The following is a 255,889-nucleotide window of genomic DNA, read 5'->3' as shown; positions in this document are numbered from 1 at the left end:
CTGAGCCAAGGCAGTTCTTAACTTTAAGTTGTATAATCTAAAATTAAGCTTCAACATTATATGCAAGGCTTTGGGGCAACATGACAAAAGACATTTTTATTTCTAACAAGTTCTAAAATTATTTTTACTTCATGTGCCATTTTTCAAAAGCAATCCAGAATTTTGTTTTTGAGGTCATTTATTGCTGTCCCATAATTGCTTATACAGAAATTCCTATAATTTTAAATTGTTACTGGGAAACACACTTAAAGAATGTTAGAAACCTGCCATTTTAATAGAAGAAATATATTTTGAAAGAAAACATCTCCTCAGACCATTACAGCATACTGTTCACTTAGATCACAATGACTATATTTTAATCAGGTACCCATAAATACTACAATATTGAGAAAAAGCTTGGGTTCTAATCCTGACTCTTTCATTAACTACCTGGAAGGATTAGGGACATCTCTATTCTTTTTGTGCTCACATATCCTCATTTGAAAATGGCTAAGGCACTGTTGAATAATATTATATTCCAAAACATAATAAATATTTTTCACATTCACGTAATTTCCATATTAGTGATTCATATTCTTTACATTGTTTATTTAAAAATCTCTCTTTTGTACAGAGAGTTTATCCAACAGAAGGAAATCTGGAAACTCTAGCAATAGGTCCAACACTGGTACTAATATTCATGAGTTATAACAAGAATAACTCATTATAAGTGCATATTGTCCTATTTTTATGTGATATATGCAGTATTAGCTAAAAACATGGACTGTGTTTAAAAACTATTGTGTTTTCAGTGGTCCTTGCATAAGAGAGCATTATGGAAATAGAATGATTGGAGAAATGGTTGAAAATATTTACAGTGATTTTCCAGGTGGTGCATTGTGTGTATGTGTATGCATGTGTTTTATTTTCAATTTCTTCAATAAATGTTATTCTTAAAATAAGGGGCATGTAAATTTTAAAAGAATACTGTTCAGTTAGAATTAACCAAACTATTGGATTCAGTAATGCTCTTCCTTCCACCCATAACACATGGACTGCCAAAGGGCTGCCCAGTTACTGACAGGTTACTCCATAGGAGACTCAGGCACTTCTGCTTCCAGCCCTCTCCTCGAGTGGTGTTGCTTACCAGAGTCAAAGCCAGTTGTGTCTGCTTCTTTACTTGTGAAAGTCACTTGTACTTGTCATTGTAATTATGCAAATTAACATTATATTAAAAAGTGATGAGATATGATTATGAAAATAAAGTCATTCCTTTAAATGTTTCAGAAAGATTTGATTTTTAAAATGTTAAGTTAGATGTAAGAAAACTATAAAATGTTATGATAAGAAGTTAAAAATGCTTATGCTTTTAGATTGCTTTATTAAGTGTTAAGTTCTTAACTTTAATGAACACCAAACTGGAAATGTAAATGATATGTTATAGGTGTGTGGTCTATGCAAAAAAGAAGGTAAGGACCTTCATTCAGGAAATAGAACTCATGTTATTGGCCTCATCCCAAAAGCTTGGTGAATAAATGAACATTTATATATTTTAGATTAAAATAAGTATTTAAGGTATATATTAACTTTTCAATGATTCCTTACTTTCACTGCTTTTTAATTCTGTAACCAAATACAGATTCTAATCGAGTTAGATAAGAGAATTCCCATTATAACTATTTATTTACAAGCCCAAGTGTTAATCATCCTGTGGCCCCTTTCCTACTACCTATTATACTTCAATTTCAAACCCTTTCCTGCCAAATATTTATTTTATAATCAACCATATATAGATACCCTTTGAACTTAAAACCTGAAAGAAAACAGTCTGAAAACAATTATCTTAAAAGTTCCCATAACAAATCAGCCTTCAATCCTGACCATTATTCTAGGCACTGTTATTTGTATAGGGAATTCCTTTTTTGGTCAAGTCTATACATTCACCCAGGTTTGTAGCCCCACGCAGAGCTTAGTATTATTACTCTAGTTTATAGCTTTAGAAAATTTTAAAAAGCAACAACACATCTTCACCAAATTATGTAAAGTGTTACTATTTCCCAGAATGGTTTGTGGGGGAAAAAAGTACATATACATATAACTATTTAAGCACTTACTAATTTAGCAAATATTTACCTGCTGTTACGCAAAAAACACTGAGGTATATTTGCACATTTACAAAAATACAGCTACTCTGTAAGGAAGCTTGATATGTCTATTGTCCTAGCTCTAGGAAAGATGTCTTTTGATTATTTTATTTTTGTTATGTGTGTGTGTGTTTTTGTTTGTTTTTGAGTTGGAGTCTCGCTCTGTCACCTAGGCTGGAGTGCAGTGGCACAATCTTGGCTCACTGCAACCTCTGCCTCCTGGGTTCAAGCGATTCTCCTGCCTCAGCCTCCCGAGTAGCTGGGATTACAGGTGCATGCTGCCATGCCCAGCTAGTTTTTTGTATTTCAGTAGAGACAGGGTTTCACCATGTTGCCCAGTGTGGTCTCGAACTCCTGAGCTCAGGCAATCCACCCGCCTCAGCCTCCCAAAGTGCTGGGATTACAAGTGTGAGCCACCACGCCCGGATCTTTTGATGATTTTAAACCAATAGGTATAAAATAGACTATGTAAAAAGGGAAGTGAAATCTAATGGTACAGCTTAGAAAAATCCTCAGATAAAAGCATTTTTCCCAGAAAAACAATAGCAAATGATTTAATTTTTAAAAGATGGCCAAGAAAGACCAAAAGAAAATCAAAATACCATGGGAAACTCTCAAGATTTAGGTTAAAGGTTATTTTAATCTACAGTTAATATCTCAAAAACTTTTCATGATTTTCTACTAAAATTGGTACACTGAAACAATGCCTGACATATTTTCTCACTATATGTCTTCAACAATGCATGGTTGCTAATGACAGCATTTGCTCATGAGCCTTCCCTGCAAGAGAGAGAAAGCCCCTGGGGTGGAGAATTTTCTACAACAGCAGACCTGCCATAGCAGATCTGTCAGGGTGAGTCAGACAGGCATTCTGCTCCCTAAGGATGACAAGAAAACAAATAAAAATAAAAGAAAATGCAAACATTTTCATAAAAGGCATTTGGCAAATTAGCAGCTGCCCTAAGGAATTCAAAGCAAGGGCAGAAACTATTAGCACTTCATTCACAAAAATGTTTTGATTTCTATATTTCAAATAGATAAATTAAACCATGTATTCTCTTCTGATAGTTCTGCACAAATATACATTGTGGAAACTTGGCCAACATTACAATGATTTCATTCACACACAGCTCATGCTCCTTTTTCATTTTTTTTTTTTTTTTTTTTGATACAAATACTTGTCAATTTCTACTACTGCAAGACACAGTGCTAGGCACTGGGGAATGCAAGGATGAGCAGAAACCAACAAGGACTGTATCTCCATCTTGCAGAGCCTACACAGTTTAATGAGGATGGGGAGGCAGGCATAGTAATTAAAAGTTCCTATAAGCACGTGAGAAATTGCAATGGGCACAAATCTGAAGGAGAGATATGTGGTGCTTAGAATCTATGAGTGGAGTATTTTAACTAAACCAGAAATTGAAAACAACTTCTATAAAGAAGTTCTGAAGGACCCTTAGATATTAACTAAGCAGGGAGGGGAAAGGTTATTGTGGGCAAAGGAAACACCCATGTCCTAAGGCATGGTGGCAGGAAACAGTATGATCAGTTGAGGGGGCTGAAAGGAGGTCATTGTGGCTAACGTGGAGAGTGCCAAGGCACTGTGGCATGAATGCGGCTGAAGACATGGGGGATCCACATCCTAAAGGGCCTCAGAGGCATGATACAGAGTTCTATCTCCACCCTGAGAGAGAAATAAAGTCAATGAAGCATTTACGGGGCGTGTGTCTGCATGTGTGTGTCTGCTTGTGGGGGTGTCATGCTGTTTGAGAGACATGACATGATCAGATTTGTTTTTATTCTGTATTTAATCAACTCTTAATTTTACCAACAGACAGCTATCCTTCTAACAGTTTCTGCATATGGTAAGAATAATTGGGGTTGAATACAAAGTGGTTTTACATCTAGACTGTGGAAAGTACAAATAAGTCTACATAAAAAGAAAATCACAAGTTTTGCAAGTTTTTATATGTAACACAGTGCAACTGAATGACTTTTTAAAATGTACAATTTGTATTCAGAGATAGTATAATTTGCTATTCTTAACATGAAGAGAATCAAGGAAAATTGCCTTCCTACTAAAACCAATTAAATATTTGAATCGCCTTTAAGGATGTACATTACACTCAGTATTTTACACAGTAAAATATCCTGTACCCACCAGTATTAGTTACCTGCAAAGAGGAATAGTGTCCCCCTTTTTTCCTGGGAACTTAGGAATAGTAAATGCACAAGAGGTTAGAAATACAAAAATTCTGAATCCATTCTGGGTATAGCATGCTGAATAATGCACTGAGTAATAACACACAGAATGACAATAACAATAGCTTGCTGTTATGAGTGACTTTAGTAATAAAAAGAAATCAACTCATAGAATATTATCATTTCAAGTCAATCTCGTAATATAGCAATATACCTATAGAATTATGGACAAAATTATACATGTCATAACATTCCAGTTTTTAATTGATGGAGTGCATGTTATGTGCTAGGTGTTTCCAACATTTCATATTATCTTTGTGAGATAGTTATTTGCAGGAGGGGTACTCACAGAGCTTGACAACCAGGCCTGCTGAAGCCTGAGTGTGAGTAATAGAACCTCACTTCATCCCACCTCCATGTAAACACTCAAGAAGGTGCTAATTTTGTTTTGCAGTAGTTATTTGCACCTAGTGAGGAAGCAGGCCTGTAGCCAGAGTCTCCAGAACAGCCTAGCTGATACCATGAGGAAAAAGAAAAAAAAGAGAAAGGCAAAGGAAGCTTCTCCTGCCTGATGGTGTTCTTGCTCCATTTAGGCAGTATCATCTGAAGCTATGTAATTTCACTGCAATGCTGAGGTCATATGAGAAGTCACAACTGCCTCTGAAACCTCACTGTGCTAACTCCTGTTTTACGTGTCTGTTCTCTGTTTTTTCTGCCTCTCTAGTTTCCTAACCATTTGCCATTAAAATCTTCTGTCTGTTGACTGCATTTCCATCCTATTGTGACAATATAGAAAGTATTACACTCATTTTATAAATAAAGACACTGACGCCCTAAGCATAACAGTCACTCATCCAAATTAACCAGTAATAATATTGAGGTTCTAATAAACACAACTGTGCCCTTTGCATATGTAACCGTTAGGAAAGGGCAAGAAGGCTGAAGACACACTTACAGGGTGAAGAGAAACAAAAACCAATTCTATAAATGTGTAATCATGACACTGTGTGGAGAAAATTTAGGTTGTTTCTTTTGATATTACACATGAAAATCATATATGATAATATGAATATGTTTATTTTACCATCAAATAAGCTCTATGACTACAGGAAATGTGTCTATTTCATTCACCTATTTAAGGCCAGTGTCAAGCAGAGCCCTGCATGTCATAGTCACTTAATACTTCAATTTTTAAATTTTCAAATGCCCATTGATTTAAATTATTTCATTTCTTCAATAAGGTGAAAAATGTAGTTTGGTTATTTGAGGACTATAAGTGATGTTTCTGTGAGGGTTTCTTGGATGATACTAATATTTAAATTGGTGGACTTTGATCAAAGCAGATTGCCGTCTGTGGGTGGGCCCCATCCAATCAGTTGAAAGTCTAAATAAAGACTGCCCTTCCCAAGCAAGAGAGGATTCTGCCAGCAGTCTGCCTTTAGATTTCAACTGCAATACCAGCTCTTCTTTAGACCTCCTGCCAATTTAGTGAGCCAATTTGTCCAAGTAAATTTCTCTCTCTTTCTACACACACATACACATGCACACACACATACAGCCTATTGGTTCTGTTTCTCTGGAGAACCCTGACATAATACGATTAGTATTAGCATAACTTTTTAAGAATATGGGTATTTCAGTATAAACAATCTTAAATGATGTACAGACTATTAAGATGGGGTGGAAAGAACATGAAGTAGAAAAGTCACAGGGCCAGGTCCAAGATTTCTCTATTTATTTATTCATTCACTTATTTATTCATTATATACTTTCTGAGCATCTATGATAACCCCAGACACTGTTCCAGGAGCTGAGGGTACAGTGGATAAGGAGGTTGACCAGCTCCTTCCTCTTATGCTTGTTTAAAACTAGTGGAATGGATGAAAAATATATAAGTCAACAATTGTGTTAGTCAGAGTTCCCTAGAGAGACAGAACTAATAGGATATATGTATATATGAAGAGGAGTTTATTAAGGAATATTTTCACACAAACACAAGGTAAAGTCCCACAACAGGCCCTCTGCAAGCTGAGGAGCAAGGAAGCCAGTCCAAGTCCCAAAACTTCAAAAATCGGGAAGCTGACAGTGCAGCCTTCATCTGAGGCCAAAGGCCCAAGAGCCCCTGGCAAACCACTGGTGTAAGTCCAAGAGTCCAAAAGCTAACGAACTTGAAGTCTGATGTCAAGGGCAGGAAGCATCCAGCACAGGAGAAAGATGAAGGCTGGAAGACTCAGCAAGTCAAGTCCTTCCAATTTCTGCCTGCTTTACTCTAGCCACGCTGGCAGCTGATTAGCTGGTGCCCTCCCAGTTTGAGGGTGGGTCGGCCTCTCCCAGTCCACTAAGTCAAATGTTAATCTCCTTTGGCAACACCCTTACAGACACACCCAGGATCAATACTTTGCATCCTTCAATCCAATCAAGTTGATACTCAATAGTAACCATCACAAGTAAACAGACAAGTTACTTTCAGAAAATAAAGAAAAAATAAAACAGGCAGGTATGATACAGAATTCTTTAGAGTGGGTAATCAAGGAAGGCTTCTCCGAAGAGGTGACTTTTGAGTGGAAAGATGACTAGAAATAAGAAGCCAGCCATGCCAAGATCTGGAGTCAGAGCGTCTCAGGCAGAGGAAACAGCAAGTACGAAGGCCTGGAGGCAGGAGAGTATTTGCCCAGAGTACCTGATACAAATTCCTTGGCCTCTCTGAGCCATGGTTCTTCATCTGTAAATTAAGGGTGATGAGACATAAAGAGTTGTTGTTAGAATGAGATAATGTTTATAAAGTCTGAAGCACAACTATGGCATATAAAAGAAACTTGAGAAATGGTCATTATTAAGGGAGTGTAGTAGAAAGATATAATTTAAACTGGGAGCAGGCGAGCATACAGAAATGACTTTCAAGGACATTGGAACTAAACTTTGAAGGATGAACCAGAGGAACCAGAGACTGTCAGATGGTGAAGGAGGAGAATATTCTAAGCAACATTAACAACACACATGTACACCATGCACGCACACACATGCGTGGGCATGCACACACACACACACATCACTCATATCCTTACTTCACTGTGGTTTTGTTGCTGGTGAGCAGGTACAGATTCTTGACTTCACCGCACAAAAGAATTTGAGAGCAAGCCTAAAGTAAGAGTAAGTAAAGTGTATTGCAAAGCAAAAGTACACTCTGAGAGGCAGAGCAAGCTACTCAGAGGGAGACAGCAGTTAGTGCCTCAAAGGAATTCCTTTTATGGAAGCTGTACATACATTTTCATAAAATACGACCTGGGAAGGTCAAGTATGCAAAGGCAGACCTGCTGCTGGAGCACGCGCTTAGCTGTAACACACACCGCATGTATCATGCCCTAACACAAATCGTGTGTATCATGAGCATATAAAATCTCCACCTACGGGTGCTTTTATTATTATTATTATTAAAATGAGGAAAACGTTACTAAAAGCTAAAGCTTGAGCCTAGTTGCATATGCAGGACACCAGAGAAGCCCCTGGCCACCCCCTTTCCTTTCTCGTCCCCCTTCCCTTCCCCCAAGGCAGGAATTTGTACCTAATAGCTTCTCTGGTGCTGATTGCTTGGAGAATGGGGAAATTCCATCAGGAATAAGAAACTTCTATTCTCTTTCCCAGGCCACACTGGATGTCAGGAACTTGTAACTATCTGGTTGGTGGTCTGCTGGTATCCTGCAGGACTGCTTACCTTGCAAAAGAGGTACTGATGCACACGAGGATGCAAGGGATGTAGAGCTGTGTATGGAGGGCCCCGTGGGGCTTCACACAAGGGTGCGTCCGGAATTGGTGGGTTCTTGGTCTCACTGACTTAAAGAATGAAGACGTGGACCCTCGCGGTGAGTGTTACAGTTCTTAAAGATGATGTGCCCGGAGTTTGTTCCTTCAGACGTTCAGATGTGTCTGTAGCTTCTTCCTTCTGGTGGGTTTGTGGTCTCGTGGGCTTCAGGAGTGAAGCTGTAGACCTTCACAGTGAGTGTCACAGCTCATAAAGGCAGTGTGAACCCAGAGTGAGCAACAGCAAGATTTATTGCAAAAAGTGAAAGAATAAAGCTTCCACAGTGTGGAAGGAGACCCCAGTGGGTTGCCCCTGGCTGCCTCCGAAGCCTGCTTTTATTCCCTTATCTGACCCCACCCACATCCTGCTGATTGGTCCATTTTACAGAGAGCTGGTTGGTCTATCTTAGAGTTGATTGGTCCGTTTTGACAGAGTACTGATTGGTGCGTTTACAATCCTTGAGCCAGACACAGAGTGCTAGATGGAAAAGTTCTCCAAGTCCCCACTAGGTTAGCTAAACACAGTTAGCTAGATACAGAGTACTGATTGGTGTATTTACAAACCCTGAGCTAGACACAGTCACAGAGTGCTAGTCCTCCAAGTCTCCACTAGGTGGTTAGCTAGTTACAGAGTACCAATTGGTGTATTCACAAACCCTGAGCTAGACACAAAGTGCTGATTGGTGCATTTACAATCCTTGAGCTAGACACAGAATCACAGAGTGCTAGTCCCCCAAGTCTCCACTAGGTTAGCTAGGTACAGAGTGCTGATTGGTACACATACAATCCTCTGGCTAGGTATAAAAGTTCTCCAAGTCCCTATCCAGTTTAGGAGCCCAGCTGGCTTCACTCAGTGGATCCTGCACTGGGAGAGCAGGCAGAGCTGCCCCCAGTCCCGAGCTGCCCCTGCACTCCTCAGCCCTTGGGCTGTCGATGGGAGGGGGCGACGGAGCAGGGGATGGCACCCCTTGGGGAGGCTCAGGCCGTCGGGAGCCCACCGCAGGAGGAGGAGCTCAGACATGGCAGACTGGCGTCTCGGGCCCTGTCCCGCGGGGAGGCTGCTAAACCCAGTGAGAATTTAAGTGTAGCACCAGCGGGCCAGCACTGCTGAGGGACCTGGTGCAAACTCCGCAGCTGCTGGCCCCGGTGCTAAGCCCCTCAGTACCCTGGGCTAGCAGCGCTGGCTGGCCACTCCATGTGCGGAGCCCGCCCAGCCCGGCCTGTACCGGCCAGAACTCGCACTGGCCTAGCACCCTGGTAGCCCCGGTTCCTGCCCGTGCCTCTCCCTCCACACCTCCCCGCGAGCAGAGGGAGGCAGCTTCCCCCTAGCTAGCCCAGAGAGGGGCTCCCAGGGTGCCGTGGCAGGCTGAAGGGCTCGTCAAGCACTGCCAGAGTGGACACCAAAACCAAGGAGGCGCCGACAGTGAGGGCTGCTAGCACATTGTCACCTCTCAAGGGGACAAAGTCAGTATGGCCGCTGATATGGTTTGGCTCTGTGGCCCCAACCAAATCTCATCTCGAATTATAATCCCCAGGTAACAGAGGAGGGGCCTGGTGGGAGGTGATTGAATCATGGGGGCCGATTTCCCCCTTGCTGTTCTCTTGATAGAGAGTGAGTTCTCTTGAGATCCAGTTGTTTAAAAGTGTGTGGCACTTCCCCCTTCTCTCTTTCTCTCCTGCTCCTCCATGGTAAGACCTACTTGCATCCCTTTCGCCTTCCGCCATGATTGTAAATTTCCTGAGGCCTCCCAGCCAGGCTTCCCGGACAGCCTGCAGAATTATGAGTCAATTAAACCTCTTTTCTTCATCAATTACCCAGTCTCAGGTAGTTCTTTATAGCTGTGTGAAAATGAACTAATACAACTCCCTAATCTTACTTATCCTGCCTCAGTTTGATTGTTGTGTTTAAATTAAAATCACCCTACTTTGAAATTATAACAAAACCACAAAATTTTATTAATTTACATGCCAAATCTTTCAAAACTCATAGGTCTACTTTATATAGCTCGCAATGCAGAAAGGAAAAAGGGAAAGAGAGAGAAAAATATAGAATATGAATGGCAGAGATAAAAAGCCAAGAGACACATGGAGAACAATGATAGAGGAAGTAAGTGAATGAAGAGGCATCCAGGAAGGAAGAAGCGTGTGGATTTAGGGAGAGATGGAGATGATGGTAGAGGGAAAAAGAGGCCAAAAAAGGCGGAGGAGGAGGAAGCCGAATCATCCAGTTGTCTGGAGCTGAGCAGACCAGGCAAAATGGCAGCATGCTAACCTTGAAAACATTCTGGAAAAAATTGCTTAATAAAATGTATGTATTAGTTTCTGAAAAAATTATCTTTGACATTCTGACTGAAGGAATTCATGTTCCTCATTCAATATGGAAGCAAAACAAAATGTATTTCCATGCAACAGAAATATTTCTCACATAGCAATTTTTTTAATTCAAGAAACCAGGAAGGAACTTTGCCATGAGAAAAATGGAAGTAATTTCTACTGGCCTATCACTCATAAACTATTTTTCTTCCCCATTTCTTTTCCTTTACTTTCTATTCCACCATACTGCCTTATCTGGTCATGTGTGTATCTCTCTCTCTATTTAATATATACTTTCATTTTTCTTTCTTTTCCCTCAAAACATACATTCCCTCTTCAATCATTTTGTGAATGTTTGAAATCTATTAAAACATACCATCGTTGGCTGGGCGCAATGGCTCCTGCCTGTAATCCCAGCACTTTGGGAGGCCGAGGCGGACAGATCACGAGGTCAGGAGATCGAGACCATCCTGGCTAACACGGTAAAACTCTGTGTCTACTAAAAATACAAAAAATTATCCAGGCGTGGTGGCGGGCACCTGTAGTCCCAGCTACTCAGGAGGCTGAGGCAGGGGAATCCCTTGAACCCAGGAGGCGGAGGTTGCAGTAAGCTGAGATCACACCACTGCACTCCAGCCTGGGCGACAGAGCGAGACTCCATCTCAAAAACAAACAACAACAACAAAAAATATTATTTCAACATGATAACCTATGTTTACTGATTATGTTTTTATTTATTCCTGAGAAAAATTAATGTGAACTGCTTATTTTATCACAGCTCAATATCAACCCTGATTTTATTGTTAGCTCATTGCTAAAACTAAGAAATGTCCATTGACTTGCTGAAAGCAATAGCATAATGCTTCTACTTTTGTCATTAATGACAGTGATTGTGATAGATGAGCACCTCAAAATTTCTGTGTGTAAACATAGAACTAACTCAGAAAATTTTTCTTTAAAAAATATACCCACCTGTTATTAATATAGTCACTACGTAAATAGTTACTCTGTCTTAAGATAGAGGAGTATGCAACCTCAGTATCATTGTTTACTAAAAAAAAATTTTCATGCTATCCATAATGCTTTTAGTAAAAAAGGGAGGCTCATAACAATTGTAGTGCAAATTAAAGCCGAATTTAAAAAAACACATAATTCTAATTGTTGAATTCCAAAAATAAATAGCCCAAATCATTCTTTAAAAAGTGCAGAGGCAGTTCAAACATCAGCATTCCAAGATCATGAAAAAAAAATCTTTTTTTTTTTTTTAGAACTCTCTAAAGATATGTGAAGGAAGGGATCCAGAATCCAAAGTAAAAGCCCACCACATGTTCACAGCTGCGGCATCTTCCACCTCCTAGAATCTTACCCAGGAGTAAAGGCTTTCCTAACTCAGCAGCCTTAAAGACCTGCCCAGAGGAAGCTGGTCCAGAAGGCGCTCTCCTGGTTAGTGTAGTTTGTCCAGTCCCTAAGGCGACTTGAGATTGTAGGCTGAGAGTGCATTTGGATGGGTTTACTAAATGGAAAGCCCTCTTTTTTTTTTTTTTTCTTTAAGTTCTGAGTGGATGCTGTAACTTTAGTCTCCCTCCAAAACTATTTGGAATCTCTGAAAACCTTCATAAACTCAAGAAAGGACCTAACTATGTTTCTCATGGTCTCCAAATGCAGCATTGCCAAGATGCTGCTTGAACTTGTAGGGTGTTTTCTCTGACTGGGCTGCCTTCTGGCGCCTGATTTTTTTTCTGCAAGATTAGTTCAGAATACTGTGGGGAAGAGCTCCCTCGCCTGGCTCGCAGAAGGTAATGCTACTGGGTACGATTGCCTGAGTAGGCTAACTGCTTCCAGAAGCCAAATTGTTTAATTTGATCACGTGAAGTTTTCATTTTAGTTTGGAGAGATATTTTCTATATTTATAGTCCTTGATTTGTAAGTCCAAGTTTCATATATAAACAAATGCATAATTAAAACATCAATCCTAGATTGCTTGTATAAACAAAATGTATAATTTGCACATTGACTACAGATTTTCTTCAGAAAAACAACAATTACTTCATATGTGAGTTTGGAACTAATAGAAATCTGTTCAGCTGTGATTTATGTGCACTTCCAAACTGAGATTGTTACAGAGGAAACTGTGGCAGTTAATCAACATGCAAATGATATGTTTATGTATGACTTAAAATGAATTTTGACAGAAGTATGAATGCCAAATTTAAAGCTTTAGCCTTGCAATGAAAATTACACAAACCACAGAAAGATCTGACTTACCTATAGAAATATTGAAGTCAAGAGTTTTAATTAATGCTTGCCAGATTAATACTTTTCACTTGTTGATAAAACTCAAAATGCTAGAAGTAAAAAAACACTTTTGTACTCAAAACCTTTTCCGTCACCTTCATCTACAACATGTTATATTATTCATTCTAGTAAACAGTTTTTAGGCATGTCTTCAGAATTTAAATGAGTATATCTATGATATGGTTTGACTTTGTGTCCCCACCGAAATCTCATCTTGAATTGTAATACTATAATCCCACGTGCTGTGGGAGGGACCCATGGGAGGTAATTGGATCATGGGGGCTGTTTCCCCCATGCTGTTCTCGTGATAGTGAGGGAGTTCTCATGAGATCTGATGGTTTTATCTGACATTTCCTCTCCTGGTACTCATTCTCTTTCCTGTCACCCTCTGAAGAGATGCCTTCTGCCTGATTGTAAGTTTCCAGAGGCCTCCCCAGCCATGCAAAACTATCAGTCAATTTCTTTTCTTAATAAATTATCCAGTTTCAGGTATTTCTTCATAGCATTTCTTTTCTTAATAAATTAAGTATTTCTTTTCTTAATAAATTACCCAGTCTCAGGTATTTCTTCATAGCATTTCTTTTCTTAATAAATTAAGTATTTCTTTTCTTAATAAATTACCCAGTCTCAGGTATTTCTTCATTGTATTAGTCTGTCTCAGGTATTTCTTCATTGTATTGTAATAGACTAATACAATCTAAGTGGCCATACTGACAGAATTATTTTTCTCTGTTTATGAATATTTGAAGAAGTACTACAGTTTCTGAATCTCAAACATAAAAGTTCTTTTCACATTTATTAGGAACTTTACAAGGTTTTAAATAAAAGGAAGCAGTTGGTATGAAAAAGTGAGATGAAAACAGAAACAAAAAAGTAATTAAAGCAATTCTCAGTAATGTCCCTCACCTGTGCTTTATTTAATTCTCATACTGAATTGAAAAATCCTCAAATTAGTATGAATTAACATTTAATGAGTGTTCCACAAGTGTTAGTTACTATTATATACTAGGCACTGTGCTGATTGCATTCCATTCTTTATCCCCTTTAAACCTCAAGACTTCAAGGAAATTTAAGAAAATTGAGGCCAAAGGAGTTAAATAACTTGACCAAACTCACACTGCCAGGAAGTGGTGGAGCTGTATTTTCAACCAAGGTCTGGCTCTAGACCCCATGGTATTAACCGCCACCCTATACATTTCAGACTAAATGATTTATTAACAGCTATGATTTCTCTGACAACGTTTTGCCATTTCTTGAGTATACCACTGGTTAATGAATTTGGTGTGGAACTGAAGTTAGAGTTCACAGAGCCAGGATAGCACATAAAATGCCAACAAGAAAAGAGCCCTAAAAGGAAAAATATTAGCTTTGGATGTGAGAGACAACAGAGCATCAAAAGGGGATAACTAGAATGAAGACAAGTGAATTTGGTCAGATCTGGGCATAGATTAACTTAAATGACAAGGCTTCAGTATAGAGAATGGGATGGGTGTAAGAAAATTCTGTATATATACACATATGTATATATAGGTATATAATGTAATTATGAGGAGAAGAAAAAAATAGTAATCAAAAAGGTGAAGGTGGAAAGAAGGAAAAGAGAAGAAAAAAAGGAGAATAAAACGTATTTAGAACTTTCCACAGGATAACCATTTTTATGTCACTGCATGTAATTTTCATATTAACTGCCAAGCACATAGTAACTCAGAATACTTTTTCTCATTTTTAAAGATGAAAGTACTAAACAACATTTTGGAGAAGACTTACCTAATAGACTCTGAAGAGCCAAGACTTGAACTCACATCCTTTGATTCCAATGCTGTCCTGTGGGTTTAAGCAAAAAGAGGGAAGGAACTACAGAGAAATATCCTAGATGATTTTGAATAGATATCATTTGGTTTCTATACTGAAAATATTTTGAATATTACTTATAGTTGTGACACATATTTATTAAACAAAATGGAAAAAAAACATTTTCTAAAATTTCCTCCTGTTTGTTGCATTCATTTTGAGAGAAAAATATTTATACTTTTCTTATGAATTGGAATGCATTTTTATAATTCTGAAAATGAACTTTTTCATTTTTGTTTTTACCATCGTAGAAAAGGAGAATTATGCTTGAAATAGAGTCTATCAGGCATTGGTATAGATCCCTTTCTGCATCATTTGGGTCCAAAGGAAGAGGAAAAAGGATAAATCGTGACCAGCTAAGAGATCCAATAGATTGGAGGAAATTAGGAGGTGCACACTTTTCATTTGGAGATACTATTTTATTTGTTTTGATTTACAGCCCAAAAGTATCTAAGATAGGGGTATGTGTGTGTGTGTGTGTGTGTGTGTAACCTGGAAAACATTAAGTCAGGAGTATGCACCATGGTCATTGTGTCCTGGGCACCAGATAAGGTCCCAGTTCCCCAGATGGTGAGCACCAAAGGTTACAGTGAGATCTCCGCTTATTCCCAGATACACTTGCTATGAGGTGGCAGGTTAGATTTGCTCTTCTTTCGCTCCTCTTCTACTTGCTTTACATGGGGTAGCAATCTCCCAACGTTTGTGAAGAGTGACTGTCACTATTTTATATTTAACTGCACTGGTGAAGAGTTTATTTTCCTTTAAAAATGTTTTTATTTTTGTTAAATAACTACTTTGTCATTTTAATGGCAATCTGCATAGACGGAGTTAGATATGTGCTAATGTTGTCATCTTAAATCTAAGTTAGTTTTGAGGGAACCATCATCACACATTTTGAATAAAGTTAACATCATCCAAAACTAACACATGTATGTGGGAAATCCTTCAAGTGATTCTTTTTTGCATATTTGCAAACCTAGAGTATATCTCAAAATACTCTCAAGTACATAGCCTTGTATTCATGCAAGAATCAGATTTTAAGTGAGGGATTTTATTTTCCTTCAAATAAATGGATTTAATGTTTCTCTTAATTGTGTGTCACAAATTGGACTAAAATCTCACAGGGCCTGCCTATACAGGAATCTAAACAATACTAGTTTAGGGGAAAGTAAGAATTTTTTTTTTCTTTTAGGTGTTTATTCAAATAACATGTCATTCAAGGGATTCATTATTAAGTCATTCAAATTATTTTAAGGAGGAAGTCAAATCCTATACAAACCAATAAATTGTAAGTAAATATTTATGAAAGTTCATTTCACTGCCCATGGGAAGGTCACTATTCCTCTTTTACTCAAATTTTCTATATTACTAGGAGAGAAACACTGAAGTCAATGGATAATCAGTATGTGCCCACGAAGGCTGGAAATCATGTTGTTTGGAGACATACATCTACAACCTCACAACTAATCCAAAAGTCACAGACACACACTTGTTGATTGCACTTCCTTTCCTTTCTCAAGATTTCCATTTTCTTCTTTTTTTTCTCTTTTTCCTCTTTTCTGTTCCTCATCTCCACGTTTCTTTGTTCTATTTAGTTTTTTCTTCAGGTAATCTCTCAGGTAATCTCAGTTTTTCAAGCATCTTTATTGTGTATTTTTCTATTAGTCTCTCTTCCCTTTTATATAATCTGACATTTATTCTTTCTCATTTTTGTCCATTATATTATCTGCCATTTCTATCTCCTATTAAAGCAAACTAAATATGGCCTGAGAAGGACTCCATACTTCTATATTTGTGTCCTTGTGGATGAAGTCTTAGTCAATCCCTGCAGCCATATTTCAAACAGTTATACACTGCAGAGCGTTCAAACTGCATTCAATAAGGCAAACTCCAAGCTGTAACCAATCCAGCTGTTTCTTTACCTCACTTTGGATTTCTGTACCTCACTTTACTTTTTTTGCCTATAACTTTGTTCTGGCCATGAGGGATGCCTGGAGTCTCTCTGAATCTGCAGTGATTCTGGGGGGCGTCTCGATTCACGAATAGTTCATTGCTCGATTAAACTCCTTTACATAGAATTTGGCTGAAGTTTTTCTTTTAATACTCCTGTCCTTATTGTCCCCATTCTCTCCTTTATAATTCCAACCACCCACTTTATCCCTCTCCTCTTTCCCCCAAGGATAAAGCACTCCTGCAATTCCACTTTACCTCCCATGATAAGTAGATTCCACTGTTGTTTTTTCCTTTGTTCGTTTTTGGTTTTGCTTTGGCAATTCTCTTTCTTTCCCAAGGAATAGAAAACATTTAATTAAGAAACAACATTCAAATTTATCATTTGCTCTAGTAAGTATGATTGGCATTTTTAACTTTTAACAAAATGATATTTTAACCTTATAAATGAATTATACATACACACACACACACACACACACACACACACACATGTTAGAGCAGAGCTCTGTCTTGTTGCTGATGAGAAGTATTTTGTTCTCCATTATAAAATGTACTCTTTCTCTGAGACACACATCATGCTTCTTTGACATAAGCCAGCCTTCTCTTTATTGCCATTGTCTTAAGTTTCTGATCATACCTCCATGTTTGTCAAGGAGTAGATTTCTGCTTCATCCTGCGTGAATTCAAACCCTCTCTGCTCCCATCACTTCCGGTAACTTTTACCATCACTCTCAGGAAGCCCTTGTATCTTTTCTCTCTCAGAAGCAGACTTCCACCTGCTTCACTTGAACGTCTCTCAAGTTAGATACCCAGCATGGTCCTCCTACTGAAACAAGAGTGCCAGCTATACCATCAGAACATCTTTTTACATGCCTAGCTGATTTGGCTCAAAATTGAGTAGAGAGCCCGACTCTGAAGTGAAAGCAGAAACACTGGGCAGTAAATGATAAAATTTGCTTTGCTCTCAGTGGTTTCTGACAACCCCATGGCAGGATTGGGGTGGAAGGAGGAAGGAGATAAAGCCTAAAGCCTTAATACAGCGTGGACCCCAGAGTACTAAACCATCAGAGCAAAGGTGAATGAGAAGTAAATCCTCTCCTTTAGAAAAGGATCACAAAGAAATATGTCTGTCCAGAACTATACCTTCTTAAAGGATTTATAAACATTATCAAGCTTTCTCGTGAGTCTTTAGTTCAAATTATCAGCATTTTTCTTGTCTGAAGAAAGTTTGAGGGGAAATTTTAAGTTAAGTTAGTCCTGGCTTTAGTTTTCTAAAAAACAGAACTTCAAGATATTGAAAAGATAAACCTTAAAATAAAGAAACCCAGAGAAAGGATTATACAGCAGATGTATAGCTGAAAAGCGAATGATTGAATCTGCAGGGAAAATAAATTATCCAGAATGTGAAAGAACGAGTAAGAAAAGTAAATGACAGAATAAAAGAAATATTCAGCTATTCAAAGTTCCAGAAAGAATACCAGAGACACTGGAAGAGATGGCGGCTAAAGCTTTTCCAGAACTGTTAAGGGACATCAGTATTTAAATTCAGGAAGCTCTATGAATCCCAAGCTGAAAACGATTAACACCGAAAACCATTATAATGAAATTGCAGGGGCCCCTAAGGGCAAATAAATTATAAGCTATAATTTTTTGCTGTCAATGATGTCACTGTCTGCAGTCAGGTAGAAGACCCTGAATTTCCGGTTTTACAGCATCTATTTTTGGAATGAGAGGCCCTCATGATTGTTGCATCTGTAAATCCTGGTTTGTCTCTCCATCCCACTTTCATCTGCCCCATACCACTTGTTAATAGAAAGACTAACTCCTGCAAACCTATAGTTTCATTCTGGCTCCAGTGAAGTCCTGAAAATCCAGAATCTCAAATACAGCATCTATCTAAAACAGGGTAGAGACTCAACATCTCTCGTTCCCAACGCTGCTCTTTGTGATCCTCTAACTTTACTTTTCAATCTTTGGTGCTTGTCTATGTCCGTTGCATATTCAGCTGACCTCTCAGCACATGCCTCATTTTTGTTTCTCTTTTGGAGCCAAAGGATCATCATTTCTATGAAGCAAAAACGGGACACAAAACTGTACAGGTAGAATGACCTTTAACTCCACTCAGCACATATGAACACACACACACATACACACACACAGGCACACATACTTGCACACATTTCCAAAGGGCTGTTAATGTTAGGATAGGAGAAACCACTGGTAGGACATCAGGAGAACTGAAATTTAAAGGAATAATAAAGTGATGAATCAGCAGAGGTTAACTCAGGTAAAGAGATGTCAAAGATATAACTTGGGTAAGAGCAACTACTCTACTAACGAGCTTCCATCTGGGAGATGTCAGAAGAATGTCACTGAAGGAAATTTTTCTGTTTCTTCTGAGTAATAGAGACAAGTTCATTTAGTATGATGTCGTTTAGTCTATACAAACTTCTATTCCTTCTTAACTCTCTCATGAACTGACCTCCTGGTAATTCTCTTCAGTGAAAGCTTCAGGTTCTGATTCTGCCTCAATCTTCATTTTACAATTCAAAAAAAAAAAAAAAGTGGAAATCTCATGCAGCACTACACCTTGTTTACTTGGCTTTCTGTCTCCAGTGATCTTAGTGATCTTCACCTCCACTCCACTTTAGTTACAGACACTCAATACCATACACTGGGCTTTATCATCACCTGTTATTTCTCCACCTCTGAAATCTTAACCTGAAAGTTCACTGTTTGAGTACAAATTCTTACTCTTCCAGCTACTCTTCCAGCCCTTTCATTCTGTTACTTCCATTAAACCTTAATTTTTACTTCATAGCAATCTCAGCTCTTTTGAATCCACTTCTATGAAATTCTTTTGATATTCACATCCTTTATAACTCAGTTTAGACCTCAATGCTTCTTCTCTTATATTCCAGGTCCTACAATTATACCTCTTAAATATTCCAAGAATCTCCACTCTTCTATCTATTTCCATTATCACCCCCCCAGTTTAGATCACCATTACCTCTCACAGATTACTCAGTAATATCCTCACTGTCCTTCCTGATCCTAATGCTTCCAAACTCCCTTCCCAACTCATTCTCTGCACTGCAATGAGAATTATCTGTCTATAATGCAAATATGGCCATGCCATTCCCTCTTTGAAAGCACTTTAATGACTTCTAGTTGCTTCTGGAATAAACTACATATTCCTAAATATCAGTTACACATTTTTCATGATCTGGGACCTGCTTTCCTCACAAGCCTCTCTCTTAACCTTCTCATTCTATCCCACCCAATATTTCAATAGCCTGAGCTATGTTGGGTTTACTGAATTTTCCATGCCCGTTCCCACCTCTAGGCTTTTGCACATGTTTGTTCTTCTTCCTGAAGCAGGATCCTGTACTTCATCCTCTTCCCATGTTACCCTCCCGATCGTAATCATTCCTTAAGTCTTGCCTTAAGAGAACACATCTCTCAGGAAGCTTTCCTTCTGCTCTGAGTTACGCAACCTTCCCCATGTACCTGTACTTCCCCATCACAGTACTTCATATAGGATCTCCCAACTGTCTCTTAAATTGTTTGCATCTCTCATTAGATTGAGATAGGTGAGGCAGGGATAGTATCCTCACAGGATATCACAGAGTCTGGACCACATTAGTTGCTCAATAAGTACTGAATGAAAGAAAAAAAAAATTCCAACTCAGAGAGTCAGATGTGGAGAAATTTAGGAGAAATAACCTTCAATCAGGATACTCATTATGAAATTAGAGGATTTTGATTAGATTATATACCTGAAGAATATGAAACGTTATCCACCATCCTGGAAGGTTCCTGGAAAAAAAATCATGTTTCTAAAATGATTATAAAATTTTCTTTATATTACATTAAATGTGTATTTATAATCTACAAATTATACACTTTTATCTACACTGAGATTTACACATGTAATCTCCACACTAGGCACTATAAATTATTGTCCTGATTTTAAATCAGCATTTTTTCTGAAGAGTTTCCTTCTTATTTGCCTCAACACAATGGAAGGTGATCCAGAGGAACGAGAAACAGTTTTACATCAAATCTCTCATGACTTGCCCAATGATGTACTGCAGGTCTCACTGGGCTCTCTACATTTCTGACAGATTCTCCATCTTCCTCAAAGCACTGGATTTATAGAAATAATGTATATGCCACAGACTTGTCTCCTTAAAACCTCAGTGCTAAATGTGCTTAGGCCGTAAATATCTGAGTTGACAGAGGACATTGATATTCCCCATGCCAGTCTCTTTTCCTATAAAAATGGAAGTGTCAGATTATGATAATTGTCTCTCCATCAGATGCCTATAAAAAACAAATCGAAGGAACATAAAAGTTAGCAAGAAGTATGTAAGAATAAAAAAGAAAATAGCAAGCTGTTAAGCTATCCAAGGCTTTCATAACTGCTGTCATTTTGATAACATAGTTCTTAGAGACCATTAGGCCACATCCAGCTTTCCCCAGCTGACAAGTCTGAGGTTCCTGCTGCTCTCACAATTGAGTGATGTGTCTGTATGAACAAGAGAACAGCCTTGTAAGAGGCTTTGTGTTTTTCATAACCACAGGAAAGTTGGTAAGATCTATCTACATTAATAGTTTCAAACATGGATGATCATCACGATTGTTGGGAGGGGGGAGGAATTGTTATAAATTTCTAAATCACATTCCCAATATTCTGGGATCCACTAGGGTCTGTTTTTGTTCATTTGAATATTTTTTTTTCCTTGTTTTATTAAAGTAAAACCTTACACACAGTGAAATGCACAGGTTTCTTTTCTTCACCCCTTTAAGTCAGTTAATTATTTATTATTAGCAATCCATTTTAAGTCTTTATTTATTTATTTATTTATTGAGACAGGGTCTCACTCTGTTGCCCAGGTTGGAGTACAGAGGCACAATTATGACTCACTGCAGCATGGATCTCCCAGGCTCAAGCAATTCTCCCACCTCAACCTCCTGAGTAGCTGAGACTACAGGCATGTGCTCCCACACGTGGTTACCTTTGGTATTTCTTGCAGAGATGGTGTTTTGCTCTATTGCCCAGGCTGTTCTTGAACCCCTAGGCTCAATTAATCCTCCAGTCTCAGCCTCCCAAGGTGCTGGGATTACAGACATGAGCCACTGCACCCGACCTATTTATCTATTTTTGGCTTTTAGCTACACCTATCTGGATTGTTTTTAGTAATTTACGTATAATTACCATATGCATCTTTAAGTTATCACAGCACTTAGAGCTAATATTTAGTCCAGCTGACTTAAAATGCTAGAGCTTAACCCCATGATCCTATCTATTCCCATTTTCTGTGCGATTATTGTTATAGATGTCAAATCCATATACACTATAAAACCCATGATACAACCTTATCTGATTTTTTTGATATCAGTTGCATAGCATGCTGACTATAGGTAATAATTGAGTGCTGTACATTTCAATATTGCTAAGAGAGTAAAGTTCGAATGTTCTTATCACCAAAAATGTTAATTATTTGAGGTGATTAATACATTAATTAGCTTAAACATTCCATGCTGTATTAAAAAATCATAACATCACTTTGAACCCCATAAATAGATACAACTATAATTTGTCAATACAAAATTTTAAAACAAAAAATGCAGTTGTCTTTTAAAGAAATTAAGGGAGAAAAAAAGCATATTCTTTTAAATGCATTTACTTATTTATCTTTTCTTCTGCTCTTCAATCTTTCCTGAAGATCTGAGTTCTTTAGTCATTATTTTTCTTCAACCTAAAGAAAATTCTTCAGCATTTCTTATAGTGTAAGTTCTGCTCATGGCAAATTATCAATTTTTATTTGAAAAGTCTTTGTTTTGTCTTTGTTTTTGAAAGTTATTATTTTTGGAGATAAAATTCTAAGTTAAGATAATTTTCTTTCAACATTTTAAAGACTTTGTTCCATTGGCCTTCAGTGTTTTTGGTGAGAAGTCAATCATCTTTGAATCATTGTTTTCCTGTGTCTAATATTCCATCACCCTACCCCGACCTTCTCCCCACACACACCTCTGACTACTTTCAGCATTTCTTTTTGTTTTGGGTTATCAGTAGTTTTATTATGTTATTTAGCGTTTTATATGCATTACTCCTACTGGAAATTCTTGGAGGTTTTTAAAGCCTGAAGTTTGTTTTCAGCCTTAAAAATTCCCCACCATATTTAAAGAATTTTGGCTATTATATTTTTAATATATATTGTTTTCCTCTTTCTCTCTTCCTGTTAACTGGAATTACAAGTATACACACATTAGACGGCTTGATATTATCGCACATATCTCTAAAGGTCTGTTCCTCATCTTCAATGTATTTTTTTCCTCTTTATTCTTCAAATTGGATAATTTATATTAATCCATCTTCAAGTTCAACTGACTATTTCTTCTGCCATCTCTAATCAACTGTTAAGCCTATCATGTGACATTTTTCTTTCAGATATTTTAATTTCTAGTTTTAGCATTTACATTATGTTCTTTTTTTATAGTTTGCATTTCTATGTTCACTCATTATGACCATTTTTCCCTTATTTATAATAGTGGTTTTAACGGTGTTGTCTGCTGACTCCAGAACCCAATTTGTCTCTGGGTCTGCTGGTCTGTCTCTATCGACTACTTTTCCTCCTGATCCAGTGTCATAGTTTTACTTTGCATATTTTGTGATGTTTATTATAGGTTAGAAATTGTGGATGATATTTGGGGGAAATGTTGGATTCTGTTATTGTTCTCTGAGTAGTATTTTTTTTTTTTTTGATAGCAGGCAATTAAATTACAGGCTGCTCACCATAAACTTCTGAAGGCTTGCCTTACATATCATTAAAGCAAGCCTATTTTCATATCTTAGGTCCAATCTCATAGAGTAAATTCTGTGTTACAGTCTTTAATCTGAAAGCATGGTGTTTCAATAGAAAAACCAAAGGTGTTATTTATCAAGCCCTTCTAACTTGTCATGACTCACACTCCAAATGTTTGTCTTCCTTGTTGTGGACAGTAGCTACAATCTCTGTGAAGCCTTTTAAACTTTTAGCTATTGATTTCCACTCAGCTTCTTGGATTCTCACTTATACTTACATAGTCAACAAGGGATTGAGGAAAGTTTATATTTCTATTGTGGTGCTCCCTCCTCTGTAACTCTTTCCTTACTGAAGGGAAATTCTCAGCCACTTAGGTTGTCCCTTGGCAACTCAAATAAAAAACACTGTAGCTTTCTGCTTGAGTTCTGCTGCCCTGTACTACACAAACTAGAATGGAAAAGCAAGATCAATGCCGTTATCTTATGTCAAGGGTCAATTTCTGATTTTGGTTTTTCTCCAGTCCTTAATTTTTTTCCTTCAGATTTTATTATTGTTACCTAGGACATTGGGGGAAGGATATTAATGGAATATAACCTACTCCACCATTATCAGAAACAGAAAACCGATTTGTTTGGCTGATCATTTTCAAATAAAGCTCCTCTTTTTTTGTTCCTTAAACATACATTTTTTTTGTTCCTTAAACATACATTTATTTTAAGCACCTCCTATGTGCTGGACACTCTTCCAGACTGTGACAATGCAGCAGTGAACAAAACAGATGTATTCACCATTCCTAAGGAGGTGAAATTCTAGTGTAATAGGAAGACAGAAACATACATAAATATAAAAGATACTATCAGGTTAATAAGTACTATGAAATAAATAAAACAGAAGAAGGGGGTGAAGAATGACAGAACTAGTATTTGGACAGGATCATTGGAGTAAAATCTCACTAAAGAAGTTGCTATGTGACCAACCTCGGCAACATAGTAAGATCCCATCTTTAAAAAATTGTAAAAATTAGCCAGGCATGGTGGCTCATGTCTGTAGTCCCAGTTACTCAGGAAGCTGGTGTGGGAGGATTGCTTGAGCCCAGAAGTGCAAGGCTGCAGTGAGCTATGATCTTGCCACTGCACTCCAGCCTGGGCAACAGAACAAGACCTCATTTCTAAAAAATGAAATAAAATAAAATGCATTTGCTATGTGAGCAGAGACCTCAATGGAGTGAAGAATCCATCATGCAGTATTTGAGGAAAGTGTTCCAGGTTAAACAATAGCAAATTTTAAAACCTTGACAAAGGTGTTCGGCAGACATGTTTTCAAAATAAGAGGGCCAGTGTATCTGGAGAAGAATAAAATATGTTAGATGAGAGAGGCTGCCCCAGCTGGATCATATACAGTTTTGTAAAGAGTTTTGATTGTAATGAGTGTGATGAGAAGGTAGTTTTGAGCAGGCAAATGATAGAATCTGGTTTACATTGTGAAAGGTGTGCCTGGCTTCTGTTTGTAGAATAGATGGGAGGGGAACATAATGATTTTCCCCGGGTGATTGTAATGATTAATAGGTTTGGGAATATGTTTCTGCATGATGCAGAAACTGGAAGCTGCTGCCTTGCTAGCCTGATATTTCAAGTGTGGTCCAAACTAGCACCATCGGCATTCTAAAAGCTTGTTAAAACTGCAGAATTCAAGACCCACCCATAGAACAACTAAATCAAAATTCACATTATTTCCTCTTGGAATTTCTATTTCCACCTAATAAAATCTTACCTATTCAACAATGACCATATTCATCAGAAAATATCCCCAGCTACAAGTGAGTTTGCTTTATACATTAGGAGAATGTTATCCTTCACTCTTAGTTTCTTGTATCCTAACTTCACCTTTTTTTTTTTTTTTGGTCGAAGGAGTCAAAAGAGGTGAGGTTTTAAGGAAGTCACACTGAACCGTGTCAAATGTTCAGTTTCTCCTTGGATTTGCAATTACCTTTCTGAAAATAGTCACAGAAATTTTGGATGCATGTGTGAGGAGGAAGACAGATCTGTCTAACCCTTATTTGATATTGCATGGCTCTTCTCTATCCCTCTCTCAAGCCTCCTTCCCCTACCACCCAAACTACCGTGTGTTAATCAATAACAATTGCTTATAGTCTTTACTTTGCAACAAGTTGTTTTGGTAATGATCATTCACAGCCTTGGAGAAAACTCTCACTCCAGAGGTATAGTTTTTTAAAAAAAAAAAATTACCATAAAATGAAAACTAACACGAAACTCACAGAAATTATAAATTTAAGGATTTATTTTCAAGAAAGACTCTTCTTCCCAGATCCTCACTCTCACTGTTATAATTAGCGATTTTTTTCAGTAAGGATGATTAGACATTACCTTAATTTTCTAGGTTTCTTGCTAAAAATTAATGATTCATATTTATCAAATAACTATAAAATTTGTAGGTAAAAATTAGCAATTTTAGTTGCTAATATTAGTTGAATATAAAAACAATATTTAGATAATATAGTTTTCAAAGATTTGTCAGCAACTAGCAACATATTTATAGGCGTAATTGTCTCTTCCTCTTCCTTCAAATATTTGTGCATTATTGAAAAAATAAATCAAAATCTTTACAATAAAATTTAAAATACAGATACTTTTTTATATCACAGGATATTATTGAAATCAAAATAGTTAAAATATATTCTGTAATCTAGTATTATAATTTACAAATATCTGACTCTAAGAGTACTTAAACTACAAAAAGTATAAACTGTAACAAGCTGATTACCTGAAATATGGTAAAGCCAAACATAAAATTACCTTGTAACTCTGTGATTGCATTTGCAAAGAGACAATATAAAAATTCTCAGTTGAAATCACTTTCTAATGATTGAAAGTCCTCACTCCCCATGAAGCACCTTGCTTGTTTTTTGTTTTTGTTTTTGTTTTTGTTTTGAGATGGAGTTTCACTCATCAGCCAGGCTGGAGTGCAGCGGCGTGGTCTTGACTCACTGCAACCTCCACCTGGATTCAAGCAATTCTCCCACCTCAGCCTCCCGAGTAGCTGGGATTACAGGCACCCATCAGCATGCCCAGCTAATTTTTATATTTTTAGTAGAGACGGGGTTTCGCCATGTTGGCCAGGCTGGTTTCGAACTCCTGACCTCAAGTGATCCACCCGCCTTGACCTCCCAAAGTGCTGGGATTACTGGCATGAGCCACTGCACCTGGCTGCACCTTGCTTGTAATTGATGTCTATACTGAATCCTTTCCTGACGACCAGGCTTCAGCAAGGCTATATTATGCCATTGTTGTTAATATGGTTATTGTACATGCCTTAAAGATTTCAATTTCTTTGAGATTTATGTAATTATTCTTGTGTAGCAGTACAATAATTGCAGTTTACTGACTTTTTGCCTTTGATTCGTATCCAGCTTTCAAGTTCCCAACTCTTAGAATAATTTATTCTCTGTATTTTCACTTCAGCTCAACAACTCCATGTGTCACATGTAAGTAAAACTATGAAAAAAAGAAGAAGAAAAAAAAAGAACTTCAAAGCACAGAAATAAATAAATGTCTTAATTAGGGATTTTTTTCTACTACCATATGGTCCAAAAGTATTCCCTGTGGCTGTCACTGAAGAGCATGGTAAAGTAGCAATGTATTTTTTTTGCCAAAAATGAGCCGTGGAAAATAAAATCATTTTCTATGTGCCTTGATTTGTTCAACAGGATGCAATATTGGGTCAAGAAGACAATTGTATTGATTTCAGGCCCATTGGAAGCTCTGCCATCATCACTGCATGCCTTCCTCTTGCAGTCTCACAGGGTGAGAACAGTGAGAGTAAGGGACTGACAAGTGAAACAGAACGACGGTTCAGTGAAACACATCCCCACTTCTGTAAAAAACTTGAACAGTATGCCTGCGTGCCTATTCCGGTAATGTCTGCCCTTCTCCTTCTCAGTTGTGTTCTGTGTATGCAAGGGGCCGTCCTCGAAGTCTACCTTTCCAGGCCCCAGTTGCCATAAGCAGATTAGAGACAGGGGGAAGGGAGAAGTCAAGGTATTCAACTTTCTGCCTTTGGTAGTAGCTAACATCACATTAGGGCCTAGCTCCTGCCATAAAACCCATGAGGTTCCAGCCTTCGTGCAGTAGCCCAAGGGCACGGGTTGCCTCCTTTTGTCCTTCTGCTTACATCTGGAGGAAGCTTGGGTGGGCTAATATTTAGATAGCCTCACTGCCATCTAGTTAGCATCTGAGTTTCTTCCATCACCCATATAACCCATTCCTACATTAAATTCCTTGTTGCAAATGCTGAGAGTGTTTTTTCTTTTTGTTCAGGTCCTAAACAATTGCATGCTGTTCATGGAGAGTCAATAACACTTTGATCACACTGAATTCTATAACTAGAATATATACACACCACACACACATATATTTCTTATATACATATGTCATATATATGATGTATATGTAAAGACAACTACGGAATTATAGGCATTGTATATCATAGATGGAATAGACCCAGAGCAAAAACAAGAAGATGACCTATAAGATTCAAGCAATTCAAACATAAATTTTAGATTTATGGCCAAATGAATTAAACTACTCACCAAAAGAGATTAAAATGACAACAAAGTAGGACAATTTTCTTAAGATAGTTGCCTGATCCTGAAGTTTGAATATAATTCTTGCAGGTTAAACAGATGGTTGGTTTACAGGTAATTAAATACAAAGAATCTCCAGAGGCAAAGCACAGCTTTTTCAGTGAGTTAGTGATGGAATAACTGAACCTGAAGTAATTGCACAGATAACAGATTGAAGGAGACTGGAACAGCTATTATGTAATATGGTCATCTCTTCCCTTCCTAAAAGATTATATTTTGTTTACCTAAATGGATTATGAGATTATGTGTCATTAACATTGTAGTTTTCTTGCAGAATCAATTAGACAATGTCTTTTACACAGATGATGCTAAAATTTATGTTTATTACTACATGATTCAGTAAATGAACTGGCATGGCCTGACAGATACATGTTTTAGAAGGGTTTGCCTAAGGCTGTTAATAGAAGCATTGCAGGCAGTCCAGAAAATTGCAGTAAAGATACGCAAGTGCTTATAATGGCTTCTAAGTTAACCAATATCTGAAAACTTGACATTTATAAATGGGAGAAGAAAAAACAAAGTTTCATAGACCCACTCAAGTTTATTCATGAGAAATAAAGATAAGGAAGCCCCATTTGTTTGTATCTACATTTTTAATGAATATGGGCTCGTAACTGAAATATTAACTATAAGAAGCACAAGTTTGTATTTAAAACTTTCTAAGTATAAAACTGAAGAAAAAATATTGCATTGTAGATTGTCTAGCACATTTAAAAAGTCTATTCCCTTTTTCCCTTTCTTTCTCTTTTTTTTTTTTTTTGTTATCTTATAGGACTTAAATGTTTAAGTTTAAGTAGTTATATCAGTAACTGTTTTAAGTAGAGAGCAAAATTCACTACATAGAAAAGAATCACATAACCTTATTTTATGGGTTTCTCTTAGGTCTTTGAGAGCAGTTTATGAAAATGTGGCAGAAATGTGGCTAAAAGGGGGCAAATAATTCACATCCTTTCTGGTACACGATAGCCTCATGGCAGCATCATAAGTCACTGACCTGCTCCTTTCTTAGGGAGCCGGCGCGACGTGGGCATTTTTAAGATCTTCATCCTAAATTCCAATGCAGAACACATAAAAGGAGTAAGAAGGCCGGGCACGGTGGCTCACGCCTGTAATCCCAGCACTTTGGGAGGCCGAGGCAGGTGGATCACGAGGTCAGGAGTTCAAGACCAGCCTGACCAACATGGTGATTCTGTCTCTACTAAAAACACAAAACTTAGCTGGGCGTGGTGGCGCATGTCTGTAATCCCAGCTACTCAGGAGGCTGAGGCAGGAGAAATGCTTGAACCCGGGAGGGGGAGGTTGCAGTGACCCAAGATCACACCATTGCACTTCAGCCTGGGCGACAGAGTGAGACTTCATCTAAAAAAAAAAAAAAAAGGAGCGAGTTAAGAAACCAGACTATAACTTCCTATATGTAAACTTGCATTATCCCTTTTCCCCTTCCCATAAGCCCTCCATATTCTCTTCAGTATTATTTAAAAGTCTGTGGACAAAAGGAAGCCAGAACATCATGTAGGTCATTTTTGCCTCCTGTTTAGCCAAACCTTCCCTATGGAAATGAAATGCAGAACTGAGACCTACTTAAATTGTGAGTAGGGGTAGAAGAACAATAAAGGAACAAAAACAGAACATACATAAATTATAATCTCAAAACATTATCTAGGCTCACTGATATTTAAGAAAGCTCATGATTTTTGAGTGATTAAATTTTATTCTGCCAATTTACTGAGTTGTTTTGATTAATTCTCATAGCTTCTCAGTTAACACTTGGGTTTTCTAACATCATAGAAATTGAAATATTTTAACTTTGTGTTTTCTTTTCCTATATGTATACTAATAGATCTGCTATGTAACTAACGCATTGACTATATCCTCCAGAATTTTAAGTAGCTAAAGAAGCATTATGCATTGTTATATTTTTCTTACATATAACAGAAATGCTTTCTGCAATTCTCTATTAATTATGATGTTGACTTTGACTGTGAAAGAGATACTCTTTATCACAAGAGATCAATAGAAAGGAACAGAAAGTTTAGTTATGGACAAAGTGTGCAGAGTTTTTCATGTTCTTGCATATGAGAGTGGGGATGCTATAATGAGCTGGGAAAGCAATAGTCTTACCTCACATTTCACACCAAAATAGATTCCATGCAGATCAAGTATTTAAAGGGAGAATTAGGTCAGGTGCGGTGGCTCACACCTGTAATCCTAGGGCTTTGAGAGGTGGAGGTAGAAGCATCACTAGAGGCCAGGTATTCAAGACCAGCCTACACAACAGAGGAAAACCCCGTCTTATGAAAAATTTCAAAAATTAACCATCTGTACCCTCCTATAGTCCTAGTTACTCAGGAGGCTGACACAGGAGGATTGCCCAAGAGGTAGAGGGCTGCAGTAAGCTATGGTCATATTTTGCACTCCACCTGGAGCAACAGAGCAAGACCCTGTCTCTAAATAAATAAATAAATAAACAAACTGTGAAAGCATTCAAATACAATTATAGGAGAAAAATTTTTCTTAGAAGTCTAAGAATGATGTAAGTAGAATATAATCATCAGAAAATATAAGATAAATAATAAATTTAACTTTATAATTATAAAATTATTTTGCACTATAAAATAGACAAAATGAAGCCCCTAACCAAAGTAGAAATGACAAATAACAGAAAGGAAAGAATGGATGAGGTTAAGCCCCATTTTTAATAATAGAAATGTCCTAAAAGTGGGTGAAATAAATAATAATGACAAATGCATTTGAAAGGAATGCCAGCCTCACAATAAATCAAATATGAGTAAAGATGAACTTTTTGTAAGTCACAAAAATCATAAAGTCATGAAATTTGGTAATATACTGACATTTGAATCCTAGTATTACCACTTACTAGTTGTACACAGTTGCTTAATATTCCTGAGCTTCAGTTTCTTCATTTGATAAATCCATCTAGTCACACTGGGATCCAAGGTCCATCCACCCTGTATGCCAGCATGTTATCTGTAACAAAATACTACTTTCCTCATGGCTGTCATTTGGATTAAATCAATTATTATATGTAAAATACTTAGCACAGTGCATGGCACATCGTAAGTCTCAGTTGATGGCAGATAACAGAAGAGTTTAAAATTATAAATGGATTAGAAATGGATTCCACTGCCAATAACAGAAAACAAAAACAAGTTTAAAGCAAGTTTAAGTTTAAGCAAGCAGGATTTCATTTTTAATACAGAACAAAAAGTCCAGAGGTGGGAAGTTAGTTCACCTTCTCAAAGGCTCTATCAGGGATCCAGGCTATTGTTAACCATTATACTTCACTATCTTCAGGGTGGAGATTGTGTATGCATCATTACTGCTTCATGATTGTAAAGTGATGCTGTATCTCTAGTTACCAACTTCTGCGTTCCAAGCAGGGAAAAGGAGGAAGGAACAAAGGCATGAAGGTTAGAGCTGGGTGCCAGCTTAATCTCTTTCATTTTATCAGGGAAGCAAACCTGTCAGATGGCAAACTTCTATCTCTGACCCAGAAATGTATTACATGGTCATCCCTGGCTGAAATGTCACTAGAGAGCAGGGGCTGTGGATGGCTATCGGATCAGTCAACCAATAGTGTTTGCCACAAATAGTAACAACAACAAAAAGAAAGTCAACAGACTTAGCAGTGGCTTTAACCTTTACACTTTTATTGAAACTCTTTATTGCTTTCTTACAGGAAAAGTGTAATCATTAAAAAAATAAAACTCAAATACACTTCCCTCTACAATCCACTACATTGCCCACCACCCCCAACCAGACACCTAACGAAGAGAGAGAATGAGGATGTTTTATTACTAGTATGTTGATATTTTAAAATCATTTCAGCTCCTGAAGACTTTCATAAATATCGATCTCTCTGTTGCCTCCAGAGTCTTAGGGATATAATTTGTATTGGTGAAATTAAAAAAAAAGGGGGGCGGGGTGCGGTGGCTCACGCCTGTAATCCCAGCACTTTGGGAGGCTGAGGCGGGCAGATCACGAGGTCAGGAGATCGAGACCATCCTAGCAAACACGGTGAAACCCCGTCTCTACTAAAAATACAAAAAATTAGCCGGGCGTGGTGGCGGGCGCCTGTAGTCCCAGCTACTAGGGAGGCTGAGGCAGGAGAATGGCGTGAACCCGGGAGGTGGAGCTTGCAGTGAGCTGAGATTGCGCCACTGCACTCCAGCCTGGGTGACAGAGCGAGACTCCGTCTCAAAAAAAAAAAAAAAAAGCAGACCACTCCCTTGTACTGTATGAATACATCTTTCCCTTCTTTATAATAAAATAATTTTGAGAAAAGTTGTACATATTCTCAATTGATTTCTTTACTAAAGTTTCTATGTTACAGATAACCCCTTCAAGGACAAATACCTGAGGAATTTCACACCTAGACAATGAATAAGAATTGGAAAAGATTATTACAATTTCTCACACTGAGTTTCAGTCTGATTCATTTTAATCAAATGGTCTCTCTTGTCTAAGAAAAGGTCATGAAAGAAGACAGTAACTTACTGGAGAGAACCAGAGATTCAAAATAAAATATTACAGGGGTAGAGACATGTCTCATTAGTTTTCTTGCGTGGTGAGAAATATATAAAGAATGATTGAAAAGACAATGAGCAACTATCAAACTAAATTAGAATACTTCTGAATTGGCTTGTTCAAAAAAAATCTGTATTCAGCAAACCAATCCTTTTAACCCCATTTTTTCCTAATATAATGACACACATCTATAAAATATTTATTTTGCTGCTTTGTGCTATTAGGTTTGTGCCATTTTAGCAATGGGAAAAACCACAATTACTTTTGCACCAGCCTAAATATAGGAGAAAAACAGCCTGCTATTTAAGACAAGATTGCAGATAATCTCTGTTATTTTGGTTTAAATTGTGAAGGAAACTTAAAGGTCAAATGCATTTGTATTTGAAAGAAGAAGATAAAGATTTTAAAATCTTGAGGAGAGCTTTCTGCTGTCCTTAATGAAAATGCATTATATTAATTGTATTAAGAACAAATATTATAATCCATAGAAGCATCATCTTTAATTCTTATAAAAGGTCATTACAGAAAAAATGTGTTTAATTGTGCTTTAAAAGATGGAAAACATCTATATACTTGAGTTTAAAGAAATGCAGCCCAAGGATGTGAAATCATTTACAGTAGATCATAGGATAAGTTAATGCCAATTAATGCCAATAAGATATTTGAGTCCATCTGAATCTTCTGTTACAAGAACATCCTGGTCTAATGGATGTTTCCCTTCTTATCCAGAATCTCACACACACAGATATGCTCAATATGTTCTTGATAATCATAATGGATTATGGATTATTGTTACATAGCATATATTCATGCACATACATTGAATGAATGAACAAAAGACCCTTATAAATGAATCATGTAATAGTTCAGTAAAATTTATTGGCTAAAAAATTTTCGTAGAGACTGAAACTTTGGAATCATCTGAATTCATTTGAATTCATTTCTGATTAATTCAATTCTGATTGAATCATCTGAATTCATTTCTGCTTTTTAGCTTTTTGACAAATACTGGTTTTCCAATAAATACTATGTATATATAGTGCAGTATATAGTATATAAATGGCGGTTTTCACAAAAGGCATAAAAATATATGTATATAGATGTAAAGTTGTTACTCTTTAAAGATAAATGAATAGCAACTACATTAAAAACTAGTTAGTATTCTGACAGTCTCCATCATACTCAAGACTCAAATGTTATGCCTCTGATACAAAGTCAACAAGCTGTTGAAGCCTAAAGCTATCTTGCAATAAGTTTCTTTAGCATTCCCAAGCTCCAAATTCATCCCTTGTTACTGTTGAAAAACAATTACAAATAAATTTCAGTTGAAGGAATAAACAAATTCAGAATATACAAATTACATTTGCTAAAAGTGAATGAAACAGAAAAACTTGAGTGTTACAAATAAGATCTATTATATGGATTATTTTCTGGCTATCAAATTCAAAATCACTAAAGTGAAGACAATGGCATACATCAATGACCTTAATTCTATGAGTAAGTCTTAAATAACCTATTGCCAGTAGAAATTTAAATTTTCTTGGGTATTTCAAGTGTGTTATTTCTTTTTCTTTTCCTTTTTTTCTTTTCTTTTTTTTTTTTTTTGAGATGGAATCTCACTCTGTTGCCCAGGCTGGAGTGCAGTGGTACGACCTTGGCTCACTGCAACCTCCGCCTCCCAGGTTCAAGCGATTCTCCTGTCTCAGTCTCCTGAGTAGCTGGGATTAAAGGCACCTGCCACCATGCCCGGCTTATTTTTGTATTTTTAGTAGAGACGGGGTTTCACCATATTGGTCAGTCTGGTCTTGAACTCCTGACCACATGATCCACCTGCCTTGGCCTCCCAAAGTGCTGGGATTACAGGCGTGAGCCATTGCACCCGGCCCTTCAAATGTGTTATTTTCTCTGTAGAATAATTCTGATATCTATTTAAGTATGTAGCAAAATTTGATCATTAAAATCATGGCCTAATTCACAACAAAAAAAGCAGCAGGAAGGTCCTGTCAAATCTTTTAATATTAACTTGAACTTCTATTCTTCTATAAAGGCCTAACAAAAATTAACCTTCTCATTACTAAGGGCATACTAAATAATAAATTATTCTTAATGTGAAGCTTGTAAGAATGTAGAAGGCTTATTTTATATGATGTTAACTTAAATATGACAGTGATTTTCTTGAATTATTCATTACACCTAGAAACCTAATGGAATAAAAAAAGACTTTGCAATTATAATTATAAACTGATATTTTAAACCATTTAGTGACATCTCTAAATGGAATTTTTAGCACAATTAAAAATGATAGATCTTATGCACTGTTGCACTTTATTGAACAGATGTTGAATTAAGTAATTTTATACAAATTTTCAATAGCTAAGCATTAGTAATACAGTAGGTATAGAAGGGTTCTCCTATTTTTGTTATAAATTCTCCCTGGTGATACTTGACTAAGTTTCAAAATAATGCCTCTCAATTACAAAATGGAAATGTCAGAAAATAGTGTACTCTGCTTTATTAGTTTCCCTCATTGGTCTAGAGACTTAGTAGCATGTTGTGAAGACTATCACGAATGCTATGATATAATGAGATTGATTTTCTTGAGCTGCCTAAGGAAACCACATTCATTCTGGTAGGGTCTTGCCTCATCTATGCTTAGAGTAAAATGAGTGACATGTTACAAAACTGTGTTTATGCTTTAGTCTGAATATGAATTGATACATGCTCCCCATAGAATTCTGGAAACTATAGATGAGTCCAAAAATGGAAATAAAGATACCAAAATGTCGTCAACCAGATAATCACTGTTAGCGGTCTGGCTCTGCCTGGAATTTTTGGCATGCATGTGTCCATGTGATCTTTGAAGGAAGGCACTGTATTGTTTACTGCTGTATTCCCAACTCTCATCATTGTGCCCTGAACAAAGTAAGAGATTAATGAAATATTTGCATGTTAAATAAATGCAGACAAACATAGTAAAATGGGGTGACACTGTTAATCCAGGTCTTTCTTTTTCATGTACAGTAAATATAAGAATGTCCTTAGATAGTTTTGTAAAACACGGTCTTTCCAAGCTACATAATGTTCCTTTATATGGTATTTTTTGACATTATGGTCTTTCTCAATTTTTCACAGTTCATAAAAGAGGAAAATCTGGCACAAAGAGGAACACTTGAAAAAGAATTTATTTATGCCACTAAATAACTTCCCAGAAAAGTCAAACTCCTAACAATAATATCGAAGGTGCCTTTTAAATCTATTTCCAGAAAAAAGTATTTTTTCAATCTTTCCTTATTTCATATACAAAAATATGTTTCAATCTGCATTTCTTGATGTTTAGTGCAATTAAGCATTTGAATTTATTTTTCAAGATTTATTTATATTATGAAGTCATTTTTTGTTGCAACAATTAGTATGTCATATTTCTCACAAATTTTATCATAGTTTGTTATTTGAGGTATATTTTTGGTATATTGATGTATTTGTTCCTTTTTTTTTTTTTTAGATGGAGTCTTGTTCTGTCACCCTGGCTGGAGTGCAGTGGCGCGATCACAGCTCACTGCAGCCTCTACCTCCCTGGCGCAAGCGATCTTCCTGCCTGAGCCTTCAGAGTAACGGAGACTAGAGGTATGCACCACCATGCCCGGCTAATCTTTAACAATTTTTTTTGATAGAGACAGGATATCACTATGTTCCCCAGACTGGTCTCAAACTCCTAGACTCAAGCAATCTATCAGCCTCAGCCTCTCAAACTGCTGGGATTACAGGTGTGAGCCACTGTGCCCAGCCCAATTTTTTAATTTAAAGAGCCTGATAAATATAATGTAAAATAATTTAATGGAAGACTTTTAAAATTATAAATATGACCATGTTATTGCAGGAAATGTAGTTAGGACAAAGGTATATTTAAAAATTATTCATTAACCCATCTGATAAAGATACTGATGAAATTTCTTTTGGTCATTGTGCTAAGCATTTTTAAACATATGAGAAGTTGATATATTTTAAATGATGTGCATCAAAGAGACTGTACTATGTTATAATTGGACATAAATGGCATGTACATGACCCAAATTATTGCAATTTATATTACTTCTAAGTCAAACCCTACGATTGAACTAATCTAAAGAGTTTGAAATGCAGTGTTTTGCAGAACTTCTAAATACAGTGTATACAATTAAAGGATATTTCCAACAATTTTTATTTGTAGGTCAAGAGATAGAACCTTCCATATATTTCTTTCCAAAAACACAAAAATTCATATTTGTGGAGAAATACCCTCAAGATTATGATGTCTGGAATATAATTCCTGTGTCACTTTTCCTTATTAAAATGTTGGTTAAGCTTTCCATTTAATTTAGAATAAAGTTCAAACCACTAAGTGAGGTCTCCCAGGCCCTATTCAACCTGGTCTTGTTTTCTGCTTCAGCCTGATTTAAAAATCAATATAATTGGAAGGAATGCAGCCTTCTAATGTTGCAACCTTAGTCTGACAAATGTTGCTGTTGCTTCTCTAAGACATTGAAAATATCCTGCCCATCCTTCCTGTGTTTGCTGTGGTATCCTGAGATGCTTCAGCAGTTTGTAAACAATGGCTTTAGGTGCACAACAGGAAAACATATGGTATAGAATGGAAATACTTCAACAGCTTAAGATGACTAAGCAGGGTATATATTAATTTAAGTAGGATTTAAATAAGTGCATGAATAATGAGCTGTTTAAAAATGCTAAGATGACCTTTGGGGGATTTTGACATCATGAAAAATACCAATGCTCTTTTGTCTTTTAGTGTGAATACAGGGGCAGAAAGTAGAACCTAATAGGATCAATTGTTAGTTTAATACAGCATTAAAGAAAAATCTATTGGAGGTCACCAGTTTAGATTGAGCTCCTGCGCTAGGCCCAACAGACCAAACCAAAATGGAGTTACTCATTGCAATAATTCCAGGCCACCAGGTGGAAACGACTTCATCTGACCTTCGGAGAAAGCAGGAGACAGAGAGAGAGAGATAGAGAGAGAGAGAGAAATAGCCAAATTCCCAAATAGGTCAGTTTCAATGGGCATGATAATAAAGTTCCCTCTGCTTTATTCCCTACAAAGGGATTTTTGTTCTTTGTTCCTGCTTTCTTCAACCCTTCTCTGTGTGTGAAACCAACCCCTTTTGCTCTGCTCAGTTCATCAGCCTGCTCATTCTGTTTTATTAAATAAATGTTGCCCAATTCTATAATTGCAGATAAAGCCAATAAAAATTTTTAAACTAAATTTGTTGTAATTTTGTCTTTTGACAAGAGTAAATTCAAATAGTTTTATATAGTAGGACACGATTAATTTCATAAAATCAAGAGGCAAACCTTAAGAATAGTCAAATGAGATCACATATTAGATGAAAGACTTTACATCAAAGTGACTATTTAAAATAGAGAAAAATGAACTTGACAGGCTACTCTTTGTTCTACCCATATTCCATTCCTAATTTATTTACTGTCACTACCAATTTTTAAAATCAAGTTCATGTACTATTTTTTGTGGCTTCATTTTTCTATTGATAATTTCTTAAGGAAATTCGCAGTCCAAATATAATGAACATTTTGTTGTTGCTGCCGTTAGAATAGATTTTGAAGATTGTTTGGTGGACACCAGATCCTTAATCATTTCATGAAAGAAACATTGTTATAATACAGTTTTCCACTTTTAAGACATATAAGCATTGTATATAAGTAAATTAATATTAATTTATTAATATTATACAGGGAAAAAGTGCAAAACTAAGAGTTGGCAATATAGTTTTAGCCCTGGGTCAGTTTCTGGTTAAGTCAGTTTCAGCTTTCAATTCATTAAAGTGGGGAGGGGATGTGTCAGTTGATTGCAGATTTTTGTTAGGCCTTTTGTAATGAACTAAATGTTTAGGTCCTCTGAAAATTTGTATGTTGAAATCTTACCCCACAGATGATGGTATTTGAAGGTGGGACCTTTGGGTGGTGAGTAGGTCATGAGAGCCATATGAGGTTACAGTGAAAAGATAGTCATCATAAGCAAGGAAGTCGACCCTTACCAGACACCTAATCTGCCAGCATCAGAATTTCAGACTTCCCAGCCTCTAGCACTGTGCGAAATAAATTTCTATTGTTTTTAAGCCACCTAGTCTATGGTTTTTGTTATAGCAGCCGAAGCAATTCAAACAGGCCTCCAAGATAGTAAAGGTCTTCAAGTGCCAGTGTTCTTGGTTGTAGTAGGAAGACAACGAAATTTCCCTAAAATAGGTTGTTGAGAAGACCAAGATAAAACACAATAAAAAAGGCATTGTTATACATATCTAAAGGCAATGAATTTTTAAAATAATTTTTGGTGTTTATGGTAATTCTCTTTATCAATGCTTTTTTTTTTTTTTTTTTGTCATTAACAGCCTGCCTTTACATTAGCCAAGAGTATTACAACTGAAGTATATCACATGAAAACTAACTTTTCTTCCAACAACTGTTGGACATTTTCCCTAATACAACAAGAATAGAAACAAGAGTACATTTTTCATCTATTGTCTTTGAAGTGCCTCCTTGAAGGTTTTTTTGTGATCCACTAACCTGGAGAAAGGTTACTATAAATAAACATTGTAATATCACATTGATCCTTTTGCCTTTTTAATTTGTACCATATATGTGAAACTGTATTTGTGCATTCTGTCTACTCATAGGAAAAAACAAATCAACTATTGATGCCAAAGTCATAAAATTCTTTCTTATGGATTTTGAAGAATCGATCTAGATATTAGAATAATTACATATGTTTGCTATTATGTCAACATCAGTTATTATCAATAGCTTTAATGTACAGGTATTTTACTTACACCTGGTTTATAGTTGAGTATTGGTAGAAGGTTGACAGTGTACTGAATGAGTCAGGCTATCTTCACCCAACTTGTTAACTCTCCTGTGTTCATCTGTGCTTTCAGAGTCTGAAATATGTCTCCTAAATAACTGTTGGGAAAGAAAATGGGTATATCTGATACTATGATGGAGTTACAATTCTTTCTACATAATGGGGCCCAGTAAAAATCTGTGGAACAAACCCACATGTAAAGCTTTTGTTTCAGGCCGTAATATAATTTTATTAATTGTCATAAAATTTTAGGCTGTATATTTTGGATTGGTGCTCTTGGGGGAAGTTGGAGGAATGTTAGAAGAATCTGCTGGGAAAAGTACAGCCTACATCCCTCCCCACCCCCACCAGTTCCAAGGTGGGAGGAAAGACATAAGAGAATTCAGGGCAGGTTAATTCTACTACCAACCTGAAGTCTCTAGAAGTGCATTATGAATTGTAAAGAGTAATGTATGTAGTTATTTCTTTAAATTTGTGATTTTCCATTTTAAAATATCTACTACCTAAATAAACTGCCAGGGATTTAAAGAAAATTAATGATTAGTTTGCAAGAACACTAATGTTTTACTTGCTACAGGCTGAAATTAATAGGGAAAAAAAGCTCCATTTAGATGAAGGAGTTAAGCAATTATTTTTTTTCTTTTTAAAACACTAGACTGAACTTAGGGGTTTGGATTGGTTGTGTAAAATTTCTTTTTATTAGTTACTTAGGGGTTTGTTCTTAAATCATGTCCAGAAGGGAGCCTGTAAAGCAGTATTCTGTCATTTCCTTCTTTCCACTGAGAATACTCATTATATTAGCATTTTAGTTAGATAGTTAGTGTAAAACATCTAGTTACTGGATAGGGTGATTCCTTATTTTAGGGCAGTCAACAACAACAGTCAGTGAGATACAACAGAAGTGTCTCTGGGCAAAACTGAACAAAGAATCAAAGAAATGTTAGAATTGGAAGGGATCTTAAAGATCTTCCAGTTTACTGGTTTAAAAACAATTTCTGCACCATTACAGGACTTCGAGGGAGCAATGGGCAGAAAGTGGGGTTCCTAAACTATTTTCAACATTTCAAAAAGTTTAAACAGTTGCAATATTAACCATGAGAAATCTGCAACAATTCGTTGCTTTTGCTTAGGATTAGATGAATTATGTTAAATTCAGCATTAGTTATATTAATCAGACCAAAAGCTCTTATTTACATTTTCATTTAATAGGTGAAGTGTTATAGAAAATACTTTGTAAACTAGTAAGTGCTGAAAATTTGAAAGCAAGTGGTCTTTTATAGATAAGAGTCCAGAGAAGTGACTTGCTCATGTGAAGCCTGGGACTGGATCTCAAGTTTGTGCTGACTCTTAGTAGGTGAGCCTTGGGGTAAGCAATCTCATCTGCCAGCTCTGCCTTCACTTCCCAACTTCTTAAAGGCTGGACTGGTGCTATTCACCCTGTAGTCTGTGTCAGGGGCGATGCCCAGAGTTGTGCAATGGAGCCTTCTGACACCTGTGCTTGGTAATCGTTCTATTTTTAATAAAATGTCGCTTGATCTCAGATATTGACAACAACATAAAGTATTGTATTTTTCCAGATGGATTTGCATTTCATGAAGGCATAAGGCTTTAAGGCAAAGAACTGAAGCTCCACCAAGAGAGATTCAACCTCTCAGTAGGTGTTCTTTTGGCAGAATGGAATTTTTGGTAAAGAACCAATGACTAAGACAAGTATGAGCTGTTTTTGCTTCTTTTTTTTAACGTTGCAAAAGAACATTGATCTTTTTGGAGTGCAGCTCAAGAAAACATGATATGAATGTCTGCAGAGTTGGCTTCTCTAACAGGGGAAGTTAACTGAATTGTGCCAGATGGTTTTACCTCCTCTGCTCTTATCCTGGAGGTGTGGTACTGCTGTCAAAGATTTGCTTTATCACTGTCTTAGAATGACCAAGTGTAGTGTCATAAAGACTGAGGAATACATTGAAGCCCCATTTCAGTAAATTTTAAGTACCTAACATGTGTTCTCTCATTACGAACCAAATTTTATTTTCTGAGGTAGATAAATTATGTCCCATGTCTCTTTTGTGATCTTAAGGTAGAAAGTAATCTTGCATATTCAATATTGGAAATTCAACGCTTTCAAATAGATGTCAGTTATGGTCTGTAGAACCATAAAATAAGCATTAAAATATCTTACCAAATATCCTAGCATAAAAAATCCATTTTGATTTGCATTTAGATTTCACTAAAGCCACAAGGACTCAACACTAGAAGTGTATCATATTATTATTCTTTCTTTAAATCTCTTACTATAAGAAGAGACAGGCACACTGAGTTATATAATCACACTCCAAATTAGATCATACCAAATGGTAAGAAAAATATTTCCTGATGACTCTGAAAAACAACTAATGGTAGTCAATGATTTATTATATATAAAAATTTTAGAGTGATAAAGGCATTGGGAAATGTACAGTTTTATTTGCATTTAGTTTTAAGTGACTGGAATGAAGAAACTGAAAAGACTTTCACAAGCTAACTACATGCAAAAAATTTTCCCATAAAATTCACAAATGACTTCCTGCCATTGTTTCAGAGTAGAAAAAAGTGTTTTCCTTCTTCCTCAGTGCTTGTACACTATTATTTTCAGATTTCTCTTCATTAAGTTACTTAGGCTATTCTCTATTTTAAAAATCAGCCCTACTGGCATGTAATGATTACTGAGTTTCTTTTTTCTCCATATTTTTGCACAACAGGAACAAGATATTGAAAAAATAGCATTTGCCATCATAAAACTATCCAGATAACCATCTTAGGAGAGGATGCTTTGATCAACTGATCCAATGACATTCACTCCATTTCATTCCCATGTTCCTTCCATTTCATACTCATTTTTTAATAGCTTCACTAGTTGGGCCTGAAATAACCTGAAGGTTGTAGTTGCTTCCCCTTGTCACCATTAAAACAAGAGTCGCTGGGATGTTAAAGAATCCTCAATATAGAGGAAAGGAATCAATTTTAAGGCTCTTTTTTAAGAGAGTAACAGTAAAGATTATTAGTTTTCGTCACCAAAACTTACTGACATCTAATCCTTTATGACTTTCTTCTGTGCCCGATTCTAAGCACTTTAATATTTCATTTCTTCCTGGCCCGTCACAGCTTTCTAAAGTGGGCATTATTATAATTCCCAATTTTCAAGGAAGGCTAAGCAGTAGCTAAAGGTCAAATAGCTAGTGAGCTGTGCAGCAGGCAGTTGAATCCATGCAGTCTTGAGCTAGATTCCAGAGTGACACCTTGGAATCTGATACTTTTAAAGTTCCCTCCCCAGGTGATAATAACCTGAAGCCAGGCCCTGATTTCCCGCAACATCTCTCCTTTTCTTTTTATATAAATGTGCCATGGTGATGAAGGCTTGTTCATTCTCTCAGTTTTGACGCAGGATTCTTTGACTGGTCCGGCACACGGTATCCAGATTCATTCTCGAGTTCAAACCAACATTATGCTTTGAAGTCAAAATGGGAGTTAACACAAGTGTATAAATGACAATTTACACATTGGACAGTTTGATTGTTCATCCAAATTTTGATATTTCCCACTAACAGCATGTAGGGAGGCTTAACACAACTCTGTATAGGAATAGTCAGGTTGGAGGTAAACAAAGCAGAATGTCTGAATCTACGTTGATACTGAGGGAGAGGAGTGGTGGTGGCAACGCTTGATGTTCTCTGCAATAAAGAAGCAATCCGAGGTGCCTGGGAATGCCGAAGAGGTAGGGGGCATACCAGGATCGAGAAGAATTATCATAATGCCAATCAGAGTCCCATAAAGAAGGATCGGCATCAAAAAGAGGAAAAGGATTCTAAGGGGATTTATCATGGGGTTCAGAATCACAGATGCGAGGGGTGTCAGTAGGGACAGCAGACAGTAAAGTTTCCCCTTCCCATACTCACAGTCTGGACATGGCAATAGCCAATTTCCAAAGTTCTGGGTGTTCTGGGCTCAGAATGGAGACTATCATAGGAGGCCTCAAGGTAGTAATGCCCTTATCTTCCCTTTTTAAGGGAAAGAACGAGCTGAACCTCCTATGCAAAGTAGGATGAAGATCCTCGTCCTCCCAATAAGAAGTAAAATAAGTAGGCTCCAGGCATTCCCTTCCACCAGAGAAGTAACTGTTAAAACATAGCCCTTTAGTGCCCAGTCTATTACTAAGCCATATGAGTCATTTTTTAATACTACTGCATGTGAGTTAACACAATCTTCCCAAATTAAAGTTTTAGATGGGCCCTCAAAATTTTTAGGACATAGTTTTCCTCCAGGTTTATATTGAAAGTGTGGGGTATCTTCTATTACTCCCCTTTTCATTTGTCTTAAAGGAGAAAGGGAGAGGCCAGAGACCAAATGTCCCCGTTCCCCTGTGGCTAATCTCTCTGGAACTTAAGCAGCCCAGACTTGAGTTTCTAGATGGATACAACCAGGTGGATGTCTGAGGCACAGAGGAGGGTATTTATAATCCATAGTAACATTAAATGCAGTGCCTTCTTTTCCTGGTTGAGCAGGGCAACAGTCATCTATAGCTCCAGGTATCCACACACTAGCGTTAGTATAGATTTCTGCAGGAGCATCCATCCAGGTGAGAGGTCGAATAAGTGGAGGAAAAGGCACATAAGCCCAATAAGAATGATTTTGTGTAGCAGGTAAATCAGTTTGAGGGGAAACTGGTGAGACAGAAAGTATAAAGAGGAGAATTATTAAATAAAATCTATTGTAAGCGAGATCCAGTGCTGAAGGAGGAAGAGAAGAACAGGGGGGTGTTATTTTCAGGTTCATAGAAATGGTGAGATTTTTTGGTTTGTAAGGAGAAAAAGAAAGGTAATTAGGAGAAGGGGGATTAGTTAGAGGAGTCTCCGTTGCCATTAGGGAGGACTGAACCAGACCCATTTTTATTTGGTGTGCCAGTTTCTGAGGAGTTGGCACAGATCTCACCACATACAAGGGAGGTCTCTGACGCGGACATCTTTTCCCTGTGGTTTTCATTGTCAGTATTCACATGAAGTTTAAGTCTCCTAGTGGGCGCCCAGACGGGATTGATGATCTCCTGGTGAAACACAAGCATACCCTATTCCCCACTTTATAATTGTTCCAGGTTCCCAGGTATTGGTCTGGGAGTTTTTCCGTAACACTGGCTTGTCTTCATTTAGGGAGAATTTTTTGCCTGTATAATGGCGTTCAGCTGCAGTCAGAGTATTGTCTTTAGGAACATTTAGCAAGTTTAAAGTAAACAATGCTAAATGTAATTGGGAGTGGGGACTAGTTAAATAATGTTTTTCTTGTTCAGACTGTTTGGACAATTGAGATTTTAAAGTGTGATTGGCCCGTTCCACCACAGTCTGTCTCCGAGGATTATAAGCAATTCCAGTAATAGGAGAAATTCCCCATTGTTGCATAAATAAATTAAAAGCCTTACTAACATATCCAGGGGTGTGGTCTGTTTTTATTTGATATGGAAGCCCCATAACTGCAAAGTAAGAATACAGATGTCTTTTAATATGGGCCGTGCCTTCCCCTGTTCGGCAAGTAGCCCAAATAAAAACTGAAAAGGTGTCTACAGAAACATGTACATATGAAAGTCTGCCAAAGGAGCTAACATGAGTCACATCCATTTGCCAACAATTATTAGGAGTTAGGCCTCTGGGATTAATGCCAGTTCCTGATTTGGAAGCACAAAAACTTGGCACTGAGGGCAGCAGTGGACAATAAGCTTCGCCTCCTTCCAGGTGAGAGCAAATTTATCTTTTAATCCAGCAGCATCGATATGAGTGAGATTATGGAACTCCTGAGCTTCTTGGATTGCAAAAGAGACCAAACTGTTGACCTTATGGTTACCAGCAGACATAGGTCCCAGTAAACTGGTATGAGGTCTAACATATGTAATATAGAAAGGATGTCTACATTGGCAAACCACCTGTTGTAACCTTGAAAATAAGGCAATTCAGAATTATCAATATGTTTGATAGTAGTGGTTTCTATACTTTTAGTGGCATGTACAACGTAAGCAGAATCAAAGACAATATTTAAAGGCTTGGGGAAATCCTGTAAGTCAGTAATTACAGCAATTAACTCTGCCTTGTGAGCAGAGGTATAAGGAGTAGAAATGAGCTTGTTTGTAGGACCCACATAACCAGCATTTCCGTTACTGGAGACATTAGTGAACACGGTAACAGCCTCAGGAATGGGCTGATCTTTGGTCAACTGAGGGACCACCCAAGAAGTCATTTTTATAAAATCAAACAGTTTGTTTTTTGGATAATGATTGTCAATAACGCCGATAAAATCATCCAAGTGAATTTGCCACAGTGTGGAATGTTGAAAAGCAGCTTGAACTTCGAGCCTATTTAAAGGAACCACAATTAAATTCAAATCAAATCTGGAAATTTTAAGTATTCTACAACGAGCTTGTCCAATTAGGGTGGCCATTTGGTCCAGATAAGCAGACGAAGTTTTGGACACAGAATGAGGAAGAAAATACCACTCCACTAAATCATTATGTTGAACTATTAGCCCAGTAGGGGAGTGCAATGAAGTGAAAACCAGAAGCTGAAAAGGCTGAGATGGCTGTACCCTAGACAACTGGGCAGTTTGGATTCTTTCTTCCATGAATTTCAGTTCTAGTGAAGCCTCAGGGGTCAAAGTCCTGGGACTGTGGAGATTGGAATCTCCACGCAGCATAGAAAACAAGTTAGACAGCGCATATATTGGAATGCCTGAAGTAGGTCTTAAATAATTAATGTTACCTAAAAGTTTTTAGAAATCATTTAAGGTTTTTAAAGAATTTCTCCTAATTTGGACCTGTTGAAGTTGAATACATTCCTTATTGATCACCATTCCTAAATATTGAACAGGAGTGTTCTGTTGAATTTTATCCTGAGCGATGTGTAATCCAGCCTCTGTAGCACTGTCTCAAAAATTGATAAGTCAATTAATTCTTATCAGTGGGGGCAGCAATATATCACCAATATAATGAAAAATATGGCCTGGGGAAATTGAGCTCGAACTGGTTATAGCACCTGTCCAACATAAAGCTGGCAGATGGTAGGGCTATTCAGCATTCCCTGAGGAAGTACTTTCCATTGATAACGAGCTGCAGGCTCCTGATTATTGATAGATGGTACAGAAAAGTCAAATTTTTCACAATCTGAGTTATGTAAAGCAATATGAAAGAAACAATCTTTAAGATCAATAACTATGAGAGGCCAATTCTTAAGTGTTAAAGCAGGGGCAGGCATGCTGGGTTGGGCAGCTCCCATAGGTTTAATTACAGCATTAATAGCCCTTAAATCAGTCACCATCCTCCACTTGCCTGATTTCTTTTTTTACTAGAAACATAGGATAATTCCAGGGGGAAAGAGAAGGTTCCACACTTCCAAGTTGTAACTGTTCAGAAACCAATTGAGTTAAAGCCTCCAGTTTTTCTTTAGAGAGCGGCCACTACTCAGTCCAAACAGGTGTTTCAGATTTCCATTGTAGAGGAACAGGATTAGGAGATGTGGCCGTGGCCGTCATTAAAAAGCATAACCTAAACCAGCTCTGTCTTCTTTTAAAGTGACTTAAAGAGGTTTAATAATTCCTTCATGTTTTGGATCGAGACTGAGTCTGGGAACAAACCCCATGTTTTCCATTATATATTGACTGGGAGCAGTATAAGAGTTATACAGAATATTAATTTCAGTCCCCCATTGTGCCAGCAAATCTCTACCCCAAAGATTAATGGGGATTGGCATAATATAAGGCTGAATTGTACCCTTTTGACCATCAGGGACAGTGCAAGGCAAGATAAATGTGCTCTGGTGAACTTCATCAGCTTTTCCAACACCTACTAGTCCCATGTTAGTGGGACGTTTAAGCCAGGAGGAAGGCCACAAATTAGAGGAAATAATAGAAACATCAGCCCCAGTATCTACTAGACCCTCAAACTTTTTTCCTTGAATGTGAATGGTGCAGATGGGCCGTTGTTTAGAAATTACATTAATCCAATAAGTGGCCTTTTCACCACCAGAGCCCATCCCAGGGCCTTGTGTTTTATCTCTTTTGTTTAAAACAATACCAGGTAGTAAAAGTAATTGAGCAAATGACTCACCGGCTGACAGGAACCTTGGCAGACACCATAAATTTAATCTTATCAGAGGAATCAGAATTAATGAGACTGGTAAGAACTATGATACCTTTAGCAGAGGTGGATGCCCTGTCTAACACCAGGCCCACTGAACTTTGAGGTAAAGGACCCCCGTGGGGAGAATTAAAGGCAAAGAATTAGGTAGTAAATTTAGAGGAATGGTAGTAGAGATTGACTGCCCTGCCCCCTATTGTGGAGGTAGACAAGCATTGTACTGAGACAGAAAAAGAGGCTGGGACCCATCTGGGTTGGCTGTAGGTAAATTTGTGCTGGGGGCTGCATTGGGACCGCTTGAAGTGGAAATGCAACACTGGTCTGAATCTGAGGTGTCCCATTTGATATTGGGGCCTGGGACTGGCCCGGTTTCCCGTTTCCCTGGTTCTGTGGCAAGGGATTTCCATGTATATCAGACTTAGAGTGGCAAGTACTTGCCCAATGTTTACCTTTACAACAATGAGGGCTAACAGTAGCAGGAGCATTTGGCCATGTTTGTTGAGCTGGCTTGGCCGCTTTTAGGTTTTTTACAGTGCAGTATTTTTTTAGTATGACCAAGTTGACCACAATTATAGCAAGCTCCAAGAAAAAGAAAAGTGGCCAAAATGACAGGAGGGTGAGGGGCTGCGGTGGATGGGGAAGCGCCTGCAGAATTACAGGTAAATTGTAGTTTGGTCCCAGAGCCATTAGATGGCTCTGGAGGCAAAGACTGCAAAGTTTTGGAGACGGAAGAGTTAGCATAATATGGTCCCAGGCTGTCTGAGTCGGGGCCGTGGGAGCTACAAGTATTGGCTCTTCGTGAAAAAAAAAATAAGATCATCAGGGGGTGACATTAAGCCAAAGTCACCAGAGTTAGACATTGAATCCTCAACATTGTCAGGTGGGAGAGAAGTAGGCAAAGGGAGAGGCTGAGCAGATAATGCAGGCCAAGTGGGAGAGGAAAGCTGAGGAAGAGGTAGAGGGTCACCAGATTCAGAAAACTGTGGTAACTACAGGGGGTCACGGGATAGATATATCATTAGGATGGCACGTACCAAAGCCCAATCACCCCCAATAGTGATGGGAACATAATTTCCTGTCGGCACTAGTTCCTGGAACTTTGCACCAACATGATCCCATAGTTCCATATCTAAAGTTCACTTTTCAGGAAACCAAGAACAGTGATCCTCCACAGCCCTGAATACGGTGACCATATTTTCCTTGGGTACCTGAACTCCTCCCTGTTTTAACAGGAGTTTAATATAGCAGAGATAAGCATAATGTTTAGACACGGCATGACCCATAGTTACCCCAGACAATACACAGACAACTCACCAACTGTCAGGGAGCCGAACACATGTTTCTATGGACCAGATCGATGAACGTTTCTCTGCACCTACCAAAGGGAATCAGGTTCCCACATGCGCTTAGGAAAAAGAAAACCATGTTGGCACATCAGATACAGGGGGAACCTGCCCCCAATATTTCAAGGTAAGTTCTTTCCATTTTCCGTAAGTGTCAGCCGGCTGATAAGTAAAGAGAAAGAGTACAAAGAGAGGAATTTTACAGCTGGGCCGCCAGAGGTGACATCACATATCACCTCTGAGCCGTCACCATGATACCCACCTGAGCCTCAAACCAGCAAGTTTTTATTAAGGGTTTCAAAAAGGAGGGGGTGTAAGAACAGTGAGTAGATCACATGCTTCAAAGGGCAAAAAGGAGAACTACTGATAAGGGTCTAGGTTCAGTGGTGCACGGTATTATCTTGATAAACATCTTAACAGAAAACGTGGTTCAAGAGCAGAGAACCGGTCTGACCACAAATTTACCAGGGTGGAGTTTTTCCCCACCCTAATAAGCCTCAGGGTAGTGCAGGAGACCAGGGCATATCTCAGTCCTTATCTCAACCGCATAAGACAGACATTCTCAGAGCGGCTGTTTATAGACCTCCCCCCAGGAATGCATTCCTTTCCCAGGGTATTAATAATCCTTGCTAGGAAAATAATTTAGTGATATCTTCCCTACTTGCACATCCATTTATAGGCTCTCTGCAAGAAGAAAAATATGGCTCTTTTTGCCCGACCCCGCAGGCAGTATGACTTTATAGTTGTCTCCCCTTGTTCCCTAAAAACCGCTGTTATTCTGTTCTTTTTCAAGGTGCACTGATTTCATATTGTTCAAACACATTTTACAATCAATTTGTACAGTTAACACAATTATCACAGTGGTCCTGAGGTGACATACATCATCAGCTTACGAAGATAACAGGATTGAGATTAAAGACAGGCATAAGAAATTATAAAAGTATTATTTGGGAACTGATAAATGTCCATGAAATCTTCACAATTTATGTTCCTCTGCCACGGCTCCAGCTTGTCCCTCCATTCAGGGTCCCTGACTTCCCACAACAGTAGTGAGGAACTGCATCTATCACATTGGGTGGTGAAGGCCATGGTAATCACATGGAAAATAATATGTGCCTTATGTGTTAACAGATCAACCTGGGGAAATTGTGGAGGCAGGAAGACCAGTTGCAGGACTGGTTCTAGTCCAGGCATAAGAAGATGGCAACATGACCAACATGATGGTAGAAGTGTTAATAAATGGTTAAATTCTGGATGTATTTTAAAGAGTTAGCCATGATAATTTTTATAATGGATTGGATGTGAGTGCAAAAGAAAGAGGAATCATGGATGACTAGACGTAATGTTTGGGTATTAGCTCAGTAAATCTGATGTAGGTAAAATACTCTCCCAGGAAATTCCTAGTTGGGCACAGATGTGAAGCTTATTTGACTTATGACTAAAGCAACACCTTCCATGGAGCACTAAAGGTGAAAAAGAAGAATACATGTCTTCCAAATGACTCATGAAAACCTGCATTCTTCCTGACATGAATCATTATGTTAATTCATCATCTCCAACAAGAAAAGGAAAAGGTAAAAAGAGCCAATTTTCTGAGCTAAATTTGCATCAGAAGAGAAGAGTTGTTTTTTTTTTTTTTTTTTTTTTTTACACGGAGTCTCGCTCTGTTGCCCAGGCTGGAGTGCAATAGCGTGATCTCAGCTCACTGCAAGCTCCCCTTCCTGCGTTCACGTCATCCTCCTGCCTCAGCCTCCCAAGTAGTTGGGAGTACAAGCGCCCACCACACCTAATTTTTTTGTATTTTTAGTAGAGACGGGGTTTCACCATGTTAGCCAGGATGGTCTCAATCTTCTGACCTCATGATCCACCCGCCTTGGCCTCCCAAAGTGCTGGGATTACAGGTGTGAGCCACCACGCCTGGCTGAGAATAGAATTTTTAATACCAGAAAAATACTTATTACTTTTCTTGTAATTATTGCTTCTAATAATTTTTAAATATGCAGATATTTCACTTTACATTAATCATTAAAACAAAAACATTCCTCACATAAGAGACAAAAAATGGACAGTTAGAGGAAAATTACCCTACTCCATTTCTTCCATCTTCAGAACTTAACTCCCACATTCTGGATCATGTTTTTGCATTTAAAAGCAACTACTATTAACTACATAAATCATTCTGTTTAGGGTGTGGAATATAAAAACTTACCTGTACTCAATACTGAGATAAAGAAAAGGTTTGTGTTTCCTAAAAACATAATTTAATAACTTTTATTTAGGAGCAATGTAACCTGTTGCATTTTCATGTGTAACAATATGGACAGAAAACAGGAAAATACGGGGTAGAAGAGGGCGGTTCCCTGGCAAAGGCCCTACTCTCAAGCTTAGAAACCCACGGCCCTAACTGGGAACAGACATTCCTGTTTTCACACCCAAAAAGTTGCCTTTTGGCTCACCATACCCCCCATCCTGTACCCATATAAACCTCAGGCCCCAGGCTCCAGCAGCAGATAAGCAGAAAAACAAAAATGCTAGAACGGCGCAGTAGAGAAGGAGAGAAGAGAAGGTGTGTCTGAATGTTGAGTTTGGCTGGAGGTGATGGGAGACATCAGCTCGTGGATGGCTAAACTCCAGGGGAAGATCATCTTCCCACTCCATCCCCCTTCCAGTTTCCCACCCAGGCCACTGAAAGCCACATCCACCACTCAATAAAACCCCCACATTCACCCTTCAAGTGCATGTGTGACCTGATTCTTTCTGGACTCCAAACAAGAGCTTGTGTGGCAAGGGGGCACTGAGAGGCTAGCACTTAAGCCATCCTCGGACAGCAGAGCTAAAAGAGCACCATAACATTGGGACTTCAGGAGTCACAGGCACCCACCCCTAGATGCTGCCATGGGGCTGGAGCCCAAAAGTTCTCACCCCACTTCCTGCACCTGCCCATGTGTATGCTCCCTGCCCAATAAGGGTTTTGAGCTTGCAGTGGCCTGAATACAGAGTCACACCCCTGTTGCATGTCCTGTGAGGGGTGCCAGGGAACATTGTTGTTTCAATAAGGTTTGTTCAAAACCTATAGCATTCCTTAGAGTTTTTAAATTATCTTAACACTTCTTTGGCCCTTCTTGCCCTGTTTCTAAAGGTGTGTCCTGTGTCCCATGTTTGTCTTTTATTGTAAATCACACCAAATCCTTTTTGGATACAGACACTGTCTGAGTAATAAATGAATGCAAAGGTATGTATTAACTTTTACATATCTATATTGTACTTTGTATTCTTTGTCTTAATCTACATTTAATCTTTTATTGTACAAAAGTAATTAATGATTCCAAAATTTAAAGATGTTTATATTTTTAGAACCTTTTCTAATGAAGATTAAGCACGTAAAATTTCCTATACAAAAATAAAACCACAGCCATGCCTACCTGCTGCAAGCTATGTTTTCACTTGACTCCACAGGTTAATACTTTTGATTTTAAAATGACTTACCTTCCTTGTAGTGCTATGAGAGACTTGCATTAGCTATTTATGTATGTATTAACTATTATAAAAGCTTGGAACAGAATGTCACTTATCAAGTAGCTAAACTTGGCAAGAGACTTTAAATTCTAGAAAGACTGCCTTCTAATGGAGGACAGAAGTCGGCTGAGGAATAGTGTTTGTGTAACAAAAGGGAGTTCCAATTTCAAAAAAGGAAAAAAACATTTTGAAGTTATAGGAAAAAAAAGCAAGGTTGTATATAAAAAGGTACACGTTTAGGAACTACACCAATATTTGATTAATAGATGATAGGAAGGTTAAAGTTTTTAACATGACATGCTCCAAATCTTTAAAATACTGTGAACAAATAGATGAAATAAAAGAAACTTTCACACAAGTTGGAAATGCTTTCTTTGGTAGTTGTGGACTAGATTTTTAGGTAAATTCCAACATAGTACCCTGCAAAGCAAACACAAAGAAGAGAATAAAAGCAAGTATCTCTCTCTCTCTCTCTCTCTCTCTCTCTCACACACACACACACACACACACACACACACACACACACAAAATGTGACTGTGACTTTGTGGCCTAGATTTCAAGGAAAAATACCAGAAATTCATTAAGATGTTGCTATAGTCAAAAAATAGCAGAGGAATCTCTGCACTATCCATGTTTCACCAATTGGCCATGTGAGGGAGAGCTCCCATATATACTGATACATTATCTTTGTCCTTGTAATTGATGCCCAATAGTTTTCAACCCATCAAATGCAGTCCTGATGGAAGGGACATTTATTTATCTCCATGTAAGATGATCATCACTTAGAATCCCTAGCTGATCTCAAATTTCCTAACAGCTTAAATCACAATAGTGAAAAAACAAAACAAAAACAAAAACATAGCACTACTAATTAATTTCCCAACTGCCAAAAGAAGACAGCATCTCACATACCTGAGAGCACTTGTGAGTGCCTGCGCCCGCTTAGTGCGTTTAGATACTCTTTCCAAGTACCAGAGAAGACAGGTCATTATGCCTAGATTTTTACTAGCTGACTAGGTCCCTTTTTCCTGGAATGGGTAGGGTTGACACTATCCAGAGATTCTGAGGGGGCAAGAAAGGAAGATGTATTTAAATTTCTCATAAAATAATGTTCTAGAACTTTAATGCGACTCATTATAGCCTTCACAGAGTCTGCATTTCCTAATGAAAAGCATTACAGGAGGTGTTTTTTCTTACATTAACATTCGTTTCACAATAAATTCTTCAAAGCATGAAACAATAATTTAAAGCAACTACGTCATGGCAGAGTCCTAATCCTGTATTCGAAGTCTGTATAGGTCTCTAAAATTCTTATCACCTAAAAACCTCCAAAGGACATAGTGAAACTAGGTCTCTGAGCTTCCAGATGCATTTAAAGGGGAAATAACACCAGACAAAATACAAAGTAAAATAATAAGTATAACACATTATCATGAATAACTATGTGCTAATAAAGCAGATAACAAGAATACATTTTTGTAAACATATAAAATCCCAAACTGGCACAATAAAAAATAGAATACTTACACAAAAAACCACAACAGAAATAGAAAGTAAAATTATCAGAGAATTACACATTGAAAGTTACTTATGCTGAGTAATTATAAGCAATAAGTTTCTCCCTGTATGTGTGTCAACATGCAAAATTACAGTTCTCTATATGACAAAAGAAAGTTGTAGTACTATTTAACATGATGCTAACATATATATGCATGCTCACATGTTCTTAGAAAGAACAATCTTAAAAATTATATACCATATTGTTAAAAGTGGTTTCTTCCTGGGTACTAATTAGAGCAGGAATTAGTTCAAGTTTATAGACCCTACATTTGTTTTAAATTCTTAATTTTATTAATAAAAAAAGTCTAGATAAAAACAAAACTTGATGAAATATAACGTCAAATTTAAAACAACACTGAAAATAATCAAATGAGTTTAGCCTTTCCAGATCCCAAGGAAAGCTTCTAGAAAGTATAGAAGAAAACTGTCTGGATTCAGAGTCACACGTAGTGAAAAATTCATGCTTTATTATCTAAAACAGGACTGCATAGTCAGCTGGGAAGTGGGCAGGGAAAATATTTTGGCCCTTTTCTGTTACCTCCAAGTAGCTAAGGCACAGGATCTACACCAATTTGAAATCTGGGCAGCCAGTATCCTAACGGGTGAAGATGGCTTTTTTAAGTAGACAGAGTATACTATAGTCAGCTTCTTCTAGTCTATCAACATCCATCTTTCTATAATCATTTAGAAACAATTCCTGACTTAAAGCATGAGCAGGGGTAAAAAGAAATGAGGAATGATATATTGTATGTTGGCATGTATAGTTCCCTCAAATACAGCAGTATAATTGAAGGTCGCCACAGAGAAAGTCTCTAAGTAGTGTGTTTCTCATTGCTACATCTAGATAAAGAATAATGTATTGTCTCATATTTTTCTAAGACATGCATTCTAAGAACAATATAGGGACAGTATGAGTCAATCCAGTAGTGTCTTAAAAAATGGATGCTGCAGAAAGTGGAAATTGAGATTGAGTCTGTACATGAACCTCTTTCTTAAATTTGTGTAATTTAAAATCTGACAGGAAGATTCTATCAGTGTTTACAGAAAGGGGCAGGAATCAAATTGGGGCACAATGAACTACCATTTAGTTGTTGCTCCAGAAATAAAAATTCTCCTAACTCTGGGTTCCTGATTAGCACAGAGTGCATACATCACTCTAGATAAACACTAGGTGTTGATGGAATAATTCTTGCTAAAAACTGAAAAGTTTTTTAAAAAGACAAGGACAAAACCCCACAATAAACCAAAAGAAATCACAATAATGTGGATGTTTATTTAAAAAAAAAAATAAAAAGAGACATGGCCTATCATCATGAAGATTCATAGGAAGAGTTTTCCTTTGTTAACGTGGAGATCTTGCAGGCTCACAGTGTGAACCTATGGCACCTTTGGACCTCTACTCTTCTAGACTGAATGCTTTCTGAAGGCAGAAAAAATGTTTATCTCACCTTTGTATCCTGAGCACATCATCAACACAGAAACACACCTGTTCAACTGTAGGGTTTTAAAATATTTTTCCTGAAAATGTTTTGAACCGAGTCTATATTCCTGAAAATAAAATCAGTCTTTCTCATTGTCTCAAATAAGCTGATTAGTCGATGATGGGGGACATTGGTAGTTAGGTATACAGATGTGTTAATATACTCAGGAACTAGAATTTAGAGTTATTATGAGCAAAGAAAATCAGTTATCCAATCCTTTTTTGACAATAAGATGTTAAAAGTATTTTGAAAGTATAGAAAAAAAACTGATTCCTCTTATAATCTATTTCCAATGTTATTTCAGATATTTAAGTCAAAGACTCATTGCAGAAAACTGTTAGCTTCTGTTCCAGAATCCCTGAGTGGTTAAGAGTACAGGCTCTGAATAGAGATTATGTGAATTAAGGCAGACTCTAGCATTTAAAAACTGTGTGAACTTAGCTTATCAATCAAGCCTCAGATTTCTTATCAGAAAAATGGGTTGCTGTGAGGATCAAATACATGTTTAGTGCTTAGCACAGTACCTGGGATGTAGACAGCCCTAAACATCTGCTGTATTGTCACACCTGCTTTGATTCTTTGCCTCATATCATTTTTTGGCTCAACTTAGGGCAAATAAATGAAACAGTTGAAATGTGTGCACTTATTTATTCTTCACTAATATTAAACCAGGTAATTTATTTCTGTCTTTGGCAAATAACAAATACAAATCTATACACATATTAAATGTTTGTATAAAATTGAATATTCATGATTTTAACTTTGACAAACACTGTCAGGTAAAAATCAAATTATTTTACTAAGTTAACATCTCATTCAATCAGTTGTAAGTTGTAATACTGGCATATTTTACAGGAGACTATTAGAAAAGGATCATATTAAGTCATTAACATTATAAATCTGACCACTTTATTAGGTTGAGGTGAAATAGAGAAATCTCTACTATCCTGGAGAGAAACAAGCAATCAAATCATGTATTACATGTTTAAAGAACTGAATTTATCATAAAATCATCAGTATCAGCACCCTAACAAAGCAACTTTGCCATTTCTACTTAAAGTACACTTTAGCTTGATCAGACAAACACTTATCTCAGCAGTACTTGTTAAAAGCAGGTCTGTTTGTGCAAAAGCAAAACAGAAAGCAAAATAAAATCTACAGCCATTATTTACCTTGCACCCAGTAAAAGCCAAGAGATTTAAAGAAAGGACATTTTCTAATCCCATACCCATGCTAAAATCATCAACATTGCTGATACAAAACTCAGGGCAGGAAAAGAAGCTCAAACCGGGATGGTGAGTGGCAACATTTTATGTATGCTAAATTGGATGGCAATATTAGATTACATCTTCTGCAACTGTGGTGTCAAAAATCTGATAGCAAATTTGATTGTCCGTTCCATTTGTGACATTGTATGACTTGATGAAGCATTCCAACCACGGATATGCATCTACAAAAACAAAAACAAAAAAAGGTATTTAACCATTAAAACAAAATAAATAACTCTGAAATAGGTACCTAAGCTTACCACTGAGCTAGAAAAATTAACATTTATTTTGGCTTGAAAAGTAAGTAAACGTCCCTTCCAAATTTAACATTATTCTCTCTCCAAAATACACACTAGATTCATGTTATTGTTTTGGAGCAATTGTGACTAATCTGAATTTTTTGTCACAAACAGGTAACAGTGATTGCACCTTGGGTTTCAAAATGGTTAGTATATATTTTAAAAATCTAAAATAGTGGTTAAAATGGGTCTACCAGACCCATGCTTTTGGATATAAAGATTTACTTCTAGAAATCTATCCAAAAGAATCCAAACAGCTAACACAAATTAAAACTGACAACAAATAAAGGTATTCAAGTTAAACTTTGTTACAGATCAACACAAATTTCTATCATTATGTAACTATTATAAGATGCAAAGATTGACCAGGAAGAGTAAAGCCTGATTTAAAATAATATATAAAAATTAAACCAGCTGCTAAATCTGCAGCTCGTAAAATTTCCCACAATAAAAAACTGTGAGAAAAATCAAATTGTCTTAATATAACTTAGATCTGCAAGTTTCAACATAAGCACAAATATGGTCACAGAAGGAAAATTCAGTAGCAGTAGGTATAAGCAGTACAATTTGAAATGAGGAGGATCTAGTTTATTAATCAAATGTTTATTCAGAAAACAAAGCTCATAAAAAATTGGTAAAACAAAAGCTTGTAAAATGTGAAACTAGTTAACACTAAATTAAAAAATTCATCCCTGAATTAAATTGGATAATTGGAGTTTGTTACAGAAAATGTTTACTGCCAACAATTTATCACTTTTGGTCTAATTTCAACTAAAATGCTTGTAGCATGACAATGTCAAATGTGCTTGTGATCAAAGCTACCCCCCTTTCCTATATTTTAAAATATTTTTAAAATCTTTTGACTGCAAGAATTTTGATTCATAACTATTTTATCCTTGCCACTCTCTTCATCAAAGGTTGATCATACAGTAATCAGTCACTACTTCGTAATTCATTTGAAGCAAAGCTTTCAGACTTCTAAAAGTCCACAGAGTACATATATGCTAGCGCTATCTCAAGTAAAAGATGTGTGGGACTGTTAAAATATTCTTGCCTACCAATTTTTATTCCTGGAGGACAAAACATATCCATGATCATATCCATACTTTTCTGAAGGTCATCATCCATTAGAACTTCTGATGCTGGGATCTGGAAGAATTTGTCCTTAAAAATGTTTCATGAGAGGAAAAAAAAAAAAGGAAATAATCATTTTAATGTTGTTATTATTAACACATATTTCAATATTGTCCAATTAAAAGATAATCTAGACAGCTTCCCTCTATCAAGACTGTAGAATTCATAAACTAGAATGCTGGTCTCGACTCCAAAATCTTATTTGCTACTTTAATCTTAAAACAGCTTTGAGATATACACAATCAAGTAAATCGCTCTGATTTAATAATGATGATGGTAATAATGATTTTAAAACAAAGAGGCTAACTATTCTCTTTATGTATAGAAAAAACATCTTGTGCTAAGCTTAAATGAATATAACATATAGTATATGTATTATATAGTTATTTAATTTTTCTCTCCCCTATCAGGTTATAAGTTTCAAGAAGGAAGGAATTTTGCTTACTTTGTTCACTGCTGTCTCTCCATCACATAGGATAGTGCCTAGTACACAGCAGGTGCTCATTAAATATTTAATGAAAGGTTAAATGAACTGTGTAGGTGGGAGAAAAATTCTCCTCTCAACTACACCTCAGCTCTTTTCCAATCCATGTAGTAAACATTTTAACTTTACCCTAAGAGAGGTCTGGGCTTTGACCTTAGCTTGTGGAACGTAATCTCTAAGCCCTTTCCATGTCACACTTGATAGAAGCATTTTTGCCTGGTAGCCTTGGGTCACTATGAAGAGTTTAACAATATGATGTAGAGTGGGAAGTTTGGAGCATGTGGTATCATGTTGATCTCAAGAGGGGCTGAAGACTGTGATCAGCCATATGGGCAGTCAACCATACCTACATGACAGAGTCCCACTAAAATCTTTTAGCAGAGCTTCCCTATCTGGCAATGTATTATGTATATTGCTACACACTGTTGCAGGTAAAGTAACAGTCCACAACTCTATGGGGAGAGGACAACCATAAGCTCCGTGTCTGGAACTTTCCTGAACTCTGTCCTGTACATTTCTTTCATTATCTGATTTTAATGTACATCTGTTAGCTGTAATAATCTGTAACTGTCAGTATAATAGTTTTCAGTTAGTTCTAGGAGTCTTGTGAATTATCAAATCTAAGAGTGGCCTTGGGGACTTCCAATTGCAATTATTGTCAGAAATGAGGAAGATTTTTGTAGACTGCCTGAAAACTTTATACAATAATATTTATCTTCCCTGTCAAAGTAACTTCATTTCCTCTAATATAAAATGTGGAGGTTTAAAAAGTATGATCAAGGCCGGGCGTGGAGGCTCACGCCTGTAATCCCAGCACTTTGGGAGGCCAAGGCGGGTGGATCGCAAGGTCAGGAGTTCAAGACCAGCCTGGCCAAGAGGGTGAAACCCTGTCTCTACTAAAAATACAAAAATTAGCCAGGCATGGTGGCGCATAGCTGTAGTCCCAGCCATGGGAGGCTGAGGCAGAGAACTCCTTGAACCCGGGAGGCGGAGGTTGCAGTGAGCCGAGATCGTGCCACTACACTCCAGCCTGGGCGACAGAGCAAGACTCCATCTCAAAGAACAAACAAACAGAAGTACGACAAAATGTTGATTACAAATAATGCTTCCATAGTGTAGCCGTATCTCTGCATTTTGGCTGTGGTATAGGAAATGACTCTTTAAATCCCTGTTCCTTAATTTTCCACTATTCAACTGTTAAGATTTAGTGTCAAATAAAAAAAGAGATACATACACAGATGATTCAAAATTTATGTGCTCACATTTTACTTATATTTTTAAGTTGCCTTAAGTCCTTTTAGGAATAAAGCAGGTATGAATACACGCATTCAATTTTTTTAAATATTATGTTTTAATTAAAAATATCTTTACTACCTCTGATACTTACAGAATCCATGAGATAGGCTTCTAGTACTCCTGTTCCATCATCAAGTGTAAACGTCATAACAAACACATATTGGAGGGGTACAATACCCAGTACTAGTGAAGGAAAAAAAGATCAAACCATATGAGTCTGCTATTCCTTATTATCCAGGTAAAGTTGGAATTGTTTTATGATAGTATAGACCTGTAAATTTTATTTACTAAAATAACTCAAGATACAAAGAAAAACTTGGCATTATCTCCAGGTAGACAGTGTCAGAACTGAACTGGAGGACACCCAGCTGGCATCTGCTGAGGGACTGCCTGCTTGGTGTGTGGGTAAAAACCCCTATGCGTTTTGGTCACATAAGTCTCCTGTGCTGATTGCTGTGGTGTCAGAGCAGAGGACAAACAGTTTGTGTTTTTAACTCCACAGATACTCAACCTATAATTAAGCTCATTTAGCAGATTCATTTTGGAACATTTCACTATACCTACTTAGGGAGAATATCTTATGATAAACAATTTAATCTTTTTCGATTAAATATTAATGTATATTTAAAAAGAGTTGACACTCTCACACCTGTACTCCCAGCACTTTGGGAGGCTGAGGTGGATAGATCACCTGACAGGAGTTCAAGATCAGCCTGGTCAACATGACGAAACCCTGTCTCTACTAAAAATACCAAAAAAATAGTAAGGCACAGTAACATACACCTGTAATCCCAGCTCCTCTGCAGGATGAGGCATGAGAAATGCTTGAACCTGGGAGGCGGAGGTTGCAGTGAGTGGAGACTGCACCACTGCATTCCAGCCTGGTCGACAGAGTAAGGCTGTGTCTCAAAATAAATAAATAAAATAAATAAATAAATAAATAAAACAGTTGATAACCTCCACAGAAACCACAAAAAGTGATTCATGAAATGTAACTCATTGCATGTTAGTTTTATGAAAGATAAAATTAAAATACAGAATGTTCTAAAAAATAGCATGCAGTTAAATACTGTTTTAGCATGCCTCTCTCCATTATAAGCTAGGGGAATAATTTGTAATTTTAAAAAAGAAAAAAGGGATATCATCTAGTTGAATGGACAAGAATGTCAGAATCTGAGATTTAATAATTTGGTAAGATGAGGAAGAAATAAGAAATTAGAGATACTGGGTAACATGAAAATTCACAGGTTAAGATAAACATCTTCTTGTTTGGTAATGAAGATACTCAATTTATAGAACGTTTTATTAGCTTCTATCTGTGGAACCCATATTTAAATAGTAGGACTAATTAAGAGGGCAAGTAAGAATAAATTAGGACATACAGACATGAACTAGGGCATACAAAAGACATTACTACAGGGGAACTGATTTTTTAGGCTTCAAAAGGTCTCAATAGATTAAAACTGTGAACTAAAACTAAGAAAGATGAACTTAGTAACTACTCCCAGGAACCATAAAAACAAAAATATTACATTAAGAATAGAATGAAGAGACCAAGTTCAAGAAGCTCATGTGACAGGAAAAAAAAAATTACAATGTAAGAATAGAATGAGGAGACCAAGTTCAAGAAGTTAATATGACAAGAACCCAGGATTTCAACGTACCACAAATAAAACATGAGATAGCTGTATTAAAAAGGAAAGAAAACAAAACCAAGTGTACAAGTAAATAGCTATACAATGACATTTCAGGCTAGTAGAAGTGGAGTGTCCAATTTTAGGTAAAAAATAATTTCACTCTGTTCTGAACTGGTCAAACAACATCTGCAGCACAATGTCCAGCTCTGAATGGCAAATTCTGAGAAGAGCACTAGTAAAGTGGAATGCTTACTGAGGAGGAAAAACAAAATAGTAAGGCACAGGGGAAAGTACAAACAAATGTGATGGTGCCTGCTTGAATAAATATAGACTAAAGAAAGGCTTGGCAGATATCTTTAATTTTACAAAGTCTGTTTATCTTACAGAAGAAGGAATAGGTATATAAAGAAGGAATAGGTATACTTTCAGGTATACTGAAATATAAACAGGTGGAATAACCTTATACACAAACAGTTAAAATTGCAGGGCATGGAAATTTAGCTAACCTTCTGCCACAGAAGAAGGAATCCACGATGTTTTATCGACCAACGAATTTAGATTTTGTATGGATCTCAAACTAGAACACTGCTTACATCTGAAATTTATAAAAGAAAGAACCATAAATATTTAAAAACAATTTAGCTTGTTTAATTGTTATAACTTTTTACTGCTCAAACGTGTAGTTTTAAAATATAAATTATTAAACAGAAGAATACTGCATCCCCTATATTGTAATGTGCTTGCTTGTTTCACAAGAGTATTATGAAGGAGTAAGCTTGTTACATAAAGGCAATAAAAAAGGCAGTATAAGATTCAGAATAAACAACTCTAAATTGAGAACAGGGTGCTGGGTTCCAGGTCCAAATCATTAATTAATTTTGCTCTCAATTTCCTTATTTGTTAAAATGAAAAGTTGAAGAAAATGATCATCTCTAAGAATTCTCTGATTCTATGAGCAATTTTTTTTTTTTTTTTTAAAGATAAGGTCTCAGTCTGTCACCCAGGCACTGCCACCTCTGCCTCCTGGGCTCAAGTGAGTCTCCCACCTCAGCCTTCCAAGTAGCTAGAACCACAGCTGCACACCACTATGACTGGGTAATTTTTGTAATTTTGTAGAGACATATCTTGCCACAATGCCTAGGCTGGTCTTGAACTTCTGAGCTCAAGCCATCTGCCTGCCTTGGCCTCCCAAAATACTGGGATTACAGGCGTGAGCCACCATGCCCGGCCTCTGTAAGTAATATCTTAATAAATTCAAAGTGTTAATAAATATGGCATATAGATAAAAATTACTAAACAGTCAGAACATGCAAGATTCTAGATAATGAATATTTTTAGTAAGCACATATCCAGAGCTCTGTAGTTTATGATGCCTAATTCCATAGTTAACTTTTGAAATGTATGTAAGTCTAAGACTACACAATACACTAAAGTTGTGCATTGTGTAGTACAGGTATTTTGCTTTACTTGAATACCAATGTATTTTAAATATGAGTAATTTATTTTTTATTATGCATCATCATAATATTTATGAGATGTTAAGAAAATATACTTGAAAAGATATACTTGAATAAAAATAAAAGTTTAAAAGGTACATGCACGTTTGTTCTCATTTGCACTTTGAGGAAAACAAGAGGGTAACCATATTGCATCTTATCCCCTTCTACTCATGAAACAAATAGATGTTTCTTTTCTAACAAAAGATGTTAATTTAATGAAAGAATATTATTGCCTAAGAAAAAGACTAGGATATTGATTAGCATTAGACATTATTAAAGTAAGTATAGTATAAAAATTAAGGATATTAAGTGAAAATTAAATACAGAACTACTTACTTCCAAAGCAGCGAAAGGGGAAACAGAAAAAATTAGAAACATAAACTAAATATATCAATAACTTAAGAATATATTTAAACTCAACTATTAAAACTAAAATTTAGCCATAAGCTTTTATGTATGAGTGACATACAAAACAGAATGCCACAAACTTGAAAGCAAAGGGATGAGAGTAAGCTATAAAGCAATTACCAAACAAAAATTTTAAAAAACCTATAAAACACAAGAAACTGTAAAGTTAAAAAGGCATGGAATACATTCAAAGTATGGATGAAACTGACAAAAGATTAGTATCTCTAACATGGAAAGAAACCTTACAATCAATTACATGTATGTGTGCTCACACATGAACCAAAAAAGAAATCAGTAACCACACAGAAAAACAGGCAAAAGATGTGAACATGGAATTCACAGAGTAGGAAACCTACGTAGTTGATAAACATGGGGGCTGCTTAAACACACTAGACATCTAGGAAATACAAACGAAAACATCATGGATACCATCTGATGCTCACTGGAAAGTTACAAGTTAGACTAATGCCAAGTATCAGACAGAAATAGACTAATACCAAGTGTTGGAGTGAACTTGGTAGAACTTGGTAGAAAGTAAAATTTTATTAATCACTGATGGGACCATACATTGTTAAAACCATGGGAAGAACAACTTGGTATTTTTCCCATAAAGCAAAACTTACAATCCAGTAATTCTAATTCCAGGTAAACACCTTAGGAGTAACTTTCAAACATTTTTTTAAGGACTCACAGTAAGAAATTCATTTAATATCGTATCTTAGTAATACATACATACACATACAATTGAAATGAAAGTTTAGGGAACAACAATGACCCTTACTATGTAAAATGTTCTCTATTATCCATTCCCTCTCATTCTATTTCTTACTACAACCACATCATATAATTAAAAAAAAAAACTGGTTATGACCCACTGAACTCATTTTATGACAAGAGAAATACACAAGAAAACATATAATGTGACTTCAGTACAGTCTGTAAATGAAACAAAAAACACATATCCATTAATAGGAAAATAGGCTAATAAATTCTGATACTTCATAACATACTCCATAGACGTTAAATAATCTAAATCTACATGCATCAATAGGGGTAAATCTTGAAAATAATAATGAATCAAAAAAAGCAAGCTTCAAAAGGCTTGGCATAGTATGAAACAGTTTATATAAATTAAAAAAACGAAAAATACACCACACTGCTTAAGAATTCACACATATAATGAAGGCATAAAAACACTGATGAGTAGGATTTCATACAATTTTGGAAAAGTAGCTACCTCTGAGAAAAAAAGAGTTAGCGAAGGGATTGATATGGGGTTATACTACTTCTCTGTAACATTTAATTTCTTAAAAATAAAAGTTTGGAGGCCAAGGCAGGTGGACTGCTTAAACTCCAGAGTTCAAGACCAGCCTGGGCAACATGGCAAAACCCCATCTCTACAAAAAATACAAAAATTAGCCAGGTGTGGTGGTGTGCACCTGTAGCCCCAGCTACTTGGGAGGCTGAGGTGGGAGGATTGCTTGAGTCCAGGATGTCAAGGTTACAATGAGCTGAAATCATGCCACTGCAGCCTGGGTGTCTGAGTGACACTCTGTCTCAAAAAAAAAAAAAAAAAAAAAAAGAAAAGAAAAGAAAAAGGGTCTGAAATGTTAAAACGTTAAGATTTGTTAAATCTAAATGGTGGATACATAATTGTTGTGATGTTACTTTTTATATTTTTCTATAAGTTGAAATTATTTCATAACCCCAAAATAAAAATAAGAATCAATTAAAAGATATACTGGTTTTTGATGATGAAACTCAAGTAATAAAAAATGTAAAAATGTCTTAAAATCTGGAGTGTGAACAACATGTGCCTTAGTTTTGAAGCAACTAGTAAAAAAGTCGACAGCCTTGGTTGGGCGCAGTGGCTCACGCCTGTAATCCCAGCACTTTGGGAAGCCGAGGTGGGCGGATCACCTAAGGTCAGGAGGTCAAGACCAGCTTGGCCAACATGGTGAAACCTTGTTTCTAATAAAAATACAAAAAAATCAGCTGGGTGTTAGTGGTGCGTGCCTGTAGTCCCAGCTACTCAGGGGGCTGAGACACGAGAATCGCTTGAACCTGGGAGGCAGAGGTTGCAGTGAGTCGAGATCATGCCACTGCACTGCAGCCTGGGCAATAGAACAAAACTCCATCTCAAAAGAAAAAAAAAAAAAATGGAAGGGGCCTTAAGGTGTAGGGAGACCTCCTGAAACTATTGCTATGGAATAGATTGCTATGGTTCATTTAAATCAGAGAAAAGGTGGAGATGTAGGGAGACACCCTGAAACTATTGCTACGGAATAAAAGATGAAATGCTCCTGATTACTATAAATACAAAATTGCATGCAGGATTGTGTAAAGACAATGCCAGGGGTTGGACTGCCAGAATCAGCCAACAGCGTGTGATGTGCTTCCCCCTGCAGAGAGCCTATGAATGAACGTGCAGTCAGGAAGGTTTCACATCACCAAGATTCCTATCCCAGAAAAGCAGATGTTCATAGCTCTGGGAATGGAATGTGACCCTTGTGGGAAGCCTATAATCGGACGCATGGGGGGGTGCCTGTCCATATGGATAAGATAGGGCTATAAATGCCCTCATCTTGCTGCGGCGCTTCTAGGCCTCCTTAGGGTTCATACTCCCTTCTAAGAATTTCTGGTCTAACCAGTTGTCTAACTTCACGTCCTGTTTCTATGAATTGTTTGTAACCACCTTTCGCTGCAACTGTTACCGCTGTTCCTGTTTTAAGGCTCTGTTAGAAATTACTGATGTACACACTATGTTGTAAATTCTTATCTCTATATACTGTACTTCTATTACAGATGTTAAAGAATTACTTCATCCCCATGTGACCATCTCACCTCATAATCAAACGACCCTAAATCCCTCACTAACCTACCCCTGCCCTGACTAAACTTAATAATAAATGCTGGCATATTGCATTGTTGGCACCGTGGGACCAGAAGGTGGTGACTCCCCCTGGACCCAGCTTTCACTATCTCGTGTGTGTCTATTATTTCTCCACCTGCCGATCCTCCTGGGAACAAAGAGACAGCCCTGTTGCATTGTGGGCTGCTGGCCAGATCCTGCAATATTAGGGTAAAATTGTTGAGACTTTTAGTGAAAGAAGAAGTAGTATTTCAGAGTTTAAAATGAATATTTCCTTTCCTGGTTTAGACTCGTCATGGTGCCCAGTACTGGGAAGGCAAAATAGAGAGAAAGGGGAAAGAACAAAAGCTAGTGAGTGAGGATCTGCATGCAAAAAGATAAAGCTCAGTGATTTATTATACAAGAAAAACAGAATTTTATGAGTTTTAATTTTTTAATTAATTGGTTTAATTAAAAATCACTTTATTTTCAAAAAAGACAGACTCTCAGATCATAAGACTAATGAGAGAAGGAATTAGACACTGAGTATATCAGAGTAAAAACAGCAACAACACAGAAATTTAAGTCAGTGGTATACAGTTTCGCTTTATGGCTAAAATCTTATGATATGTTGGAAGAACATAGGGCAATGCCTAATAGTGACTTTACCACACAATTAGGGAGGTATCATGCTTACAGTATAATATTTTTCAGCTAGTATATAATTTTTCAATCAGGATTTGCACATTATGACAATGACTAATGATTGCTACAAATTTAGAAGTCGGAAAGAAAGAGGATGATAAAATATATGCTATAATCCAAGGTTTCTCAAATTAGAATATGTCCAGGGTCATTGTTTCATCAAGCAGTAGAGGAGATTTTATCCCTAATCCCCTCCTAAATGTAGAAATCTGTTTATAGCTCGAATGAATTCTTTTATATTCCAATTATCAGTGGCAGCAAATTTGTGATTTAGTGGCTCAGAAATTCTGAAATTCAATCACTTAATTTTTACCAGGTTTGCAGCTCTGAATTTTTCTCTGTAACTGGTATCTAAATCCTCACTGTTAAAGAAAACAAGTGAGTACCAGCCTCTGGCTGAGGAATTAAAAAGACGGCAGCCTTATGCCTCACACATTGTGTGTACTCTCACTATATATGCTTATCGAAACAACAGATATATGCCAGAAAAACCTATACATATAAGTTGATATACTGTAAGTTTCTGTTGAATAGTCACCAATGAAATAAAAGAATAAAAATTACTCTTACAGAGTTTTTAATTCCAAAATTTTTCTCAGTTGAAAACACTACCACATATCTACAACCATCTGATCTTTGACAAACCTGAAAAAAACAAGCAGTGGGGAAAGGATTCCCTATTTAATAAAGTGGTGTTTGGAAAACTGGCTAGCCATATGCAGAAAACTGAATCTGGACCCCTTCCTCACACCTTATACAAAAATCAATTCAAGATGGATTAAAGACTTAAATGTAAGATCTAAAACCATAAAATCCTAGAAGAAAACCTGCGCAATACCATTCAGGACATAGGCATGGGCAAAGACTTCATGTCTAAAACACCAAAAGCAATGGCAACAAAAGCCAAAATAGACAAATGGGACCTAATTAAACTAAAGAGCTCCTGAATGGCAAAAGAAACTATCATCAGAGTAAACAGGCAACCTATAGAATGCGAGGAAATTTTTGCAATCCATCTGACAAAGGGCTAATATCTAGAATCTACAAAGAACTTAGACAAATTTACAAGAAAAAAACAAATGACCCCATCAAAAAGTGGGCAAAGGATATGAATAGACACTTCTTAAAAGGAGACATTTATGCAGTCAACAAATATACGAAAAAAAGCTCATCATCACTGGTCATTAGAGAAATGCAAATGAAAACCACAATGAGATACCATCTCACGCCAGCTAGAATAGCAATCATTAAAAAGTCAGGAAACAACAGATGCTGGAGAAAATGTGGAGAAACGGAATGCTTTTACACTGTTGGTGGGAGTGTAAATTAGTTCAGTCATTGTGGAAAACAGTGTGGCAACTCCTCAAGGATCTAGAACTAGAAATACCATTTGATCCAGCAATCCCATTACTGGGTATATACCCAAAGGATTATAAATCATTCTACTATAAAGACACATGCACACGTATGTTTACTGCAGCACTATTCACAATAGCAAACACTTGTAACTAACCCAAATGTCCATCAGTGATAGACTGGATTAAGAAAATGTGGCACATATACACCATGAAATACTATGCAGCCAAAAAAAGGATGAGTTCATGTCCTTGCCGGGCATATGGATGAAGCCGGAAACCATCATTCTCAGCAAACTAACACAAGAACAGAAAACCAAACACCGCATATTCTCACTCATAAGTGGGAGTTTAATAGTGAGAACACATGGAGACAGGGAGGGGAACATCACACATCAGGGCCTGTCACGGGGTGGGAGGCTAGGGGAAGGACAGCATTAGGAGAAATGCCTAATGTAGGTGATGGGTTGATGGGTGCAGCAAACTACCATGGCACGTATATATCTATGTAACAAATCTGCATGTTCTGTACATGACCCCAGAACTTAAAAGTATAATAAACAAAACAAAACAAAACAAAACAAAAAACATACCCATAGTGATGTATTGTTCCTTGTATAAGAAATGGTGCTGAAAGATCCAAAAGTTCCAGGTCTTCGTGGCCAGATCTCACAGGAATTACACTATTAAACTTGTTCGAGAGTTTGCAAATTTCACTGAGTGTACCTCCTGTTAAGAGAATAAATAAATCCTTCAAGTAGTGCAAATAAAATGTAGACAAATGTACAGTCCTATTAAACAACATGTGAGGTATAATAAAAGACTAAAGGAATGGACAGAAAAAGACAATAAATGTATGTGAAAAATATTAATTTGTAAATGTACAATCCTATATATTGATTAAAAAAATCAATCCACAAAAATGCTGAGACTCGGGTAAAATATAAAGCTTGTGAAATTTTAACTAATTTCTTAAATTTAAACAAATTGCTTTTTATGCCAGGAACACGTTGGTTCAAATAACCAAAAGAGGGAATATAAGCTAAAAGCCAGGTTATGATCAGATTCTCACTAATTTGCTATATACTAATTAATATCTGGGCAAATTTAGAGTTTAAATCTCAATTTTCCGGTCAATATTTCATTTAAATATAGATATGAGTGGTTCATGTAATATGAATTCACATATAAAATTTGTTCATTTTTCCTGAGAATATTATCACACTTAATTCTATGACAAAGGAAGCATTCAAATGACCAAGCTGGCGGAGAAGTATTGCCTGGTGGCATGCCATTATTAGAAGGCAGTGTCCTTTTTACTTAGCTTATAATGCTTCCTCTCTCCAGGCAAAATGAATAGGATTTAAAAAAATACCTCTGTGTATTTCCTAAAATTTGGGTAGAATTTGTAATGTCAACATTCAATTATAAAGGAGAAGCACTTCTGGCATAGCAGAGTGAGGACATCCAAAGACACTTGACTGTAACAGCAGTTAAGAATATCGGCAAAAACTGTAAAACCTTTTTTAGAACTCTGGAAATTACCAGAGGCCTTCAACAATCCAAGGAGTGTTTGCTCCAGAAAAAGGGCTGAATTTTGGCAAGAATGGTTGAGCTCTGTGGCATTTTAACTTGCCCTGTTCCCATCCTCCTTCCCCCAAGCTCTTTGTTACTGGAAGCCACAGTTCTGCTATGTCATATTGCAGTTAGACAGAAACCCTCATTATGCATGCTTAAAAACTCCAAACAATATTCCCTAAGCATGCTACTTAAAAGTTTCACAGTCCAAAAGTTAGTCTATCTTCTGGAGACGGATACCTAGCCCTGCTAAAGAAACTCCTGCCTACTGTTCAAAACTGCAATAGGTGACCATTCACCTATTCTCATAGTTCTTATAGAGAAAGAGAATTCTTCTCTCTGAGTTCCTCCTCAAAAATACTATTTCAAAGAACCTGGTGAGAGCTCATCTAGTCATTCACACTGTCTATTCACACGAGTTTGGCTCTGGCAAATAAGCTGGACAACCTTGGTCAAGTTACTTAAACTCTAGTATAACATTTTCCCATTTGTAAAACTGAGAATAATGTTACTCTGTAAGATCATTATAAAGATTAAATGAGTTAATATTTGTAAAGCACTTAGAGCCATGAGTGACTATTATTATCAATATTTTAGTGATTTCCTCTTAATATAAAGTCCATGAAAGGAAATACTTTGTTGTGTTTGCTACATTACCACTAATGCCTAAATCAGTGTCTGGCACACAGTAGGCATTCAATAAACATGTGCTAAACAAATGAATGAGTACAAAGAAAGACATTTGCATGTATATACGTGCATACTAGGTTTCTTAAGGTTTGTATCTGGAGACATCCTGAGAGCAATTTATTTGCAACCAGTAGAAATATTTAACATGGACTATGGAGACAGAAAGGCCTAAGTGTGAATTTTTTTCTGACATTTACTAGGTCTTTACCTTTGAGTACTTCACCTTTTTCTCTTGGTCTCAGTTTCCTCACCTGTTTAAAAAGGGGATACATCTAGCTTACAGAAGATTGTTATGAGAGTTAAAGATAAAATACTAAAGTAGGCAGTACAGTGCCTGACACATAGTCTATTCAGTAAATTATAGGTAATAATAAATATTATAATAAAATGATTTGGTGACATTAGAGTTCCATACAAATTATGTTTCAGAGTATGCAGTTTAAAATATAATGTTAATAATAAATATTGTAAACAATTCTATACCCACAAGTTTGACACCTTAGATAAAATGGTTCCATTTCTTGAAAGACATAATCTATCAAAATTCACACAAGGAGAAATATATCATCTGAATAGGTCTATGTCTATAGAGAAATTAAATCAATAATAATCATCTTGAAAAAAGTCACCAGGCTCAGATTGTTTCAATAGATAAGTCTACCCAAACACAGAAATGATACCAATTCTCTACTATGTATTCCGGAAAATGGAAGTAGAGGGGATGTTTCCTAATTCTTATGAGGCCAGCAATATTCTAATACATAACCAAATACATTACAAGAATGAAAACCTATAGATCAACTTCTCTTATGAAAATACATACAAAAATACTCAAAAAGTATTTAAAAATTGAATCAAAAAAGAAAATAATTATTCACCATGACCAAATGAAATTCATTTTAGGTATGCAAGGCTGGTTAAACACCTCAAAATCAATTAATGTAATTTATCACATTAATAGGTTAAAGAAGAAAAACTGTATGATCATATTAATAGATGCAATAGAAAAGCACTTGATAAAATTCAACATCATTAATAACAAAAATTCTCAACAAACTAGGAATATTGGGGAGCTTCTTCAACTTGACAAAGAACATCGATAAAACAGCTACAGCTAAAATCACATTTAATGGTGACACTTTCCACCTAAGACTGAGATAAAAGCAAGAACATTCCCTCTCATTGCTCCTATTCAATATTGTACTGGAAGCCCTATCTAATGCAGTGAGAAAAGGAAACAAAAGGTATACACACTAGGAAGGAAGAGATAAACTGTCTTTGTTTACAGGAAATCACAACAAAAAAATTCCTGAAACAATAAGCAATTATTAACGGTAGAGGATACAAGGTTAATCTAAAAAAAAAAAATCAATTGCTTGACTATACATAAGCAATAAATAATCGGAGTTTGAATTTAACATTAAATAATTAGCACCAAAAAAGAAAATACTGAGGTATAAAGCTAACAAAATGTGATCTATATATTGTTGGATTTACAATATTTATCTGAGTAAAACTATAAAACCCTAAAGAGATCTAAGAAGATCTACATAGATAGTCCAGGTTCATTGTCAATAATATCAAGATGTTAGTTCTCCCTCTCCAGCTTGACTTATAGATTTATGGCAATCTTTTTTTTTTTTTTTTGAGATGAAGTTTCGCTCTTGTTGCCAAGGCTGGAGTGCAACGGCGCGATCTCGGCTCACTGCAACCTCCGCCTCCCGGGTTCAAGCTATTCTACTGCCTCAGCCTCCTGAGTACTTGGGATTACAGGTGTGCGCCACCATGCCGGACTAATTTTGTATTTTTAGTAGAGATGGGGTTTCATCCATGTTGGTCAGGCTGGTCTCGAACTCCCAACCTCAGGTGATCTGCCTGCCTTGGCCTCCCAAAGTGCTAGGATTACTGGAGTGAGCCACCGCGCCCAGATGGCAATCTTAACAAAAATTCCAGCAAGTTATTTTTTGATATTGAAAAACTGCTTATAAAGTTTATATGGAAATGCAAAAGATTTACAATAGCCAACACAATACGGAAGACAAAGAAAGTTGCAGGACCAACACTACACAATTTCAAGAATTACTGTATAGCTTTAGAAATAACAATGGTGTGATATTGGGAAAATAACAGATAGCTAGATTAAAACAGAACAGAGAACACAGAAACAAATTCACAAAAATAAACTGGTTTGACAAAGAAGCAAAGGTAATTCAATGGCGAAGGAACAGTCTTTTTAACAAATGGTACTGGAAAACTGGACATCTGCATGCAAAAAAAAATCTGGACACAGATCTTACACCTTTTACAGAAATTAACTGATACTGTTTTGTATGAGACTCTAATGGTGGGTACATGGTATTCTGCATTTGTCAAAGCATAAAGAACTGTAAAGCAAAACGAGTGAACCCTAATGTAAACTAGGGTCACAATAAAATAGAGTCAACTGCATTAACTTGGCATGAATATCAGTGAATGATACTGTAGGTGCTTAAAGTCTAAGAATGACTTTGTATTTATATCATTTTCTTTGGTTCATCTCTAAGTCCAAGTCAGTTTTTGATTTTGTTACTTCCTAATCAGAATAGTGCCATACTTCAGTAAGATCCTAGTCCTTGGCTCAGGTTATACTTAGAAACATAAAATAAAAATAGCTCACATTTCTTATATTCCTTTTACATTTCAAAGTGCTTCTACATACATCCTCATTTTTTTAAAAAAATAAGCCTTTTTTAAAAAGAAGTTTTAGGTTCATAGCAAAATTAAGCAAAAGGTACAAAGTTTCCCTATGTCTCCTAGTCTCTTCCCCATTATCGACATCTTGCACCAGAGTGGTAAATTTAGTCAATCAAGAAACCTATTTTAACAAACCACTATCACTCAAAGTCCACACTTTACATTAGTAACAAACCATTATCACTCAAAATCCACTCTTTACATTACTAACAAACCATTATCACTCAAAGGCCACAGTTTACATTAGTAACAAACCATTATCACTCAAAGTCCACAGTTTACATTCTTAACAAACCCATTATCACTCAAAGTCTAGTCTATATTAGGATTCACTCTCCGTGTTGTACATTCCAGGTTTTGTTTTTAAGACTTCATTTTTTTTTTAAGCAGCAGTTTCAGGTTCACAGCAAAATTAAGAGGAAGGTATAGAGATTTTCCATAACCCCTGCTACCATACACGCTAGCCTCCTCCAGTATCAACATCCTCCACCAGAGTGGTACATTTGTTAAAAATGAACCTATAATGACACATAATCACTCAAAGTCTATAATTTACACAGAATTCCCTCATTTATTAAAAACAAAGCTAAATATTACTCTAATGCAAATTAAAGAAGGTATTTTTCTTCTATTACAAAAGGTTACAAGGGAAGGAAAGCCTTAAGAAAAATAATGAAAAGGTTACAAGGGAAGAAAAGCCTTAAGAAAAACTCTAAACTTGCCATGAGAAAACATTTACAGTACATATTTTAGATAAATATTAGATAAAAATTAGATGAAAATGAAAAAACAAACATGATAAATTTCATTTAAAACTCGTCAAGTTATCTTTACTTGTTTCAATGGTCTCTTCTTTGATTTTGATACAATAGATGACTTTCACCCTATTTCTATGAAACAACAGTGACATCCAGAGGCCAATAAAACAGCGACGGTACATAAGCAATCAGCCTTTTATTATTACTTAACTAGACACTCATGTTAGCATTGACAAAATAAAATGCAATCCAACAATATAGTTAAATGTTAACACTTGAGTCTGAAGTACAATTTCAAATGTAATTAAGATAAATTTATGTACGTGTGCATATATATATTTGAATCCAGTTAACATATATATTCAATTTTGTAAAATTTAAACACTATTTTTACTTTATATGTTCTGGGTTGTCTGTAAAATATATTAAACAATAATTAGGAAAAATATGGAAAAGGAGTATTCTAACAAAACAGTGACTTAAACATCTTACCTTCTATCAAAAGTAGACATTCATTTGAAAGTGGGAGAATACCATTATTTTTCACAAAATGAACTGCTACTTTTCGTCCTTTCTGATTTTTAGTGGTCCAGATTTTTGAATCGTATAATGCTGTATTTTGAAGCTTGACATCTGGGGTTTTAGTTGCACCATCCTGCAAAATTATATCCAAATCACCCTCACGTGGAACTTCTTGCCTAAAATTATTGACAATGAAATGACAAAAATCAATTTTGGTATAAGCTTAAAGATTTCAATTTAACAAGTAATCAAATTAAAAAGTATCATTCTTATATGCAGATGAGTCAGTTACTTTTTCTTAAATTATCTAAATTATGGAGACAATTCACTTTGCAGAACAAATAACTTTTTTCAATAGATAAATATTTGATATTTTGTGGGTAAGTATATCCCAATCATAATTACATTAATTACCAGTGATTTCCATGCCTGGTTTTGTGATACAAAGCCACTTATAATTATTTCTAGTATCAATTTTTTTCTTCTCCGTAAGGAATGCTAAATTTCCCAGTAGGAGAAAAAAAATACAGTGGCCCCCGGTCTTCACTCCAGTTAAATACCCACTTACCACACTTAGGGAAAAGGGCACTTCTAAACTAATAATATTTCCAATTCTATTTAATAATTAATAATTTTGAGAAGTCATATGGTTAAGTATCATGTAGCAGAAATGGCATCATTTGGAATCAAAAAGTGTATGGTTTTATTCTAGTTCTGTTGTCAATTAACTGTGTAACTTTAGATAGTTTCTGTTAATTTCTGAGATAATGTCCTTATTTGTTTAAAAAATGATCGCAGAGAGTGGTTTTATTTTACAAAGCTGTATGATTTTACAAAATTCAATAAACCAAAATTTGATAATACTTGAAGAATTATCTAAAATCCTTATATATACATTTTAATCCCAACCACCATTTCAAGCTCAAATGGGTAAAAACTGTTCCCTTACATTTTATTTAAAGAGATTTTAAAATAAAAAATTTCCTCAAACAGCATTATACTCAAATTTTTGAGGGGAAAATATATGTATATTAATGAACACTGATACTCACAATTTATAAGCACACAAATACATGGCGATGTACATATATATATACATATTGTAGCACATTTCAGTGAAAACTCAATTTATGGCATCCAAATGCATACAGCCATCAATTATCTACATTTTCCAAAACATCATCTTAGATATTCAGAGGAAAAATAAGCAAATTGCAAAAAGATGAGGAGCTTTTAAAAATGATTTTCAGAATATGTCTCAAGCTGATTACGTAGTAAAAGGATTACAAAACAGTTATATACATTTATTACATATTTATATAATCACTGATGTTCAGAGTAAGGCACTGAGAAATTCTCAATTACTAAAGAAAATTTAAATTACATTTATTATATTCTAGTTATTAAGTAGGACAGAAGTTTACCAACAAGGCTCTCTGTATCACTTAATTAGATATTTCAAGTAATCACAACTCTTTCCAAAAATTTCAGTTAATAAAGGTTTATATTTAAGAAGATACTTTTGTGACAAATGAGTCTGCCCAAATATATTAATTATTTATTATTTCTCATTTGCCTTTATCAGAGTGACTAAGCTGAATTTTAGATCTTAAAATAGCAACCACTTTTATTACTATCAGAATAATTTATTCTCTAAGAATTTAGCATTTTACCTAAAAAATTTACCACTCTTGCAAAATATATTAACAATTTACTTATTCCTAAGACACAAAATTATACATATGTGCACATATATAGACAAATAATATGAAAGCACATTTGTTTTATTATGGAAAATACTCACAGTAAATGACATTTAGGGCAATGAAGTTTAACAGACTGAAATAGTCTTCTGGGCTTATATGACCTCAATTTTGCTCGGATGCGATATTGTTGAGGAGCTTTTTGTTTCAAAATGGCACACAGTGGTGTCCTCTCCAAATATTGATGATCTGTAAGTACTGTAAAGAATTTTTATATATTAAAACAGAATAGCAAGAATCATATTTATGACATGCATCCTTCTGAACCAAATATATACTATAAAATTTAATTAATTTTAGATCTATTAAGTGTCACTCCATGAAAGCAAGGGTTATGTCTTTATTCCCTAATGTATATCCAGGACCCACTAGCATACTGCCAGGCACACAGTAGACACTCAACAAATGTGTACTAAATAAACGCTGGATAATTTGGGGGAAGAAATAACTTAATTGCCTAATAAGCATTCAAAAAAGTATTTTTATATGGGACTAATGGAAATCTGGCTAACAGAAAAAAAGCAAGGTTTATTTAGCTAAGAAAATAATATGCTAGGCAACCGTTTAAGTTCTAATTGGTGTCTGCCACAAAAGAATGTAACAAAACACACTTGCTGAATATTATTTGCAGGCTCTTGGATGTTTCAAATTAGTTACGGAACTATCATTTATAAAATCAGATTAAGAATAGGAAAGGACATTAAGGGTGATATAACTGTCATGGGAGTGGTGTAGTAGTGGAGAAGAGAAGAGGAAGTTTGGGGAGTTGGAAGGAGAGAGTGGAGCATGAGGGAGAGGAAAAGGAAGAGGAAGTTGAATCAAACTGGAAAAAAAAAGTCAGACAAAAGCATTAGGAGCAATTGCCTGGGAAATAGGTACAAGAGGTCTCCTCAGCTACTTGTGGAAAGATGGCCTGGGTGATCAGTTTTTACTGGAAAAAAGTATAAAATTGCTGGTGACCCTTAGCTTAAGGCAACAGCTTGCTATACATTCTAGCTTAACACTTTCATGTGTTTTAGAAAATGAAAATGATGTACAAATCTTATTAACCTCAATGGCAAAGACAATTCCTTTCAGCTTTAATTCAGTGAAATCCTTGTTGAATTAGTTTTCCTTCAAGGATCAAACGGCCAAGAGTTTACAGTGGAACATTTTGTTGTGGTGATTTTTTTTTTTTTTTTTTTTGAGATGGAGTTTCGCTCTTGTTGCCCAGGCTGGAGTGCAATGGTGTGATCTCTGCTCACCACAACCTCTATCTCCCGGGTTCAAGTGAGTCTCCTGCCTCAGCCTCCTAAGTAACTGGGATTACAGGCATGTGCCACCACGCCCAGATAATTTTTGCACTTCAAGTAGAGACAGGGTTTCTCCATGCTGGTCAGGTTGGCTTCGAACTCCCGTCCTCGGGTGATCTGCACGCCTCAGCCTCCCAAAGTGCTGGGATTACAGGCGTGAGCCACCACGCCCGGCTGGCGATTGTTTTAAAAAGACCATTGGCAGACCTGATCAATTTAGTGTAAATTGCTACACAGTGATAAGAGCAATTGCTTCAAACTCATATTTTAACCTAAAGTTTTTAACTTTTCATTTTAAAATGCTTTCAAACTTAAGGAAAATTGTAAAAACAATACAAAGACCTTCTGTATAATCTTCACTAAGATTCACCAATTGTTAACATTTTTGCACATTTATCGTTGTCACCGTGTCTGTCTTTACCTGTCTCTCAACACATAAATATTATTGAATCATTTGAGAATAACTACCAGACATTATGCCTCCTTTTCTCTAAATCCTCCAGTATGTATTTGAAAATAAGACATTTTATTGACATAATTACAGGTAATTTTCAACATTAGAACATTTAACTGATTTATTACTATAATCAAATTAACAAACATTACTCAAATTTCTACAATTGTCCTCAAAATGTTCTTCGTAGCATTTATTTTGTTTTCAAGTCTAAGATCCAATTCTGGACCATGTATTACATTTTATTCTCATGTATCTTTAGACTTCTTTAATGTAAAATAAATCCTCAGTTTTTCTTTATCTTTCACGACACTGATATATTTGCACAGCTATTTACTCTGTAGAATAAACACCAAATTGTGTGTGTCTGGTTCTTCTTCAGGCTCAGGTTTAGCTTATGCATTTTTGGCTGGCATAATGCATACGTGATACTGTGTGCTTCTCAGTGCAGCACATCAAGGGGCATACAAAGTGAGTGTTTCTATTACTGTAGACCTAAACTTTATTCACCTGGTAAAGGTGGTGTCCAATCACTTCTCTACTAAAAACTTACCGCTTTCCCCTTGCATTTAACAAGAATATACAAGTAAATATCTTATTTTTCATCATATATCTTGATAGTTTAGAATCCACAGATTCATAACTAACTCAACAATGACTATCATGGTTACAAAATGGTGACTTTTTTTTTTTAATTTCATCATTCCTTTCATATTTGTTATTCTACTTTAAGAAAGATATTTCCACTTAACCCCATATATTTTATTTTTCCTTTATCATCATCAACATGGGCTCATGCATTCCTGCTTTACTCAATTAGTATTAATCTTATTTGTTTTGATGCTCAAATGTTCCCAGATTAGACATGTTCTATCCTAAGCCATTTGACGAGTTTCATCATTAACTGAGAACCTCCTTACTTTCTAGTACTACAAGGTTACTCCATACTAATTTTGTAATTCCCCTGTTCTAGTTCTGAAATCTGTTGTTTCACCAAGGAGCTCTGATTCCTTTAGAGAAAAATATTATTTATAAACCACGATCTGTGCACTAGGTTTGCTTATGGCAACTGGAGTGCTGCTGCCTCTATGACTTTTCATGGAGAGAGAGATAGGGTATATATGAACACACATTCATACTGACACACACACACACCCCCCCCTATAATATAAATGAAAGTGTGTGTATGTATGTGAATATGTATGTATCATACATACATACAGCTACATCTATTTCTGTATTTACCTAGGAAAACATGAGTACATGATGGCACCTCCAATTACAATACAACATTAAAAGCATTCATCAATCCTTTTCCCATTCGTATTTGTATCTTCTTCCTCCAATTTGAGAAATTAAAATTTAATAAATTTGTGCTTAAAAATATTTTTCTGAAAATTGTATTAATTAGCTGATGTAACAAAAGGAGGGTACTTGATAGACACACTATCATTACTAACATTAAATTAAAATTTTGAGGCATATTGCAAGGAGCTCCTTTATGGTACACTGTTTAATGCATCATGTGACAGGATAACTCTTCGTGTAACAGTTTAAAGATACATGTCTTTACATTGCATATTTTAAGTCATGTAACTCTAACAGAGATACATGACTTAAAATACATCAGGTATTTAATGCTTAAAATATATATCTGTTTTAAACGTTAAGTCTGTTAGAGATATATGACTTAAAATATGCAATGTAAAGACTCGTATCTTTATGGGTTCCGTTTTGTGCCAATGGCACATGGTAGAAGAAGAAAGTTAAATATGGACATATTTTAGCTTTAAAGGATACGTGTTCTACTATTAGAAAGAAATGGATTAGTTGGTAAGTGTAGAGCAGACTTTATTACACTCATTACTGTGCCCATATCAAAAATGATACATGGTCTTACTTGTAGCAGATAGCTGTTGACATCTTTCTACCTCATACAATGATACTGATCCAGAGCCTATAAAAAGGAAAAGGCAAAAGAATTAAGCCCATTACAACTTCAACGTAGAACTGAAAACAGTAGAGCATTGCTGAGAGAAACTGAAGACAATACAAATGAATGGTGAGATATGTCACATTCATGATTTAAAAGGCTCAATATTAAGTTATCAATTCTCTCCAAATGAATCTGCAGATTCAGTATAATCCTTTCAAAATAGCAGAGACTGGGGTGGGCACAGTGGCTCACGCCTATAATCCCAACACTTCAGGAGACTGAGGTGGGTGGATCACTTGAGGTCAGGCGTTAGAGACCAGCCTGGTCAACATGGTGAAATCCCTTCTCTACTATAAATACAGAAACTAGCCAAGTGTGGTGCAGATGCCTGTAATCCCAGCTACTCAGGAGGCTGAGGCACGAGAATCGCTTGAACCCAGGAGGCGAAGGATGCAGTGAGCTCAGATTGTGCCATTGCACTACAGCCTGGGCAAGAGAACGAGACTCTGCCTCAAAACAACAACAACAAACAAACAAACAGCAGAGGCTTTACTGCAGAACTTGCAAAGCAGATGCTATCACTTATGTGGAAGTGCAGAAAATCTAGAATATTAAATAACATTTTATAAAATAAGAACAAAGTTGGAGAACAATGTACATAACTTTAAGACTTACTATAAACTTACAGTAATTTAAGACAACATAGAACTGGCATGAGGATTGAAAAATAGATCAACTGAATTAAATTAAACAGAGAGCCTGGAAATAAACCCACATTTACATTGTATTTTGATTTTTTACTAAAGCAGCAAAGCAATGCAAGGAGAATGCAAAAGGTGATGCAATAATTGAAAATTTAGTATGGGGAAAATGCATACTTCACACTATACTAGTAAGCATTGAATGGGAAGACTAGACATAAGCCCACATTTATACTCGCTTGACTTCTGACAAAGACATTGAAGTCATCTAACAGGAAAAAGGAAACAAATGATGCCATAACAACTAGAAATTCCTATCTAAAGAAAAAATGTCTACCACATATCATGTGGCATTAAAAAGGAAACAAACTAGTGATATATGCAACAATGTGATTAAATCTCAAAAACATATAGTATGTAAAAAAGGATACACATGATTCAATTTTTTCGAAGTTCTAGAACTGCAAATCTAGAGGGATTTAGGTTACACGCTTATGTATTAGTCAAAACTCATGGAGTGGTTCATAAAATGGAAAGTTGTCCATTTCACTGCTAATTTTACCTCAAAAACAAAAAACTCTAAATAACTACTCAACTCTAGCTAATTATGTTCATGCCACGGTGTTTAGAAAATGTACTTATGTCTGCAACTTACTTTGAAATGTGTAAAAAATATAAATTAATGAATGAAAAGGCATATAAGCCAGGCGCGGTGGCTCACACCTGTAATCCCAGCACTTTGGGAGGCTGAGGCGGGTGGATTACCTAAAGTCAGGAGTTTGAGACCAGCCTGGCCAACATGGTGAAACCTTGTCTCTACTAAAAATACAAAAATTAGCTGGGCATGGTGACAGGCACCTGTAATCCCAGCTACTTGGGAGGCTGAGGCAGGAGAAGCTTGAACTCAGGAGGCAGAGGCTGCAGTGAGCTGAGATCGTGCCACTGACCTCCAGCATGGAGGACGAAGCAAGATTACACCTCAAAAGAAAAAAAAAAAAAGAGGCATATAGAAATAAATGCACATGTGATGGAGCAAACAAAGTAAAATAGTTATTGGAGAGTCTAGCTGGTAGGTATTTGAGTATTCATTGTACAACTGTTTTAACTCTACCATGTACGAAAGTCTTTATTATGTTGAAAAAATACAGTGTAGAGGAAATAAAAGAGGAGATGGATAAAATAGTAAACTTATGAAATTTAATAGAATGACCAAATGAACATCAAAAACAGGACTTTAACAAGAAAGCAAAAGTAGTAGTCATAGCATTTAGGTTACAAAATGCTTTCTAAAAAGAAGAATTTAAGACTTTAAAAATCTGTATTTTGTAATCACTTTAGCTTACTTTCTATTATACATAACAGTATATTATGTTTTTATAATTTATTTTATAAAGCATTACACACAAACATATCCTCAGTATTGCTAATAAGTGGTATAAAAATCCAAGTCAAGAGGACTTGAATGAACATCTCAAGCTGGCATTGGTATAATTTCAATAAATCTAATTCAGTAATTAATATTAGCCATTACAACACGAGATGGAAACAATGGCAGAAACCATAAAAGTAGTCAAATAAGAAAATGTGTAAAACATACATGGTTGCCCACAAACTGACAAAAATATAATTCAACAGAAAATCAGATAAAGGGTAAGAGCAAATAATCTGAGGAAGAGGGAATTAAAAACGTTCATAAACATACAATAAGATTTTCAAGTTTCCAAGTAGTCAGGAAAATTAAGTAAGAAAATGCGTTTCACCTGCTGAACTGTCAAAAATTACATATAATGTTAAATTCCAATACTGTGAAGGTATGAGGAAAGTACATTCTTCTATACTGCTATTTGGATATAAATTCCTATGACTTTTGGTAAATAATCGGGCAGCATCTATTAAAAGACATGCATACCCTTAGATATATCAACCTCACTTTTAGGAGTTGATTGTGGAGAAGTGCAAACATGGAAGCACATATATTCAAGGATGTTTATTAAAGTATTATTTATAACAGCAAAAAAATGGTAAAGATCTCAACGTCTATTAAATGAAAAACGAAAAAAGTGTAACATTATTACTATGCAACTATAATGAATTTGAGTCATATGAATTAGCCCAGAAAAAAAGATCTATAATATATTGTTGAAGAAAGCAACTATTTATTATAGTGTGATTTCATTTTGGTAAAAATTTAAGAAAAAGAGAAGAGTCATATTGTTTATGTATAGGTATATATGCTTGTATAAAGATGAAGTGATTGAAGGAATCACACTAAACTGTTAAATCTTACCTCAGGGAGTAGGGAATAAAGGCATAGTGAAAGCTATTCAACTAGATATTATAACACCTATTACAATGTACTTTAAAAATAATGAAGGAATAATTCTAAAAGGAAAAAGAGATTGTAAAAAGTATAATTACAAATTATATTGTCTCCAAGTGATTGTCATTTGAACTAAATCAGTTTCCTCATGGTAGTTCAAGTAATCATACACTAGGCCACAATGTTATCACGAAGGTGTTAGCATTTTAAAATAAGTAGAGTTTTAAAACAGAGATAATGAAGAAAATAAATGTAAAGTACATACCAAAAAATCAAAAAGCCTGCATTTGAATTTGTCTTGCTTTATCATCAGTTAACAGCTAAGTAACCATGGACAAATTATATGATATCCATCCATCGAAGCCTCAGTTTCCCATTGTTAAAAGGAGACAGAATAATTCATCTCATAGGATTGCTGTTAGAATTAAATAATAATGCGGCCAGGTGCGGTGGCCCACGCCTGTAATCCCAGCACTTTGGGAGGCCAAGGCAGGTGGATCACGAGGTCAGGAGATCGAGACCATCCTGTCTAACATGGTGAAACCCCGTCTCTACTAAAAATTAAAAAAAAAAAATTTAGCTGGGTGCGGTGGCGGGTGCCTGTAGTCCCAGCTTCTACTCGGGAGGCTGAGGCAGGAGAAAGGCGTGAACCCAGGAGGCGGAGCTTGCAGTGAGCCGAGATGGCGCCACCTCACTCCAGCCTGGGTGACACAGCAAAACTCCATCTCAAAAAACACACAAATAAACAAACAAAAGAATTAAATAATGCCTGCAGGCACTTACATGCCTACCAAGAAATGTATGTTAATTTTCATGCTTATCATTATTGGGATGGAAAGAGAATAAATCTCATAAAACGATTTTTTGGATCACAGCAAGGTAGGAGTTAGGTAGAAAATAAAACAAAAACAAAAAAAAAACAAAACAAAAACAAAGAAACGTGACCTAAATTCCAGGTCCCAAAATGCAGATGTAGAAATTCAGACAGGCCAGGCATGGTGGCTAACACCTGTAATTCCAGAATTTTGGGAGCCTAAGGCAGGAGGACTGCTTGAGACCAGGAGACCAGGAGGTTGAGACAGGCCTGGAACAATATATAGTGAGATCCTGTTTCTACCAAAAATAAAAAATTAAAAGAGTAAAAAAAGCCAGGTGTGTTGGCATGTGCAGGACTACAAGTCCTTGCTACTCAGGAGGCTGAGGCAGGAGGATATCGCTTGAGCCCAGGAGTTTGAAGCTGCAGTGAGCTATGATCCTGCCACTGCATTCCAGCCTGGTCGCCAGAGCAAGACAATGTCTCTTAAACAAACAAAAACGGCCGGGCGCGGTGGCTCAAGCCTGTAATCCCAGCACTTTGGGAGGCCGAGACGGGCGGATCACGAGGTCAGGAGATCGAGACCATCCTGGCTAACACGGTGAAACCCCATCTCTACTAAAAAATACAAAAAACTAGCCGGGCGAAGTGGCGGGCGCCTGTGGTCCCAGCTACTCGGGAGGCTGAGGCAGGAGAATGGCGTAAACCCGGGAGGTGGAGCTTGCAGTGAGCTGAGATCCGGCCACTGCACTCCAGCCTGGGCGACAGAGCCAGACTCCGTCTCAAAAAAAAAAAAAAAAAAAAAAAAAAAAAAAAAAAAACAAACAAAAACCCAGAAATTAAGACAAAGTGGTAAAAGAAAAAACAATGCACACTGAAAGCTTTCAAGTTCAGATTTAACTAGTCATCTATTCAAGTAGACAATATTAGAAGGACATATTCCACTGTTTGTTAATATTTTGTATTTAGATACCTGCTTAATTCAATAAAGACTAGAAACTATGTATACATCTAACATATGTATGAGCAAAAAGTATTTGGGCCATGTGAAATAAGTGGCAAAAACAATCTTTGTTCCCTTTAAAAACTGACAAGCAAAATAGTTGTCTATGAAATCAATACAGATTTTCTTGTGAATACAAACACATATTATGTATATATCATAATCAAGTAATCACCACCACCCAATTTGAAAATGTAATTACATAATTTAGGAAGAAACCATGTTTACTTTTTGGCATAGGATACAGATAAAGATTTTAGTATGTTCCTTTACTACATGAAATTTTTAATAAGAGAGACAAAGAGAAGACATTAAAAATAATTATGTTGATAAAGCTATTTTATTTAGCAAGAACTAAACTGTCAATGTTAAAGGTTGTCCTTACTTGGAAAGCTGTCATCAGGTTCTGATTGACAGATAACATCTGAATGCTGATTGGCTGTCAAATTTGCAGATTCTAAATCCCTATAATTGAAAGAATACAATTTCAAATTGCATAAAACAAAGTCAATATAGTAAATTTAGCTGTACCCACAAAATCCAGAAATTCATTGATATTGTATATAAAATTCTGTGTGTATAAACATTCTTCAGTAAAGGATCTGTTGCTTTCATCAAATTTTCTGAGGGTTCAAATTAAAAAGCTGAGTTTAGAAAGATACAAGTGAAACAGGGCAATGACAAAATAATACAAACAAAAATAAACTAGGAATTTAACGGATGGCATTCTGGGTCAGAACAATCTAACTCTAGATTCAAGAAGCTAAATACTATGTTGCTATATATGGCAATGATATTAAAATCAGTGAAACTGATATAAAAGTAATAAAACAGAAGCTAATTTAAAGTCACACTGATTTCAATGAATTAAAATTTAGACAAAATTTATTTAAATTTACTGAACAGTATGTTTTCTCTTTGAAGATATGAAGACTTTTTAAATTTCTAGAATATTGACCAAAATGCTTCTGCACACAGTACTCGCTAGGAATACCTTGGGAAAAAGAGATCTAAATATATAGCAGGTTTAAGATACTATTTACTTTCTGGCACATGTAAAAGTTTTAAAAATGTTTTTAAAAGGTTTAAAAGAGAGTGATACACCAAAACATGTGTTACCTATTTAATCAGTGGCACATCAGAAATATATTTTTTTCATGAAAGAATTAAATATTTTTGGAATCTTAGATATGTATCAAATTTTCTAAACTTTAGCTAAGGTCTAGTTTCCACTGTATGTTGCTGTACTTGCAGAGTGTGGTAAATGATAGAAAAGAAGCAAGAGTGTAAAAGCCAGATTCTAACAGTTGGAAAACTTCAACTATAACCTTGGCTCTGCTACTACTTAGCTATATGAGCCTGTAATCATTTGATTTCTTTCATTCGGCTCATCTGTTTAAAAACATGGCGAATGGCACAAAAGGCTAGGGAACCTATCAGAAACCCCAGGAACAATATTATCTTAGAAATCGGCTTAATCAATACCTTATTTACATTTTCTAAAAATTAAAAGCTTACTTTTTCAGTTGATCCACATCAGAGTTAGTTTCTGGCAAGACCCTGATTCCCCGACCATAACTGGTACCTCCATGAAGATGAAACTCTAAACTTAACATTGTCTGATTCTCCGAATTCATTGATTGAAGTTTGGTATGAAGGCTATAGATTCTAAGAAAGCTTCCAACCTAAAAATAGATAATTTGTTATTTGGAAAGCGAGGAAAATAAAACTTTAATAACCAATGTGGGGCAATGAGGGCACTGACCAATCAGGAAATATACTAAAGTATCTGCAAAGTATGCTATACGAGTATGGCTGAGTAACAGCTGCATGGAAACTGTATCAAAACTAAATATATGGACATGTGCATGCCTAAGCATGTATGCACACACATACATATACACACACATTCAACTGTAAGAGATATTTTCATTTCAGACATATTAAAATGTGAAAAAAAACTGTGTCTTAGCATCAATAAAATACAATGGTTAAGAAACCCATTACCTAAATGGAATTCAAGCCCTCTATTTGACTAAAGTTTCTGAAAATGCTTTGCTTTAACCAGTTTAAGACTTAATTAAATATGATCCCCAAGATACTGTCATTATGAGAATACTAAGAAGAAATTTTAAATGTGGTACTATCAAAAAATAATAAACATCTTCCATCTTACAAGTTCTATGGAAAAAAACTTTTGCATTTGTGCCTGCACCACCACAGTGTGAAACACTCTGTGAGTTCAAATATGAGTTATCAGAGTTTTGAAATAAATGTTCTATAGTTAATCTCAGATGTTTTGCTAAACTTAGTCTACAAATATCTTTAATTATAGACCACTGAGATTTTTCTTTTAATGGAGATGTCAAATGAGAGAGATGCAGAATGCTATTCAAATATATTGACACCTACCTAAAAGAAGCTATATAACCTAAATCACATTTACATTTATGAAGAAAGATTTAGAAGCAAAAGGAGTTACAAACAAGGAAATTTAATTCATTTGTATAAAAATAGCACTCCTGACTATTGGGTGACTACAGAGATACCACTTTTTTTGACCCCACAAGTTCAGGATTGAATAACAGACATCTTAAATAACAAAAAAAAAAGCAATATAGGTTAAATATTCTTTATCTGAAACACTTGAAACCAGAAGTGTTTCAGATTTCAGATGTTTACGGATTTTGGAATATCTGCATATACATAATGAGATATCTTAGGGATGAGACCCAAGTCTAAACATGAAATTCATTTATGTTTCACATATATGTCATATACATAACCTGAAGGTAATTTTCGATAACATTTTCAATTATTTTGTGCATGACACAAAGTTTTTGTACACTGAATAACTGGAAAGCAAAGGGGTCACTATCTTATACTGGCACTCAAAAAGGTTTGCATTTAGAATTCTGGACTTTTAGATCATGGAGGCTCAATCCTATAAAGGGAAACATTAAAAAAAAAAAAAAAAAAAGATGAGCAGCAAATCAGGTTTCCAATTCTGCTTATTGTAGCTTCTCTTAATTTTATTTCCCCTCATTACTCTTTATTTCTGATGGAGGATATCAGCAAAGGAGGTAAGGAGAAAACCCACTCTCCCAGGTGCTACTCTTTCATTCCTAAGGATCTTTTTTCCCATCCAGTCATGGGTTTTATGAGGAGCAGATAAGATACAAGCCTTTTCTTTGACCTCTTTCGCTGACATCTGTATCACAGCCAGGGAGTAGTATAAAGAAACTTAAAGAAGAAAAGCACAGAAAGAAAAAACTAATTTTCCTCATAGTCTTCAAAGTGAGATATTGGAAAAAACATAAAAATTTCTAGTTTTATCTCATTCTTTTTGACTTATTTTGTGATTCTTTTAAAATATGTGTGTGTATATATGTATATATAAATATATTAGTATAGCACATGTATGTATGATCTACAAAGGATTTGAAAGAAGGCCTAAACATATGGAGAAAGACATTCATACACAAAAAACTTTTGATACTACAAAAATGATAATTTCCTCCAAATTAAATATTAAATTCTATGCAATTCAATCAAAATTCCCAGAAGGTTTCGTGGAATCTGAAAAGCTAATCCAAAAACATATACAAAAGAGACTAGTCAAATCAATTTTAAAGAATATGAGAGGGGGGCTTTACCCTATCAAAAAATACATAAAGAAAAAGGATAATAAACATAGGTATACATACAAACCTACATATGGAGACATAGAGAGGGAGCTGGGGAGCAAAAAAAAAAAAAAAAAAAAAAAAACAAGAGCAGGCAGGGGCTCAAAGTCAAAGGTTTGATGCGTAGAGTTTTATTTCCTAAAACTTAAAAGTGTCTGAGATAAATGTGGCAAAACATTTAAAAATAAGGTGAACACATGGGTGTTTATTATACTATCTTGTCTACTAGAGTATTTTTTAATATAACAAAATTTTGAGGCCAAGATACAAGTTATTCACATAAAGATAAGTTGTTATTATCAAAAATTCCTTATGGAGGCAGCATTGTATTTTTTTAAAAGCTTGACTAAAAATACTACAAAATGTGCCAGATGCTCTATTATAAAAAACAAGTATTGGTTAATCTTGTCAGTATTAAGATTCCAAAAATACAAATGAAACATCAACCAAAAAATTATAAAAATATAGTTTAAAAAATGATGATAGATGTCTATTTAAATACAGAAACACTAAAAAAAAAAAAAAAAAAAAAAAAAAAAAGCAAAGTAAATATAGCTAGTAAGAAAAGACTATCCCTTTAGAAATAATCAACCGATTCCTCATAAACTGTCAAGAATTTCTCTTCAGGTTTATTATTTTTAATTCCCTGAATATGTCTCAAAATAGCCAATCAAATCACAGTTGTTGAACTACTGAAGGCCAAAACATAATTATGACCATGTATATTTTATAATTAACAATTGTCTCTGGTTAAGAGTAGGGACTTAGAAAGTAAAGCTTTAGTTTCTAGACAAAATATTTGAAATCTCAGTTAACGTGACTGGATCTGTGTAAAATGTTTAAGGGAATGACATAACAAAAAGCGAGATTCAGAAAATAGTTAAGGGCAATTCAGGCTCTAAAATGTATTGCTTGTAGATGTTGACTGTATTATATCCTATAATTGCATTATACTGTCCTCTTTATTAAAATAAAAACACATTTTTTCCTGCTCCTATACAACAAAAGTCTTTCGCACTGGTTCCAGGTATTTTTATATAAAAATGTAATTTTAAACAGTTGTCTTGAAAGTACCAAGAAGAATTCATTTATATCAATGTCAAGTGAGTGAAGAGTTCCTAAATCAAGAAGAAATGTTACAGAGGTTGTCAGAAAACAAATAAATGTGATGTCAATGTGTATTAAATAAAAATCTAAAGTTATATTATGTACACAGAGAAAAATCATTTTCATTTTTATACTGCATTGCAGACAAGTAATATAATGCCATGATATCTTTATAGAAAACACAGTGCCATATATTTTCTTAATTATGTGTGCTCATATCACCCTCTAGTGGGCAAAATAAAGCAGACCATAAAAAAGGAAAAAAGAATCTGGAAAAAAAATCCACAGCATTCACAGATTCATTCATTCAGCAGCAGCTCTTACTTACTTCATCCTCACTACGGGGAAAGCACTGTGATAGGTGCTGCTCAGGACTAAGACAAGAAAAGCAGGAAAAGCAGAAACAGAAAGACCTATGTTGGAAGACCTATGTCTGGAAGCAGTATAGGGAAAGAGAAGAGAATTAAATGGCAAAGGAAGGTATGTAGAGTGTGGAACTAAGGTGAATCTAAAATGTAAATTCATTTTGTTTATGAAAGAACTATATGAAAAAACCTCCAGAACTGAACTTATCATTATATTTAATTTTGAAATAAACTAATCAATGTAGATAATATCTTTCAGGGAAATAACGTCAAAAATATATCCTCAACAGTCAGTGTTTTCTGATATGTCACAGAGGTATGTGCATGCATATATACACACTTACAGATGATAAAATACAGTCACTATTTTCCTGGATCCTAGATTTAATCTAATTTATTGATTTGAGTTGGGTAAACTTGTTTTGTTGTTGTTGTTGTTTATTTTTTCTGTAACCTAGAACAGTGTTGATGGTGAACTTATTTGTAATACAATGTAGAATGGATATATTTGCTACTCCATGGCCACTCATTTATAAAGGAAATTGGGCACTGAAATTCAGATCTTCACTCTTCTTTTAACTTCCTATTAGTAGACTAGAAGATATTTGTGATGTAGATCCCTTCCATTTAATGCTTTAAAGGATTAGCTCTGCAAAGAGACATTGTGGATTCAAACACTGGCTTCATCCAGATAGGGACAGGAGGCAGGGAAATTTTAGGTAGAAGAGGGCAGATCCCCAGCAAGGACCCTGCTCTCAAGCTGAAAAGCCATGGCCCAAAGTGAGAACTTACATCCCTATTTTCCTGCTCAAATGTTGTCTTTTCCAAAACTACCCAGGGCCCACCCCACCTGCCATCCTGTGCCCATGAAAACCCCAGGCTCAGCCAGCAGAGGGAAGAGAGGCAGCTGGCCATCAGAGACTATGGCTGGATGTCAGAGAGAAGCAGCCTGACTTCAGAGGGACAGCCTGATGGTGTAACCTGGGAGAAGAATCTGGCCCTAGAGGGCTAGACTTCAGGGTAAGACTACCTTCCTGCTCCATCCCCTTTTCACCTCCCCTTTCCACTGAGCCACTTTCATCAGTAATAAAATCCCCTGCATTTACCATCTTCAATTTATTCTTGAGACCTCATTCCTCCCGGGTGCTAGACAAGAGCTCAGGTGCCGCAAGTGTGGTGCGAAAGGCAGTCACAGTTACCCTCCACTGAGTCGTTAACACGTAAGCTGTCCATGGACAGCAGAGCTAAAACAGTACTGTAACACTTCCTCTGCGGCTTCAGGGGTCACCAGCACCCTCTCAGATGCTGCTGTAGGGCCAGTACAGAGTTTGCTTCTGCCCGTGCCCAAAAGCCCTTGCCCTGGCTCCTGCACCTGCTCACCTGCATGCTCCCATTCCTGTGGTCTCAGTGAGTGGAGCTCTCCCCTGCCAGCACTGAAGTGGCTGGCTAGTTCCAACACCCATGCACTCCAGTTCCCGCCCATGAAGGGGTAAGGGAAATACCCTGCTTCAATCCAACTAGCTGTGGAATCTTGAACCACTGATTCAACCTTTGAGTGCCTCATTTCACATTTGTAGAATGAGATGACTATCATCACCTATCTTATCAGAGAGTACCAAATGCATATGAAATGCCTAGCAAAGGTTACTCTTATTACTGTATTATTATTTATCATACCATTCTTTACTACAAAAAGTACTTTCAAATAAAAGATATAATAGAGAAAAAAAATTTCCTACAATTTTTAATAGTTAAGTACTGCCATATCTAAACTGTGCACCTTAATGTATTTCAAAAGAAAGCATGCAAATTCTATACATTACACACTATACACACATACCCAATTTGTAATATACATTAGAGGTAATTGAACAATTTGTTAAACTAATGAAAAAAAAGTTATCAGCTACATTCTATCAAACCAGTTTATCAAGCTTAGTCTTTAAGTTAGCAATATTTTATATAGCATTTGTCATTCTGAAGCAGTATTATCTCACACGACAAAATTTTTCTGTACTATTTTCACAGTAAAATTATGTATACCTTTAAGATATTTAAGAAAGATTATTTTAAAAATTCCTCTAACGCATTAAATTTATCTTTTAATAATTTATTGTAACATACATTTTACAACTTAAAAATCAAAGAAATAAATATAATTTCTAGACTGTACCACCTACACATGTAACCATATATAAAAAATTTACATAAGCAAAAATCACTATAATTTATAAAAACATAAAATATTTTCCTACTCAACATCACCTTCAGAGATCTTGCCACATGAACATGGTTATCGTAGACTAAAATGTCTATTGTCAGATTTTGTAGCCGATGGATGTGACTTAAATCACCTTCAAGAACAAGGTCTTGTATTAAGACTCTCCAAGATGGAAATGGTGTCCTGGTGCCATCCCATACCTGCCATAAGAGAGTAGAGTAGTTTTATGATCCTTTAGAAAAAATGCTTGTGCTAAAAAGTTTTTTCCTGGTAATAGTACTTAAAAGTAATTAAACGTATGCCTCTGAATATTGGCACTATTTTAAATATGACATTATTTTCTGATTGTAAAAGAACTACATATGAACTATGGGTAATGTGGAAAATGTAGAAGAATGTAAAGAAGAAAAAGAGTCACACTGCCATAAGCCCAGACTAAATATTCCTGAGTCAAGTGTTTTTATACAATAAAAACAAACCAAAATGGTCTTGAAAAACACTCATATGTATTAAAACATTTTTGCAAATACAACTAGTAAAATTATGAATGTTCTAAAAATTATAAAAATAATACATTTCTTTGACATTAATCAAATTATTTCTATGAGATTCAGTCTCATTCTTAAATTAGTTGTAAAGCATTATTCTGATGTTTCCATACAAAGAAGTAAATGTTGTAAATTTGAATAATTTCCTTTATATGATGATTTTCTGGTTCACATTATGCTTTTTGTTCTCCAAACCATATTACAGATGAGACATACAAACTACCTACCAGCTCTGGCTATAAATGACGCCTGTTTATTAAAAAAAAAAAAAAAAAAAAAAAAAAACCATAAAACAAAACACAAAAGATAAGGCTGCACCAATATTGTAGATATTAAAACAAATAGAATATATACACTTAGAGAAAATTCAATTTGAGAATACTGCTCAGAAAAATAATTTATATAATATTAACAGAATAGAGAAAAATGTGGAATGATGCCAGATCAACAAATTTATTGAATTATATTTAATGCAAATGATTGGTGTACCATGGCTACTGAAAAATTAAAATGAATGCACTGTGGTTAGTAAAAAAGCTACCAACATTAATATTGTGCCCAGGTTGAGATGGAAAATGATTATACTATTTCGTATGTAATCAGACGTTATTTCGAGTAATGTCTAGCTCCTCCGTTTTTAAAAAATAAAATTTAAAAATTATTTCTGACATGTAAGAAAATCAATGTATGGAAAAAAAATCACTCATAATTCTATTTCCCAGAGACGAAAACAGTAAAATGTTGCTTTATAGGCCTCCCAATATATTTTTCTATGTACATATACATTTTTAGTGTGTAAATGAAACTACAGTATCACTAAATAGACTATCATGAAATTCTATCTCAACAAGTACATGTCTATAATATCATTTTATGGTTACACAGTATTTTATGGTGACATTTACAATGTTATTTTATGGTCATCCTACATAAATAGTGTACACAATTTTCTATTGTTAGTATTGGGGCTTTTTCTGATTTTTCTACTGTATTCTCATTTTTTATACTGTAAGAAAGATAAATATATCCTTTTAAGTGTACCTTTATAAATATTTTAAATTATTTCCTTAAGATAATGAAAATAAAATTGCTGAGTTGAAAGGTACAAAAAGACTTTTGAGGTTTACTTTTAAATTGTCATAAGAAAGGCTTTAACTAATTCTTTTCTTTTTTTAAATTATACTTTAAGTTTTGGGATACATGTGCAGAATGTGCAGGTTTGTTACATAGGTATACACGTGCCATAAGGGCTTGCTGCACCCATCAACCCATCATCTACATTAGGTATTTCTCCTAATGCTATCTCTTCCCTAGCCCCCTAACCCCCAACAGGCCCTGGTGTGTGATGTGTTCTCATTGTTCAACTCCCAGTTATGAGTGAGAACATGCGGTGTTTGGTTTTCCATTTTTGTGTTAGTTGGCTGAGAATGATGGTTTCTAGCTTCATCCATGTCCCTGCAAAGGATGCGAACTGATCCTTTTTTTGGCTGCATAGTATTTCATGGTGTATATGTGACACATTTTCTTAATCCAGTCTATCATTCATGGGCATTTGGGTTGGTTCCAAGTCTTTGCTATTGTGAATAGTGCTGCAATAAACATACAATGTGCATGTGTCTTTATAGCAGAATGATTTATAATCATTTGGGTATATACCCAGTAATGGGATTGCACTGTCAAATGGTATTTCTGGTTCTAGATTCTTGAGGAACTGCCACACTATCTTCCACAATGGTTCAACTAATTTACACTCCCACCAACAGTGTAAAAGTGTTCCCATTTCTCCACATCCTCTCCAGCACCTGTTGTTTCCTGACTTTTTAATGATTGCCATTCTAACTGGTGTGAGGTGGTATCTCATTGTGATTCTGATTTGCATTTCTGTAATGACCAGTGATTATGAACTTTTTTTCCTATGTCTGTTAGCCGCACAAAGGTCTTCTTTTGAGGAGTATCTGTTCGTATTCTTCGCCCACATTTTAATGGAGTTGTTTTTTTCTTGTAAATTAGTTTAAGTTCCTTGTAGATTCTGGATATTAGCCCTTTGAAAGATGGACAGATTGCAAAAATGTTCTCCCATTCTGTAGGTTGCCTGTTCACTCTGATGATAGTTTCTTTTGCTGTGCAGAAGCTCTTTAACTTAACTAGATCCATTTGTCAATTTTGGCTTTTGTTGTCATTGCTTCTGGTGTTTTAGTCATGAAGTCTTTGCCCATGCCTATGTCCTGAATGTATTGCCTAGGTTTTCTTCTAGGGTTTTTATGGTTTTAGGGCTTATGTTTAAGTCTTTAACCCATCGTGAGTTAATTTTTGTATAAGGTGTAAGGAAGGGGTCCAGTTTCAGTTTTCTGCATATGGCTAACCAGTTTGCCCAACACCACTTTATTAAATAGGGAATCCTTTCCCCATTGCTTGTTTTTGTCAGGTTTGTCAAAGATCAGATGATTGCAGATGTGTGGTGTTATTTCTGAGGCCTCTGTTGTGTTCCATTGGTCTATATATCTGTTTTGGTAGTAGTACAATGCTTTTTTGGTTACTGTAGCCTTGTAGTATAGGTTGAAGCCAGGCAGCGTGATGCCTCTAGCTTTATTCTTTTTGCTTAGGATTGTCTTGGGTATATGGGCTCTTGGGCTCTTTATTGACTTTTCAGTGTTATATTTTAAACTAACACTTACATGACAGTTGTTTTCACTTGTCCAAAAAAGTTATCTATTACAATGGGATGCAGGTATATGTTTTGTTTCTGTAGAGAGAAAATGTAGACTCAACTATTTCAGCTAAAATTTGGCACATTTTATCTTAGAATTTAAGAATTTTCTAAAAACATAGTCAAAAGATAGAATATTCCTCACTGCATAGTAGTAGAGTCCTTGTCATAGTAAGTGTTCAGTTGTTAGCAAATGCTCATTTGTTAAGAACATCACATTTGCCAGAGAGTATGACTGGCTGACCTAAGATTCATTCTAACTTTGTTTGATTTTATATTACTTTTGTTTCAGCTTTATCATATTTGACTTATTTAACTTTCTGTATGGCATATATTTACAACTTTCTCATAGTATTCCATGTGTATATGAATGTGCTATTTTCAACTGCTAGAACTTTATATTTTTTTCAATGATTGCTAACTTCTCTGTTCTTTAATATGGGCAAGGTATAAATGATAATGCTAAACCCCAAGACTTGTCCAAGTGCCACTGCACTCCATTTCCTGCCCTATTATTCCAAAGAGAGTATCGAGAAATAACCATAGGAGCAGGCCTGAAGAGGCATTTGTTTAAATGTATCCTCCACAGGATGTCCAGGCAAGAAAAACAGACATTCACCTTCTCCAGAAGTTATTCTCTAAACTGGGATAGGTGTAAACAGAGATTTGATGGGTCTTAAGTTACTTTTTTATCTTGCTGATTTAAAAGCAAAACACAGTAATATAAAATGCTTCAAAACTATCCACGGTATGACTATGAAGTAGGCAGTGAAAGATATAAGAAGAGAACCCAACATCAAGGGGACAAAAAAGTAAATAAATGAGAGGGAAGGTGACCTTGACAGGGAAACAGAAATATTCATGTATGGGACTACAAACTATGAAATAATAGAAAACAAGTCTACATATTATTACTACTAAAATAAAAAAATGCATAAGTCATACTATATTTAACATGTAGATCTGATAACACTAGAAGGAAAGTGTAAAACAGGAACGAAAGAAAAATTTTAGAGAGGTGCAAGAGTAGAGCTGCATGAATATCAAAGCTCATCAAAAATAGTTAAAATCTAAGTTCCTAATACACTGTATGCATATTTGTCTCATCAGAAAGCTGAAACATAAGCTCTTTACAGACATATAAGTGTTGCTAACTTATAATTTCCAGTATTAAAAAATATGTACCTTTAGAAGAAATGATGCTCCATCCACTTCTGCTTTGCCCAAGAGCTGACAAGTCAGGTCAAAATACTGCATTGGCTGCACATCACACAATTTTAGTAATGTCCAAGACGGTGACATATGAGTAGATGCCCAAACACGTAAAGTTTCTACCATTTTGTGGTCCTCAGTAGTGAAGTTAAAATACTTGCTTGAAGTGCGAGGTATGATAGGGGCTCCCAAAGTTCCCTCAAACGTCAAAGATGCAAAGCCAGAGCTGGTGATACCCTGAGTCTCCTTTTTATATACTTGAATCTAAGAAAGTAGGGCAAAGTAGAAAAGAGATACAAATAAAATAGCTTACTGATGCAGAATCTATGAACTGAAGAAATTGGAAAGATTATCAATTTTGCCAGCATAATTAAGAGAGGGCATTTTTTAAAAACTATTTTTATTTAATTAGCATATGAAATTCTACTCTCACGTGCTGGTGCTACACTAAGATACATAAGTATCATGGACACTGTGAACCTCCATGCAAAATTCACTTACATTTTTGAAAGAGCTAGGTGGTGGTCTCCCTAATCCTATCAAGCTTGCAGTTTTACATTTTATTAGTTTTTTTTATTAAGGTGTAATTTATACAAGGAAAAAGGATCATAAATGACAGTGACTTATGAATATTACAGAAAAGACTAGAACACTTGAAATATGAGAATATAAAGTGAATAAAATGAAGCTCAGGCTAGGGTTTAATCAGAGTGACTGAGAGCACTGAGATATGCCATAAGCTCTTTTGCTTTCTGAATTTGGGGGCTGTTATCAGAGGCACACACATTTATATTGCTATATCTTCATGAAGAGACCCCTTTGTCTTTATGAAAAGCTCCTTCCAAAACTCTCTCATAGTAATATAGTTATTTCATTTCCCTTATGTTTACTTAGTACTTTTTTTTTTACAGCTTTAGTTCTAACTTTTTAGGTCTTCATATTTAAAGTGCACTTCTTGTAGGTAGCATATATTTGGTTCCTGATTTTTTTTGTTCAGTCAATCTTTCCCTTGCAAATGGAAATTAGTCCATTCACAGAAAGGCAGTTATTAACATGGCCATATTTGAGTCTACTATCTTGTTTTCCTTTTTTTCCACGCTTCTTGCTTTTTAGCTTCTTTGTGTTTTTTAAACTTTTTTTTTTCTATTGTTCCTTTCTTGTTTTCCTTTTGGAATTCTTATTAGTGCTCCACTTCCTTCTTCTTGGCTATGAATAAATCTTTAACTTTTCAATGTCTACTTGGAAATCAATATTGTTCTACTATGTACTTTCTACTTTCCATTTCATACTTGCTACTTCCTATTTCATGCATTCTACTTCACAAATATAACTTTTCACTGATAGAATTCCATTCACTCATCCCACCCATCCTTTGTGTTACTGTTGTAGTATTTTTTCTACATATTTTATAAACTCCACCATGTAATATTACCAGTTTTGCTTTAAATAGGCATTTATCTTGTAATTAAATTCTGGAAAGAAATAAAAACATTCTGTTTACATATTTACTATTTTTTTCCATCATTTCTTGTATTTTTGTCACTTCTTAACTATCCAGCTTCTAGTTGCTAGCATTCCTCTTTGGCCTGAATATCATTCTTTTGCATTAATGCTATGCAGATATGCTGGCCATGGACTATCTCATTTTTCCTTTATATAAAATGTTTATTTCACTCTTATTCCTGAAGAATGTATTTGCTGGATATAAAATTCTGTGTGAACAAATTTTTTTCTATCACCATGTACAAATTATTTCTTTGTTCTCTGGGTGTCATTGTCTCTGGTAAAAAGTGAAAGATGACTGGTATCATTGTTCTCCAACAATGTATCATTTATTCTCCAGTTGATTTCAAGATTTTTCTCTTTTTCAATGGTATCACTATCTTTTGTTTGGATATGCTTTTCTTTGTGCATACCCTGCATAAAGTACATTTAAGTCTTTGTTTTTCCTCAAATTTGGGGAAATTCTGGTCCTTATTTCTATAAATATTTTATTTCCCTTCACCCGCTCTTCTCTTGCATCCTAAATTACATGTAACATTTGATATTGTTCCATAGGTCCTTACAGTCTATTAATTTTTATTTAATCCTTGTTCTTCAGATTAGGTAGTTTCTAATGATTTGTCATCAATTTAACTCATATCTGATCTTAGCCCATCCAGTAGATTTTTCTTTTCATTTGTTCTTTTCAGTTCCTGAATTTCTATTTTTTTAAGTTTTCACTTCTCTGCTGAAATTTATCTTTTCACATTCAATTAACATCTTCTTCTAATTCACTGAATGTATTTTTGCTTAATTTCTTTTTAAAAATTATTTTATTTATTTATTTATTTACTTTTGAGAAGGGTCTCGTTCTGTCACTCAGGTTGGAATGCAGTAGTGTAATAATATTTCACTGCAGCCACGACCTCCCGGGCTCAAGGGATCTTCCCACCTCCACTTAATTCTTTGAAAGTCTGTATAATCTGTGCTTTAAAGTTTTTGTTTAATAAAGACAACATTTGGGCTACCATGGAGTTGATTTGGAATGTCTATGCTTTCTTTTTTCTTGACTAGGGGAAACACTTTCTTGTTTTCATGTCTAGTATATCTTTTTTCTTTACTAGACATCATAGATGCTATACTGTAAAGACTCTGAATTATGTTGGCTTCTTCTGACAAACACTGATTTTTGTTCTCGCTGGCCACTGAATTGTTGTCTGGTCATCTTAAACTCATGAATGCTTGTTTTTATGCTTTGTTAGGGTGATCTGTGGAAAGCCCATGATGTTTCCCAAAGTCTTCTACATTGATGGGACTCATCCTGCAAACTCTCTGCGAAGTCTTCTCCGTAGAACTCGTTTTAGGCTTTGACAAAACATGTGTATAACAGGCCTTACTATAAGATGTGATCCTTTGTGAGGTGAGCTACTTTAGGGGGGTGAAACCTTTATATTGCCTCAGCTGAATTTCCACGGTGTTAAATAGTTATTAATAAGTTAATTTCCAAGGTGTTAAATAGTTATTATTTGTCCCTATCTTGGACTTCCAGCACCCCATTACTAGACCTCTAGTATCTGCTTCATGTTCAACCACAATGTTCAACCACAGTTCAAACACACAGCAGCTTTTGTAATCCTTAAGTAGTTCTACCCCACCCTGTGCAGCCTGGTTTTCAACCAAGTATTCAAGTCCACCCCAACCCTGATGGACTTTTAGACATCCCCTTCTGTATAGCTCTTTCCTCTCTGGTTTCTTGTTGTGAAAATTCCAGTTTTCAGCTGCCTTGAACTTTGACTTCAGCTATATCAGGACCACAGCTTGAACTTCAGCTTACTGTGCAGTGGTTGAGAAAATGTCTGTAGGCAGGGATGTGGTCATCATGGGGCTCACTTTAAAAGTTTCTCTTCACTCTCTGATCATAGCTACCCATTGTCCAATGCCTAAAAAACAGTTGCCTCATACGTTTTATGGGTCTTCGTGGCAGCAGGGTTAGTCCAGTACCAGTTAATTTCTCACAATGCGGAAGTTCACTCTGCAGATTCTAACTATACTTGCCTACAACTGATCTATTACCTAACTTTACACTTTTAAATGGATTCTACTTGATGTATATGCTGCTTCTCTTTTATACTCCAATGTCTGATTGATGCTTGGTTCTGTGATCATCATTGTTATTACCAATTCCATGCTCACTAGTGTATACTGTTTACCAAAGCTTGCCTCTGCTGATTATCATAGTAAAACAGAACCAACTTCCAGCTTAGGTGTGTTGGTAGCTTTCACATATCATTTATGAGCAGATCCTCTTTGCTTGAGATTCAAAATATACCTTAATTAGTCTACTTCTATTTCCACCACCACTGTAGTCTAAGGCATCCTCATTTCATGTCTGTAAACTGAAATAGTCTTCTAAAGAATATCTTTGCCTTCATGCTTGTTCTTCAACAACCCATCTGTTATCCACGTGTTACTGAGTAATTTTTTTTCAAAATTTTAACCAATCATTTCATGTGCACATTTAAAACCCTCTAATGACTTCTCATTATACCTAGAGTAAAATCTAAATAACTTACCTACCACAATTTCATCTCGTAACACCTCCCCCATAGCTGACTAAGATCCATGCTAGTCTTCTTTCTGTTTCTCCAATACCACACTCATTCCTATTATAGGGCCTTGGCACCTATAGTGTCATCTGGTGGAAAACGTTTTCCCTCAAATCTCAGTAGGACTTCTCATTATCATCATTTGGGTCTCAATTCTTATGTCTCCTCATTAGAAAGGCCTTTCGTGATTTTGCCTTATTTTATTTATTTATTTATTTATTATTTTTGAGATGGAGTCTCGCTCTGTCGGCCAGGCTGGAGTGTAGTGGTGCGATCTCAGCTCACTGCAACCTCCACCTCCCGGGTTCAAGCAATTCTCCTACCTCAGCCTCCCGAGTAGCTGTGACTACAAGCACCCACCACCACACCCGGCTAATATTTGTATTTTTAGTAGAGATATCGTTTCACCATACTGGCCAGGCTGGTCTCGAACTCCTGATCTTGCAATCCTCCTGCCTAGACCTCCCAAAGTGCTGGGATTACAGGTGTGAGCCACTGTGCCCAGTTGCTTTATTTTCTTTATAGCAACTATCACTACTTGAAATTACTTTGATTTATATGCTTTACTTTTATATTGTCTGCTTCTTTGCATTAAATCAGAAGCCTATACAAAAAAAAAAAAAAAAAAAACAATTTTTGCTGGAAAAAAGAAGAGTAGATCTTGACTCTTGTTTTATGTATATTTTCGCTATGAATTATGATCCTCAAACCGCAATAAGAAAAACAAGAAAAAATAAATTCTGATATCTAAAACAGATGTCTGTACTTAGAATGACCTTGCTCAACTAAAGAAAACAGGGCTATTCAAACAAAGCTAGCGAACTATCAACATAAAGAGTGTAAGGAAGTGCTAGTAGCCCTAAATATGAACATTTCATGAAAACAGAGAAACAACTTTATAGAAAAATATAGTAACCCTAAATCTATACAGCAGCCTCAAAATATATAAAACATAAAATTAAATAAGAAGGCTTAAACCCCAGTAACATTGCTTTAAATTATTAGGCAAAATCGATAGAACTAAAAGAAACAGGCAAATCCTCTATCACAGTAGTCTTTAAAACACAGTTTTCAATAGCTGATAAAATAAGTAGATAAGAAATAAAAAATGATATTGACCATATGGTAGAACATAAAGTAAGCATTCACAAATTTCAAAATACTAAACATTTCAGAGTATGTTTCCTGACCACAATAAACAATAGTAAAAGAAGGTAACTATTAAATGATTTAAATAAATATAAAAAACAAACAATAATCCTATGGAATTGGATTGAATATAACTCTATATATATATTATTTGGATTATCTGAATATAATTCAAATATAAATTCAATATATAAATATATGTTCAATATAATTCAATTTATTCAATAATAATTCAATATATACTCGATGAGTCAATATTTGAATTTTCATATTGATTTCCTCTCTGACTTATGGATTATTTACAAATTATTTATAAACCCATAGATCAGAGATGAAATCAATGATCAATATAAAAATTCAATTATATATTCAACTGAATGGTAATGAAGTTATGACAAATTAAAACCTGCTGGATACAACTAAGGCAGTACTTAAAAAATTTAGTCATAAATGAATATATTACAAAAGAGATGGCTAAATTATTATAGTAGTAAAGTTAATTTTCTACAGTGATAATACTGCATCTTTATATTCATTCACATTTCTCTAGACTGTGAATGGAGCCATGTATGGTCTGTAAGTGTTTGTGTATATAAATTGTTGAAAATCTCCAAAAAATTTTCCAAAATACTTGGTGAAAAAAGTCTGCATGTAAGTGTACCCATGTAGTTCAAAGCTGTGTTGTTCAAGGGGTAACTATATGCTGTTAGAGGTCATGAGATTCTTTACTCCTGTAGCAGGAGACACAATAATGACCTCTCTGGATGGGGATATGAGGGAAGTTTCTAGAGTGTTAGCTATATGAGTATAGTTATATTGTGAATGATGAAATGTTTATCTATTTGCTATTAAATAGTAACTTCCATAAACAATAACAACAACTAAATATGTTTATGAAGGAAGCATGCATTCTTTGAATACAGTATATAGGAAACAATACTTTGAAAAGTAAGCAATTTTTTGACGTTTAAATAGTATGTATTGCATGGCTATGATAATATTTCTTTTTTTCTTTTTCTTTTTGAGTCGGAGTTTTGCTCTTGTTGCCCAGGCTGGAATGCAATAGCACAATCTTGGCTTGCCACAACCTCCGCCCTCCGGGTTCAAGTGATTCTCCTGCCTCAGCCTCCTGAATAGCTGGGATTACAAGCATGTAGCACCACGCCCGGCTAATTTTGCATTTTTAGTAGACACAAGGTTTCTCTATGTTGGTGAGGCTGGTCTCGAACTCCTGACCTCAGGTGATCCGCCAGTGTCAACCTCCCAAAGTGCTGGGATTACAGGCGTGAGCCACCACGCCCAGCGATGATAGTATTTCTATTTCTTTTTATCTTTACACAAATATTCTCCATTATCCTCCTATTCTCAAGGAAACAGCATTAATAGGTCATAAGAAGTGCCTAAGAGTAGAACACAGCTGAACACTGTCCTCATTTGTGAGCATCAGACTGACCATGAAGGACAGAATTAAACTGAAGCCTTAGAAGAAAAAGACAACCAAGATGATGAAGAGGTTACATGGAAACCCATGTAACAAAGGAAAACATGAAGAAACTGAAATATTTAAAATCTAAGGGACTGAAAATATACAAAGTATTTAAAAGCTGTCCAAAGCATCATGCAGTAATTTCCAAAGAAAAATTCCAAAAGTTCATTGAACAAAAAAGCTCAATTAAATAAATATTATAGCAATAAGGAAAATAATTTTGAGAAAATAATAATCCTTTGCATTTGTAAGTTCTAAAATTTTTATTTCTTAAAAATTGTGCTATTTAATAACTCTACCCTTATATTAAAGGCTTTCTTATATTTAGTTATTTAACTACAGGCATACTTTTAAAAGTACCTGTTCATATCTTATTTCTTATAAATGAAAACCAACTTAATTTGATTTTATACTTAGTATCTCAATGTTTTCATTGAACATGAATTAATACAAGAAACAGGAAAGAATAATATAATCTCCTAATCTTGTATACATTTTTTCTTGTTGACCTAAAGTTGTTTTTTAAAACATTAAAACACAAACGTTCTTTATCAAACTCTACAGATAAAACTTCTACAGCATTAGTCTATATTTAGAAACAGAAGACAGAATGGAAGTAGTCTTAATCAGGGCATGTAATACATTTCTGGGGAACGAAGACAAGTGGTTTGTTCAAATGAAGATGTTTCTTACTGTAAATTATTTGAAGTCTGATAATATTTACACTACTTCTTATCTCGTGAAAAGCTTGCTGTCATGTTCTAACAAAGCAACCACATAATTAGTGCTAACTAGTTTCAGTGAACAATACAGAGTTCTCTTCAAATAGTTCTAGACAGTATGAATTATACCTTCAGCCTGTGAAAGCGAACAATATCTCCATTTTTATAAATTATTGGAAGGGCTTCATAGTTTCCACTAAAGAGCAGGCAAGTTAATTTTACATTTGTCTGGTCCACAATTGTTACAACTGAGCAATAATCTGGAAAACACAAAAATATTTTACCTGACTTTCAATATTTTAAAGCATTAGATAAAATAAGAATATGCTTACTTCAAAACACCAAACTTTATTCTTCTTTTTAATTAAGCCTTCTAAGAGTTAAAATACAGACATTTTCTTAGCTTTCAATACACACTGCAAAATTATTTTGCAGAAGTGTTCTATAAATATTACTTTTAGAAAGTTTAGTAAAACAAAAATAAAAATCTAATTCAGTATAAATTGTCTGGAGAGAAAATAACCTTTTTTATTGCTTCAAGGTTTACAAATCATGAAACATAAACGTAGTCAAATAAGAAAAAAGCAATTTATAAAATAAACATAACTAAATTTAGAATGAAAACAAAGGCTAAGCTATTTATAGCAGATATGAAGGTTGTACCCATACTGCATAAAGAACTTATAAAAATCAGGATGATACAGTATATGTCATACAAATGAATAAACAATTCATAGAAAACGTCATAACAAAAAATTCAAAAGAGAAAATGGCAATTCTTGCTGGTCACCTATAAAAAAATTATACATTATAACAAAAGAGAGGTATTTTATAAAATTTAAACTGGCAGAAAAATTTAATATTCGGCTTGCTGTAAAATGGTAACTTTAAACATTGGTGGTAGTAAAAATTGTCTGCTGGTGGTAGTAAAAACTGCCTTTTTTTTTTTTTAATTAACACATAAAAGATTGTATGTATTTAGGTGTGCTATACATGGTTTTGAAGTACACATACATTGTGAAATCATCAAATCTAGCTAATGAAAATACACACATTACCTCACATAGTTATTTTTGCAGTGAGAACACTTTACATCCATTTTCTTAGCATTTTTCAAGAATACAACATATTTTTCACTACAGTCACTATGTTATACAATAGAACCCCTGAACTTATTCTTGCTAACCAAAATAGTGTATCCTTTGACCAACATCTCCCCAAAACCTTCCCATAGCCACACAGGGCCCTGGCAACAACCATTCTACTCTCTACTTCTATGAGATTAATTTTTTAAGATTCTGTACCTGGCTTATTTTACTTAAGAATGTCCTCCAGGTTCATCCATGTTGTTGTAAATGACAGAATTTCCTTCTTATGTCTAAATAGTATTCCACTGTGTATATAGACCATATTTTCTTTATTCATCCATTAATGGACGCTTAGGTTTATTCTATGCCTAATGTGAATAAGCCTGCAATAAACATGGGAGTGTGGATGTCTCTTCAACATATTATTTCCTTTTGATATACATAGTAGTGATCCCTATCTGAAGTGTCACCTTCCACAGTTTCAGTTACCTGCAGTCAACCATGATCTACAAATATTTAATGGAAAATTCCAGAAATAAACAACATGAATCATCCCTTCATACAGGGTATCCACACTGCATGCTCCCTGCCTGTTAGTCACTTAGTAGCTGTCTCTGCTATCATATCAACTGTTGAGGTATCACAGTGCTGGTGATCATGCAACCCTTATTTTACTTAATGGCCCCAAAGTGCTAAGACAAAGTGGTAAGTGCTTAGTTAAACTTTATTATAGGTATGTATATTTAGGAAAAAACAGTGTATACAGAGTTCAGTACCATCCATGGTTTTGGGCAGCTGCTAGGGGTCTTGGAGCATATCCCCTTTGGACAAAGGAAAAGTACTGTACCCAGTAGTGAGATTGTGGGATCATATGGCAGTTCTAATTTTTGGAAGAATATTTATATGTTTTCCACAATACCTGTGCTAATTTACATTGTTACCTACAATGCGCAAAGGTTATCTCTTCTTCACACCCTTGCGATACTAGTCTTCTTTTTGATAACAGCTATTGTAAAAGGTGAGAAGTAATATCTTGCTGTGGTTTTATTTTAATGATTAGTGATGTTGAACATCTTTTCGCATACTTGTCTGCCATTTGTATGTTATCTTTAAAGAAATGTCTATTCAGGTCCTTTGCCCATGTTTAAATTGGGTTGTTTTCTAATCATCTAGTTGAGTTCCTCATATACTTTAGATATTAACCCATTATCAGATACACAGTTTGCAAATATTTTCTCCCATTCTTTACTCTGTTAATGCTGGTTGTGCAGAAGGTTTTTAAGCTTGATACAATCCCATTTATCTATTCTTGCTTTCATTGCCTGAGCTTTTGAGGTCCTTTCCAAAGAATTTTTGGTGAGCTCAATCTCATGGAGCTTTTCCCCTATGTTTTCTTCTAGTAGGTTCATAGTACTACATTGAACAGAAGTGGCAAGAGTGGGCATCTTTGTCTTGTTACAGATCTTAGAGGAAAAGATTTCAACTTTTTCTGCATTTATTAAAATGATCACATAATTTTTGTGCTCCATTCTGCTAATAAACATTTTGATTTGCATGTGTGGAACCACCCTTGCATACCTGGAATAAATCCTACTTGATCATGGCAAATAGTCTCTTTAATGTGCTATTGAATTTGGTTTGCTAGTATTCTGTTGAGGATTTTTGCATCTATATTGGCCTGCAGTTTTTTTTGCTGTTAGTTTTTACTGTCTTTGTGTCTTCAGTATCAGAGTAACGCTGGCCTCGTGAAATGAGTTTGGAAAATATTTCCTTCTCTTCCATTGTGGGAAGAGGCTGAGAAGAATTAGTGTTAGTTCTCCATGGAATGTTTGATAGAATTTGATGCTACCTATACACATGATTCAGAAAAATACATTGACTTTCTGTCCTTCCTAGTCCCCTAGTAATGAAGGTATAGAGATTGAAAGGAACAAACCACAAAACAGTGAAGGAAAGGAGAGTGGGAAAAAACAACGTATTTCAGGAAAATGGAAAGTAAGTGGTTAAGAGATAAAATAAACAGAAGAGGCCAAAATCCAGAAGATACTACAAGGTGGCTACAGTAAAGATGGGAGCCACTGGGATTAAGCGTGAGAGTAAAAGTAGGGATGAAATCAGGGGATCAATTAGAAGTTTACACACAGAACAAGTGTTTTAATTCCATGACTAACCATCCTTATTCTCCACTTCCCTGAAAATGACTTCAGGCAGCATCTTTGTATTTAACAACCTTTCCATTTTGAAAACTTCTAGGAACACAGGTTCTTTTCCAAGGAAGCTGAACTCATTAACTGGGAAGTGGTAAGACTTCTCACGTTGGTGTTAACAATCAGAATAAATTCCTCCTCACCATCACATTAAGGAACCTACAGCTTGGTTGGCAGTTCTCATCCCACCCACCCTAGGCTGAAAATTTCAATCAACATGCCCTAACAAGTACTATTAGTCACTATCAAGTTTCCCACTCAAGGAGAGGGAGTATTACAGAAATGAACTACTTACAAACAAAGCAAATGAGAAAGGTATATGAAACCTAAAATAAACTATATCTACATTCTTAAATACAAAAATACAGCAGAAAATTACCAGGCATTAGAATAAAAATGGAAGACGCTGTAATCCTAGCACTTTGGGAGGCCAAGGTGGGTGGATCATTTGAGGTCAGGAGTTCAAGACCAGCTTGGCCAACATGGTGAAACCCCACCTCTACTAAAAATTACAAAAGTTAGCTGGGTGGTAGTGGTGCTCTCCTGGGAAGTGGAGGTTGCAGTGAGTCGAGATCATGCCACTGCACTCCAGCCTAGATGACAGAGTGAGATCTGTCTCACAAAAAAAAAAGGGAGACAGAAAGAAAATGGGGTTAAGAAGAAAAATGAGAGAAGGGAGTGAGGGGGAGGGAAAAAAAGGAGAGAGAGAGCAAAGGGGAGAAAGAAGGGAGGAAAGAGAGAGAGGAATGGGAAGGGAAAGGGAGACGAGAAAGGAGGGTAGAAAAAGAGAAATCTGAATTTGTGAGAAGGGTGAAATAACCTGGAACAACAACAAAAAAAAACTCTAAAAATGAAAAAACTTTAATAAGCATTTTCAGAAAGAGTAAAAATATATTATATTCTCATCCCATGAGGACCCACTGGCTCCAATTTTAGGTTTTAAGTTTCCTTTGTCACTATTTCTTACTATCAGTAAGGAGTGACACTTCATGCCATTTTTTCTTTGTTAGCAGTCTTCCAATGACCAAAGACAAATTTTATTTATTTTTCGAAACACAGAACACATTCTTACTTGCAATTACCATATGACTCTATCGTACCGGTTTATACATCTGAGATACATTATGGAATCTTTTTTCCTATATCTTGAAATATACTGATATTCATTATCTGAGTAATTATTTCATCACTATGCATCAATTATTTCTATGCACGCTTAAAAAGACTAATTTTTAAAATGTGAAATGAGGCAATTGTCTAAAGGATGATACAAGAATCAAATAATCACTATTGTATCATTCTTCAGTTTTCATACTCAAGATATAAAAGAAGTTTGGAGACACCATCTTTTGAGTTTCTTCTTTAGCTTTATTTAAACATAGTTAAAAATTCAAAATTTTAAAATTTGTGCCCACGGTCAGTGAGAAGAACATTGATGGAGGAAGTCATTTAACCATTATTAGATGAATCAGAAGCTAAATGCAAAAACAGCAGCGCGTTAGCCAATGATGATAAAATTGATCACATAAGTAAAATCTCAGGCTATTTATCTCCAGATGATATCCTATATAAAGTTTCTCAAGCTCAAGGATTGATGCATGAAAATACGTTTCTAAAAATAGGGAGAAAACACAAAATATTTCTAAAAACGGAGAGAAATATGGTATTCTTATCCAGTAAGTCATTCAACAAAAATGATTTCACCATACGATATTCTGGGACATGACTAAGGACCATTCCACTTTGCTAAAATGACTTGTGATGGCATTCTTTCATCTTAAATGATATTTGCATACCAAAATTCACATAAAATGGCATGTAAATGGATATGCAGAAGGCAAGTGTATACATAAAGGTAGTGGAAAGAATAGGTGAGCTCAAAATGAAAGATCCATCTTTAATCATTTGAATTGATGTTTACAAATCTAAAATAGAAACTGTTTTGTAATTATGGAGCAAAAACAGCTGCTCTCTCCAAAAAAATTTTTGAGTCAACAAAGTTTTCAAAAGTATTTTGATGATGCAAATGCAAGAAGAAAAACCAAAAGCAGTAATAAGCTAGAACCATTTGTTTGTGTATCTTTAAAACTAGGAAAATATGGGATTATGAAAGAAAAATGACTCTGCTATGTTTATGTCCTTTTTATAATTTTTAGTGACTTTATTTTCTCCTTATTCTCACTGCTGCATAATATTTGAAAAATGACTTAAAAATTCAAAAACTTTAAAAGGTATTGGAACCATATAGTAAAAGATAATGATTGTTTTTCCTATTATGCTTAGGTGCCAAAAAACTGATGATATTTCTTAGAACTTAAAGCAAAAGGAAAAAGAATGACAAAAGGACAGAAAATGGAGAAAACAATGAGTGAGAGAGAAAACTCAAAGATTTCGGCTTTCTGAACTCTGCTTTCTGAGAAAGAGATCCTCTTTATGGATATTTGGATATGGTACAACAGCCTGCTTCCCCACAATAAGGTTATATCCTCACTTATGCAATTTGGTTCAAAACTCAAGGGTGCTGAACATTTGTAGCATTACTTAAATATACAGACTGTTTCTGTAAATTTTTCTGGAACATACACATTAAAGGAAATTCATGTGGCAAGAATGGGCTATGGTTCTCAACTCCAGCACTTGTACACTTTTGTGGAACATTCCACAGCAAATACATACTCTGTAAAAAATTCAGGAGCAAAAGAAAAGCCATGCAAAAATATTCTATTAACTGTTCTACTCTACACAGACTTTGTTTCTGTTAAATTCTGTACCCCAGGCAAAAAAGTCAGAACCAAAGAACAGCTGACAATCTTATTCCATAAAATCAACTTTAGCAGTACAATATCTGACCAAGAGAAGCCCCAAAAGTAGTGCTCAAGAATAGAGGAAGAACATTTACTAGAAGTGAATGATGCAGTCTTCCAATTAAAAGGGCCCACTGAAGGCAAACAGGATAAATGATCACACCAAGTCACATAATTGTGAAATTTGGGAACACCAAATATTTTTTAAAATTCTAAAAACTTCTGTAGAGAATAAAACAAGTCACCAATGTAAGACTGAGAAGTAGATTAACATCAGACTTTTCTATCAACACGACTGGGGTTACTAAAAAGACAACAAATCAATGTCTTCAAAGACTAAGGAAAAATGCTGATACTTCAACTTTATAAAACCTGACAAAACTATCAATCAAGCACAAAGACAGATGAAGAACATTTCCAGATTTTGGCCAATCAAATATTTTACCTCCACAGTATCTTTCTTAGGTAATTCTCCAGCAATACAATGGGAAAAAACATAAAATAGGAAAATGCAGAGTACGGACAATAGTAATGGATCTCCCAGATTGATAGTTAGAGAGCAGGCCTAGCAAACTACTACTCTAGATTGGAGCGGAAGGGAGCTGATAAGAAAGGAGAGGTTCATTAAAAAAAATAAAAGAGTAATCACTTAGCGTAATGTTCTCCAGATTCCTTCATGTTGCTTCAAGTGACGGGATTTCCTTCTTTTTTTCCACATGATTTCATTTCACACGGAATCTAAAATAGTCAAACTTACAGAAGTAGAAAGTGATTATCAATGCCAGGGAGCGGGGGTGGTGAGAAATGGGGAGATGCTGGCGCGGCATGGTGGCTCATGCCTGTAATCCCAGCACTTTGGGAGGACAAGGTGGGTGAATCACTTGAGACCAGGAGTTCGAGACTAGCCTGGCCAATATGGTGAAACCTCGTCTCTACTAAAAATACAAAAAATTAACCAGGTGTGGTGGTGCCTGTCTGTAACCCCAGCTATTTAGGAGGCTGAGGCATGAGAATCACTTGAACACAGGAGGCAGAGATTGCAGTAAGCTGAGATCATGCCACTGAACTCCAGTCTGGGTGACAGAGCAACTCTGTCTCAAAAAAAGGGGCAGGGAGAAATGCTCATCAAAGGATATACAAACTTTCAGTTCAACAGGAGGAATAAATTTCCAAGATTTGCACAGTATGGTGACCATGGTTAATAATAATGTATTGCATATTTCAAAATTGCTGAGAGATTTTAAATGTTCTCACTACAAAAAATAAGTATGTGATGTAATGGGTATGTTAATTAGCTTTATGTAATCATTCCACAATGTATACACATATCTAAACATCACATTGTCCCCCACAATATATATTTGTTTGCCAATTTAAAATAAAAATTTAAATTAAAACAATAAATAATCCCATAGACAACTACATATTTATATAAACTTGAGGGCATAGTGAAGGCACAGTTTTATCATTAATAACAATAGCAACAAAAAAGAAAAGGCATTAGAAATCCCACAAAATATAAAAGACCATAAAGGAATAGCTCATCCAAATATGAAGAAAACTAAAATGTAGCATAGAGATAGCCAAAGAATGGAAGAAATATGTATGGTACAGAAGAGAATATAAATGCTCATAATTATGACAAAAGATGAGTAAAGGTATACCTGACAGAAGACTAAAGAAGTAAACAATAACACTGAATAAAGTTGACGAATAAGACATGAAAGACAAATACATTATTTAAAGTTAAAGAGAATCAATAAGAAAAAAATGAATAAAAATTTAAAAGGAATGGTATTTTCCATAGTATAAAACATTTACATAATCTAAACTCTTCGTCTGAAAATACTAATTGTTTGTTAAATTACAACCACATGGTAACACTTTTAAAAAATTATTTCTCAAATCAAAAGTTAATCCCAGGATAAAAACAAATAATCCAGGAGGTGAACCAAGGTGGGAGGCAAATTCAAAAGCTAAAACACATCTGAAAGGGCTCTTACTAGAAATCTAGAGTTTTGGAAATTATACACCAAGTCTGAAAAAAGAAACTACATCTTGGTCTATTGCAAGGTAGAAGCTGAAAGTAAGCTATCAGCATAAATCATTTATCTTAAAAAATGGAAGCTACGGGAAAAAAATCCACCTGCTAGTATAGAGAATCACGAAGAAAATCTGCCTGTCTGTGCCATGGTTTGGAAACGAGGGAAAAATAATAATAGGCCAGTTTGTGGAGTAACTGGCATTAATACATTCAATGAAATTTGTGTAGATATCCTCTTAGTTTGGTTTTCTTTAGTTTTTGTTTTGTTTTGGTTTTTGTTAATGGCAAATGACATGTTGACTCTAAAGTTAAAACGGACGAGTAGGGGCTACTGTTATTTAAGACATACTTGAAAAAGAAGAATGCAATGGGATATTTTTCTGTTGAACAGCAACATTAAAAAGTAAAGAAATTGGGATAATGTAGTGTGTTCTGAGAGGGAAAATTCATTCTTTAGCAATATAGGATTTTAGTGATAAAGAGAAAAAAATCACTATCACTTCTCTCCCATATTTGTACTTCACCTATGTAATAGTTAATTCCTACTATGTACATTAAAGGTTTCATCTAAATACAAATCCCACAATTCACAATACAACAACTGTTCCTCCACACAGCACATCATTTATGTTATGTGACATCCAACTAACACCCTCTCACAGCGGATTTTTTGGTAATAGCTTATAGGGTTTCCCCAAGCACTATACTGGCTATTAACTTTACAGCTGGATTCATAAGGATATTCTCAATATTGTCACTTGAACCTGTTTCCGCTATAAGTAGAACTGTGAATAATGCCTGTATAGTTTTGATCCCCCTTTTCCCCACAAATGTGACACAAGCAATTTCACAGTGAAACAAATGATTGGTTTGCCAATTAAAAAAAAAAAAAAAAAAAAAAACACAATGTACTTTGCACAAAACACAAATACTCTGAATGTCTGAAGTTTCTTAAAATTTCACGACAAACACAAAGGGAAAGAGATCACTAGTCTGACAAAATCCAATTCGGATTTTAAGCTGCAGTAATTCTGTATTACTCCTCTCACTTAATGCTCCAAATTGATCTACTTTTGTAAATTGTGAATACAAAACCAATACAAGAAAAAAACTGAATTTAACTAGGCATAAAAAATGGTAAATAGTTTAATTTAATGTTAATGTTAGTTTAACTTAATGTTTAATTTGCATAGTTTAATGTTAGCGAAAATGAACTGACAAAGCTCAGTTCCTGTAACACTTACGTAATACTGAAGAATGTAATAACTACAAAAAACTATTGAGATTTTTGTAAAAATTTAGGTTTAATCTACATTTTAAAATACTGAAAATTGTTTCACATTTTGATATTTCTATGAAAACGTCAACTTTCCAAAAGACCACCTAACAGACTGCAAAAGACTCTACGTAACACTTTGATAAACATTATTGCAGACTCACTATCGAGATCTTTACAAGGCCACCTCTTGCTTTTTCAGAATCTTTGTGAAAGTTAGAAACTCTCCTTTCTCAAATAAAAGTACTGCAAAAACCTAAACAATTTTACAGAGGACCTTGACTGAGTCCAAAAGAGCAGCAGCCTTAGCTACACACACACAATTCTATTAAATTACTGAATTGTAGGCTCAGATACACTTACAGTAGCAATACTTTCAAAATATCATCTACTTGCTACAATGCAAGCTCTCTGGAATGACATAACTACACGTTAGTATGATCTTAGAATCTCCTAAGGTTATCTATAAAATAATGAGCAGTTGCAAAATAAAATACTGTTTCAATATACAGTCATGTATTGCTTAATGATGGGGATATGTTCTGAGAGATGTGTGGTTAGGCGATTTCATTGTTGTGCGATCAGAATGTACTTACACAAGCCCAGATGATGTTTATTTTTAAATTTATATATATTTTTTCATATGAAAAACCACAATGTCCCAACATCGCTACTAAACATCCATCATTTCCCCTAACTGATCTGTTATGCCAATATCCAGTGCCATGTATCAGGTTTCTATATAAGCTCCATTATAATCTTATGAGACCGCTGTCATATATGCAGTCCATTGTTGATCAAAATGTTATTGTGGCACATGACTGTACTTTATGTTTAATTTAAATATGTACATATTTGTAAAAGGAAACAAAACTCAGGTTAAGGAAACAAGTGGCATTTAAAAAATCCATTCAATAATCTCTCAACAACAATAAGACAAAAAATAGCAAGCTAAAAGAAATGTTAAATAGCTTTCAGGTTCCCTCAATTAGCATTAGATTCATGGCATGAAGGGAACCACACTACTTGTTTTAACAAATAATAACAATGCAAACTGCTAAAATATGTCTTATTTAACTGCTCCAAGGAAGTGTTTTACCAAACACACACACAAAAATGTCCTTCAATAATGACTTCACAAAGTAATAAAAATATTTTCCCCGTGCCTTATTTTTCACTGTTTCCCAAATGAAGGTACAAAGCTAAAGGTAATTTAAAAGTCTATCTTCTTGTTAGTCAACATTACCAGGGAGAGAGGAAAGAGTAGAAAATCCTTTAATAAATCAGCATTCGTACTTTAAATAAATAGTACACAGTCCCTATAATGTATATTTTTAAACCACTGATAAAGTATTGACTTTAATGCTTTAGTAATACTTCATATTTAAACTGTTGACAAAGTAACTAGTTTAACACTCTGGTAATACTTCACATAGCTTGATATAAATCTGGAAAAGATAACAAATGATAAATTAAGTTCTCTATTTTGCAATCTTGAGTAATTCACCTAATTTACTCAGTATGATTAAGTGTAAATTGCCTTAGAGTTTTATTATAAGGGAGAGCTGGTAGTTCATCTAAACAAGGTTTTTAATCAAAGAAGCATGCATGCATAAATTATACAATCCACAAAAAGTTCCTCCATGAAAGTTGCTTCATCTTTTTTATCTACTAAAACACTGCTGTTTTAAAACCAATCAGTATTTGAGCAACACTATTTCATTGGTAGAAAAGCATATCATTAAAACATTCAAGTAATACCTATGAAGGCAAATTACTGAATCGAGCTACATCATGTGCTGTCATCTTACTTCTTTTACAAAGAAACTTACTGTACAATACAAAAATAAGAGCGCTCTCTTTATTTCTCTGGTGTGAGCTTACATAATTTCCCCTTGTGCTTTTATTCTATTGCAAGAGCATGACAGCATGGAAGATGAAAAAAAAGAAGAAAGAATATATGTTATGATATAATAAATATTATGATATATACAGTGACACAGATTAGATAGATGTTAGACATTGCAAGCATTCATAAACGTTATTCTGGTGGAGTTTTACTTCTATGTTTTACACCATACATAAGACTAGGGAAAAAGTCTTTTAATTGAATGAATAAAAGACTGTACCACAAGTTTTAAGAATTAAAAAAAGTACTAAATTTTATGATTCGTTAAAACAATTCAAATTGTAAACTAATGAAGACAGGGATAATTCTCTAAATTAGTATGCTAATAATTTGAGGAAAAGGTCATGAAAGACAAAAGGCTAGTGGTAGTCTCATAAAAGTCAGATGGAAGCCTGAAGCTTCATCAAAAAAGTCATTACTGTAAATGAGAAAGAGCAAAAAAATAAATACAAAGTGAAGTGATAGGGAGAGGAAAGTGTCTTTTCTCCATCTCCATTCTTTAGATGAAAATTGACAGAATAACTGGAAAATAGTATGAGTAAGCTGAAGAGGAGAGGCTTGTCTCAACTACCAAAATCTTTGAAGAGGTAAGTGATGACACGCCATGACCTGCATGAGTCCATTTCTGAAAGGCAGTTAAGCACCTGGGAAGAGTCTCCCCTCACTCACCTAGACATACCATAATACTTTCTTTTTTGGCTCCTGAGAAATGGAAAACTCATTGTCTGTCTGATCCACCAACTCCATTCATTATAATAGATAAGTCATCATTCAATTTGAAAATATATATTCAAAAAGCATGGTATCCTTCACAAATGAAGATTCTATCTCACATAGCCAAAAAATGGAAAAGTAGAGTTTTACCAATTGGGGAAAGACTGAAACAAAGTTTATATAATAGTTATAATTATATTGTAATTATTATTCATTAATCTGTCTTCACAAAATTTAATCCCTTGTCAGAAACAATGACATATACACCTTTGAATTTCCCATGTCATATTATCTGGCATATAGAAAATACATAATCAGTTTGTTGAAGAAACAAATGAGTGAACCAAAATATAAAACTACATATTTATTTATTTTATGTGCCATACATTAAATGAAGAGGACAACCTTATGGTTTTAATATTATCTAAATATTCAGATAAGTGAATATGAACATATCACAGGTCATGAGTTCACAACATGGAGTTCAAAGTGGGAGAAGCATGAACCATAGATATATGCATAAGTCTGTATACGTGTATGGGTTGTATATTTTTCTAGGATAGGTTCTGTAACTTTTCTTCACATGTGTATGACTGCAAAAGGCTTTTTTGTTTTAAAACACCAAAGGTGCCTTTTCAATTTAAAACAATTTAAAAATATATTAAATAATTATCACATAAAATTTTACATCATACTAGATTCTTTAATCTCTCTTTGATAAATCAGAAGGCTCCTGGGTCTTCTGAAGTAACAATGAGTCATTAATTACTCAGTAATTAATACATTAACATCAATATGCATATCAATAACACATAGTTGACATTTTCAACTATATCAGTTCCAGATATGTGGAAGTACATTGTTATACTTTAAAAAATTAAAAGGCAAAATATATATTCATTTAATATGCAACCAATATTGTGAATACAAAACCAAAATATTAAAACAATTATGCTACATGACACTATGTGTAAATGACATGTCCTTCTCAGATGTGAAAATAATCAGTATTACATAACAAAAAACAGCATTCTAGAGTTAGCTGGGATGTTTTTATAGAATAGGAAAAGAAAAAAATGTTAGGGCTCTATATCCTAGCATCCTATCCCAAAAACTAAAAGCAAACAAAACTGACAGCGGCTCTCAGAATCTAATGTTTTGGACGCTACTCTGAGAAATGTGATTATACTGCTCAGTAAGTAGCTAAAACAGAAGGTGTCCTTGTAAGACAGTGAACAGGAAGAGATAAAGATCTGCTTCTAGTAACACTGTAACATCCAAGATTGCTAATCAAACTACTTTTCTAAAATGAGTTTTAATGGGAGGTAGGGTAAGAAAAACAATAAATAATTTTGGACACAGACCATTCCTGAGGTAAGGTAGTGAGCCCACAGGTGATGTACCGCATTATGTGGCACAAAAAGGCTGAGAGATCTCTAGCGAATAAAAGAAAGAAGGGACTCAAAATTTGAGGAAAGAACAAAAAGGAGAGGCGAACAATAAATATTTTGTCTCTCCCTTCCTCTAAATTCAAATATTAGGAAATTAAGCACAAACAAATTTCCTTCTATTTTTCCTATTTGCTCACATTGTGAGTAGGAATTATGGTATATTGATCAAGCAAGGATGAGTCATATACTATTAACAAGCCTGGAAATGTTTTATGGTCTGAATAAATTTATTTTATTTTGTAAGAGCAGATAATAACAACGGAGTAAATGTGTCTCAAGCTTAAGAAATAGTTAGCTATTTCTAAAAATCTGAAATACAACTAAAATTTAATTCCCTTACATGTGTTATCTAAGAAAATATGATTAATGGTATGTGTCCATGGCAAAAACTGCATACCTAATACTATCTAGCTAGCTCCCAAAGCAAAAGAATATGTAAGGCTTTCAGAGAAAATTATTGCTATAAAATCTCTAGTCTTAAAGAAGGCAGTGACTTTGTTTTCCTATATGAAAGAAGCATAGTATGTATCACTGATGAGTCATTATCAAAATCAATTTTGGGCTTGGTGTGGCGTCTCACACTTGTAATCCCAGCACTTTGGGAGGCTGAGGCAGAAAGATTGCTTGAGGCCAGGAATTTTAGGCCAGCCTGGACAACAATGCGAGACCTCCATCTCTACCAAAAAAAAAAAAATGTTTTTTAATTAGTTGGGCACGGTGGCATATGCTGCTAGTTACAGCTACTAGGGAGGCTGAAGTGGGAGGACTGCTTGAGCCCAGGAGTTGAGACTGAGGTGAGCTATGATCTCGGCAGTGCACTGCAGCCTAGTCAACAGAGCAAGACCCTGTCTTAAAAAATAAAATAATATAAAATAAATTTTGATGATAAAAAGACATTTCAATATACGTTGATTATGTAATACTTGAGGAATTCTTTCTCAGTTTTCATCATTAATCTTATCAAAACTGAATAGGAAGGTTAGTATCCATAGCATTATATGATCTTTTAACAACAGGACTGATAAGACTCTATGTAAAAATAAAAACTTTACTCCAAGAGTGAATATAAAGCTTAGGAATAGAAGCATTTCTACCAGAATAAGATTTCTACCAGAAATAAGACAGCATGCTACAGGTCATATGTAATCTTTATTCAGGATAAGAGCAAAGTTTTCAGGAAAAATTTCTGTCAAGGAGTAAAGATGCCAAATTGCTAATTGCTTCTATCTCACTGAATTTAACATTTATAAGATGAATTTTAATGAAAAATTCTAGCTAATGATATATAACAGAATACATTTTTTCCATCTACCTAAATTTGAATTGCATAAAGGTAATTTTCCACCACATAACTAGTTATGTACATCTGGATGTTATTTAGATTGTAGCCCTGTATTTGTGAAAAAATACTGCTTTAGGTAATATCTTAAAAGGCACAGCTGTGGACTGTTTCTATACATCTATTCTCGTACTTCTCTGTGGTAATACTAATGAAGGCGATCCTTTCTTGAACACAAATATCAGTGCTATTGTCTAACATAACTAACTAAAGTTATGAGAGAGAGTTTTAAAACTTTATTGTCTGGCTAGTAGTCAAGACATCTTGCTATGTCTTAAGATTGATTTAAAAGCTTCAATGACTAGGTTCGGATAAAATTGATGATATTCATTTTAATTTAGTATCTTAGAAGAAATAAACATATTATCTCCGTAATAACAGATGGCTCATTACTGGTCATGAATTTTTTACTAAGGGACTGCAGTGATTGAAGTAAACATATCTGATAGAGATATAAGATACATATGCAAATATAATACATACTCTTGTTCCCCATGGCTTTCATTTTATATGCAAGATTTAATAACATCATGACAATACATGATTTTTGTAATAACAACTGAAAATTAATGTTGTCATCAATGTTTTAAGACAGCTATCATTTTAGTCTATATTATCATAAGTTGTTTTTAAAATGATGTATTTGCAGATCAATTTGTTAAAAAAACTTTTTAAATTATATCTTCTATCAAGTTAGATAGACATTATTAGCAACAATGTAGCTTATTCCTAAGTTTGATGGGCCAATTAACTTCAATTAGGTAAAACTTTAAATTCAAAGAGGATCATAGTGATTACATCTTTACAGCTAACTCCGAGAAAGGGCAGCACACGAAGAAAACTGATGGGGAGAGGAAACTACTAAGGGAAAAGTATGTGAGTTTATGTTGAACAGTATGATGGGGTGGGGAAACGAAGACTTTGGGAATAAACTGAAATGAGAATATTTGAGAAATATGTATTTAAGCACAAATTTCTCTACTTCACCTTTAATGTTCCCCTTTCCTCTAAAACAACAGATATTAAAATGATTTTCCACAAAACATTCTTTGCAGTCTTCAGGCTTATTATGAGGTCTATTTAAAACCTATCTTTGTATTTAATAGTCTTCACAACGTTCATTTACACACAGACTAGTTTTTTTTTTAATATTATACATTAATAAAATATGCTGACCACAAGAAAAAGATTTTCCCCCATTTACCTGACCAAAGAGTAGATTCCTAGTTTATTTCTCAACAATAAAATCTGTATATATGTATCTTTATTTAAAAATGGTTTTCTAATATGAAGTCAATGAGAACATCTTTGTGTTTTCAACATGCAACTCCTGGCATGCAGCAGATAAAGTCAACGTTTCATTAACATCCCTGTTTCACTATTTACCATCTCTGAAATATGGCTATATCTTAATATTGACAGTTAAGCATAGTTTAATTAGCAGCATTTTCCCTTCTTTTTTTTTTTTTTTTTTTTTTGAGACGGAATCTTGCTGTCCCCCTGGCTGGAGTGCAGTGGCGTGATCTCGGCTCACTGCAAGCTCCGCCTCCTGGGATCACGCCATTCTCCCGCCTCAGCCTCCTGAGTAGCTGGGACTACAGGCGTCCGCCACCGCGCCCGGCTTATTTTTTGTATTTTTAGTAGAGGCGGGCTTTCACCGTGGTCTCGATCTCCTGATCTTGTGATCCGCCCGCCTCGGCCTCCCAAAGTGCTGGGATTACAGGCGTGAGCCACCGCGTCCAGCCCTCCCTTCTTAATGATATATAAAATGACAAAGTCTTTTACAGATAATGGTGTTTTAGAATAGATGAAATACAAAAATCGATGTTAAATTTAGTAAAACTAAATTAAACACAGGTGAAGTGTGTGTTTCTGTACATTTTATTACCTCATGATAAACTGAAATTCATGGCTTTTGATGTTTTCATTTACATGTTAAAACCTTACATTATCATAAAGCAATTAACAGGTTATATATTTTTACTTTACTTCTAAAACTATCCAAATATATACATATCTCTGTATCAGTTCATATATATGTATATATTTACATAAAATCATGGCCAGGGCCAATGCCAAGAAACCTTTTCCCTATATCTTATTCTAGAACATTCAGTTTCAGGTCATACTCTTAAGTCTTTAATCCACGTTGAGCTGATTTTTTTGTGTATGATCTAAGGATCCAATTTCATTCTTTGCATGTGGATATACAGTTTCCCCAACCTCATTTCGTGAAGAGACTGCACTTTCCCCATTATATATTCGTGCACCCTTGTCGAAAATCAGTTGACCATAATAAATGTGTGGGCTTATTTCTAGGCTCTCCATTCAATTCCATTTATCAGTATGTCTGGCTTCATGGCAGTACCATATTGTCTCAATACTGTTACTTTTTAACATATTTTGAAATTAGAAAGAGAGAAGCCTCCAGGTTTGATCTTTCTCAGGATTCTTTTGGCTATTCAGGATCCTCTGTGTTTCCATATGAATTTTAAGATTGATTTTTGTTTTTCTATAAAAAATGCTACTTGGATTTTGATAGGGAATACACTGAATCTCAGATGACTGAGTAGTATGGCCACATTAATAAAGGCATACCTCATGTAATTGTACTTAATTTTATTGTACTTTGTAATACTGCAATTTTACAAATTAAAGGTTTGTGGCAACTCTGCATTGAGCAAGTCTATTGTCACCATTTTTGCAACAGTATGTGCATCTATGTTATATTTTGGTAATTCTCACAATACTTCAAACTTTCCCATTTTCATTGTATCTGTTATGGTGAACTGTGATCAGTGATCTTTAGCATTACTACTGTAATTGTTTTGGGGTACCACAAGTCACAACCATATAATACAGTGTACTTAACCAATAAACATGTGTATTCTAACTCCCCCATCAATCTGTCATTCCCCTCTCTCCATCTCCTGAGGCCTCCTTATTCTCTGAAACACAACAATATTGAAATTAGATGATGTGATAACCCTATAATGGCCTATAAGTGTTCAAGTGAGTGTCACATATCTCTCACTTTAAATCAAAAGTTACAAATGATGAAGCTTAGGAAGGCATATATCTAAAGCTGAGATACACTGAAAGTAGGACTCTTGTGCCCAAACAGATAGCCAGGTTGTGAATACAAAGAAAAAGTTTCTGAAGGAAATTAAAGGTGTTACTTTAGTGAACACATGAATAAGAAGAAAGTCGAAGAGCCTTATAGCTGATACAGAGAAAATTTTAGTCGTCTGCATAGATGATCAAACCAGTACAACATTCCCTTAAGCCAAAGCCTAAAGTAGAATGAAGTCCTAACTCTCTTTAGTTCTTTAAAGGGCAACAGAGGTGGGGAGGCTAGAGAAGATATATCTGAAGCTATCACATTGGTTCATGGCATTTCAGAAAAGAAGACATCTTCATAACATAAAGTACAAGGTGAAGCAGCAAGTAGCAAGTGCTGATGAAGAAGCTGGAGCAAGTTATCCAGAAGACCTAACTAAGATCATCAACGAAGGTGGCTACACAAACCAATACATTTTCAATGTAAACAAAATAGTCTTCTCTTGGAACAAGGTGCCATCTAGGACCTTCATAGCTATGGAGAATTCAATGTGCCTGCCTTCAAAGCTTCGAAAAACAGGTTCACTCTCTTGTGAGGGTCTAATGCAGTTGGTGACTTTTAGTTGAAGCCAATATTCACTTATTCTCAAAATCCTAGGGCCTTTCAAAATTAGGCAAAACCAACTGTGCCTGTGCTCTTTAATGAAACAACAAAGCCTGCATGGCATTGCTTACCGCATGGCTTCCTGAATATTTTAAGCCCAATGTTGAGACGTACTGCTCAGCAAAAAAGATTATTTTCAAAATATGACTGCTCATTGACAGTGCACCTAGTCAAACAAGAGCTCTGATGGAGATGTTCAAGATTAATGTTATTTTCATGCCTGCTAATACAATATCCATTATGCAGCCCACAAACCAAGGAATAATTTTTACTTTTAAGTGTCATTATTTAAAAGAAATACCTTTCATAAGGCTATACCCACCATAGATAGAGATCCTTCTGATGGACTAGGGCAAAGTAAAATAAAAACCTGGAAAATATTTATTCTAGATGACATCAAGAACATTCCTGATTCGTGTGAGGTCAAAATCCAACATCAACAGGGGTTTGGAAAAAGTTAATTCCAACCCTCACAGATGACTTTGATGGGTTCAAGACTTTGGTGGAGTTAAGTCACTGCAGATGTGGTGGAAACAGTAAGAAAATTAGAATGAGAAATGGAGCCTGAAAGTGTAACTGAACTGATGCAATCTCATAATAAAACTTCAACAGATGAAGAGTTGCTTCTTATGGATGAGGGAAGAAAGTAGTTTCTTAAGAAGTAATCTATTCCTGGTAAAGATTTTATGAATATTTTTGAAATGACAATAAAAGATTTAGAATATTCCATAAACTTAGTTGAAGAGAACTCTCAAGGTTGAAGAGAACTGACTGAAATTTTGAAAGAAGTTCTACTGTGAATAAAATGCTATCAAACAGCATCTCATGTTACAAAGAAATCTTTTATAAAAGGAAGAGTCAATTGAGATGAGAAAATTCAGTACTGTCTTATTTTAATAAACTGTTACAGCCACACTAGTCTTCAGAAAACACCATCCTGACCAATCAGTCTATCATCTCCACCAGCAAAACGATAACTCACTGAAGGCTCAACTTATCCTTAGCATTTTTTAGCAATACTGTATTTTTCATCAAGGTGCATACATTTTTTAATGTAAAGTAGTAAAACCACTATAAAAAACAGCATGGAGCCTCCTTAAAGAACTAAAACTAGAACTACCATTCAATCCAGTAATCCCACTACTGAGTATTTACTCAAAGGAAAAGAAGTCATTATAGGAAGACACATGCACATGCATGTTTATAGCAGCACGTTCACAACTGCAAAAACATGGAACCAACCTAAGTGCCCATCAATCAACAAGTAGATAAAGAAAATGTAGTATATATACACCATGGAATACTACTCAGCCATAAAAAGGAACGAAATAATATCTTTTGCAGCAACTTGGATGGAGCCAGAAGACATTATTCTAAGTGAAGTAACTCAGGATTGGAAAAACAAAATATCATATGTCCTCAATTGTAAGTGAAAGCTATGCTATGAGGATGCAAAGAGATAAGAAAGATATGATGGACTTTGGGGACTCAGTGTGGGGGCAAGGTTCGGAGGAGGGTGAGGGATAAAAGGCTATATATTTGGTACAGCATATACTACTTGGTTGACAGGTGTACTGAAATCTTTGAGGTGGAGCTAAAGCATATTAACAGGAAAGTTTATAACACTAAATGCCTTCATCAAGAAGTTAGAAAGTGCAACATCCCTTCATGATAAAAATCCTCAACAGACTAAGCATCAGAGGAATATACTTCCAAATATAATAGCAAGAACCATCTATGACAAACCCACAGGCAGCGTTACACTGAAAAACCAAAAGCTGGAAGTATTATTCTTGAGAACAGAACAAGACAAGGATGCCTACTTTCACCACTCCTATTCAACATAGTACTGAACTCCTAGCCAGACCAATCAGGCAAGAGAAAGAAAAAAAAAAAAGGCATCCAAATAGGAAGAGAGGAAGTCAAACTATCTTTTTGCAGATGATATGATCCTATAGCTAGAAAACCCCATAGTCTTTGCCCAAAGGCTCTCAGAACTTACAAACAACTTTAATAAAGTTTCAAGTTACCAAGTCAATGTACAAAAATTAGTAACATTTCTATACACCAATGTCCAAGTTGACAGCCATATCAAGAATACAACCATATTAACAATAGCCACAAAATATATAAAATACCTAGGAATAAAGCTAAGCAAGGGGATGAAAGATGTCTACAATGGAAATTACAAAACACTACTGAAAGAAATTACAGATGACACAAACAAATGGAAAAAACATTTCATACTCATGGATAAGAAGAATCAATATTGTTAAAATACTGTCCAAAGCACTTTACAGATTGAACACTATTCCTATCAAACTACCAATGTCATTCTTCACACAATTAGAAAAAAAAACTCTGAAATTCATATGGAATCAAAAAAGAGCCCAAATAGCCAAAGCAACCTGAAGCAACAAGAACAAAGCTGGAAGCATCACAGTAGCTGACTTCAAACTATACTGGAAAGCTGCAACAACCAAAACAGCCTGGTACTGGTGGTACAGAAACAGACACATAGACAGGTAGAACAGAATAGAAAACTCAGAAAGAAAGCTATACACCTACAACTGATACAGTTTTGATATTTGTTCCTGACCAAATCTCATGTTGAATTGTAATCCCCAATGCTGGAGGTGGGGCATGGTGGGAGGTGTTTTGATCATGGGGTCTAACACAACAACCATCAGATCTTCAATAAAGTTGTCAAATGCAGTGGGAAAAGGACTCCCTATTAAATAAAGTGTGCTGGGACAACCGACTAGCCATGTGCAGAAGAATGAAACTGGAGCCCTACCTTTCACCATATACAAACATTAACTCAAGATGGATTAAGGATTTAAATATAAGACCTAAAATTATAAAAATCCTAGAAGAAAACCTAGGAAATACCCTTCTCAACATTGGCCTTGGCAAATAATTTTTGGCTACGTCCCCAAAAGCAATTGTAACAAAAACAAAAATTGACAAATGAGAACAAACTAAACTAATGAGCTGCATGCAAAAGATACTATCAACGGAGTAACTATACAGCCTACAGAATGTGAGAAAATATTTAGAAACTGTGCATCTGACAAACGTCTGCTATCCAGAATCTATAAGGGAGTTAAATCAACAAGCAAAAGGCAAATAACATTAAAAAGTGGGCAAAGCACATGAACAGACACTTCTCGAAAGAAGACAAACATGAAAAAATGTTTATCATCACTATCATCAGAGAAATTCAAAAGGAAACCACAACAAGACACCATCTCATATCAGTCAGAATGGCTGTAAAAAAAGTAAAAAAATAACACATGTTGGTGAGGGAGGCTATGGAGCAAAGGAAATGCTTATATACACTGTTGGGAGTTTGAAAATTTCTCAAAGAACTTAAAACAGAGCTACCATTAGACTCAGTAATTTCATTACTGGGTATATACTCAAAGGAAAATAAATTGTTCTATCAAAAAAAACCCACAGTCATATTTCATCACAGCACTAATTCACAATAGCAAAGACATGGAATCAACCCAGGCGCCATCAATGGTGGGTTAAAGAATATCATGTACATATACACCATCTAACACCACGCTTTCATAAAAAGGAATAAAATCATGTCCTTTGCAACAGCAGGGGTGCAGATGGAAGCTATTATCTTAGGAGAATTAACACAGAAACAGAAAGCCAAATAACTCACACGCTCACTTACAAGTAGGAACTAAACCTTGAGTACTCATAGACAAAGACGGGAACAACAGACATGGGACTATTAGAGCATACGGAAAGCACTCAGATTCATAAAACAAGTTCTTCTTGTTTAATTTTAATTAATTTCAAAGTTTCTGTTTTCTGCCTTAATTTCGTTGTTCACCTGAGAGTTATGCAGGATTAAGTTTTTAAATTCCCATGTTTTTGTGTAGTTTTGCGAGATCTCCTTGATAGATTTCTACTTTTATTGCACTATGGTCCAAGAGTGTGCTTGGTATGATTGACTTTTCTGAATTTATCATTTATCCAGACTTAATTCATAACCAAGCATGCAGCTGATCTTATAATATGTTCCAAGTGCAGATGGAAAGAATGTGTATTCTGTGGTTGTTGGGTGGAGTATTTTATAGATGTCCACTAGATCCAAATGATCTAGTGTCGAGTTTACTTCCAGAATTTGTTAGTTTTCTGCCTAGATATCTAACACTGTCAGTAGGGTGCTGAAGTCTCTCTCCCATTGTCATTGTGTTGCTGTCTATGTCTTTTCTTAGGTAAAGAACTTGTTTTATGAATCTGAGTGCTCCAACGTTGGGTGCATATACATTAGGATAGCTACGTCTTCTTAAATTGAACACTTTTATCATTTTGTAGTGGCCATCTTTGTCCCTCTTAAATTGTTACTGGTTTAAAGTCTGTTATATCTGACATAAGAGACTCCTGTCTTTTTGTTTCTGTTGCATGGTACGTATTTATCCAATCTTTTTCACTGAACCTGTGGGTGATGTTACATGTGAGATGGGTCTCCTGAGGGCAGGAGACAGTTGGGTCTTGTGTTTTTATCCAGCTTGCCCCTCAGTGCCTTTTAAGTGGGGGCATTCAGACTGTTTAAATTCAAGATTAGTACTAATACATGAGATTTTGAATCTGTCATCATGCTGTTAGATGGCCGTTTTGTAGACCTGAGTGTGCATTTGCATTACAGTGTCTCTGTGCTACGTGCTTCAGTGTGTTTTTATGATAGCAGGTATACTTTTGTTTCCATGTTTAGCACTCCCTTAAGGATCTCTGGTAAGACTGGTCTGGCTGTAACAAATTCCCATTTGCTTGTCTGATAGAGGAATTTCATTTCTCCTTCACTTATGAAGCTTAATTTAGTGGAATACGAAATTCCTAACTGAAATTTCTTTTAAGGATACTGAAAATAGACCCCAAACCTCTTCCAGCCTCTAAGGTTTCTGCTCAGAGTTCCCCTGCCATCTTGATGGGATTCTCTTTGTAAATGACCTGACCCTTCTTTCTAACTGCCTATAAGATTTTTTTCTTTCACATTGACCTTGGGGATGGTTGTCTTACATAGTATCACCAGGGTTGTTCTGTATTTCTTGAATTTTCATGTCAGCCTCTTTAGTGCGATGGGGAAATTTTCAGACTATATCCTCAAATATGTTTTCCAAGTTGTTTACTATCTCTCCTTCTCTCTCAGGAATGCCAGTAAGTTGTAGGTTTGGTCTCTTCAAATACACATCTATTTGTCAGAGGCTTTATTCACTTAAAAAAAAAAATCCTGTTTTATTTATTTTTGCCTGACTGAGTTGTTTGGAAGAACTGGTCTTTGAGATCTGAGATTCTTTCCATATCTTGGTCTAATATACTGTCAATGCTTCTGACTATATCACGAAATTCTTGTAAACGTTTCAATGTCAGGAAGTTCAGTTTGGTTCTTTCTTAAAATGACTGTTTCGTCTTTCAGGTCTTGTACCATTATACTGAATCCTTTAGATTTCTTGGGTTGGGTTTCAACTTTCTTTGAGTCTTGATGAGCTTCCTTGCCATCCAGATTTTGAATTTTATGCCTGTCATTTCAGCCATTTCAATCTGGCTACGAACTATTGCTGGGGAGCTAGTAGGCTCCCTGGAGGTATGAAGACACTCTGGCTTTTTGATTGTCAGAGTTCTTGCACTGGTTCTTAACTGAAAGAGCTTGTGTGTCTGTAACTGTGGCTTGAGTAGAGTATATCCAACTGGCTTCGTTTCTGGGTTATTTTAGAGGACCAAGACTCTGAATAGGATCTTTATTTGATTCTTGTCCTGGATTTCATAGGCAACATATGCTGGAAAAATATTTTTGGTCTTGCAATTTGGGATGGAACCCAATACATGGTGCTTAAAAGTAATAGCATACAGCCTCTTATTCAGCTACGCTGCCTTTGTATTTCAGTGAGTTCACAGTACTGGTCTATGTTGGGAAAGAAGAGGGATGACCCCTTCACCAAGTCTGCTCTTGGGCCTGAGGGGAGCCCCCACCAGTCCTGGGCCTGAGGAAAGCCCCCACCAATAACTAGCACTGTGCCCATGTCTCCTTTGTTAGGTATTCTGGGTCATGGGTCTTTCTTCCTTGGGCATAGGGCACAGCTGGGAGACAGGCCACTCCCTTCCCAGACCACCTGTTTTGGAAGGGATGCTCCACTTCTGCACTGGCCCCATGAACTCATCACCTTTCTCAGTGTTTTGAGAGTAAGGGCTCCTCCCTCACTCACATACCAGCTACAGATATCAGGTTAGCACTGCCAAGCTGCACGTTGCAGCCCTGGGGCATTGGGACCAGTCTGCAGCTCCATCCTCTGGCCCTTCAGGATCAGGTACCATCTGTGCTGGGGGATCCAAAGTGCTCCCAGACCACCAGTAAAGTATTCAGGCTGGGTCACCAGCAAATCACCCAGGCTGTGTAATGGGTGCTGTGCTGCATACATGATCCTGCAAGAGCAGCCAGGCAGGGACCTTGGGAAGGGCTGGCAGACCTAAAGAACAGACATGTTCCAGTCTCATGGGGAGGTCAACCCTGCTCTCTCTTGGCCCAGCAGTCAGCTTGGGTTAGAGCTACTTGGAAAAAGATGAAGAGCCTTTGGGCATGGACACCAATGGTGACATTCTACTGTAGCTGTCCTATATGCAAAAGCTCCTGAGCTACATATACACAGGCTGCAGCTCTATCTCTGCCTACTTTCCAGGTAGATTCCCCTGCCCTCTGAGTTCAAATGTCCATGGAGATGGTGAGACTTCTTGTAGCTAGGATCCCACAGGTCAATGGCAAGAGTGGGCTGCCCTGCCATCCCTTCACTCTGCCCTTTTCTAAGAGCCGTTCAAAGCCGGAAACTAGCACTGGCACATGGTAACCACGCACAGAATTCCCAGCTTCCTTCCTCTTCAGTCTTGGTGTCTGCATTGCCTCTCTATGCAATAAGAGAAACTCTTGTTTTCTCTTCAAAAATCTGGTTTACTGAATATTTTGGTTTCCCTCGGCAGGAAGTTAACTTCCTAGCTACCTCTAATTGGCCATCTTGTCTAATCATGTGATTTTTATCCTGCATTTCTTAAGGTATCACATTGACTAGCTTTCCATGTTGAAATATCCTTGCAACAGTGATATATTTAACTTGGTCATAGTGTATGATCCTTTTAATGTGCTGTTAAATGTGGTTACCTAGTATATTACTGAGGATTTCTATATCTATTTTTGTAGTCTTTGGTTTTGTTATTATGGTAAAGTCAGTCTTATAAAATGGGTTTGGAAGTATTTCATTCTCTTCAATTTTTCTGGAAGAGTTTTAAAGGATTGGCATTAATTCTTCTTTAAATGTTTGGTAGGATTCCCTAGTAAAGCTATCTGGTCCTCAACTTTTCTCTATTTTGGGAGGTGTTTGGATTACTGATTTAATCTCATTACTAGGTACAGGTCTGTTCATTTTTTTTTTTATTTTTTCATGACTCAATTTTGGCAGATTTTATGTTTCTAGAAAATCATCTATTTCTTCTAGGTTATCCAATTTGTTGGCATATAAATTTTCATAGTAGTCTCTTATGATCTGTATTTCTGTGGCATCAGCTATAAAGTACTCTCATTTCTGATTTAATTCTTCTCATTTTCTTCTTAGTCTAAGTAAAAGTCTGCCAGTTCTATGTATCTTTTCAAAAAAAATTAACTGAGTTTCACTGATTATTTTCTCTATTGTTACTATTCTCTATTCCATTTACTTCTGTTTTGATCGTTATTATTTTCACCCTACTTCTCATTTTGGGTTCAGTTTGTTCTTCTTTTTCCAGTTCCTTGAGGTGTAAACTTGTTTGGGATCTTTCTGCTTCTTAAATATATATACTTTTTGCTATAAATCTCCCTGTTAAAACTGCTTTTGCCACACCACATACGTTTGGTATGCTGTATTTTCACTTCCGTCTCAAGATATTTTCTAATTTCCTTTTTGACTTCCTCTTTGGCTCACTGATTGTTTAAGAGTTTACTGTTTAATATACACACATTTCGAAATTTTACTATTTTCCTCCTGCTATTGACTTCTAGTTTGATTTTACTGAAGTCAGAAAAGATACTAGCTATCTTAAATTTATTCACTTGTTTTGTGACCTAACAAGCTATCTATGCTGGAGAATGTTCCATGTGCACTTGAGAAAAACGTATACTCTGCTCTAGCTGGGTAGAATATTCTGTTAGGTTCATTTGGTCTACAGTGTTGTTCAAGTTTTCCGTTTCCGTACTGATCTCTGTCTGGACCGTCTCCCCCATTACCGGAAGTGGTGAAATGAAATCTCCTACTATAACTGTGTTGCTATTTCTCCCTTCACTTCTGAAATGTCTGCTTCATGGATTAAGCGCTCTGATGTTAGCAGCATACATAATTGTTATATTTTCTTGGTGAATTAACCCTTTCATCATTATATGATATCCCAAAACTGCCTGTTGTGACAGTTTTTGACTTAAAGTCTCTTTTGTCTGATGGAAGTATGGCCACTTCTCTTCTTTCGGTTACCATTTGCAAGAAATATCTTTCTTCATTCTTTCACTTTGACTTAGCCTATGTGTGTCCTTAAATCTAAAGTGAGTTTTTGTAGAAAGCATATAGTTGTATCTTGTTTTTTTTAATGCACTCAACTACTCTATGATTTTTTTAGTAGGGAATTTAGTTCATTTATAATAATACTAGTTATTGATTAGAAAGGTCTTACGATTGCCATTTAATTCATTGTTTTCTATCTGTCTTGTGACACTTAATTCCCTATTTTCTTCTCTTGCTATCTTCCTTTGTGTTTCATTTTTTTGTAATGACCTGCTTTGATTCCCTTCTCATTTTCTTTTTTTTTTTTTTTGAGACAGAGTCTTGCTCTGTCACCCAGGCTGGAGTGCAGTGGTGCGATCTCGGCTCACTACAAGCTCCGCCTCCTGGGTTCACGCCATTCTCTTGCCTCAGCCTCCCGAGTAGCTGGGACTACAGGCGCCCGCTACCACGCCCGGCTAATTTTTTTGTATTTTTAGTAGAGACGGGGTTTCCCCGTGTTAGCCAGGATGGTCTTGATCTCCTGACCTTGTGATCCGCCCATCTCCGCCTCCCAAAGTGCTGGGATTACACGCTTGAGCCACCGCGCCCGGCCTCATTTTCTTTTGTGTATCTTTTATAGGTTATTTTCTTTGTGGTTACCATGGGGTTTACATAAAGTACCTAATATTTATAGCAATCTATTTTAACCTGACAATTTAACTTTAATTACATACAAAAACTCTACACTTTTACTTCTACCCCACACACTTTATGTTACTGATTTCATACTTTTCATCTTTTTATACTATGTATCCATTAACATATTTCTAGAGTCATAGCTCCTTTTATATATTTGCCTTTCAACTTCTATACCAGAATTAAAAGTGATTTATGCATCAGTGTTACAGAATTGCAGTATTCTGCATTTGTTTATATATTTACCTTTACCAGTGAATTTTATACTTGGTTTATACATGGTTTCACGTTGCTGTTTGGCATCCTTTGCTTCATTCTTTTTCCTTACTGTTTTTAACTAGACTCTAGAATCTAAAGATCATGTTTATTTTACAAATTAAACTAGCCAAAGAATATGCATCAGTGTTGTTTGGCAATTATAGGTCCAAACTGAGCTTCTATTCTAGGACTTAGGGTACTGATGGAACTGTGTTCTTAAATCAATAATGCATTTCTACTCTATAAAAATTCCACCAGTTTTAATACCTACCAGTTCCTTTGCTTAGATATGGGGGCTTAAAGAACTTCACAACACCGTAGACATTGACAATTGTACCACCCTTAAGTTGATTCAGGGGTGTATATATATAATTTGTTGCTGGAACCTAAAGAAGGAGAAGACAGTGAATACATTTATAGTAAGTATTTACATTGTAGAATCATGTTATAATCATATTAGCAGCAAATCCATATAACTGTATTTTATCCTTTTAAGTGTCTAAAAGAAGCTGTAACCTGAAAAAAAGGCAATGAACACAGCTTAGCTTATCCAACTAGTTTCCCTTAGAACTTTGTTTATAAATGGTACAATTTGCACACTAGCTCATAAAGGCATAACCTATAATCTAATTAAAACATTATACTTCTCCAATACAAAAGTAGCAAACAGTATATACATACAGTCCCTGACTTATGATGGTTCAACTTATAATCTTCTGACTTTAGAATGGGTCTAGTAGGCTGTTTAATGCATTTTGTATTTATAACATTTATGACTTATGATGGGTTTACTGGATGTAACCTCACTGTAAATCAAGGAGCATCTGTAGTGAAATACCAGAAATACATATCAAAACTGAAGCAATAACAGAAAACAAGAAATACTTTTTTAAAATATGTACATCTTCAATGTAAAAGGTCTAAGAAAAGAGTTTTATTAAAGGTAAATGACTAGGCATGAGATATTTTTAGAAGCCCTGAAAAGGTAACCAGAATACTAGTCTTAACAATACAAGTTACATCTCTTGTAAGTTTAGAAAACTTTTTTTTTAAGGACACTCTCAAGGAATCTTACTAAGTAATTAAATCATCCTAGCTGTCTTTAAGTTAGTACATCCCCAGCTTATTTGGTCAAGAAACTGTAGCTGGGGGACAAGAAATCAAATTGTGAACAGAGAGCAAATTCTAAAAAATGTAATTTAAGAGATTTTGGTTCTATTTTTTAACTAATATCACTTCAAAACTTGTGGTACAATTTCTCTCTTCCCTTTACCCCCATGCTATTATAGAGATTTTCCACAGGCCTAGATTTTGACTCATAATTCAAGCCAGGTTTTGAGTCATAAATGGTATAAAAAGATTTAAAATGATAATAATGAAACTGTACCCCAAAGAATTAAAACTAATAATGCCTAAATTCTCGGGCTTACAGTATAGTAGATAAGAAATGAAAACTTACTGAAAAGTTGAAATCAGCAGCTAACAAAAATTCTTGAGTTTGCAGAGTACCAGATAAGAAAAGAAACAACTCGCTGAGATACTACTGAAACTCCTACTGATTATTGAGAGCAATAACAAACTATCTGAAATCAGTAGAAATCAAGATGGCTGACTGGAATTTGAGAACGAGCTTGCTGACATCACAGTATGAATTTCCATCACATTCATCATACTAACTCCACCTGAATTTGCGCATGCAACCCATGCATTAATGTGAAGAAATAACTGCATGCCCAAGGACTTTCCAAACCTCCCCTTTCGTCCTACGAATGACTTACTAATCCGAGTATCTACTCTCTAAAACTCTTCTAATAAAATCACTGACTTAAAGACAGCACAGGGAGACATATTTGAGCTCAGCTCGTGTCTCCTTAGGTGCTGACTGACTTTCAGCTTTTCTTTTCTCAAAAATTCGATTTCACAGTATTGGCTTATAGCACATCAGGTAGTGAGCTCCTTTTGCTCTATAATAATGAGAGTGAAAGATTATTTTTTGAAGTAACTGTGAATAAGTTGGGAAAGAAAAGGGAAAGTGGTTTACAAGGATATGTTTGCATATTAACAGTGATACTAAAAAAAAGCCTTAAAGGGCTTTAGATAGGTGGCCCCAACATCAAATGGAAAAAAGGACACCTATCACTCTAAGAGTTAAAATTTTTAAACTCAAATTAATTAGTTTTTCCAAGGAGGCTTCTCAGTTCAAACAAAAGAGTAGAATTTGCTAATCTAATCAAACTTCAACATAAAAGCTAGCTAACTCATCAATGATTAAAAAAAGAATGACAGAATAATGGAATGGAAAGAGAAATAATGGAAGAGAAGCATACTGAACAGTAGGGAGAAAACATGTGCTTAGCGTACACTCAATACTCTATCTTAACATCTCATGGAGAGATGAATGGGAAAGGCCAGCAAAACTCAATGACACTAACCATTACAATCAACTAAGTAACTGCCATTTGTTAATTCATTACCAATAAACAACTTCTTGTTTGGCTTTCCACGTAAACCGGCAAGTATTTATGTGTACAACAGCTAAGATATAATCCTCATTATAAATTCATAAATTGATATTTTTGCTTAATAATTCTCTAATGAGTTAGGTTAATATTCTTACAAGTTTGGTTAACGTACCCTTGAGTAAGCTCACACTTGAACAAGGTAATTAAATTTACATGATTCCCAAAAAGCCCTATCTTAGTAGGGAATTGGTCTCCCTTGCTGACACAATAAATTATTGTATTCCATAAAAAAGGACTGTAGAGGGACATCCAAATCAGTTTGAACAAATGTGTTAGCTAGAGAAATAGTGGAGTTAGCTTAGGAGAATGGTAAGCAAAGGCTTTCTGAAGGTGGCAACAAAATCTAAATTTTGAAGGACAAGTAACAAGGAGAAGTGATAGCACATACTAGCATCATGTAATCAGAGGTCTGAAAATAGATTCACACTGCTGGTGCAAAAGGCACAGGGCTAATATCTAAAACAACAGGCATATAATATTTATGGCATCCTAACAACTCCTAGGTTAATAAAACTATTTAGTACTTACGAAAATACTTGTTGAGGTTTTTTTATTGCTCACTAAATAATCTAGAACAGCACTATCCAAGAGAATCTTCTGTGATAATGAAAATATTCTATATCAATATTGTGGCTATTCAGGAATTTAAATGACTAGTGCAAATCATGAACTGAATTTTTAATAGCCACACACAGCTAATTGCTCAGTATTGCACAGCACAGGCACATGTCCATGAGAAAACCATCGGCTCATGACATACTAAAGATAACCTGATGGCATTATCATTAAGTACATCACTTGATCCACAGTTCACACAGACATGAACAATTTTTTTTTTGGATAGCTTAAGTGGCAGCCCATCATAGAATCAATCAGTCAAGAAAATGTGAGCACTGGGTTAAATGAGATGCAATTCACAGCACAGGCAGAAAGTTAACTAGTGGACAAAAATCAAGCACAGCAGACAATAAAAGCCTAAAGACAGAAAGACACCTAGCAGCATAATTCAACTCATTCATTCCTTTATATTCTGTCGTCCTTTCATTCATTCATTGATGGGCCATTTATTATACAGGGCAATAAAAATAAGTGTGAACGAAACACAAATAGCCCCTGCACCAATGGAAGAACAAACCATAAAAGCAGGGAGATGTCTTAGAGTTGTCTTAGAAGGTCTCTTTGAAAAGATATTTAAAGAAAGAACTAATTAAATGAAGTACAGAAGTTGGGAATGAGATAAGCAACAGTGTTCCAAGCAGAGAAAACACATTCAGTATGTTTGAAAATCCAGGAGGTTTGGATGGCTGGAGTGTACTGGTCAAAGGTAATGACAAGACTAGGTTGAATAAAAATACAGGGGATAGTTTATGTTGGGCCTTCAGATTCCACATAAGTGGGCTAATAAAGCTTTTAAATCCTGAAGACAGTACAAGATCAAATGATTACCCTGAGTCACTTGAAAAGCAAACTTTCTACCACTGAAAAACAAAATACTTTATTTTCTAAATTCTAAAAACACCCTGGCCCTCACAGACTACACATTTAATACTATATCCTCGAAAAAAATACACTTTTTTAGGAAAACAAGAAACTCAAAAACAATAACTGTCAGTTTTCTCGATAATCAACTGCAAGATGCATGCTCTGTTTTAAAATGTGGAAATGTGCCAAATGAGCATCTTTTTATGAGTCAGGAAAATAAAGTCAAATAGATCTATGCCTGATTTAACTTATTGTTCAGAGGCTTTTACTATTCCTGCCTTATTTACAGGTTCACAAATATATCAAATATTTTAAATTAAACAATCTATAACAATTTTGGGAAATACTAATACCAGAGCTAATTCACATTTTTTAAAAAGTACATCAGTTCTTTTACTGGTAACAGTCCCCCCCAAAAAATATTAATTATACTAATACTTAGAATTTAGTATCTGTATTCTATAGTCATTGTCAAGTAGAAACAGTTCCTGAATTCTGTCCATTTGAAACTAAAGGTTCAAAAACATAAGTAGAACATAAACATTATATTAAACTATACTAATAAATTATTAATATCTTCTTTCCAGTTTCACTCAGCTACAAGTAGACTACTGTAAAAATGGGAATGGGAATCTTCCTATTGCTATGAGGAAGCTCTAGCTATACCTATGCTTTAAAATAACGGGAAAAATGGGTAAAAAAAGAGAAATGTATCGTAAGTAAATAACTTAAAATTATATAATTTGTTCAATTATATAATTCAGCACAAAATTGTCTGGTTAAATACAAGCTAATGTAAAAAGAAATGAATTTGCCTATGGTTTAAAACAAAAATTTAAGGATCCTCATACAGTAAAAACTTACTTTATTTTTCTTGTGTATGTATAGCTTAAACAAAATATCAGCAGATATTATTCCAGACAACAGAATATTCAGATATTGATTACTAGGTAAAATATATCACTCCGATAAAACATTATCAGCTATAAAAAAGATTATGTTTTTCCAGTGTACTGATACTATATCAACATCAGACTACAAAGTGGACTGAATATACATATACATGTATCTATGTATGTGTGGTATATATGGGTATAGGTGTAATATTCTAAATTAAACTGAATATCATCTTACCAAAGACATTGATTCTGTAGAAAAATCTCTTACAGATTTGACATAAACCTGAAGGAAAAAAAGAAAGAACTTATATACAAAGAACTTGTACACAGATAACCTCCAATGTGATTACAGGCTTTTAGTTTTAGTAAAAGTACACACTTACTCGTAAAATATTCAAATTCACTAGGATGACATAAAGTTATGGCTTACAAATTAAGAGTGAAATGTGCAAAGTTGTCTAAGCTACAGAAACTTAAAAAAAAGGCAAAGATGTAAGGTCAAATGAAAATGTACTTTATTAAAATATTAGTGTTCTTACAGATTAAATTTGAAGCACAGCAATATTCAGTTCTCAGGATAGAATGTAAAATAATGCAAACTTCTGTCAGTCCAATAGAAGTGGAAAATCAGAGCTGATATTCAAAATTTTTCCTGCATAGAACCCTAGACGTTTTCAGAAAGAAAACAAAAAAAATAAGGAAGTGCTTCAGTGATCACTTTAACTGCAAATTTTACCCACCTCCAGCCTAATTCATTAACTTTAATATCAAGCACAGCCACCGCCAGCACTTATAGTACCTTTGTGCGTACTAGAAAAAAAGAGGCAGATGTTGGCCTGCAGGCACTTGGCTTAGCCCAATTCTACCTAGTAATTGTTTAGCCCAATTCTACCTAGAAAATTTTTCTTCTTACTGAAGATTTTATATCTCTCTAAAATGTTTTGACTAAAAAGGCAGTTTTCAAGTGTGTGTGTGGAAAGTAGGGCGTTAAAAGAGGAAAGGCGAGGAAGGCCATCTTCACAACGAATAAAACAGAAGGAAAAAATCAGTTTTACCTAAAGAGGGGTAGGTGATTAATTTAAAGGGAAATCAGGTAGAGCAAAGTGCCTGATAGTATAATTACAAAGAATAATATCCAGTCTAGAATGTCTGTGCAGTTTTGTAAGTTTCATTATTAAGTATTTATTATTTCACTAAGTATTAATAAGTATTAAGTACTTATTTATTAATAAGTAATTATGGAAGTATTATAAAGGAATTCCCTTTTCTATCTAGTCATTTTAAACATAAAACCAAGAAAAAACTTCTATTTTTTAAACTTAAAATATTCAATTAAAATAATTTAGTCAGACCAAGTAGTTTATCTGCAGATTAACAGAAATACTTTCAGTTCCATCACTGTAGCTCATTAAATCTGCAATATAATTAGAGAATAAAAACTACATACTTACATAAACAGTTGATTTGAGGTCTTCAAATGCTTTCAAAAATATGCAAGGTTTATCATCTTTGCCTATAGATGAAGAAGCTAAAAAAACAATAAATCTAGCCACTGCAATGGTATCCTACACAGGAAAAAGAAAGTTTTTGAATCAATCACCAAAATATCTACAATTTGGAACATCATATAAATCCTTATTTATATTACTATCTTTAGAACAAAAATTACTTCTATAAAGTAGAAAACTGGTTAACCCAAACTTGTGTAACACTTACTGAATACATGATTTAGACTATCACTTCCTCTAAAACATCTTCAATATCTACAGCTACAATATAGCCACAGATGGCTATAATGTCCCACTTCATGGGACCAGGAAAATGCTAAATTACTAAGAAAGTTTTATGTAGTGAAACTTAGATGTTCCAATAGTATCAAGGATGGAATTTAAATGAAACTAAATCTCAAAGTTGAGAAACTACATTGAGAAAGGCATAACAGTGCAAAAACTTCACATATTACAAAACTAATACATGTGCATACAAATACAGGGCATAGATAAAATAAGAAACCTCCATTTATAGACTAGTAAGAACAAAGATAGCTTCTTACTACTTAGGTTTGTAACAGCAGTAAGAAGCCATTCTCCATTTATCCCTTCCTCTCTCATTCTTCAAATTTCCTTTTCTTATTTTCCAAATACTAAAACAGAAATACTCAAAGGGTTTTGCCTTGCTGCATATATATTTTTTGTTGTCTTACTCCCTTAATTTTAACACCAATACCTTAAGATACACCAAAATGCCTGGGCTTTTGGTCATCTTCCTTCAATAATTTTAAACTCTATCAAGTGGAAGTCTTCTGCATTACCAGTTTGCTTTGCACATACAAGGGCCTAGTGTCAATTCCCACAATCCTCTATTCAGACTTAATAATTGGACTGAGAGCATATTGTAGATAGCGGTCATTTCTAATTCTGCTCTGTATTTACAGGAGTTGGCACAAAGCAGGCCCTCCCAAAACAAACTGTCTATGAACCAAAGGAAAGACCTTATGTTGCCTTTTCTAAAAATCTCTTGCCCTAACCAGGTATTGTAGCTCTGCAAACTCCTGCCTTTTTTTCTTCACATGAGATTGCAAACATAACTGTGTGTATGTTGATGATGCCAAATTACCACAACTCTTCATAGTTAAGTGGGAGAAAATTTTTCTTCTTACTGAAGATTTTACATCTCTCTAAAATGTTTTATGTAGTTTAAAAAATAAAATGAACATGCTTCTGGAATAAAAATAACAAATGAGTTACTTTTTTTCAGTTTTACAAACTGAAAAATACACTCTACTTTCAAGTGACCTCAAACCAATACATTCTGATTAAATGAAAACTTAAGATTTTAGTCAAAGATTTAAAGTTGTTTATCAAACTAACATAGAAGATAAATAGAAGTAGGGAAGCCAACAGTTTATCAGTTCTAAATTATCCAAGCAGAAAAAAACCTACCTCTTGTTATTCAGTGTTCCACTTAAAAATGTTTTCAAAAGTAAATATTATACACCAAATGCAAATGTTGGAGTACAGATGACCATTTTCTATTTTCCTGCAGAATCTAAACTTTTTAAAAAGACTGAGTATGTATTTCTTTTATCATGAAGAAAAATTTTGAAAAGAATAAATGACTAAAAGCTGGACATCAGCATTCATAAGAAAAATGTTTCTGAAGTTAACAGTAGCTACACACAATTCAGTAAAAAGTTACAACCCTTCCTCTGGCATATATTCAACAGCATAGAAACAATAATCACAGCTTTTTTAAAAAAATTAAAATGTGTTTATTATATTCGTAAATGTGGATTTATATTTGAATATACATATAAAAACTGCACTGAAGGCCCTCAGTGATCTCATTCCAACCAACTCTTCCTGTTTTATTTCTACATACTTCCCATTCAATATCAGACAAATTAGATCCTCTTAAAAGTATAGTGCTTTTCCACATATATTCTTTACATACTTTGAGCCACTGCTACAAATAAAAAACATGTTTCCCATTTGTACATATCTAACCTTACCCATATTTCAAAGTTTAGCCTTCTTCCTGGTAGAATCTATGACTGATTCTCTCTCAAAAACAAGTAATTCTACCTTCCTCTAAACTCTCCTACATAGCATTTTAGCATTTTTCTCTTTGTGTGTTATTTACAAACTTTTCTTAACGCCTTTAAAGCCCTTAAAGTCCTGTAAGTTCCTTGGACTAAAAATAATGGAGATCATTCCAAGATGGCCGAATAGGAACAGCTCCAGTCTACAGCTCCCAGCGTGAGTCATGCAGAAGACAGGTGATTTCTGCATTTCCAACTGAGGTACTGGGTTCATCTCACTAGGACTTGTTGGACAGTGGTTGCGGCCCACAGAGTGTGAGGCGAAGCAGGCATGGCCTCACTGGGGAAGCACAGGGGTGGGGGAATTCCCTTTCCTGGCCAAGGGAAGCCATGAAACTTGGTACCTGGAAAATCGGGACACTCCTGACATAATACTGTGCTTTTCCAACGGTCTTAGCAAACGGCACACCAGGGGATTATATCCCATGACTGGCTCATCAGGTCCCAAGCCCATAGAGTCTTGCTCACTGCTAGCACAGCAGATCAAACTGCGAGACTGCAGCGAGGCTCGGGGAGGGGCGTCCACCATTGCTGAGGCTTGACTAAGGCTTGACTAGGTAAACAAAGCGGCTGGGAAGCTTGAACTGGGTGGAGCCCACTGCAGTTCAACCAGGCCTGCCTGCCTCTGTAGATTCCACCTCTGGTGGCAGGGCATAGCTGAATAAAAGGCAGCAGGAACTTCTGCAGACTTAAACGTCCCTGTCTGACAGCTTTGAAGAGAGCAGTGGTTTTCCCAGTATGGAGTTTGAGATCTGAGAACGGACAGATTGCCTCCTCGGGTGGGTCCCTGACCCCCGAGTAGCCTAACTGGGAGACACCTCGCAGTAGGGGCTGACTGACACCTCATACAGCCGGATGCCCCTCTGAGACGAGCTTCCAGAGGAAGGCTCAGGCGGCAACATTTGCTCTTCTGAAATATTTGCTGTTCTGCAGCCTCTGCTGGTGATACCCAGGCAAACAGGGTCTGGAGTGGATCTCCAGCAAACTCCAACAGACCTGCAGCTGAGGGTCCTGACTGTAAGAAGGAAAACTAACAAACACAAAGGAATAGCATCAACATCAACAAAAAGGACCTTCACACCAAAACCCCATCTGTAGGTCGCCATTATCAAAGACCAAACGTAGATAAAACCTCAAAGATGCGGAGAAACCAGAGCAGAAAAGCTGAAAATTCTAAAAATCAGAGCACCTCTTCTCCTCCAAAGGATCGCAGCTTCTCGCCAGTGATGGAACAAAGCTGGATAGAGAATGACTTGGACGAGTTGGCAGAAGTAGGCTTCAAAAGATCAGTAATAAAAAACTTCTCCAAGTTAAAGGCGGATGTTTGAACCCATCGCAAATAAGCTAAAAGCCTTGAAAAAAGATTAGACAAATGGCTAACTAGAATAAACAGTGTAGAGAAGAACTTAAATGACCTGATGGAGTTGAAAACAATGGCACAAGAACTACGTGATGCATGCACAAGCTTCAGTAGTCAATTGGATCAAGTGGAAAAAAGGGTATCAGTGACTGAAGATCAAATGAATGAAATGAAGTGAGAAGAGAAGTTTAGAGAAAAAAGAGTTTAAAAAAAAAATGAACAAAGCCTCCAAAAAATATGGGACTATGTGAAAAGACCAAATCTACATTTGATTGGTGTACCTGAAAGTGATGGGGAGAATAGAACCAAACTGGAAAACACTCTCCAGGATATTATCCAGGAGAACTTCCCCAACCTAGCAAGGCAGGCCAACATTCAAATTCAGGAAATATAAAGAATGCCACAAAGGTACTCTTTGAGAAGAGCAACCTCAAGACACATAATTGTCAGATTCACCAAGGTTGAAATGAAGGAAAAAATGTTAATGGCAGCCAGAAAAAAAGGTCAGGTTACCCACAAAGGGAAGTCGATCAGATTAATAGCGGATCTCTCAGCAGAAACTCTACAAGCCAGAAGAGAGTGGGGTTTAATATTCAACATTCTTAAAGAAAAGCATTTTCAACCCAGAATTTCATATCCAGCCAAACTAAGCTTCTTAAGTGAAAGAGAAATAAAATCCTTTACAGACAAGCAAATACTGAGAGATTTCGATACCACCAGGCCTGCTTTACAAGAGGTCCTGGAGGAAACACTAAACATGGAAAGGAACAACCGGTACCAGCCACAGCAAAAACATGCCAAAATGTAAAGACCATCGAGGCTAGGAAGAAACTGCATCAAATAACGAGCAAAATAACCAGCTAACATCATAACGGCAGGATCAAATTCACACATAACAATATTAACCTTAAATGTAAATGGGATAAATGCCTCAATTAAAAGACACTGACTGGCAAATTGGAAAAACTGTCAAGATCCCTCAGTGTGCTGTGTTCAGGAGACCCATCTCATGTGCAGAGACACACATAGGCTCAAAATAAAGGGATGGAGGAAGATCTACCAAGCAAATAGAAAATAAAAAAAAAAAAGCAGGGGTTGCAATCCTAGTCTCTCACAAAACAGGCTTTAAGAGACAAAGAAGGCCATTACATAATGGTAAAGGGATCAATTCAACAAGAAGAGCTAACTATCCTAAATATATATGCACCGAATACAAGAGCACCCAGATTCATAAACCAAGCTCTTAGAGCCCTACAAAGGGACTTAGACTCCCACACAATAATAATGGGAGACTTTAATACGCCACTGTCAACATTAGACAGATCAATGAGACAGAAAGTTAACAAGAACATCCAGGACTTGAACTCAGCTCTGCACCAAGTGGACTTAATAGACATCTACGGAACTCTCCACCCCAAATCAACAGAATATACATTCAATATCCCTGACGAACATCAATGCGAAAATCCTCAATAAAATACTGGCAAACCGAATCAAGCAGCACATCAAAAAGCTTATCCAACACAATCAAGTTGGCTTCATCCCTGGGATGCAAGGCTGGTTCAACAGACACAAATCAATAAATGTAATCCATCATATAAACAGAACCAAAGACAACAATCCCATGAGTATCTCAATAAATGCAGAAAAGGCCTTTGACAAAATTCAACACCCCTTCATGCTAAAAACTCTCGATAAACTAGATAGGTATTGATGGGGCGTATCTCAAAATAATAAGAGCTATTTATGACAAACCCACAGCCAATATCATACTGAATGGGCAAAAACTGGAAGCATTCCCTTTGAAAACTGGCACAAGACAAGGATGCCTCTCTCACCATTCCTATTCAGTAACTGGAAGTTCTGGCCAAGGCAATCAGACAAGAGAAAGAAATAAAGGGTATTCAATTAGGAAAAGAAGAAGTCAAATTGTCCCTGTTTGCAGATGACGTGATTGTATGTTTACAAAACTCCATTGTCTCAGCTCCAAATCTCCTTAAGCTGATAAGCAACTTCAGCAAAGTCTCAGGATACAAAATCAATGTGCAAAAATCACAAGCATTCCTATATACCAATAATAGACAAACAGAGAGCCAAATCATGAGTGAACTCCCATTCACAATTGCTTCAAAGAGAATAAAATACCTAGGAATCCAACTTACGAGAGATATAAAGGACCTCTTCAAGAAGAACTACAAACCACAGCTCAACGAAATAAAAGAGGACACAAACAAACGGAAGAACATTCCATGCTCATGAATAGCAAGAATCAGTATCGTGAAAATGGCCATACTGCCCAAGGTAATTTATAGATTCAATGCCATCCCCATCAAGCTACCAATGACTTTCTTCACACAATTGGAAAAAAATACTTTAAAGTTCATATGGAACCAAAAAAGAGCCCTCATTGCCAAGACAATCCTAAGCAAAAAGAACAAAACTGGAGGCATCACGCTACCTGACTTCAAGCTATACTACAAGGTACAGTAACCAAAACAGCATGATACTGGTATCAAAACAGAGATATAGGCCAATGGAACAGAACAGAGCCCTCAGAAATAATACCACACATCTACAACCATCTGATCTTTGACAAACCTGACAATAACAAGAAATTAGGAAAGGATTCCCTATTTAATAAATGGTGCTGGGAAAACTGACTAGCTCTATGTAGAAAGTTGAAACTAGATCCCTTCCTTACACCTTATACAAAAATTAATTCAAGATGGATTAGAGACTTAAATCCTAGACTTAAAACCATAAAAACCCTAGAAGAAAACCTAGACAATACCATTCAGGACATGGACATGGGCAAAGACTTCATGTCTAAAAACACCAAAAGCATTGGCAACAAAAGCCAAAATTGACAAATGGGATCTAATTAAACTAAAGAGCTTCTGCACAGCAAAAGAAACTACCATCAGAGTGAACAGGCAACCTACAGAATGGGAGAACATTTTTGCAATCTACTCATCTGACAAAGGACTAATATCCAGAATCTACAAGGAACTTAAACAAATTTACAACAAAAAAATCAAACCACCCCATCAAAAAATGGGCAAATAATATGAACAGACACTTCTCAAAAGAAGACATTTATGCAGCCAACAGACACATGAAACAATGCTCATCATCAGAGAAATGCAAATCAAAACCACAATGAGATACCATCTCACACCAGTTAGAATGGCGATCATTAAAAAGTCAGGAAACAACAGGTGCTGAAGAGGATGTGGAAATAGGAACACTTTTACACTGTTGGTGGGACTGTAAACGAGTTCAACCACTGTGGAAGACCATGTGGCAATTCCTCAAAGATCTAGAACTAGAAATACCATTTCACCCAGTGATCCCATTACTGAGTGTACACCCGAAGGATTATAAATCATGCTACTATAAAGACACATGCACACATGTGTTTATTGTGGCACTATTCACCATAGCAAAGACTTGGAACCAACCCAAATGTCCATCAGTGACAGACTGGATTAAGAAAATGTGGCACATACACACCATGGAATACTATGCAGCCATAAAAAGGGATGAGTTCATGTCCTTTGTAGGGACATGGATGAAGCTGGAAACCATCATTCTGAGGAAACTATTGCAAGGACAGAAAACCAAACACCGCATGTTCTCACTCATAGGTGGGAATTGAACGATAAGAACACTTGGACACAAGAAGGGGAACATCACACACAGGGGCCTGTGATGGGGTCGGGGGAAGGGGGAGGGAGCATTAGGAGATACAACTAATGTAAAAGACAAGTTAATGGGTGCAGCACACCAACATGGCACATATATACATATGTAACAAACCTGTACGTTGTGCACATGTACCCTAGAACTTAAAAGTATAATAAAAATTAAAAATAAAATAATGTCTTATTCATGTGTATATTTCATATAAATGGCTGCCAGAGGTTTCTGTTCATAGTGCTCAACAAATATCTGGTGAATGAATGAATGAACAGGACAAAGACTGAAGCACAGAACTAAACAAAGAGGGAAAATAAAAATGGCTCTTAGGATCCAGTTTCCATGAATTTATAAATCATAATGGCTTTTAAACTAATTCAAGTACACGGAGTATAAGAAAGATAAATGGCCGGGCGCGGTGGCTCAAGCCTGTAATCCCAGCACTTTGGGAGGCCGAGACGGGCAGATCACGAGGTCAGGAGATAGAGACCATCCTGGCTAACCCGGTGAAACCCCGTCTCTACTAAAAAATACAAAAAAACTAGCCGGGCGAGGTGGTGGGCGCCTGTAGTCCCAGCTGCTCGGGAGGCTGAGGCAGGAGAATGGCGTGAACCCGGGAGGCAGAGCTTGCAGTGAGCTGAGATCCGGCCACTGCACTCCAGCCTGGGCAACAGAGCGAGACTTTGTCTCAAAAAAAAAAAAAGAAAGATAAATAAATAACAGGTAATATTAGTTTGTATAAACACTCATTAGATCAAATTAAAAATGAGATTTTATATGGGGTCTTCTAAGCTTCTGAGAAGAGTATACTGAAGCCATTCAAACAAGAATTGGCATTACATAGTTCTGTGCCAAGAGTATATTCTGACATACCACAGTAGATGTTTAACTCAATTGGGTGAAAAAAGTTAAGAGACCAGCCTGGAGAAAAAAATACTATGCTACAAAAAGTAAGAAGGCTTTATCAATGCATATACATGTTATAAAACTAAAAACGCATTTGGAATCACTGAAGTCTTTAAACTAATTTAAGATACTTAAATATTAGCAAAGGGGTCATTTCCCTTTTGTGTCTGTACTACTCTGTCATCCCTGTCACATTGTCTTACAAAGAGTGAGCCCCTTGTCATTAAACAATTCCCTGTTTAGTATAGCCAAATAGAATATTTACTGCAAACCAGTCTCAGAGAAGAAAAATGAAGTCAGTAAAGGGTCTTCTTAACAATAAGAAGTGTTCTTCAGAAAATCAACAATTAACTTAACTGCTCCACCCCCTGCAAAATTAAAGTCACATACTGTATGATTCTACCTAAAAGATCGGAGGTTGCCAGAGGTTAGGGAAAGGGAGGGATGAATAGGCAGAGCACGGAGGATTTATAGGGCAGTGGAAAATACTCTATAAGGTACTATAATGGTAGATATATGTTGAAACACATTTTTCAAAATTCACAGAAGGTACAACACCAAGAGTAAACCCTATTGTAAACCATGAACTCTGAGTGATAATGATGTCATTGCAGGTTCACCAACTGTAATACCACTCTGGTGAGGGAACGTTGATAGCAGAAGTGGCTATGCATAACTGCAGGTAGAGAGTGTGAGGGAAATCTCTCTACTTTTCTCTCAATTGTGCTGTGAACCGAAAACTTTTTTTGTAAAGTATTTTTAAAAAAAAACAAAGCTTTAAAAATGTATTTTTAAAAGTATATCAGATTATTTACTTGCATATTAACAAATATGGTTTTTATATGTTAGTACCTCCTAATAAACAGTCAGTGGTGAAATAAGCAAATCAACCAGCAAATAATAGCATAAATTATAAGACTCGTGTATTAGTTTGCTAATTTTTAACAAATAATACATCAGAAATTCTCAAGTCGTTACACTTAATGGGCAGGAAAAGGGCACTGAAAATATAAAATGACTGATAATTCAAAATGAAAAACACTTATTTGGCTTTAACAAGCATTAAATAATTTTTCTACATTGACCTTACAAATCTTATTAGGTTATCATATTTTAAAACACCGTTGAAGAATAAGGGTACAGGCAGAAACCAGAGACCTGAAGGCATTGATAGTGTAGTGATAAACAGAAAATGTTTCTCTATAAAAACATATTTCCTGAGTAATTGCATGTATTGGGTTGAGTAATACCAAGGTCACAATTGGAAGTAATGTAAGTGAATAATATTAGCATTAAAAACCAAAATTCTTAAATTGCCTACAAATCACTGTATGATTTGACCCCTACCCACCTCAGCAGCCACATATTGTGTGACTCACCCTGTATTCTGTCTTCTCAAAATTCATTAAATATTCCAGGACGCTTGCTCAAGGCCTCTGTATATGCTATTCTCTCCTTGCAATCTACAACCCAAGTACCCCGTGATCATTTTTCCACTACTCTTCTCGTTCTACTATTCAATATTCATAGTTACATATCATATCTGGATAAAATAATTACGTAATAATTGTTTAATTCTCCTCCATGGGACACTATGCTCTATGAGGGCAAGGTCCATGACTGTCTTATTCACTGCTATATCTCTAACATCTATCATAGAATACAAAAGCATTTAACAAATGTTTGGACAACTAAATAATCAAAGATATTAATATTCATACGTATGTAGACAGTATACCTTCACGAATCTTAAAATAAAATAAACTGTACAACTACTACAAAACTTACTTCATAGACTCTTAGCATTTTAGAACTTAAAATGACCTTAGAGATCATGTAATCAAACATCTTCATTTTTCAGATAAGAAAATAAGGGCCAGACAGAATAAATAAATGGTCTAAGGTCACATACAGTTAATTACCTATGAACCAAGATGAGAATCCAAATCTCCTGACTTTCAAGACAGGCACCACTCTAATTCCTCTTTCAGAACTAACTCTAACAGGGATACAGGGAGAAAAAAGGTATTAATAAATGTCTTTATTTTTGACAGTTTTGTGGTATTTTTTTTTTAACTTTCAGAATACTTTGGAAAAGTCTTTCCTCATATTTTAAGTCCACATATTAAATGTTAAAACTGACTTTAAAATATGAAAACTAAAACAAAAACTGTCTCATACAGAGTAAGGCTTAATTATAGCATGTGTATTTCTGCAAAATATATCACATTAGTCTACCAAAGCAAGGATTAAAATCCTGTTAAAATTCATTTCAGTGTTTTAGGATTACTGTATTCAAATACAACACTACCCTTAAGGGAACAAGCAAATGGCAAAGAAGAAGGTTTAAGAATCAAATTGGAGAAAACTCATTCCTTTAAGCAAAAAGTTTTACCCTTGGGTTGGAACAACCTTCAATCTTGATACTATAATAAATGGGTATATTAGACCCTCAAATAATCAGCATTTCTGGGTTTTAAATCCAGAAATAATTTAAAGTAAATGTGACCTCAGTCTTTACATCATTTTAAAAGCAAGAAACCTTGACTTACCATTATTAACAACCTGTCATCTGACAGGTACTAATTAACTAGTGTAGTTCTATTCTATTTTAATGAATACCTATTTAAAATGTATTTCAATAGCAGAAAACACTTTACATGTCAGGCAAAATACTAATACCTAATGTAATGTACATGTTCTGTAGGTGTACTATACATGTTTTGTTAATTCATATCATAACCCTTTTACACTGTTTCTCAAATAAACAGTTAATAAATGTAAAAATCTTAAAGGATAAAGGTGAAATATATTTAAAATATAAACAAATTGATCTCTGATATTCAATAGCATGTATTTATTTTTAAAACACAGCTCTAAAATATCCAAGATATATTAGGTAAAAATAAAGCAACTTGGAAAACACAGTTACTTGGTGAAAAATATGCAGACAGGCTTATCCATGCCCACAGACACACACAAAGGCAAGTGCACATATATATACACACATACATAAAACCTGGAAGGGTACCAAAAAAAGCATAGCAGTGATTTTTACCTGAAGAATGGGACTGGGAAATGGCAGGGGATTCAGTGGGAATGAGGGAACTTTTGCTTTTCAGTTTATAGCCTGCTATACTGTCTGAATGTTTTAAAATCATGACTACACAAAAACAACAAAATCTTCTCAGACAAATATTTGTAAGATTGTCAAGTCCATAATACCACCATGAGGTAAGAAAAAAAGGTGTGGAGATAGAGTGGTTTCTCTACTTATTTTAAGCCCTATAACAAATGTTAGCCTTAGAGGGTTATCTTCATAATGAAAGTGCCAATCACCATCATCACAGAGGGTTAACAGTTAAATGAAAAACTTATACGAAGACACTTTGCAATCTGTAAGATTTCATACAAATATAATATTATTAGTAAAATTTTAATTCTGAAAAAAACTGGTTAAATGTTAAAAATTGGCTGTAATAAATGTTTGAAAAAGAAACAATGGTTTTTATTACCTAACGGCTCTTTATATATAGACCTTATTTGCTACTGAACTATGTAAAATAAACAAAGGATAGGAAAAGAAACAGAAAAATAAGTTCTTTAATCTCCTTACCTCACAAGAAATTAGAATTTGCATCTCTTTACATCATTATACCTCAAAACATCTAAAATGTTAACTAGAAAAACCCTTTAAATTATGAATTCCCAAACATAAACACCCATAGGTGTGTGAACACAGACAGGTACACAGACACACCCTAAGAGTAATGAGAAAAAGTATAACAGATTTATACACTCAGAAAAATGTTTAAATATATTCATACAAATATAATGTACACACACCTCTCTCAGAGCAACTCTACCTACATTTACCCCAACACTATTTTCTGTATTGTGTTAAAACAAATGTTTCAAAAATTCTTTAGTGAATGAGATTTTGTATTCATATTAGCACCTGACATTTATTTAATGTTCATAAATGCAAAATTTTATAAGATACCAACACTGAATTCTTAGTAATTTAGAGCTGTCATCTCAAATATTAATTATTTTAACTAAGCTGAAATAAAGTCTTGCCTTCAAGGGAAAGAATAATACAAATAACAGTAATGATAGCAGACCTTTACTAGGGCCACCAACTAAAAAAAGCACCTTATCAAAATAGATATTTACACAGGGATTCTTTTGGAGCAATTAATGCCTACCTGAAATCGCCTCAAGCAGGCACGATTGTGTGTATATGCATGCATGCTTTTTTCTATTTTATTTCCTAGTGTCCTTCCCTGATGACTGTCAGAAACTTCTTCATAGTATATTTGTCTCTAGAATTTTTGTGCCATATCAACTAGATTAGAACTATATTTCAATCAATATTTTAAAAATTTTATCAGCGATCAATCTCAGAGAAATGGTCTGATGATTTGTACTACGAGCTTTAGGACATGAACTGTACGGCAAATGCATTACTTCCCTAAATTCTAAAGCAAGATTTTAAGATATATCACTGATTAGTAACAGCACTGCACATGGAAAACTTAACATAACACTGATTTTCCTTTTCTTTGTTCAAAGTAGAAGTGAGAAAAAAATTAACTGATATAACAGTTCTTCACAGCAACTTGAGCAAAAAAGATAAAATCTGAGTTTGACAGTGTATCACAAAATTCTTGTAACAAGAAAATAAAAGCAGATGTTCTAACAGTTTGCTTGAAATGGATCTTTATTCCAGACCCCACAGGTTTTACAAAAATGGTACCATTTCTCAAGGGCACTGAATTATTTATAAATCACCACAATTTCTGCAACTACTATATGTCAAAACTATTCAGAATTCTCAGCTAATCCAAAACCCTTACTTTATATTTGATTAAATTTGAAACTGGCAACATTCAATGTTATTCAAGGGCCAATAATTAACTGAAGAAAAGCAGGGATTAGAAGCTAAACTACTGGGTTCAGGGTTCAGATGTCCTCCCTCCACTGTCTTCTTCTTCATTGAAGCTGTATCTAATTACAATAGTAGTAATGACGATAATAATAGTTGCTATGTACTGAGTTACTACTATGTGCTAATAGTGGCTATATTCTGTCTCGAGTCTTTTCAACAATCCAGAAAGGCAGGTATCATTACCTCCATCTTTAAAATTGGAGGGAAAAAAAAAAAAGCTCAATGGAATTAAGAGTTTTACTCCAAGTCACACCTGCTGGGTTTTAGATACCCTGAGCCTTCCCTTGCCATATAGGAAACATGCACTCACACTGCAGAGTCTTTGTAATTGCTAAGTTCTGTTCTAGAACACTCTTATTTCAAATACCTGAAGGATCTTCACATCACTTCTTTGAAGTCTCTTATCAAATGTGACTTGTCAGTCTTTTCTTCACCACCAAATAAATACATACCTTCCTTCCCCTTCTCACGTTTACAGTTCACATCTCATCTTTCGTCCATTGCCTTATGTTCTCCATAGCATTGTTTCCAACTAGAAAAGGTATATATTTACTTATTGTCTTTCTTCCCTAGAACGTATGCTGCATAAGGACAACTTTGTCTGTTTGGCTCATCAGTGCCTAGGAATAGGGCCCGGCTCTTCATAGGTATTCATGTGTGAATGGCTTAATGAATATATGCAAATTCTCCTATTTCCCTTAAGAAGCACAGATGTATTCAGAGTAATATTTCAAATACAAAAAACTAGCAAGGTATACTGCAGAGGCTCCAGCTCCACAAGGCTAACAGATGGCCACAGCCTCAGAAGATAAGATACTCCCCAAAATGCCAGGACCATTGTATTAGTCCGTTTTCAAGCCTCTAAGACATACACGAGACTGGGCAATTTACAAAACAAAGAGGTTTATTGGACTTACAGTTCCACATAGCTGGGGAGGCCTCACAATCATGGCGGAAGGCAAGGAAGAGCAAGTCACATCTCATGTGGATGGCAGTAGGCAAAGAGAGAGCTTGCGCAGAAAAACTCTGGTTTTTAAAATCATCTGATCCCATGACACTCATTCACTATCACAAGAACAGTCCAGGAAAGATCCGCCTCCATAATTAAACCACCTCCCACCAGGTTCCTCCCATGACACGTGGGAATTGTGGGAGTTACAATTCAAGATGAGATTTGGGTGGGGACACAGCCAAACCGTATCAACCACCATCAGTACTGTATTTCTTCTTTGAGGAAATACTTAACTCAAATCACCTATTTTTTTAATTGAATTGTTTATCTTTTTGTTGTTGAATTTAAGAAGTCCGTTATATATCCTAAATAGCAAATCCTCATTAGATATATGATTTGCAAATATTTTCTACCACTCTATACACTGTCTTTTCATGTTCACGATAATGTCCTTTGATGCGTAACATTTTAAAATTTTTATGAAGCTTAATTTATCAATTTTTCCTCATTGCTCATCCCTTTTGTATCATATCTAACAATCCATTGCCAAAACCAAGCTCATGAAGATTTGCCTCTGTATTTCTCAATGACTTTATCGATTTAGCTCTCATATATAGACATTTAACCCATTTTGAGTTAAATTTTGTATATAATATAAGGTAAGAATCTAATTTCATTCTTTTGCATGTGGAAATCCAGTTGTCTCATTATTATTTGTTGAAAAGACAAATGGTCATTTTTAAATAGAGATAGTTTTACTCCTTCCCTTCTAATTTGAATGTCTTTTATTTCTTTTTCTTATCTGTTTTCACCGTTGACTGAACATGTCATCCTTGTCAAAAAACTACTTAGCCATAGCAGTATGGGTTTACTGTAATCCCAGCACTTTGGGAGGCCGAAGTGGGCAGATCATGAGGTCAGGAGATCAAGACCATCCTGGCTAACACAGTGAAACCCCATCTCTATTAAAAATACAAAAAATTAGCCAGATGTGGTGGCACATGCCTGTAGTCCCAGCTACTCGGAAGGCTGAGGCAGCAGAACTGCTTGAACCCAGGAGGCAGAGGTTGCAGTGAGTCAAGGTCATGCCACTGCACTCCAGCCTGGGCGACAGAACGAGACTCCAACTCAGAAAGAAAGAAAAAAAAAAAAACAGTATGGGTTTATTTCTGGACTCAATTGTACTCCATTGATCTCTGTCTATCCTTATGCCAGTACCACTGTTTTGATTACTGCAGCTCTGTGATAAGTTTTGAAACTGGGAAGCCTGAGTATTAAGACTTTGTTGTTCTTTTTTAAGGTTGTTGTGGCAATTTGAAGCCCCTTGAAATTTCATACAAATTTGGGGATTAGTCCTTACATTTCTGCAGCAAATTTTATAATTCTCATGGGGATTATCTTGAATCTATAGATCATTTTGGGTAGTATTGACAGTTTAACATATCAAGTCTTTCTACACAAGTTTCTGCTATGTAGAGGGCACTAACCACAGAAAGTACCAAAAAAAAAAAAAAGAAAAAAAGCACTTCTTCTGACATATAGTTGGCCCTGTATCTGCAAATTTTGCATCTGTAAATTCAACCAACTCAGACTGAAAAATATTCAGAAAAAAAGTTTTTTAAAAAAATTATACAACAACAATAAAAAATAATACAAATTAAAAAAATACATAGTATAGCTATTTAGATAGCATGTACATTGCATTAGGTATTATAAATAATCTAGAGATGATTTAATGTAAATGGTGGGGAGAATACACATGGGTGATAAGCAAATATTTTGCCATTTTATATAAGATTTGAGCATCCACAGATTTTTATATCCATAGGGGGCTCCTGGAACTAATCTCACGCCGATACAGAGAAACAACTGTAACTCAATTTTCTACAAGTATCTGTTACTTAATAAATGTATTTATATTTAACTTCTTCAGAAAATTAATTTATTTCTCATACCTCCCTTTAAGCTCTACCACCTTAACTTGCTTTTTCTCCAGATCACATTTCTACCTAATATTACTTTATGTAATTATTCCTTGCATTTCTTCATTCCCCTAAAATGTAAATTCCATGAAGGTAAGAACTAAGTTTTATTCACAGCTATAACCCCAGGACCTAGAACAGTATCTGATATATACTTAGTTGTCAGCAGTTGTAGAATTTTGTAGTTTGTTTCCCATTTACTGCTCCAGACTGTTCTAACCAACCACAGGCTTCAGATGAGATCTACTTTTGTCCCTAAGTGTTACAAAGTAGCCCTTCCAAGCTTACCATGATTATTTGAGGGCTACATGGAGAAAGAATTCCCCCTGTGTAAGAACAACACCTAGTTAACAAGTACATCTATGTAACAAGTAACATGTTGAAAGCCAAGTTTTAAGACAGTTAAGCTGCTAAGATGTTTAAGTCACATAAGTGAAACTAGAAGCAGGAACACCAGTTAGCTACTGCAATGGTCTAGGTATGCGAGTAAAGGGCCATGAAGTAGAATAGAAGAAATGGGAGGGAAAGGGAAGGGATATTTGGGAAAAACTTTGCTAGAAGAAAGACTAACTTTTCATTCTATAAATTTTCATACTACTACTAATGTACTACCTGTCAGAAATGATTTATATGTATGTGTGTACATACACACACATATATATGAAGTCACATATTTGTATATTACAGGGAAAAAGTAGAAATAGTTTGCTTATACTATATACCTTGTAGTCCAATCTGCAAAACAGCTGTTTTATTTCCACGATAAGTTAAAGAAGAGATAAGTGAAAGTTTTCCCTGAAATGAGAAAAAAAAATAGTTACAAAGAAAAGTCAAATGAGTTTATAATGAAACCAAGATATAAATAAAAATTAGAATTTTTATAGCAACAGTTTTATCTTTCAAGAAGTCAAAGTACTGTGTTCAGGTAACTATTTTAAGACAAGGAACAGTGCTGAATTCGTTTTTCTAGGGAAAAATCAGGTCTACAAATACTTCAAGGTTTATAATATAATTTCTTAAGTAATCCTATTAGGTAGGTACTATGAGTTCCTTATTTTGCCAATAATTAGATCAACTTTCCCTGGCTTTGTTTTAATCTGTAATATTGTTCTCTAAAAAATAATAAAATGATGTTTGCTCCTAGAAAGAAATGAAAACTTAATAAAGATTTAGAAATGCAAAACAGAAATATCATAAATATAGTGTGGACAAATCTACAGATTAAGACGTAAGTACAGTTTAGTCTTTGTTCAGCTTCTGAAACTAACCAGCTCTGTCAGTTTAAAAAAAGTTATTTGAGTCTCAGATAAAATGAACTGTTTAATCTGGTTTCTGTAAATAAAATTTAAAAATAGATCCTATTAGCCTCCCAGGTTAATATTCCAGACTTTGATACAGCTAACAAAAAATACATCAATTTTACTTATAAAATAGAACTCAATTTTACTTATAGGAACATAAATAAAAATATGGTTATCAACAATGCATAATGATTTACAGTCAAAAGCAAAAGTAGTTACATTTAGAAGATAGAAAGCTGAAAAAAAGTAACAACGACAAAAAGTTAAACAATCTGTAAATCTCAAAACTTTTCTTGACCCAGAAGTGTTGAGGTGACAGGGCAACCAACTAAGCAGAAATCTGAGAAAAGCAGGGTACTTCTAATGAGAATAAAACAACTGTTTTATTTCTGTCATAAGTTAAAGAAGAGATAAGTGAAAGATTTCCCTGAAATGAAAAAAAAAAAATAGTTACAAAGAAAAGCCAAAGTTTATAATCACACCAAGATATAAATAAAATTTTTATAGCAACTTGCTTACCTAAATGACAAATGTTCCCAGATATCTGTAAGAAAAATTCATCTAACACTTTTAATGAATTGCTAGAGGCCAAGTATGGGGCAATGAAAACACATGGAGCCCCGGAGCTGCAAACACAGGGGAATTCATATTCATTTACATGCGCTTCTCCACAGACCTGACAAGGTTCAGGACAGAAGTAGGGCAATGGCAGCAGCAGTTACTGCACGAAAGGCAGGAAACTCTGCTTGGATCTTTCTCCTCTTTCTTTCAGAACAAAGGCCTTAAAATGCTGGGAGAAGGGCAAAAAAACATGTCAACCCACGACTATTGGTGGAAACCCACTGCAGCTGAAAGGGAAGAACAGAAAAAAAAAACCTTCTATCCCTGTTAGGGGTGGGCAGGAACAGGTACATAGGTGAAAGGCCCAGACCTATACAGCTAGAGGCAAAGCAGGATCATTGAAAAGGCCCCACTCACAAGACCCGGGACCTACTGCTACCAAGACAGGCTTCATCAGTACAGAGAACATCTACCAATTAAAGGCTAACCAGTACCTAGTAAAAAGTAACATAGTCTACTACTGGAAGAGAAGACCTGGAGCAGGGAGAGAGACCTTATTTGAGGCAAAGCACAGAGGAAAGATCTAAAACTAAGGATGGGGAAGACAAAAGAAAAATCCTCTAGTCGACCAGCTCTGATCCTACATACAAAGTAACTTTAGAGGAATATGAAGCCTCTAGTGCATTGAAGAACCAACAACAACAAATCCCAAACCTAACTCTACCCCTGACTAGATGAACTCAATGCACCACACTAAAGGCCTAGCACAAAGAAAGACCTACACATGCCCAGAAATAAAAACTACCTCAATTTCCACTGTCCTACACAAGACGTATAGCTTTGAACAATAACAACATATGAGACATACAAAAAAGGCAAGAAAAAACACAAAGCAATCAAGAGAACCACAATCAATCAGATTAAATGACAACTTAATCAGGAGGGGTAAAGTTGAATAGCTGCCCTATATAAACTCCTAGATGCATCATTTCAACCTTCCTCACTGAGAGTACAAGAAATCCCCTTCACATAGCAGGAAGACATCTGGCCCTCACTGCATCGCTCTGAATGGGGAGAATGGGCAGGGAGTTATTGCTGAGATATGCTGAAATGGAGCAGTTGCTGAGAATAATATAATTATGTGGTGCTTAACAACAGGGATACATTCTGAAACATGTGTTGTCAGGCAATTTCATCTTTGTGTGAACATCAGAGTATGCCTAAACCAACCTACATGGTATAGCCTACTATACACCGAGGCTATACAATATAGCCTATTGCTTTTAAGCTATAAACCTGCACAACATATACTGTATTAAATACTGTAGGCAATTATAAGACAATTGTAAGTATGTATCTAAACATATACAAACCTAGAAAAGGTAGAGTAAAAACACAGTACTATGATCTTATGGGACGGACCACCATCATATATGCAGTGCATTGTAGACTGAGATATCGTATACACTGCATAACTGTGATAAGAGTCTGACTCTACAAATTCTGTTTGCTTTTAGGACAAAAATGAATTAGTATAGATATAAAAAACATAACACATCCTGTTATGGACTGAATTGTGTTCTCCCAAATTTCAGGTTGAAGCTCTAACCCCCAATAACTTTGAATTTGACTGTATTTGGAGACAGGGCCATTAAAGAGGTAGTTTGGTTAAAAAGAGGCCATTAGAATGTGCCCTAATCCAGTCTGACTGGTGACCTCAAAAGAGAATGGGACATACAGAAAGATACCAGAGTCTCGGGCAAGCACAGAGAAAAAGCCAGGTGAAGACACAGCAAGAAGGTGAGCATCTGTAAGCCAAGGAGAGACCTCAGAAGAAACCAATCTTGCGGCCACTCTGATACTGATCTTCTAGCCTTCAGAACTATGAGAAAAATAAACGTTTAAGCCACCCAATCTGTGGTACTTTGTTATGGCTGACCTGACAAACAAATATACACTTCTTAAAAACTGGGGATTTTCTAAGCTCAGTGACCCTCAGATGTGCTACAAACTTCATGTGCACATTATGTACCTGGCCCTGCCCCCATGGGACTTGGGGAGGAAAGAAGAACCAGTGCAAACATGAAGTTCATGTTCCCTGCTGTGCCAATAAGTAATATACTACCTAAATCTATTTGGGTGCCTTGCCTCCTTAACAGCTGAATCTAGAGAAGTGTAGCATGTCAGCCTACGAGCTATATCATATACTGTTGCTTAGGAACTATTTGAACACTTGACATTTACTCAAATGAAATGAAAACCTATGTTCAGATAAAAATCTGTACATATATATTTACAGTTGTATTATTCACCATCACAAAAACTGGAAAGAATCCAAATATTCCTACACTGCGCAAGGGATGAATAGGCTGCAACAAAATTCTAATCACCAACAGAAAGAAATACTACTGAAAAAAAACAACCTGAAAGAATGTCAAATGCATCATACTAAGTGAAAGAAGCCAGATGCAAAAGGTTACATGCTGTATAATGCCATTTATATGACATTCTTGAAAAACAAAAATACAATGCCAGGAAATTGGTAAGCGGTCATGAGTGGTTAGAGTTGGCAAAGTAGCTAACTATAAAATTCTAGAAGGTGATGAACTATTTGATTGTGATTGTGGTTACATACACATTTGCACATATTTGTCAAAACTCATAGAAGTCTACACAAAAAACAGAATGTAGCACTAAAATCCATTTAATAAAATTCAAAAAACATTGACATCTGCAGATTAGAAAAGGGTATGTAAGTACACAATAGAGAGCTGAAAAATGATTCCAATATGTAAAAGAACACAAATACCTCAATCTTTTTTTTAAAAAAACGAGCATTCTACATAGCAATCTGTTAACCATGAGAAATACATAAAAGGTATTTCCTAGTTTTAGCCCTACTAGATACTAACATGTTCACTTATAGCTAAAAGAATTCGTTAATAAAAATGTTAAAATTGGACAGGGGTGATAGCTCATGCCTGTAATCCCAGCACTTTGACAGGTCAAGGTGGGAGGATTGCTTGAGGGTGCAGAGTTTGAGACCAGCCTGGGGAACACAGAAAGACCCTGCCCTCTAGTAGGAACAAAAATAAAATAAGAACTTAGTAAGCTGTCATAGTATTTAACATCTCTATATCAAGCATACAAAACAATAAAAGTATGTCAAAATTAGATGCAGCTTGGAAATAATCCTTATCAATGATATGTCAAAAAGGAATCAAATCATGGCACTTTATTAATAAATACAAGTATACAAGAAATATCACACTAATTGACCAGATGTAAAATACGTTGAGAATGCTAACAAGCATTTGATAATAATTTAAATGCAATTAAGTAGAAAAGACCAACTGTAATTCATAACACTTCATTTAATAAGAAAGAAAATTCCAGGAAAATAAATAGAAATAAAAATTAAAAAGAAATAGGTGAGTAAAATGTGTTACAAACAAATGTCTACATGAAAAATATAGACAAGCAAAACTGAAATGTAGATTTCTTTTTATTATCAGATATATTTTATCCCTCACTCCCTCAACTAAAATTAAAACACTCACTAAAAATGCATCCAGAATATTGGATATGGCAGACAAAAGGTTCAGTGAACTCAAAGAGAGAGCAACAGAAATTACTCAACTGAAAATCCTCTCTGCCACACAAATAAAACACAGTAAAAGAGAAAGGAACAGAATCTCAGAGATCTGTGTTACAGTATTAAACAGCCTAATACGACATACACATGTAATTGGCATCCCAAAAACAGAAAAGGGTAATAATGTGGCAGAAAAAATATATTTCAAGAAATATTATCCAATAATTTCCCAAATTTGATGAAAAACACTGAATAAATCCAAGAAGCTCACTTACCCACAGAGAAGAAATTCAAAGAAAGAGCATACTTAAGCACATGCCAGTCCAACTGCTTAAACTAAAAGATAAAATAGAAAGGGGACAGTAAAAAAAATGCAAATCACATACAAAACAATAGAAGCCAGAAAGCAGTGAACTGGTATCTCTACAGTCCTAAAAGAAAAAAAAAGTCAACACAGAATTCTATATCCAATAAATACATCCCTCAAAACAAACATGAAATAAAGGCATTTTCAAACGAATGAAAGCTAAGAGAAGTTATCTCCAGCTGAAATATATGAAATGGCAGATGTTTTTCAAGATGAAGGGAAATAATGCCCAGATAAAAATGGATCTACAGGTAAAAATGAAGAACACCAGAAATGGTAAATATGTCAGTAAATATAAAGACCATATTTTTTCCTTCTTTTAATTTCCTTTAGACTCATTGTTTAAAGCAAAAGTAGTAAAGTAAGGTAGAGTTTATAATACACGTACATGTAAAAAATATAACAGCTCAATGAACAGGGGAGTGAGTAAATGGAATTTCACTATTATAAGATTCTTATATTTGTCAAGGGAAGAAAAAAGCAGGACATGAGAAATAACAACTGTACCATGGGGAATGGTACAATAGTAGCTGTAAGTATACCTTAGTAAGGATGCATATTGTTAGCACTATCATAACCACTAAAGGAACAAAACAGGTGTTGTTCAAAGCCAATGGAGAAAATAAAATAGAATAAAAAATATTTAACCCAAAAGAACTCAGGAATGAAAACAAAAAACAAGAAAAACAAAGGGAACTCAAATCGTTTCATAGACAAACAAAACCATATCAATAATTATTTTAAATAAGTTGACTATGCTGATTAAATAGTAGGACTGTCAGACTGGATTAAAAAAACATGATCTTGTTATATGCTAAGAGATAATTAAAATACTAAACCATAAATAAGTTGAAAAAGAAAGGAAATGTTGATACACTCTTAATATAAGGCCACACTACCAAAGGCACCAAAAATCAAAGCCAAAGTATCTTAACCAACAACATATACACATCTTCAGAAAACATTTCTTCCCTACAAATGCAATTTCAAAAAAAAAAAGGACCAAGTAATTGCTACACCAGATGCGCAGATATCAAAGGAAGGGCACAGAAAACATGAAAAAGCAGAGAAATACGACATCGCTAAAAGACCACAACAATTATCTAGCAATAGATATCAATTTTAAAAAATTCCTCAAAATGCCAGATAAAGAATCCAAACTAGTGATTTTAAAGAAGTTTAATGAGATGCAAGAGAAATCTGAAAACCAATACAAAGAAATCAGAAAATCAATTCAGGTTATGAATGAGAGATTTACCAATGAAACAGAGATCTTTAAAAAAACAAGAAAGAAAAAAAATGGAAACCATGAATTAAAAAATTGAAGAAAATACAAAATATATTCAAAAGATTCAATAACAGATTAGACCAAGCAAAAGAAAGAATCTCAGAACCTGAAGACAGAACGAAATTTTGAAATAATGCAGTCAGGCAAAAATAGGAAAAAGTATAAAAAGGAATGAGCAAAGCCTTTTGAGATGTCCAGGACTACATAAAGCAAACAAACGTATGAATTATCAGTATTCCTAAGGAGAAAGAGAGATTAGAAAGTTTAAAAAACCTATTTAAGGAAATAATCAATGAAAACTTCTAAAGTCTAGGAAGAGTTAGACATCCAGATACAGGAAGCCCAGCTATCCCGAGGAAAATACACTGCAAAAAGGACTTCACCATAGCATATTATATTCATAACATGTAAAGTCAAAGTTTAAAAAAAAAATTTTAAAATTACCAAGAGAAAAGCATCTATCTAGTCACCTATAAAGAAAACACTATAAAACTAACTGGACTTTTCAACAAAAATCTTACAGGCCAAAAGGGAATGGATGGCATTTTCAAAGTGCTCGAAAAAAAGAAAAAAAAAAAGTAAGCCAAAATTTTATATATTGCCAGAAGAAGCTTAATAAAAGAGATATAAAAAATTTCCTAGACAAGCAAATGTTATGCCCAGACCGTATTCCCCGAAGAAGACCACCAGAGTCCTGAGTCAAAGCTAAGCAGCAAGGATCTTTATTACAGGTTCGAACCTGGAACTCTCCCTCGCTCGTGAAACGAGACGGGCAGGAGAGCTCCCCAAGTGAGCTCCCAACAATGTTATATATTCTAAGGACAGTAGGCATAGAATTATTACACAAATCAGAGGTATGATTGGCTAGAGTTTGAACAAAGCGATTTGGCAAACTATGATTGGTTCCCGCCATTTCTGATATTTCAGTACAACCCTTGAGGCGGATGAGCAGTTTTACACAAAGGCAGTTAATTATATTGCGTCAGGTTGCACAACCAGTTTATGGCTACCTTGCTTAAACATTCCTTGTGACCTGGCTATCTTACTTATACATTCCTTGTGACCTGGCTATCTTACTTAAACATTCCTTGTGACCTGGCCATCTTACTTAAACATTCCTTGTGACCTGGCCTCAGAAAGAAAAACATGTACTTACAGAACTTACGAAACCTTTGGTACGTGCATGGAGCAGAACAAAGAGTTTAGCAACATCGGGGGGAAAGGGAGGGCGCGCATTTCTGTATCTTTGTGTCCTTTCACAAACAATGTGGGATTCAGTAGAGAAAAAAGTAGAAAGATCACAAATTAACACACTAGCATCACACCTCAATGAAACTAGAAAAAAAAAGAACAAATTAAACTCAAGAGTTAGCAGAAGCAAAGAAATAACAAAGATCAGAGCAAAACTAAATGAACAATAACCAAAAACAACAACAAAAAAACCCAAAGGATCAATGAGACAAAAAGTTGGTTATTTAAAGAGAGAAATAAAATTGATGAACTATCAGCTAGACTAACCAAGAAAAGGAGAGAAGAGATCCAAATAAAATTAGAGAGGAAAAAGGAGACATTACAACTGATACCACAGAAATTCTAAAGGTAATCAGAGACTATTATGTATAACTATATGCCCATAAACTAGAAAACATAGAAAAAATGGATAAATTGCTGGTGTTATGCCCAGACCGTTTGTTCCCCAAAGAAGACCACCAGAGTCCAGAGTCAAAGCCAAGCGGCAAGGATCTTTTACTGCAAGTTCGAACTTGGTCCCTCCCTTCCACAGCATACAAGAGGGCCTCGAACAATGCGAGTGCTTGCTTTTTATAGCCCGATGTAAACAGGATATGTAAAGTTACAGGGGAACAAGGGAATTCTTTTGGTTACAACATTACAATTGGTTAACATTATACATTTAGCATTTTTTATTGGTTCCCGCTGTGCCCTTATCGGAGATTTCCCAGGTGGTGTTTTTCTAAAGTTGAGAGAGATATGGAGGAATGTGTTTGTGCTGGGCTCAGGAAGTTGGGAGATATATGGAGGAATGTGCCTGGTTTCTTTTTACTGGAAACATATGACCTCCCAAGATTGACCCAGGAAGAAACAGAATTCCTGAACAGATCAATGATGATAGCAAGACTGCATAGTAATACAAAAAAAAAATCCCAATAAAACAAAGTCCAGGACCAGATGGATTCACAGCCTAGATGTACAAAACACAAAAAGAGCTAACACCAATCCACCTGAAACTATTCCAAAACTACTGAGGAGGGAATTCTCCCTAACTCATTCTACAAGGTCAGAATCACCCTGATATCAAAACCAGACAAAGGCACACAAAACAAAAACTACAGACTAGTGTCATGCGCATCCGTGTGAAGAGACCACCAAACAGGCTTTGTGTGAGCAACATGGCTGTTTATTTCACCTGGGTGCAGGTGGGCTGAGTCTGAAAAGAGTCAGCGAAGGGAGATAAGGGTGGGGCCATTTTATAGGATTTGGGTAGGTAAAGGAAAATTACAGTCAAAGGGGGGTTGTTCTCTGGCAGGCAGGAGTGGGGGGTCACAAGGTGCTCAGTGGGGGAGCTTTTTGAGCCAAGATGAGCCAGGATGAGCCAGGAAAAGGAATTTCACAAGATAATATCATCCCTTAAGGCAAGGACTGGCCATTTTCACTTCTTTTGTGGTGAAATGTCATCAGTTAAGGCAGGGCATTTGCACTTCTTTTGTGATTCTTCAGTTACTTCAGGCCATCTGGGCGTATATGTGCAAGTCACAGGGGATGCGATGGCTTGGCTTGGGCTCAGAGGTCTGACAACTAGTATCTCTGATGACAGACACGCAAAATTATCAACAAAATAATAGCAAATTGAATCCAACAGCATGTCAAAAAGATCACACACCACGATCAAGTGAGACTTATCTCAGGGATGCAAGGATAGTTCAACATACACAAATCAATAAGTGTCATACACCACATAAACAGAATTAAGGACAAAAACCAGATGATCATCCCAACCGATGAAGAAAAAGCATTTGACAAAATTCATCTTTCATTCATGACAAAACTCCTCAACAAACCAGACACAGAAGGAACATCCCTCAACATAATAAAGGCCATGTATGACAAATCCACAGCCAACATAATACTGAATTGGGGAAAGGTTGAAAAGATTCCCTCTAAGAATTGGAACAAGATAAGGATACCCACTTTCACCTCTCTTATTCAATATAGTACTGCAAGTCCTAGCCAGAAAAATCAGGCAAGAGAAAAAAACAAAAGGCATCCAAATTGGAAAAGAAGTAGTCAAATTATCATGGTTGGCTAATGATATGATCTTGTATACAGAAAACCCTCAAGACTCCAACAAAAATCTCTTAGATTGATAAATTAAGTAAAGCTTCAAGATACAATATCAATGTACAAAAATCAGTAGTGTTTCTATACACCAATAAAAAGCTAGCTGAGGATCAAGAATGCAATCCCATTCACAACAGCTGCAAAAATAAAATAAAATACCTAGGAATATACTTAACTAACAAGGTGAAAGATCTCTGCAAGGAAAACTACAAAGGACGGATGAAAGAAATTGCAAACAACATTAAAAAAATGGAAAAACATCTCATGCTGGTGGATCAGAAGAATTAATATTATTAAAATGAACATACCACCCAAAGCTACAGGTTCGATGCAAACCTTATCAAATTACTGATGTCATTCTTCACAGAATTAGAAGAAAACAATGATAAAGTTCATATGGAACCAAAAAAGAGGCCAAATTGCCGAAGCAATTCTAATCAAAAAGAACAATGGTGGAGGTACACATTGCCTCACTTCAAAACATATTACAAGGCAACCAAAATAGTACGGTAGTAGTATAAAAATGGAGACACAGATAAATGGAACAAAACAGAGAAACGAGAAATAAAGTCACATACTTACAGCCAACTGATCTATGACAAAGATGGCAAGAACACTACACTGGGGAAAAGACAAACTTTTCAATTAATGGTGCTGGGAAAACTGGATTGCCACATGCATAAGAGTGAAACTGGACTCGTATATGTCACCATATATGAAAATAAACTTAAGATGGATTAAACATTTAAATGCAAGACCCAAAACTATAAAAATACTAGAAGAAAACCTAGGAAAAACTCTTTTAGATATTGGTTTAGGCAAACAATTCATGACTGTAGGGGTGGCCTGCCCCTCCACACCTGTAGGCGTTTCTCATTAGGTGGAATGAGAGACGTGAGAAAAGAAATAAGACACAAAGTATAGAGAAAGAAAAAGTGGGCCCAGGGGACCGGCGCTCAGCATGCAGAGGATCCATGCCAGCACCGGTCTCTGAGTTCCCTCAGTATTTACTGATCATTATCTTTACCATCTTAGAAAAAGGGAAGTGACAGGATAATAGGATCAATCATAGGGAGAAGGTCAGCAGTAAGACAGGCGAGTAAAGATCTCTGTGACAGAAGTTTAAGGAAAAATGCCATGCCTTGATATGCATATGTAAACATCTCCATAAACCTTTTTAGTGCATAAAGAGCAGCATGACGCTAGCAAGTCCCGCCTTTCGCCCTAAGGCAGTTTTTCCTTTCTCAGTAAACGGAACAGACAATCGGGTTTTACACCGAGGTGTTGTTCCATTGCCCAGGGATGGGCAGGAGACAGATGCTTTTCTCTATCTCAATTGCCAAGAGGCTTCTTTCCTCTTACACTAGTCCTCCTCAGCACAGACCCTTCACGGGTGTCAGGCTGGGGGACGATCAGATCTTTCCCTTCCCATGAGGCCATATTTCAGACTATCACATGGGGAGAAACCTTGGACAATACTTAGCTTTCCTAGGCAGAGGTACCTGCGACCTTTGGCAGTGTACGCGTCCGAGTACTTGAGATTAAGAGAATGGTGATGACTTTTAACCAGCAAGCTGCCTTCAGGCACTTGTTTAACAAAGCACACCCTGCACAGCCCAAAATCCGTTAAACCTTGAGTCACCACAGCACATGTCTCTTGCAAGGACAAGGTTGGGGGTAGGGTCACAGATTAACAGCATCTCAAATACAGAACAAAATGGAGTCTCTTATGTCTACTTCTTTCTATATAGACACAGTAACAGTCTGATCTTTCTTTTCTTTTCCCCACAATGACTAAGACCTCAAAAGTGCAGGCAATAAAAACACAAATAGACAAATGGAACTTAATTAAATTAAAAAGCTTCTGTGCTACAAAAGAAATAATCAGAATGAACAATCTCTGGAATGAGAGAAAATATTTGCAAACTATGCATTCAACAGGGGACTAATATCCAGATTTTACAAGAGACTCAACCAAAAAACCCCAAATAATCCCATTAAAAAGTAGGCTAAGGACATGAATAGACATTTTTCAAAAGAAGATAAACAGCCAACGAGCACATGAGAAAATTTTCAATATAACTAATCATCAGTAAAATGCAGATTAAACTACAATGAAATATCACCTTACACCAATCAGAATGGGTACTAAAAAAACAAAAACATGACATTGGGGTGCAAAGAAAAAGGAACTGTTTTACGCTGTTGGCGAGAACACACATTACTACAACCTCTATGGAAAATAGTACAGTGAGTTCTCAAAGAACTAAAAGTAGAACTACCATTTGATCCAGCAATCCCACTACTGGGTATCTACCCAAAGGAAAAGAAATCATTAAATAAAAAAGAGACCTGCACTCATATGTATACCACAGTGGTATTCAAAATCACAAAGATATGGAATCAACCAAAGTGTACATCAATGGAGGACTGGATTTAAAAAGTCATATAGATACACAATACTATTTAGACATTAAAAAGAATGAAATTGTCTTTCACAGCAACATGGATAGAAATGGAGACCTTTATCTTAAATGAAACAACTGAGACACAAAGAGAAATACTGCATGTTCTCACTCAAAAATGTAAGCTAAATAATGAGTACACATGGAAGCAGAGTGTAGAAAGATGGACAATGGAAACTTGGAGGGGTAGGGGATTAGCAGTGGAGTGGATGATGGGAGGTTGCTTGGTGGGTACAAGCTGCATTGCTCCAGGGACAGATGCACTGAAGGCACTTACTTCACCACAATGCTATATATCAATGTAGCAAAACTGCACTTGTTTCCCATACATATTTACAAAACAAATTTTTAAAAAATTGCTTAAATTATCAAAAGTATCACAACTCATTTCTTGAAAGACATTTTCTGCTTTCATTTTTTCACCTGACATATTCAATCCTCACACTACCGAAAAATGAATTTGCTTCTTAGTGTTTAAACAAAACTAACCTTTCCAAGTGATCAATAATTTCTTGGTTATTAGAATGAACAGATACTTTTCAGACCTTTGGGCATCTAATGGCAACATAATGCTCTGGTTAGTGGCAAAGACAATGGGCATGTAAATCACTGCTCAGCCACTTACTGGCTATTAGACCTTGAATAAATTACTGAACCTGTGTTTGTTTCCCAGCTATAAAATGAGAATAATATTTAGGGTTCTCAGGACTAAGAGATTACATATACAAAGCATTTAGGAGAGTGCCTACTAAACAGCAATCTATACAAGTGTTACTGAAACTTGCTTTCTTATGTATCAAAGACACCACTCTCTCCTGAGTTTCTTCCTCCTTCTCTAGACCATCTCTGCTTCCTATTCATGCTACTTTCTTTCACTGACTCCTTCAACATGGTTCTCTTCTCTTCTATGCTTTGGCTCAAACCCATCTAAATTAGAGACCCTCTGGGCTTCAAACTCCCCAATCCATTTGCCTACCGGACACTACTATTTATACATCTCTGAAGACCTTTCAAATTTGTCCAAATTGAACTCCCTAAATGTTTCTCCCTAAATGTGTACCCCCTATTTTCTTCTCCTGGCTGGCTAGGAATTAGAAACAGAAGTTTCCTGAATTTCTCTTTGCCACTCTAGTCTAATTGCTCTCTAAGACCTGCTGATTCTGCTTCTTTATCCTGTCAAGTCTAAAGCAAATCATCTATATTCAAATTCCTGCTCTACTACATTTTATCAATACAATCTCAAGCAAATTGCTTAATCTTTCTGAAATACAGCATCTTTAATAACAGTACCTACTGTCATAGGTCTTTCTGATGATTAAATAATACATGTAAAGCACTTAAAACACTACCTAACGTACGGAAAAAAATGCAACGAATGTTAACTTTAGGTATTATTATTACTATCTTTTTTCAATCTCCTTTCCAGCATCCCCTCTGCCACTGGCCCAGATCATCATCAACTCTCATCTAAATTACTGTAATTGCCTCTTAACATCTTTCCACTAATCTTGCCTTCTCCAATATACCCTCTACCTAGAAGCAAAGTTTTTTGAACTCAAAGTAAATCATGTTTTTCTCCTGCTAAAACCTACCAAAAACTTCCCATAGTTTTTAGAGTAACATCCAAATTCCTCAATATGCACATAAGAACTGTTTTTTACACCAAAGGAAGGTACAGCACAGTCTGTTATCCCGCAAGTTGCAGCTCAACCTTCCTGATCTGTCAGAACCAAAAGCTCTCATACTCACATATCACAATGCTAATAACACACCTATTAATTTTAACTGGAGATCAGGTGATTGTCAGACCCCACAGAAATGTGATGACCTTTAGTTCAGGGACTACACTTCTTCATCTTTGTACCTCAGAAACTTACTCCAATGTTTCACGAATTTTCTCATTGTTTGCTAAATACTGAAAAACGTATTGAAATATTCAATCTCAAATGTTATGACAAAGACAAAAACCATACCTAAAGCAGTTCTCATAAACTCAACATTTAAAAACTGCATTCCTTTTAGTAGGAAAAAGCATTCTGAGTTACAGAAATTCTTACCTGAATATATTTCTTGCTATAATTGTAACCTGGCTGTAGGGATCCGAAATCTACTTTACGTAATTTACTCAGCGGCTGAACTTCAGGCACCCCATTGACTTCCTTTATTAATTCAAGTGGCATATCAGTTCTTCTTCACACTGATGTCCAAAGCAAATTCAACTAGGGAATCTGACAACTTGCTGCTGAAGATACAAAACCAGTGTTTTATCCAAAATGCAGTCAATAATTTGCTTTAAGTCTCTTTGACTTAGTTATGTTTTTCCTTATTATGGTTAACACGGTTCAGGGTTGGGGGTGACAGGAGGATGGATTATTTTACGATTTTATTGCAAAGATCAATACAGGACATTCTTCCACGGAACTGAAACTTAACCATTTTCTACTAAGCTGCGTATTTAAAGTACCTCTAAAAAGCAAGTTTTAAAATCTGTAACAATGTCACTAACAGACGCCTTTAACATTGCGCTTTAAAATGTAAAAGTTATTGGGGAAGAGGGAAGCTGAAAAATCCTGGGTTTTTTTTTTGTTTAACCCCCACGGGAGCTGTAATATTGTATAGGCAAATTGTGCACCAAAAGCTTCGTACTCCAAGATGTTTCTGTGGCCTCCTCCCTTCACCCCCTAAATAAACTAAAAAACAAAAATTACTGAACTGAGATAAACTTGAGCATCGTAGGCTCCACCTTATTTGCAGACCTCTTGACTGGGACACTCACTAGTGTCGATATCCAATTTTAATGTTTGCGCACCAACCTTCCCCCAAGCCACCTGAGCTCTGTGAGGGCGGGGACTTGGACTTAACTCTGCTCCTCCCAAAACACCAAGAAAGATGTTGAACACAGTAGGATCGAGATAAACACTCGTAAGAAAAAGTGTCTCTCTGCGACAATTACATCAAATTTGGATCTAAACTAATTCAATCCCGGGCCCCTTCCGTCTGGTACCCACTCAACGAACACACCAAACCTTACAAATTTTACTCACCCGCAGTTTAGAAAGAACCCTAGGAAGAGTTTAGACTGGCGCGCACGTGACGTCACTCGTACGCTGACGGTCCAGCTCCACGCATGCGTGCAGGATCCCTGGGCATAGCAGCTAGTTTTCCGCCCGCGGCGGCAAGCTCGGTAACGGTTCACACACTGACGGCGCCTGGAGGTTTGGCGAAATATTGACAGGATGCGGCGCCAACGGGAGCGGAGGGCCAAGGTACAGGCCCCGCCCAGTCCGGTCACATTTCCGGAATTCACGCCGCTCCCCTTAGCTCCGCCCCCAGTCGCTTTCCAGCTTGCGTGGCGGGAGGCACGTTCAGGGCAAGTGGGCGGGTCCGCTGGGCAGGGTTTCAGCTTCCGTTTGGTAGATTGGAAGCTTATGCAGGCAGAGCCTTTCTTTTAATGTCCAGTTCTCTTCCCCGAAGAAGTAGGCACCTACTGCAGTCTTTATAAGGAAGCATTTACAAGGATAACAGTGTTATTTGAGAGTTTCTATAGTAATTTCTGGCATTGGCATTAATGCCACCATTGAGTCTTGCTATTTACAGACAGATTTGTAACCTTATCATTGTTTTATAGGGCTATGATATTGTGGTATAATTAATAGTTATAAATTATAGGTTTATTATAGTTTATTTAATATTTATTATAACTTATAGTTGGTAAGTATTATCATTTATCATTTATAATGATAAATTGTTAAACTGAATCCTCTGCTAATTTCAGATATATGCCTTCAATCATTTAAGTGAAACCATCCTAGCGTGAAACTAAATGTAATAAAGAATTTACATTAATATTTCCAAGAGTAATTTGAACTAAAATATCTTCTTTATATACATATTTGTAGGAGGATATAGCTAACTTTTTTTTCTTTGATACGGAATCTGGCTCTGTCGCCAGGCTGGAGTGCAATGGCGCGATCTCAGCTAACTGCAACCTCTGCCTCCCGGGTTCAAACAATTCTCCTGCCTCAGCTTCCCGAGTAGCTGGGATTACAGGCGCAGGCCACCATGCCCGGCTAATTTTTGTATTTTTTTAGTAGAGACGGGTTTCACCATTTTGGCTAGGCTGGTCTCGAACTCATGACCTTGTGATCCGCCCAGCTTGGCCTCCCAAAGTGCTGGGATTACAGACGTGAGCCAGCGGGCCCAGCCAGCTATGTTTAAAGTGCCTTTTTTATCAACAGGAAGCATTCAGTGTGAGCCCATCTCCCATTTCCCCTCCCCATCCCTGTAGTTATATCCCATGCAGAAGCCAGGGGTGACAAGAGTATGAACTCAGGAGTTGTCCATTTGAGGAAAACTGTAGGGAAAGTTTAGATGCTATCCTTCCAACTCTGGCTGCATCCACCTGTGAAATACTGTTCTTTCTTTCTATGTGAAGTCCTCCACATGGGCTTTGGACCCTGACCACTTTCATCTCCCTTCCATCATCATCAATATATTTTCTCTCAATGTATTTTAAGCTTTTCTTCTTTATTCATTCTTTCCTGTCACCATTTAAACACATTCTCCCAGGCTCTTGCTCTGTCGCCCGGGCTGGAGTGCAGTGGCAAGATGATAGCTCACTGCAGCCTGGAACTCCTGGGCTCAAGCAATCCTCTGGCCTCAGCCTTTTAAGTAGCTGGGACCACAGGCACAGGCCACCACACCCGGCCAATTTTTTTAAAAAAATTTGTGGAGACGAGTTCTCACTATGTTGCCCAGTTGGTCTCACACTCCTCTGTGAGTGTTAAATATTTGTTGAATGAACAAATGCTGAGGAAAACTGTTTATCTTACTTCTGACTTCCACCCCTCCATCTACCCCTGCCCAGCACCACCCCATTACACTTAAACTGCCCTTAGAAAAACCACTGAAGAACTCTTTGTTGCTAACCCAAAAGGACATTTTTAGTCTCATATTTTTGAAAACATTCTTTGTGCTACAACATGGTCCTAGTTTTCCTTTTACTTTCTACCAACTGAATCTTTTAAAATTTCTCATAATCTGTTTAGCCGATAAGTATCCCTGTTCTATAGAATGTGATGAAGATATCTAATAGAGGTATACTAAGTCCTTTTATTTTGTTAAAGTGGTTGTTCTCAGTTCCTGTGGGACACAACACTTCCTACACGTCCAAGTAACTTCCAATCTTATTTCTTCTGCATAATCTCCCAATTAGTGGCAGAGGCTCCAGAGCCTGTAATGCTTTACCTCACGTTAGTAATTAGTTTCCACAGATGAAGAAAATTGCTCATGAATATACAGTACAATTTAAGATAATAAGAGAGGAAAAAAAGAGATTGAATCAACTGAATAAGGCAATGAAGACATATTAATGCCAAAACAATCCATTACTGTTATTCTATGCCTGTTGAAGCAGCGTAAAAAAGCTACTCTAAGGCTAACAATTAATGTAATTGTTATTAGAAGTCATGACCTTTAAAGGTGCAATGAAAAAAGTTTTTATATAAAATCTACAATGTGAAAATGTTCAATTTTAAGAAAAGTTAAAATTAAATTTTTGTTAATAAATAATGAAGACCAAAAGCGGAATGGGTAATTTTTTAAGTGATGTATAAATATAAGGATTCAGTACAGTTATTATAAATCAAAATGAAAGAAATTAATCTGCAAATTTCTGACACATCTTCCCTGTCATAACATTTTCATATTATCCTTTACTATTTACTTATTAATGTCTAAATGTAAAATTGAATTCCTAACATGTCCGGCGCTTCAAATTCATTTCCTTTGCATTAATTGTGGGGTGATTAACCCATTCCTATTTGCAGTTGATCTGTCCTGCAAGCCATTGTCATCAGGTTGCATTTCTAGAGCCTGACAGTATCATCTTCTTACTCCTGAGATTTTTCTAGCAATAATAGCTAGGCTACATTAGTTGGAGTTCATTTCCTTGTATCAAATAGTCTTTCTGCCCAATCCTAATGAACATCTAAAATGGATTTGTAAAGTCCTATTTCAATAAAGCATCAAATTTTTATATTGTTATGTAGCTGAACCAGGAGATAAATCAAACATAAATTTTTCTCAAATGTATGTTTAAGTTCTAAATTTAAATGGTAAAGCACGTAATAATTCATTGCATATTAGGAAGAAAATAAAGATATTTTTAAAACATAATATTAGGTACTACAAATTGAGAAAACATTAGTGTCCATTGAAGAGGTCTCCCAAAAGCTTTTGTACTTTAATAATAAATCTTTTTAATTTATTATTTTAAAATATCCTAGGCCAGGCACAGTGGCTCACACCTGTAATCCCAGCACTTTGGGAGGCCAAGCCAAGCAGATCACGAGGTCAGGAGTTCGAGACCAGCCTGGCCAACATAGTGAAAACCTGTCTCTACTAAAAATACAAAAAATTAGCCGGGTGTGGTAGTAGGCACCTGTAATCCCAGCTACTCGGGGGGCTGAGGCGGGACAATCGCTTGAACCTGGGAGGTGGGGTTGCAGTGAGCTGAGATCACGCCATTGCACTCCAGCCCCAGCAACAGTGCGAGACTCCATCTCAAGAAAAAAGAAAAAAAAATCCTCATCAGTTACAAAATTGTCTTTCCTTCAATTGCTACTCATTTTAAGAATTGTCCAAGAAAAGAATAAAATAACCTAGATTCAAATTTTAATTATAAACTATAAGTAGGTCAATATATTATAGTGTATTGAGTTGTATAAATGAATTACAAATATGAACTTTCTCTTGTTCAAAGACTATTAGAAATGTATGACTTCCCCAAAAATATACATGTTTCCTCATATACCTCATGTATAACATTTTCTCTTTCTATATATATATATATATTTTTTTATTTTGAGACAGGGTCTCACTCTGTTGCCCTGGCTGGCATACAGTGGGAAGATCATACCTCTCACCGTATCCTCAATCTCCCAGACTCAAGTGATCCTCCCACTTCAGCTTCTTGAGTAGCTGGGGTTTTAGGCAGGCAACATTGTGCCCCACTAATTATTTTTAGCAGACGTGAAGTCTCACTATGCTGCCCAGGCTGGTCACAAACTCCGGGTTCAAGTGACCCTCCCACCTTGGCCTCCCAAAATGCTGGGATTACAGACGTGAGCCACCATTTCTGATAACATTTTTTTAATATGTTAGAAAAAAGGTATTATGTAAACTTAATGAATATTCAGAGAACACTTACCACGTACCTGAAATTGAGCAGGGCCATGTAACAATAAGTTAAACACAACCAGGCGTGGCCCTACCTGATTTGGATCTTGCAGTGGAGACAGAACCTCTTTTCAAAATTCAGATAAACTGATGCAAAATTTTGATTATGATGTGAGATACAAAGAATAGTCATGGTACTAGGAAAGTATGTAATGGAAGAAACTGACCTAGATAGAAAGGTCACATTAGACCTTCCTGAGAAGTAAGAATTAAGCAGAGATGAAAATACAGCAATAAAATAAAGGCAAATTTTAGTTCTCTGTAGTACATTTCAGTCATAAAAACATATGGCTTCAAGCATAAAAAACTGTGGGCTAATCAATATATACATATTTTTTCTTATTCTTAAATACTCTCTAAACCCTGTTGCAGCCTTAATTTTGGTCTTCAGATCAAATTCATCACTTCTTTTGTTATCCCTAGGCTGTAGACTGCCACGGATATAGCCCTCATATAGGCAATGATTTTATGTGATCATGCTCAGATATTAGACACAAAAAAATACTCAGAGTGTGACTCTGGTGAAACTGGCTCATGTTAAACAAACTCACATTGATATTTTTAAAAACCTGGTAATACAAATGTATTAAATTCCAACCAAATGTTTTAAATTATTAGCTATATATCTGGAATATGGCATTATCTTCATATCAGTACTTATGAGGAACCAAATTATAAACACTTGGCTGTTGGGAAAGCATGGAATTTCGACACACACAATGTTTCATATGATCCTACAACCTAACATAATCAAGTCATGTGAGTTTGGTGTCATAGTCTACTGAAGAAATACATGTGGATGTTCACATTTGTGGTCAGGGCACCATCTCCCCTGAATGTTTGCCTCTCAAATGGTCTCTTTCCTAGGCATGTAATTAACCTTCTTCAGATGTGTCCTGTTTTCTTCTTTATTTTCTTTCTGTGCCTTGATTTGGATTAGAAATAAATTACAGCTATGGCTCCGGTAATATTTACAAGTGTTCGGCTATGCCATGTTCTTTCCCTTAGTTTTCTAACCCAATTTGTAAAATTCAAGACTCTGTATAATAACTGTAATCTCTCTAGTGATTCTGAAAAGACAGGGATCCCTTTCTTTAAATTTTCTCATCTATGGCATATAATTTTATTTTTATAGATGTATATTCACCTATTTCTAAGCACAGGGTAAGCCTTCAAGGCTTGTCAGTGAATTAGATGTTCTGCTGCTAAAAGTCAACCTGAGCACCCTCAAGACTCAGAGTTGGCTGTTTCCTGAGAATAAATAAAAGGCCCTGGCTCATCTCAATGCTATGACAAGAATGGGCACTTTCTTCTTCCAGCTCGCTTTCTTCCAGATCAGAGGATTCTTATAAGAATGTATGTGTTTTGTTGGGGAAAAAATCATTAATCCAAAGTTTAATCATCCCTTCAGTTTTACTTAAACTGTTTTTTAATTCAAATAAAATTTAAATTAATACTTTTAATTTAAAATATCATTTATGATTATTTTATTTTAAATTAACTCTGTCTTCCTGGCCAGTAGCTTAAGTCTAATTATATGTATTATACAGAGATATCTGAAATGATATTGATAAAATGTTCACACTGGTTATTGTTGAATGAAGAATTTAGATGACTAGCTGCTTTATCTTTTTTAATCAAAAGTTTTTTCACTGCTTTTATCACTTAGCCACATGACTAAAAATAACTAAACCAAAAGAAGTTTTTTGAAAGACTCATATTTAAGCAACCTCTAGTGGTAAAATTATCTGATAACCATATATACAACATTTTGGATGTTTATGCAGTTCACACGCCACTAAGAGCTGCCTTCCACACACACAAGTCTGTGTATGTAGCCATGTTGGTATTATGCACTTGATCCTCCTGTTCCATCCTGACTACAGGCTGGATCAAGATAATCACCTGATGATCACTTGACTCAGGAGGCAGCCAATCTATTGCCTGGATGGAGCCAGTTATAATCTGTTTCTTCAGAACCCAGTAAATTGGGCCACGCACAATGGCTCATGCCTATAATCCCAGCACTCTGGGAGGCCGAGGTGGGAGGATCATGAGGTCAAGACATCAAGACCATCCTGGCCAACATGGTGAAACCCCTATCTCTACCAAAAATACAAAACTTAGCTGGGTGTGGTGGTGCATGCCTGTAGTCCCAGTTACTCAGGAGGCTGAGGCAGAATCGCTTGAAGCTGGGAGGTGGAGGTTGCAGTGAGCCGACATGGCGCCACTTGCAATCCAGCCTGGCGGCAGAGCGAGACTCCGTCTCAAAAAATAAAGATAAAATAAAAAAGAACCCAGTAAACGACTTTGGTCGTTTGTGTACAAGTGAGTTGGCCTTGGCACTTGATTTGCAAGGGCAAATAGGAGGCTAGGGTGGCCATTGTCCATAACAGCGTGAAGAGGCAGAAAAAAACAAACTGCAAAGAAGGATGAATCAGATACATACAGAGAAGCAAACCCAGACACCATGCAATCCCAGAGAAAAAGACAGAGTAGTTTGCTGGGTTCTTAGTATCTTCAGTATCTTTGATACAGTTCTTCAAAAGGAGTTAAATGTCCTTCAAAAGGAGTTAAAACTCTAGGTTCCATGTGACACTTTTGAATTCCACCAGTACTTACTGGTTTTTGTTAAGTTTCTGTTACTTGCAACCAGTAGCATTGTGACAGATAACACTCAGGAATTTCTACTGGCTTTCATCTTAAAATGTGTACAGAATCAGACCAATGCATATCACCTCCACCACCACCACCGCGATCCAAATCAACATACCCTCTGGACTGGATTGCTGCAATAGCATCCTAGAGGGTCCCCCTGATTCTTTACTCTTCACTTCCTGCCCATGCACAATTATTTGTCCATTCTCATCAAGAACAGCAGGTCAGATCATTTGCTCCTCTGCTCAGAACACTACAAGGGTTCTGCAATACTGTCAGGGTCAAAGTCAAAGTCCTTTAAGTGATCGAATCCCTCTGCTATCCTTCTGAGTTTACCCCTTATGTTCACTCACTTGAGATAGACTGGCTTCCTTGCTGTTTATCTGGAGGCTTAGAGTGGAATGCTAGAATACTCTTCCCTTACTAATTCCCTCAATTACTTCAAGAATTTTCCTCAGATATAACCGTGTCAAAGAAGTCAAACTGACTACTGCATTTAAATTTGCACACACATCCCTCCGGAGTTTTGCTACCCTTCTCTTTTTCCCCAGAGCACTAGTCACCTTCTAACATACTGTAAAACCGACCCTTTTAATTGTGTTTCACACTGAAAGGTAAGCTCCACAGTAGTAGGAATTTCAGCCTGTTTTGTTCATTTGGCAGTCAATAATTACTTGATTAATGAATGGTTAAACACCATCCCTAATGATTCACTAACCAGTTCTCTCTCCAGTTGTCCACAGGCCGATGGACAACACATTTCATTAACTTCAATATAGCAATGCTTGGAAACCATCAGTAGGATGGACATGAAGAAAGACTGATTTTGGATAGACACCAGTGAGGTTATCTATGATGATGAAAAACACGCAAATTTCTTATTTATGCCAGAAAAGTAGAGAAGCTATATTATAAACATGAGCATTATATATATTTATTCCATGAATAACATGGAGAATCTGTATGGCCTATCAGTGATTCAAAGACCATATTTTGTAAATTACAAGTGAAATGAAAAAACTTTTGAGTGTAATGTAATGTCATACATTAGTCAAGATTCAAATTTTGTAAGTTTACATAGGCTAATAAAGACAAGTGATTTTTGAATTAGATAGTTTCTAATTAGAATGTTTAAACAAGAGGTCTATCTCCAGCACTCTTTGGAGATTAAGATCCCTCATGCCATCTTTTCTCTCAGCAACAGAGCATATTTTTTAATCAGGTTGGGTTACTTTTAAGCTCCTTTCTCACTACATCTGATGGGGTAATGGCTTAGAGTGAATGAAAACAAATACAATGAAAAGCCCTGTCTGAGAAATGCTGAGACAAGCCATGCACTAAGGGAAAAATGAACGGAAAGAAAATAAAAGCCTCAAAGTCAAATTAGCATAACAGAGGATCCAAGTATATGCAACAAGGCACAGACTAAGCAAGGACAGCCAAAATTTTCATAGTGGAGAGAAATGGGTCGTTTTCTAATTTTGAGCCATGCCATGTGGCACCTAGGTGACTCAGTATCTAAAAGGTACAAGGTTAAGATAGACTATCTCAACAGAGATAAGTTTTGGTTAAATTACACCAAATATATTTACTGATTTTTTTTTAAACCTGCATTTAGGAAAATTATTTTGAGTGATAATTCTGAGTGTTTATTCAGAAACACATTCTTTGACAAATCTGCTTATAGTAACAGCCAAGATCCTCCAGGTGCCTATGTGTGAGAAGAACTATGTTGCCTAAGAGAATGATTGGTTCTTCAGGTTTCTCTGTAAAGATGGGGAAGCAAGAGAAGAAGAAAAGAAACTGAACCAGAGAAACCAAGAGAGTATGCATGTTTCCCAGAGGAGATGCCACTCTTTGATGCCTATGCTGTGCCCGCATTCAACCCACTCAAAGCACACTAACATGGCACATGTATACATATGTAACAAACCTGCACATTGTGCACATGTACCCTAGAACATAAAGTATAATTTTAAAAAAAGAAAAAATCTTTAGAAAAGTTATCGAGCTCACAGAATGCTTAAGAATGAGTGAATTTTTTTTTTTTTTTTTTTTGAGACGGAGTCTCACGCTGTTGCCCAGGCTGGAGTGCAGTGGCGCGATCTCGGCTCACTGCAAGCTCCGCCTCCCGGGTTCCCGCCATTCTCCTGCCTCAGCCTCCTGAGTAGCTGGGACTACAGGCGCCCGCCACCGCGCCCGGCTAATTTTTTGTATTTTTAGTAGAGACGGGGTTTCACTGTGGTCTCGATCTCCTGACCTTGTGATCCGCCCGCCTCGGCCTCCCAAAGTGCTGGGATTACAGGCTTGAGCCACCGCGCCCGGCCAAGAATGAGTGAAATTTTTGAGAAAACCAGTGAGGAGCTTGATTTATGTCAGATTGCTGCATTTCTAGTTGACGCAGCACACACAAAAGGCACATGAAGAAAAAGAAAGAGAAAAAAAATTGCTGGAAATTAATAGACAGAAGTAGACTAGTCAAAGAGGATCTTTCAACTCCTTTACACTGTGGAGGTAGGGGTTTATGTCTTGCGTTCAATGTCCCCTTCATCTACATATCTTATATTTTATATCATGAAGATATGTCCTGGGAAAATCTGTAATAATGCCCACATCTACAGCCTCTTTTCTATGTAATCTTAGATGTTTAAAAAAGAGTTGATAGTTAATTTGTTTTGAAAAGTAATGAACCAGCTTTAAGCTGGAGAGCACAGAAGCAGACAGCAATTTGTTAGCCTGACATTTTTCTTTGTCTTCCTCCTGTTTTTTGAATGATCAACAATTGGCACAAATTTAGAAACTTTATAATGAATAGCTTTAAATAATGGAAAGATAATTAAGAGTTTGCATGATTTTTAAGTTCATTATGCTTATTTGGAGTAATTAGGAACCATTTGTTTCAGGGTGAAAACACACTTTTAACACAGAAAGACATTTTGTAACTTTGTCAGAACCTTCTTTTTAATTTAAATTAAATTTGCCTGTATTCATTACATTCATACACTTCTATGGGAAATGGGAAAGTCAATATATAGTCTCCTTGATGAAAACTGTGGGTAGCTTATTTATTTTTCACTTGTGTGCAATAATATTGAGACTTTCTATGGCTAAATATGAGTTTACCTTTCCTCCCCACAATTTGCCCATGAAAGACTATGTATTGTTAGAAGGATAAGTTTACAGCTACTGTATTAATTAGATAATAAAATCTCATTTGTGTTGTCCCTTTTAGCTAATTCTCAATAGTAAAAAATTACTCCAAGATATATTTTCTATGATTAGAGCAGAATAGAAGTGATTACTATATAATCGCATTTGAAAAACTTCAGTTTAATTAGGATATATTCAACCCAGAACTTGGCGTCAGAGTCTGGCACAGCCAAAGGAACAGAAGAGATGAAGAAAAAGAAATACTTTTGTACTCTTACTTATTTTCACATGAGGATGGTGTAAACCAGTCCTAAGTATACAGGCATGTTTGTTTAATAAACTCTTGTAAGTCTATTACACTGAAAGGAAATGTTAAAAAAGAAATGTATTCCTTTTGTCTTGTTGTTTATATCTGACCATCAATAATTTTCTACCTCTTCTAGATAATCTGTTAATTCTATCCATATTATACATCCAAATACTAATGATACTAATCTTGATCAATCTCCTCCTTCATTTTCCTCATAGTAAAAATGCTTCTTTTCTTTCCGTTTCGACCAGATACCCTTTATATCAAACCATGTATCCTGGAGCAGAAAAATCCTGTCTTCATTGCTACAGCTGCAGATTTCAGAAATGAGCATGTAACCAAATGCAGGCCAAAGAGATGTAAGGAAATACTTTCTGGAATTTCTAGAACATTTTTTTTTCTTTCTCTCTGGGGAAATATCATGGGAAATGAACCTCTCCTCTTCCTGATGCTGTGTGAGGAAATGTGTAATCCGATTATTCCTGGCAGCCATTCCATGACCAAAAGGGAGCCCAACTTAAGATGAAGCCAATCCTGTGGTTGGCTGAACAGAATGCCACGTAAATTTAAAAAATAAATAAAATCTGCAACTTTCATGGTAGTGGTAAGCCCTTACATGAACTAACCCTGAAATCTCATGTGTCTCTTAATTTCTACTTACAGGAACTAGAACATTTCCTTGTTATTTAAGTCAGTTTGAGTTTTTGGTTTTCTGTTACTGGCAGTAAAATAACAATCTCCTTTCAGTCAAACATCAGGAAATTCACAGTCTCATGACATCTAAAATCACTAATAATCTTTGCACTTAGTAAAAACTGGTACCAGATGGGAGAATACAGTAAATAAATGTATAGCACCTAAGTGTTCTGTACTTAACTTCTCATCCTTCCACTATCCAACAACAGCTTGACATTCCTTTGATAAATCACTCCCTTTCCACTCTTAGTGCAGTTTTATATGCTTATGACTTCCCAATTTTATATCTTCAGTTCTAGATATATACATCCCAAATTTGTATTTTTCATAAATTCCAGACTTGTATTTTCAACTGTGTATTAATTATTTCCACTTGCTCTCTAGAAGATATCTCCAGCTCTCAAACTTCCTACATACTTGTTGAGTGGCTTTGACCAAAATGCTGATAGTGATATGGACAATAAAGTCCAGGCTGAGATGGTCACAGATGGAGATGAGGAACTGGAGTAAAGGTCACTCGCTATGCAAAGAGACTGGTAGCATTTTGTCCCTGCACTAGAGATCTGTGGAACTTTGAACTTGAGAGATGATTTAGGGTATCTGGCAAAAGAAATTGTAATCGCCCAAGGGGTTCATTGCCCACTGCCTAGACAGAGCCGCTTCATCAAGACAGGGGAACTGCAATAGAGAACAAGTAATTCACGCAGAGCCGGCTGTGTGTGAGACCGGAGTTTTACTATTACTCAAATCAGTCCCTCTGAGCATTCGAAAAGCACAGTTTTTAAGGATAGCTTGGTGGGTGGCGAGGAAGCCAATGAGTCAGGAGTGTTCATTCGTCAGATATGTAATCATAGGAGTAGAAGCTGTCTTCTTGCACTGAGTCAGTTCCTGGGTGGGGGCCACAAGATCAAAGGAGCCAGTTTATCTATCTGGGTGGTGCCAGCAGATCCATCAAGTGCAGAGTCTGCAAAATATCTCAAGCACTGATCTTAGGAGCAGTGTAGGGAGGATCAGAATGTTGTAGCCTCCAGCTGCGTGACTCCTTTTTTTTCTTTTTTGAAATGGAGTCTCGCTCTGTCGCCCAGGCTGGAGTGCAGTGGTGTGATCTCAGCTCACTGCAATCTCCACCTCCCGGGTTCAAGCGATTATCCTGCCTCAGCCTCTGGCGCAGCTGGGACTACAAGAGTGTACCATCACGCCCAGTGAAAGAAAACAGGCACATTCCTCAACCCCGGACTCAACACAAACAGGCCCAGTACAAACACATCCCACCATATATCTCTCAATCTGAGCCCTACAAACACAGAAAACAACATTTCAACCCCGGACTCAACACAAACAGGCCCAGTACAAACACATCCCACCATATATCTCTCAACTTCCTGAGCCCAGTACAAACACATTTCTCAACTCAGAGACTACCATATATCTCAACTTTAGAAAAACACCACCTGGAAAGTCTCCGATAAGGACACAGCCGTTCGTGGTTTTACTGAAAGCGCGGGAACCAATAGAAAACTACTAAATGTATAACTTGAAATGTTAACCAATTGTAGTGCTGTAACCAAAAGAATTCCCTTGTTCCTCTGTAACTTTACGTATCCTATTTACATCGGGCTATAAAAGGCAAGCACTCGCATTGTTCGGGGCCCTCTTGTATGCTGTGGAATGGAGGGACCAAGTTCGAACTTGCAGTAAAAGATCCTTGCAGCTTGGCTTTGACTCTGGACTCTGGTGGTCTTCTTTGGGGAACAAACGGTCTGGGCATTACACCAGCTAATACTATTTTTGTATTTTTAGTAGAGACGGGTTTCACCATATTGGCCAGGCTAGTCTCAAACTCCTGACCTCGTGATCCACCCACCTCAGCCTCCCAAACTGCTGGGATTACAGGCGTGAGCCACTTCGCTTGTCCAACTCCTAAACCATAATTTCTAATCCTGTGGCTAATGTTAGTCTAGTCTCCAGGCAAGAAGGAGGTCTGCTTTGGGAAAGAGCTATTACCATCTTTGTTTAAACTGTAAACTACAAACTAAGCTTCTCCCAAAGTTAGTTCAGCCTATGCCCAGGAATGAACAAAGACAGCCTGGAGGTTAGAACAAGATGGAATTGGTTAAGTTAGATCTCTTTCACTGTTTCAGTCATAGTTTTACAAAGGTGGTTTCAAAATTCCTAAGCATCAAACACTCAAGAGGTGACAGAGCATAAAAGTTTGGAAAATTTGCAGCCTGACTATGCAGTAGAAAAGAAAATCCTATTTTCTGGGAATATAATCAAGTGGGCTGCAGAAATTTGCATAAGTAATAAGGAGCCAAATGCTAATTACCAAGACAATATGGAAAATGTCTCCAGGCCATGTCAGAGACTTTTCTGGCAGACCCTCCCATCACAGACCCAGAGGCCTAGAAGGGAAAAATAGTTTCCTGGGCTTGGCCCAGGGCCCCCCTGCTGTATGCAGCCTGGGGACTTGGCATCCTGCTTCCCATCCACTCCAGCCATGGCTAAAAGGAGCCAACGTACAGCTTAGGCTGTTGCTTCAGAGGGTGCAAACCCCAAACCTTGGCAGCTCCCATGTGGTTTTAGACCTGCAGGTTCACAGAAGTCAAGAATTGAAGTTTGGGAACCTCCACCTAGATTTCAGAGGATGTATGGAAACGACTGGAGGTCCAGGCAGAAATTTGCTACAGGGGCAGAATCCTCATGGGTAACCTCCACCAGGGCAGTGTGGAAGGGAAATGTGGGGTCAGAGCAGAGTCTCCACCGGGGTACTGCCTAGTAGAGGTGTGAGAAAAGGGCCACCATCCTCCAGACCCCAGAATGGTAGATCCACCAACAGCTTGCACCGTGCTATAGCCACTCAATCCCATAGGTACTTGCACAGCCATATGCACTCAATGCCAACCTGTGAAAGCAGCCTGCAGGGGGGTTGTACTCTGCAAAGCGACAGGGGCAGAGCTGCCCAAGGCCATGGGAGCCCACCTCTTGCATCAGCGTGACCTGGACGTGAGACATGGAGTCAAAGGAGTTAATTTTAGAGCTTTAAGATTTGACTGCCTCACTGGATTTTGGACTTGCAAGGTGCCTGTAGACCCTTTGCTTTGGCCAATTTTTCCCATTTGGAATGGGTGTATTTACCTGATGCCTATACCACCATTATATTTAAGAAGTAACTAATTCGCTTTTGATGTTACAGGCTTATAGGTGGAAGGGACTTGTCTTGTCTCAGATGAGACTTTGGAATGTGGGCTTTTGAGTTAATGCTGAAATAAGTTAAGATTCTGGGGGACTATTGGGAAGGCGTGATTGGTTTTGAAAACTTGTCTTACCTCAGATGAGACTTTAGACTGTTGACTTTTGGGTTAATGCTGGAATGAGTTAAGACTTCGGGGGACTGTTGGGAAGGCATGATTGTGTTTTGAAGTGTGAGGACATGAGATTTGGGAGGGGCCGGGGTGGAATGTTGTGGTTTGGCTATGTTCCCACCCAAATCTCATCTGGAATTGTAATCCTATAATTCCCACCTGCCATGGGAGGAACCCAGTGGGAGGTAACTGAATCATGAGGGCAGTTCCCCCATGGTGTTCTCATGATAGTGAGTAATTTCTCACAAGAGCTGATGGTTTTATAAGCATCTGACATTTCCCCCACTGGCTCTCATTCTCTCTCCTGCTGCCCCGTGAAGCGGTGTCTTCTGCCATGATTGTAAGTTTCCTGAGGCCTCCCTAGCCAGGCAGAACTGAGTCAATTAAACCTCTTTTCCTTATAAACTACTCAGTCTCAGGTATTTCTTCATCGCATCATGAGGACAGACTAATACACTATATATTTCCAGTTTATTTTTTTTTACCGTTTATAATTGTGACCAGAAGATAAGTTTCATTATGACAGAGATTTTATTACAGACTATATCCCTATCACTTAGGAAAGTGCCATAGGATATAGACAGTCTGTAATATTAATTGATTGATTGAATAAATATTTTGGTGGGTAACCCCACTCCCCATCCTCACAATCCTAGGCACTCATTTGCTGCAAACCTGGTCAGTTAACAAATCCTATCACCCCAGCCACACTAATTGATGTTTAGAAACAATCACACAGCCAATTACTTTGGTAACTATAGGGAATTTTGCTGTAATAACTGGAAAAACAGAAGCTCTCCTTACATTGGGCTTTCCAGACACCAAGATATTGTAAGATTGTAAGTACGTTCAACTTTGATAAACATAGAGCTTGCTGAGAATAAAATCCCTTAAAATAAAAATAGAGCTAAGAAATAGTAAAGGGAGAGGTTGGAGAAAAGAGGCTGAGGAATATAAGAATGAAGGGACGTGCGCAGGTGTCCAAAGGCAATGTTACAACCACCCAGGCATCTGTTGTAATCTGGTTATCTACTTTTAGACTTTCCAGTTATAAGAGTTAATATATTTTTACTTATGAAAATTTGATGAGTTTCTTTCACTTAAAATAATTAATGCAAGTTCTTATTATCCATGAGCCAAAAATAGATCTTATCTACATTATGTATTGAAATTATTGCCATCTCTTTTTCTTTACTAGTGATATTAATCTTTCCATTTTGAGGCTTGACATCATCTGTGTTTACATGTAAAGCTGTAGGACCACTTATATCAACAGCAAGGAGAGCTAGCAGATTATAGATCTCAGAAGGAGAAAGTCATATAGAGAGCACAACTTTGAGCAGGTGTGTGGCCTTCAATATACTGATATACCCAGCCTCAGAAAAACCTACACATCTGTATTCCCTCAGTAACACTGTCAAGGTTCCCCACTGGCCAAGGCCAATCAAAAGTCAGAGGGCATCTTTTCTTCCCTGCCCCACCAGTGCATGTGTATGCTTGAAAGCTGGCCTCCCACTGCTGCCAGCAAAGCATACACTGCCAGCCCCAATATCTTACTGTCATTGTAGTTGGAGCCTTGGTGGGCCCTATGCCCACCAGCTCTGCTGCCACCAGTGCCCTGCCACTGTGCCAACACTACCACTGCAGTGAAACTACGTATGGAAAACAGCAAACCCTCCCTACCATCAGTGGCCACCTCCACCTGTGTGAATGCGCAGAGGGTACACACGGTCCTGTGCCCACCAACACCCCATCCCACAGGCTAAAACTATCACCAGTGCGGCTGCTCACAGGCACCAGCAGGGCACCCACCTTCTTCAAGCTGTGCTGCCTCTGCTGCTGCTGCAAACACCTGCAGGAAGGCTGGCACCCTGGCACTTGCTGGCACTCTACTGCAGTGGATGATCATGCATCCTGCCACACTGCCACTGTTGCTTCTGTGGGCACATGCAAATGAGGATGGATCCTACTCCCATCACCCTGTGAAACACTTTGGCTGGCACCACCTATTGAAGTGCTATGAACAGTGGTTTGAGAGCAACTCAGCCTCCATAGAGCAGTGGGTTCCTAACCTCAAGGAGCCAGAGAACAAAGTCAGGGCCCAATACCAGTCCCCCAGAGTTAGAGCACACAATCCAGGAATTGTGAGTGGGGCATTGGCCCCCTAAAATCTTCCAGCAATAATGCCAGTTGACTGAATCAAACCCTCAAGGTCATCAAATAGGATAAAAGAAAAAAAAATCCAAAGGACAGCAACTTTAAAGACTGAAGGGACATCAGCCCACACAGATGAGAATGAACCAGTGCAAAAACTCTGACAATTTAAAAAGCTAGAATGCCTTCTTTCGTTCAAACAATGGCACTAGCTCTGTAGCAAGGGTTTCGAACTAGGCTGAAATGGCTAGAATGACAGAAATAGAATTCAGAAAATGGATAGGAACACAGATCATGGAAATGCAGGAGTATATTGAAACCCAATCCAAAGAAGCTAAGAATCACAATAAAATGATACAGAAGCTGACAAACAAAATAGCCAGTATAAAAAAAAAAATGTAACCAATCAGAGCTGAAAAACATACTACAAGAATTTCATAATGCAATCACGGTAATAATGGCAGAATAGAACAAATGGAGGAAAGACTCTCAGAGCTTTAGGACTGGCTTTCTAAAATAAGACAATCAGAAAAGAATGGACAAACAAAATGAAAAAGAATGAATAAAACCTCTGGAAAATATGGGATTATGCAAACAGACTAAATCTATGACTCATTGGTGTCCTTGAAAGAGATGGAACGAGATGGGGAGAATAGAAGCAATTTGGAAAACACATTTCAGGAAATTATCCATGAGACCTTTCCCAACCTAGCTAAAGAGGCTAACATTCAAATTCAGGATACGCAGAGATCATCAGTGAAATCCTTCACAAGAAAATCATCTCTCAGCCACATAGTCATCAGATTCTCCAAGGTTGAAATGAAAGAAAAAAATGTTACAGGCAGCTAGAGAGAACGGTCAAGCCACCTACAATGGGAAGCCCATCAGACTAGCAGTAGACTTCTCAGCAGAAACCCTACAAGCCAGAAGAGATTGAGGGCCAATATTCAACATTCTTAAAGGAAAGAAAATTTCAATGAAGAAGTTCATATCCACCCAAAATAAGCTTCTTAGGCAAATGAGAAATAAGATATTTTTCAGACAAGCAAATACTGAGGGAATTTATTACCACTAGACTGGCCTTACAAGAGTTCCTGAAGAAACCACTAAATATGGAAAGAAAAGACCATTACCATGCACTACAAAAATACATTTAAGTATGCAGACTAATGACACTGTAAAGCAACCACACAAACAAGTCTGCACAACAATAAGCTAACCCATGATGACAGGATCAAATTCACACATATCAATACTAACCTTGAACATACATGGTCTAAATGCTCCCAGTTAAAAAGCAGAGTAGCAAACTGGACAGAGAACCAAGACCCAGTGGTTTTCTGTCTTGAAGAAACCCATCTCACATGCAATGGAACCCAGAGACTCATAAGGAATGTGGAAAAATCTACCAAGCAAATGGAAAACAGAAAAAAGCAGGAGTTACAATCCTAATTTCAAAAACAAAGTGAAACAAACAAAAAAAAAACCTTAAATCATCAAAGACCAAAAGAGACATAGAAGGAGATTACATAATGGTAAAGCATTCAATTCAACAAGAAGACCAAACTGTCTCTAATATATATGCACCCAGCACAGGAGCAGCTAGATTTATAGAGCAAGTTCTTGGAGACCTACAAAGAGACTTAGATTCCAACACAATAATAGTGGGAGATTCAATACCCCACTGACAGTATTAGACAGATCACTGAGGCAGAAAATTAACAGAGGTAGTCAAGACATGAACTCAACACTGGATCAAATGGATCTGATAGACATCTACAGAACTCTTCATCCAAACACAACAGGATATACATTCTTCTCATTGCCACGTGTCATATACTCTAACACCAACCACAATTAAGACATGAAACAATGCTTAGCAAATGCAAAAGGATTGAAATCATGACAACCACTCTCTCAGAACATGGCACAATAAAATTAGAAATCTAGACCAAGAAAATCACTCAAAACCAAACAATTACATGGAAATTAAATAACTGCTCCTGAATGGCTTTTGTGTAAATAATGAAATAAAGGCAGAAATCAAGAAGTTATTTAAAACTAATGAGTACAAGGATACGGCATACCAGAATCTCTGGAACACAGCTAAGGCAATGTTAAGAGGAAAATTTATAGCACTAAACACCCACATCAACAAGTTAGAAAGATTTTAATTTAACAACCTAACAGAACTACTAAGAAAACTAGAGAACAAAGAACAAACCAACCACAAAACTAGCAGAAGACAACAAACAACCAAAATCAGAGCTGAACTGAAGGAGACTGAAACATGAAAAGCCATTCAAAAGATCAATGAATTCAGGAGTTGTGTATTTGAAATAGTTAATAAGATAGATAGACTGCTAGCTAGAATAATGAAGAGAAAAAGAGAGAAGATCCAAATAAACACAATTAGAAACGACAAAGGGTATATTACAACCTATGCCACACAAATAAAAATACCTATCAGAAAATATTATGAATAGTTTTATGCACACAAACTAGAAAATCTTAGAAGAAAGGAGTAAATTCCTAGAGACACACACTGTCCCAAGACTGAACAAGGAAGAAATTGAATCTTTATACAGACCAATAACAAGTTCTGAAATTGAATCAGTAATAAATAGCCTACAAACCAAAAAAAGCCCAGGATTCAGAGCTGAATTCTACCAGATATACAAGGGAGAGCTGGTACCATTCCTACAGAAACTATTTCAAAACATTGTGGAGGACGAACTCCTCCCTAACTCATTATCTGAGGCCAGCATCATCCTGATACCAAAACCGGGCAGAGATACAACAACAAAACAAGGAAACTTCAGGCCAATATCCTGGATGAATATCAATGCAAAAATCTTCACAAAAATACTGGCAAACTGTATCCAGCAGTGCATCAAAAAGCTTATTCACCATGGTCAAGTAAGCTTTACCCCTGGGATATAAGGTTGGTTTGACATATGCATATCAATAAAAGTGATTCGTCACATAAACAGAGCTAGAGACAAAAATCACATAATTCTCTCAAGAGATGCAAAAAACTGCTTTTGACAAATTTTAACACCCTTTATGTTAAAAACTCTCAATAAACTAGATATTGAAGGAGCATACCTCAAAGTAATAAGAATCATCTATTCTATACAAACTCACAGATAACATCATACTGAATGGCAAAAGCCAGAAGCATTCCTCTTGAAAACCAGCACAAGACAAGGATTCCCTCTCTCACCACTCCTGTTCACCATGGTAATGGAAGTCCTGGCCAGAGAAATCCGGCAAGAGAAAGAAATAAAGGACATTGAAATAGAAATAGAGGAAATCAAACTATCTTTGTTTGCAGACAACATGATTCTATATATAGAAAACCCAAGAGTCTTGGCCCAAAAGCTCCTTAAACTGATTAACAACTTCAGCAACATCTCAGGATACAAAACCAACGTACAAAAATCCCTAGAATTCCTATACATCAACAACAGCCAAGCTGAGAGCCAAATCAGGATTTCAATCCCATTCACAATTGCCACAAAAAGAATAAAATACCTAGGAATACAGCTAACCAGGGAGGTGAAAGATCTTTACAATGAGAACTAGAAAACATTGTTCAAAGAAATCAGAGATGACACACATTAATGGAAAAATATTCCTTGCTCATACATAAGAAGAATCAATATCATTAAAATGGCCATACTGCCCAAAACAATTGACAGATTCAATGCTATGCCCATCAAACGACCAATGACATTCTTTACAGAACTAGCAAAAGCTATTTTAAAATTCCAGTGAAACCAAAAAGCACCTGAATGTCTAAGGCAATCCTAAGCAAAAAGAATAAAGTTGGAGGCATCAAACTGACACACTTCAAATTATACTATGGGGCTACAATATCCAAATCAGCATAGTACCAGTACAAAAACAGACACATAAAACAAAGGAACAGAATAGAAAGCCCGGAAATAAAACTGCACACCTAAAACTATCTGATCTTTGACAAGGCTGACAAAAACAAGTAATGAAGAAAGGACTCTTCTATTCAATAAATGGTGCTGGGATAACTGGCTGGCCATATGCAGAAGATTGGAACCGGACCCCTTGCTTACACCATACACAAAAACAACTCAAGATGAATCAAAGACTTAAATGTAAAACTTAAAACTATAAAAATCCTGGGAGACAACCTAGGCAATACCATTCTGGACATAGGAACAGGCAAAGATTTCATGATGAAGACACCAAAAGCAATTGCAACAAAAGCAAAATTGACAAATGGAATCTAAACTAAAGAGGTTCTGCACAGCAAAATAAACTATCAACAGAGTAAACAGACAACCTACAGAATGGGAGAAAATTTTTGCAAACGGTGCATCTGACAAAGGTCTAATATCCAGCATCTATAAGGAACTTAAACAGATTTACAAGAATAAAACAAACAACTCAATTAAAATGTGGGCGAAGAACATGAACAGATACTTTTCAAAAGAAGATATATATGCAGCCAATAAACATATGAAAGAAAGCTCAATATCACTGATCATTAGAGAAATGCAAATCAAAACCACAATGAGTTACCATCTCACACTAGTCAGAATGGTTGTTATTGAAAAGTAAAATAATAATGGATGCTGGCTAAGTTGTGGAGAAAAAGGAATGCTCATACACTGTTGGTGGGAGTGTAAAGTAGTTCAATCATTGTGTAAAGCACTGTGGCGATTTCTCAAAGACCTAAAAGCAGAACTACAATTTGACCCAGTGAAGGAATATAAATCATTCTATCATAAAGACACATGCAGGTGTATGTTCATTGCTGCACTATTCACAATAGCAAAGTAATGGAATCAGCCTAAATGCCCATCAGTGGTAGACTGGATAATGAAAATATGATACAGATACACAGTGGAATACTATGCAGCCATAAAAAATGTGATCGTGTCCTTTGTAGCAATATGGATGGAGCTGGAGGCCATTATCCTTAGCAAATTAACACAGGAACAGAAAATCAAATACTGCATGTTCCCACTTATAAATGGAGGCTAAATGATCAGAATACAGGGACACATAGAAGGGAATAGACACCAAGGGCTACCTGTGGATGGAGGGTATGAGGAGAAAGAGGATCAGAAAAAAACAACTAATGGATTGTAGGTTTAATACCTGTGTAACAAAGTAATCTGTATAACAGACCCTTGTGACATGAGTTTACCTACATAACAAATCTGCACATGTACCCCTGAACTTAAAATAAAAGTTAAAAGAAAAAAAGCCAGAGGGTATGGGGTAGCAGTGACGAGATCTATACATATCAGCCTCTTCTGATAGAAAGTAGGTCAAAGGAGGCTGTTGAGAAGGCATAGAGGGCCAAGGAAAGGATATATGGCATATCCTTACAGGAATTTTATTTCGCTTTTTTTTTTTTTTTTTTTTTTTTTTTGAGATGGAGTCTCTCTCTGTCGCCAGGCTGAAGTGCAGTGGCGTGATCTCAGCTCACAGCAACCTCTGCCTCCCGCGTTCAAGTGATTCTCCTGCCTCATCCTCCCGAGTAGCTGGGACTACAGGCGTGTGCCACCACGTCCAGCTAATTTTTTGTATTTTCAGTAGAGACAGGGTTTCACCACGTTGGCCGGGCTCAGCCTTGATCTCTTGACGTCGTGATCCGCCCGCCTCAGCCTCCCAAAGTGCTGGAATTACAGGCGTGAGCCACTGCGCTCAGCCTTATTTCACTTTTTGAAGACTAGTTTATAAACTATTTTTCAGGACACTGAATTAGGAGGTAAAGCACTTATCTCTTAGAAATTACTGAATTAAAAGGAAAGTACACACAGTGAGTGCCTCAAGGCAATGCTAATCTCTTTCAAAATGTTTATTTTTGAAGATAAAAAGAAATTCTGGAGAAAACAGTGACAAAGACCCTTTTCAGGACAAACAATCTATGATAAATTGTTAATCTAAATCCTGTTTCTCAGAGGCCCTTTGGTAAATACAGCTATCTACTACCCTAGTTTAACACTTTTGTAAATCCCAGAAAGCCTGAGAAAAGTCATCAAAAATTAATACGAAGATGAAATATTAACACCATAAGACTCTTCCCAGAAATGTTATATGTGGCAATTTCTATATGCCTATATAAAATTTACAATTTTCTTGCTTTCTCCAGACTCAAATAACAAAATACATACTCGAGCTAGAGTCATTTTTGTAAAATGATGGTTTTTGGCATATTTTAATTATAATTGCAGGTTTAATTACATTCATATAGCTCCAAGTTTTAATATGAGTTTTCATGTTATCGTCAACAGATCCCCCCGATATTTCAAGAAAAACAGACATAAAACACAGAATGTTAGAGTCATTTAACTGAGTGCAAATACTTACATTTTTGCATAGATACATTTGTGCTCTGTCTGTACCCCATTATTTCCATTTTATGGTGATGACTACCACAAAGATGAAAAACATAGGTCTTAAAAATATAAGTATTTAACCTCCACATAACCTAATCCACAAGTTTTTTTTTAAACTAATTTCAGTTAGTATCATTAGATAATAAAATATGTACTGATATTGTTCTGATCTTCGTACCATGAATTACTGTATTTTAACGTGTCAGCTATAACTAAACCACTTTTTTCTACTATTACAACCTTTAGAATCTGTTTCCTGCCTTAAGCACATATGGAAAAAACATTCTGCAAGTGAAAGTTTCCCTTGCAAAAATGCCTCTTAAACAAATAAACCCTCACATTTCTAGAAAAGAGAAATCTACTCAGATGATACAGGTCAGAGTAAAAAACAGGCTTCAAATCAGATATCATAGAAAGTACCAAATGTGGACACTGGATACAGTCTGACTGAAAACATGGTCGTCCTCTCCAGTGCAAATTCTCTTTGAAATGGCCATATATATTTTACAAAATAATAAATCTCAAGTGGTACTGAAAACCTGGAATATCTATTTTTTCTATTAACCTTGTAATTTGAGAAATTCACTAAATACAGAAAACAGAGAAAACAGTTTCATCTAAACCACGACCCAAAAGACATACTGAAGAGGACATTGTGACAGATGTTGAATGGTACCAAAGGATGCTTTGAGCCCAGAGTCAACACCGACAAACAGTTGGGGAGACCCCCAGAGAAAGGACTTTTTTGGGTAAGTGCCTGTGGAATAGGTGGACAGAGTTCTTTCCTTCCCTGTGCATCAGCTTCATTTGCGCTCAGAACAGCATTGCGTGGGAGAGTGCCTAGATCACTGACGCCAGACATAATCAGAAATTTCTGGCACAGTCTACCAGCAGTTTTTTTTTCCCACTGTCTCCTGAGGCCAGCTCTGATGTCAGAACATACATCCACATCCAGGCAAGCAGAAATAATAAAAAATATGAGAAGGTAGCAAAATAAAATCACCAAAATTGTAAGAAAATATGGTTTATTAACATAAATTATCAATTTGACAAGAAGCTAATCCCAATATTTTAGAAAGTAAACAGAAGACTCTTAGATGAATATAATTAGTATCTTCAGAGTGAGCCAAAATATTACAAAAATATTAGAAATAAAGGGACTTATTACAGATATAGAATATTAAACAAGTATAAACTAATGCTGTGTAAAAATTTATGTCAATAAAATCAAAGACTAAATGAAATAGATAATTTTCTAGGAAAATATAAATTACCTGTATTGGCTCTAGAGTAATAGAAAATAGGAATTAATGAATAACTATAGACACAATGGAAAAGACAGAAAAGACCTACTCTTAAAAAAAATGGAAGCATGCAGACATGTAGTTTTAAGCTGGAGGAAGAGCAAAATCTGCCTACTCCTAACAAAGAAAATGAGAAATAGAAATGGTAATTTTATCTTAGATGATATTAGCAGCAATAATTTCAGACTTTATAAAGGATGCCAAGTCCATTAAATATTGGACCATTTTGACAGAGAAGACTGAAAGAGATCATCACCCACTACAGATAATGAGCGGACCTGTAATTGTAGTAGATTTCCAAAGTGATTAGTACCATCCAGTGGAAATTTAACTAATCTTGTTTTAGACATTCAAGGTCTAGTGTGTAGCATGACTGAAGAAGCCTTCTTTTTCCTCTTGTAGTGGCAAGGGAGTTGGGATTGAAGAAAATAAAACTATACATATTCAATTTTTGTAACAAGGCAGCTTACCACCCTCCTCTTTATGTTAGCCTAAAGTATTCACCTGGTCTCTTTCCACATTAAATTCTGTAAATAACTGGGGCCAGAAAGAACTTCTCACATTCAAGAGTGTGCAACAAAGTTAAAGAACATGGTGCAATTAAAACAACAACAACAACAACGAAAACCAACAAACAATTGAAGCATTTCTACCACTGGAAAAAAACCTATTTAAATGCAGAACAGTTTTCAGAATGTTGAATTAAATGTAATAGAAAATAATAAAAGCATTTAAGTAATTGGAGAGAAAGAGATATACGTGGAAGTTTGCCGAAAGAGATTCACTACATTCTTTCTTGGGGTTCATGTAGAGGAGAATAGAACAAATAGAACAGAAACTATATTTAAAGACACAGCCATGAAAAAGATTCTTGAAATAAAAGAATACTTGGTTCAATTCAATGAATATTGTATTCCATTTAAAATTGCCTCCAATTTATTAATACTGAGACCTTTTCACAGAAATTTCCTGTGATTAAAACTAAAGCAAGATTTTTATGGCATAGACACTACCAAAACTATATAAAATAAAATATTAACTCACCTTAAGAGGTACTTGTTAGGTTGATTTTAACCTTCTCTACAGCATTTTTCAATGTAATAAGGAAGTAAAGCAATTCTAGGAAGACCAAGTAGAGAAAGTGTGACTCAAAATTTTGGACCATTCTACATTTTTGAATATCTCTAAAGGTAGAAGATATTTTCAGCCAGGTAATAATTCAGGCAAGATAATTTCTACAGACTCTTCTTCAAGAAATTACTGGAGGATGCATTTCAACCAGCTTTGAAATAAATGCAAAGACTGTGGTTAAGCCTAATGTCATTTAAATGTTGAAGTAAGACTTGCATATCTAGGAAAACTGTGGTTACAGAACAAGTTATGCGACAAGGCAGAAATAACACTATGAATATCAAATGTTGGATGATAGAGGGAAAAAGAAAAAGGGAGGTTTATAAAAATCCTGATTTCATAGTTTTAAAATGTGGTAAAGTTTGCAGACACCAAAATGCTGATTAAACCAGGTATAGTGGCATAAGAATATATGAGGTAAAAATAATTACTAGAAAAATAATAAAATAACTCATGTAAATTAGGTGGTAAATGGAAGGAACTGGAGTCAGAGGGAGTGAAGTAAGCTGATATTCTAACTGCTTGTAGTGGTGAGTCAATAAATATTGTATAATAAAAGGAAATTAACATTGTTATAAAAAGTTGAGACTATAAAAATTCAATCTTCTGAGAAGTAAACCACACAAGCACTTACAGAAAGATACAGCATGAGAAAACACATATTTCATACTAAAGAATAAAAACATTTGAAGCATCTCACACCTGTTAGGATGGCTATTATCAAAATGACCAAGGGATAGGAAGTGTGGGAGAAAAGGAATTCTTGCATACTGTTAGTGGGAATGCAAATTGGCAGAGTTATTATGGAAGCGCTATTATGGACGTTCCTCAGAAAATTAAAAATAGAAGTATCATACGACCCAGAAATTTCACTACTGTGTATGTCTCCAAAGGAAATGAAATCAGTATTTCAAAGAGATATATGCACAAAGACACACAAAGAAATGTTAGACTTAAAAGAGAAGAAAATTCTGTCATTTGCAACATCATAGATAAATCTGGAGTACATTATGCTTAATGAAATAAGCCAGACACAGACAATTACTGTATGATCTCACTGATATGTAGAATCTAAAAGTCAAACTTACAGAATCAAAGAGAATGCCAGGGCTCAAGTGGAGTCAGGATTGGGAGATGTTGATTACAGGGTAAAAAGTTGTACTTAGACTGGGCGCGGTGGCTCATGCCTGTAATCCCAGCACTTTGGGAGGCCGAGGCAGGCAGATCATCTGAGATCAGGAGTTCAAGACCAGCCTCGTCAACATGGCAAAACCCCGTCTCTACTAAAAATACAAAAATTACTCGAATGTGGTGGCAGTTGCCTGTAATCCCAGCTACTCAGGAGGCTGAGGCAGGAAAATCGCTTGAACCCAGGAGGTGGAGGTTGCAGTGAGCTGAGATTGTGCCACTCCACTCCCGCCTGGGTGACAGAGGGAGACTCTGTCTCAAAAAAAAAAAAAAAAGTTTTAGTTAGACAGGTTAAGTTATGGGAGTCTAATGTACAATGATGGTAATTATAGTTGATAATACTATATTATATATCTTAAATTTGCTAGAGAGTAGATTGTAAATATTCACATCCTCCCCCCCACATACAAGGTCACTATGTGAGGTTATAGGTGTGTCAATTAATTATGGTAACAATTTCACAATGTATGCATATATCTAATAATCACTGTATACCTTAAATAAATATGTTTTATTTATTGATTATACATCAATAAAGCTGGGAAAAACTCATAAAAACTCATAAAATAGAAATTAGAAGACACAGGAAGAACTATCACAGGGCAAATCCCAAAACTAGGGTTCAGCCTTGGAAGCCATGTGGCTTCTTGATTTCTCGCAGAAAGGAATTCAAGAGCCAGCTGACAGAATAAAGTGAAAGCAAGTTTATTAAGAAAGTAAAGGAATAAAAGGGCGGATACTCCATAGTCAGAACGGCCCTGAGGGGTGCTGATTGGTTATTTTTATGGTTATTTCTTGATCTTACTCTAAATATGGGGTAGACTATTCATAAGTTTTACAGAAAAGAGTGGGGAATTCCTGGAACTGAGGGTTCCTCCCCCTTTCAGACTACATTAGGTAGCTTCCAGATGTTGCCATGGCATTTGTAAACTGTCATGGCACTAGTGAGTGTCTTTTAACAAGCTAATGCATTATAATTACTGTATAATGAGCAGTGAGGACCACAAGAGGTTGTTTTTATTGCAATCTTGGTTTTGATGGGTTTTGGCAGGCTTCTTTACCACATTGTACTTTAGCAGTGGAGTCTTTGTTACCTGTGTCTTGTGAAAGCAGTCCTGCAGAATTTCTATATCAGAACATTTTGCCATGAGAAATTGTACTACTAAGAATTCACTCGCTCATTTTTTATTTCCTCTGGACAATGTAAAGTAGTGAAAAACCCATACATATGATCCATCTCTGATCTCATAGATCTCATATCTTGTGAGCCACAGATAAATAATAAGTAATCAAACAAATACATTATGTATTTTGTGAAAATGTTAAATAACATAAAGAAAAATAAAGATAAGAGACAAGAAAGTGATTGAGATAGAGGATGGGGGAGAATTTCTAGATAAAGTACTCAAATAAGAAAATGTAAACCAAAAAGTATCTGAGACTGATCTCATTCTATTTAGAGATTTATTTTGCTAAGGTTAAAGACATGCCTGGAGAAAAGGAACACAAAATCATTGAAACAGACTGTGGTCTCTGCCTTTTTCCAAAGTTGATTTTGAGGGCTTCAATATTTAAAGGGCAAAAGCTGGCTGGAGGGGAAGGAGGGAGGTGTGGTCACATTACTGAGTCCACATGTTGTGATATAGTTTGGCTGTTTCCCCACCCAAATATCATATTGAATTTTAGATCCCATAATCCCTTGGTGTCATGGGCGGGACCCAATGGGAGAGATAATTGAATCATGGGGGTGGGTTTTCCCATGCTATTCTCATGACAGTGAATAAGTTGCACAGATCTTATGGTTTTATAAAGGGCAGTTCCCCTGCACACACTGTCTTGCCTGCCATTACATAAGATGTGCCTTTGCTCCACTTTCACCTTTCACCATGATTGTGAAGCCTCCCCAGCCATGTGGAACTGTTAGTCCATTAAACCTCTTTTCCTTTATATATTAACAGTTTCAAGTATTTCTTCATAGCAGTATGAAAATGGACTAATACAGTAAATTGATACAAGTAGAGTAGGGTACTGCTATTAAGATACCTGAAAATGTGGAAGCAACTTTGGGATTGGGTAACAGGCAGAGGTTAGAAGAGTTTGGAGGGTTCAGAAGAAGACCCTCCAAAGAAGGAAGATGTTGGAAAGTTTGAAGCTTCCTAGAGACTTGTTGAATGGTTTTAACCAAAATTCTGATAGTGATATGAACAATGAAGTCCAGGTTCAGGTGGTCTCAGATGAAGATGAGGAACTTACTGGGAACTGGAGCAAAGGTGATTCTTGCTGTGCTTTAGCAAACACAGTGGTAGCATTTTGCCCTGCTTTAGAGATCTGTGGAACTTTGAACTTGGGAGAGATGATTTAGGGTATCTGGCAGAAGAAATTTCTAAGCAGCAAAGTATTCACGATGTGACTCTGATGCTCTTAAATGCATTCAGTTTTATTCATTCACAAAGATGTGGTTTGGAATTGGAACTTATGTTTAAAGGGGAAGCAGAGCATAAAAGTTTGGAAAATTTGCAGTCTGACACTGTAATAGAAAAGAAAAACCCATTTTCTGAGGAGAAATTCAAGCTTGTTGGAGAAATCTGCACAGGTAATGGGGAACCAAATGTTAATTGCCAAGACAATGGGGAAAATGTCTCCAGGGCATGTTAGAGGTCTTTGTGGCAGCCCCTCCCATCACAAGCCTGGAGGCCTAGGAGGAAAAAATGGTTCTGTGGGCTGGGCCCAGGGCCTTGCTACTTTATGCAGTCTTGGGATATGTATCTCAGCCATGGCTGAAAGGGCTCAATGTACAGTTCAGGCTGTTGCTTCAGAGGGTGCAAGCCCCAACCCTTGGTGACTTACATCAGGTGTTGGGCCTGCAGGTGGACAGAAGAATTGAGGTTTGGTAACCTCTGTCTAGATTTCAAAGGATGTATGGAAAAAGCCTGGATGTCCAGGCAGAGGTGTGCTTCAGGGGTGGATCCCTCGTGAAGAACCTCTGCTAGGGCAGTGTGAAAGGGAAATGTGGGGTCAGAGGCCCCCACACAGAGTCCCCACTGGGGCACTGCTGCCTATTGGAGGTGTGAGAAGGAGGCCACCATCATCCAGACCCCAGAATGGTAGATCCACTGACAGCTTGTACCATGCACCTGGAAAAGCCAGAGAAACTCAATGCCAGCTCATGAAAGCAGCCTTGAGGGTGGCTGTACCCTGAAAAACCACAGGGGCAGAGCTGCCCAAGACCATGGGAACCCTCTTCTTGCATCAGCATGACCTGAATGCAAGACATGGAGTCAAAGGAGATCATTTCAGAGCTTTAAGATTTGACTCTCCTGCTGGATTTTGGAATTTCATGAGGCCTGTAGCCCCTTTGTTTTGGCCAATTTCTCCCATTTGGAATGGGTGTATTCACTGAATACCTATCCCCATTGTAGAAAGTAGCTAACTTGCTTTTGATTTTACAGGCTCATAGGCAGAAGGGACTTGCCTTATCTCAGATGAGACTTTGGGCTGTGAACTTTTGAGTTAATGATGAAATGAGTTGAGACTTTAGGTGGATTGTTGGAAAGGCATAATTGGTTTTGAAACATGAGGACTCGAGATTTGGGAAGGGGCAGGCCAGAATGATACTGTTTGTTTGTGTCTCTCCCCAAATCTCATTTTGAATTGCAGCTCCTAAAATCCCCACATGCCATGGGTGGAACCCAGTGAGAGGTAATTGTATCATAGGGGATGGGTTTTCCTGTATTGTTCTCATGATAGTAAGATCTTATGGTTTTATAAAGGGCAGTTCTCCAGCACATACTCTCTTGCCTCCCACCATGCAATATGTGCCTTTGTTCCTCCTTTGTCTTCCACCATGATTGTGAGGCCCCCCTAGCCACGTGGAACTGTGAGTCCATTAAACCTCATTTTCTTCATAAATTACCCCGTCTTGGATATTTCTTCATAGCAGTATGAAAATGGACTAACACATGTTGCAAGATAAAAGAAGCAGGTAGAGGAATAGTCAATTATGTATTTTTCTCCCACTCAGTAAATCAGCACTTCACATAAGATAAAGTGAACACCAAATAGCTACCTGTGGAGATATTTGGCATTCCTCCCCCTTTCAGACCACATTTGGGTAAATTCTATTTGTTTAGGAACAAAAGGAAAGGCAGTTTCTTGCATGTCTCAGCTTTTAGCTTATTTATTTATTTTTTTTCCTACTGGCATAGTGAGGTGTGGTCCTGAGATTTTATTTTATTTTATTTTTTCACAAAAGTGATACCACAGCAGATACCTGAATGAAATGAGAAAGCAAGGCACCCAAAGCTCTCCTGGAAGACATTTCCAGGTGAAAGTTACAGCTAATGCCAAGGCATTGAGGGGAAACTACTAGGCTACTGCAGTTGGAGTGTGGTAAGAGCATCAGGGTAGATAGGAACAGAAAGGAAATTGCAGTATCCAGTCTAAACAAGGGCCAATAGTAAGTCTTTTTATGTGGTATTTGCTCCAGAGAATGCTGTGACTGAGGTATTCATTTATTACTGTAGATGCCAGGAGTATTGGCTGCTGATGGCATATGAATGACCCTTAGAAGAATTGGTATGGCTAACCCAAAGTGCTACCCATTTCTGAGGCCATAGCATCAAATTAATGGTTGATGTAGTTGTACAAAGGCCCTTGAAAAACCATGGGATGACTTCGAAGGGCTAGTCTAACTTCAATGCTCCCCATGGAATGGATACAGGCCTTCTTTTCAATTGTGTCACAGTGCAATTTCTGTACTTAATCTTGCTTTCCACACTTCTTTATAGATGTTTTCCCCAGTGCACTCTCCAATAAACCACTAGCAGACAAAGCTTCGTCACTGGGTTTGATTCTAGGAAACCTAATCTAAGACATATGCATGAAGAAATTACTCCTTGATAGTAAAACTCATTGAACACTTTTGACAAGGGGGATAACATGATCTGCTACATATATTAAAATTTCACATGTGATGTTGTGTGTTGTGTGGAGAAAAGACCACAGGGAGGCAAGCATGAAAACAGAGAGGCAAATTAGGGCGTCTACAATGAAGTGGCTGTGACTGCCTGAGGAGTTCTTCCTGCCTGCTGGAAAATGAAAGACCACAGCATCGTAGTAGAGAAAGAGTTTAACAGATATGAGAGTGGCCATGCCACGTGGGAGATGGAGTTCGTCCTCAAATTATCTCCTCCAAAGCTCCTATATTAGGTATTTTTCAAATGCAGTTTGGGGGAAGGGGCAGAGGTGTTTAGGCTCACTGCTGATTGGTTGGGACAGAGAGAAAATCATAAGGGCTTAAAGCTGTCTTCCTGAGGGCTTGAACACCTTCTAGGTGGGGCCACAGGAGCAAGGCTGCTGAGTCCAGGTGAAGCAATGGGGGTTCAGACATGCAAAAAAAAAAAAAAAAAAAAAGACCCTAAACAGATATCTCAAAAGGCCAATCTACAATAACATTTTTATATGAAGAAATAATTGGGGATGTTGCATATTTTATAACCTCCAGATTCATGGCTGACAATAATTTATGTCTGAGTCTTAGTAGGTCTCAGGCTCTTCTCCTCACCCTAGCCTGCTGGCCTCCCATTAGCTTCACAAAATGAGCTTCTGGGTTTTGTGGCAAGGCCTATTATCATTTAAACTATAGCCTAAATGTCTTTTAAAGTTAGCTTAGACCAATAGCCCAGGAATAATAGAGAGTAATGCAAAATGGTGAATGGGTTAGTTCAGTTTGCTGTTAGAATTTTCTCACTGATCCAATTTTTGCAAAGACAGTTTCACAGTCAGGAATATTTATGACACCAGAAAGTTAATGAAGCAAAAGCTATGGAAGTACAAGGAGAAATAAATGAAAAGACAAAAGTATTGTGTGGGATTAATTCATCTCTTTCACCCAAGGTCAATCAAGTAGAAAATAAGTAATAATAGGAAACTTAAATTACATGCTTATATGATTACTAGGGTAGCTTTAACTGATGTTCTGTGCCCTGTATTTTGAAAACAAAGACTATACCTTTACTATTGGCTAGTAATAAAAATCATCCAAATATAAAAGTTTCTAAAGAAAACATAAACATGTTTCAAAATGCAGAAAAAGTACAGGTCTCCATCACAATGCTATAAAACCAGAAATTCATTCATTGCAGAATTAGAAACAAAAGCAAAAAAAAAAAAAACCCTTAGGCAAGCATTATATAGAAGAGAAAATATAGATATTCCAGAATATCTAGAAATATACAAATAATTATATCTCAGACCTAAAAAATATACAAAGATATTTTCAGAGAAAAAGATCATGGCCTTAAATGTATGTAAAAGCATGAAATAATGCAAATAAACCATTATCTAATGTAACACCATATTTCAAGCCTATGGATTATAAATGCAGATTTGTTTGGAGAAAAAAATTGACTAGTGTTTAAATAAAATGAATAAAAATCATGGCCACACTTTAGATATACCTCAAGGTCAACTGCCCATACCCATGTAGCCAACATATAAATCATTCTGATTTTCTTGAAATGTTAGCTGCAATTATAAATAAATTATAAACAAAGCATAAAATGTCAGCTTTATACCTTTGTCAGTGTGAGTCAGTGAAATTAAACCGATCAGTTACAGACAAATCAGCTTAAACAGCTCTACTTATCTCAAAAAGGATGTTTACACATAACAGCCAATCACATAAAAGGTCAAATACTTCCTTCTTTTAGCTTAATAAGCTGTGTTGTAACTGTTGTGAACAGGGCCACATCATTTTCCATTTGTAGTTCCCTGATCCTTGAACTGTTCTTTTATACGAACAATGAACTTTAAAAAAAAATTTTTTTTTTTTTTTTTTTTTTTTTTTGAGACAGAGTCTCGCTCTGTTGCCCAGGGTGGAGTGCAGTGATGCGAACTCAACTCACCGCAAGCTCCACCTCCCAGGTTGATGCCATTCTCCTTCCTCAGTCTCCCCAGTAGCTGGAACTACAGGTGCCTGCCACCACGCCTGGCTAATTTTTTGTATTTTTAGTAGAGACAGAGTTTCACCATGTTAGCCAGGATGGTCTCGAACTCTTGACCTTGTGATCCACCTGCCTTGGCCTCCCAAAGTGCTGGGATTACAGACATGAGTCACCGCGTCTGGCCGAACTTTAAACATTTTTAAAAATTTTGACCTGATTTTATTTTGACCCTAGCTACCTGGAAAAACAGTAAAGCCAGATTCTTAACTCTCTCTATACACCAAAGTAAATTTCAGGTAAAACCAGATATAAGTGCAAAATATGAATTCACAGAAGTACTCACACTAAATTCAAGACTGAAAATAAACTTTGAAAGAAGAAGTTCCTTAGGCATAATCCAGGAGTTATAAATAATGACACCTTAACAATTTCAAGTCATTGCATACAAAAGTGCCAGAAACCATCACCACTATCACAACACAAACAAAAAACCTAGTAAACTGGGGGGAAATTCTATCACACATTTAATATATACAGGGCTAATTTATTCTGTATTTAACAAATCCTTGCAAATCTATAAAACAAGTAATCCAGGAAAACATGGGACAAAGATCATGACTAAATTACAGGAAGTAAAGATGTATTGTAACATAAAAACATGCTTAATGTTTCTAAGAAAAATACAAATTAAATAATTTAGAAGACACTATCTTTAACCTATTGTTAGTCTAACATTGAGTAGAAGACTGTGTTGGCAAGGGTATGGGGAAGCAGGCCCACTTTAAAGTTGGTGGTAGGAATGGAAATTAATACAATCTCTCTGGAGGGCAAATTGACTGTATGTCTCAATGTTTAAAATTCTCTTATCCAGAAATTTCACTTCCAGGAGTTTAACCACCTGATGGACTCACACATACGTGCAAGAATATGTATACAAGACTATTAACAGAAGCCTTTTTTAGTAAAAACAAAAAGACTGGGAAAAACCTAAATACCTATCTCCGGATGTTAATATGGCACAACTGCTAAATGACGTTATGAAGTTTAAAAGAGCAAAGTGCTACTCTTTCTAAGAAGGAAGAAAGGATTGTATGTGTATATGCATACGATGTGTATGTATATGTAACGACATGCAAATCTGTTTTGAGAGTTTGCCTCTGGGGAGGCAGGATGGGGGACTAGTTTTCACTGTATATCCTTTGGGGTCTTTGAAGTTAACTTGCTCATGTTATCTTTAAAGATAATTCAGAAAATATGAAAGCTGCAGATTTATAGGGAAGTTCTCTTAAACTTTCAAAAAATATGTACCATTGCTGATATTATAAATTGCTCCAGAGTACACAGAAACCTGGGAAGTTTTTCATCTCATTACAAAAGCCCAGCATAATAAAGTTTGAGAATGTTGGGTTAAAAAAAGTGAGATAGTATAGCATACACATGGACAATAACTAGACTATATATGACTATAGAACACTGACCCGCAACCTCAGCATCAACTAGCCCAGAATGGTTAGGACTTTTTCAGCTCAAGTCATTAACTGCCAGCTTCTCCATTTTCACTGTGCTGTGTCCGAAATTGGTGGGTTCTTGGTCTCGCTAACTTCCAGAATGAAGCCGTGGACCCTCCCGATGAGTGTTACAGTTCTTAAAGATCGTGTGTCCAGAGTTTGTTTCTTCAGATGTTCAGATATGTCTGGAGTTTCTTCCTTCTGGTGGGTTCATGGTCTCGCTGGCTTCAGGAGTGAAGCTGCAGACCTTTGAGGTGAATGTTACAGGCGGCTATGACCCAAAGTGAGCAGCAGCAAGATTTATTCCAAAGAGTAACATAACACAGCTTCCACTGTCTACAACCGTACCTGAGAGTGTTGCCACCACTGGCTCGTGCAGCCTGCTTTTATTCCCTTATCTGACCCCACCCACACCCTGCTGATTCGTCCATTTTACAGAGAGCTGATTGGTCCATTTTACTGAGAGCTGATTGGTCCGTTTTGACAGGGTGCTGATTGGTACGTTTACAAACCTTGAGCTAGACACATGGCTGATTGGTGCATTTACAATCCTTTAGCTAGACACAAACATTCTCCAAGTCATCACAGATTAGCTAGATACAGAGCACTGATTGGTGCATTTACAATCCTCCAGCTAGACATAAAAGTTCTCCAAATTCCCACCCAACTCAGGAGCCCAGCTGGCTTCGCCTCCTGGATCCCACACCAGGGCTGCGGGCAGAGCTGCCATCCAGTCCTGAGCCAGCACCTGCACTCCTCAGCCCTTGGGCAGTTGATGGTACAGGGAGCCATGGAGTAGAGGGCAGTTCCCCTGGGGGAGGCTCCTGTGGTGCCTGAGCCTATGGTGGTAGGGGGTGGTGGGGGGTGGTAGGGAGTGGTAGGGGGTGGTGGAGGTTGGAGGGGGTGGTGGGCAGTGGGGGGGTAGGGGTGAAGGGAGGTGGGGGGTAGAGGGCATGGGGGGTGGAGGGCATGGGGATGGAGGGTGGGGGTGGAGTAGGATGCTCAGGCCTGGCTGGCTGCAGGTTTTGAGCCCTGCTTGGCGGGGAGCCAGGCTGAGTCCTGGTGAGAATTTGAGTGCCGTGTGGGCGGGCCGACAGTGCTGGGGACCTGGGGCACCCTCTGCAGCTGCTTGCCTGGGTGCTAAGCCCCTCACTGCCGGGGCCAAGGCGACAGCCTGCCGCTGGGGCAGGCCGAGCCCTCACCCACACGGAACTTGCACTGGCCCACACGCACCGAGTTCCCGCCCAAGACTCTCACTCCACACCTCCCCACAAGCAGAGGGAGCAGGCTCTGGCCTCAGCCAGCCCAGAGAGGGGCTCCCACAGTGCAGTGGTGGGCTGAAGGTCTCCTCCAGCACTGCCAGAGTGGATGTGGAGGCCGAGGAGGTGCCGAGAGCCAGCAAGGGCTGCTAGCGCTTTGTCACCTCTCACTGCTACCAACTCAGGGCCCACCAAAAAAGCCAAATACATTCTGGGATCCAATCACATGAGATTCTCCACTTCTAGTTGTCACACCTTCAGCTTTTCCATGGCAACATCTTCCAATCAGAGCATACCTGAAAGCCTTCTTCTTTTTCCACTATGATTCAGCTTTCAAATTCCCCTGCCTGCCTTTAAATCTCTGCTAAATACAAGTGATGATGGCTGACTCTCTTGCCATACCAAGATCCAAATAAATAGTCTCTTTTTCTTCTCATTTAGATGGTCTTTGTTATTTTCACAGCAGTTAAATGGGTCTCTTAAATGCTGGACTTCACAGAGGCTTTGACATGGGAATGTGTCCCATACACCTCTAGTCCTGGGAGGCAAATGTAAGTTTTCTTATGTTTATCCTACCATGCATTCTTCTTTTTCTTGGAGCACATTCTGGAAAATGTGTTCATGCAAATTGTTCCCAGTGCAATTCTTTTTAGTTTCTTAGTTACCTTTCTGGAACAATAAATAATGGAGCCTGGGCAAATATGAAGAAATTTGTGTTTTTTCCCCCATATTCATTTGTAAGTCTAATTGTATTGGGCTGAACTTACATTAGATATAAGTGATATTATAATTTTAAATTAAATCATGACATACACTGCATTTCTTTTCTTAATAAAAGGAGGGATGATTGCTGTGCCATCATCACTCATTTAAAAGCAGTTATAAAACAAATATCCTTGATTTCTCTCTTTAGCCACTTGTATTTTCTGCATTTGAATGCTGATGCATGGCAAAGATTGTTTGCCTTTTCCCTTGTCATTTTCAATTCCTCCCTTCTACTGAAGGGGAAATCCAGATAAATAAGAGGCTTAATTCTCCATGTTGAAAATAGAGAATAAACTCCCTCTATCCCCTTTTTTTCTTTTAAAAGAAAATTCACTTTAGAAACTTGTAATTGTAAACTCTTTCTCTGTGACTTTGAAATGTATAAAAATAGTTCTAAAAGGTAAATAAGTATCTTGCTACCTTCATGACCCAGGAAGATCTCTTTCAACAACCCGAGAGCCTTATCTTGGAAATGTGACCATCAAGGAAGATAGCATCCCTATGTCCCAGTTTCTGTGGGAGAGCTAGAGCCTAACTTGGATGGATGCTTGCACCTTATGACTATCTTCTGTCATTATGATATGGGAAGTTTATTATTCCTTTGGATAAAGCCAATTAACTAACACAAATGGTCACCCCAATTCCCACTTAAATTTAGAATAAACTGTTACAGAAAGGGGTCCGGATCCAGACTCCAAGAGAGTTGGATCTTGTGCAAGAAAGAATTCAGGACGAGGCTGTAGAGTAAAGCAAAAGCAAGTGTATTAGGAAAGTGAAGGAATAAAAGAATGGCTACTCCAAAGAGCAACTGCGAGGGCTGCTGGTTGCCCATTTTTATGGTTATTTCTTGATGATATGCTAAATAAAGGATTGATTATTTATGCCTCCCTTTTAGACCATATAGGGTAAATTTTTGATGTTACCATGGCATTTGTAAACTGTCATGTTGCTAGAGTGTAGCAGTGAGGACAAGAGGTCACTCTTGTTGGCATCTTGGTTTTGGTTGGTTTTAGCCAGCTTCTTCACGGCTAAAGGTAGCAAGAGACTTATTTAGCTTCTTTACGGCCAACTGTTTTATCAGCAAGGTCTTTATGACCTGTAGCTTGTGCTGACCTCCTATCTCATCTGTGACTTAAGAATGCCGTAACTATCTGGGAATGCAGTCCAACAGGTCTTATTTTACCTAGCCCCTATTCAGGATGGAGTGCTGTGGTTCAAATGCCTCTAACAAAACTTATGTGCAACAAATGGTGCTGTCAGGTTCTCTTACCTGAGAACTAATTGTTTATCTCAGGACCACATATATAATGGGTTGAAACTACATGGCTCTAGAAATGTTGGTGAGACTCCTTTCTGTCTGCAATGTCTTAGCATATTGCCTGGGATGCACACCACACTCTGGTTTAATGCTTATTCAGTAATAAATAAAACTTTTTTTTTTCTCCTCTACCTTTGTGGAGTGTTTTTCTGGGTTGGGAGAGGATTTTGTTTTTAATTATACTTCCCCAACCCTACTTTTCCCTGAAAGTGGTATTTCTAGATGGCTTGGACGATAACAGAGACTCTGGGTTACCAGGCTGTAGATGGGTATGCCAAGACAGAGCTGAGGAAATGAATAAGGTAGTTCTTTGGGAATAATCAATAGATGGTGCCTGAGGGAGCTTACGTGCAGTTCCAGTTGTGTTATATAGAGAGGATTGTTATGATTGAGAGAGTAATAGAGAGAACAAAAAACATTTCTGAACTCCTAGTTAAGGAAATGGAAGAAGGAAGGCGAGCCTGACAAAGAGGAAATGAAGAAAACCTTGAAGGTGCAGGTTAGTGGAGAAAGGTCTTCAAGACATAACAGTTTCAAATAGTTGTTAGTTTTAGTTACTTCTGTAAAGAGGATGAGAATGAGAACAGAGAAATCTGTCATTTGTATGTCAAGTAGAAAGTTTTTCATAGACAAAAAATTTGTTAAAGTAGTGGGTATTTAAGCATTTTGAAACTACTTCTGTTTTCAAGCTTAACAGGAATGAGGCAGAATTCCTTTCAAGAATTTTATAGAGCTTATTGAAAACAACTATCCTATACCTTTGTATTCTCTTCTTTAGACTAAACTGTGTAATTCACTTCAGTTCTGTCTTTGCTGAGGTTTCTATTATTCAGTTGTCCTGACACCTTCCACACATACCTCAGCTAGTCAATACTCACCTTAAAAATACTCTCTAATCTTTTCTAATATTCTATTAATATTAAGACCTTTCCAGATTACATTCTAACTCTTTTTAAAAAATAACTGACATTGCATATTTATTGATTCAGGCTAAAGTTATAGTTATTTGGGGCAGCTATGACATGGTTGGTTAATTTTGAACTTGCTGTTTCATAGAACATGGAACCTTTGTTAAACTAAATTCTTCCATTCTAGACTTGGCAATTTAAATAATCTAAATATTAGAATTTTATTTTTTCATATTCACTTTTATCTGGCTAGAATAAATTACTTCTAGCAGAACTTTTTGAAAATTAATGTGTTATTGAAACTATCAGCTGTGCTCTCAATTCTGTATTATTAATGAATTTAATAAGTATGTCTTTTATTTTTCCTCCAGATGAGACATTGACTTTCAATCGCTATTCTCCAGAACAATCCACTATTCAAAAAGAAAGCAGGAATTACACATTTCAAAATGTTATTCAATACAGATATTATTATAGTATATTATTAGGTAAAGTGTTTCTTTAGCTCACATGTATATTATTTATATTAAAGTATTTCTTCAACTCATATGTATATTATTTACATATGCCAAGCACTGTTCTAAATGGAAATACTAACCCAGTTAATTTTTATCATAGCCCTATGAGGTATTGCCATTATTATTCCCATTTACAGATTACTAAACTGAGGTAGAAAGTGTTACATAATTTGTCCAAAATTAGTCTTAGATGATAAATAGCAGAGCCAGAATCTGAACCTAGAAATTCTCACTCCAGACAAGTGCTGTATAACCAAGCTCGAGCTCCATTCCATGCCGATGTATAACTCTACAGCAACATCACACTTTTATTACAAATTCAGTACTACTGTTAGTAATGATAGACAAGTCAATGTTATTGTTAGTAGTGATAACACCTTTGGAAGTATGACTAAATGCTTTTTATGTTTATGCTCAAAAATTTGGTTTGTCAAATATTGTCATTGGTCCTAGAAAACCCATTTTTAAAATAGTAATAGTTAAATAGCAGAGCATAAGAAAGACATTGTGAAATGAAAAGTGATTTAATTTCCAAAACTGGATTTGAGCCTTTTTACTTTGGAATAAAACTGTAAGCACTTAAATATTTTGAGCTTAATCATATATTAAGATAGAGGGAATTCACACCTCTCTTGGTATTAAATTGTTCAGGCTGTCTGGCTTCACAGCAGTTTACAAGAAACTAGTGAATTGATTTACAGTGTGAAGGCTATCTTTGCAACCACAGAAGCTAGCTGTTTTATTATTTGGTAACTGGAATCTTAGATTGTGAAACACAGTAAAATCTTTAGTGAGAAGAACATGCCCTCACAATCTGTTGTTCACATACAGAGCTCATATAAAATTTAAAGTAAATCATCTGAAAAATAAAGATATTTTAAGATGAAAATGGAGTCATATTTACTCTCATTTTCTGTGTTCAGCCATTATCTCAGACTGGTTTTCAAAATGTTTTTGTTAACACACATATATTAGAAAAACTGCTAGGTAAACTATAACACAAATGAGGATGTCTGTAGAAACGGACATGAAGATGGGAACAATAGACACTGTGGAGGTAGGGGAAAAAGGCAGGTGTGAGTCGAAAAACTACCTACTAGGTACTATGCTTGGTGAGTTGGGCACTTAGTGAGATAGTGATCTGGGCAATGGAATCTCTACCCCAAACCTCAACATCACACAGCGTATCCATGTATACCCATGAGTCTAAAATAAAAGTTGAACCTGTAATCCCGGGACTTTGGGAGGCTGAGGCGGGCAGATCACGAGGTCAGGAGATCAAGACCATCCTGGCCAACACGGTGAAACCCCTTATCTACCAAAAAAATAAAAATAAAAAATACAAAAAATTAGCCGGGTGTGGTGGCAGGTGCTTGTAGTCCCAGCTTCTCGGGAAGCTGAGGCAGGAGAATGGCGTGAACCTGGGAGGCGGAGCTTGCAGTGAGCCAAGATTGCGCCACTGCACTCCAGCCTGGGCGATAGAACGAGATTCTGTCTCAAAAAAAAAAAAGAAAGAAAGAAAGAAAACGAAAAGTTGAAATGATTTTAAAAAGATGGTTTTATTCCTCTTAAAAGAAAAGAAAATTTAAATGTAATAAGTGACAAAACTTATATGTTGTACTTGTACTTGACATTGTTCTTGCAGTCCTAATAATTTATTTTTAAATATTTAAGTATTATTTTAGGACTAGTTTCTAATTCTTGATGCCCAGAAATTAAGTCATCATTTTCAAAATCTCTGTTGGACTGGGCTAGAAATTTAACTTTTCACTGTGAATTTTCATCTCTTAAATATAAAAAAATTGAGACATTCATACCTTTCCCCTTTATAAACTTAGAGAAAATTTCTGATATAAATACATGAGATTTGGGTTTTACCTGTCATTTTGGGGAGAATGCCATTTTTTATTTATCAGTGGCTAATTGAGAAATGATTGGATCTTATATATCTTTAGTAAGAAGCCCTTACATTTATTTTCTGGTATTGTTGTTACTTAACATCAAAAAATTGAAAGGAAATTCTTGAATAACGGATGATACAAAAGTGAATGGCTACTGAAACAGATATGCTAAAAATAAAAATCTGATACTTGCACTTAAATATGAAATTGAATATATTATTTCTACAGAAAAACGTTCTTTGAAAGTTAATCAGCATAATAGTTTTAACATCACATATACAAATGTTAAAATATTAAATTATGAGAAATGAGATTCATATCAACTGGGAAATGTAACTGGACAAATAGTTCTTTACGAAATAAACTCACACATCTGAGGGAGGCCATATTAGCTGTTAATCTTGTTGAGAAGGCAACTGTTTAAACCTTCAATCTACAACATCAAGCCTATTGAATTGTGCAAAACCAAATGTATGTTTTAGTAAGTTAGAAGTATGTTAAAATTTAAATCAATTTTCACCCAATAGACAAGTTCAAAAATATATGGAATAATTTCAACATGTTATATAAAATTTCTAAAAAGTTTTATAATCCTGTAGCAATAGCCATTCACTCTTGGGAAACTTTCCTGTCAAAACTAAGAAAAATAGGGTTATATACAACGTGGTACCTACAATTATGAGGTGCATGGCTTACCAATTGTTCTGATTGATAGAGTAAGTCATATTTACAAAATACATACATACTAAGCACATAATTTGTCTTCATTTTTGCCTGTCTTCTTCCCTGAACAAACACCATAGACATTCATTATGGACACTCAACTTGTTAGCTTTAGAATCTGATAAAATGAAGATCATCAAAGCTGTGTGGCTGGAAGATATTTTTGGGCAATGTGAAATCATTAGCGTATTGTAAGAAAGCCTCCAATTTGTAGTAAATGTTATGTTGAAATATTTCTTTGAAAAGATGTGTTGTTAAAATACTAATGTATTGCTTCTCGAAACGTATTTAACAGCATACAACATAGGAAAAGCTTCCCAAAAACAAAATGACATTTTGACAAGAACACTGAATTTAGTTTTCTTGATTAGTATTTTAACAACACATCTTTTCAAAGAAATATTTCAAAAAAACCATTTACTTTTAAAGTGGAAATATGGGAAATAAATGTTTATTTTACAGCCATTTCATTAGGAAATGGGGAGTGGATGGTCCACCTCAAGAATTAAAGTTTCTTAAGATTACTGTGGTTTGTTGTGTCATTTCTATGCATTAATAATTGAAGTTCAGGAGTTTATAATAGCTGGTTATTTTGGAAGTAAAATTGTTAATATTTTCTCTGGAATTTTTGTTCTGAGACTTTAAAAATGGCTATGAATTTTTTGTTGCAGTGAGGAAGATAAATCATTTAGAAATTGCATGCTTCCCTTACTGCAATATAACCTGCCTTTATGTTTGTCTAAATGGCTTTGTCTTCAAGTAGGTAGAGCCCTAAATATAATATAGAATACAGACATGAGCTTTTTAAAAATTTCAAAATACATTTGGCAATAGTTATTTAGAATTCAGAATATATTTTCTTTTGTGGAAAAAGAAATAGTAAGATTTAAGTAACCCCTAAGGTTAGCCATACACGTATGTAATCCAATGTGTAACTGAACAATAAAATTAAATACAATAGTTTAATTTATTAAGTGGTCAGTGACTTATTTTAATCACTAAAATCTGTATTAAGACTATGTCATTTAGGCCTGGCACGGTTGCTCATGCCTGTAATCCCAGCACTTTGGGAGGCAGAGGCGGGTGGATCTCTTGAGCTCAGTAGTTCAAGACCAGCCTGGGTAAAATAGCAAAACACTATCTCTACAAAAAATACAAAAATTAGCCGGGAGTGGTGGCACGTGCCTATAGTTCCAGCTACTTGGAGGATCGCTTGAACCCGGGGAAGCAGAAGTTGCAGTGAGTCGAGATTGCTCCCCTGCACTCCAGCCTGGATAATAGAGCGAGACCCTTCCCCCCTTCCCCACCTCCAAAAAAAGGACTATGTCATTTAATTGTGGAATAGCTTTATTCAGTCAATATATAAGAAATTTAGAGTATTCATATCAATAAAATTTGAGTACTCATATCTTGTTTTCTTAAGACTATATTTCATATTGAACTTTTAAAATTGTATTTGTATTTTAATGCAGACTTTTGAAGCTGTCAAACAAAAACAAACATGTATTTAAATTCTGTTTCTAATGAAGATTGTGGCTAAAATCTTTACTCTCAAACTTAGAAATGATGAATAAATTGTAACTAAAAGTGAGGGGGTGTGTGTGTGTGTGTGTGTGTGTGTGTGTAGTGTCAAAAATGAAGAAGGTGCAATTAAGAGCACCAGTTGATATTGCTTATCTAGGAGGTGATTATCAAATTCAGAAACAAACTATAATGCCCAAGAATTTGAACCATAATGTCCACGCAGAGACAAAAGATGAGGCTTCAGGAGAAATTAAACACAAAGTTGGAACTAAGGCAGCTACATAGTTAGCATCTTCTGACTTTCCACCTTTGGTGATGATAAAAAAAATTACAATGACCTAATATGAGTCAAGTTGTCATCTCTCTGCTCAGTTCTTGGTAGAAATAGAAATATCTCATGAGAGTTCAAAATGAAGAGTGTGCCATACATAGGTTTGAAGTCTGATCTTATTTATATATGTGAATCTTGTATAATATATGTGAATCATGAAATGGAAGCATTAAAATTAGTACTGGAGTCATAAAGATGAACACATAGGTAAGTAGAATGGAATTGAAAGTCCAGAATTAAACCCTTATAATTAAAGTCAAATTATTTTGGACAATGGTACTGTATTAGTCAGGGTTCACCAGAGAAACAGACCAAACAAAATGTGTTATGTGTGTGTATCTGTGGAATGACAGATACCAGTCTGTCTGTCTCTGTCTCTCACACACCCACATTGAGAGAGAAAGAGGGAGAGATTTATTTTAAAGAATTGGCTCATGTAATTGTGGACACTTGGCAAGCCCAAAATATGTAGAGTAGGCTGGCAGGCTATTGACCCAGGGAAGAGTAAAATTTCAAGCCAAAGGCACTTTGCTGCCAGGATTCCTTCTTGCTCAGAGGAGGTCAGTCTTTGTTCTACTAAGGCCTACAACTGCTTGCATGAGGCCCACCCACATTACAGAACTGATCCATATTATAGAGGGTAATCTCCTTTACTGAAAGTCTGCCAATTTAAATGTTAATCTCATTCAAAAAAAAAAAAAAGTCTTCACAAAACACATCCAGAATAATATTTCACCAAATATCTGGGCACTGTGGCCAAGCCAAGTTGACACAAAAAAATTAACCAACACAAGTGTCAAGACAAGAAGCAAAAGTTGTTTTTACACCAAATATTGCTGTAAAAGCTGAATATCCACAGGCAAAAAAAATGAGGTCGGACTCCTTCTGTAAACCAGACACAAAAAGTGAATACAGAGTAGATCCTAGGCCTAATTTAAGAGTTGAAAATGTAAAAATCCTAGAAAAAAATAGGAGTAAATCTTCATGAACTTGGTCTAGGTAATGGTTTATTAGATCTGATACCAAAAGCACAGTGACAAAAGAAATTTATAAGTGAATTGAACATCAAAAATTTTTTAAAAGTTGCTACAAATGATACCATGAATACAGTGAAAGGCAGCCCATTGGCTGTGAGAAAATATTTCCAAATCAATCATTTATCTGATGAACAACTAGTAGCCAGAATATAAATTCCTACACTTCAATAATTAAAAAAGAAATCACGTTTTAAAAATGGGTAAAAGACCTGAATAGACATATCTCCAGAAAAGACATAAAGAAGACCAATAAGCACATAAAAAAATGTTCAACATCATTATCCATTAGGGAAACACAAATCAAAATCATAATGAAATATCACTTCACACACACTAGAACTGCTAAAATAAAAAATATAGACCATAACAAGTGTTTATGAGGAGGTGGAGAAACTGGAAGTCTCAGACACTGCTGGTGAGAATGTAAAATGTTACAAACCACAAAAAACAGTCAGTTCCTCAAAATGCTACGCTGCTAAGCCCAGAGTTACCAAATGATGCAGTAGTTCCACTCCTGGGTGTATGCTAACATATATATGAAAACGTACATCCACATAAAAACCTGTACATGAATGTCCATATCAGCATTGTTCATAACAGTCAAAAATCAGAAAAACCGAGATGTTCATCAACTGATGAAATAAAAACAAAATGTGGTACCTTTAGACAGTGAAATATTATTTGATAATACAAGGAAATGAAGTAATGATGCATGCTACGACACAGATAAGCCTTAAAATATTATGCTGAGTGAAAGAAGTCAGTCACAAAAGACCACATATTTCATGATATTGTTTATATAAAATGTCCAGATTTGGCAAATCCAGAGACGGGAAGTAGATTAGTGGTTGCTTGGAGGAAGGGGTGGAGTGAAGAGTGACTTCACGGCACACGTTTCCTTTTTGGGGTGATAAACTGTTCTAAACTTAGATTGTGGTGATGGTTGCAGAATTCTGTGAATATACTAAAGCCATAGAATTGCACAATTTAAATCAGAAAATTGTACAGTATCTAATCTAAATCTCAATAAAGATGTTAAAAAAATTGTTCCTGGGACAATGGTACTCCTGAGACACTTTGAAAAAATAAATGTAAAACTACTGGAGACATGTTTCCGTTATCTGTTCTGTGCAAAATGCATATGGAGTAAGTAACTGCTTTGGAAGGTAAGATTATAATCAAATATAAAAACAATTATAAGGAAATGATTTAATGAAAGTGCAATGAGCAAATATAAAAAAGGTAATAGAAAAATCTGAAACAGAAAACAAAATAAGTATACTTAATATAGTTAAAGTCACATATGAACAGAATCCATAAGGAAACAATTAGACACTATAAAAAGAAAGCAGGTTGATTTGAAAAATCATCCTGTATAAATTCCAGACAGTGAATTGTGATTATTTGTTATTATTATTTCCTTTTTCTTTTTTTTATTATTATACTTTACGTTCTAGGGTACATGTGCACAACATGCAGGTTTGTTACATAGGTATACATGTGCCATGTTGGTTTGCTGCACCCATCAACTCATCATATATATTAGGTATTTCTCCTAATGCTATCCCTCCCCCAGCCCCCACCCCCTGACAGGTCCCGGTGTGTGATATTCCCCTTCCTGTATCCAAGTGTTCTCATTGTTCAATTCCTACCTATGAGTGAGAACATGCAGTGTTTGGTTTTCTGTCCTTGTGATAGTTTGCTGAGAATGATGGTTTCCAGCTTTATCTATGTTCCTGAAAAGGATATGAACTCATCCTTTTTTATGACTGCATCGTATTCCATGGTGTATATGTGCCACATTTTCTTAATTCAGTCTATCATTGGCGGACATTTGAGTTGGTTCCAAGTCTTTGCTATTGTGAATAGTGCAGCAATAAACATACATACATACATGTGCATGTGTCTTTATAGTAGCATAATTTATAGTAGCATAATTTATAATCCTTTGGGTATATACCCAGTAATGGGATTGCTGGGTCAAATGGTATTTCTAGTTCTAGATCCTTGAGGAATTGCCACACTATCTTCCACAATGGTTGAACTAATTTATATTCCCACCAACAGTGTAAAAACATTCCTATTTCTCTACATCCTCTCCAGCATCTGTTATATCCTGACTTTTTAATGATCACCATTCTATCAAGAGGTGGTATCTCATTTTGGTTTCGATTTGCATTTCTCTGATGACCAATGATGATGAGCATTTTTTCATGTTTCTGTTGGCTGCATAAATGTCTTGTTTGAGAAGTGTCTATTCATTATCCTTTGCTCACTTTTTGATGGGGTTGTTTGTTTGTTTGTTTTTCCTTGTAAATTTGTTTAAGCTCTTTGTAGATTCTAGGTATTAGCCCTTTGTCAGCTGGATAGAATGCAAAAAATTTCTCCCATTCTGTAGGTTGCCTGTTCACTTTGATGGTAATTTATTTTGCTGTGCAGAAACTTTTTAGTTTAATTAGATCCCATTTATCTATTTTGGCTTTTGTTGCCATTGTTTTTGGTGTTTTAGATATGAAGCATTTGCCCATGTCTATGTCCTTAATAGTATCACCTAGGTTTTCTTCTAGGGTTTTTATGGTTTTTGGTCTAACATTTAAATCTTTAATTCATCTTGAATTAATTTTTGTGTAGGGTGTAAGGAAGGGATCCAGTTTCACCTTTCTCCATATAGCTAGCCAGTTTTCCCAGCACCATTTATTAAATAGGGAATCCTTTACCCATTTCTTGTTTTTGTCAGGTTTGTCAAAGATCAGGTAGTTTGAAGTCAGGTAGCGTAATGCCTCCGGCTTTGTTCTTTTTGCTTAGGATTGTCTTGGCAACGAGGGCTCTTTTTTGGTTCCATATGAAGTTTAAAGTAGTCTTTTCTAATTCTATGAAAAAAGTCATTGGTAGCTTGTTGGGGATGGCACTGAATCTAAAAATTACCTTGGGCAGTATGGCCATTATCACAAGATTGATTCTTCCTATCCATGAGCATGGAATGTTCTTCCATTTGTTTGTGTCCTCTTTTATTTCATTGAGCAGTGATTTGTAGTTCTCCTTGAAGAGGTTCTTCACATCCCTTGTAAGTTGGATTCCCAAATATTTTATTCTCTTTGTAGCAATTGTGAATGGGAGTTCACTCATGATTTGGCTCTTTGTCTCTTATTGGTGTATAGGAATGCTTGTGGTTTTTGCACATTGATTTTGTATCCTGAGACTTTGCTGAAGTTGCTTTTCAGCTTAAGGAGATTTTGGGCTGAGATGATGGGGTTTTCTAAATATACAATCATGTCATCTGCAAACAGGGATAATTTGACTTCCTCTTTTCCTACTTGAATAGCCTTTCTTTCTTTCTTTTGCCTGAGTGCCCTGGTCAAAACTTCCAACATTATGTTGAAAAGGAGTGGTGAGAGAAGTCATCCTTATCTTGTGCCGGTTTTCAAAGGAAAGGCTTCCAGTTTTTGCCCATTCAATATGATATTGGCTGTGGGTTTGTCATAAATAGCTCTTATTATTTCGAGATACGGTCCATCAATAAATAGTTTATTGAGAGTTTTTAGCATGAAGGGCTATTGAATTTTTTTGAAGGCCTTTTCTGTATATATTGAGAAAACCATATGGTTTTTATCATTGTTTTTGTTTATGTGATGGATTACATTTATTGATTTGTGTATGTTGAACCAGCCTTGCATCCCAGGGATGAAGCCGACTTGATCATGGTGGATAAGCTTTTTGATGTGCTGCTGGATTCGGTTTGCCAGTATTTTATTGAGGATTTTCTAATTGATGTTCATCAGCGATATTAGTCTAAAATTCTCTTTTTTCATTGTGTCTTTGATGCTGGCCTCATAAAATAGAATCCCCTCTTTTTTATTGATTGGAATAGTTTCAGAAGGAATGATACCAGCTCCTCTTTGTACTTCTGGTAGAATTCAGCTGTGAATCCGTCTGGTCCTGAACTTTTTTTGGTTGGTAGGCTATAAATTATTGCCTCAATTTCAGAGCCTATTATTGGTCTATTCAGCAATTCAACTTCTTCCTGGTTTAGTCTTTGGAGGGTGTATGTGTCCAGGAATTTATCCATTTCTTCTAGATTTTCTAGTTTGTTTGCGTAGAGGTGTTTATAGTATTCTCTGATGGTAGTTTGCGTTTCTGTGGGATCAGTGGTGATATTCCCTTTATCATTTTTTATTGTATCTATTTGATTCTTCTCTCTTTTCTTCTTTATTAATCTTGCTAGCAGTCTATCTATTTTGTTGATCTTTTCAAAAAACCAGCTCCTGGATTCATTGATTTTTTGAAGGGTTTTTGTGTCTCTATCTCCTTCAGTTCTGCTTTGATCCTGTTTATTTCTTGCCTTCTGCTAGCTTTTGAATGTGTTTGCTCTTGCTTCTCCAGTTCTTTTAATTGTTTTGTTATGGTGTCAATTTTAGATCTTTCCTGCTTTCTCTTGTGGGCAGTTAGTGCTATAAATTTCCCTCTACACACTGCTTTAAATGTGTCCCAGAGATTCTGGTACAATGTGTTTCTGTTCTCATTGGTTTCAAAGAACATCTTTATTTTTGCCTTCATTTCATTATTTACCCAGTAGTCATTCAGGAGTAGGTTGTTCAGTTTCCATGTAGTTGTGTGGTTTTGAGTGAGTTTCTTAATCCTGAGTTCTAATTCGTTTGCACTGTGGTCTGAGAGACAGTTTGTTGTGATTTCTCTTCTTTTACATTTGGTGGGGAGTGCTTTACTTCCAATTATGTGGTCAATTTTAGAACTCTCAGCAGAAACTCTACAATCCAGAAGAGAGAGAGGGCCAATATTCATCATTCTTAAAGAAAAAAAATTTCATCCCAGAGTTTCATATCCAGCCAAGCTAAGCTTCATAAGTGAAGGAGAAATAAATTCCTTTACAGACAAGCAAATGCTGAGAGATTTTGTCACCACCAGGCCTGCCTTACAAGAGTTCCTGAAGGAAGCACTAAGCATGGGAAAGAACAACCGGTACCAACCACTGCAAAAACATGCCAAATTGTAAAGACCATTGATGCTAGGAATAAACTGCATCAAATAACGGGCAAAATAACCAGCTAACATCATAATGACAGGATCAAATTCACACATAACAATATTAACCTTAAATGTAAATGGTATAAATGCCCCAATGAAAAGACACAGACTGGCAAACTGGATAAACTGTGAAGACCTATCAGTGTGCTGTATTCAGGAGACCCATCTCACATGCAAAAACACAGATAGGCTGAAAATAAAGAGATGGAAGAACATCTACCAAGCAATAAAAAGCAAAAAAAAGCAAGGGTTGCAGTCCTAGTCTCTGATAAAACAGACGTTAAACCAACAAAGATCAAAAGAGACAAAGAAGGCCATTACATAATGGTAAAGGGATCAATTCAATAAGAAGAGCTAACTATCCTGAATATATATGCACCCAATACAGAAGCACCCAGATTCATAAAGCAAGTCCTTAGAGACCTACAAACAGACTTAGACTCCCACACAATAATAATGGGAGACTTTAACACTCCTCTGTCAGTATTATACAGATCAATGAGGCAGAAGGTTAACAATGATATCCAGGACTTAAACTCAGCTCTGCACCAAGTGGACCTAATAGACATCTACAGAACCCAAATCAACAGAATGTACATTTTTCTCAGCACCACATCACACTTATTCTATGGTTCTTAAGATAAAATAAAGCTGAAGAGAGAATGCTGAATTCGTTGGCTGGTGAAATTTCCGAGAATATAGTCCTGAGAGATATGAAGATTAAAGATATGAAAAAGAGACTAAGTCACATGGAAGATAGAAGAGAAAATCCAATATACATATTCATAGAAGTTATCGATGTAGCATAGGAAAGGGACAATATTTGAAATGATAATAATTGAAAGCTTTTCCAGATTGATGAAAAATAGGAATTCTAATAGCCTATAAACAAAACAATTTCCAATCAGGATAATTAAAAATAAATTTATACCAATTGTATTTAATTAAAACTGACGACAGGTTTTTTTGTTTGTTTTATCTTAAAGACAAATAAGAGGGATAAGATAGCCAGGAGAAAGGAGAAAAGAATGAGAGAGAAACTGAGTGAGAAAGGGAGGGAAGGAGGAAGAGGCAGAGAGAGAAAGAGAAGTAGAGAGAGAGATTAACTACAGAGAAATAATATTTGGACTGTAGCATATATGTCAAAATCAACTAGAAAAGTCAGAAAATAAAGAAGAAATGATACATTCAAAATGCTTAGAGCAAATAGGAGATCAAGAGTTCTATACACTGTTAAATAATTCTTCAAGAGTGAGGGGGAAGAGAAGATATATTCAAATAGAGCTTTTTGTTTGTTGGATTTTAAAAAGTCACTTAAATTACAATGAAGGATTCAATGTAGGAAGAAGAAAACTGTACTCAGAAGGGAGGAACAGGATCCATAAACGGATGGTAAGAATGAGTATTGGTAAATATGTGGCAAACATGAAGTGAAATTACAAATAATGACCGTGTATGGTTTGAAAACAAAACAATTTAAGTGTTAGAAATGAATTACATGGAAGAGGTTTGTAAGTTACTTTTCCTTTATGACATAGGGGTATAAAGATATAAATTAATATTAGACATTGTCAGATTTGATTATACATATTAGAAATTTCAGGAAACCACTAAAAAACCTAGAAACATAATGTGAAACTTCCAATAATTTAGAGGGGAAAAATAGAATAAAGACATTTGAGTTCAATAGACAACAGCAAAAACAAAAGAACATAAAACCTAAAAGTAAGGTGGCAGAAATAAAATACTAAGAATCACAGTAAGAGAAAATAGAATCAACCTAACAATTAAAATATGGAAATTCTATGATTCGATTATGAATTTTCAGCTATGTGCTGTTTTAAAAGGCACTATCTAAAACATAGTGACATGTTCAATCTAAAATTAACAGGAAGACAAATGATGTACCTGACAAATATTAACAAGAAGAAGCTGGAGTAAGTATATAACTCTCAGTGAGAACTGTTTAAGCAGAAAACATTACAGTATTAAGGGTAAAGCGGGCCGGGCGCGGTGGCTCAAGCCTGTAATCCCAGCACTTTGGGAGGCCGAGGCGGGCGGATCACGAGGTCAGGAGATCGAGACCATCCTGGCTAACACCGTGAAACCCCGTCTCTACTAAAAATACAAAAAACGAGCCGGGCGAGGTGGCGGGCGCCTGTAGTCCCAGCTACTCCGGAGGCTGAGGCAGGAGAATGGCGTAAACCTGGGAGGCGGAGCTTGCAGTGAGCTGAGATCCGGCCACTGCACTCCAGCCCGGGCTACAGAGCAAGACTCCGTCTCAAAAAAAAAAAAAAAAAAAAAAAAAAGGGTAAAGCGGGTCATTGCATAATAGTAAATAAGAAAAAACTCACAAGGAAGATACAGTATAACAAGAGAACAGATACAGAAATTCATTTTCCTATTACTTCTGCATGTGTAATTCTTAAAATGTTTAAAACCAAATTATTCTTACTGCAACACACTTCCTTTTATTCTTTGACATCTCTCCTTGAAAGTTTAGAACACATTTCTTTCACTAAGCCTTCCAGTAATGATTTTTTCCACTCCTTTTGGAACCTCCTGTTTTGCTATTATGTGTTGTATTGCATATTGGGTTAGATGGGAACCTCCACAGGAGCTTTGTCTTTTATGTGTTTGTAAGTGCCATATACCCTTACAACTATTATAAATAAATAATCATCATCATCTTGGGATAAAAGTAAAACATAAAAATGTCAACCTTTCAAACTAAAGTGAGTTACCTTCCTCTCTTTAACTTTACCTTAGAGATGCATCTTACAAAATCCTAGAAACTTTCTAACACATATACAGTTTAAGTTTAAAAAGAAAAAAAAAAAATGATGTTGTATCGGCCTAGGGTAAACAACCATCCTGATTTGCCTAGTTTTAGCAGTGAATGCCTTATATCCCAGGAAAACCCTCAGTCCCAGGCAAGCTGGGATGTTGGTTACCCAATAATATCGCTCTTCTTTTAAGACATCTAAAGCATATATATTTTATATCTTTTATAGCAAATTACATCTAAGAAAGTGTTCAACCAAAAGACAAAAGGTAGCCCCAATGAAGAAAAATATGAGCTTTTCTTAATCAGAGTCCTGTATTTCTATTAGAAAAGAAAATGTCTACTTTGCTGTAGCCTAAGTATCTCTTTCAACTTCAATTGAATATAGGACATCTTATCAAGTCAAAAATTTGCAAAAGGTGGAAAGTGACTTTTTTCTTTAAATTCATATTTGTCATTGAGAAGTCGCTGATCTTTCTGAAATTTTAAGTATCATAGAGAAAGTCACAATTCTTAATATGTACTGAAGTATTAGATGAGTTGAAGAAAATGAAGGATTGGTGAAGCCAATCAGCAATTACTAAAGAGATACTCTGGAAAGGTATCATAGCTTTGCGTTTCCTATATTTAACAGCTAATTTTTAGCGAATGAAGTGGTTAAAATAGACTGTGGAATGTACAGGTGAAGAGAAAATGCATATTTACATTATAATCTATTTCCATAAGTAGATAATAACCTTTCTGCTGTCTGATTTATAAAAAAGTATATTTTTTATATTTAATAACTTGTGAAATATAAATTTTCTCATTTGCTCAAGATGGTTTTCGGAGGCTAATTATGCTTTCTCAAAATGTTCATCCATTCACAGAACTATATACTGAGTGGTCTGCATTTCCAAAGAGGAATAAGACATGACCCAACTTTCAGGGGGCTCATGTTTTATTAAAAGTGAAAAGAAAACAAATGAGTTTATTAATGTAGAATAAAATACAATTGTATATGGAAGGTGCCATTATTATAATGAGAAAGAAGCTAAGATATAAAACAAACATGCAAGAAAAGATATGGTGCTTGAATTACATCTTGAATTCATTCAGTTTTGTGCCATGTACCATGCTCAGTACTAGCCATAAGTTGTAAAAAAACAGAGGCTCCTAGTATCATGTAGCATACATTCTAATAAGAAAAAAAGACAATAAACATATCACAAATAAATAAACTATAGTAATTATAGATGGTGGCAACTGTTATCAAAGAAATAAGTAGGTGATATGAGAGAGGCAACTGGAAGGAGTTGAGGACTGCATAGGAGTTGTTCAGGCAGATGGGGTTACACTGGACAAGGACATTCCAAGGGAAAGGATCCTTTTAAGCTGCCTGGTTTCCTTCTAAAGCACAGTTGGCACTTGACATAAATGGTCATGAACATCCTTGTACTGTTCTTGGGAACTGTCTTTGAGAGCAGATATTAACCATTACATCCACTACATTCTAATTTGTCCCCAATCTTTCATTTTCACCCTTTTGACTTTACATCTTTTATTTCCTTGCCAGGCTTATTTGTTTAAAAGCATTTTTCTGCCTGCACCTTTTTTTTTTTTTTTTTTACTCTGATTCTTATTTTGTCCCTATTATGGCCAGAGGTAAAGGGACTCAGAGGGTAAGATATTAGTATGACAGAAGGCCAAGTCTTCTACAACTTCAGAAGTAACACGTGTAGAACAGGAAGAGCTAAAAACAAATTAAAAATATATTTGGAGGGACCGTGACATGATGGAAAGGGAAGGAAAGGGGAGGGGAGGGGAGGGGACACACCCAGGAACAATACTTTCCATCCTTCAATCCAATCAAGTCAACACTCAGTATTAACCAGCACACCCGAATAGTAGTGCTAAGTGATCCACAGTCTCACTGCTGTTTGTGGTTCTTTTAACTCTCTTTACTGCTAGTGTCTTAATTTATGTGATAGGTGAGAAATCATATGGAGCTTGTTATTTCCTTTACATACTTTACAAACCAGATACATAATCTGTTTAAAATGGGATATCTTGGTTTGGTGCCCAATTATATTTTCCTTTCATTTAGTGCTACACTAATTAACTCAGTGCTATCATCCAACTGTCAGATCAGACTTAATTCAATTTATTTAATCTCCACCCAACACGCTTATATAAAAGTGAACACTAGCTTATTGACATTTTTTCATCAATAGTTTTTCATAGTGATTGCTCTATATTCAGGTATAACACTCCTTACCTTGGAAGAGAAAAAAAAAAGTACATGCTCAGATATGCAAATACCAACTTGCTGACAAATTCTGGCAAGAATGGACTCACATTAGTAATAAACTATTTCTAGTTATATAACAAATCATTTTTATCATATAACTTTTGTATGTCCACAGGAATATTTCATTTTGACTTTTTGAATGAAGTAGGATAGTTTAGGTATATGAGATTTTTTTCCATCAAACTCAAAATTATTTTAATGCATTTTCACTGGGCATTTAATACTATAACTATTTGCCCCAAATATTTCTTTATATGATATGTTAAATTTACATGTGACTAATCTGTGACATGATAGTTTAGTAGCCAATTAAATTTAGAAAGTTGGTGTTCTTTTAACAGTGGAAGGAACAGGCATAAGAGAAATTCTGTACTAAGCAATTATGCGTGGGATGTATTTAAGAATATATAAAGTTATTCCTCTCAATACAATTTTACTTCCTTGTTCTGGAAAATTGTTAATGTATCTATGGAAAAATAGATTCATATTTTAAAATACTATCAAAGTTTTCCACTATTTGGTATGAATTTGTTCCCAAACATGGCCCAGTTCTCTTAGTGTATGTGGATAAAGACATTTGCCAGTAAAATAAGTATGAATGACTACTAAAATGACTAATATTTTGGTCCAGAGAGGAATGGGGTTTGTTAATCTCCCAGTGTTCTTTCTCTGTGTTTGGACAATTCATGACTTTTCTTGATTTACATAAATGTGCACCCAGGATTGGCTTCATGTAAAGAGAATGTAGAAGTCTCACTAGTAGTTATTGTTTAAAGGTATTATCTCTGGTCCTGGCTTAAAGCTCTATAAGTGGGAGAGCAGAACTTTGTATCTCAATGATAATAAAGTGAAAATGTGTGACAATGGATAGACAGAGTGGGACTGCTGAGGGGAAGAGGACCAGTGTACCTGAGATGAGGAGGCTGGTGGTTCATGAATGAAGAACTTCATATCTACTCTAGATTTTTACTTTTAATATTGATGTGTAGCTTTTATAAACGTTGACAAGATTTCTTACTATTGATATTAAAAAGGATAAAGTATATTAATAAGGAAAACTTTAGATCTTCATGCCAGAAAAACAATATCCTGTCCTAAAGTACAACTTCTGGAAGATAAATTGTAGAAGTTTAGATTTAAAAGATTTACCATTTCTTCTTCCAATATGATTTGATTGTTATGGGAGAATGGAAAAAAGGTGATTATCACTCTGGATAGACAAGAAAGTGCAAATCTAAGATGAATATTAGGTGAATATAGTTTTATGATATAATTTATAGTTCCTGGCTACATTGTTTATAAGAGTAAAAAAATGGCAATGCCCCAAATGTTGAACCGCAAGGTATCTGTTACAGGTACCTTGGTGTTAGTTAGACATTAAGAAATATGCAATTATTTAGAAAATGTTTAAAGTATATTTAATGAAGGAATCAAGTTATAAAAGAGTGATCTATAGATACACTATAAATATATTATGTAGGTGAGCCAAGGATGTGCCACACACATTCCCTCTTAAAGGATTAGACTTGCTGCCCAGCTATAGCAAGTATGGTGAGCAGACAGCTTCCTGCTGTCATTTTCTTCATGGTCTGCCTCAGCTGTAGAGAGCTGCTTTGCCTGATTTTACTCCCTGGATCACTCAGTGATTGATACAGGTCAGGGTATAAATGCTTTGCTATTTGGGGCTGACCTAGGATACTCTAAGGGTAGCAATTGCTGTAGAGCTCCTTGTTGGGCTGGCTGAGACTTTGTTAGGCCTGACAAAGTTTGACTTCTTTCTCTACCCAAACGTGTATTTTCTTTCCCTTCCACAGATTAAACCCTGAAAAACATCTTGCATCCCAAACTCCATCTGAGCATCGGCTTCTGGAGAACCTATTGGTGGTCCACAGAATAATGGCCCCTCAAGGATATCCACATCTTAACTTCAGAAACCTGTAAATATGTTACCTGACATGGCAAAAAGGATTTTTCAGATGTGACTAAATTAAGAATCTTGATATGTGAATATTATTGTGAATTATCTGGTGACCCCAATATAGTTATAAGGGTTTTTCTTAGAGGGAGAGAGAAGTTTCGGAGTCGGAAAAGTAGATATAATGAAAGAAGAAGGGGTCGGAGTCAGAGAGAGATTTAAAGATGTCAATCTACCAGGTTCTTGTTTTGGTTTTTAAAATAAATTTTATTGTGTGTATTTATTTGTTATACAACAAATACAACAACATGTATACAACATGATGTTATGGGATACAGATAGTAATAGATAGTAAATTTATTTTTAGATAGATAGTAATAGATAGATAGTAAATAAATAGTAAAATTATTACTATAGTGAGGCAAATTAACATATACATAATCTCACATAATTATATTTCAATTAATTTTTTTGTGGCAAGAGCAGCTAAAATCTACTCATTCTGCAGACAGACGAAGAGGTCAGGAGCCAAGGAATCCAGGCCATCTCTAGAAGATAGAAAAGACAAGCAAGCAGAGTCATCCCTAGAGCTTCCAGAGGGAACATGGCCCTGCTGACAACTTAATTTCAGTCGAGTGAAACTCATTTGGGACTTCTGACTTCCAGAATTGTAGAATTATAAATTTGTCTTGTCTTAAACCACTAAATAGATTTGTTACAGAAAAAACAAGAAACTAATTCACCATCCAACAGCATATTTTGTTCAATCTGATATCATTTTGGTGAAAAATGTTTTTCATGGGAAAAAATACTGTGAGAATACAGATTGAAGGATATATAATATTAATTACTGGGTAAGATTTTGCTTATGTCATTTTCTAGATTACCTATAATAAATGTATTTTTTCTCCAAAAAATAAATTTGTAAAGAAGAAAGTGAATGGTTTCCATGAAGCTTAGTCAAGATACTCAAAAATAATGATAGAATATATGTACTCTACGTCTTTTCTGAAGGAAAACTGAGAGAATATTATTAATTATCATAATAGAATAATCCTTTAGAGAGAGAACATGAGACCAGATTAGCTCAAATGGATGAAACAGCAACATGGTATTCATGCTGAATTGTTATTTATAAATGTTGTTTAATTCAATTGTTCCTCTATTGATGGTGGTGTTCACTTTGTTGTTGTTTTCTCTTTTCTTTTTTCACTGTTAACAATGCTACGATAAATATCCTTGCACTAAAACAGAAGCAGATCCTTGCAGATAAAGAGAGAGATCTTTACTCTCTCCTTAACACTTTTAGGATAGATTTTTAATAGATTAATTCTGCCTAAATAATTTATATATTTTAATTTCTAATAAGTGGCATCAGATTGCTCTTCAAAGGTGCCACTACTATTCAAATTTCCTCTGGTAATGCATAGAAATACCCAGTCCCCACAGTGCCCTTTTATATTTTTATAGATTGACACAAATGACATGACTAGGGTTTAGGGACCAGCCAGAAACTTGCTGCAAAGGTGACTTGAAACTTAACCCAAGATTGTTGACTAAGAAGGTTTATATGTTCTCTGTTTCTGATCAAGGTTGATCCTGAGATCAGGAGTTTGGGCTGTGACTGCTGGGAACTAGCCTGAGTCATACACTGGGCCAACATTCCAGTGTTATCTCCAGTTAGTTTCCTTAGTCATACTCCAACCACATTGAGACATACTCTCCTTGTCCTTTAATTATTTATCATTTAATTTTCTTCTGCTTGAAATGTTGTCCATTATAAGCTATTTTCATATTTGTGAGAAAATGAAATCACAGAATTTCAAAATTTTGGGGACAAAGATATACAACCTTCCACCAAATTCAGTTTTCTGGTAAGCATTTACTGCTCTTATCCTTTAAGATCTAAACTTAAAACCGTATTTTCTCGGAAGTCTTTCCTCATTCTGTCAGCTGCTGTCATTCTTGCCTCTATTCAAATCTATGATGCTTCATTTATACTTTTTGTCTTTTTGCAAATTTATTACAGTAAGTACTTTGAAATTTAATGGTCTAGCCTGTTCGTGTAGCTAGAAAGGAATACTTGAGGCTGTATAACTTATGAAGAAAAAAGGTTTATTTGGTTCACAGTTCTGCAGGCTGTACAAGAAGGATGGCATCAGCATCTGCTTCTACTGGGGGCTTCTGGAAGCTTTGACTCAGGATAGAAGTTGAAGGGGAGCTGGCATGTAGAGATCACATGGTGGAAAGTAAGAGAGAACGAAAAATAATAGAGGGAGGTGGCAGACTTTTAAATAGATCTCTGGGAACTATTAGAACTGAGGAGAACTCACTCATTACCACTGAGATGAGACTAAACCATTCATGAGGGATTTGCCCTGTGACCCAAACACCTTACACTAGGCCCCACCTACAACACTGGAGATCAATTTAGATGTGAGATTTGGAGGGGACAAATATCCAAACTATGTAAGTTTTTTATTTTTCCTAAAACAGTATCTTATAATAAATAGGAATATAAGTATGTATTAAATAAAATATAAATCTGCTAATGGTACAAATGTGAAACGATTTGCAGTTATGGCAAACAAACACAACAACTGAATCTCATTAGTATGCATGAGATTCAGACTTTGAGATGTTTTCTTTGATGAAAAACAAAGGCAGAGAAAGCCATCATAATTGGCCGGGCACGGTGGCTCAAGCCTGTAATCCCAGCACTTTGGGAGGCGAGACGGGCGGATCACGAGGTCAGGAGATCGAGACCATCCTGGCTAACACAATGAAACCCCATCTCTACTCTGGGTGGCGGGCGCCTGTAGTCCCAGCTACTCGGGAGGCTGAGGCATAATTTTTAAACCCGGGAGGCGGAGCTTGCAGTGAGCCGAGATAGCGCCACTGCACTAAGCCTGGGTGACAGAGCGAGACTCCGTCTCAAAAAAAAAAAAAAAAAAAAAAAAAAAAAAAAAAAAAAAAAAGAAAGCCATCATAATTATATCCTGCAGAAGCAGGGGTGCATTTATCTGGTCAGAAATTGCAATAATTTTTAGTTGTTGTAAATTTTTGCTAGCAAATTAGATCTGCCAGCATAGGCTATAACCATTTGTTACAGGTTGAATTGTGTCCCCCAAAAAGATATGTCAAAGTCTTATATTCTCAGTACCAGAATGTTTCATTTTTGTAAATAGGGTTATTGCAGATGTAATTAAGTTGAGATTAGGTTCTACTAGAGTAAGGTAGGCTCTTAATTTAATATAAATGGCCTTCTTATAAGAAGAGAATAGACGTAGAGACAGAGATGCACAGGGATAACACCATGTAATGACAGAGGGAGAAACTGGAGTGATATATCACAAGCCAAGGAACACCAAGGGCTGCCAATATCTTAGTCCATTTTCTGTTGCTTATAAAAATATTGGAAACTAGATAATTTAGTTAAAAAAAGAAATTATTTTCTTAAAATGTGGAGGCTATTTTCACAATATTGATTCTTCCTATCCATGAGCATGGAATGTTTTTCCATTTGTTTGTGTCCTCTCTTATTTCCTTGAGCAGTGGTTTGTAGTTCTCCTTGAAGAGGTCCTTCACATCCCTTGTGCTGAGACCAGCTCGGTCGGGCAGACCCTAACCCAGCAGCACTAGAGGAACTAAAGACACACACAGAGAAATATAGAGGTATGAAGTGGGAAATCAGGGGTCTCACAGCCTTCAGAGCTGAGAGCCTCGAACAGAGATTTACCCACGTATTTATTAACAGCAAGCCAGTCATTAGCATTGTTTCTATAGATATTAAATTAACTAAAAGTATCCCTTATGGGAAACAAAGGGATAGGCCGAATTAAAAGAATAGGTTGGGCTAGTTAACTGCAGCAGGAGCATGTCCTTAAGGCACAGATCACTCATGCTATTGTTTGTGGCTTAAGAATGCCTTTAAGCGATTTTCTGCTCTGGGCAGGCCAGGTGTTTCTTGCTCTCCTTCCGGTAAACCCACAACCTTCCAGCGTGGGCATTATGGCCATTATAAACATGTCACACTGCTGCAGAGATTTTGTTTATGGCTAGTTTTGGGGCCAGTTTATGGCCAGATTTTGGGGGGCCTGTTCCAAAAATGTCCCCTTTCTTTGATTTGCAAAGCGATAAAAGCAAAGGCGGCTTTGTCACAGTGAGCTACTTCTCTCAGGAGTCCGGATCTGCATCTGCAGACTATACAAAGACAAACAACACAGATTAAAAGCACAATCATCATTGAAATTACAGAGCTTCCAAGTGTTTTTATCCATTTTAATGGGTTACTGTTTGCTAATCTGTCTGCAGCTCCTTCAAGCACTCCAGTTCCTGACATTAAGGTCAGTTGTGCCTGGGATGCTTTAAATGTTTGTTATTTTAATTTTGCAATATCCAAAGACAAGTTTGTAGAGTGTCTTTCTAGATGCTTTTATATTCTTTCCCAAATTTTGATCTTATTAAGCCACAATATTTAGCTCCTATGACGAGCCATATCATTTGAGGTTGAGGTGCCACTATACCACTACAGTTCCAGATAATAGGAACTTTTTGCCATACTTCTTATCATTTCTACCATCTGACCATTTTTTTCAGACCATCTGAACATAGTGTGGCTGTGGCACACAGACTGAGAGGTTCAATTCAAGCTAAACGTCCGCTGAGGGGACCAATCAATAATGATTCCATAGGTTTTGCTGCACAGCACCTGTGCCTGTTCTGCAATGCAATATTCCTAAACAAGCGCATTCATTTTTTCTGGCCATGTTCAATTTTGTTTACAAATAGTTTTTTGAAGGCGATATGCCTCAATTATAGGAGCAGATTTATTATGGTAAATACTGAGATCAGAAAGCATAAGTAACAGTGTCATAGAGTGATTACATCTAGGCATTATTTCCAGCCAAGATTGATAAATATGCCCAATAAGTATAACTGTTCTCTGTGTCAGCCCTTGATGAAGGAATACTCACGGCAATGGTGATCATTGCTATCATAGCTATCATTAAATTACTCATTGTGACTGGCTGTCCCGCTTTCCTCAGGTTTTCTTCTGCTATCTGTGACAGCTTCTTGATCTGTCCCCAGATGGGTGGCTGTGTTTGATGGGTGCGGCTTGTGACAGTTGGTGTCCTCCTCAGTGTCAGTCTCAACATGGCTGCAACTCAGGGGTCCTTGGGATCCTCCCGGAATCTGGCTCATGATAAGGTTTCAAGTGTCTTGATGGTATCCAAATCGGCTGTTGATTTTGGCCTGGAGAAACACAAGCATAACTTCTACCCCAAGTTATTACTTTACTTATTTCCCAACTTTTTGTTATTGGATCTCTCCACCAAACCAGTTTTTCTGCTTCTGTCTTTGCAGCTGGTTTCTGTAGATGCTGTTCAGCTGCTGCTAACATCTGGCCTTTGGGCAGGCTCAAAAAATTTAAAGTTAATGCTAGATTCAACTGTGTATGGGCTGTTCCATAATCTCTATTTCTCCCCCTTTTTTTGTTTTTTTTAATCAGTTGTTCATCTGTATGAAATTGTAACTGAGCATTTTTAATTAACTGTGTTGAATGAACCACGTATGAAGAATCAGAAATCACATTAATAGGCATATCAAAAGCAGTCAGTAGCTCAATTACAGCTACAAGCTCTGCTTTTTGAGCTGAAGTATAGGGAGTCTGAAAAACTTTACCTTTTTATACAGAATAAGAAGCTTTACCATTACTAGATCCATCTGTAAAACAATGAAACACTTAGCAGGCTGCAGGTTGTTTACTGCAGGAATTGTAAATGCAAACTGTTCATAGTCTTGCTCAGCTAAGGGGATAGTAAAGAAACAGTCTTTTAAATCTATGACTATTAAAGGCCAATTTTCTGGAATTATAGCAGGAGAAGGCAATCCTGGCTGTAATGCTCCCATAGGTTGTATAACTGAATTGATGGCTCTGGAGAATTCTAAGGGGAAAATGTTGGAGCTATGTGCCCATTTTCTAATTGTTCAGTAACTAATTTCTCTAAAGCCTTCAGTTTCTCTTTACTTAGCTGTCATTGTTCTATCCAAATTGGCTTATCTGTTAACCATTTTAAAGGTATAGGTTCTGGGCCGGGCGCGGTGGCTCAAGCCTGTAATCCCAGCACTTTGGGAGGCCGAGACGGGCGGATCACGAGGTCAGGAGATCGAGACCATCCTGGCTAACACGGTGAAACCCCGTCTCTACTAAAAAATACAAAAAACTAGCCGGGCGAGGTGGCGGGCGCCTGTAGTCCCAGCTACTCGGGAGGCTGAGGCAGGAGAATGGCGTAAACCCGGGAGGCGGAGCTTGCAGTGAGCCGAGATCGCGCCACTGCACTCCAGCCTGGGTGACAGAGCCAGACTCCGTCTCAAAAAAAAAAAAAAAAAAAAAAAAAAGGTATAGGTTCTGGAGGCTTGACCGTGGCCGCCATCAAAAATGATATCCTAATCTTTGGCGGGAGCTTTGTCTTTCCACTTGAAGTGATTTTTTCAAACCTTGCAAATTGTTTTCTAGTCCCATACCAGGGACATACCCCATTTCATGCATTGTATGTGGACTTTGAGGGCCATATAATTGCTCTGGAATTAGAATTTGTGCTCTCCATTGTTGTAATAAATCTCTTCCCCATAAATTTACAGGTACAGAAGTTATAATTGGTTGAATAGTCCCAGATTGTCCATGGCCCTTCACAATGCAAAATATAACTACTTTGACATACTTCAGGGGCTTTACCAACTCCAACAATATTAAATTGAGCAGGTTGAATTGGCCATGCGGACGGTCAGTGCTGTAGACAATTGATTGAAATGTCCGCTCCTGTATCTACCAAGCCTTTAAATTTCTTTCCCTGAATAGTTATTTCACAGGTAGGATGTTTATCAGCAATTTGATTTACCCAATAAGCTGCTTTGCCTTGTTTATTTGTGCTTCCAAATCTTCCTGTTCATTTAATTTCATTTTTTCCCATTCCCACATAGGGCACAATCAGAAGCTGTACTGTGCGCTCTCCTGGTTCTGCTTTCCAGGGAACAGAAGTAGATATAACGATTTGAATTTCCCCATTGTAATCTGAATCAATGACTCCTGTATGTATTTGTACCCCTTTTAAACTTAAACTAGACCTTCCTAAAAGTAATCCTATTGTCCCCATTAGCAAGGGTCCACAGACTCCTGTTGGGACCTTTTGTGGGGGTTCCCCAGGCAGAAGGCTCACCACTTTTGTGAAGCATAAATCTATTGTGGCACTACCTGCTGTGGTGGGGGACAGATGTTGTACAGGGGTGACGGAATGGCCTGAGCTGGAAATGCCCCAGTTTAGAACGGGGCCCAGGATGGGCTCCTTATGGCGTTTCCTGAAATCGGGTTCCCTTCTTTATCCAACTTAGAGTGACATCGATTAGCCCAAAGTTTTCCTTTTTTACGTTTTGGACATATTTCAGACTCAGCAGTTTTCTTTTTTCCCCTATCTGGCGGCCTGACTTGCTGATTATTTCTACACTATTTTTTAGTATGAATAGCTTGTTTAAATTCTTTGAGTAATTTTAAAGGAAAAAGCTGAAATGTAGCTATAATATTTCCCTGTTGATCTGGAGGGTGTAACAGGGAATTGCCAAGCCTCTAAATCACCCTCTCGTCTAGCTTGCTGAATTCCTGCCTGAATAGAACTAAGAGCAGTTGCTTGAGGCACTGCTCAAACCGTCACTGGGGCAACTACTTTTTGCACACTGTCCTCTGCAAAAGAAAGATCTGGAGGGTCATTTTCTTCAAAACGATAATGAGGGCGTGAAGAAGGGTAGGGATGAAACTCTCCCTCCTTTGCCACTTTAGCTTTAGCTGGCAAATAAACTTGCTTTGTAACCTCTTCTGTTATTTCATTATACTCTCCTTCCTCCTCATCATCAGTGTGAAAAAGTTTCAAGGTGGAATGAACCACACTTGTCGCATTGTTACCCTGATGCTTCCAAGCTCCCCTTCTTACTCACCACGGGGATTGCTTTAGAGTATTCGGGTGTCTTCCAGCTTGGTTCCACATTCTCCAACCATTGCTCTGGCGACCCTTTGACCTGGATTCAAGCCCCCATGATGGACGCCACTTGCTGAGACCAGTTCAGTTGGGGAGACCCTAACCCAGCGGCGCTAGAGGAATTAAGGACACACACACAGAAATATAGGTTTGAAGTGGAAAATCAGGGGTCTCACAGCCTTCAGAGCTGAGAGCCTCGAACAGAGATTTACCATGTATTTATTACCAGCAAGTCAGTCATTAGCATTGTTTCTATAGATATTAAATTAACTAAAAGTATCCCTTATAGGAAACAAAGGGATGGGCTGAATTAAAGGAATAGGTTAGGCTAGTTAACTGCAGTAGGAGCATGTCCTTAAGGCACAGAACACTCAAGCTAGCTTAAGACTGCCTTTAAGTGGTTTTCCTGCCCTGGGCGGGTCAGATGTTCCTTGCCTTCATTCCAGTAAACCCACAACCTTCCAGTGTGGGTGTTATGGCCATCAGGAACATGTCACAGTGCTGCAGAGATTTTGTTTATGGCCAGTTTTGCGGCCAGTTTATGGCCAGATTTTGGGGGGCCTGTTCCCAACACCCTGTAAGTTGTATTCCTAAGTATTTTATTCTCTTTAGTAGAATTGTGAATCGGAGTTCATTCATGATTTGGCTCTCTGTTTGTCTGTTATTGGTGTATAGGAATGCTTGTTATTTTTGCACTTCGATTTTGTATCCTGAGACTTTGCTGAAGTTGCTTATCAGTTTAAGGAGATTGTGGGCTGAGATGATAGAGTTTTCTAAATATACAATCATGTCATCTGCAAACAGAGACAATTTGACTTCTTCTCTTCCTATTTGAATACCGTTTACACTGCCCGAAGTAATTTATAGATTCAATGCTATCTCCATCAAGCTACCACTGACTTTCTTCACAGAATTGGAAAAAAACTACTTTAAACTTCATATGGAACCAAAGAAGAGCCTGCATAACCAAGACAATCCTAAGCAAAAAGAACAAAGCTGGAGGCATCACGCTACTTGACTTCAAACTATACTACAAGGCTACAGTAACCAAAACAGCATGGTTCTGGCACCAAAACAGATATATAGACCAATGCAACAGAACAGAGGCCTCAGAAATAACACCATACATCTACAACCATCAGATCTTTGACAAAACTGACACAAACAAGCAATGCGGAAAAGATTCCCTATTTGATAAGTGGTGTTGGAAAAACTGGCTAGCCATAAGCAGAAAACTGAAACTGGACCCCTACCTTACACCTTATACAAAAATCAACTCAAGATGGATTAAAGACTTAAATGTAAGACCAAAAACCATAAAAATCCTAGAAGAAAACCTAGTAAATACCACTTAGGACATAGCCGTCGGCAAAGACTTCATGTCTAAAACAGCAAAAGCAATGGCAATAGAAGCCAAAATTGACAAATGGGACCTAATTAAACTAAGGAGCTTCTGCACAGCAAAAAGGGGCTAGGGGAGGGATAGCATTAGTAGAAATACCTAATGCAGGTGATGGGTTGATGGGTGCAGCAAACCATCATGGCATGTATATGTATGCAACAAAACTGCACATTCTGCACATGTACCCCAGAACTTAAAGTAAAAAAAAAAAAAAAAAAGAAAGAAAAAATATATATGGAGGCTAAAATGTATGGGCTGGGTGCTGTGGCTCATGTCTGTTATCCCAGCACTTTGGGAGACTGAGGTGGGCAGATCACCTGAGGCTGGGAGTTCGAGATCAGCCTGGCCAACATGGTGAAACCCTGTCTCTACTAAAACTACAAAAATTAGCCAGGCTTGATGGCATGTGCCTATAATCCCAGATACTCAAGAAGCTGAGGCAGGAGAATCACTTGAACCCAGGAGGTAGAGGTTGCAGTGAGCCGACATTAGGTCACTGCACTCCAGCCTGGGTGATGGACGGGGACTCTGTCTCAAAAAAAAAAAAATAAATAAATAAAATAAAATAGAAGGTTGCAGGACTGCATCTTGTGAGAGCCTTCTTGCTGGTGGGGATTCTCTGTAGAGTCCTAAGACAGCTCAGGACATCATACCATGAGGGGGCCGAACATGCTAATGTGCTTGCTCAGGTCTCTATTCCTCTTTTTATAATGCCACCGGTTTCACTCCCTTGAAAACCCATTAATACATTAACCCTTGAACAGATTAATTCATTCATGAGGGTAGAGCCCTTATGACCAACTACCTCCTCAAGGCTGCACCTCTCTATACTGCCACCTTGGGGATTAAGTTTTTCCATGAGTTTTGGAGGAAACAAACATTCAAACCAATGCAGCCAGCAACCACCAGAAGCTAGGAGAAAAGCACGGAATCACTTCTCTCCCTGCAGGGGAAACCAACCCTGTCAATACCTTAGTTTTGGGCTTACAAGATTCAGAACTGTGAGAGATTAAATTTGGTTTTTGAGGTCCTCCAGTTTCTAGTAATTTGTTACACAGCCTGGAATTCTGATATGCCATTGTTCTCCGTTATCCATTTATCACAGTAAAAGTTTTAAATTCAACACCTTTAAAAAGCTGGGTTGCGGCCGGGCGCGGTGGCTCAAGCCTGTAATCCCAGCACTTTAGGAGGCCAAGACGGGTGGATCACGAGGTCAGGAAATCGAGACCATCCTGGCTAACATGGTGAAACCCCGTCTCTACTAAAAAATACAAAAAACTAGCTGGGAGAGGTGGCGGGCATCTGTAGTCCCAGCTACTCGGGAGGCTGAGGCAGGAGAATGGCGTAAAACCGGGGAGGGGGAGCTTGCAGTGAGCTGAGACCCAGTCACTGCACTCCAGCCTGGGCGACAGAGCGAGACTCCATCTCAAAAAAAAAAAAAAAAAAAAAAAAAAAAAACACCTGGGTTGCAACTGGTATTGAGAAAAGTTGAGAAGGGGAAACTATTATTATTTATGATTACCTCTTCCAGCAGTGAGGAGAGAAGTTCCCTGAAGAGCCATGAGGAAAGTAGAACACAGACAAGTGTAGTATGTCCAGGCAAGAGGTGTATACAATGCCAGATAGGAAAATAAGAGAGATAAAGCAGGGGCATGAAGTCTAAGGTTCATGTAAATAATCAGCAACCAGGTGAAATAAAAAAATTGAAGCAGCAGTAAGATGTGGGTCAGTTAAAAGCATGGGTGAATCAGAGCTCTTCATCATTAAAGGAGCAAGTCAAAGTAACATGAGAATAGAAACTCAGAGTCAGAGTAATGAAGAAAGGAAAGGAATAACCCTGAAGCTGGTGCTGTTTGCTCCCCTATACAGTCCCTTCCTCCTTTATTCCTGTCTCAAACAGATATTTCAGTTCTGAATAACTTTTGCCTAGAGGCCTATATTTTCTAGAGTCTAAACAAATAGCTGACTACTGTGGAATCAACAGAATAGGGTACACACACAATTTTCTGGCAGAGGTATTTCTTATATTGATCACTTAACTCAGTCTCTTCATAAAATATTAACATTACAAGCCTTGGTTAGAAGATGTTAACTGCTAAGAGCCTCTGGTGAGACCTGAGTTTATGTTGGACTATAACTTCAAAATAATGCATTTTTTAAAAAATCAGTAAACACAAAGATACTTTTCCTTTTAACTACATAGGAAAATTCAGAATGTCATTGTAGAATACTCTACAGTTATTGCACAGTAAAGAAATATTTCTCATACATATAACAATTTCTCATGTCTCTAACTTTAGTTTTCAGCATTGAGAGTAGTCAGTGTGATGTTTTTACCAGGGATTGTCGTAATCCCAAATGAGAAGGAAATGTGTGGTGCTATTGTGGATGAATACAGATTGCTATAGTTGAGCATCAGAAGATAAATATACAGGGTGAGTGTAAGAATAATTTTTAAGAAATATATTACTGCCCTAGAATAATGCTTAGGTGCTCATTTTCCAGTGTCAAAGTAGACATATGGCAGAAGATTCCAGAGAACATTTTTTCTATTTATATAAAACGGGATGAAGGATATTTAAATATAGCATTATCTAAGATTTCCTAATCTGTTTATTAATTCATTTAGTTATATTCTACAAATCTTTCAGATATAAATGTGGTACAAAGAGACTAATATCTTGTCTGTACTCTAGGGCTATATATAGGGAAAAGACAGATATATACAATCAACTGTAATTTATGGCAGAATGTGATGAGTCAATTACAGATTCAAAGCAAGATATGTATGTACAGATAAAAGCATAATTCTCAGTAAGTAATCAGAGGAATTTTCTTGGAAGAGAGGGGATTTGAGTAATTGAACTGAGCCTTACAATTTATGTAAGGTTTTGATCCTCAAAGCTACAGAGAGAGGAACTCAGACAAAAGAGTTTCATCAATGCTTCCTAGTCAATAAATCTGTTGATCAGGTGAGTAGTCAGTCTAGTGTGGATAGAGTGTAGGGAACAGAGAGATTAGAGAGGAGAGGCACATGAGGTCACAATCAAGGTCATAAAAGACCCTGGAATGCCAAAGCTGAAGTTTAGATTTTTTTTTTTTTTTTTTTTTTTTTTTTGAGACATGGTCTTGCTCTGTTGCCCAGGCTGGAGTGCAGTAGGACAATCGTGGCACACTGCAGCCTCAACCTCCTGGGTTCAGAAGATCCTCCCACCCAAGCCTCCTGAGTAGTTGGGTATGGGAGTTCAGTCAGGGTTGTGGGAAAAATTGTAAAGATGCAAACCTTCTTGGAAGTCTGGAAGGTTTTATAATAGTTTCAGTAAAAGATTTGGCTGAAGGCAGCTGAATTCACTTAAAAGATTAGGGCATAGATATAAAGAATGTAGGGGAGTATATCTAAATAGCTTGTTTACTCATGTGGTCCTAAGACTGACCTTTGATCATTGGAGGGCAAGACTGCTCTCTCCAGGGGAGGGAGACCAGATTAATTACCCACAGCTGTGTTGACCCAAAGCCTTTGTCATTTAATCTGTACTAAATAAATGCAAACTTCACCAGTTTATTGGGGTGACACTGCAGACCAGGCAGCAGAGCCCTTTAACTGTGCTGACAGGCAAAATATCTGTGTCAGTGTAAGTCTTTCATCTATCTCTGGGTCAGGGTCTGCAGGTCGGACCTGGAAGCTGGGACTGTAGGCATGCATCAATATGCCTAGCTAATTTTTAAATATTCTGTAAAGATGAGGTCTCACTATGTTGCCCAGACTGGTCTCGAATTACTGGCTTAAAGTGATTCTTCCAAAGTGTTGGGATTACACGCATGAACCACCCCACCTGGCTCAAAGCTAAAGTAGCTAGATGACATTCCTTAGGAAACGTCAAGTCAATAAAAAATGTTCATGGGAGATAGAGTTTTGTTTTGGTCTTTTTTTTTCTTTTAATCATGTTCTCCTCCATATGTCTATAATACAGCTGTTTCTTAGCCTCATTACCCAGATGACAGATTACGAGTTTTGGTCTGCTTCCAGAGAGTTATCCTTCTTTCTCTATTTCTTGACAGCTTTTCTTTTCAGATTCTAGCTTTTGACATTTGAAATATGAACCTCTGAACTACAGCGTCTGTATTGAATTATTTGGTCAAGTAATAAACTTATTATTTGGTCAAGTCATAAACTTGAATTTGTATATGTCAAGAATTTGTTTTAAACCTTAGTTTTTAAAAGCTTACCATATGTTAAAATTTTGGCACCAGTGTCACCACTGTTCTTATAACATTAACTAAATTCTTCAAAATCAATCTGACTCTTTTTTTTACTTTAACCTAATTTCTAGTAAGAGATCCACAGAGATCACTCAGCTGCCATCAAAATGTGATATGGGAATAAGATAACTGAATTGACATGTATTCCTTAGAGCAACTCTATCCACCATTTCTTTCTCCAAAAGAGTTTTGACAGCTTGTCAAACATTTTCTTATGAAGAGTCATCATGTGACTACCTTCACCAAACTCCCTATGAGTGCACATCCAATCAGGCTTAAAATAGAATTAGTGTTTTCCCAATTGTTTCTAGTGTTTGAGTAAGAATCGTTCACCTCAAGATAATCCTGAGAGGTAACATGGTACGGTGGATTGAAGAACAAAGAGAAAGTTTTGAATGTAGACATCTAGTTTTCATCATAGAATTTTCAGATAAGCTTAGAAGATTTGACTTCACTTCTTTCTATAATATATTCTCCTGTCTACGTCCTAAATTTCCCTGATGGCATTTGGCATCTGTTTTTAACAAAAGGATGATGGCTGGTCTCATTGGCTCATGCCTGTAATCCCAGCACTTTGGGAGGCCCAGGCGGGCAGATGACTTGAGGGCTTAAACCTGGCCAACATGGTGAAACCCCATCTCTACTAAAGACACAAAACTTAGCCAGGCATGGTGGTGCTCACCAGCTACTTGGGAGGTTGAGGCACAGGAATTGCTTGAACCCGGGAGACGGAGGTTGCAGTGAGCTGAGATTGTGCCACTGCACTGCACTCCAGCCTGGGCGACAGAGTGAGACTGTCTCAAAAAAGAAAAAAAGAAAAAAAGAAAAAAAAAAAAAAAAAAAAAAAAAAAAAAAAAAAAAAAAGAGGATGCTGATGCTCTTGGTAAGATATTTATTGGACAAAGACCTTATTTGTTGTCTCCTGCAGTTTTAAGTTCTTGCATCATGATTCCTATTACAGCTCCAAATTAAACAGAATTCCTCTTCACTTTTGTTAAACTGCTTGTTACACTTTGTCTTTGTTTTTAAGGTAATAGATCTGTCAATGTGAAATGTTCCATATTACACTTCTGTTTCTTTAGGACAAAAATGAAATCCAAGCTATTTCTAAAGGAAGAAAATTGCCCCACTGCACTCTTTTTCTGTCTCTTTTATTCCTGAGAATGATTACACAAATGTTTGATTTCATAAAATACCCTTACCCAATTTTGAGGCTTATATATGTGTTTATTAATTTAATCTTAATTTTTTATTGGTAAACTTATTTAGCAGTTCAATTCCACTTTTTGAATATGCCTAAAAAGCGGCAGATTCACCAACACAATTGAACACTACTCAATCCTTATTATCATAGGATAATTTCACTTAATTTCAACATACATCTCTATATTTTAGAAACAAAATAATTTAAGATACATCAATGAGGACTTTAAAATTATATATGAATATAAAATGTTCAATGTGAATTTGTTTTTCAATTGCATGATTTTTATTAACTATTACAGTCAACTCTCTATATCTGTTGGTTCTGCACTTATGAATTCAACCGAGGATTAAAAATATCTAAAAATATATTAAAAATACAGCAATAAAAATAATACAAATTTAAAAGAATGCAGTATCGAACTGTTTACATAGCATTTACATTGTATTAGATATTATAAGTAATCTAGAGATTATTTAAAGTATATGGGAGGATGTATATAGATTATATGCAAATACTACACCATTTTATATAAGGGAGTTCAGCAATGGCAGATTTTGGTATTTGAGGGGGAGTGCTGGAACCAATTTTCTGTGGATATGGAGGGACGACTTTACTTTTTTTTTTTTTTTTTTTTTTTTTTTTTTGAGACGGAGTCTGGCTCTGTCGTCCAGGCTGGAGTGCAGTGGCCGGATCTCAGCTCACTGCAAGCTCCGCCTCCCGGGTTTACGCCATTCTCCTGCCTCAGCCTCCCGAGTAGCTGGGACTACAGGCACCCGCCACCTCGCCCGGCTAGTTTTTGTATTTTTTAGTAGAGACGGGGTTTCACCGTGTTAGCCAGGATGGTCTCGATCTCCTGACCTCGTGATTTGCCCGTCTCGGCCTCCCAAAGTGCTGGGATTACAGGCTTGAGCCACCACGCCCGGCCACGACTTTACTTTTAAAGAGGTGAAAGCTGGACACTTTGCCTAGAACTTAGTGAGGGAAGTGAGAAGAGACAGAAGCTTGATGTGGGTAGGGGCAATAGTGTGCTCTTCATGCTTGATTTCTTATGCCTCAGAAGGAATAACGTTTTAAAAGTTAGCTACCTATAAAAATTAATTGTTAAACTGCATAAGAAATACATAAGAAAATACATAAGAAAATAGGAAATGTCAACAAGAGTAAGAGGTAGTCAAATGTGACCATTTGGTCTTCTTAACTGAATTGTGGGTGACCACTAGAAACTAATTTGCAACCTTTGATATAATTATCTATGCATTAATGTTGCCCTAGACTTTTAAAAGAGCTAATTACAAACATTTTACATTTATGTAATAATTACATTATTTATCTTTCCTTGCATTTACGCATAAGCCAATTAAATCATTTACTGAAGCAGTTAGATTGACTTTTTTATCATCATTGAAAATGCTATGACTTATGACAGATTTGTCCTCTCCTTCTCCTCTCCTTGACATTTGTCCTCAATGTCAATTTTAGAAACTTAAAATCCAATTAAATTGCTGACTGGAGAGTGGATTTTTGAAAGGTTTAGACACTCAGTTATTCAAAACATATTTAAGTCTCAGTAATAGAGAAGCACTCAATTTTCTTTGGGTTTGAAGCAACTATTGCAAGAAAAATAAATGGTTCACAAGATTTTGAACATTTCTTTTCCTGTAAATATTTTTATTGTGTTTGATTATACTTGCTTGAAAACTTGATACCTTGTTCAGATTTCAGAATCTCATCATTGTTTTCATTCAGGGGTGGAAATGCATTTCTATCAGAACATAAAAAGTCTATGGGTTTGTCACCTTTGAGTATGATTCATTGTCATCTTCTCTTGAAAATCTATGAAATTTCAACACAAAAGATATCATCCTTTTAGGAGATGACATAATTCACTCTCTAAATGATTCACCTGTATTATATTTGAATCTGCCGATTTTTCTGCCTTCTAGAATAAAAATAATTAGACTGGTGGGATACTCTGTGATCTCTAATAATATTTGTTTAAGCAAGCTCTTGGATATAAAATGTCTATACATTTATATTTTTCAAAAGTTCAAAATAACTGAAAATTATCAGGGATAAGAGGACGCTATTACAAGTTGAAAGATTAGCATATCATATGGATTAAAAAACAGTATGATGAAACTGATATTACAGTGATTTGCATCTCAAATACTCACCTCATGTTATTTAAAGACTGATGCTTACTGCAATGCTGTAACACATCAGACACTCAATTAAATCTTGTTCAAGAAGTGAATTAACTTTGAATAAAATCTTGTTCTTAATTTTTAAAGTTTTACTTATGTAGTATATTAAAATATTTAATATTTTATATATTAAAATTTGTAAAATATATTAAAATATTGTTTTACTACATCATCAAAAATCCAGATGATTCTATTAGTTTGTATACAAGATTTTTTCTTTTTTTTTTTTTTTTTTTTTTTTTTTTTTTTTTTTTTTTTGAGACGGAGTCTCGCTCTGTCGCCCAGGCTGGAGTGCAGTGGCGCGATCTCGGCTCACTGCAAGCTCCGCTTCCCGGGTTTACGCCATTCTCCTGCCTCAGCCTCCCGAGTAGCTGGGACTACAGGCGCCCGCCACCTCGCCTGGCTAGTTTTTTGTATTTTTAGTAGAGACGGGGTTTCACCATGTTAGCCAGGATGGTCTCCATCTCCTGACCTTGTGATCCACCCATCTCGGCCTCCCAAAGTGCTGGGATTACAGGCTTGAGCCACCGCGCCCGGCCGTGATTTTTTCTATATTTAATTTCATTTTATGACACACACTGCAAAATGATCATACCTGGAAGGTATAAAATAAATCACAAATACTTAAAAAACTAGTTATGTTCCACAAAACATGATTTAAACTAGTCTGAAGAGTTTCTTTGAAATTTTAAATTTATTTACTATTTCAAAAGTTCCGTTAGTATTCTAAAGGCTAAATTAGACAGTAGTTCTACTGTCCGAAAGGATAATCACAAAAAATTATGCTACTAGTAATATGGGAAAATATTATTTGTAAGAAGGAACCCTTATATTTAACTAGTATGGAAAGGGATGTATCAATTATTTTCTAATCATAGTTGAAGTATAATGGTAAAGTGTTTGTTCAATAATATGCACCATTACATATTATTTTGTTTCTGTGAGGTTCTATTATATATTCTCTTTAGCACATGAAATCAGTTAAAATTTTGGAATAAATTTACTTTTCTCAAAAACACTTTCACCAGATTACTCACATCATAGAACAAAATTAAAGCATTTTAAATAAGGCCTTAAAAATAATATAGTTTAACTTCTACCTTCTCTTCTCCTTTTCTTCTACCCACATTTTGCACGTACGTAAATTGAGAATGAATGAAATTACATGTTTTTAAGGTCCTATACGTATAACTAGAGACCAGGAGAGGACCAGAGTCTTTTGACCTCCAATTTTTGTGGCTTTACCCACAGCAGCATTTCTGCTTCTTTCCAAAATTTGGGCTCTTAAATTATCAGTGTCTTAGGTTGAAATCCAAGCCCTCCCTAGCACAATTTTCCATTTAGTTTCCTTTTATGGCTGTATGAATAGTATGACAGGGAAACCTGGTTGAGGATAAGGGACATTCACAAAGCTTAAGGGATGTGTTTAAGACTACATGTACTTAGCCTAAGGGACAGGACAATAAACAAAACCTAAGACCCTATAGTCAGTATATTTTAGCTTCTGGTATAAATGTGCATTCAAGCCAAAGCATATTGCCATGCTGGGGGAAGGAAGAGGGTGGTTATGGCAAAAATATGTAAATGAGCACCTGCTGAAGACCACCAGAGCCATCTGCTCCTTGGAATCACATATCCTTTTACCAACCTCTTTTTGTTAGCTTTTCCCCTCAGTTGTTCAGGACATGGAGGGAGGGCCACATTCTCTAATTATTAATTTTAAAGCATTAGCATTAATTGAGATCATCTCATAAAATGAACTTGTCAAAGAAGAACCTGCTTGATTTAGTGGACTAGTGTCTTAAACTGCTTGAAGACCTATGTGCGAATCTTAAAGAAATTGTGGCCTAAAAAAATACTTAAAGTTGACTCTATAGATTACGAGAATCAGAATGAGGTATTCATTCTAGCATTGACTATATCTCTGATTTATGATTCTAGCATCCTATAGAACCTCAACCAAATCCCATCAATGTACTCCACTAAATACCTTTCCTAGTTCTATTAGTGTCTATTAAAAAGTCCCTTAGTAGACTAGTGACTGATATTGACATTATAAAAATTATGCAAAATGACATAGACAATTTGAATATGCAGAAAAGAAGAAAATGGAAATGAAAGAATAAAAGACACAAGTAATCACGACCTAGATAGAGCTGCTCATTTCAGGTATATGTTTTTTCACTATATATGAATATATATGTAAAATTTGTCTATAAATGAAAAATACAAATAACCGGTATGGATTATTTACATATATTCAAAACACAACATTCTAGACATACAAAATTTTACCATTTATCAATGTATTGTGAAAATGTACTGTGTCATATAATATTTTATAACATCATTTATCATTTTTGCATGGTGTTGATGAATTCTGGTTGATTTAATTAGTCCCTTTTGTTTAAAACCTAGGTTGCTAGCAATATCTTTGTTCTAATTAACTTTTATAAAAATCATTACACATATATCTTGGCACACGTATCTAATTATTTCCTTAGAAAAATATTCTCAAAGTGGGAATTGCTGGGTCAAAGAGTATAAACCTTACTCCTAAAAGATACTTTTGAAGAATTATGTATATATGGTAAGATGTTTTAGCCTAATTATTCTTATCATCATAGTCACCATTCTTGGATATTTATTATCTGCTGAATGCAGCTCACGTTACGTGTGTTTTCTTATTTATTTGGCACAACAAAATCCTTTGTGTTTACTGTTATTATGCTCAATACTGTGATTTGGTGGAAGATGAATTTTAATAATTTTGTATATTTTTAAAATGTATTTGACCTTGTCAGCACTCTATATCCTTATCTTTTATGCAAGCTGGTTTTGTAAGCCCAAACTTATTACTGTTAATAGTCCCCTGTACCTCCATAAATTTTGTTTTTTGAGACAGAGTCTCTGTCTGTCACCCAGGCTGGAGTGCAGTAGCATGATCTCGGCTCACTGCAAACTCTGCCTCCCGGGTTCAAGTGATTCTTGTGCCTCAGCCTCCCGAGTACAGGCGTGTACCACCATGCCCGGCTAATTTTTGTATTATTATTATTATTATTATTATTTTTAGTAGAGACAGAGTTTTACCATGTTGGCCAGGCTAGTCTCAAACTCCTGACCTCAGGTGGTCCACCTGCCTAAGCCTCCCAAAGTGCTGGAATTACAGGCTTGAGCCCCAGCGCCTGGCTACCCCGATAGATTTTTATGTTCTAACATGGAAGGGCATGAACTAAAAACTACTCTGCCAATTCACTCACTTACTTATAACAAGGACCTTTTTTTTCCCCCCCATATAAAATTGTGAATACTACTTGCTACCATTCTTCCCATAATTACACTTTTGTTCTGGCTATTATCTCAAAGATGGGCGGATAATTTATAGCTGCACACATTACAAACCTGTACTTGCCATCATTCTCTCTTTGAATCTGACTCTGAAAAACAGGACTGGATTCTAGAGTAAGTGGATGGAATTAATTATACTACCAGATAAAGTATTATAGAGTAGAATTTGGGTGATGGTTAAGAACTGCCTATAGTATGCATGACAATTTGTCATACCACATATACATATTACATGTGTACATTACATGTGGGGACCTAATTTGATGTAGCACATATTAAAGACTATGCAACAGCACTTTTTGTAACAAATTACATCATATTAGCTGCTAATTCTTTCTTAACGAATGGTAAAAAAAATGGGCAAAAAATGAGTTCTGGAATATGGTATTTCAGTATCAAATCATGTAATCAAATTCATTCATTCTCTTTTTAGTTTTTATGCTTCTCATTAGGTCTTCTTTTCCTCTGTGTTAATGTTAGGTATCTATACTTGTCAATGGACAAAAATGAATTTTTATCAGTGACTTCTTTAGCAATAATAATGTTTTAATAATAACGTAATTATGCCGCCTTTCTTGATGTAGCTGAATAATGAGAGAATGGGTGTAATAAGATTTTTAAATACATGGATAAGTTATAAAAATATGTAGGTTAATTTAACTCTGTATTCTCAATAATATTACTCACAACTGCAATAAATATCACATTTTAAACACAGTTTAAAAGAGAACTAAATAAATTTTTAATTAATTTTTAATTAATTCTCTTAAGACTTCCCCTTTGATCAGCAGGCTTCTCCAGTTAAAAAGAAAAAATACCCATAGCTGTTAAATCCACAATTATATTTTGCGACTAACCATTTACAATATTATTTCACTACAAAGAACACTTTTCAAGTTATTTTCAACACTTTCAATAGAGCTCTAAACTTTTAATATGAGTAGTTTTTATCCAGACTATCCAGACCTGTTAACCAACTGTCACTGTGAGTGTAATGAAGGCTTCTATGGGTTTGGAGAGGGAGAATGTGCTGGACGAGCAATTTATCACTTAGCCTCACAAGCCAAAAGACACTTTGGCTCCCATCAAACCATTTTCAAGAGCCACATTGAAAACAACCAATTTGATAGTGTCACAGGTGTAGAAATTACGTCTTTTAATTCTGCACTTTAACTTTTTTTTCAACATTTTAGGTTTGATCAGTCTGCCTTCTCATTGGGGAGTGATTTCATTTCTCCCTGTCTTTTTAAAGTTTTCCTTCTAGGAATTGGATGTACCAGTAAATATTATGATAGTCTCATTTCTTTTCTGAAACGAGGTTTTCATTAGCTTTATAGCGATAAAGTAAAATTTATTTTCACCACTTTTTAATCACACCATTCACATATTTTTGATTTAGTACTGGGAACCCAAGGATATCATCTTATTTTCCTGCATTACTGATTGTCTAATTGTACATAGTTTTTTAAAGGTCACATTTCCTATTTTATTAATTATTCAGGTTCATTGTGATACCGAAACCAGATACAACAGTTAAAAGTAAAGATGACCGTGGACCAATATTCCATATGAATATAGACATATAAAGTTTCAGAAATACTAGCAGACTGAATGTAGCAACATATACAAATAATTATACCTCATGACCAAGTAGGATTTTTTCACAAATGCTATGATAGATTAATATCCAAAAAATCAACCAATATGTTACATCATATTGTTTATCAGAAGATTTTAGACCTCGTGAAATGCTTATCAGAGTTCAGTTTAACGTGCTTTCTGCTGAAACCTACTGGGCTTGAATCATCAGCTAACCTAATAATTTCTATAGTGGATCATCAGCTGTGTGGGACCTATATTTGCATATTTTCAGTAGTTGGTATAATCATTGGAGAACTGCAGAAAAATCAAAGTGGAGTGGATTTTAGGAAATAATTTGGTTCCAGCAATTTGAGGCCTGTTCTAAAGTAAGTTTTCCCAACTGTTCTCAAATCATATTCCTAAACTCTCCTGTTTTGTTGAAGTATTAAGAGACCAATATTAATATATTTTTGTGGTCTTCATTTTTCTTATTACTCTACTTTTAAATGTTTAAAACACAACATTTGTACATAGTTTGATGCCCAACATTTTTAATATGGCCTGTGAGGCATTGTGTCTTATGGCCCCTACATGACAGTATGAAGGAGCTGACTTGTATCAACTTGCAAGAGCTAAACTTTGAGAAATTTTGTGAGCTGGTTGTTAAACCCAGATATTATTTTAAGATAATTATATAAACTTAACATCAAGTAGATTCTATAACAAACAAAAGTAATAAATACTCAGAACTCATCACTTCATAATTATTTGGCTATACTTTATTATTATCTTGAGGTTACTTACACCCATTGTGTCTGTGTCATGGAAATATCATCTAATGGAGTGTTACTGGCAGCTCTTTCCAACTCAGCATTTTGTGATGATATGTTGATCTCTTAAAATTGGCCATGGTGGGAATATTTACTCCACAGGAGTTGGCAAATACTAAAAATCAGAACTTGATTTACTATTTTGTTGACTGTATAGACATAAGAAAGTGATAAAAGAAAGTATATCGTATGGCCCCTACACAATAGTGTGAAAGAGAGGCTCTCTTAATAATACAGATGAAACTTTTAAAAGTGTCATGTCTGTTCCTGTTACATTGTGAATATCACAAAAAAATTAAAAAAAGTTTCCAGTTTGGGAAAACTATGCTATAATTCAAAAAGGAAGGCCTTTATGTCATTGACCAACAAATAAGGTTCAGATGTGTATCTTCATTTCCCTTTTGGCTTACTAGTTAATGGAAATGAAAATAACCAACATTAGTGTTGAAGCTACACTTGATAATTGCAGTCGTAGAACATAAGAGTTCAGCAAAAATCAATAAAATCACTCTGTGAGAACTAATTTGCTATATGGAATTTATAGCAGAGTATTATATATTTCATTATTCTTTGCAAATTGTTTGCAAATTTGTGCTTTTCTTCCTCAGAGCCAGTTCAGAAATCAGGCATAAGAAACTGGGCATAAGAGCACACCACTATCCCTCCCTACATCTAATTCTTGTTTCACACTTCTCTCTAAGCTCTAGGCAATTTGGCCAGTTTTTACTTCTTTATTTTAAAAATTATTTGATTGGCATGTAATATTTGTATATATTTATGGGTACATGTGATATTTTGGTACTTGCACAGAATATGTAATGATCAAGTCAGGGTATTTAGGATATTCATCGCTTTGAGTATTAATCATTTCTATGTGTTGGGAGCATTTCAAGTCTTCTAACTATTTTGAAATACATAATATTTTGTTGTTAACTATAGTTGGTTACTATATACACTCTACTCTTCTATCAAACGTTGGAACTTATTCCTTCTAATTTTCTGTATGTTTGTACCCATTAACCAACCACTCTTCATTACCCCATCCACACACTCTTTCAAGCCTTTGTTAACTATTATTCTATTCTTTAAGTCCATGAGACTCAGTTTTTTAACTCCTGCATATGAGTGAGAACATGCAATGTTTGTCTTTCTGTGCCTGGCTTATTTCACTTAACATAATGACCTCCAGGTCCATCCGCGTTGCTGCAAATGACATGATTTCATTCATTTTTCAGGGCCAAATAGTATTCCATTATGTATATATATCATATTTTCTTTTCTTTTTGTTTTTTGAGATGGAGTCTCGCTCTGTTGCCCAGGTTCGAGTGCAGTGTCACAGTCTCGGCTCACTGCAAGCTCGGCCTCCTGGGTTCACGCCATTCTCCTGCCTCAGTCTTCTGAGTAACTGGAGACTACAGACGCCCACCACCAAGCCCGGTGAATTTTTTCTATCTTTTAGTAGAGACGGGATTTCACCGTGTTAGCCAGGATGGTCTCGATCTCCTGACCTTGTGATCTGTCCACCTTGGCCTCCCAAAGTGCTGGGATTATAGGCATGAGCCATCGCGCCCAGCCGTGTTTTCTTTGTCTATTTGTGTTGATGGACACTTAGGCTGATTCTGTCTTTGCTATTGTGAACAGTATTGCAATAAACAGGGGATGAAGGTATTTTTTATATTCTGAGTTTCCTTTCCTTGGGTAAATAACCAGTAGTGGGTTGCTTCCAGGATCCTCAGCGATACCAAAATTCATGGACGCTCAAGTCCCTTATATAAAATGGTAGGTATTTGCATATAACCTACATACATTGTCTCATATAATTTAAATCATTTCTACATTACCTATAATACCTAATACAATGTAAATTGTATGTAAACTCTCTTGTACTGTATTATTTAGGAATAAAAAAAGTCTGTACATATTCAGTACAGATGCAACTATTTATTATTTTTTGTCTCAATGTGTTCAATCAATCCAAATTCATGAATACTTTTGGATTTGGAGGACTGACTGTATTAAGCTTCTTTTCACTTTCTTACACATTGCTCTCTCAGAAGAGATTCTCGTCATTCCTTATCTAGCTAACATCTGCTCAGCTTTAATAATTTAAAATTTCAGCTTATGTCAGCATAAATACATCTTTATCATTGCAAACTTAAGAAAATAAAGCTATCCTTTTTTTGACTTTACACACTACTCAATTTCCACCATAATTTTTTGCAACTTTTCACAGCATCTTATTTTAAAAGCTATTTTTACTATCTCCACATTCTCACTTTTCATTTTTACTTCAAAAACTCCAAATGAACTGTTTTGTTTTTTTTTTCAACTTTGCAGTGAAAGAGCTCTTGCATGTTGCCAATCTCTTGATAACTCCTTTGTCTTCATCTTACTTCATCTTTCAGTAGCAATAGACGGTTAACCATTATTGACTTCTTGGATCACCTTATTTTCTTAACTTCTCTGCTACTACACCTCAGTGGCTTCTACTTCTCATCCAACGTTGCTGGTTTCTTTTGTGACTGATTTCTGAACAATGAGATGTCCCAGTGATTGAATTTTGGCTCTTTTTTCTTTCTCCACAGATAATTTTTTTTTTCAGTGCTATGCCTCTGAATACCATCTACTTTAGATTGACTGTCAAATTTGTATCTTTCGTTCCAAACATCCCAGAACTCCAGATTATATGATGTGCCACTTGCATCTAGAAATTTAAACATCTAATAGGCATCGAAAATTTTACATGTACAAAACAAAAGAACTGGTTTCCACTAACCTCTCTCCTGAACTGCAAACTTTCTCAAGCCACAGACACAGTATTTATCTACTAGGTAGGTATGTCCCTTAAATCCCATATGAAAGTCCACCAGTAAAACTTGTTAACATTACTAGCAAAACTAACCTAAATGTTTTAGCAGATTGTGTGTGAATTATCCCCTAAGTTTATCTCCAAAGAAGAACAAGACCACACTCTCTTCCTGTAGGCCATGAGAAATAAATGGTGAGTGACAACATCTTTAAAAAATCATTTATTGACTGTTTTTCCTAAGGCAAGGCTACTCATAATCTTACTTGTGGACAGAAATAAAATTATCAGCCAACAAAATGATAAAGTAAATGACAAACTCCTCACTTGGTTCCCTGACTTAAGGAGAAAGGGATAGTGTGGAGCAAGGGAAGATCCTAGAGCTTTTATTCTTTGCAAAAGCGATACAATATCAAAAGTAATATCAATACTTAAAAGTTGCAGTTTTGGTGATTCTTATTACGTCCCTGTTTAACCACCTGATTCAGCAGGTGCTGAAGATGAATGCATTTTGGATAATGTTAGTGGATTATTATAAATGTTGTCAAGCCGGTGGATTTCCTTGCTGAGGAAATTTTTACCAACTGTGGCAAATAGTGGGTAAACACATTTTTAACCTTGGAAATAATGTTTAATCTTGCCCAATGGCAAAAAAAAAAAAAAAAAAAAAAAAAACAAAAACAAAAACAAAAACCCTTCAGAGTGAGTTTTATTACATTGAACAAGGAGAGTAATACAAATTCAGTCTTGTCTCAAGGATTCATGAAAGGTGTAGTCTGTGGGAACTAATTATCTCATCATCCTATAGATTGTCACTTTGGTCCACTGATGACATTAGACTGACAATACCTGGAGAATGAGAAGTTGCTTATGTCCCAGATGCCTAGGTAGGACAAGTATGTATCAAAGGATAGGAAATAATAACCATGAAAATTAAGTTCCTGCAGCCTCAGTGAAGCTTCTGGAAGACCAGTGAGTAAGAGTATACACTGGGATATATTTTCCCAAGTGCAAGTGGTTCCACCTTGTATCACCTACTTTAAGAAAGAAGTGGCCGGGCACGGTGGCTCACGCCTGTAATCCCAGCACTTTGGGAGGCCGAGGCGGGCGGATCACGAGGTCAGGAGATCGAGACCATCCTGGCTAACACAGTGAAACCCCGTCTCTACTAAAAATAAAAAAAAAAAAAAAAAAAAAAATTTAGCCGGGCGTAGTGGCGGGCGCCTGTAGTCCCAGCTACTCGGAAGGCTGAGGCAGGAGAATGGCGTGAACCCAGGAGGCGGAGCTTGCAGTGAGCCGAGATGGCGCCACTGCACTCCAGCCCGGGTGGCAGAGCGAGACTCCGTCTCAAAAAAAAAAAAAAAAAAAAGAAAAGAAAAGAAAGAGGTACAATGATTGTAGGACCACTTCTTGTTTTGATGACAACCTACAGACTTGTATAATTCAATGAGGCAAAAATTCAGTAAGTTAAAGTAAAAATGTACTTTTATTCATCAAATTTTGATATAGAGTAAAGGCTTTCTTTGTGCCTTTGATTTGTTTAGATTACTATTTGGTTAGACTATTATTGTATTTTTTCATAACCACATCCAGCTTTTATAAACTGGGTGAGTACTTAGAAGTACTTTCAAAGAAATTTAAGTGTGGAGGTCTTTACAGAAATCCAGATTTTCTCCACTTTTATTATTGTCTTATATGTAATTGATTATAATTTTTTAAAGTAATTTAAGTTACTTGGACATTTCCATATATTCAACTTAGGTTTTATAGAATCAAATTCCTTTTTTACATACATATTTCACTAGCTTACATGATAGTTAACTAACTTATGTAATTATAGATGAAAGCACAAGCAGGTTTCAGAATAAATATAATAGAACTTTGGGAAGCATATAATAATTCAGTGGGAGCAAAAGTGTATGGGTGTAAGACAGCATTTGTTAATTCTGCAAGTAGGTGAAAGTTATGTGAAGAGGGTTACTAGTTTATCATATTTATGTATATACTTATCAAACCTATCTGACTGATGATTTGAAGGACCACTCACCTTTAGAGGCACCAAGACCAATAAAAGGGTGCTGTACAAGCACTGTGCTTCTTAGCCCTTATGACTCAGTAGATCCAATGGTGATCAGGTTGTTTATGAAAGATCAGGATACCATATGGGCTCTTACTTAACAAGCCCTATATTTTAGTGGTCCAATAAGCTACCTACTAGCAGGTTAATTAGTTGGACAGATTCTATCATTCTTCAAAAGACGTTTATGTTGAATTGGAGATAGAGGGTAGAATGTCG

General features: G+C 36.3%; 1 protein-coding gene and 2 long non-coding RNA genes across 11 annotated transcripts; 1 reads left to right on the top strand and 2 right to left on the bottom strand.

The window, feature by feature from the left end:
• Positions 1 to 2,730: 2,730 nt before the first annotated feature.
• Positions 2,731 to 17,436, bottom strand: LOC126951176 (uncharacterized). The gene is made up of 4 exons (XR_007724375.1): positions 17,173 to 17,436; positions 14,499 to 14,555; positions 7,391 to 7,464; positions 2,731 to 3,001 (listed from the first exon to the last, which is right to left on the bottom strand). It is a non-coding gene; the product is annotated as an uncharacterized LOC126951176 (long non-coding RNA).
• Positions 17,437 to 56,101: 38,665 nt separating this feature from the next.
• Positions 56,102 to 170,709, bottom strand: POT1 (protection of telomeres 1). Of its 9 annotated transcripts, XM_050785052.1 has the most exons (20): positions 160,374 to 161,644; positions 155,364 to 155,436; positions 152,160 to 152,239; positions 148,679 to 148,755; positions 138,642 to 138,755; positions 137,426 to 137,473; positions 132,559 to 132,673; positions 104,391 to 104,521; positions 96,790 to 97,080; positions 92,394 to 92,549; positions 86,489 to 86,655; positions 85,356 to 85,435; positions 80,097 to 80,153; positions 76,492 to 76,648; positions 74,658 to 74,863; positions 69,000 to 69,135; positions 62,095 to 62,183; positions 60,043 to 60,134; positions 58,096 to 58,201; positions 56,102 to 56,920 (listed from the first exon to the last, which is right to left on the bottom strand). In XM_050785052.1, the coding sequence occupies exons 6-20, from the start codon at positions 137,432 to 137,434 to the stop codon at positions 56,808 to 56,810; spliced, it is 1,905 nt and encodes a 634-aa protein (XP_050641009.1). In that variant the 5' UTR covers positions 137,435 to 137,473; positions 138,642 to 138,755; positions 148,679 to 148,755; positions 152,160 to 152,239; positions 155,364 to 155,436; positions 160,374 to 161,644; the 3' UTR covers positions 56,102 to 56,807. The 9 variants fall into 9 exon arrangements, with proteins under 9 accessions (XP_050641009.1, XP_050641010.1, XP_050641011.1 ...); XM_050785053.1 differs by lacking the exon at positions 152,160 to 152,239; XM_050785054.1 differs by lacking the exons at positions 148,679 to 148,755; positions 152,160 to 152,239 and adding an exon at positions 137,730 to 137,854.
• Positions 170,710 to 170,749: 40 nt separating this feature from the next.
• On the top strand, positions 170,750 to 181,526 carry LOC126951175 (uncharacterized). The gene is made up of 2 exons (XR_007724374.1): positions 170,750 to 170,841; positions 181,184 to 181,526. It is a non-coding gene; the product is annotated as an uncharacterized LOC126951175 (long non-coding RNA).
• Positions 181,527 to 255,889: the final 74,363 nt, after the last annotated feature.

The sequence above is a fragment of the Macaca thibetana genome, chromosome 3 (genome assembly GCF_024542745.1).
Source record: "Macaca thibetana thibetana isolate TM-01 chromosome 3, ASM2454274v1, whole genome shotgun sequence".
NCBI lineage: Eukaryota > Metazoa > Chordata > Mammalia > Primates > Cercopithecidae > Macaca > Macaca thibetana.
This window is presented reverse-complemented; position numbering and strand designations above follow the sequence as displayed.

Excerpts from the sequence above, each read along its gene's own strand:
- POT1 (XM_050785048.1), bottom strand. The coding sequence starts at position 169,755 with ATGCCACTTGAATTAATAAAGGAAGTCAATGGGGTGCCTGAAGTTCAG. Across the intron at positions 86,656-92,393 it reads ATGTGGCAAGATCTCTGAAG|GTTGGAAGCTTTCTTAGAAT; the intron begins GTGATGTTGAGT and ends ATCTATTTTTAG. Across the intron at positions 56,921-58,095 it reads TCCTCCAGGAATAAAAATTG|ATGCATATCCGTGGTTGGAA; the intron begins GTAGGCAAGAAT and ends TTGTTTTTGTAG.